We start from the raw sequence: 288,358 nt of genomic DNA on the forward strand, positions 1-288,358 counted from the left end.
ATGGTTCTTCTACTAAAATTAGGTCCCATTTTGTGAGAAATCAGAAAATGAGTTAAAATATTATCTTTATTGCTAATAAAGCTGATGGGCACACAATCTTAGATCAGCCAACAGACTTTCAATGCACCCTATCCCAGCAAATAAAAATTTTCCACTCAGTCCCTGAAGGTGCTGAGAAAAGCAGAATACTACATGCATGAGAGCAAGCCTGAGATAAAAGAGTGCGGTGGATAACATTGACTCCTTGGCTGGGCCACAGTGTCCAGATATTTTGCCAAGCATTATTCTAGGTATTTCTAATGTGTCTTGTTTGGATAAAATTTTTATCAATATAATTGGAGTTTTAGTAAACCATCTTGCCCTCCATACGGAGGTGAGCCTCATCCAATCGGCTGAAGATTTCAGCAGAACAAAAAGGTAGACCTCCCCTAAGCAAGAAGGGATTATTCTTCTAGAAGACTGCCTTTAGACTTCAGCTGCAACCTTTTCTTCTCTTCCCCTTCTTTCCTGGCTAGCCATCAGACTGCCTTTGGATTTGAATTGTAACTATTTCCTGAATCTCCAGTCTCCCCCAGCAGACTTTGGACTGGCCAAGCCTCCACGATCATGAGTTTATTCCTTAATGTAAACCTCTTTTGCTACATATACACACATTAAACTCTATCTGAGATCCCTGACTAATATAGGAGCCTATTATAGAAGGGAACTTCACTGGACATTCTTGGTTCCCATGGCAAACTCATTATTTGGAAGCCTGATGAAACTTTGTCCTCCCTAACCAACCAAGGGAAGATGTGGGGACATAGCCAGCAGTGGTTTTCCCATGCTTTCCTCCTGGACTAGGAGAAATATGGAAGCATGGGGAGTGGGAAGAGCTTCTCCTCCACTTCTAGCAATTGGATGCTAGACCTTCCTCCTAGGATAACATGGACCCTCTTTACACTTTCTCACATCCAGTAACCTCACACTTATTTTTGCCAGTTTTGGTCTTCATATATTTTTAGTAGCTTCAAGACTAAGCAGAGAACTTTCAACTCTTTGCTTCCTTGGATAAAACTGGTTCACTTTGCATCCGAGTCACAGCCCAAACTCCAGGTGGAAGGCAGTTAATGCAGGCTTCAATTTATACAAACCTAGTTTCATACAACAGGCGCTCCTCTATAAGTTTATAAGTTCTAAGACACTAAACAGCAGAATCTCTCTGACTTACAATTTCTTCTGTTGTGGGTTTGAAATAATAACAATCCTCCTGACAGAGTTTTCATGAAAATTAAATTAGATAATAAAGGCAAAACATGTCTCACACAATCTCCAGAGCACAGTTTCCAGGTGTTCCTGCATTTCTGAGGCTGTGGAAACACTGTTATTCAAAGCAGATCTAGAATTCACAGAGCTGTGCTTTGTCAATGTGACCATTGCTTTTCTGTTTGTTTCTGAGCAAAACATTTTAAAAGATTCTTTGCTTGACCAAACTTTAATTAGGTTCCTGACCTTCTCCCTCATTCACCTTCTAACCTCAGCTCTTGGTTCTTTTCATCAATATGTAATTGCTTTCTTGGATTCTCTTTCACTTTCAAGATAACCTACTTCCTTCTTTGGTTTTTGGGACTCATTGTCAACTTGGTCACAATCATATATTCTTCTGTGACTTATGCATTTCCCACAGAGGTTCAATAGAACTTCCACCATCTTGGCTTCATTAGACTTTACTGGTCCAGTCACTTCCCACTCTCCACCCCATAAGATGACTCAGACACCAACTCTGGCATCTGGTGTCCTCATTGACAATGAAATCGCTGCCATATTTTTTCATTATGGGGGGCAGGAGGGGTGAGGAAGAGGTCTAGACCCATTCCCATTCTTTAAGCCCCACCATTGAGTAACATATATCCATTTATTTATGTTTGTTTATGGAGCATCCACTGAAGAACATTATTCAGCTGGCATATTAATAAAATTGGCCTTTGAGTTATTTCTGAAGCCTCACATTTTTAGATTAATTGTCTATAAAATGTGATTTTGTGACAGTTTTCAACTTAGCTTTTATAAACCCAGTAAAGGATGTTGCAATACTCACTGGGGGTTTACTGGTCCCAGGTGCTCTTGGGTGGCAGATGTAGCAAAGCATCTGGAAGATTCTGGACTTTGCATAGATAATACAAACCATATACAGGAAATAAAATAGGAATGTTTTATAACAAAGTAAGACTAACTTCTCTGTGAATCTGTGTACCTCTGTAGAATAGGACGATGGGGTGTATTATAGTAAAGGAAGATGCCAAGGAATGGCAGGTAAGTAATTTGAGTTCCAGTCCCAACCCGCCTCAAAGATCAGGTATCTTTGAACAGCTTCTATAGTCCATCAAAGGCTCTGGCTCTTCATCTGTAAAATAAAGGGTGTAGATGAAACTGGGTGTCAGAAAACATATTTTGATGTAAATAGTTTAGCCTTTGTGGACCATATATTTTCTGCCACAACTACTCTGTTCTACTACCTTCCTGTGAAAACAGCCATAGACAAGACACAACTGAATGAACACAGCTGTGTTCCAATAAAACTTCATTTACAATAATAGTCAGTGGGCCAATTTCACCTATGGGGGCACAGTTTATTGACTCCTTGATGTCTGTCTTACTACATGGTTTCCAAAACATTCAAGAAGTCTGGTAGACTAAAATTCCTAAAATAATTTTAAATTAGATCATAGCAATTATATTTCCATTAAACTTGTTTTCTGTTATATTTTTCATGACCACAAGACTTACTTAGCTCCATAATACCCATACTCTTTCAGTCTGCATTTGCACACACACACATGTACACATACATACACATGTGCACACACATACACATGTACACACATTTTACTTACAAGTTCAAACTGACCTACTCTCAAACCATTGCCACCTGAAAATCAGGTTATTAAACATTCTCATAGCCCTGACCAGTTTTCTAAGTGAACAGAGTGTCAAATCCCAGGTTCGATTCCAGTCAAGGGCATGTACCTTGGTTGCGGACACATATCCAGTAGGGGTGTGCAGGAGGCAGCTGATCGATGTTTCGCTCTCATCAATGTTTCTAACTCTCTATCCCTCTCCCTTCCTCTCTGTAAAAATGTCAAATATATATATATATATATATATATACACTTTCTCATAACTTACAGGCAATTCTAATAACTTCTAAAGTACAGGCTCCACATCTAACAAGCTGACCTAGTAACAATCTCATTATTTCATCAATTCAACAAATACTTATTAAGAGTGTATATACTGGGCACTGTGCTTGGAGCTGGAGATAAAGTAGCAGGGAAAATAGATATTTCCTTATGGTCTAAATAGTCCAGAATAATTTATTAGCATTTTAACATCACTTCCTATTATTAGGGTTTATTAATGTCATTCATTAATAAAATGCAGAAGCATGAACCAAAAAAAAAAAAAAAAAGGACCTGTGTTCTTGTCTTAATTTAATTTGGTTCAATTTTTAAAGTTTTGTTAACTTCGCTTTGATCAACTGTAAAATATATAGTTATATCCCTACCTTAAAGGTAGATATTCATTCCTAAAGCATAAAAGGATTTGTTCATGGGAAATGTTATGGATACTATCAGTTTTGTCACAATATTGAACAAAAGCTTATTTAAAACTCACATACATTTAGTTCATAGTTTTTAGATCTATGTTCACAATTACATTTTTCTTTCAGGCCTACTTAAGATTTATTTTTATCTGCTACCTATCAATAATGTTATCTGTACTTATTAAGTATATATTCCTTTTATTTTAGTGAATGATGACACAGGATTATCTTATAGGCATATGACTCTATATTAAAGTCGGAGTGTTAATTAGAGGCATCCTCACTGTGCTCATTATGAGAAAATGGATTTCTTGAGGCTCCAATTTGTACTACAGTTTCTACCACACACACCTCTGCTCCTTGACCTCCTGTGTTAGACAGGTGATTACATACCAGCATTAGTAACACCAATGTATGCATCTTTAAGAACAGGATATTGAGCTAATTAATTTGGCTAAATAATGAAAAGAACAGTGTATTCAATATTAATGTCTGATCCAGCTACATTCCTGGGTACCTCAGCTATATTATTGCACCTTCTATTGTTCAGTATTTCCTTCATTTTAAATTGGGCTCACAGTTAACAAGCAGATGGACCAGGATTCAATCCCAAATTACTCTGACTTTAAAACAAAACACCTGCTCATTCCTCAAATTAGACGGTGTTCTCTTTTCTATCTCTTTTCTTTTTCAGTTGGGATTTAGATTTGGTTATTCAGGTGGTCTAGCACCATCCTGGAGAGCCTTTCAAATAACGTGGTTTCTATTCATATGGAAGAGAAAAGCTTTCCTGAGTGAGAATCATTCTAAGGAAGAGGCCTGTTGCCAGAATATAATTCAAATGCAACCTACCCATGTTTCCCCAAAAATAAGACATCCTCCGAAAATAAGACCTGGTGCATGGAAAGATAAGACATCCCCTGAAAATAAGACCTAGCGCAACTTTGGGAGAAAAAATTAATATAAGACACTGTCTTATTTTCGGGGAAACAGGGTACCAGAATCAAAGGGGAGGGATGAGTTTGAGAGCATTCTCCTCACATAGTTCTGGCCCATCACCTTCTTCTGTTCCTGCCTCTTCTTGGGAGGTGAGGCCAGGGACGGTGGGTGAGACAGTGTAATCAAAGATGAAGCCATTATAAAAAACAAAGACATGGGTCAACACAACTTGTCAACAGCACGGTGATCAGACTTTCATGGTGATCAGCAGGACACTTAGCCTGTGTTGTGTCTAAAACACACTGAAGGTCCAAGACAGCAACCCCCTTAGCATGTGCCTCCATGGCAGTGTGCATGCTAAGCAGTGGAGTGATCCTGTGGACAACAGCATGTGCACAGTTTGTGGTACTTTGTTCAGGCAGCCCTAGGAAACCATCATACATTATAAACGTATCTTTTGAGACTATACTTTTAAAATGGTTTCTCTTTATTGATTCATTTCCCTCTTCAAGCATTTATCTTTATAAAATTCAAAAGCGATCTCTAGAGTAGTTAATGTAATAATTTCTCCATATCTTAAAATACCTAATAATTTCCTATTGCAGTGAGGTCAATAGAACCCTGTGTATCCCAACCTCATTCTGCTTCTCCGGTCTCATGTTGTCTACGCCTCCTTCCCTTCTAGGCTACAGCAACATAGAAGTCCTCTCAGATCCTCTGGTCCCTGTTCCTGGTCCCATTGCAGACTTGAGTTCAAATGACATACCCTGAACTAGACCTGAGTGGCACAGTGGTCACCCCCAATTCCACAATCATCGGTTTCTCAAATGTTATTTGTACATGTTAAATTTTGTTTGAATCCCCCTTAGGCCCAATATAACAATTTTCAGTAATAAATCAAGCAAACATAGCAAAGAAATAAAACCTTCCTTAGCTTTATTCCCGAATTGTTGAAAAGGTGGCCTTTGACCCTGGCAAAAAGCTAATGTAGCCTGATGATTTTCCTCTGCATTAATTTCTAATTTTCCAGGCACCAGGTGGGGGGAGAGGCGATAATTCCTCATGGTCTTCAAAAATGGAAAGAAATAGAAACACTTAAAATCCTACTATCCTTGAACTGCTCCAATCCACTTAACTTGTGTCTTCAGGATTTTCATTATTTTCTTGCTAGTAATTAACTTACCTGAGAATAATCAACAAATAATAGAATGTTGTGCCGAAACTGGTTTGGCTCAGTGGTAGAGCATCGGTCTGCGGACTGAAAGGTCCCGGGTTCGATTCCGGTGAAGGGCATGTACATTGGTTGTGGGCACATCCCCGGTAGGGGGTGTGCAAGAGGCAGCTGGTCGATGTTACTCTCTCATTGATGTTTCTAGCTCTCTGTCTCTCTCCCTTCCTCTCTGTAAAAAAATCAATAAAATATATTAAAAAAATAATAGAATATTGTGGCAGAAGAAATTAGTCTCCGAGTACTTCCCAGAATTACTGTGAGAATAATAGGAACAAATAGTATGTTAGATATATAGCCTTCTGTAGAAACGCACCTGACCTTCTGCCATCAGACCACATTTCTGATCAGAGCCATTTTCCAGAGTCCAGTGAAACTATTTTTACACTCAGACCTGCTCAGGGAACAGATCTAGAGAATAAAAATATTCTATTGCACTTTAGGAATAAGGGAGAGAAAATTGTTTGCAATAAGAAATGGGAGGTTTGAGAGTTTCCCAGAAAGTAATTTCTTCTTAAGTAAGACAAGACTGGATAATTGAATATTGAATCTGTGCTTTGACGTCTTTCTAAAATTTTGGGAAACTTATGTTCAGAACCTAAAAAGGTGATGGGATTTTACATGTTTCCCATGTATCCCAGTCTTGAGTGGGAAATAAAAGTGGGAAAAATCTTTGATTTTTCTTAAACAGGCAGAGGCTAGATCTCAAGGCATGTGATTTTGGGATTTTTAAGGTTAAAACCACACTGTTCTGGCATCTTCATTCTGCAGCCAATTCCACTCTAAGCTAATTAACATGGCAGAGTGATGCTGACTGAAGGATTAAGAAACTTCCCCTAAAGAACTTCACAAAGTCTAATTTTATGAAATCTAAAGATGATGTAGTGGAGTTCGGGACTGCAGATCTCACTGGATGCTTGCAATAGGGTTGGTTGCTCAGGGAAACGAAAGCCTGAGCAGGAATTTAAAGCAGTTGCCAGACCGCTGTGAGGGGTGTTCTTCTCCTGCATATCTCTTGTTTGAATCCCTCTGTGCCCTGGGGTAGAGTGTAGAGTGGATATAAAGGCTGAACCCTTGGCTTGAGGTCCTAGATTATCACTTGAGCAAATCGATTAACTGCCTTGACCCTTCACTTCCTTATTCAAAAATTTAAAACTATAAAATCTCCTTCAGAGGTTATTTTAAGGATGGAATGATGCAATGCTTGGGGCAGGTGGGAAAAAATTAACCAAAGAACTTTTATGCTTTTATGCTTGATCCATGACACAGACAATAGTACGGTGAAGGCCTGGAGAGGGGGGAAGTAAGGGCAGGGGAGAGCTAGAAGGAGTCATTGGGGATAGAAAGGGGGAAAGCTTTGTAATACTTTCAATAATAAAGATAAATTTAAAGAGAAACCTTTTGGGATAATAATAAGTATATGCATATAAGCACTTATTAGATACTGATCAGATGCCAGTCTTATATCAGTACTATAAAGGTGTTTTAGTAAATAACAAATTTATAGCTGGGTATTTATATTATCTTTATTATATGGATAATAACTAAACCTATTGACTAGAGTCTCAGTCTCCTTCTAACTATTCCTACACTTTAAGCAACCTTTCTAAAATATAGTAACACTCTCCATCATGGTTTATAATTGATTCTATGTCAAAATCTAAACAATTATTCTTGTGCTGGCTCCAGTCTCTCAATAACTACCTTGTGGCTGGACCAGCCCTTGTGGGTCTTACTATGCTCTCAAGGCTTCCTTCGGCAATAAACATCAGGAAACTTTGAGAACACACAGGTTTATTACTTACATAACCTGGAAATCACAAAGCACACCTGGACCACCCAGTGAGGTCACAGGTAGAAGGGGGAGAGTGTAGAGGCCTGGGGTTCTGCTCTTGTTCAAGTGGAGGGAGGTGGTTAGGATTTCAGGGGATCACTCTTAATTGGTGAATTTAAAACGCAAGAGTGGTAATTTAAAATGTGAAAAGAGAAAGAAAAAAATGCCTTAAGTGGTCATTTATTGAAATCAACCAAGATCTCCATAACAAAGAATACTTAGTGAGGGCTGGCAATGTGTGTTTATTCAAGATAGACCTGACTGAAGTGGATGCCTCACAATCAAAACTCAGTTCAGGCAATTGCACTACACAAAGGAAAGCCAAGAGTCAGGGCTCATACTCTAACTTCTGTTCGTTTACAAGACCCTAGATGATAGGAACATTCCGATTTCTCCTTTTCCTCAACTTTTATCCTTGTCCCCTATACCACTCTTTGTTCCCAAAGTGCCTGGATTTATTTCAATTATAGTCATTTCTGCTCTAACCAATGTACCCATCCCTAAAAATCATGGCACTCTGCAAAATTATGCAGTAAAAACCACAGGTTGATGGAGTCAGGAGCAGAGCAACCTCAAACCTTTCATTTGTAAGATATAAACCTAGTAAAAATGGGAACATAGTTTACACCTACTAAGTTATTAAGAAACTAGAGGCCATATGCATGAGATTCATGCACTGGTGGGGGGCATGGCCTGCAGGGATTGGCCTGCTGAGGGAGCACAGCTCTTTCTGGTCAGCCAAGTGGCTGTGGATCTGCCCTCTAAGCATCTGCTCCCTGGTCCTGCATCTTCTTTGGAGCCAGAGCATGCGTCTTTCCAGGGGACCCCGTTGTGGCTGGGCCCAGGGGTAATAGCACTGAGAGGCGGCATAGTAGGTCTCAGTTCTGTGGCAGCCATGAACCCATGTCTCAGCCCCCAGGGAGGCACTGCATGGCCTGTGGGCATCCACAGGAGGTGACAGGGAGCAAGAAGGAGGACACTGGGATGAGGAGGCGATGATCGCAGCCCAGGTTCCTGCTCGTCAGTCTGTTTGCTGTGGTAGCAGCCACTTATCCTGGTCAACTGACCACCAGGTAGCACACTGACCACCAGGAGGTAGCTCCTGCATTGAACATCTGCCCCCTGTTGGTCAGTGTGCATCATAGCGACTGGTCGGCTAGTCATTCTGGTCATTCTGTCATTTGGTCACTGGGCTTTCATTATATCAGATGCTTAAATGCTGCAACAAAAGTGGACCTTGAAAAGAGCTGAATTGTGTTGCTGGACATGAGAATCAGAAGGGAGCAGATTGTGAACAAGTGCAAAGTGGTGTAAAGAGAGTTACTGAAATTGGAAGAAAAGTTGTTACATTCAGTGTGGAAGAGTGGCAGGGGGTTATGGTACATGGGGTGGACCAAGGTGGCTGGTGGATGTTGGAGGTATTACACATGCGTGTTTTGTACTTTTCTACACAGCTCAGTTCAACTACAGTTTTTGGGGTTTTTTTTTTTTTTTTTTCATTTACCAGTGCACCTCACAGAAAAAATAACACATAATCAAAGGCAAAATTATGCTCAAAATATTTACGAATATATCAGTTGTGTTGGGAAAAATTCATCCTTTCAAAACAATTGCTTTAACCAGCTGGATTTAATATGCTGTGGTTTATCCTGTTCCTGAGCCTGAAATCTGCTTGGCTTATTCCACAAAACCCTCACCATGCCCTTCTCTTCACTTTCCCAAATCCCACTTATCTTTTAGATCTTTGCTTAAACATAATTTATTCCAAGAAAGGTTTTTGAAGAACTTCAACATAAGCCAATAAAACTTTTTTTAAACTAACCCACCCCTAGTTTTACCCAAACTGTTTGTAACCCTAGACCCATTAACTCAAAATACCTTGTGATAACATCTCAATCCTCCCCCAACTCACCTCTCCACTCCCCAAACTTTCTGGTCTCAATAAATAACAACTTCATTCATCTAGTTCGGCACAAACTTGGTGTTTCTTCAGCTCCTCTCTTTTAGAACTCACATTCAATCTGTTGAGAAACCCTATTGGTTCTTCTTTCACAATATGTTTTAAATTCAACCATTCATTGCCAATGTGACTGCTGCCCTGTTCAAGCCACCACCATCTCTTGCCTGGGGGATATTATTGTTTTAATTTGTCTTCTATCTCTCAATTTGTATCATGTAGTCTATATTTATATAGAGACAGAGTGATACTTTTAACATGTAAACCATATTACTTTTCTGTCCATAATAGCATCTAAATTCCTAATGCTCAACTAATAGGAACTCAAATGATCTCATTTCCTGCCAAACTCCCACCCAACTCTTGTTACTCTCTTCTTCCCTCTTCCCTCCCCTCCAATCATACTAATTATTTTTCAAATTCTAGGGTACACCAAGCACATCACTCTTGGTTCAGATGTTGACATAGCTTGATGTATTTTTGAGATTTTTGCTCAAATATCACTTCAGTGGTAAGGTTTTCTCTGACTCCTGTTTTAAAGTAGCAAAGTCACTGTTCTATCACCATCAGCATGTTTGTTCCTATTCCTCTGCCCTGATTCATTTTAATTCACAACATTCTATATTTTCTCTTTTATTTTATTACTAATGGCCCAGTGCATGAAATTCATGCACATTAAAAGGGAGTTAATTAGATGAAATATTTTAATATTGCTATCTGCCCTTTCTCTACAATAGAAGTGTCAGAGATTAAAGAAAATTAGTAAAATGTGTATGAAAATCTTCCTCCTGTCAAAGTCTGGGCCACACTGTGGGTCCTAGAGTCAAGTCCCTGCCAACCACCCACATGTGCTTCAAAAACGCAGGAGACCCAGACCCAGCTGGCCCTACCCCCATTGGGTGAGAACAGCCCTGGTTGGCCCCACCCCTGTCAAGTCCCTCTGAGTGGGGGACACAGCCTCAGGTCCCCCATTAAGTCCCACCGGGGAAGGGGGACATCGACTCAGGTTCCCCGGCCTGGCACTGGGGAGGGGGTCATAGCCTAAGGTCACCTGTCAAGATCCACCAGGCAGGGGCATGCCCTGACGTTCCCCAGCCCAGTGCTGGGGTAGGGGGCACAGCCTGAGGTCTCCTGTCAAGCCCTGCAGGGTGGGGGGCACAGCCTGAGGTCCCTTGCCCTGGTCAGACACCATGCAGCCTCATGTCCCTGCTATTCGGTCATGACATTTCGGCATCCTGGCTAATTTTCATATTGCTCTATTATATAGATAGATTGTCTAACTTTTTGGTCTAGACCAGTGTTTCCCAAACTTTTGACATACTCCTTCTATAATTTTCGTACTCATGAGAACGTAAAATTAGGCGCAGCTAAGCACGGTGCAGTGCATATCCCCACCAAACTCCGGTGCTACACATACCTCAGCCAAACTTTTCCCGTACCCTCAGGAGTACGCATACCATACTTTGGGAAACACTGGACTCTAGACATGGGACTTTTGTTCATAGCTGTAACCTCAGTAGGTAGGATATTGTGTTATGCAGAAGGCATTTGATAAATATTTGTTGCATATAATTATCATATTGGAAGTATTTGTAGGAGCTATAAATTGCTTAATAAAATTACTTATTACAGAGGCTTTAATGTATTCTTTTTCTAGAGTTGGCCATGTTTTTTAAAAGCCAAACACTCCTAGCATGGCTTGTTTTCATTGGTAGTCATGTTGAAAAAGGAAACATTTAACCTATTCATTTTGAAGTCATTTAACTATAAATCTACTATGTCAGGGCATCTAATCTACAATACTAATCTAAGGGGGTAGGTGCAACCATTTTAGGTAAAACAACAATAGGAACACAATAATGATAGAGTGCACATTTCCTAAGAGTGCACACCCCACAGAGTTAGTATGGTAGGCAGCATCTATTATTTCAAACTTAAGGATCTGGTTTCCTCTTGTCCTTCACACTAAATAATGACCATTGTCTGTTAGTATTGATTACACAGCTAGAAGGGGTGAGAGAATGTTTAAGACTCAAGGGATTACCAGTTGACTTTAGCTGGGTAACTGGATTCTTTCACAGCTATTTATTGGTTGGTTGGTTGGTTGGTTTATTTATTTATTTATTTATTTATTTATTTATTTATTTATGTATGTATGTATGTATGTATTTATGTTCCCAGCTTCTGAGGTGGCAAAACCTTGGGTCGGCCACTTACCAGACACCTAAAGCTTAAGATGTAAGTGCTAGAGACAACACAGGCTTGATGTCAGAACTGAGCTCTAACCTTGGCCTTCCCCCTTCTTGTCCCTTTGACCTTGTGGAAGTCACACACATTCATACTTCCCAGGATCTACTCAGAAAAGGTCAGCAAGATCAATTAGTGTGCTAATTGCATTTTTCTAGGAGAAACTGCTTCCAAGCAGTGAAATTTGGTCTCCCCAGCAATACTGTGTATGAATGTGAGCCAGTTGGCTTGGCTCTCGTGCGATCTTTGTGATTGATGAGTTTTTCTATTTACGTGACAGTGTTTCTCTGGGAGAGGGAGCCGGCACTGGGGCCAGATTGCTAACAATATCATTATGATTTTATTATTGTCCTGGTTCTGGAGATCCATAACTTGGTTTTCTATTAGCTCATTACTCAAGTGAGACAGTGGGAAAGCAATCATTTCTGTCATGGGGCAGCGTGCGCCACCTGGCTTTTGGAAATGCCTGTTTGTGTGCCCTGGAAACGCGGAGAGGAAATGAAGTGACCAGCGTGAAAGGTGGCTTCCCTTCATTGTGTATCTGCATCCAGCAGGTGAGATTATCGTCTCCCTGGTAAGGGGGATGTGTAAGACCCATTAACTTTTGGAGGATAAATGCACACTCACCAAGCGGTAAATCTGCCTATTAGAGAAAGAAGCATGCATCACTTTCACTGGCAATCTCATGCAGGCAAAAGCTAACGTTGTTAGAGGGAAAGCATCCTAGGGGGACCTGGAATTGATAGGTTTTAATTTAAGAAACATTATAAGACAAACATTTTCTTTTCAGTTACCATGACCTTACAAAGATGAAGAGAACTTGGCATGCATAGGAATCTGCACGAAATAACTATGGCGGAATGGAATTTCAAGACTATGCCAGCTCAGGAAGTGAAAGAATGGAAGAAAAATTACCTTTCGCATCTCTGATGTGATATTATATATGTAAACATAAACTTAGGACACATCATCTCATTGTGTAAGTCTGCTAGAGCTGCCTCAAAGTGCCACACACTGAGTGGCTTAAAGAACAGAAATGTATTATCTGGCCTGCAGCTAGACATTTGAAATCCTGGTGTCAATCGAGCTGGCTTTTTGGGAGGCCTCTCTTTTGGGCTTGTAGGTGGTCATCTTCTCTTTATGTCCTCACTGCGACTTCCCTCTGTGCAGGCCTGTGTCCTAATCTCCTTTTCTCTTAAGAAACCCAGTGACATTACATCAGTGCTCACCCTAGTGACCTCAGTCAAACTTAATTACATACTTAAAACCGTATCTTTAGATGCTGCCATATTCTATGGTACTGGAGGTTAGTAATCATCACATGTGTGTGTGTGTTTTTTTTTGTTTGTTTGTTTGTTTGTTTGTGTTTTTTTTTTGTGTGTGTGTGTGTGTGTGTTTTGGGGGGGGGTACAGGAGAAAAGTGGCAAAATTCAGCCCATAACACTTATCTATGCAAAATATTAATGTTAGGTCTTCTTAGCCCCCTTTCCTGAAGAAAAAATGGAACTTCTGAAAGGTAAAAAAAAAAAAAAAAAAAAAGGTTGTTATATTGAAATAGCTAAAAATAGAAGGAGATTTAACCAAAGAAACCCCTCCAAAGTGCCCTTTTCTTTATTGATTAGCATTTGATAAGGATGAATCTAGAAAAGGGAAGGGGGGGAAAAAAGGATGAATAAACATAATGCCTGTTTCTTTGATTTCTGGGTTTTCCTATCACTACTGGAATACCAAGAAAGCATCAATGATAATGATCACATTAATTTAATTTCTCAATAAATTACATAAGCAGTTGTATTTAGAAATAACTGAATATTTTATTTTTGTAAAAAAGTATTTGAATAACGTATGCATTTGTGATTATTTCTTCATAGTTTAATATAACATGCTAACATATTTAAAGAACGGTACAAGAATAAGTATATCTTGTTTGAAATGTATTTATATAATCTTATTTTCAATTCTATAAGATTGGAGACTTTCCAATGTAATTAGAATCTTTATGAAATCTTAAGACTAGAGATTCAGTTACTATAATTTGGAAGAAATTAAAGTTGGTGTATATCTACTTTGACACTCTATAGGCGGTTTTGCAAGGTAAATAAATATATCAGTGTTGCTTTGTAAAAATCGTAATATATCACAATAAAAATTGTGTCAGAGTCTGTTAGGGAGCTTCATTACCAGTCAACATTTCTAAGTCATTTGGATTTAGAAAGGGGAGAATGTGAAGATAATGAGTCTAGCTAGAGAAATTCTGCATTTGATTTCCTCCTCAGCTACCCTGGGCCTAGTGATACCGGACAAGTTATAAAACCTATCCAGGCTTCAGTTTACTCATCTGTGAAAAGGAGATATAATTTCTTAACATGTAAAGTAGCAAATTACATAGCATGTCTGTAAACTACAAGATTGTGTAAATGTAAAGAATAGTTATTCTTTGAGGTGAATGATCGCAGTGTTGTATTCTAAGCAATGTGTAAACACTGGGAATTCCAAGAAAAGTCCAATTCAGTCCTCAGCAATTTCACAGCAGAATAAAGGAAAGAGATTGGGTAATTTGTTATTACTAATTCCAAATGATGCCTGCTGTAAGATAGACCAGTATAGTGTGTCCTGGGAACTTAATAAAGGGACACAAAACCCTGCTGGGTGAGGGAGGGGTAAAGGGAGCCAGCAAAAGGTCCCAGAGATGACACTAAAACTAAATTGAGTAATATGAGCAAGATATACCCTAGTCAGTGGAATATATTTTTATATATAATGCATCTATAAGCCACTATGTTATAATCAATTGATCTCTTCACACAGAAGATAATGGAAGATTTAATTGTATTTTTATATAATTGGTGATTTTTAAGAGTAAATAAAAGGTTGGTTTGACAAGGATTTTTATAGATTTTCTGAAACTTTTCATGTTTTGTAGGTTAGTATTAACTGACACTTCTCTGATAATTGTGGCATGGTATACTTTCCAATGATGGTCACAACACTTCCCATCTTGAATAATCTTATGCCACTGCTTTCATCCAAGGGTGGAGTCTTTGTCCTCTCTTTTAAATGCAGAGGAGCTTGCACGTTCTTAAGCTGCTAAAGAATACCAGACATGATGATGTGTCATGTCTGAGGATAGATCATAAAATGTGATGCAACTTTGGTTCTTAGAATAACTGTGAGTTGAGTGGAAACAGTGCACTATCCTGGACCATCATGCTATGAGAAGGTCAGTCCCGAAGGAGAGCAAGCATAGGTGCTCTGGGCAGCAATACTGGTCCTCAACCTTCCCAGGCTAGGCACTGGGAAGGTGAGGGCATAAACCTTAGGCCATTCTCTCTTCAGCCTCAAGTCATCTCCCATTAGCTTTTGAGACTTCTCGTTGTGATCCTCAATATCACATACTTTAGTCAGGGGTTCAGATAGCAATCCCAGTATGTTATCTGAATGCCTGGTCCCCAAAATCCATATAAATAAACATGGGTTGTAAACTTCTAAATTTTGAGTCTTTTTTATAGAAAAATGAATCAAAATAGAATTTGATGCTAAAATGGGATGCTTCCATAAAAAAATAATAATAACAACAACAATAAAAAAAATACATACAATAACAATAGCCACTACAACAAAATACACATGAGCAGAATCTGGAAGGACCTTGAGAAAAATGTTAGAGAAGGCTTGGAGTTTAGGAAAAACTATTGTTATAGGGGCTGGAAACAAGATAATTCTTGTTGTGTAGTGTAAAGTTTAGTAACATTCTTTCCTGGGGTGGACTGGAATATGGAAATATTCTTAATTAACTGGTGGGTTTGGCTAAGATAACTTCCAGGTAGAATATGGTAAAGGATAGGTGATTTATTTGACTCATATTGGCTAAAATTTGGATAAAAGGAATTAAAAAGAAACTGCTTAATTTTCAAGCAAAATGTATGGGAATTATGAAGAAACCAGGATATCCTGGGTTCTAAAAGACAAAAACAACAAGGCAAAGCAAAACAAAACCCAAAAACAACTGATAAATGGCTAATCTCAGGAAAAAAACATGAAGCCAACATTATTATAGTGTATAGAGCTTCAGCCTATGGGCTGAAGGCTCCCAGGTTACATACATAGGCCCAGTGCAGAAGGCAACCAATGGATGTCTTTCTCACATGGATGTTTCTGTCTCTCTCTCTTCTCCTCCCTTCCACTCTTCCTAAAAATCAATGAAAAAATATCCTTAGGTGAGGATTAACAACAACAAAAACACATAATTTTTAAAAATTCTTCTGAAGACTACAAAAATATATAAGCTGGAGCTTCAAAGACCCTTTCAAATAAACAAAGACCCAAGGCTCTGAACCTGACTTGCAATGGTTTCTGTGTAACTGTAGAGCTTCTGAGAATCTTAGGGAGTTCCCCAGCAATCTCACAAAAAGCATAAGAGGACAAAGGTTGTTCCCAAGAGATTTGTGGATGTGTTTGTTTGTTTATTTATTTATTTATTTATTTATTTATATTTATTTTCATTTATTTATTTTTCCTAGTGGAGTTAATTACAAATGGATACACAGGAAGGCCAAGAAATGTTTTAAGAGAAAAGGATTAAACAGACCAGACCATATAAAGAGTTCTTTAAAAAGCAAATTTTATAGGTAGGATTCAGGTTGCTCAGAGACACCATGACTTATATCTTAAATAAGTAGAAAATTGGTTCAGAAGTGTGAACTAAAATCACAGAAGGCAGAGCTTATAGCCAAGGATAACAATGAACAAGGAGCTGCCCAGACTCTAATCAAGAGTCAGCCACATGAGCCTGCCTGGATTTTAGAAGGCTTTTATTGTCTAATGCCTTCTTCTTTGAGTCCTCTGGAGTAGAAATATCTAAAGAGTTGTCTTGTGTATTTGCTACCACTGAATTGTGCAGATTTCTGCTTATGAATGTGGAAAGATACAGCCTTCTGTCTCTTTAGCTTATATAGTTTATATAATTTATTTATTTTTTTGCATTTCAGCAGTGTGATTCACATATTTTACAACTTGATTGAAGTACAATTGACCTACAAATATGCACATACTTAACATATACAATTTAATGCATTTGGACATATGTGGACACCTGCAATACCATCACCACAGACCATGTAATAAATATATATATTGCTATCAAAAACTTCCTGAGTTCTTTTGTGGTGCGTGTGTAAGAACACTTAACATGAAATCAACCCTTTTAACATACTTTTAGATGCATGACACCAAACTGTTTACTATAGGCTCTATGTTATACAATAGATCTCTAAATTTTATTATTTCATGTAACTGTACTATTATATACATTGGTTAGAAATTCCCCCACTACCTTGTCCTCTGGAAAGCACTATTTTATTATACTGCTTATGTAAGTCTGAATATTTTAGACATTTTATAAGTGGGATTAAGCAATATTTGTTCTTATTTCAGTTAGCATAATGTCTTCACAAGTGCTAGGATTTTCTTTTTTTTTTAAGTCTGGATAATATTTCATTATATGTATATACATTTTTTAACCTATTTGTTAGTTGTTAGTCATTTATTTGGGTTGTTTCTATACTTGGTTATTGCTAATAGTGCCTCAATAAACATGAGCATGCAGATATCTCTTCTAGACACTAATTTCAATTCTTTTGGATCTTATCCAAAGGTAGGATTGCTACATCACATGATAGTTTTATTTTCAGTTTTTGAGGAACCTTAACATTGGTTTTCACAATGGCTGCACCATTTTACATTCTCAACAACACTGTACAAGAGCTCCGATTTCTCCTCACCAATATTTAGCTCTTGTTTTATTATTTAATTTTTTTTGACAATAGACATCCTTACAGGTATGGGTTGAATCTTATAATGGCTGCAATGCTCATTTCCCTGATGAATAACATTATCGAACACCTTTTCCTGTGCCTGTTGGCCATTTATATGTCTTCTGTGGACAGATGGTATTAAGTCCCTTGCCCATTTTTTTACTTGGGTCACTTGTTCTTTTTGTGTTTGTTCGTTTGTTTGTTTGCTAATGAGTCATAGAAGTTCCTTATATATTTTGGAAAAGAGCCCTTCATCAGATAAATGGTTTGAATTTTTTTCTCCTAGTCTGTGGGTTGCCTATTCATTCTGTTGATTTTTTCTTTGCTGTTTAGTTTGCAGATTTCTAACTTAATAAAAACTGTAGTCAGAGCAGCCTCATCTGAACATGGACCAGATTTTGATGATGAGATTCTAGACATATAGCTGATGCCTTAATGGGATGAAAATTTGGGAGTCTTAATGGAGGGCATGTGTGTATGTTGTATGTTGGTAGAATATAAGTTTTCAAGCCCAGAGGTAGAGTGTGGCAGGTTGTACCTAGAAAAGAAGGCCATGACAACATTGCACAAGGTCGTGTAGAGTGTGAACATCAAGATTTGGAATCAGCAAGCATTTATGATTGCTTTGAATATGGCAAAATCAACAATGCTATTTGATTATAAAAGGTGATGGCACTTTTGCTATATCCATTGAAACACTCAAATTTAATATCCCAGCTGTATTTATACAGCCCCAGTGCCCTGAGGCTGCCATCTTATGAGAAAGCCAAGTGACATGGGAGATCACATGTATACACTGCAGTCAGCAGGCCTGGTTCTCAATTCATTGCAGCCCAGGCACCTGGCATGCCAGGTAATTTCAGCCCCAAGCCATGTAGCTATGGCTAATGATTAATTGCTTCATACCAAGGCCCCAGACATCATGGAGCAGAAATAAGATATATCTGAAGCCCTGGCCACATTACTCATTTGGTTGAAGCATCCTCCTATACACTAAAAAGATTGTGGGTTTGATTCCCAGTTAGGACAGATACCTAGGTCACAGATTTGATCCGCTATTGGGGTATGTGCAGGAGGCAACCAATCAATGCTACTCTCTTACATTGATGTCTCTCTCTCTCTCTCTCTCTCTCTCTCTCTCTCTCTCTCTCTCTCTCTGGAAATCAATAAAAACATAACCTTGGGTGAGTGTATATATATATATATATATATATATATATATATATATATATATATATATATCTATTGTACTTTGTCCAAGTTGCTGAACTTCAGAATTTGAGGATATAATAAGAACTGTTGCTTTGGACACCAAGTTGTGATTCAATTTGTTATGCACTAAAGTAACCAGAGCAGTACATTTAAAAACAATGTATTTTATAAGATACTGCAAATCTACCTCCTTGTTGTAATATAATTCAATAAATATCCTATCTAATAAAGAGGGGATATGCTAATTGACCCTCACACTGTTGCAGAGATGGTGATACCCACAGCCAATAAGGAGGAAATATGCTAATTGACTGTCCCATCCTTAAGGATGGCAGTGCCCACAGACAATAAGGAGGGAATATGCTAATTGACTGCCAAGCCCTCAAAGATGGTGGCCCCTACAGCCACAAGATGGCAGCGCCCAGTCCCTTAAGCCCCACTGGGGCAGCAGGCATGCAGCAAGGATGGGCCCACCCCCCTGTTGGGCCTGGCTGCTCTGCACACCTCCCTATGGAGTACCCCAGTCCCCTCAGCTCCCCAGCCATACAGGAACAGCCTGAGACACAGGCAAGCCTTGGATGGTGGTTGTCCAGCCGAAGCCCAAGACACAGGTAAGCCTCAAATGTTGGCTGCTCAGTCACCCAGGTCCGGCCCAAGGCTCAGGTAACCAGGGCCAGCCAAGGCTTACACCACTGACAGTGGCAGCAACAGAGATATGATGGAGCATCATCTTCTCCTGATTGCCGGGTCACCTCCCTTACCTGAGGGCTCCCAGGTTATGAGAAGGGGCAGGCTGGGCTGAGGGATCCCCTCTCCAGGGCATGAATTTTATGCACTGGGCCTCTAGTCCAAGAATATAAAGACAAAATTTAAAGTCACCTTCACATACATACTCTCAAACCACTTTTTTTTTTTTTTTTTTTTTTTTTAAGCAAAAATCTCTCTTATTTTAAACTAGATACAATTCTTTTAGGTGGTTTCTGTATTTATACACTTTACATATAAAAGTATATTATCTTTTAAAGTAATTTGTGGAATATTATACTATTCATATTATTCAAAATATTACTGTTTGAACATAACAAGTTACCTTGGAATTCTTAACCTTGTAACATATAAAATATATATCATTTCTTTAATAGCTGAATATGCAGTTGAAGTATGATTTTCATGGGCTTCAGTAAATCTTGCCTTCACTGGCCCACTCTACAGTAAAATAATATTTTAAAAATGACCTTTTATAACTATGTTAGTATAAAAATGAATAAAACCCAGGCTGAAATAATTATAGAATTGTTACTATATTCAATTTTTTTTGACATTCAAAAAAATTAAAACATTTGTGTGGGCCCTAGGCACTATGCCTACTGAATCTAATGTAAAAGTTAGCTCTGGCTGAATAGAGTCTCATATTATGGATATTCACACTTATTTAACCATTCTTCAATTGAGGGACTTATAAAATGCATCTACTAGACAGTTTTCACTATTGAAGCAATGCTATAACTGACATGCTTGCACTTTCTCTCCTCTTTAAATCCACACAGAAATGTTTTGTTTTGTTTTTAGAACAGACATAGAGTTGGAATTACTACATTAATAGACATATGTATTTTAAAATTTTTCATAAATGTCCCTAAATTGCCTTCTCAGAAGAATGTAGCAACTACAGCCTTTTCCACACTGCAGGATCATTTCCATTACATCATAGAAATATGTGATAGTAACAATGGTGTATTAATAATGTACAATCTTTGTGTAAGTATTAACAAAAACCTCAATGAGTATGTTTGTCTGTGATTATGCAAGCATAAGACATTATGCACAATAATACACACAGGCTGTTAGTATTGGTTACCCGGGCATAATGATAAAGAGAGGATAAGGATTGAAGAAAAAAATTAAAAATCAAATATTTGAGAGTGTCATGCTTGGCTGACAAGCTTGCCAATTAGTTTTTTATGAGTATTTTAAAACAGTGTATAATATATGAGCTTATAAATAATAATACCATTTTTTTTTTCTCTTCACAATGTGTTCTAGAGGCCAGGTGCATGAAAATTCCTGCACTTGGGAGGGGCCTGGAATCCCCTCAGCCCGTCCTGTGTCCTCTTGCAGTCCAGGACCCCTCAGGGATGTCTGACTCCCAGCTTAGGCCTGATCCCTGGGGAATCAGACTTAAACTGGGAGGCAGATAAGGCCTAAGCTGACAGTCAGACATCCATCTGGCAGCCTGGGTGCCCTCGGGGAATGCCCAATTAATGGCTTAGTTGGACCTCCTTAGAGCTGCTGCAGAGGTAGGAGAGATTCCCGCCACCACCACTATGCTGGCCAGCTATGAGCTGGCTTCTGGCTGAGTGGCACTCCTCCTGTGGAAGCGTACTGACCACCAGGGGGCAGTTCCTGCATTGACCTTCTATCCAATGGTGGTCAGTTTGTGTCAGGGTGACCAGTCACTCCTGGTAGTTCTACATTTAAGGTCAATTTGCATATTACCCTTTCATCATATAGGATATCCTTCCCCCTAGTGAGGAAGGCAGACTTATTCTGATTCTTAATGAAGAAATTATCACTGGGGCCCTAGCTGATTTGGTTCAGTGGATGGAATGTTGGCCTGTGAACTGAAGGGTCCTGGGTTAGATTCTGGTCAAGGGCAAGTACCTCAATTGCAAGCTCTTCCATGGCCCTAAGCAGGGCATGTGCAAAAGGCAACCAATTGTTGTGTTTCTCTCACACTGACATTTCTCTCTGTCTCTCCCACTCATTCCAGTCTCTAAAAATCAAAGAAAAAAAATATCCTCTGGTAAGGATTAACAACAAAAAAATGACCACTGGGGAAGTCAAGGTTAGACACCTGACCTCAAAGCACTCAATTCCTAGGATTGAAATTATGGCTGAGAAAGAATAGGATAGAAGATATAGATATATCCTTCTGACATAGAAGTAACTAGTAGCTGATCTTTGGATCTTGCAACATAGTTTAATTGTCCATTTATAAATGTTAAGAGAAAACAAATATGATTGCAAACCATTTATAATATGATTCCATTTCTATTAAAAAACAATATGCATGTGTCTTAATTTTGGTTTTGTCTATGACTTATCTGTTACCTTTGGTTTAAACGTGTGTGTGTGTGTGTGTGTGTGTGTGTGTGTGTGTGTGTGTTTTCCTACCTTTTGTGCTTGATATTCCTCAAATGTCTGGTGATACATGTATTTTTCTTTAAGAATTGTAGAACATGTTTTATGTGTGCCTGTTTAGGCCTGAAGGATAGACTCAAGCTAGAAATCACTCCGCTAAGGCTCCAATAGATGTCATTTAGGGCAAGTAGTACTTCTGAAAAGTCTTTAGAAAGCTGTGTGGAGTATGTGAACCTGCCTTTCCACTGATTCACATACCAGAAAGAATATTTTTTGGTGCCCTGTTACACATTGAGCAGTTGGTATGAGTACTAGTATTTTTTTTAATGGACACTGAAAACTAATAGGGGCCCACACCAGGAAATAATGAAGAAACAGTTTTATGTGTTCTTAAATTTTATTTATTGTAATTAAATTAATTGAGGTGACATTGGTTAATAAAATTATATAAGTTTCAATTGTATAATTCTATAGTATATTATATATATATATATATATATATATATATATATATATATATATATATAATAGTATATTGCATTGTCGAATCTTCACCCAACACCCAAAGTCAAATCTTCCATCACCATATATTTGACCCCCTTTACCGTTTACTAACCCCCACCACCCTTCCTCCAGTAACCATACCATACTGTTGTCTGTGTCTATGAGTTTTTGTTTGTTTTTCTTGTTTGTTAAATATATGAAACAGATCAAATCAAATTACAGTAATTACTGTGCAATGGAGTTTGCTGTGGGAAATTCCTTTGTGAAAAATTCTCAGTCACCTCTAATCTCACTATTGATGTAGTCATAAACCCTTTATGGAGTTCAGTACACATTTCACTTTTGAGCCGCCTCCTTGCATTTTCTTTGCCTGTCTCTGCAACCTTCCTTGCCCTACCATCCTCCTTCTTCTATTTAGGAGGGAGCAGAGTGTCACCTGTTGAGTGATTTTCAGCAGTCATACCTAACCAAGGCATGGTTGGAATAGAGCTAGAACTTGTGGTCATGAGTGTAACTAGTTTGAAGCAAATAGTGAACATTGCTACCTTAGATGCTCAAACCAAGCATAACAAACAAATGAGATAATTGAACATACCCCCTTTGAAAAGGATCATCAGCATGATAATATTTAAGGTTATGTAAATATTTATGGCTAAAAAATAACTAGCAAATGAGGTAGAAAAATCTGAAACTAAGCAAAAGATTTATTAGCACAAAAGAGTGTCCATGAGTCCTAGCTCTGCTAAGGATAAGTGCTACATACACTTTATCAATTGCTAGTAATTTATTTTTACTACAAGCATTGAAAAATGGCATTGCATCCTTGCATTTTGACTGTTTGGGGTGAGTACCGAGGTAAGGAGGTGGGTGAGGAAGTGGGCTAGTCTGCCATCTTGTATATAATGCCATTGATGATAATACATCCACTGAGAGTTTCATATGTTTTGAGGGCATTATATGATAGTAGTACTTATAAAAGCTTCCACATTCTTTCAGCAGTAATAATGCATCCACAACGAAAGATAACTCTAGACTGAGTTTAACACAACTCGCATTCATAAACTTTCAAACATGTTTTATTCTAGTATTTAACAGCTTCTATTGGTCTCAACATCATCTGAAACCAACAAATATTCATTAAATATTTATAAAGTTTTTGCTAGGAGCTAGATAATTCCTTAGTAATAATTTTTTTAATTTGACTTTCTTTTTATGTTTATTTGTTATATCTTTCCTCTCTTTGCCTTATTTCTGTCTTTCTTTTTTCATTCTGAATCATAGAAGCTTCAATGACCATGTCTTATTTTGAAAAGGGACTGTAGACATAGGTACGACTTATTGGTATATGATGTCCTATAGATTAGATATGTTTACTAAATATAGCTGCCTAAAATATTTACTAAAGTATTAGAACTAAAAATAATTCATGGCATCATCCAATTCTCTCACTTTATAAGTAAAAATACTGAGATACAAGAGGTGAACTGACTTTCCCAAGATCCCACTATAACTAGGAAAACCAGCTAAAGTACTCAGGTCTTATGTCCTGTCTAGGACTTCTCAGTATAGTTTGGAATTTTCCCAATTATAATCCAAAAGTGTACACCAAAGACCTTTGTACACCCATGTGCATGACTGTAAGACATTTGAAAGTCAGTTGTTAAATACTTATTTTTCCAATCCAAAAATTACAGTGATGGAAATGGTTATGTGTCCAAAGATATGATGAATATGTGATCTTGAGACATTTTGTTTTGTTTGCCTATAGTGAATGACCTCAAAGTGTCTACTGCTTCCGAAGTCCCCTCCCCCAAAAGCCCTTGTCTATTTTACTTATAGGAAGTTTTGTCTTTTCTTGCTTCGGCAGAGCTATGAGGCTTGAGATTGACAAGTAGCCTCTTTGCAAATGTCACTTCCCAAGAATCAACAGCTCTGCCACATTGCTTCCAATTATGTTTGACAGCGTCCTTGTAAAAATCTGTCCACAAACCTATTTTAGCTTGTCACATGTGAATTATATGGTCCTTGCCTGGTCATTCCTACCTCAGCAACAGATACTATTAGGCCAAAACAAACTATATGGCCACAATGGCAAATAAGGAATTAAGAAAAATCCTCCTATGAACAATACAAACTCACTCTTAGATGAATCAGAGTTATATGGATGATAAAGTTCATTGGTAGCCAAAGATAAGGATTGTCATTGGATGTGATGGCTCTGAATATCTAGTTACAGAGAGTCTGCACTCATGCACTGATGTATACAGCGGAGCCAAGAGTCGCTTCTCTGGATGCTGAAGAACAGCTGATGTGAGCAGCTGTCATCACACATTGAGGAATCCCAGAGGAATGTGGAAGGGCCAGGAGTCATGAAGGTGAGAAGCTGTCCCAATTTCTCAAAGGGAAGAATATAATTCATATCAGAAATTACAGATTGGTGGCACTGTCTAGAGTAGGCAGTTAAATAAAAGTTGTATTTGAATGCTTCAAATATGCAATGTCTCTGAAATAAGTACTAGACACAGATTGGATAGAATTATTGGTCACTGCAGGACTAAATGGGCCCATTTGAGACCAAATCTTGCCAAACTCCTCCAGTGTCTTTCTTTTTATAGAGTTAAGTAAATATTTTTATTACAAAGTTAACACAGTGAAATGAGAGCAGGATATTATTTGTACTTTATTTGAAGCTTATTCTACAACCCTTCAACCTTAGAAAATATTTCTCTAGTGGAAAGATTAAGTGATCATACTTGGTGTTTTTCACATGTATAAAATATCTACTTAGCAAACTCAGGGAATGTTTAAACTCTTTGTTTACAGGAAGGTAAACTCCATGAAGGCAGAGAGCTCATCGGTGCACATGAGTTCCATAAGTTTTGCTGAAACTCTCATTGTCTTAGAGTTTCCAATGAATTGGTTCAAATTATTCTTATTTTTTACTGCCAAATTATATCATCATTTTCCTTCTTTCTATTGTGTCCTACTGTCTTGATCAGTAAAGATGCCTATCACAATCACCACTGTCACCACTTTGATACCCATATGCCACTTCTATTGATGAATCCTAGGATGAAGTTGTCAGTGTCAGAGGCAACAAAAACAAAAACAAATAGTAAAGTGCCCCCCCCAACTGTCAACATCATAAAGAAACTGTTGCTATGGGGTATCAAAATGCTCACAAGTTACCCTAGCCAGCTTGGCCCAGTGAATAGAGTGTCTGCCTTTGGCCAAAGGGTCTGGGTTCAATTCTGGTCAAGGACACTTACCTTAGTTGAAGGTTCTTTCCCAGCCCTGACTCTGATCAGGGCTCCTGAAGAAGGCAACAAAATAGATGTATTTCTCTTTGTCTTTCCCCTCTTCCACTCTCCCTAAAAATCAATGGAAAAATATCCTCTGGTGAGGATTAACAGAACAAAAAAAAAATTATTTTTTAATTTTTTTTTTTAAATTTCACTACTTAGAGCCCTGATGCCTGGCCCTGGTGATGATTCCCCAATGGGGATGTTACCTCCTATCAGTGTAATGGAATAGGTTTGGAGAATAAATATTATACATGCACATATTATGTGCCAGATACCCCCACTTCTGGTGCAAACATCACTAGCTTCATTGTGGCTTTGCGTTTCAGGTTATGCAATTGTGCCTTCACTGACAACATTTCATTTTTCATTGCTATGGAGAAAATATTTTATTCACCATACCCGAGCCTGATAACCTTAGAAAGGTCTCCTTGTGAAATTGGCCCTTGGCTGGTATCTGGGGAACTTAGATTTCCTACCATTTTCAGAACTGATAAACTCATTGTGCCTCAATTGTTTGTGCAAACACTATTGCTTATGCTGAATAGTTGCTTGCCCTTTGTGGGGCTGGAATTTTGGTACATTGTGAGGCAGAGGTGTCTGCATACCCAACCACTAATATGAACACTGGTAATGAGCCTGGAGTGAGCTTCCCTGCTGGACAGTATTTCGTAGCTGTTGTCACGATTCACTGCTGGAGGAATTAAATGTGTCCTACCTGACTCCACCATGAGAAGACTCTTGGAAAGTTGGAGCCTGGTTCTTTTGGACTCTATACCACAGGCATTTACCCTTTACTAATTTTGCTTTGCATCCTTTTGTTGTAATAAATCATTGTCATGAGTATAATTATATACAAATTTGTATGAATTCTCCTAGGAAATCATTGAATCTGGAGGTATTTTTGGAGACTCCTGACACAATTGTCAAGGAAAAAATCATATTAACCTTGCTAGATTCTGATTGACCCCCAAGGATTCCTATGGATTATTATAACTGAACTCTATTTAAGCTTGCTTTTAAAATAATTTTGCCCATCTGAGTTAAAAATCAAGTATGATGCCATAGAAAGCCATGAATATAGTAAATACTAATACTATAGTGGCTAAAATTCATTAAACTTATTTATTTAATTTATTGAGCTTTTTATATTTTTATCCTTTATTTTTGTGGGACACTGTTGATTAGTGCTTGATATGCATGCCATCTTTTATTCCTTACAACAATTCCATGAAGCATGCAACTTGAAAGTTATAAATCTAGGCCTAGAAAAAAAATTGAGGCACCAGGAGATCAAATACCTCCTCAGTAGGTTCACAGTTGAACCATAGTGGATGTGGGATTTAAAACAAGAGTTTTGTAACATTGGTCTTGACACTCAACACTACACAGACTCAATTTTTTCCAACTTTAGGTTTTTTCCTCCACTGAGACTCTTACTTATTTGCCTCAAACCAATCATTATGCTCCTTGCAGATCTCAGTTTTAGAATGATTTGGGTGGTTTTCTTTAACAAAAGAACTCCTGAGTCTGTCAGTTACATAAAGGGCATGTGATGTGCACACCCATGAGCCGTCCTCCAAACACCTGAGACCTGTCTGACTTACAGGGAAAATGAGCCTAGGTTGTATCAGGGACAAACTCAGTCTTCATGAAGTCATTTGAAGCTGGAGTAGAATTCATCACTGTATGTTGCCAAAATCCTTGAAAGCAGGGATGATTAGATCTTAAATATGCTTGACTCTTAACCACATAAGCAGGTTCTGGCACAAACCACATACTTAATTTTTTAAAATGTGGTTAGTGGATAAGAAGATGAGGGTTGGGCTTCCAAACTTGTTTGGACATTTGCTCAGATGGAATGTTGGCCAGAAAGCTCAGTATTGGAGGCACGATTTGGACCAGAGGTTTGGAAAGCAAGTATAACTATATTCACATCCTATTTATAAGCCAAAAGGTGTTATGATTTTATAAAAATAAAAGTAATTCAAAACACATTAAGGGAAAACTTGTATTTTCAACAATAGGAAAATCAGTTGAGTGCATCCATATTTTTGATCGATTAAGAAGAATTTGATACAATTTTTGGGTGTTTGTGTTAAATAACAAATGCAAGTTTCGGTTCCATAAGTGTGGAATAATTCAATTTCATTAAAATACATATGTATGTACATATAAAATATGTATATGCACACATATTTATGTGTTTTAATGGATACATATACCATATTTTATATTATTTTACTATGTATTTAGTAATTTTAGTATTTTTCACCAATATGTATACAAATAAGTGTAATGAGTTAAACTGATAAGTTTTAAAAGATAAATATAAATTATATTTCCCAAGTAAATAAATGTTGAATCATAAAGAAGTAGCTTGTTTACTAAAACTGTGTGTGCTATATGTATATGTGTTTATTTATCTGGTAGGTGTATTAAATTGTTATTACTTATGGAGTGGATTTATGTAGGGATTATAGCTTCTAATTTGATTGTTTTCTATTTGTTTGTAATGAACTGGATTATTCTATAAAATAAGCAAAAACAAACACACCAAAAAGACAAGACCAGAGCTGGCATGACAGAATCAATAATTCTGCTATGATGACTGCCAGAAGGTAAATGCTGACTTTTTATTTATAAGCAAGCTCTCCTCTAGGTCTTAAGGGAAGAGGTAAAATTCAAACTTCTAAGCCTGGTATTGAGAAGACCCCACAATCTGGCCTCAATATAGCATTGTGACCTTAAATTCAACATCTCTCATAAATTCTATTCTATAAAACTGTTTTTTGTTCATATTCTTAGAATGCACTTTGCAGTGTCCTGCTCCAACAAATATCCTCATATCAAAGTTTATTACCTGGAATGGTTTTCTTTTCTTCCATACCTTTTGTAAGCTTATTCTATCTAATAAAAGAGTAATATGCAAATTGTTACTCCAACACACAAGATGGCAGCCCCCATGTGCTCAAAGAGGGCTGCCCCTATGTGGACAAAAGATGACCACCACAAGATGGCCTGCAGGGGAGGGTAGTTATAGAGATCAGGCAAGCAGAAGAGGGCAGTTGGGAGGGACCAGGCATGCAGAGGAGCGCAGTTGAGGGAGACCAGGATAGTTGGACGGGACTCTGGCCTGCAGTGGGGGCAGTTGAGGGTGACCAGGACCGCAGAGGAGGGAAGTTAGGGGTGACCAGGCCTGCAGGGGAGGGCAGTTAGGGGCAATCAGGCTGGCAGGAGAGCAGTTAGGCATCAATCATGCTGGTAGGGTAGTGGTTAGGGGATGATCAGGCAGGCAGGCAGAAGTGTTTCAGTGCAATCAGGAAGGCAAGCAGGCAAGCAGTTGGGAGTCAGCTGTCCTGGATTGTGATAGGGATGTCTGACTGCCAGTTCAGGCCTGATCCTACCAGAATCATCCCTAAACAAGCATTTGAACATCCCTCAGAGGGGTCCCAGATTGGAGAGGCTGCTGGCTGGGAAGTTCACGAAGAAAAAAATCTGCCCTTGGCTCATTGTACAGACCAAATTAGTTTGCCCTCCTAAATGCTTCTGGAAGTTGTCAGCTTGATGCCATCTGTGTGCCCTGCATTTGAAGTCAATCCAACTCAATCTATCCCAGAATGTCTGCTCTGGAATAACATCTCCTACCTTGCTTTCTCACTCACCACCATGTATTTGGTATATATCATGGAATATATTCTTACACAGTAGTTTTCTCTTCATTAATAAATATCCTGAATTGATCAAATAGCACATAATGTCCTTCATGGTGAAATTATATATGTGAATATATATATATATATATATATATATATATGCCTACATGAACATTGCAATCGAATGAACAACCAAACTGGCTACACGGGGTGACAAGGCCAGCAGTGGGGGGCAGTTAGGGGCAATTAGGCAGGCAGGTAAGCATTTAGGAACCAATGGTCCTGGATTATGAGAGGGATGTCCTTGATTGGAGAGGGTTCAGGCTGGGCTGAGGGGACCCATGCGCCCCCTGCACAAATTTCATGCACCAAGTCTCTAGTAATCATATAAAAACATCATGTCTTTCTGAGTTCTTTCATATCCATTTGTTTTCCCACTACTTTCTTCCAACAATGTTTAAAAGAATTATGAGTGTATATTACTAGCATCATAAAATGAATGAAAAACCTGTGATTTAAGAAAATAATTTGCTCAAGGATATGGCCAGATAGTATCAGTTAAAAGTTATTGGACTTACCAAAGCCGGTTTGACTCAGGACTGAAAGGTCTCAGGTTTGATTCCTGTCAAGGGCATGTACATTGGTTGTGGGCACATCCCTAGTAGGGGGTGTGCAAGAGGCAGCTGGTCAATGTTTCTCTCTCATCGATTTCGACATTTCTAGCTCTCTATCTCTCTCCCTTCCTCTCTGTAAAAAAATTAATAAAATATATTTAAATAAATAAATAAATAAATAAATAAGAATCAATAAAATATATTTTTTTAAAAGTTATTGGACTTGATGCTATATTCTTTCCATTATCTTGCACATCTTAGTACTGCAGTGTTCTGGATCAACACTGGTTGGGCAACAGATACAAAAGTATCTGAAATGTTTTAACACAAATAGATGATTATTAATTTTAACCCCTACGATCTTGATTTTCACATTCATGTAAGAGATTCCTCTCATATTCTTCCATAACACACATAATACTCAACAGTTTCACTATGACAGTCTCTAACATGCTGTGTGTGTGTGTGTGTGTGTGTGTGTGTGTGTGTGTGTGTGTTTTCTTGCCTATTATCTTGTGCTCATCTGCTTCTGGATACCATGCACAGTGAGGCAGAGACCATAGTGAGTGTGTCATGGAAGTATCTCCTTGTCTGGAGCAGTGCTTGGTACTGAAGCCCAGGCTTCTAAATATGTGTTGACCTTTACATAAATTAACCCTCCTGGACATGTGATGTGTTCCTTGACAAAGAGGACTGATTTATGTAGGTGTTTTCAGAAGCATTTCGTAGCTTCCTGGCAGCTATCTCCTGGAATGGCAACTGCCATTGTAAACCTAATGAGGTTAAGGGTCAGGGAATTCTTTTCTGTGGAGAAAAATTATTCCCAGTACTTGGGAGGTCAATGATACTCTGTAATGTAGAAAAAGACTGTGGCAGGATACCAGTATAAATTTCCACTCTGCTTTTCTGCATTGTGAAAATTCATTACCTTAAAAAATGTATGTGTCTCATTTCTGCCTTGTGTAAAATGGAAATAATATTAATTTTTGTGAACATTAGGGTTAGACAAAAAGGTATACTAAGTGACTTCACAGAATAAGCATTTAATAAATGGTGCAGACCTTCTCTTATCTGGGTGTCTTAACTTCCCCTCTTTGATTTTTTTCATAATGGTTATAAAGTGACAGGTCTATTTATTAGTGTATTTATTGTCTGTCTCCCACCCAGCCACAATGGAAGCTTTATGAGAGCAATGACTATTGTATTCATCTTTGTATTCCCACTTAGGACAGTACCTGGAAGTGAGTGGATGGTCTATAACTACATGTTGAATAAATGTCACAATTTTATAAGCTGATGACTCTTTCAGCATACTTATTATAAAGCAACTCATATGATATATCCTTATTTTTATCCAGCCACTGTAAGACCTTAGGTCATGAAAATTCAAAACATTTCAGTGTTTGTTTGTTTGTTTGTTTGTTTGTTTTGGGGGAGGGAAATAAATGGAGTATCAAAATGTATTTGTATGATTAATTTAAAAGTCCATTAACAATATAACTTGATTCAAAACCAAATCTCTTGATTTAAATTGATATGCCTCCAACTCTGCCAACCACGATTCAATCAGTAACAGTACACCTAAGAAAGATGTGTGTCAGTCACTAGCATTTCTTGTACCATGAAATCCGCAGGATGTCCTTCTAAAGGTAACGCCTCTTTCCCTCTCTCTGTGTTTTCTCTCCTTTGCTTTCCCATATTTGGGTTGTTTATTTTTATCTTTTTGCATGTCTGCTGGCTTTTTTAATGGTATCATAAATGCTGACTTTTCATTTTTACAAACATTATTTCTTTAGTTCAATAGAATAATCTTGATAAACACCCACTCAGCAAAAATAGTTATTGTAGCATAAATAAAATGAGTATTCAAAAACCATGCATGCCCCATATACAATCACAAATTAACTTATCTATTATCACATTTACATGTTTTAGGCACAAATAGAAAGAAATCATAAGTTCTCACTATGACTGTGGCCCACTTGTTGAGACACATCTTTGTGATCTGAAAATCAAACTCTTTATTTTTAGATCAGATATCTGAAAAGCATGTTGTCCCTAATAAAAGTATTTCCATCCTAAGAGCACCACTCACTTATAAATACTCTATATAATATATTCTCTTTTAAAGTCGCCAGACTTTTTTTTTTTTTTTTTTTCAACGTGGAAATCTCATTTCCATAAGAAAAAGGCAGCTGTGTTCCTGATATAGAACTGAAACATCACTGCTCTAAAAGTGGGCCGTGGCACATTAATTCAGACTTTTCACATCTTCAGTTGTTAGACATTCAGTGAAAGGCTATGGAAAATGCAAGGAGTACTAAAAATATATTTTTCACCTAAGCACACTATTTTCTTAAAAATAAAAAAGCAAAACAGTGAAGCAGTTGTCTTTCCTTAGCACTTTTTATGTCTTATCTCTCTTCTCACTTGTATTCCTGAAACAGAATTTTCACACAGATTTTCATTCTGTTTCACAGTCTGGCATAGGACCATCTGAACACTTGGAAAGTTAAATTTCTGAGGTTAAATGTATCATGGGTTGAAACAGGACATTCTCATTAAAATGAAAACTTTTCAAAGGGATCACCAATATACCCCAGGTGATCTATTTCTTCCTGTCTTATTTCTCTTTCATACTGCCTATTTAAAGCAGTAGCTCAAATTAATACATCCCTGCATCCCAACTCGGCAGTGTTAATCATTCATTAGCAGTAAATAACTTGGGAATGATAAAAATGACACTTAAACAACTATGAATAAAACTAATTAATTTTACAAGAGGAAAAACTGAGGCTTGCCTAGGGAAAATGGATTTTTGTATATGGCAACTTCAGTTTTTGAAATTTTGGAGTTCTGATCCTATGGAGGGTGATGGAGATGATACCATGCCTGTATGAGTAAGAAGCTTTTACTTGTCTTCCATGACCTTGAGATGTTTTGAAGTATACTGGTCAGTTGTTTTGTTGAATTTTTCTCAATATGGACTTGCCTTTTCTCATGATTAAACTGAGATTATGCAGTATTGGAATAATGCCACAGAGATGAGGTGACTTTCTCAGATAAGGCTAGTTTTCAAATATTAAATAGTAATGCGTATCAACAACATCATTAACAATTTTTCACCGACTCATTTATTGCAGCTACCATTTAAAGATTTCAGGTATATCTTTTTTATCTTCTCTAACTACACTCATCTGGTATCTCTTCCATTTGCTTGAAGAAATTAGTTTAAATTACACACAAGGAAATTGAAGCTCAGGAAGATGGTATGGCTTTGAGCCATGAAACTAATTAGCGGATCTACGCCTTAGATTTTTGTCTTTAGAACCTCAGCTCACAGACTTCCCAACAAAGTTCACTGGGAAAACTTGGGAGCCTCATGACCTCGGGGTGTCCTGAAAAGATTCTTATGAACTTCAGGTTTCCTTTCATTCCTAGTCACAAGGCCCTAATTAGACATGTCCCTTTTCAGTTTCATATGCAAGATTCATGAAGAATGTTCCCTCAGCAATTCATCAGCAGTACATTGGACTTCCATCTTCCTTCTTCCTCGCCCACCCCTGGTGTAATTCCATCTCTGCATGGCCACGAGGGACACGAGTGCTCCTTACTTCCCCTAATTGGAGTGAGAATTGCCACCTCTCAACGTTGAGGATTCTTGGTGTGCTTTCAGAAAAAAATCTGGCTCTTGAATAATGATTTGGCTCTGCAAAACCCAGTGCCTTGGAACCCTGCTGAGGTTCTGCCATCAAAACAGAAAAAAATCAAAAATTTCTCTGAATGGAGTCTTAATAACAGTTGGAAACTTCAACCTCCTGTCTATAATTTATTTACAAAGAATCCTTTTGAAGGAAACCATCTTTGAGAATTCTGTGTGTCTTTGATGTTTGCAAAAGTAACCTCATAAAGATAGAAAGATGATAGATAGAAAAATAATTACATATACATACAGATAGAAAATAAAACAGAATAAAACAAAAAAAAATTATGTCCAGTATCTCATAGGTGAACTTTTGATTCATACGTTTTTCCTATGACCAGACCCCTATCTTGACCCTAGAATCTGTTGTAGTCATTTAGGTCAATGTCTTAGCTAAGTTCTATCATATATATCCTCAGACAATGTTTTCAGTAAAAGTATAATTTTGGGGTGTTAAACTTGGGGGTCATGGTGTGATATATAGAAGAGAACATGGCTTCTAAAAGGTGGGTTATGGACTGAATTGGTTACCCCCAAATTATGTGATACATAGAAGAGAACATGGTTTCTAAAAGGTGGGTTATGGACTGAATTGGTTACCCCCAAAATTCATAGGAATTCATTGGTCAAAACTCTAACTCCAGATAAGTATATTTGGAGATAGGTCTTTATATATAGGTCTTTATAAAGTTAAATTATGAAAAGCCAGAAAGACAGCCATCACTAGAAACCAACCTTGATGTCACTCTCATATTAGACGTTTTGCCTCCAAAACTTCGAGGAAATGTTTGTTGCTTAAGTGGTTCCACCTGTGTTATTTTGTTATGGAAGCCTGAGCTGAATAATAAAGGATGCATTCCAAATCCCACTATCATAGAGGGCAACTGAAGTGTAATTTTGCTGGGAAACTCTGAGAATGGGTGCACCTAAGATATACTTTTACTGAAGGAATAAAGAAGCTGGAATTCCTGCATATCAACATATAACAGACACTAAAGGCCCAATGCATGAAATTTGTGCAAGGGGCTTGGCCCTCACAGCCCTGGCTACCCTGGCTATCTCGGTTAGTCTAGAAGGTCGTTCTGCTGTATGGTCTCATTAGAATATTCACTCTTTATTATATAGGATTGGCAGATGACTGTTCCCATGGGTTATTAATTTATCCAAATATTCATCTACAAACAAATTACCATCCTGCAATTTAAGGAAGAAAAGGAGACCTCAGGAACACATGCAGATAGCAGCAGTTGGAAGTGAATATGAACGTAGTGAAAGGAAAGGTGAGAGTAATCAGAAAAAAGAATCCCAATTCAATTCTACAAGTGCTCTTATCTCTTTTGGTGACAAAAGAGGAAACTGATTCCACAATCTGTAAGATGTGCAGGTGTATGTGTATGTGTAGCTGACATATGTGCTATAGTCCCACATTGTACAAAATTAGGGCTCAGCATGAGGTCTCACTACCAGTAATAATGCTGCTCAGACCAACTTCCAGGTACACCTGCCTACATTTTCTCTAGGTCCAGAAAACGTAGGTCATCTCTCTTCATGTCAAATCCATGGAGTGGTCCACAGATACGAGATTGCTCTGTCCTTATTACAAGGAATCGATCAACCTCTTCTTTTTCAGACTTGGTCCCATTGGTGAGAGTATTGACTGTCAATCGTTGCATTTGAAGCACCTTGTGATATGCTTACTTCAAGGTAGTTTTAGAAGCTGTCCAGGGGATTTGACCTTATTTAAATCAACATCTACTCTTCCACCTGTATCTTGCTCCCTTTCCCTGACTCTCTCCCTTAAACATAGCACTATCACTAGGTCATGTGGTATGTGTGCTGTTCCTCAGTCACACTGAAGTTATAGCAGTAAGTCACTTCATACAAATGTTGAAAGCAAATACTCTATAAAGTAAAAAAAAAAAAAGTTTCATATTTTAAACTCAATCTTTTAGAACATATCTGCGGAGAGTAAAATATCAAAATAATTTAATGCATATAATATGAAGTATAATATTATAATAAATATATTATTTGGATATTATAAAATAAAACATTTCCTCATACAATAGTAACAAAAAGTGTAAAAACTATTTAAGTAAATCTTTAAATATCTCTGAAAAGGCATAAAAATATTTCAGCAGAATAGAAAGGCAAAGTTTGTTTTATAGTTTAAAGACACCATATACTGGAGGAAGAAGGAGGATCCAAGATGGCTGCGCCCAGGTGAACACCTAGCTGCAGCAGCACTCAATAATTTCAATAAAATACAACTAAAATATAAAACGGACATTGCCCAGAACTACAGGAAGGTTGACTGACTGGAAATTCTACAGCGAGAAGCAAGGAGAAAACCAGAAGGAGGCGCGGAGGAGCTGGAAAAGCCCAAGGTACAGAGACACAGCGCGCGGAGAGGAGGGGGAAGCGGAGTGCCTGGTAGGCGTTCCCTAGCGGGAAGGAGATAAAACTCCGACTGTGCTGGGCCCCCGACTGCTCTGAACCCCAGTTCTAGGCCAGACCCCGGGGACCCAGGCTCAGCCATAGGGAGCCGGGCTGTAAGGCGAAACCCCGGGGAGCAGCAAAAGGAGGTCCCGGCAGCACGCACACTGCGCGCAGAGAAGGGACAGTCGGCTGTGCCGCGGGATTGCCCTGATGGGAAGGAGACTGGGGCTCCAGACTGCTCTGAACGCCACCTCCAACTCCACTTCCAACTGAACTGAACCCCAATTCCGGGCTCATTGGGGGAGAGCATAGACTGTTTGGCAGCAGGCGAAAATCGAGGGCACCTTTCTCTCAGAGGTGCTGGCAGCGAGCACTGAAGGACCCGGGGCTGACGGAAGCCAAAGCTGCAGGCTCCACCCTGAAACCCCGTCCCATGTGTAACTGCGAAATGAGACAACAAAATAGATCACAATCGAAAGAAATGGAGGACAAAAAGCGTCTGGATATAGAGTTCAAATCTACGCTTATAAGGTTTTTCAAGAATTTCCTAGAAAAGATGGATAAGACCTATGAGGATATGAAAAGAGATCAACTAGAATTAATAAGGAGTCATCAAGAAATGATAAGGGATCAACAAGAAATAAAGAATACATTGTCTGAAATAAAAAATATTTTACAGAGTCCTAAAAACAGTAGGGAAGATCACAAGAATCAAGTCAAAGATTTAGAACATAAAGAGCCAGAAGACAAGAAGGCAAGAGAATCCAGAAAATTGAAGATAATGTAAGAAACCTCTGGGACAACTTCAAGCGAACCAACATCAGAATTATGGGGGTCCCAGAAGATGAGAGAGAGCAAGATATGGAAAACATACTGAAAGAAATAGTGACAGAAAACTTCCCCCACCTGGCGAAAGAAATAGACTTACAAATCCAGGAAGCACACAGAACTCCAAACAAAAGGAATCCAAAGAGGACCACTCCAAGACACATCATAATTAAAATCCCAAGAGCAAAAGACAAAGAGAGAATATTAAAAGCAGCAAGAGAAAAGAAGGTAGAAGGTAGTTACCTATAAAGGAGCACCTATACGAATGTCAGCTGACTTCTCAACAGAAACCATGCAGGCCAGAAGGGAATGGCAAGAAATATTCAAGGTGATGAATAGTAAGAACTTACAGCCAAAGATAATCTATCCATCAAAGCTATCACTCAGAATCGAAGGTCAGATAAAGAGCTTCACTAATAAAAAAAAAGCTAAAGGAGTTCATCAACACCAAACCAGAATTATATGAATTGCTGAAGGGGGTTCTTTCAGAAGAGAAAGTAAACAAAGATAAAAATTATGAACAACAAATACGTAACTATCAACAAGTGAATCTAAAAATCAAGGAAATTAAAAAAAAATCTGATGAGCAATAGTAACTGTTGAATATAATAGAATCAGAGATATGGAAGGGGAGTGAACAGAAGATTCTTGGGGAAAAGGGGAGAGGGGGGGCGTAGGAAGAGACTGAACATAAACTGTGCACCTATGGATGAGGACAATGGGGAGTGGAGAAAGGGCAGAGGGTGGGGTGGGAACCTGGTGGAGGAGAGCAATGGTGGGGGGGGGGGAAGGAACATTTGTAATAATATGAACAATAAAAACTTATTTAAAAAAAAGAAGAGGAAGAAGAAGAAAAAAGTAAAGATAAAAATTATGATCAACAAATACATATATATCAACAAGTGAATCTAAAAATCAAATAAATTAAAAATCTGAGAAACAGAATAAACTGGTGAATCAGGGCAAAAAAAAAAGGAGTGTATTGATAATTATCAGGTGGAAAGAGGTGTGAGGGGTGCAGAAAGAGACTGAACTAAAATCATACACCTATGGATGAGGACAATGGGGTGGGGGGGTAAAAGTAGAGGAAGGGGTCGGAACCGGGTGGAAGGAAGCTATGGGGGAGAAAAGGAGATACAATTGTACTAATCTGAGCAAAAAAGATTTATTACATTTAAAGAAAATTTTTTAAAAATTTAAAAAATGGTATTGGATTTTGTCAAATGCTTTTTATGTATCAATGATATTATTATATGGTTTTTATCTCTCAGTTTGTTTATGTGGTGTATCCATCTTATTGGTTTACAGATATTGTACCATCCTTGCACCGCCAGAATAAATCCCACTTAATCATGGGAAAAAAAAAAAAAAAACACCATATACTAAATATGTCAATTCTCATTTAAAAACTATGCATTTTGTGATCTAATAAAAATGGTACCAGATTTTCTTAGGGTTTAATAAACATATTCTTAATTTCAAATGAAAAAAAATCAAGTAATTATGAATATTCAGAAAAAAATATTTGAAAAGAAAGTAATGAGGGAATATCTGGTAATTACAACTTTTCATAAAGTTACAGAAATACACAGTATATTACTGTCACAGAAATAAACATAGATCAAAGAAATGATAGAAAAAGTCCAGCAGCATACAAAGTACTGATAAAAATGTAGTATATGAAGTTATGCCATTTTGAATCAGGAAAGAAAATATAGGTTATTTAAAAATTGTTGTTGAGAGATCTGAGTAGTCATCTGAGAAAAAATTTTAAATTAATTTTTTTACCTCGTACCTCATGCAAAAATTTAAATTAAGAAAAATAAATAAATATTCTAAAAAGCATTAGATTAGATTTAAAAAGCGTTTGAAGTGGGAAAAGTTCTAACATAAATCCTAAAGGAACCCTCCTTAACTGCTGGTGGGAATGCAGATTGGTGCCGCCACAGTATAGCATTTCCTCAAAAACTTAAAAATGGAACTGCCATTTGACCCGGTAATCCCACTTCTAGGAGTATATCCCAAGACACTAGAAACACCAATCAGAAAGGATATAAGCACCCCTATGTTCACAACAGTACAATTTGTAATAGTTAAGATTTAGAAACATCCTAAATGCCCATCAGCAGAGGAGTGGATTAGAAAACTGTGTTACATCTACAAAATGGAATACTACATGCTGCTATAAAAAAAGAAGGAATTCTTACCATTTGCAGCAGCATGGATGGAACTGGAGAGCATTGTGCTGAGTGAAATAAACCAGTCAGTGAGAGATGAATACAGCATGATCTCACTCATTTATGGATAATAAAGAACATTATAAAATAATGAACAAAAATAGATACAGAGGCAGAAAATATCAAACAGACTGTCAAACTACAGCGGGAAGGTTGGAGAGGATTGGGAGGGTAGGTAGGAGATCAACTGAAGAACTTGTATGTATGCATATAAGCACAACCAATGGACACAATACACTGGCAAGGGGGCGGTTTAGGGCATGTGCTGGGGGGAGGGGGCCGGGTGGTCGTATTGGGGAAAGTCAATGGGGACAAAAAGGAGACATATGTACTATTGTTTGTAATACTTTAAACAATAAAATAAAATAAATCTTCAAAGTTTTATAAGAAAAAATTGTAAACACAATTGTACATAGCCTAAAATAAAATAAAAAATTCTCATAACAAAAATATTTTAAAAAACATAAAATATTAAATGTCAAATAAAAAACTGAGGGAAAGGGTACAATTACTCTTGCAGAGTTGAGTTTAATCTTAGACCAGTTTCTTTAATCTAATATGCAATGGGCACTCAAAGAAATAAGAGCAAGACCAACACTCCATGGGAAACATCGGCAAAAAACTATAAACACTGCACAGATTTTAAAAAGTGGTTTTTAAAAATATGGAAACATTTTCAACTTTAATTATAAGGAGCATACTGTGAGATGTAATTTTCATGATCAACGTTAAAACGTTTGTTAATTGCGGTATTGAGAGTGTTCAGAAACACTTAAATTGTCCGTGGCATTGTGAACTGTGACAATTACTGTACAAAACATATCAACATCTTAACTGGCCTGAACAATTATATTTCAGGGTCATACTCTATAGATATCAACCCAAGGTAAGAGCAACAGGGGGATGAGTGGCTGTTCATCTAGCGAATGTTCTTCACTTGGGATCGTTTTAAATCCAGTGTGGCCCTTGCGTGTGATGTAACATGATTCATTTTTTAAAGAAGGTGCTATTTTTTGTTTTAAAGTTTAGATAACAACAATCTTATAATGTCCTTTCTCGAGTAAGAAAAGCAAAGAACAGAAAGATTAAGAATGCTGCCATGTGTGTAAAAACATATAAGCATTTATATGCTTGTAGGTACCCCTTTAGTGACATTAAGTATTTTAATCATGTAGAGACTTGAAACATTATGGTTATTATTTCTCTGACTTGATTATGCAGTAAACATTCATTTAGATGCACACACATTTCCTCTCCCTTTGTATTCAATGTCGGTCTGCATCTCCAACTATCTATTTGATATCATTTTGGCTTTGCCTAAAGGAAATTCTTTAGTAATATTTCTTCCAGTTTAGTGCCAACGGATTCTTTTAGTGTTGGTTTGTCTGAAAAAAACATTTTTATTTCATCTTTATTTGTTTAAAAAAATATTTTCCCTTGATACAATTTCCAGATTAGAGGTTAAATATTTTCAGCAACTTATATATATCTTAAAATCTCTCAAGCAGATTTTAAAAAATATTTTCATCGAATATGTCTTGGTTGTTCACTGTTAGAGTTGGTTCAAATTACCTAAGACTCAATTGCAGGAAACTGATGCATTTGTAAAATTAATGATGGTGAATATTAAAACCTTCAGAAATTTTCTTATTTTATTGTATACATTATTAAAAGTGATGACTATTTTATTTAATGTGTAGACATTACAATTTATCACAAATTATATCCTCTGTAATTCTTCGAACTTTTGATAACAAAAAAATGTATAATATTGTTTTAATTATCAAATATGCCCTGTTGGAAATTTTAATTCAGCTTTGAACCAAGAAAATGATGGTTCAAAGCTGAATTATAATATCACTAGAGGCTCAACGCAAGAAATTCATGCAAGAGTAGGCCTTCCTTTCCCTGGCTGCCAGCACCAGCTTCCCTCTGGCACCTGGGACCTGGGCTTCCCTCTGAGCCCTGGCTTTGTCCAGAAGGTTGTCCGGAAGGACATCCAGAAAGCCATCTGGTTTAATTAGCATATTACACTTTTATTATTATAGATGAACTAGAGGTCTGGTGCACTCAGAAGAGTCCCTCAGTCTGGCCTGTACCCTCTCACAATCTGGGACCCGAAGGGGTAGGCCTGGCCTGATATCAGGGCCTATCGGGGCTTTCCTTCCCCCGGCTTCAGGCAGCTGGCACCACCCCTGCCACTGTCACTGATTGCTTTCTGTGCAACACTGCCCCTCACTTCCTTGCCACTGGTGGCCTCCCTCTGCAGGTGATAGTCATGGGGGGGGGGGGGGGAAAGAGGTGATGGCTTAGCTGGCCTGGGCCTCCCTCTTTCTTTGCTGTGGTGCAGGGCCAGCCCTGTGAGGGGCCATCTGCCTGCCTCCCTGATCACCCCTAATCACTTGCCTGCCTACCTGATCAATCCTCACCACTGGTCTGCCTACCTGATCACCCCTAACCACTCTGCCTGCCTGCCTGCCTGATCACCCCTAACCTCTTGTGTGGGGCAATGCCAACCCAGAGAGAGGCTGTCTGCCTACCTGATCACCCCCAACTGCTGACCTGTCTACCAGATCATCCTAACCACTTGCCTGCCTACCTAATCACCCCTAACCACTCTGCTAGCCTGCCTAACCATTTGCTTGGGGATAGGGCCAGGCTGGAGAGGGGCCATGTGGTTCTGGTCTCTGATGGTTCTGGTCACTACACTTATGGTGGCTAGCCTTTTATTATATAGGATATTTCTTTTTTTATTTGAAAGAGAAATAGAAAAGCTGAAGTTTCAAGCACATCCAAATTCAGATATAACTTGTAAAGAAAACCTAACAAACACTAGAAGAAATGCTGGCCTTTTATTATATTTTGCTTTTAACGCACTTCACATTGTTGTAAATGCTGAGAGGTTATGTGTAAATGACTCTGCCAGTCAAGAGTTCATGTGTAGTTACCTGATTTTTGTATTCGTATTGTTGATGTTCTTGTTTCTCAATAAAGAAAACAGTCTCTCTTATATTTGTATTGTTTGAGAAAGAAAACTTGAGTCACAGTACAGAGTTCACAGCAAAGAAAAATATATTTTATGGTTGGAAACAAGTTGGAAGGTTGCTATAGCAGCCAAAGCAAGTGGTGATTTTATTAATATTTTGTATGTACAAATATTTTTCCCATTTAATTTTAGCAGTTTTCTATATACACTTGATTGGTGTGATGCAAGGATGTCTACATTTATGAACCATGCAATTTTTGGTATTGTTTTGGTAAAAAAAAAAAAATTAGCATATCTATTTGCCACCTGGATTCATATAGAGATTTGGTCTAAAATATTTTGAAATGGTGAAATGGCTGAAATTTTTCATTTAGTACTTCACCATTGCACCTTTATTTTCTTTTTCCATTGAACTATTAATATTTATTTTTTAAAGACCAGTTATTCAAAGTGGAAATGCTTTTGTTTTTCAGTCTAATATTTACTCCATTTGTTTTCCTTTTTATTATTTTCATTTTGTTTTACTTTTTATTACTTGTTTTTTTTTTCCCCATCACCATTAATCCCCCTATACCTGCTTCCATCTCCACCCCTTTCCCCCCACAATAACCACACTATTGTCTATATCAATGGCTTATTTATCTTTTGCTCTATCTCTTCACACCCCCACTAACTTCTGACCCCTGATATCTATTTGCCTGTTCTTTATCTATGAGTCTGTCTCTATTTTGCTTGGTAGCTCAGTGTGTTCATTAGATTCCACACATAAGTTAAATCATATGGTACTTGTCTTCCTCTGATTGACTTATTTCACTTAGCATAATGTTCTCCAGGTCCATCCAGGCTGTCACAAAGGATAAAATGTTCTCATTTTTTATGGCCAAGTCGTATTCCATGATGAAGATGTACCAAGGCTTTTTTATCCACTCGCTTTCTGGTGTGCCTTTGATCGCAGGTTGGTTCTCTTTAAGAGGAAGAGAGCTTAGAGAAAACCATTCTTTCAACCTTGCCTGATGGGTGGAATATCTTTGCAGGGAATGTTCTATATTGGACCTAGATTTTCCCATGGGCTCACAATCCACTGGTCCACATTGGTAACTTGCTCATAACTAACCATTTTATGCCTGCCTTCCATTCCCTGTCCCTGGCCTCTGCTTTCCTACCAATCATTTCCTGATAATCCACATCTAGTCGAATTCTGGTCTCTTCATTTGTGTGGGTGGTCTGTTAGTCAGCTCTGAATAACAAAATACCATAGATTGAATGGCTTAAACAACAGATTTAACTTCTCAGAGTTCTGGAGCCTGGGATTCTGAGAGCAGGGTCCTAGCATGGTTGCATACTAATAATAATTCTTTGTGCCTTAAATTATCTCCTTCCCTTTTGTCCCAACATGATGGAGAGAGAGTTCTGATTTATTTTCCTCCTCTTAGAAAGTTGCAAATATTTTCAGGACAGCCTTGCTCTCATGACTTTCTATAACCCTAACTACCTTCCCAAAGCCCCATAACAAAGTACCATTATGTTGAAGGTTAGTGCTTCAACCTATGAATTTTTTCAGTCTACAGAAGGTGAGCTCTAAAACACTCTAGACTCACAGGAGAGATCATTGTCCTAAATTAAAACAAATAAATAAATCAACATCTAACTGGGTATAAATACCTCATAAGTTAAAATATATTTTAGTGTATGTATATAATCTAAATGACTTTTGTTAAGGTTTCAGGTCAACTGCAATTTGAATTATTCTTTGAAAACAGCCATCACATCACAACCAAAGCTTTTGCTTTTTAAGTTAAAAATAGAAAAATTTTGCAATATTTTAGACCATTTTTTGGCCACTTTTGGAGTGTCATTTTGTCACCCTCCAATGTGACTGGATTGAAAATATTTGAAACATTCTGAAGATACAGAATATAATATAATGGACATAGGTACATCAATAAGGTAAAATATTTTTACATTTGCTTCTACATCATATTTTTTAATGAGTGAAACATTGCTGAGCCACTTGAAGCTTGCCTCTCATCCTTTTCCTTCCTGTGCCTCCCTCCCTATAGGAACCTGCTACCCTCAAGACCCTGTGCATCATTCCTGAGCATGTCTGTGCAATACTCTCATTGTGTTTATATGAATGGCAGCAAAATGGATACCACAGTGTTGCATCCAGATACCTTCCTCAGATCCAACATGCCCATCTGTCAACTGCTGACATTAGCTCCAGGCTCAGCATTGCTTCCAGCTAAAGACTACCTTTCCATGGCCAATGGCTGGCTGATGCAGAGGTGTCCATCCTCAGCCCCCTTGTCTCAATATGGAGCAACTCTGAAGAGCCATCCCAGCTCCAGACTCCATAGGATGGGCTGAGTCCTGAATTTCAACCACACTGGGACTTGGCTTTGCATTCTGCTCTGTTTTGCTTTTCTTACTTCCTCTAGGACAATCTCTGCGAAATGGTTTGCACACAGCCCTCCTCCTTAGACTGTGCTTTTGGGGAGCCCAATTGAAAAAGAATCATAAATATATTTGCTGTTTCGTGTGCTTTAAAATTTACATAAGTGGAGTCACACTGCTTTATGCTCTCTTTTATGATTTTGAGATATAGCCATATTGATACATATAAGTATAATCATCTATTTTAACTGCTCTATAGAATGATTATATGAATAAATCATGATTTATTAATTTATTCTCCTGCTGAGAAACACTTTATTCCACTTCGGCTATTACAATCAGTGCTTCAATGAAGCATTCTTTTCTTTTGTACATATGTGGGTGTTTCTCCATAATGCCATCAAGATGCATACTACTCATTGAGTGATTATATGACACTACAAGCTACCAACCCTTTCCCAATAGCTCTCTAAAGTGGTTGTAACAATTTGTTAATAATATAAATTTTTATTTTTCTACATTCTTCCAATGCTCCTTGTTAAAAATATTAATAACTGTATTTTTTAAAATTTGTAAGGGTGAGATGGGATCATGTTTATTTAAATTTGGATTTTATTGATTGCTAGTGAGAATAAACAATTTTTTTCTTTTGTGCGTTATTTTCTTTTGCCAATTATATTTTCTCCTCTGTTAATTTCCCATCTTTGCCATTATTTCTGTTAGAGTATTTTTCTTATTTTGATATATATGTGCATTATATATACATGCACATATACTAGTACTTCTTTTGTATAATTTTTATTAACTTTAATTGGTTAAATGGATAATAAAATTACATGTTTCAGGTGTATAATTCTATAATACATCAATTATATTTTATACTAGAGGCCTAGGATGAAATTTGTGCATGGGAGAGGATGGATCCATCAGCTTGGCCTGGTGCACCCTCTTGCAATCTGGAACCACTGGCTCCTAACAGCTTGCCTGTCTGCCTGCCTGATCGCCCCTAACCATTAGCCTGCCTGACTGATCATCCCTAATCTCTCTGCTTGCCTGCCTAATTTCCCCTAACTATTTATTTCCTGCCTGATCACCCTAACCACTTTCCTGTCTGCCTGATCACCCCCTAAATGCCTCTGCCTGACTGCCTGATTGCCCCTAACCACCTCTGCCTGCCTGCCTGATGGCCCCTAACCACTTGCCTGCCTGCCTGATGGTCCCTAACCCCTCTGTCTGCTTGAATCGCCCCTAATTGCATCTGCCTTGGCCCCTCCCCCAAGGGTTCTTCAGGAATAATGTCTGGAAGGTGATTTAGCTGCCCAGTCTAATTAGTATTATGCTTTTTTTATTATAGATTGTGTGTTCACCACCCCAAATCAAGTCTTCTTTCATCACCATTTATCCCACCTTTACTCTCTTCTACCTCTCCCACCCCCCTTTCACTCTGATAATCACCATAATGTTATTTGTGTATATGAAGTTTTTTTTGCTTAATTTCTTCACCTTTTTTTACCCATGCCCTAATCTCCCTCTTCTCTAACAGCTCTCAGTCTGTTCTCTGTATCTATGAGTCTATTTCTATTTTGTTACAGTTTATTTTGTTCATTAGATTCCACATATAGTATTTGTCTTCTCTGATTGGCTTATTTCACTTAGAATAAAACTCTCCAAACTGTCACAAAGGCTAAGATTTTTTTTTTTACAGCCAAGTAGTATTACATAGACCTGTTTATTGATTTATACATGTAAATTCTGCAGTATTTGTACTAACAGAGCATACTTTCTACATGCCAAAGACATTGTATTTTCATAAATGAGGACTAGATTAAATAGATTTGTAAAAATGTATTCAGGATGCATAGCTGAGGGTCATCCACTCTGATAAAAATAAAAATTTGTGGCTGATTTTCTGTAACCTCAACAACTGGTCAGCTCGTTTTTTCCCCAGGGCATTTTACAAACAGATTATTTTTTTAAAGATGACTAGACTATTTAGTAACTTCCGATTAGGTATTTGATGTATAGTATACTGGTACAATTTTGTATTTGTTTATTTACTGCCCTGCTAGCCTTACTTAATATTGGTTTGGACAATTCTCCATTCAAATATTTGCTCTTGTCTGGGAGCTGGCCCAGAACTGAGAGAAATTCTGGACCAGCTAACCTCAGGCTGAACCTCAGGAGTATGTGTGATAACTATTTTTTTGGAGCAGAATTCCTGTGTTTCACTTTTTATGAGTATGTTGCCCTGCCCTTCACCCAGATGATATCCGAAGCATATGGTTCTATATGACATCAATAAAATAGAAGCGTTTTCAGACTCTACATTCTTAACAGGTAATATCACCTTGAACTCTTTGCTGCTGTGATACATTAAAACTTTGGTTGTGGGAAATAATAAACATAAAAACAAATACACAGGTTATTTATCTGACTGAAGCTTTACCTTACATTTTGGAGCAAATAATGGCATGAATGAGACAAAATACAGTAAGTCGTAACTGTGTGGGCTCTGGAGCTAAACCATGTGGGTTAGAAAAGTGGTTAAATCAGGTGCACACTATGTAAAGTAAGTTACTTAATTTCTCTGTACATGTGTTTCATCTTTTGTAAAATTATAATAGGGTTGTTCGATGGAGTAAGCTAATTAGCACATATAAAACACTTAGAATAATTCCTAGCACATAGAAAGTTATATGAATTTGGCAGCTCTTATGTAGAATTTTACATTTACATCCTTATGCCAAATAGTTTCAGATCTCTTACATCGACTGTGATCCCTGTTGGTGGAAACCTCATGTTGGCTCACTGCTGTGTCTCTCAAACCCTTTTATACAGTAGATGTAAATAAGTATTTGCTGACTGGATGAATTTTGCATGGACCCCTGATTTTGTCATTTGATATGTCATTTGCCAGTCTTTTGTAATACAAGAGTTATAAAAATGTGATATTACAAGAGAAAGTTTCTAAAAATTAACTAGCATCCACTCTATAAAACTTCATGGGAGCTATCCCTATAAGATCTCAGTCAGGAAGGTAGTATCCTTAAGAATAGTACAAGTGAGCTGCTGGGGACATGGCAATATGGAAATGAACAGCCCAACATTTGGCCTTAGGGAGCTCCCAGCATTGTGGATATTAAGGAAATCTAGGGCTGGGAAATACATTTCCTAATCTGGATATGGAAAGAAAACTGTGAAGTTAAGACCTGCGTAGTGATTAATGGGAGTCCTATAAAGAGAGAATGAAAAAGTTAAATGTAACAAATACACACACATCCTCACGCTTATGATTCTAATTACATTCTAACTGTCGCTCAAAACAAATCAGAAGTTTTATAACTGCCTTACCAAGATTACACTTGCTATAAAATCTAGCATCTGCCAAATTCCAATCTGTGATTAATGCTAATGCCAATTGCACACAGTGCACCTGCTCACACATTCCCAACAACAGCCACCATATATTACCTTTACACAGCAGGAATTGTCTCTAAGCTTGGAACAGATTTTACATATATTAACTCCCAGGGTAAGTATATGTTGCAAGCTAATGCCAAGACCTATTGAAAGGCCACATTTTAAAAACAGTCTGGAAACAAATTGTGCTTAAAAAAACAACAACAACAAACTAAAAGTCTGGTTGCAGAAGCTGTGTGGTTGGTTCTATGATCATAGGATTTTGAATGTGTTCTATTTTGTTCTTCCATAACCACTGGCTTCTCAATCCTCAGTGTGGAAAAAAAGCATAGAGAAAAGACAGTTAGAAAATCATTAAAGATATAAATGTCCAGGCTTTCTGTTTTGCTGAATGAAAATAGTAAATCTTAGTTAATATTTATGTGGTACCCCTACTTTTCTAAAAATGTGCTTTACAAACCTGATTTCATTTCTGCAACATTGAAATTGCTCTTATGATATTGTTCTATTTTATGTTTGTTTGTTTTTTAATTTTTCAATCACATAAGTTAACTACAGGAGACAACATAATATTGTTGACATACAATATTGTATTATTAGAATAGTTTCAGGTATACAACATTCTGATTAGATGTTTATATAACTTACAAAATGATCAATGGAGTGATTGGACCCTGGTTAGATATTTATATAACTTGCAAAGTATCAATGGAGTGATTGGACCCTGGTCTTTTGTCTCCATTACACCCCATGTTCCACAGAGTGGGCTCCTAAGGATGCTGTGGGGCATATATTTTCACTGGGAAATTACAGATTGAATTTTCTCTTACCACATGAGTTTTTATATGCAAGGCTCATAATAAAACCTTGTGATAACTTTTTCTTAAACTATTATTATTGGTGGTGGTGGTGGTGTTACCATCCTTGCTCTCAAATAAGTGGACATGCTCCATGTTCAGAAGTCTCTCTTATACCCAATATCAATAAAGACACAAAATAAAAATTAATAAACATGCATTTAAGCAGGAGACCCGCTGGAATAGTTTTAGAACAACTGCTCACCTAAGATCAGTACAAATTTTCTCAGTTAAGTCCAATGTGTGAAACTTGGTCAAGCATCCTATCTGATAAAAGACAATTATGTAAATTTTCCACTGAGCTCTGCTCTCAAATAGTAAATCAATAAAATAAGACTCACTCCAGCCAGTTATTGGATTAAGCAGCTTATATCTGTGGACCACTTTTCTGATTACAGACACAGCTACAGGCAGAACCCAGGTGGGCCTGGAAAGGAGACTCCTTTTGAGATGCCAGTCTTCAGTGCAAGGGCCAGCGTACGACAGCCAAGGCTGAGGGGGTGGAAATCAAGTGGTGCCCACTGCACTCCTCTCCATGTTGTCTGTGGTGGCTTTGCACTACAGTGGCAGCATTGAATAATTGTACTAGAGGCCCTACAGCCCACAAAACCAACAATATACAGTGTGAGATTCTTTTTTTTAATATATTTTATTGATTTTTTACAGAGAGGAAGAGAGAGGGATAGAGATTTAGAAACATCAATGAGAGAGAAACATCAATCAGCTGCCTCTTGCACACCCCCTACTGGGGATGTGCCAGCAACCAAGGTACATGCCCTTAACCGGAATTGAACCTGGGAACTTTCAGTCCACAGGCTGATGCTCTATCCACTGAGCCAAACTGGTTTTGGCAACTGTGAGGTTCTTTGCAGAAGAAGCTTATTGACTCCTAACCAGGGGCTCACTCATATTACAAAACATGTACACATATACATAAACAAAGAAGAAATACTATCTTATGTATATATGTATATTTATGTGTATGAATGTATTTATATTTATTATTGTTGTTGTTGTTTTAGCACATAGACACCTCAGTAACCTGGAATCCAGCTCTCTAAGACCAGTCTTGTGGGACCTGTAACTCAACATGCAAACATCCACTCTCACAAGTCACACTGCCCAAGCCAGAGCAAATGCTTTGTACATCACTAGCTTTGGACTTGCACATGGTAGCCACATCTAGCAAATAAGAAAAAAAACTGCAATTTTAAATACCTTATATTTCATATATATATATATATATATATAGATATATATATATATATTATATGTTTAGAAACAATATGTGTGAAGGCTGGCATTGATTAATCTGATGCACACTGAAGGGTAGAATTGAGAAGTTTTATTTTTAAAGTATTCAATAGAAATTAACTTAAAAATAAAGCAATACTATTTCTTTTACAATATTGGCATAAAATAATATTATTTAAATGTATATTTTAACTTTTTTTATCAATTTAAATATTTAAAACAAAATAGTATGATATTAAATAAAAATATTTTATTTTAAGTATATTAAAATTATATTTTATATGATCATTTATTAATATTTAATAACTTCTTATTTATTTCCATTTTATTTTTAGTTAACCTATTGCATCACTTGAACCTCAAAATAATGATATTGGCTTTATTAAGTTCTACCTACATTCCTGTTTCACAGATGATGAAACGGAGGTTCAGAGAAGTTGGCATCTACTGGAGGTCACAAAGTAAATGAATGGAAGATACGGGTCATCATGAATGACATAGCAGAATAACACATTAAGGACGTGTGGTGTTCAGGGTCAGAGAGCCAGTCTTGAATCCCATCTTGAATACTTATTGGCTATGTGACCTTAACCATTGTCCCCTGGGGTTGAAATAAACATTAAATAAAGTAGCATAAAATATCACATGGATGTATGTGATTTATATGGTTTTCTATCTTATGTCTCTAAGTTTTCCTTTCTTGTATTCAAGACATACTTTTTAACAGTGGGGACATTTCTTTCAAATAAAATTCATGTGGAACCCCGCCATTGTTAATATGTAACACATGTGAGGAGCTTTGCATGAACTAGAGCAAGGGCCTTGATGTCCTTCCTTTTCCTTATATCATGACCATGGCAGCTCCTGAGGCACTTTTTTGAACTTTAGGCCCCCAGAAAACAAGATTTGAAATAAATGCCCAAACCACCTTACTTCTTACATCACCGCATCTATCTACATAAGAAATCATCTGCAGTGGCAGCTTTTTTCAGGAAGCAGTTCTCACAGCCCACGTGGAGCAGAATTTTCCATCTGCTCTGCTGGCTAGCATTCCCACTTCTGAGTAGCATGAAAATGTCTTCCTACAATGCCTCCCACTTAACCTTCCTCTCCCCATCTCATTTCAAGGCTGGACCCATAGAGGACATCCCCATGACCTTGACTCACCTTGACTCAATTCCCATTCATGTAAAAATGTCCTGAGATTTCATACCTCAGCCTGGTGGTCAGATGTGTACCACCAGTTTACATGACAGCTGGAGTTGCTATCACTAGGGCTGCATTGCACACACCTGCATTTTTCCCCTAGCTTTTCAGACAAGCCTAGATTTTTGCCAACCCTGGCATTTTTCAGTGACAATGTATTTCTCTGACAGCCTCATTGAAGGCAAGTGGAGCTTAGCACCTTTCAACTCTGATATTGCCTCTGGCCCTCAAACAGATGTCTGTCATTGTAGCTTCTATTTTGGGGGTTCAGGGATGCACAAGGCTTGGGAGATGGCACTGAGCTCATTGTCAGCATAAGACAGATTGTGCCACCCTCCAGCTCACACTCCCCAGTGGTTTCCCATCATACTTAAAACTCTTCTTCCTGCCTTAAAAACACATGTCTGAGCCGATCTGTCTCTACTCCTACAAAATCTAACCTCATTGTTCTCTCTCACTCTGCCGGTCCACAGTGACCCACTTTTTGCTCTGATGCCACCCAGAGCTTATTTCTGTAACAAAACTCCAGGCTGACCTTTTCCTGTCCAGGATGATTGTTCCTTCATGCTATTCATAAGTCAGTTTAAATATCATCTCCTTAAACAGATCTTTGCTGACTACCTGATCTAAGTTAGCTACCAAAGAACTCTGTGTCTTATAATTCTATGGAATTCTTTCCAAGTGTCTACCTGTACTTCTTCAATTTAAACAATATTATATTATAAAAAAATTGAGGTGTGTTTGCTCATCATTTTGGAATGCAAGTTTCAGGACTGCAGTGAATGTCTATGCTTTGCTCACTATGGAATCTCCATAAGGTCAAACAGAGTCTGACACATAGCATATAGTCAATAAAGTTTCATTTAATTATTGTTTAATGAACTCCTGAGCCTCTCAAGTCTACAAGGACCGTATTTCCATAAAGTCAGAACTGTTACTTTAATATTAAATTGGACAGGGAAAACACAATGTTGTGTGAGTTTACCCCACCTTATTTGATGGTCTTTCCATCTGGCCAGAGAAAACGAACAATACCTATTCACACTTTGTAGCGAAGCACAGTTGCATGTCTTGCTCAGGCTAATACAATCTGAGTGCAAGTGGCTTCCATCAACATGAATTGAGGTGAGGAGAAGCTCTCACCATTCTCCTAGCTATTCACTCACTTGCTTTGCCTGGAGGCTGTGTGCCTAGATGGCTGACATACAAGATATGAGTCATCACACAGAACACAGCTACCAGGGAAGGTTACTCAATCCATCATGGACTTGTGAAATATAAGATTTTCTAATGTTATTCAGGCATAACCTGAGCCTATCTCAAATAATTAATCAGTATAGTGGAAAGATATACCTAAAATTAAATCCATATTAAGTTACCTGATCTAGCTGAGCCTCTACATATAGAGATATGATGCCCAATGTAAGTAAATACTGCTAGGTGATAATTCACATAAGCAGTTAGAGCATATAGGTGCTCACTGAACTTTATTTAGGATGAGGTTTTCTATAAATAGATATTTTTCTATTCTCCAAATATTATGCAATAAAGCTCTGAAACCCTTTCATGCATCCAGCATGATGGGTATAATGATGAACACTGCTTCGGTGATATTCATCACTCATTCACTTTACAAATAATATTGGTTGCATTTTATTGTTCCAGTAAAACACCTTCTCCCTCCAAAACAGCTCTTAGTTCAATAATAATGACAGGCATATACATAGATAAATTTGACGAGTTATGACAAGGCTCAGTCCAAATAAAGGAGATGAAATTTAAGGTGGATCTTAAGGTGTAAGGAGCAATCTGTGAGTGGTTTTTCTTCCCCTGACCTTTAAACTGAGCTCCCTGTGCCTTTGCTTTGGATGATAAGCTTTGTTGGAGAATGCATTTCTAGCAGACAGAACTCAGACCCAGATATTTCAAACTCACTCAAGCTATGGGAGCTGCCTGGGAAGATGTGCACTAACCTTTCCAACTCTCATTTCTCTCTAGATTCAAATTCAAGTTCACACTGATCTCTTTCTCTCACAGAATGGCCTGCCCACTCACTAGAGTAAGTATTTCATTTTACGAAGCCTTATTTGTATTCTCTTTTTCATGGAGGACAAACACATTGACAAGTAAACAGTATTTTATAACCCACTTGACAATATAAATTAGCAAACTGGTATTCTGGTTTATATACAAACTTATTGTGAAGAAAAGAAATTAGAATGGATTGTTCCACTAAAGCCCTTCCAGTTTCAGGTGCACTGCTGACTTTCTCAGCTAATAAAGCTAACTCTTTTTTTTCTTTCTGGAAACCAAGGACATTTTCAAATTACCAGCCTCATGAGCAGATCTCTCTGATGACCAGCCAGACTTCTCCAGGCAATGTCATTCTGCTCTGAGAGTCCTTTCAAATTAGAAGAAAAGTCTCCTGACATAAAGCTTATTAACAAAATCCAATGCCAGCCTTAGGTAGCCCCTATAAAGCCCACTTTGAGGATTCTAAATAAAAATATTCATCTAGAAGGTAATCTATACCTGCAAGAGAACAAAATATTACAAAGTCCTCCAATCCATTGTAGAACTTCAGGTAAGAATGAACAACTCAGCTAATTATGGCAATGCACATAGAGCTTATTACATTTCTAGAAGCAATTTCATACTTAGTGTTTTATTAGTTTCCAAAATAAATATGCCCTTAACTCATATCTCATTTAAGTTTTCACATATATTAGTTTTACATAGAATACTCCCATTTGCTTATAAACAAATTGGAACTCTGGGGACTGACTTCACCAAGACCACCTGTATTTTAAGTGTCAGGACCAGAAGCAGCAGCAGGTGTCTCTTCTTCCCATGCCAACCTTACTCTAGTAGAAAAGTAAGAATGGAGCTGACCTTCTCTATAGCTTATTCCATATCAGCTGACCATTATCTTCTTACATTTTTAGTTTTTGAATCTCCTTGTAGACAGCAACACCAACAGTCTCCAACATTAACTGATTCCAAAGTATTGCCCTGAAATTCTTTTGTATTTCTCTCATCTTTCATTACAATTTCTTCACAGGATTCAATTAAACTTTTCCTCTTCCACTAGCTAAACCTTCTGATCCTACCAACCACCCTAATCTCAAAACCAAAAAGGGGAAGATAATTATTGGGTAAGAATTTTGTTGACCTCTTGCCAAAGAGTTGAAGGTATTCTTAGAATTATATCTAAGATTATGTATGAGAATCTCTCTCTCTCTCTCTCTCTCTCTCTCTCTCTCTCTCTCTCTCTCTCTCTCTTTCTCTTTTGGTTAATTTCCACCCTATGATATTTTTCCATTAATGTTAGGGAGAGTAGAAAAGAGAGGGAAAGACAGACAGAAACATTGATGTGAGAGAAACACATCTATTGGTTGCCTCCAACACAAGCCCCAGCCAGGGACTGGTTCAGGTGGATCCTGCAACCAACCTATGTGGACTTGACCAGAATTGAACCCAGGACCTTTTGGTAGGTAGATGACTCTCTTTCCACTAAGCAAAACCAGCTAAGGTTGTGTGAGGAGCTCTTTACCTCACAGAGCTTATGTTAGTGAGGGAGAGGCTGTGGACAAGTGATAAATAACCATGCTGGAATTCCTAGTCAGGTCATCTTCCATTGGCTTTCTCAGCTTTTATTTTGTGATGTTTGCAAACTACCTGAAAATTGTCCTGGGGACTTAATTTTAGCCATTGATTTTAGTTCACTCAGTGGTTTTATGTGTCCTGTTCTTTGAATAGTCATTTCCCTGGAGAAGGCCTGGATTGCCCATATCTCCCTACTAGTAAATAATTGAAGACACTCAGTATAGGATGATTTTCAGGCTGCCTTTTCTGGGCATGGCACCCTGCCCTCCACAGAACACATGGACTTCTTTTGACAAATGTCATTGGTCCCCAATGCATGCTTATTCCTAGTTGCGAGTTTAATGATCTGAAGATTGCAGATCATGTCCCTTTGTAATGTTAAGCATTTATAGAAAGTACCTCCTACATCCTGCAATTAAAGTGCAGTCAGTGCAATAATTAGTCACAAAGAAAGAACGTCAGGCACTTTTAGGGGTGAGCAGGATGACATTAATTTCATTAGCAATTATTCAGGCAGGCCAAGATCTCCGCAGGAAAAAAAATTACTCAAATAATCCCTATTCTACCAAATTTTATCTGCACGTGTTTCATTGTTTCAAAACAGGCAAGATGAGTGATTTGCACAATAAGAGTAATATGAAGTTCAAGGCTATTTTAAAGAGATAGCCATGTTTAGTATAATGGGGATATTATATGCATTAGAGTCACTTAGAGCTTGTTAAAATGTCTTCCATCTCCCACTTACCCAGTGGACTCATGACCAGGTAACCTAACCATAACCAACGTGTTATCCACATCTGCAATGATGAAAGGAGTATTACCTATGTCATAGGGCCATTACAAGGGTGGCAGGAGCTAATACAGCATGGATGCAAAAATGGGTTAAATAGGAGATAAATTCACAGCAATAACAATGAAGATGCTGAAAAACAAGCAATTGCAGAATGTAAGACCTAGAATAGATCTTAGATGCTGGGTGGAAATTTATTATTTTGGGGGTAAAGAGATTGACTAGGATGCTGCAACAAAGCCTTGGGGCCTTATCAAATAAATTTTGTAGGAAAAACTTGAGCATAATCCATGCTTTATCAAAGGTAGTTTTTAGTCAGCCCCACCCATGTCTTTCTCTTCAATCTTAAATATTTTAAAGAACACCCAAAAAGTTTTTATTTCACAAATACTTTCATTCAAAGATTATACCATATGCCATTATTAACCAATAAGAATTATAATTGGGCAAGGACTCATTGAACCTATTCAATGAATAGAAGACAATAGCATTGATAATAACTTAGTTGCAAATATTCACGTACACATATGAATAAACACATTAAAAACTGAGGTTAAAATGGTGAATTCAGAATCTTAAATTTCCCCAATAATGCAGATGAATGCATGGGATAGGAGCAGTTTTAGGAGGATTATGGCCAGAATTTTAGTAGCTTCATTTTTATATCAAATTTGTTTGTCACTATCAGAAAGGACTATGGATCAATCTTGCTCGGCTTGCTCATCCAACATGAAGTCTGTTAAGAAATGGTTAATAAGTGTGGTATAACATTCCCCCTTCCGTTCAAAATGAACTGATTTGGGACAATCTGATTTCCATGGTTTAAGGAGCCAATTTTCTATTTCTCCTTCTTCTTTGTTCTCCTTTAATACACCTGCTGCACAGAAGTCAGCAGAGGGGGGATTTGAATAATAACACTGCTTTATATGTAAATGGGACCTTTCCTCCAAGTTTCACAAAGACATCTGTAAACATTATCTGGCTGAATATAGATTATGAGCATTATTTTGAAGCTAGTAAAATGGGCACCATGTAGGTAAGTGACTCGCTTACGGTCAAACATTAAGACTGTGGTGTTGCTCAGAAGTGGCTCCTGCTCATTTAAGGGTTTAATCATTCCAATTTGCTCAGGCAAGAGTCTATCTGCCCTACAACTCAGAGCTCCTGTATATTCCTATGTGAGTATCATTCAGGAAAGACATGCAACCCACAATTACAATATCTTCGTTCCATCAGACATTTCACCCCATAATCCTCCTTATGACAGTCTGTCAAAATTCACACTTCAGATAATGCCACATATCATTAGAATTCTCAAGGTGAAAGATGGTGTTTATGACTTTCTCTTGTTGAGTTTTAATTTCCACATCTTAAAACCTGGCTCAATGGAATATCATGCAATATGTGAGAAGCATTATTTAGGATGGAGAGGAAACCTGCAGTTCTTATTTGCAAATCTAATCTGCAGGGAAAATGAAATGCACAGGTTGATGGTAATGGAACAGTGAGGTTGCCAGGTGGAAGATTTTAAAACCTGGAGGTGCAAAAGGCATTACTACTCAATTATGCAAGTGTGGTGTTCATTGTGTTTGGCTTCCAAATGATGAGGCTGGGCTATCCTTCCTACAAAATATACATTGTAGAGTGCCACATATTAGGAGAAAAATATCAGCATTTTCTTTTCTAAGATTGCCATTTGTCATTATAGCTTGCACAAAATGCTAAGAAATGTGAGTGTAAATAAGCAGCCAGCAACCTGTGGGGACCCCATGGGCTTTTGCCCTTCCTTGCTCAGAGAAGAGGAGGTTTAATACCCTGAGAGGGTCCAAAGGTGGGAGTATCCTAGTGCCATCCTGTACAATGCACCCTCAAGGGGGAAACAGGATGGCTGGCTTGGATCCCAATCCTGTTCTCCATTCCCTGTGTGGCCTTCATAAGTCATGCATCCTATATCGTGCATAATTTCCACAACTAAAACAGAAAGTTTTAGATCACATGATCTTTCAAAATTCCCCCCATGTCTAAAATTTTATGTGTTCTATGATTTGAGGTTACTTGATTGACTATGGGAGTTTAGTCCATGACATCAGTTCTAGAATATTACCTATGTTGCTCAAATTGCCCTTATTTCCTTAGATTGCTACTCTCCTTACTCTGTACTGTGCCTCATGTGACCACTGAACCACTGGGATGTGTTTGGTCCAATGGAGATATGTTGTAGGTACAAAACACTCACTGTATTTTGCAAGCAGATTAAAAAGAAGCATCTAGCCAAAACTGGTTTGGCTCAGTGGTAGAGCATCGGTCTGCGGACTGAAAGGTCCCAGGGTTGATTCCAATCAAGAACATGTACATTGGTTGCAGACACATCCCAGGTTGGGGGCGTGCAAGAGGCAGCTGGTCGATGTTTCTCTCTCATCGATGTTTCTAGCTCTTTATCCCTCTCTCCTCCTTTCTGTAAAAAAATCAATAAAATATATTTTTAAAAATACATACAAAGTTAATTTTTAAGAAAAGAAGCATCTAAATATAATTTTATTTTTATTGCATATTGATGTGCTATATTATTATTAAATATACTATTATATTAAAGTTACCTGTTTTTTACTTTTAACAACACTCCTAGAAAACATTAAATTATTACTCTATTTCTGTTGGACAGAGCTACCCTAGATAAAATGAAAAATATATACTATATGTTTATATATGTACTAATGGGCTGTAATATGTCATAAATAAACTCTAGGCTTTTACCTTAAACATAACTTAAAAACACAATCTGACCTAACTCTTTGACCTTGGCCCATTGAGATACTATTGTTTCTCTTTCTGGAGGAGGCTATATGGGATCAACTAAATTGCTCCAAATCAGAGAGCCAGTAAAAGGAAGTTTAGTGACTCCAACCCAACCCTTGTCTCCTACTATGATGTACTTTATAAATGTCACTGCGCAAACTCACTTTATACTATGCCGAACAGATTCTATACTCATTTTGGTAAAGTGACATCTTATGCTTAAAAATATTTTTTTTGTCAATTTTAAAGAAAATTCTTTGATTCTAGCAGTTTTAAATTGGATTCTGTAAGTTATTAAAATCTGAACAAAATTCAAAATTGTTGAAGTCTGAGGCTGCACTATAAATGGTACAACGTTTTCTTCCCAGAATTCTGAACAATCAAGGAGTGAGGTGGGTGGATGGGGTGGGGGGAAGGAGAGAGAGAGAGAGAGAGAGAGAGAGAGAGAGAGAGAGAGAGAGAGAGAGAGAGAGAGAGAGAGAGAATGAGAGGGAGGGAGAGAAAAATGGCAAAGATGAGAGGAAGGTAGAACATTAGACATGCCTTGGGTGCTGGACTTCCAGACACATAGTTTGATCAGTGGGTAATTGATGGAAGAAAGACACCCACTTCTCCTTGCTGATCCCTTTCTGAAATCCCCAGCACGTAGTTTACATTTATACCCAGTAGGGTCTCAGCTCTGTTATACAGGACATTAGTTCTATGAATCCCTCTGCACTTTCCATGCATTATTATTTATTCATTTCTTATTCTATTGCTCTGCTAATTCCAATTCACATACAGCTGCATTGTCCAGTACAGTATATTAACAGTTTTTCCTGAGATGAAATAAATCAATTAAAGAATCTACAGTAAAAATACATAAATACTCAGATAATAAAATGCAAAAGAATGGGCCTATTCCAAATACATACACACACACACACACACACACACACACACACACACACACATATATATATAGAGAGAGAGAGAGAGAGAGAGAGAGAGAGAGAGAGAGAGAGAGAGAGAGAGAGAGATAATATGCAGATGGTCCAGGAGGCCATAATGCCACGACTACTCAGGAGGAGGCTGTGCATGCAGGTGGGTAGAAGGGGACTGCATGCGTGGTGAGGCAAGTCATGCATGGCATAAGCCTGGAGAGAAGAGGGCCTTGCAGCTGCAACATGCCAGCAGTCCTCTCTCTGCACATCAGCTACAGAGGAACCAGCTTAGCTCATTGGCTAAGCTCCCTGTATGCCACTAACAGTGTTCTTGGTAACTTGGGTAATAAGAATCCAAGAAGATGATCTATGGTTTTTCTACCTCACTCCTGGAGGGGAAAAATGAAGGTACGCTGCTGGAGGGGCTAAGAAATGTCATATACTACCCTAGCTGGTTTGGCTCAGTGGATAGAGCCTCGGCCTGAGGACCACAGGGTCCGGGTTTGATTCTGGTCAAGGGCATGTACCTAGGTTGCAGGCTCCTCCCTGGCTGGAGCCCAGGTCAGGGCTCATGCAGGAGGCAACCCATCAAAGTGTCCCTCTCACATTGATGTTTCTCTCTGTCTTTACCTCTCTCTTCCATGTTCTCTAAAAATCAATAGAACCATATCCTCAGGTGAAGAAAAGGAAGGAAGGAAGGAAGGAAGGAAGGAAGGAAGGAAGGAAGGAAGGAAGGAAGGAAGGAAGGAAGGAAAGGAGGGAGGGAGGGAGGGAGGGAGGGAGGGAGGGAGGAAGGAAGGAAGGAAGGAAGGAAGGAAGGAAGGAAGGAAGGAAGGAAGGAAGGAAGGTTGGTTCAATCTCTGGGGGGATTGGGTATAAGTCAGCAGGTAGACATCCCTTGAGAGGGCACAGGCTGGTAAGAGGGAGTTCCCCTCTCCCAGTGCACAGATTTCATACACCAGGCCTCAAGTTGTAAATAATGCCTCACTGATCTTAGGGGTTTATATATCTTTTTGAGTTAGTGTTTTTGTTTTATTTGGATAAATATCCAGTAGTGAAACTTCTGGAGCATATGGTATTTCTATTTTTTATTTTTTTTATTTTTTGATGAGTCTCTATACTATTGTCTACACACTGTCCACACCAGTTTACACAATCCTCCTAACAATACATAGAGTTCCCTTCCTACCCTTCCTCAACAACACTTGTTATAAATTAACTTTTTATAGTAGCCATTATAACTAGTATGGTTAGTATCTCATGGTTTTGATTCACATTTTCCCTAATCATCCAGGGGTTGACTCTGGTTCACTGGGTCAGGTCCATGTGCCCTGCCTTGGACCATACACTAATGCACTACTTCCTGGGCCCTGAAACATTTCCTGGAGAGCAAAAAGGTTAAGGATAAGCTCCATCTGAACTTCTCTGAACCAATGTTATTCTATGAAGAGAGGAATAATTGTTTTCTTAAATAAGTACTTGTCACGTACACAAAATAGCATATTCTCATAAAAGAATTAGACAGAGCTATGGTCAATCTTAGTGCTTACCAGTACTTGAACTCATGCTGGGTGTTAATCCTCTTTTAAATGATTCATAAGTATTTTGTGAGGATTAAATGAGACTGTAAGGGAATACATAAGAAACATGGCATACTCAATAAATGTAAATTCCCTTAAGAAACTTCCTGTACATATTTCTTAATATCATACATATTTTAACTAAAATGATCCTGAATAAAGTCAATAAAAAATAGAAGTGGGAGAAGGTGATAGATGGAGGTAGAAAGCTCGGTGAAACAAAGTATAAACCAACAGTGATGTGAATGTCATAGGCCACAGAGATTTAAAAAAAATGCATTGAAATCGCTTTAGGGGAAAATATATTATTGTGTGAATGCAGTTGAGAATAAGTGACATAGACTTCTTAATAGGGTCCTTTGCTACCAAGAAATCCATTGCACCAAAATACCTTTCATTTATTTTTCAAAACCCAAGGTACTTCAAGGCAAAATCTAAACATAAATGACATTGGGTGTTTTAGCATTAAAATAGAACCTCACTGTCTCCTTGCTTTCTGATTCTTATATCATTCGACACAGAGAACTCTTTAAACTGAAGAAGAATCAGTTCAGATTAAGTTTTCCAACAAAGAGCTGTGTGCTCACATCCAATGAACAGACACCACAGCTATGTAAAGGGAGTTTAATATAGGGTGGGACAAGAGTTTACAGTTGTTCCTATGGAAAATAATTTAATAATTAAAGAATAACTCAAGAATAAAATCTGTGTTTTGCATACTCACAACTGTGAACCTATTTTTGCCAAGCCCTTTCAAAAAAATGTTATTTGGAGAGTGATGACAATGACTAAAAGTATTTTTTATATGTGTAGATTCACATAGAAACCAAACAGTGGTGGAAGAGCAGTTCTGAATAAATCCCAAATCATGATTTATTTGGCTGCCAGGAGCTTCTGCTCTTTGAACTCATCAACCTTCGTCCTTATCCATCTGTCCTGACCCTCTATTCAGCTCTGTCATATAACTTCAACTATATTTATGATAAAAATGCCCAGGATAACCTTTCTGAGTCCCCTCACTAACCAAACTGCTAAGTTTGCAAAAAAACACACAAAAACTTTAGAATATCTTATTTAAACACAACCTTCATCAAATACTAACCTTTTCTCACTGATAACTTCATGCTCTATAATGGCTGATAAGGGACTAAGTCATTCTTGCCTATACTTCTGACTTTCCTTCTTAGTCGCATCCTCTTCCTGCTAATCAAGAAAAATTGGACAGTTTCTAAAACACCCGGCATGCATGAATCAACTACCAGTGGGGTAAATGACCTCCAGCAGCAGAGAAATGTTTAAATATCGGGTCTAGTAATAGATAATGTCGTTTTTAAAGATTCGTTTAAAATCTTGCTTGGCGTTGACTTGTATTGACATAACCTTCAAACACGTGGTATCTACAGAACGTGTGAAGTGCAATTAACAAGTTTTGCTTGAAAAAGTTTGTGTTCGGTTTGGTTTTTGTTGCAAAACTAGGGCTAAGAAGATGGCGGATGAAGAACATATTCAGCACTGCATGCTTTACGAGTTCCAATTAGGAAGAAAAGCAAGTGAGGCTGCAAGAGATAACTAGCATGGTTAGTATCTCATGGTTTTGATGCAGTCACGTACACAAAATAGCATATTCTCATAAAAGAATTAGACAGAGCTATGGTCCATCTTAGTGCTTACCAGTACTCTTGGTCAAGATGCAGTTAGCGCCAGAAAATGCCAGCATTGGTTTGAGAAATTTCGCGAGGGAAATTTTTCGTTAGATGACAAGAGTGGTCGAGGCCGTGTGTCCAATTTTGATCAAGAAGCTCTTCAAGCTCTTTTGGTGCAAAATCCTCAAATTACCCAACAAGAGCTTGCGACAACTTTAAATTGTTCACAAAAAACAATTTCCAATCAATTGCGTGCACTTGGCAAAGTCCAAAAGTTTGGAAAATGGGTTCCTCATGAGTTGACTGACAACAACCACAACCGTAATCAAAGAGTCACAATTTGCAGTTTGCTCCTCTCTCGTCAAAACCGTTTGCCGTTTTTAGAGCAAATTGTTACCAGAGATGAACAATGGGTGCTGTATGTTAATTTGAAAAGGCAGCCTCAATGGTTGGACAAAAATGAGGCTCCGCAGCCCACGCCAAAACCTGACTTGCATGCGAAAAAAGTGATGTTGTGTGTTTGGTGGAATTTTAAAGGAATTCTTCATTATGAACTTTTACCATCTAACCAAACCATTACAAGTGCAGTGTATAGTGCCCAATTGGAAAGGTTAGCCCAAGCTTTAAGAGAAAAAGAACCCGCGCTGATTAATCGGAAGGGCGTAATTCTTCACCACGATAACGCACGACCGCATACTGCAAGAATCACTGCTGAAAAACTGCGCCAGTTGGAATGGGAAGTTCTCCCTCAACCTGCATATTCTCCTGATATTGCCCCTTCTGATTACCATTTGTTTCGTTCTTTGCAAAACTTTCTTCTTGGAAAAAAATTTAATAATGAAGAATGCCTCAAAAATGCATTGACCGAATTTTTTGCATCAAAATCACAAGAATTTTACAACAGAGGGATTAAAATGCTTCCTGAGTGTTGGGCACAAGTAGTAGAAAACAACAGCAACTATATTGTTGATTAGATTTTGTTGTATTGTTTAAATAAATTCTATTTAAAAAAGAATTAGAAAACGACATTAATTATTACTAGACCTAATACATGCCTGTGAGTAACACTTACTTGTGAGGCAACTATTCATTCTCTTAAGGTATTTCTTGTGGCAGTCCTAGTCCACCTGTAATTCAGCATTGTTTAAAAGGACAGGGGAGTAATGAAAAACACTAATTTAATATAAATCAACTCAGAGACAAATGAGAGGGATGGATGTAAATCCTTTGAGAAGTCTCTTGCTCTTTGAGCTTTCGATTGAAATTTTCTCTAAAAAACTCACAGCAGATTATCAGTTACCTGTTGGTGTGAGAGGCATACTTTATCACCAGAGGAAACAACTTTGAAAGCTTGGGAGAAAATTCAATGGAAAGTCCTACATTTCAGGGTTAAAGCAGTATTTCAGCTGCCTACGAGAAGCCAATTGGGATATAATGCAATCCACTGATACGACACAATGTCACTTATTACAACGAGTGCAATCATGTTTTGTCTGATGAAACACACATATATATATACACACATGCATGGACACATCAAGATTTATATGTGTGGCATCTTAAATTTTAATCTTTTACCAACATTAATGGTCTGAGTTTACATAATAGATAATAGCAACATGTGGTGGGCATAAAACCCAATAAAACTATCAGATTTTCTTCTGTGCACACTCCCTTGTAAATTTCACATTCTCTTTGCAGAATTTCTCATTTTGTCACTTTAATGATTACAATCCAATATTTTTATTTCAACCCTGAGTCTTTTCCTAATTGTCTGGACTACATGTTCATGTTCCCGCTGGGCAGCTCCATCTGCAGAACCCATCAGTAATTCAAGCTCAACATGCCGCAAATTGGACTCATCAATCTTCTCTTCCCAAAATACTCTTATTTTCATGTTTACCCTTCTCCCTTCTACCTAGCCATTCAAGCATAGATATTTTGCTTGGCTTCTCACATTCCTTGGATTGTTAGATGCTATCTTCATGATCCCATTTAAAAAATCAAAGGATTTATAGGCATTTATGCATAACCCATGGATACAAGCAATATTGTGGTGAAGGCCCAGGGAATGGCAATATGGTGGGGTTCAAGGGGGGAGAGGGGGCCCATCTGTAATAGTTTCAATTAAAATGAATTTTAAAGAATCACCTCATAAACAAATTTGATATAAGAAGGCAAAGACTAGATGTTTATTTTGAAATAGGCATTATATTCTATGTTAATTCTTGGAGTCTAATATGAACGAGGTAATTATAGACTAGCTGCATGAATTTGGGAAAGGCATGCATCATTTTGTGGTTTGTTTTCATGAGGAAAAGGAAAACCTTAGCCTCATAAGGTTATTGGGAAGATTCAAAGAGATGATGTGTGTGAGCTTGCTTTGCAAATTATAAAGCAATAAAAATGCAAATAACTCAGCCATTTTAATTCTATAATTTCTTAATTTGAGCCTTGATAATTCCTTTACTTTCAAAATAGTTTTATATTTCAACAGGTTCTCCATCCAGACTCCTTTGGCTTATGATCCACCAAAATCTAGCTTTTGTTTATTTATGCACTCACTGAATCGCTCGCTAATTGACTCAAAAAACATTTTAATAAAGACCTTTGTAAGGATTCTACACTCTGCCATGGACTCAGCATACAGACATAACTGGAATCTGATTACCTGAAAAATAGTGATCACACTTGCTATAGAGAGTTAACAGGAGTTAATAGGTGAGGTAAGTCTCTCAACAGAGCACTGACATCGCATAGGTGGTGCTTGCTAACTGTTGGTCGCTGTCCCTTTATTAGTGTTAATGGTTAAAGCCCACATTTCCTGGCTCCCTGCCCAGTTTGCTCTAGATATGAAACACTGTCTTCCTTACACAAACATTTTTTTCTGCCTAAACAGCTAAATTTCTAGGATACATGCGTATACCTAGGCATATTCATTGTGTCCCCATGGGTTTCAATATTGAATGAATAAACATTTAATGAATAAAATGTCCTCAGTATCATACTGATAAGAAAATAAATCATTTTAAGCTATTTAAAAGCCCTTAAGCAGGACACAAAAAGGCATCACATCAACACCCAAAAAATAGAATAATCCCCCTTCCACCTTTTTTCTTTCCCACGCACTTAAAATGTTTCCAACCAGTCATTTGCATTTCCTTTGAATCCTTAAGCAGGTTTCAAAAATAGCTCTTTTATAAAAAGTAAATTAATCAGCGGACTTGCAGGTCTCACTGGGAGCAATATCCCAAGGAATTCCTGTATTCATGAGCTCACTAATGCAGTATACTCAGTCTCTCCCTCTCTTTCTCTATTTCTGTCTGTTTCTATATCTGTCTCTGTGTCTCTGTCTCTCTCTCTCTCTCTCTCTCTCTCTCTCTCTCTCTCTCTCTCTCTCTCTCTCACACACACACACACACACACACACACACACACACACACACACACACTCATTCACATATATGTTCTCCTGTCTCTCCATGTATTCCGTCAATTGGCTGAGTACACCTCTATTGCTGATGAATCACTTCACAACTATATAACGAAGATAGAAAATAATTTGGATCCAGCCCCCCTGCTTTCCTCACATTTTATTAACTCAAGCCCAATTCTGTGGTTCCTCATATCTGTTTCTATAATTATATCAGAATAACCATTGTACTAGTCATAGTTTTTAACAGTCTGCCCCAGAGGCTCCAGTATACACCTCATGTAGAAGATTAAAACCAGTGACTATTATGCTGTACATCTGAAACTATTACACATTAAAATTAAATGTAAACTCCAATTGAAAAATAAAAAGATTGAAGCCTATAAAATTGCTGAGACTCAGCTGGTTTTGAAAAAAAAAAAATTAAAGGCAATTTTATGGCTTTACAAGAACACATGCCACAGGTTTGTGACTGGTTGCTCCCCTTTTTGTACCAAGGGGCTGTGTGATCTTTAGGATAGAGGTTTGGGCTTGTTCTGTGCTTGGCATGAGGCTCCAAGCACAGTGGTTGGCACCTAATTGGTGCTCACAGTGCTTATAGATAGTAAGTAACTCTCTCTTAGAAAGTATCCGTGTGCATTATGAAGAATGATGGGCAGACACAGACAACTTGGTAAGGATGAAGCAGGAACTATTACAAAGGATAACTGAATTGTGAATGAGACAAATCTTGGGTCAACAGACTAGCTTCAGAATCCCGGGTCTACTCTTAGCCAGTTCCAAGATCTAAGCTATTTTGTTTAATCCCATCATCAAATCACAATTTTCTTATTTGGTGGATATGATTAATGCATTTGATCAAAAATTTACTGAATATTTAAATCTTGAATAGGTCACCTGCAATTTCCCTGAATTGCCTTATTCAGTAATTAAGCCAACTTGATGAGTAAGAAGTTATAGTTAATCCCATTTTATAGACTTGAGATGGATTCCAAGGCCATTTAGATATTAGGTGATAGGCCTGATTTAAGCAAGGATTGTCCAGCTTTAAAGTCAGATGGGAATCACTTCATCATGATATATTCTATGAAAGCCTACCTGGCAAAGTTTAATGAGAAACAAATATAATGATAAATGCTCAAGTACCTTAAAAATGAACAATGGGTACTACCAGTTGTATACCTATGTCCATGCTCTATATATGTAATTCTTAAAATTAAGTTTGAGCTGAAACCGGTTTAGCTCAGTGGATAGACCGTTGGCCTGCTGACTGAAAGGTCCCAGGTTGGATTCCGGTTAAGGGCATGTACCTTGGTTGTGGGCACATCCCAGTAGGGGATGTGCAGGAGGCAGCTGGTTGATGTTTCTCTCTCATTGATGTTTCTATTTCTCTATCCCTTTCTCTTCCTCTCTGAAAAAAACAAAACAAAAAACAATAAAATATATATTTAAAAAATTAAGCTTGAAGTTCATAAACTGAGAATCAGAAAGAATTTGTAACTACTTCGCTGGTAAATAACAGTCTTAAATTTCAGTTAAAATTTTAGCAATCTACATTTTAATAATTACAAAGAAAATTTAAAAATGTCAAACCAACATCTCCCTATCATACAGACATAATTTGAACCTCTTTATCTAAAGTATACAGCCTAGGGGAGCCCACAAATCTGAACTGAAGTGTGGCCCCACTATATCAAACAAATGATTCAGTTTCTTTAGAGATCACATATTCTCATCTGTAAAGTGGGGATGATAAGGCCTCTGTAGTTTTCAGAATAAATGGTCTATCACACAAGAAGTTTTGTATGTCATGCACAGGCAAGAAATACTTGCAGTGCTTCTCAAGGTAGGGTATTCCATAAGCTAGTGGGCATAATCGCAAGGCTTTGTTATGAAAGAGTATTTATTATAGATAAATCATTTTAGGAACTAAACAACTGAAGAGGAAGGAAGGCACTGTGTTTCACAGTGACACTGGCCCTCATTTTTATCTAGTTACAAAATGAAACTCTAAGCCAAACCTGTTGGGAAATATAGGATATTTTAAAAATCGGAAGTTTGAAGAGGATCTCAACAGTCACCTTGGGAACTTGCAAATTGTTTATCTTCTACAAATGCTTCACTTCAGGAAGGCTTAGTACCCTCATTTAACAAATGATAATGGAAGTAATCTGCCCTCAATTTTATTGCTAAAGACTTAGGAGAGCATGAGTGGCAATGCACACTGAAGGGGGCCATACACATGGAGGGTACCAGTCACATTTACCTCAATCCTTCCTCTGGCTTTGTATAAAAGGTTTATTTCTTTATAGACCTCGTGTAGCTACATCTCTTTGCTGTCTTGATGACTTATGGGTTCATGCTCTTTCTCAGAGCCCATCAGTCTTGGGTGTTTAAAGACACCTACATTTATGTTCTCCCTTGGTCATTTCCCTGCCATTTACATATGGGAAGCTTTGCCCAACAAGGTGTTTAAATAAAACAATTGTTCCCAGTCTGAAAAGACTTTATTTTGCACATCATACAGAGACATTCCCATGGCAATTAACTATAATTACTAACTTCCACTATTATTTGCAGGTAGGTCTTGGGCCTTCCCTGGTCCTCTTAAATGTGCTGAGATCTCCAAGCCCCATGCATGCTTTCACTGATGCTGAACTCCCCAGACATGGCACTCATCACATTCTGTTCCAATATCAAGATTCTTTTCTGACTTTTCACCCTACTATACATTCCAGAAGGCTGGCAGCATAACCCACCTTGCTTATTACTGTAGCTTCATATCCTAGCAATGTATGACTGACACCAGATTTCCATGAATATGTGGTCAATTTTGTGAATGGATTATTTATTTATTTCATCAATAAAATGTGTCATTAATATGTTTATCTCCCCCAGAAGAGCTTATCTTTCATATCATAGTACTCATTACAGATGGGGTTAGAAAATCTACCAACTTGACTTTTAAAGGAGAATTCAGAGACTCATCAAGGTCACAGTCACAGGATTGTTGGGAAAAAGATAGGAACCAGAACCCAAGCATCCTGATAGGAATCCAGGGCCCTGCCTGCTACTCCAGTCATGGCAGGTAGGCACATTCACTCCAGCCACCTCCATATTTAGCTTGCCTTCTAATTTAGGTCGTGTTTTCAGTATCATACTTGGCAATTTAGGAGGTATTCACTGCTGCTATATTCCTAAATGTATGCAGTAAATTCACATGAGTAAGATTCCTTAGCGAGTGGAAAATCTGATTATGTCCTGAAAACAGATCAGCAGAGCCATTATATACACATGAAAATAACCTTAGGGTTGTTAATATAAAGAATACCTCTTATTGCCATTAAAGCAAGATTTAGACATTTAGCCTTTTTCTCCAAGCAGGCTGTTCTTTTTAGTACAGGAATACTCTTAATAATAAAAAAAGATTAATGAGGTAAATAGTTTTCTTTTTATAGACATAGTTTCTCCTGTTTTAGAAATTGTGCCTCTTCTGAAAACTCAGCTGCTCTCTCTGCCATAAATTAAAGGCCACTCCTTGGCCCAAAAAAGAAAAAAAAATGCATAAAACAAGTGCATTTAATAAGAGATGTTTTAAATATTAATCCTGTCTAAAACTTTCTTTGGAGAAAGTTTCCTTATGAAGCCTCTATGAAGTTTCTCTTTCTCTAACCAGTTTATAAGCTGGTAAACATTTCTAAAATTTTATAAGACCTGAGTTTAGAGAAAGAAATAAAGCAGTAAATGGAGGGAAGTAAAAAGTCTTGCTCTTTTATTTAATAAATTAAATAGAACCACAGGTTTGATCTGGGTTGTTACTCTCTCTCTCTGAAAATCCAAGTATCGTGTTCAATGTGAAGCAGAATCCTTGACTGCCATTAATTCCCTCTAATTAATTTATCCTTAGACATTGGTGCTCAAATTCTTTGCTTTAACACTCCTTGCTTCCTCTTAATAGACAGATGTTCTTGGGAAAATGCAAATAGTAGGTTAAGGCAGACAGAGATCTCTCCATCCTCAGGCCACACTGGGATACCCATAATAAAACATTTTTGGTATTTCATCTTCAAGGTGGCCCCCAATGATCTTTCCACATGGTAATGTCTTCTCCCATTGGGGAGGATTGACCTGTGTAATCAATTAGATATTGTGAAGTCATGGAATATAATTTTTGAGACTAGTGGGGGGAAATCATACAAATGAAAAACAATGTGCTTTGGTTCTTCTTTTATTGTTATTTTCTTTTTTAAAAATTTTATTTTTTATAGTTGACATTCAATATTATTTTGTATCATTGTCAAGTGTACAGAATAGTGGTTAGATAATCCTATCTAATAAAAGAGTAATATGCAAATTAACCATCACTCTACTACACCCACAAGCCATGCCCACCAGCCAATCAGGAGCAAGTATGCAAACTAAACCAACCAAGATGGTTGCAACCACAAATTGAGCAGAAGGCTTGGGTTTCCCCAGCAATGGAGGAAGCCAGGCTTTCCAAACACCCTGGCTAGCCCAGGTCTCCACTCAAGGCTACAAAGTTACAATTATAGAAGATAAATAAGTCCCAGATATGAGAACCTCTGCTTAGGTTACCTGGGGGCATGGCTGGCCTGCAAATCACCACAGGTCTCTCATGAATGCAACTAGAGAACCCTCACCCTGATCCAGGACACCATTCAGGGCAAACCAGCTGGCCCCCACTCATGCACCAGGCCTCTAACCTATCTAATTAAAGACTAATATGCAAATTGAACATCACTCCAACACACAAGATGGCTGCCCTCATGTGGTCAAAGATAGCTGCCCCTATGTGAACACAAGATGACCGCCACAAGATGGCCAGCAAGAGAGCGCAGTTGGGAGGGACTAGACATGCAAGGTTGAACAGTAGGGAGAAATCAAGCCTGCAGGGAGGGCAGTTAGGGGTGTCCAGGCCAGCAGAGGAGAAAAGTTGGGGGCAACTGGGTTTGCAGGGTAAAGCAGTTGGCAGGGGTGCCAGGCCTGCATGGGAGGGAAGTTAGAGGTCATCAGGCCTGAAGGGGAGGGCAATTAGGAGCAAACAGGCTGGCAGGGGAGCAGTTAGGCATCAATCAGGCTGGCAGGGGAGTGGATAGGGGGTGATCAGGCTGGCAGGCAGAAGCAGTTAGGGCTAATCAGGAAGGCAGACAGGCGAGCAGTTGGGTGGCAGCAGTTCTGGATTGTGAGAGGGATGTCCGATTGGAGACGTGCAGGCTGGGCTAAGGGACATATTCTCCCAATGCACAAATTTTGTGCACTGGGTCTCTAGTCATATATATATTTTTAAATCTTTATTGTTGAAAGTATTACATTTGTCTTTTTTTTTTCCCTATTGATCCCTTCTAGCCTATCTTTGTCCCCCAATCCAAGCCTTTACCACACTATTTCTGTGTCCATGGGTTATGCATACAAGTTCTTTGGTTGATCCCTTATCACCAGCCCACCCACCCCTGCCTTCCCTCTGAGGTTTGCCAGTCTATTCCTCATTTCTATATCTCTATATCTATTTTGTTCATCAGCTAATTTTGTTCATTAGATTCCACATATGAATGAAATCATTTATTATTTGTCTTTCTCTGATTGGCTTATTTTGCTTAGCATAATACTCTCCAGGCCCCTCCATGCTCTCTCAGTGGGTAAGAGATCTTACTTTTTTACTGCTGCATAGTATTCCATGGTGTAAAGTGTCCCTCCACAATATTTCTCATACCTACCTATGTGCCTTGTTTCTTGCTCTCTTGGATAATTCTCACCAGAGAAGGATACTCACCAAGCCATGAGGACAATTAAATAGTGCATGTGATGAGGAAACGAGGCCTCAGGCCAACAGCCAAGTGAATGAGTCACCTTAGGTATGGATCCTTCACCCACATGCAGAGAACTGGCCAACATTTTGACTGAAACCATATGAAAGACCCTGAGCTGGAAATGCTTGGTTAACCTTTTCTTAGATTTCTGATCTCAGAAAGGGTAAAGCAACAAATTTTTTATAATTCATGACACTGAATTTGGAGTAATTAGTTACATAAGCACAAGTAACTTAGTAAAGCACTAATATAACCATTTATGTAGCACCTTTGTTTACACAGGTTAAAGCCCACTCACTTTAAAGAAGGTATATAGTTTCTGACAGTAACCTGCAGCTCTTGGCTGAAACATCTAGGCCTCAGACCACTTCAAACCAAACTTCATAAGTCACATTCCACTGCTTCCCCACTTTTATTAAAAGCCAGTAAGCCCTAGCAAGTTTGGCTCAGTAGGTAGAGCGTTGGCCTGTGGACCAAACGGTCCCGGGTTCAATTCTGGTCAACAGCACATACCTTGCTGGAGTGGGAATGATGAGATGGGCTTCAGAAATGCAGCTAGAGGAAGAAGCACATAAGCACAGGAGGATCTTCCTGTGTCAGGCAAAGGAGTTGGACTCTCTCTTAGCGGCAGTTGGTGGACAGTGAGAAATTTTAATCAGGGGTGAAACCTGGTGACATTTCTGCTTTAAAAAGATCACTATGGAAACCATGAAAAAAGAAGATCTAAAAGCAGCAAGATTTTTGCCTACCCTGGGGATAGCCCAAGAGCGTCTGATAGTCTCTGACAAAGTATGTCTCTCGTTTCCTTTATATCAAATTTTCGCCTGGAAAGACTGTCCACCGAAATATCATTAAGCTGCTCTCATGCACAGTTTAACCAACTCACAGTTGGAAATGCCCAGATATTTTAAGGCTGTGTTATGCGATTTGCCTTTCTCTAGTTGCAATAAAATGAAAAATAAATGGCTCCTAACCTGTGCCTCCAGCACTCCCTCTCCACAAACCAATCTCAATTTAGACTATTAGGTCTAGCTGGCTTACACTCAAAGAATAATTTTGGATAGAAGGATAAATCTAAAATTCTTAACCATACTGGGTATTTCTCCCAGTAAATGTGTTATCCAAAGTCCAACATATTATATCATTCTCACTGCTTTGTTTCTTTACAGTGTATGTCATTATTGCTAACTAGACATTTATCAGAAGATTGATTTGTGGTCTGTTCTCACCACTACACTGGCAGCCCCAGGAGCATCGACCATGTCTCTCCCATGTGTTACATTCATGCTGCTCAGCACAGTGTCTGTCAGATAAATATCAATGGACACATAAACTTAGTGAGAAGAGAAAATTATCTCATTTTGCAGAAGTTCTGTCTCCCACAGAAAGCTACCTGACTGCGAATCAAAACTGTGTTATGAAAGCTGAGCCTGAAGAGGTACTGGTATATAGTGGTAAGAGCAAAGGCTTTGGAGTCCAATGACTGGGATTCATATCTTGAATTTGCACAGATGGTACTATAACTTAGAGAATGTGTATCAGTTTCCTGTGGCTGCCATAGCAATTTATCAGAAACCAGGTGACTTAACAAAAACTTATTCTTTTACTGTTTTGGAGAGAACAGATGTCTGAAATCCAGGTACCAGCCGAGACCGGTTTGGCTCAGTGGATAGAGCATTGGCCTGTGGACTGAAAGGTCCTAGGTTCAATTTCTGTCAGGGGCATGTGCTTTGGTTGGGGGCACATCCCAGTGGGGGATGTGCAGAAGGCAGCTGGTCGATGTTTATCTCTCATCGATGTTTCTAACTCTCTGTCCTTCTCCCTTCCTCTCTGTAAAAAATCAATAAAATATATTTTATAAATAAATAAATAAATAAATAAATAAATAAATAAATAAATAAAATTCAGGTGCCAGAGGAACCACACTTCCTCCAAAGGTTCTAGGAGACAACATCTACTCATATTGTAACCTTAGCAATAAGAAATACAAGGGAACGTTACTATCATAATATGTAATGACTGACCACTCCTTTTCAAAAATTAAAATTAAGAAAGGAATTTTGTCCTTAGCACTCTAATGCAATACAAAATCAGAGGATCAAGACAGGGCAAAAGGCTAATATATATATATATATATATATATATATATATATATATATATATATAAAATTACATGAAAATGAACAGAAAATATTCTCAAACTAAAATATATTTAACATATTTGTAGTATTGAATATCAATGTAAGAATCAATTATATGTTTCTATACTACCAATGGAAAAGTGGAAATAAAATTTAAAAGTAGCATAAAAAAGCATGACATATATGGAAAGGCTAGCAAAATCCATGCAATGAAAACTATAATACACTTATGAAAGAAATCAATGTAGACTTAAGTAGAGTTCATGAATTTGACAACACAGCATTGAGATGTCAGTTCTCCCCAAACTGATCCATAGATTTAATAAAAGCTCAATTAAAATCCCAGCAGGATTTTTTTGTAGTTATCAACTAGCTTATTATAAAGTTTCTATGGAAAATCAAAGGTTGGAAATAAGTAAAAAGACTTTGAAATATAAAATACTTGGAGAATTCATACTCCCTGATGACAAGACACTAAATCTACAATAATCAAGGCCTTGCTGAATTAATGAAAGGACAGGTATATAGACCTATGAAGTAGAATAGAGAGTCTAGGAACAGACCCCATACTTAGGGTCAATTGATTTTGGACAAAGATAAAATGGGAGTTCAATGGGGAAATGCAGTCTTTTTCATATATAGTGCTTAAAGTATTTAAAAACCATATGCTTAACTTTCAATAAAAAAGAACCTTGACCTACATTTTTATCTTTTACAAAAATGCAACTCAGAATTGGTTATGGATTCGACTATAAAGCCCAAAGCTATAAAGCTTTGTGATCTTTAGACTAAGTGAATATATTTTAGATACAACATGAAAAAAATATTCTACGAGAGAATAAAAAAAGATAAATCAAAAATCAAATTTAAAACTCCTTTTCTGTGAAAGACCCCATTAAGAGAAGAAAAGAGTAGGCGTAGACTGGGATATGATATTTGCAAAACTCATATTTGACAAAGAATATTAAACAAACATTCACCAAAAAAATGGGTGGCAAATAAGCACATGAAATGATGTCCAATAATACATAGTATATGTAACTAGAGGCCCGATGCATGAAATTCATGCAAGAGTAGACATTTCTTCCCCTGACTGCCTGCACCAGTTCCCTCTGGCACCCAGAACCCAGGCTTCCCTCGAAACCCTGGCTTCATCCCGAAGGACATGTGGCCTAATTAGCATATTATTATTTTGTTATTATAAATATTGTACTATCTGATACTATATATATGAAATACAGCGCCACACACCTCCTTCTGGTTCTCCACTTGATTGTATGTGGCTTAGCCGGCAAATACTGCTGAAATGCCAGCATACTTGTGAAGTGTAGCTGACTCCTTCAGTAGAGGAATTGCCCATCCTCTGTGCTACTTTGAGTTATGAGGTTACTCTTCTCATTCCAACTCTTATTGGGTTCACTTCATTGGCTATTCATTGGCTATTCATGCAGCCTCATAAATTTGGTCTAGATTTCACATGCAGGGCTGCTGTCTTATACACTTCAGTATAACCAGTCTCTTATGCTATCCCTGGGATATAGTAAGTGTGTGGTAGATGTTTGATGAATGAATGAGTGACTGAGCAGCAAAATACATGGTCTTATCTTCCCAACATCCCTGTGAGCTGAGCAGGCTGTCTATCATCATCTTCATTTTTCAGAAAACAAAATTGAGGCCCAGGAAAGTAAATGTCTTCTATAAGTCCTCCCAGCTATCAGAAATATAAACCAGTGAGAAGCCGAAGTCTTTAGACTCTCAGTCCACACCCTGTCTAGCCTCCTTCGATCTTGCTCTCACCCACTGAGTAACGTGTGAGGTCATGAGGCCATGACAGCATCTCCAGGGTAGAAATGGTGGTTGCAAGCTTCCAAGCAGAGGGTTGGTCTTTGAACCTAATTCACCTAAAGGTGAAGTACAGATAAAGACTGGAACACCAGCTTCAAGTTCCATAATTCACTCACTCACTTCTTAACTTGTTAAATAATTTTTGAGTGTCTGCTGAATTTTAGCTACTATTTTATGTATTTGGACTGTATCCTTGGGGAAAAAAATTGATGTAGTCCTTGCTTCATGGAGCTTATGTTTTATAAGGAAAACAGAAAATAAATGTATATGTATTTTTTAAAAGCATATATGTATGCCAGATATGGTTGATATTTTCCTATCATTGCCATCCTAACTAAGCCTTCCTGGAGATGCAAGGCCTTGAGTTCTCAAAAATACATTTCCCAGACTCCCTTGCAATCAGGCCCCTAGAAGTCCACCAATGAGAGGCACTTCCAGCCCTAGCAGGTTTGCTCAAAGTATAGAGCATTAGCCTACAGTCTGAAGGATCCCAGGTTCCATTCAGGTCAAGGGCACACATCTAGGTTTTAGGCCCCAGTCAGGCATGATGGGAGGCAACCAATCAATGTCTCTCTCACATGGATATTTCTCTCTCTGTGTCTCTCCACACACCTTTCCACTCTTTTTCAACAAATAATCAAGCTAAAATATCATCAGCTGAGGATTAACAAAGCTAAAAGAGGCACTTTCACAGGTCTGGAGAGGAAGAAAAGGGAAAGTCAGCATGCACCAGTGGGAGCTGAGGCATACAGTGGAGCAAGCAGCCATGTTATGTTTGCAGAAACTTTGAGGCCAACTCCTGCACGTCCACATTCTTGAGTTTTGCTGGCAGCTGAGACTATGATTGTAGCTTTTCTGTTCTTCCAAGTTCCCCGAATGTCCTCTAAGGCTTTGTCTGATGCATACTATTTCTTTAATGGTCTTCAAATATAAAATGTGGCCATTTGACTGAATTATTAAATACATTTAATTGCAGGTTGCTGTGAACTATTGATCCAGTAATTATTCATATGGACTATTAAAAAGGAATGATTCATTTTTTTATTTTACCAATTTAAGCAATACTTATATATTATTTACAATTTGAGAGCTAGAAATAAAAGACTTTTATACAATGCAATATTTCTAATGTAGGGCAGGCCTTTGTGAGAGTCCTAGGTAATGTTATATAATCAAAAATTAAATAACTTTCCATTTCAGTAGAGGGAAAAAGAGATACCATTTTTCTTCACTTAAATATTTTAATTGCAGGACCATTCACTAGGAGTTATGCACTTTTTCAATGTAACTGAAATATTTAATATGAAATATAAAATATTTTAAGTGCTCTGCAGATTTTTCAAAACAGAATTGAAAGGAAAGGGCATTCTTTCTTTCATTTGGTTCCTAGAAAAGAAGTTCCTCCTTAATCCAGTCATTTTTCATTTTATATTAAGTGCAAAGGAATTGGGTCAGTGCAGAGTTTCAGCAAAAGGTATTTTGAACTCATTACTTAGAGGTTAAAAAAGAAAATTTAAGAAACTGCTTGTAGGTGGTCAGTGTCTTATACTCTTATTATACTTTTATGCATCCTCCTTTGGTTGGCAGTACATCAAGCACATTTCCATGATTAAGTGATCTCTATAAATCTACTGCTGTTGCTGTGCTAGGTGGAAAGACACACCAATACTAATGAAGAGCCTACTCTGTGCAGTCATGTGGCCACCAGTGTTTTATGTACAGCATCTCTCTAGAACCCTCCTGCACTGTTGGTAGGACTGCAAATTGGTGCTGCCACTATGGAGGTTCTTCAAAAAATTTCACTTCTGGATATTTATCTAAAGATGAAAACAGCCAGGCCAGTGTGGCTCAGTGGTTGAATGTTGGCTTATGAATCAACAAATCTCATTTTGATTCCTAGTTAGGGCACATGTTTTGGTTGCCAGCTTAATCCCTGAATGGGAATCCAACAGGAGGCATGGTCAATGATTCTCTCTCATCATTGATGTTTCTATCTCTGGCTCCCTCTTCCTTCCTCTCTGAAATCAATACAAATATATTAAAAAAGAAATAACAAAAACAGAAATTTCAAAAGATATATACACCCTTATGTTCATCACAGCAGTATCTATTAATAGCCAAGCTATGGAAATAAACTAGATGTTCATCAATAGACTAATTAAAAAAGAAGGTATGACACTGAAACCCATTTAGCTCAGTGAATAGAGCAACGACCTGCAGACTGAAAAATCATGGGTTCGATTCCAGTCAAGGACATATACCTTGTTTGTGGGCACATCCCCAGTGGGAGGTGTGCAAGAGGCAGCTGACTGATGTTTCTCTCTCATCGATGTTTCTAACTCTCTATCCCTCTCCCTTCCTCTCTATAAAAAGTCAATAAAATATATTTTAAAAAAGAAGGTGTGGCCTATATACATAATGAAATACTAGTCAGCAATAAAAAGGATGAAGCCTTGCTTTTTGTGACAACATGGATAAGCTTAGATGGTGTTATGCTAAGTAACATAAGTCAATAAAGAAAGACAAATATAATATGTTTTCACTAATATGTGAAATCTATTAAGCAAAACAAATGAATAAACAAAACAAAAAAGAAACAGACTCACAAAAACAGAAAACAAACCAGTTTAAACTGATGGTTGCCAGAGGGGAGAAGGGTTGGGGGATTGAAAAGGGTGAAGGGGAAAAAGATATAATATGAACTTTCACTAATAAACTAAGTTACAGGGACACAATGTACAGCACAGGGAATATAGTCTATAATATCATACTTTGTTCTTAAACTTGTGCTCACAAGTAAGATATAGAAATGCTAAATCATTATGTTGTGTGTTTGAAACTACTATAATATTGTATATCAACCATCCTATATAACAAAAGCCTAGTATGCAAATTGACCAAATGGCAGAATGACAGGTCAGAAAGGGATGGGGCCAGTGAGTGGGTGGTGCCAGGTCAGCCAAGGCTGGTGCCAGCGGGCAAAGGGAGGGTATGGTGATGGGGGAGGAGGCAGCGGTGATCTGCAATGAAGGGGCGATCCAGGGAGTGGGGCCAGTCTTTCGATGGCCAGCACTGTCCCTGATTGCCCTGCAGATTGCCTCCCTGTGGGGAGTGGACCTCAGCCATGAGTCGGACATCCCCTGAGGGCTCCCAGACTGCAAGAGGGTGCAGGTCCAGCTAAGGGATCCCCCTGAGTGCACAAATTTTTGTGCACTGGGCCCCTAGTACTTTAATAAAAACATAAATAAATAAAATAGTTCTCTCATTAACCCCACTGTACACATTAATAAACAATGTAAGGACATTGGACAGATAAGAACAGAGCTCAGATTCACAAGGCAACTCTGATTTTCATGAACGACTATCTTTCTACCTCACAGTCTTCTTACTTCAATTGTGTGGCTTCATTTTTCAGCCAGAGTACCACAGCGCACAGGCATTAGGCAATGTCAGGAAACTGTTTCCTGTGCTTGGCTGTGTTCATGGCAAGCTAGTGTCTGGAGATGGGGAATGAGGAACCAAAGACAGATCTTACATGATGAAGAAAGGAGTTTAAATGTCATCTTAGGGAGGATGTGAAGCATTTCCATCAAGTTAAACTTACGATGATAACCATGATTGCCTATGCATGTTAGAAAGATAGGTTGGAAGGAATGTGAAGAACAGGTTGGAGGTGGGTAGGAATAAGCATCAAAAAAACGGATAAATAGTCCAGGTGACAAATGGCTAAGGCATTCATTTGAGCTCTTCCCACACTTTATTGTTCATTCAGATCCCCTGGGAGTGTTGTAAAAATGCAGAATCTGATTCAGTAGAAAAATGGCCTAAGTCCCGCCTTTCCAAGGAGCTGCCAGGTGACACTAATGCTACTTTAGTTCTGTGGGACATATATCAAGTAACATCAAGGAGCAAGAAATGAGAAAGGTGGTTTTCAATGTTTTGTTCCTGGAACAATGACGTCAACACCACCCAAGAAAGAATTAGAACTCCACATTCTCTGGCTCCATTCCATTCCAATCAAATCAGAGTGTCTGGGGCCCAACTCAGGCACCTGTATTACATTTAAACTTCCAAGGTGATCCTAATGTACAGTTTAAGAACCAAACAGTGACCTGAAGTGAGGAAGTGGAAATTATGGAAAAAAGGGCGCTTGTAAGAAGTACTTAGGAAATGAGCCAAAGGGGGACAGTAAATGAGTAGAGCTTATTCAGCTTGTGCTTATGGTAAAAGAGTTTTAGGATGACCCAATTTTATCTTCAAACCTATCCTTTTTTTTTAATAAGAAAGTTTTTTATAACTTTATGCTAAATGTATAGGTCACGCTTAAAAAATTCTAACATCTTCTGTCAGGCAATTAAACTATTTGGACACTTATTTTAATTAAGCCTAAACAAAAAAACATTGTATAAAAAGGCTTTTAATGCAGCACAAGAATTAGCTGAAAAAATGCAGCGAGATAACATGAAGTTAGAATGATGGAAAGGGTGGTTTCCTAAACAAATAAAATTACTTCCAACATTTATTGTAAACCACCCATGATATATCTGGCAATCTAAAAAGAAAGAAAATGTTCTCGCTTGCTTCCCATAATATTGTATTTCATGTAGAAGAATGAACTTTAATTAGAACAACAGTGGTGTCAAATTAGTAATAAATGTTTAAGACACACTCAGATAACAAAACTATGGGAACGCTGCCACTAAAGTAAAATCTGCTGTAAATTGCAAAGGATTTATATTTCCCATTAGCAAACAGTCATAAGCATAAAAATGATAAAAGGTTACCTACAGTTTGGGTATTGTTTAAGACAGTTAAAATGATTACAAGGAAATTGTATATGGTAACACCTGGGCATTTACCACCTTTCTCTTGCTCTGCAATTTCTGGAGCTTAAAAATGCATGGGTTCAATTCCTAGGCCTTTACTCTCCAGCTGTGTAGTATTGGTGAAAATGCCCCCTCTAAGGCTGTACTATCTTTTTTTAAAAAAATATATAATTTGTTGATTTTTTTACAGAGAGAAAGGGAGATGGATAGAGTTAGAAACATCGATGAGAGAGAAACATCGATCAGCTGCCTCCTTGCACACCCATACTGGGGATGTGCCTGCAACCAAAGTACATGCCTTGACAGGAACCGAACCCGGGACTTTTTAGTTCACAGGCTGATGCTCTATCCACTGAGCCAAACCGGTTTCGGTCAAGGCTGGACTATCTAATGTGTGAAATGGAAATAATGACCCCTGTCCTGGTACTACATGGGTCTCCTGGGGCTCTGAGATGACAGTGTGACTTCATGGAAAGACCAGGGACTATGACATCAAAGAACCTCACCTCCAGCCCTCCCCAGTTGGCTCATTGGATAGATAGAGCGTCAGCCCATGGACTGAAGGATCCCAGGTTCAATTCTGGTCAAGGGCATGAACCTTGGTTGCATGTTCCTCTGCTCTGATTAGGGTGCAAGAAACAATCAATCCATGTATCTCTCTCACATGAATGTTTCTCTGTGTTTCTTGCTTTTCCTTCCACTCTCTCTAAAAAATAAATGGAAAAATATCTTCTGGTGAGGATTAGCAACAACAAAAAAAGAAAGAACCTCACCTCCAGAGTTGTCCCTGTGCGCTCTGGAACAGCAATAGGTTTCCTCAAGTGCAAGATGAAAATGTGCTTCTCTCAAAGTGGTTGTTGTAAGGGCTCTATGAAGTGATGCAGATACAAAGTGTGGCATGCAGAAGAGGTTCAATAATAGCAGTTAACCCCATCACAAATGAATATAAAGATATTTTGTGTACTCTGTAGACATTTGGGCCCATTTGAATTTATTATCATTTTTGCCCAAGTTATGGAAGTAAAATAACTCTCACGACTTTTAGACACTACATTTGAAAATATAGACACAGCCCGAAAAAGCCTAATATTCTCTCTTCCTCCTGGGTGGAAGGTTCTGGGTGGATAAAAGATGTCTTTGCAAGTCTGTAGTGGTGTTAGATATAAGTTGGCCACATCATTTGTCATTCCTTTGACTAAAAGATAGACAGACTATCCCACTTCCCCTTGAATCTGGCCAGACCTGAGACTGTTTTGAGCAACAGAGAACAGAGAGCATGACACTCTACAGGATCCATGACACTCTATAGGAGAACCTGTGGCTGTGCCATGGTCCCAGGGATCCCTGAGTCCCCCAACTGCTTTGTTGGAGATGGCCTATGGAAGAGCATTTCCTGGTGAGGGTGATGAACACAGCTGAGCCCCGCCTTCCAGCATTCCTTCTAAGGCATAGGCTCATGACAGTGAGATTCACAGAATGACCCAGTTAATGTCACATGGAACAGACAGATTGCCCAGCTGAACCCTGCCCCAGTTTCTGATACACAGACCCAGGAGATATGATAAAATGGTTGGGGTCTTTTTTAGGTCACAAAGCTTTGGGTAATCTGCTGAGCAGCAGTAGATAACAGCCACACCTGTCACATCAGGTGAATGCTTCCTACAGAGGCTCTCTCTGCCAACCCTGTTTGCCAGGACAACCGGATGATCCCTCTCTTTGGCATAAGTACCTATTAAGATCCTAGAGCAGCGATTGCTCATCTGGACATCTGGGTAGTGCCAGGGATCTCAGCTTCCGGAAGTCAAAGAGCTGACAAGTAAACAAAGCAGATCAGGCAGATAACTGAGCACAATTAATCCAGAAATAATATTCATTTGGTTCAGGTAGTTCCTTAATCTTGAGTTTGCCACATGTGACTGGTATTTAATAGTGATCCTTGATCACTTATTTTGAAAAGCAAATTTCCTCTCCTGGTTTGTTGATCTCTTTATCCCTACCTCCACTCAAAAGTGATAACACTATATTTGTAATTGGCTTTTTACATGTCTGTCTCTCTTTCTCTCTTTAGACAGCAAACTCCCAAAGGGCAGGACTCTTGCTGTGGTTTGTCTGTCTTGGTTTACTCACCACCTAATAGCATAGCCAGTGGAAACTAGTGGCTCAATAAGACAGAAGGAAGACAAGGCTGATTTTGCCAGAAGTTGAACTGAGTGGTACTGGCCTCAAGATCCTCAATGAGGTAACAGTAGCACCTACAAGTTGTATTCATAAAGTCATACTTTGTGCAGAACTTCAATGTCCCAGGTCTGGCTGGGAGGTCTGCCTTCGCATGCAAGCCTGAGCCATGACTTACTCCATAGCCTTGAGCAGTTCACATTGTCTTTTACTGAGTATTTGTTGATAAATTGATTTTCTCATTAATGGTTTATTCTATAGAGGGAGTTTGAAGATTAATTAATACATAAAGTGCTTCGATTAAGGCAATTGCCTATTAGCTGCAGAGAGTCGCAACAACCCCTATTTGGGAATAGTCCAAAATTACTCCTTTCTCAATAGATTTCTGTTAATTACTCCAGTGTTCTCCGGAAAGCCTTATGCCACAGGACCCATTTCCAAAATAATTAATTTTTTCTTTCCAAAAGTTTGACTCTAACCATTAATATTTCCATAGTCGTCTCAGTTATGCCTTAGATAGGCCTACAAAACATTAAAGCTGATGCTATTTTGGAGATCATCTATCCCTTCTCTACCTTTTCAACTCACCAAGCAACTGAGGCTTAGGGAAATTTAGTAAATGGCAAAAGTAAAAGTAAAATATTGTTTGGGAGGCAGAATCAGAACTTAACTTAGGATATTTCTTGAAAACAGAGTTAACCCTTCTCCCAATACTCTACTGTAGTCTTCTGATAAAAAAAAAAAAAAAAAAAGTAGTTATTTAAAATGGTGCAATTCAAGGTCATAACTCTCTTTAGTGTCAGATGTGGTCTTTTTATATTACTAGAGGCCAGTGCATGAAAATTCACACACTGTAGAAGGGTCCCTCAGCCTGGCCTGCCCCCTCTCACAATCCAGGAGCCCTCAGGGGCAGGAGGCGACCCAGTGATCAGGGAAGGCAATGTCCCCATCACACTTCTGCTGCTGCCACTGCTGGCAGCACAAGCCTCGGCTGTGCCTGGTTACCTGAGCCTCAGGTGGCCCTGGGAGGCTGGGCAGCCGACATCTGAAGCTTGCCTGCACCTCGGGCCGGCCATGGGCAGCTAGGGGGCTGAGGGGGGACTGGTGGATTCCAGAGGCAGGGACACAGCAGGGCTGCCCTGGCAGGGCTGGGGAGACTGGGCACTGCCATCTTGTGGCTGTGGTAGCTGCCATCTTTGAGGGCGGGGAAGCCAATTAGCATATTCCCTTCTTATTGGTTATGGGCTCTGCTATCTTTATGACTGCGTGAAGGTTAATTAGCATATTCACTCTTTATTAGATAGGATGAGAGGAGGAATAAGATTTAATTAAGGAACACAGTTTCAGAAACAATAGTATTTAAAATATGTATAGTGCTTTGCAGATTATTTTGACTTCCATTATTATATTTAATTTGTGTAACCTTTCTAAAAATTACCAACTGTCACTACTCCTCCACATGATGTAGCATAGCTTAGTGGTGGTTAAGTGAGCCTCTGTATATTTAAACAATGGAATATTATTCAGCTATTAAAATATTCAGCTAAACATTAAGTCCTAACTTGTGCCACAGTATGGATGAGCCTTGAAAACATTATTATGCTAAGGGAAATAGACCTGACACAAGGACAAATATTGTATGATTACACTTAGAAGAAATGTCTAGAAAGGTACATAGACTTGGAAAATAGATTAGAGGTCACCACAGACTGGGGGAAGGATATGGTGACATTGCTTAATGGGCACAGATTTTCTGTGCTTAGAATATGCTCCACCATTTCCTGGCTGTTTGGCACTTGTCAATCACTTGCCTTTGCGTCTTCATTTATACAACTGGCTAAGAGTAATAATGTTTTGCAAATATGTTATATAGATATAATTTTCCCATGATTGTATTATAAATTCCTCGCAAACTCTGAGCTCAATTTCAGGTCTTTTGACCTTGAGAAGTCTACATTCTTTCCACATTTTTACCACATTGTTGGAATATAAATCAGAATTCTTTTATATAGTATATAAGATGAGAAGTGATATATTTCTCTTCTTTAAAAATTTATAATTACACCCTGGCTGGTATGGGTAAGTTGCATTGAGTACCATCCTGTACACCAAATGGTGGTGGGGTCCATTCCCAGGTTTCAGATTTGATCCTCAGTTGGGGTGCAATGGAGAGGAGACTGATTCACGTTTCTCTCTCATATGCATGTTGCCCTCTCTTTCCCTTCCTCTCCCTAAAATAAATAAACAAACAAACCATAAAAAGACGACCTAAATTTTGGGAGAAAATATTTGCAAACCATGTATCTGATAAGGGCTTAATTTCCTAAATCTATAATAAACTTCTAAAATTTAATATCAAGCTGAAACCAGTTTGGCTCAGTGGATAGAGCATCGGCCTACAGACTAAAAGGTCCCAGGTTCGATTCCAGTCAAGGGCATGTACCTTGGTTGCAGGCACATCCCCAGTAGGGAGTGTGCAAGAGGCAGCTGATCAATGATTCTCTCTCATCGATGTTTCTAACTCTCTATCCCACTTTCTTCCTCTCTGTAAAAAAATCAATAGAATATATATATATATATATATATATATATATATATATTAAAGTAATGATTACAATAAATAAATAAATAATAAAATTTAATATCAAATTAAGTGCTTTTAATTTGATATTAAATTTTTTTTTTTATTTGTGGATTGAGCCTGCAACTGAACATGCAGGAACATGTTTGATTCCTGGCCTTGAATCAAACCGTAAGCTCCTGGTTCATAGGTCAACGCTCAACTACTGACCCACAGCAGCTGGGCGGAAGTCACTTTTTTAATGAAGGAGTAAGACAGTGTTATTTATTGCTTACAGGTAAGGACTTCTTGCCCTTTGATATTTGTGCAATCTCTAGCCTTTTTCCAGGGGTATTGGTGTTAGATGGGCATATCTTTTTCCCATGACAATATTTGACAATAGAGAGAGTGGCCATTTTCACCAGTTTTTTTTTTTCCCCCTTTTCTTTTTTTAAAATATATAAAACAATAGCCTTCTTTCTCACAACTTTGCCCCAGACCTGGTTAATAGTTGTTCTGCTATTTGTTCTGTGCAGGTCTTAAATTTGGATACCAGTGATCTTTGGTATGTTGCCTAAATGTGTTCATGTTTTTTACATGGGTATTGTAGAATTTCCAGAACTACATCCCAAAGCCCACCTTGAAGGCAGTGAGATTCTGGACACTTTGTGGCACTGATTGGTCCACATAACTATAGTAAAGAAAAAATAAAGTAATGCACTGCAATGAGAGGATTTTTATTCATTCCTAAAACTTCCATAAACATAATCCATGACTTTACAATGTTAGGCATTCCAAAAACGAATGCTAATTTACATGACTCTTTCATTATTTATTGGATTTTTTTTCTTTGACTTTATTTGATCTTTGCACTTTGTTCTACTCATTATAAGAACTGAAAACCTCTATCTTTTTCCTTCTGAGTAAACATAATAAATAATTCAAAACCTCTCAATGCTGGAGAGGCATATTGGGGAAAAGAAATGTTATGTCCCTTTCCATTTTGTTTGCCCTCTGGGTCACACAACACGGATGGTCCAGGAGGGAAGTGTTAGTTTCTAAATTACTAAGGTATTATCTAAGCTATAGTATTTTTTTCATTTATGTATAAAGCCATAAGGACAAAAAAGAGAAAACAAAATGAGTTACACAAATAGATACATTAAGACATAATATTGAATTCATTGATTAACACTATTTACAACAATTAAACATGATTAGAAATAAATCTGTTACATCAAGCCAACACTTTTCAAAGTCAGGAGTCAAAATAGAAGTATTCCATAGAATACACCATAAATTCAACACTGCATTTTTTACCTCTTTTATTTATTCATTCATTCATCCATTCCTTTTATAGAATATGGATCAATGTCAAGTAATATATTAGCATTAGGAATTCTGAATCAAAGAACATGATTTCCCCCTTAAATATTTTACTACTGATTATTAGAATAATAGAATTGGGTTAGGATTATAAGAGAGATATAACTGAATAACTCTATAAGAAAAAAAAGAAAACTCATCTCATTAAGGGAATCAGGAAAATTTGCTGGCATGAAGGAGGAAGTATGCAGGAAGGAGACAGACAAGTTTTCAATCTCCATCGGACCATCGTCAGCCTGGTATGTCAATGCCCAGGCTGTAAGGTGAGATTGACTAGTGAATGCATTTACCAAGATGACAAGTGGGAGGGAAAGTAACTGTAATGTATGTAAGTCAAATAAAGTTACCTAAGTTACCTGGAGAAGCCATATCCATTATCAAATCTAAGAAACACAATCATCCCTGGATATTGCTTTAAAAAAAAAAAAAAAAAAAAAAAGCATGTTATTGCTTTCAGAAACAAAAAGTGATTGGCTGCCTCATGCACACCTCCTACTGGGATCGAGCCCGCAATCCAGGCATGTGTCCTGACCAGGAATTGAACTATAAACTCCTGGTTCTTAGGTTAATGCTCAACCATTGAGCCACAGCGGCTGGGCTCATCACTGAATTTTAGAATAACAACAACAATTTGGATCTTTCAATATTAGATCAAGAACCTAACACTAAAGACATACAATGACTGGGTAGAACAGCCTTACGTAAAAGCATATTTACTTAGGGCAGAAAATGCTTTTGAAATGCAAGACAGTCTAATAGAGTTCCAGGAATGTGTCTAATACTGTATACAGACTTCACTTCCTTTTGTGCAAGAAGGTTACATTGTATCCCCAGTTGCCATGTGCATGATCCAAAGTGAAACTCTCCAGACAACTGAAACCCCTTGCCCTCCAGCATGTTCAAAAATGACTTTGTTATAGATCCCTGCATCTTTTGTTCAAAGTGCAATGGGGAGTGTGGACAATAAAAGCAGCTGGAGTTTCAACACCATGGTTCTTGGCCTAGAACATTTCACCATCTGGCATGAGAAGGGTGGAAATTCAGTTAAGCCATTATTTACTGAGTGTCTAACAGTTAATTTATGCTGGGTGGTTACAACATCATGAAATTAGTTGGTCTTTGTCCTTGGGAAGCCCACCACAAAGACTGGCCAAGGGTTCAACTCCAGGAAGATGAGAAGAAGGAAGGTGCAGGTGTAGATGAGAAGATGTGGACAGAGGTGAGATAAAGTCCAAAGGTCATCCAAGGTTTAGAATGAATACAAATGGATGAACATACTAGCTTCAAAGCCTGGAATTGAAATGTTGGGGCTTATAGAGTCAGAAATAAAATTCTCAAACATGATTTTTGTTTGCGGTCTCATTTAATGACCCAGGGATGCACCCCTGACTATATGGGTACCTTTACCTATACGCATGGGACAGTTCCCTTTATTCGTATACTTATTTTGTCACTCCATGATTGAAGCAAATGCTTATTAAGCACCAATTGTAAACCTAAATGCATCCTATGTGTCTGAGTGCATGGGAAAATGTGGTTTAACTGGGTTCTACTCCATGGAATTACAGTTACAGGGAATACAAATAGTGAAAAGGAGGTCCAAGTGAGATGAGCATTATTAAAAGGAAGTGCAAGGATAGGGAAGAATAGCATTTCAGTTGGGTGTAACCTACTGCGATACTGAGAACCTAATGATGTTGCTTCACTCTGCCAAAATAATGACACATACTGCAGAGCAACTTCACATCCCACAGCTTGGCTTTGCAGAGGAAGGACTTCAAGCAGTAGTTCATTAGTTTAAAACTGTCCACATTTTGCTACAGTTCCAGACCCATATTTTGCTTCTTAATTACCACTACTTAAATGGCCTTTCCAGGTCAGCTATAAATTAAAATTGATCCACCGTCAGCAGCCTCTGAGAGTTGGCAGGAGACAATTGATAGAGATGAAATTCCAGTTGAGAAGACAAAAATCTAGTCAAATGAGCCGGCTCTGCAGCTTGGTACAAAAAGCAAATTAAGATTTTCTCCAGTGGCAGAACTTAAATAAAATAACTAGGCACGTTGGGAAAATGCAAATAAATGTATATGAAACAAGAGCCAGAATTTACATTCCTACACCTCACATGAATGCGTATGTAATCTTTTTATTTTACAAAAAAATAAAAAGCCTTCCTTTGAAAATAAAGCTTAAGTGTATGTTAATAAGAGCATATATTTTAAAGAAAGGACTGAAGTAAAATCTTGCTTTGTCCTTTATAAGTTGTGTGATTTAGAGAAAAAAAAAATAAGCTAACATTTCATGTTTCAGTTTACTCATCTATACAATGAAAGTCAAAAGCAATCTAATAGTCATTACAGTTATTGCAATTAAATGAGAAAACACTGGATATCCTAAGAAAATACCTGACACAAAGAACAAAAAAACCAAGGGAGATGATGCCATCACACATTACAGTGTGGTCAAGGGCCAGAGGTTATATGGAGAAAGCTAAATCTAGTTGTATTCATTCTGAGATGCTCTCCTTAGCATCAAATGAGTCCAACAGGTTTTTCTCTCTTTTTTTTAATGTATTTTTATTTATCTCAAAGAGGGAGGGAGGGGTGTCATCAATTATGAGAGAGAATAATTGATTGGCTGCCTCCTGCACACCACACTGGGAATCAAGCCTGCAACGCAGGTCCGTGCCCTGACCATGAATGGAACCGTGACCATCCTGGATCATAGGTTGACATTAGCTGGACTCTAACAGGTTCTTTTTGGGAGTTTCCACAGTCACTAGGACCATGCCTAACTTAACTCCTAGGCAAGGAATTAGAATTCTGAAACATAATCATCACATTTTCCTCCCTGGCCTCCTCTGTTAAGGAGGTGGTGGGTTTCTACATTGGCCTTCTGCAAGTTGTGCCAATCATTCAAAGGCGCCATGAGAACCTCACAAAACTGCCTAAGATGTTGCACAAGCCTGGATGGGAGAGAGCCTACTAATGCTTTCTCAGAGAAGGTCAGGGGAACAATTTTGAGTTTTTTTCTAGTTTTAAGGGCTGCCTCACTCTTAATTATCCAGATAAAGGGCTCTATTATTGAAAAAGAACAATAGATATTGCCTGTGTTGCAGTCTTGGTATGTACATAGGAAACACTTCTGTTTGGGGCTGGTGGGTTTTTCTTAAACATACGAATTCTTGTTCAAATGTTGTCTCTCAGGTGGCCATGCCTCCCTAAACTAATAACATGTGCTCCCGCCTAACTCTTGTATTACTCTCTTGCCAGGTTTTACTTTCTCCCTATCACTTGACACTAACTAAATTCATATTATTCATTTATTAGGTTATTCATTCTCTTCTTTATTTTTCAAATCTATTTTTATTTATTTCAGAGAGGAAAGAAGAAGGAGAAGGAGATAGAAATATCAATGATAAGAGAGATCATTGATTGGCTGCCTCTTGCATGCCCCCTACTGGGGACCAAACCTGCAACCTGAGCATGTGCCCTTGACGGGAATCGAAGTGTGACCTCCTGGTTTATCGACATACTCAACCACTGAGCCATGCTAGCTGGGCTGTTCTCTCCTTTATTAGAATAGAAGTTCAATGAGTGCAAGGTCTAGTCTGTATTTCTTATGGCTAAATACCATCACAAAGGGTAATGCCTGGCACATAGCCAGTCTTCAGTAAATATCAACCTACTGAATCTCATTATTAAAGGAGGGTATATAACAATTTCATTGTCAACAATGAGGCATTTCTTTGGACTAAATTCTTGTGTTCTCTGAGAATTCATGTTTAAACTTGACCCCCCAGCCCCAAGGATTTCAGGCCAAAGAGTCATAGAAGTCTATGATCACTAGGAACTTCACTCTTCAGAATCAACTGACCTTTTGTACAGATTAGACTTCCATCATCAGCTTTCAAATCCATGCATTTTCTGGGTCTGGCCTAGCCCAAGAATGTATGAAAAAATAAACTACTGTACTGCCCCAATCTTAAGTATGTTTTATTTTTATTGGGCTGCTGCCTAAGGCTGAAAGTCTTACATATCAGATTGTTCATATCACATGACCAGAGTCGGCATAGCTGTGGGAAAAGATCCAAAGAGGTCATCTAGAAAGACATGTTAGATAGTAGAGAAAGGAAAAGATAAAGGCCAAAAATTGAGAATTTGAGTACTATGAAGGGCCTCAGAAATCATAATAAAGAAAAAGTAGATTAATGGCAGGCAGTGAGAATAAGACTGCACTGATATGAAATCAGTGCTGTAATGTTAAAATTAAGATAAGGGGAAAGTTGGTTTTGTTTCATTCATTCACTGCGATACGAATATGGTACAAAGGCTGTTACATTCTGAGCATCAATTAATGGGAGTTTCCAGAAAACTGGAGCACATTTGGGTATCTGAAATGAATGAGGACAAGATACACCAAAAGTCTTACTGTAAGAAAAAGAAATCAAATCAGGTTATCTTAAGCAAGAATGGAATTTAGAGGAAGAATATTGGGATCTCACAGGACTGATGGGAAGATAGAACATATAAGACTTGGAAACTGTGGACAATGATTAAAGGAGCTCCAATTGGAGCAGAAACCACAGCCAAAGCCATAGCACAGGTACAGTTGGAGCCATACCAGCATTGTTACAGACACTGCAATGAGTCTTCACTCCTGAAACTGCCCCTGTGTTCATAATGCTTTATCCAAGAAGTAAAATCCAAAAAAAAAAAAATTAGCTGTGATTATGGTTGGGTAGAAAAAACCTTGTTCTTGAGCTTCTATAATGAGAGGCATTAATGGAGAGATGGTATCAGCAATTATTTCCCACCAAATTGACATACAGAGACTTTTCCCAAAGGGCACAGGAATTTCAAGGATGCACCAACCAACCAGACAAAGAGTATGCCCATTGGCAACAATGAGTCATGGCTTTGGACTGAAAGTTTTACAGATACTTTTTCACCTCAATATTCATGTTTAAATTTGATCCCCCAGTGTGGTGGTATTTGGAGGTGGGGCCTTTGGGACATAATTAGGTTTAGATGAGGTCATGAGGTGGGATCCCCATGATGAGGTTACTGTCCTTTAAGAAGAAAATGTAGAAGCTAAGTCCCTATGGAAGATCCATATTCCCTTTGCCCAGAGAGGATTTTATTTATAACAGATCGCAATCTCATAAGCTCTGCTTCCTATATCCAACCAGTTACCAAGTCTTATCAGTTTTGCTTCTGTTTCCTCCCTTCTCCATCTTCACTACCATCCCTTTGCTTAGCTTAGATGTGTATCTCCTGAAATATCTAATCTTCAACAGTACCTTTTTTTTTTTTACTTTTTATGCTTCTACCATCAACGATTTACAACTTGTAAAATCAAAATAAACTTATCCTACATACTCACAGTAGTATGCCCTTCTACTAGGCAAGCACAATTCTTTTCACTTAAAGAAACCTTCAGGAGCTTTGTAGTACTGTCCTAGCTGGTTTGGCTCAGTGGATAGAATGTCAGCCTGTGGACTGAAGGGTCTCAGGTTCAATATTGGTCAAAGACACATGCCCAGGTTACGGGCTTGATCCCCAGTAGGGAGTGTGTAGGAGGCAACAAATCAATGATTCTCTTTCATCATTGATCTCTCTCTCTCTCTCTCTTTCTCTCTCTCTCTCTCTCTCTCTCTCTCTCTCTCTCTCTCTCTCTCTTTCTCCTTCTCTCTCCCTCTCTCCCTTCCTCTCTGAAAACAACAAAAAATATATATACTTGAAAAAAAATCCAATCATTGTTGATCTTAGACTTGGAACTTCTTTCTGTACTTCTTAAAAAAAAAAAAAAAAAAAAAAAAAAAAGGTAAAGCTTTGTAGTACTGACTAGATGTCATTCACCTAACACATTTTCACCTTCTAGTTCCTCACAGATGTCATGATTTCACTCATTTGTAATTTCTGCAGAAATTATTCACTCTGGTGGGAATATCCAACCCAATTTGAACCCTTAGAAATGTCATACTCATTCTTTCATCTTAATTTAAGCATCTGAGTGGAGTTTTCCCCAGCATTCCTTTGGGCAGACTACAACACATTTTTTTTGTTTCTCTATCTCTGTAACATCATTCATGTAATTGTTCATGTCGTTGCATTTCTTTGTCATTACTTTAAGCTTTGGGGGCTTTTTATTTTTGCAACTAACATGCACAACTTAGAACCAGAAGAACTATCGGAGTAACAAGTACCTGTTGAATTCATGAATGGAATACATGAATAAAAACTAAACTGGACCATGTCTCTCCTCGCTATGTGTCATTGTCTTCCTGTTTTTTTAAATGGACTCCATATCTCAAAAGTAAAACTATGTATTGTTAACTTTTTGCCATATCAATATATATATTTCTTCTTTTTAATAAGACTCTTTTTCTAACAACAATAAATATAATTATTACTATTACCTTGGCTGAGAGACTGTTAAAGAGGGGAAAAAAATCTTATTGGTCTACAAGATTCCAAACACTAAGAAAGCAGTCTCATAAATGGTAATAAATGTCTAACCCCTATATCTTATACCTGAGACTAATATAATATTGTATGTCATCTGTAATTGACCAATAATTTAAAAATATGGCTTTATTAAAGTATTTTATAACCATTATCAAAGTTCATCTTCTCACTACCTTTTACTAATTCATCAGTAAATATCTATTAAATGTCTCTTAAGTGTTAGAAATTGCACTTGGAAATGGGAGATAAAATAACAGGTGGAGAGACATCTTCCTGCTTACATAAAAACCTTTATCCAGTTTTAAAACCAACAGTAAAATAACCATGCAAAAATGACAATCTTAGATGAAAGGCACAGAATTTTACAAGGATCTCATCTGCATAAACTGTATTTCTCAAAAATATAATTAATTATAAACAGACTTACTAATAAAATGAAGAACTGTGATTTACTGAGTGCCTATCTGCAACAGATAATGCATGTTGTCAAAAGTTCCCAACATGTACCAACTCATTTCATTCTCATAACAACTCTTTGAGGTACACATGATTAGTACACATGTCACCCGGGGGGAAATAGAGCATGAAGAAGCAAAGGTTAACTAAGTGTCTGATGACCAGCAGAGCCCAAGGGATAGCACCATAGAATGTGAGCTGGACTCAGAATTCTTCTTGATGAATGAAAAGTCTAGGGCTGAGAGAAATGAGCTAATGGGTTCATGACCTTACACCTACTGAACAAAGAATGTGAGAAGCCAGCTCATATCATTTCATATCCTGAGCTTCCCCTATGACCTATTGTATATCTAGTGATGTGACATTCAACATATTCCAGCCTAATGAGCCAATTCTTTAAGCACATAATTATTGAGTAGCTATTACATTCCAGCAATTATTCTAGTAATTAGGGATAATGTAGTGAACAAAACAGACAATACGTTCTGCCCTCATAGAGTTTACCTCTACCAGGAAAAAGAGACTGCTGTCACTAGTAAGAACATTCAATGGGCCTGGCTGGTGTTGAGTATCAACCTATGAACTAGGAGGCCATAATTTGGTTCCCCGTCAGGGTCAGGGCATGTGCCAGAATTGGAAGTTTGATTCACAGTAAGAGGTGTGCAGGAGGCAATCAATCAATAATTTTCTCTCATTATTGATGTTTCCATCTCTCTTTTCCTTTCCTTTCCTCTCAAAAATCAATAAAAATGTGATATATATATATAATTATTCCAGCTATGATTTAACCTATGTAAACTGGACTTTTTGGATAATATCTCATGGAATAACCAGTGAATCAGCTCAGATCTGCCTAGGTCAGTCCTCAACATACATGTAGTACATTAGTCACAGAATACCCAGCACTGCTGGTCCTGAAGCCGAGGCTCTGTCATACTTACCTGTGCCTTGTAGTTTGTTCAGCACAGAAGTTAGCTGTGTCCTTGGTCTCCTGCTTTAAACTCTGGGTTCCCTGTTGATCAAGATAACAGGACTAGCAGGCTTGGCCACTTCTGTAAGGACGTGCACATGTTTCTTGCACAGTGATCTCTCTCTGAACAGTCCTATCTCCCTCCACCTCTGTCCATTATAAGTATGGAGGGTTCCTCAATTTCAGAATGCTGTTTCCTGAATGCTCTTGCATGGTTTGCCTACCCCACCCTCAGAAGTAACAGCAAAGCCTTAGCCTTGACCCCACCCTGTGGTGTCTCCCAGCATTTCTTGGGGTGATGGCTGCCTCAGTTTGTACCACAGTGTTTCCACAAAGGCCATGGACAATCAAGAAGCAGTTCAAGGTCCTAAATACCTTACTCAAATAGGTTTCATCTCTGTGATACATTATTATTGACCTCTGCTTTCATTTCAATTCTTCTGAAATATTAGCAATAAATATGTAATCTCATGATAAGAAAGCATAATGAGCCGAAACCGGTTTGGCTCAGTGGATAGAACATCCGCCTATGGGCTAAAAGGTCCCGGGTTTGATACTGGTCAAGGGCATGTTCCTTGGTTGCGGGCACATGTGTGCAAGAGGCAAGTGATAGATGATTCTCTCTCATCAATGTTTCTAACTCTTTATCCCTCTCTCTTTCTCTCTGTAAAAAATCAATAAAATATATATTTTTTAAAAGAAAGCATAATTATATTGGCATGTTAGGGTCCTGGAGTTGTGGGTGATTTATTTTTATTTACCTTTGATACTTTTTTAATATGTAAAAAAATATAAATGAACACACAAGAAAAAGGAATGCACACTTATAAAAAGAACCCCATCATTCCTTTGCTTTGTATGTCAGAATTATTTCCATCTCTCTTAGCTAATTAGACCAGGCTTTTTGAAAGACAAAAGGAGGATGTATTATTTATTGGACACTGACCCCATGCTTCCTGCTTTCCAATGACAATTCTCTCCATTCACCTTCTCTCTGCTTCTGCACCTTCCCCGCCCCCAATTTTGCTCCTCTCTTGACATCCAGGCATTCAGGACTAATCGCCACTCTCAGTCCTCTGCAGCTCTTCCTGTAAGACCTATAAATACAGCCCAAAGTGCTTTACAGACAAGCAAGGCCCGCAATTCTAGCACATCATTCAGTGAGAAGTGGCAATTAGACATTTTTAACAAGTTCTTCTAATACAAAATGGAGTAATTAAAACTTGCACATTGGACGGGAAAACACTTTTGAGATTAAGTTCATTTTATTAAGCTATTTCAAATACTGAAGTTTATTGCAATGCATTCTTCTTTCTTTCACTTCTTTAATTGAATTGCTGGCGCCAACAACTCCATAAAATAAATGTCTGACCCACTGTGAAACAGATTAAATTATGTAGGGTGTTTATTTTTAATTGGTATTGATCAAAAACCCATAGATTTCCACCAAAATTGGATTAAATTGGAAGATTTCACTCTTTGATCTAAATATCATGATTCAGGCAATCATTTATTCCAGCTATGACTTAACCTATGGCAGCTGCACTTTTTGGCTAATATCTAATTTTTTTTTGAGAGGTCAGCAGTTTCATGCATGGATAGCTAATGCAATAACCAGACATTTAGTTAATTGTAGGATTATTCACTATAATACATCAGTATTAGCTTTAAATTTTGCTGAATGAAAATCCAAAAGGTATGCTGCATTTGATCCAATGAGGATGTGTGCTTGTAAAGTTACAACAGTAAGACAGCAGAGTTCTAGTTTTGAGGGGCCAGATACTGTACTATATATATATATTTTTTTAAATATATTTTTATTGATTTTTTACAAAGAGGATGGGAGAGAGCTAGAGAGCTAGAAACATCGATGAGAGAGAAACACTGACCAGCTGCCTCCTGCACATCTCCCACCGGGGATGTGCCCGCAACCAAAGTACATGCCCCTGACCAGAATCAAACCTGGGACCTTTCAGTCCACAGACTGACACTCTACCACTGAGCCAAACCAGTTTCGGCTGTACTATATCTTATTAATAAACCTGTTAACCTAGCGGGATCTATAAATACGTCAAACGTAAACAATATTGGGAACGGGTAGGACATATGAATACGTCCTTGAAATATATGTTGTGCCCTGAGAGGGACGGTACATATTTTTTGTAATCTTTATAATTGTTTGTAAAATTTATAATTTTTTAATTCTATGTTTCCATTTTTTTTGTTGATATTCTTTTCTATTTGTTTGTAATTTTGTATTTTCCTTTGTGCTTTATATATAAATAAACGAAAAAATATATATTTCATTTATTTTAATTAAGTATAAATAAAAAATAATAATAATATAAAATTACATCCACTGGGCGTGACATACTGACATGTCCTAGTGAAAGAGTATGCGCCCATTGTACGTTGCATAATTAAAAAGGGAACTCCCCAGTTAACAGGTTAAGAGTCTTAGGATCCTTGAATTAAAACATATGTATATGTCTCCTATATAATAAAAGCCTAATATGCAAATTGACTAACAGCAGAACAACTGGTGAAATGACTGGTTGCTATGACACACATTGACCACCAGGGGGAAGATACTCAGTGCAGGAGCTGCCCCAGCTCAAGGCTGCAGGCTCGCCAAGGTGGGTCCCAGCAGAGGCCCCCTGATCACCCTGATGGTCACCCCACAGATCATCCCTGATTGAAGGTCAGGCCGAGGGACCCTATTCATGCACAAATTTCATGCACAAGGCCTCTAGTATATTCATAAAGGACAAATATGTTAATTATCTTTTTACCAAAGGATTTCATTCTTGGTCTCAGCCCATATACTACTTCTTTTATTATTCCTTCCATTGAATTCCTTGTTGTAACCTGGTCCTTAATCTTTTGCCCTGTGCATTTTTTCTCTCTATAACCACCATCCAGCTTTCCAGCCCACATTCCTGAAAACTCCCTCTATCTCCATTGATTTTCTTAAAACTTCAACTCATATCTGGCATCCTACCTCCTGTTATTGAATTGACCTTAGAGTGAATAATTGATTTTTGAGCCATTGCCCCCCCTCCCCCCTTGCAAGAATCAGCACAGTGATTCTGAGTGTCAGTCTCAATTCCTTATGGCATTATTCCTGGAACAATTATTTTAGAGCAAAGGACCTCTGTGCCAGAGCCCACTGCCAACTCCTCATCCCTTAGGCTGCAACAAGCTATATCAAGAAAAACAAGGTATATTATTAAAATGTGAAAGTTGGCAATAGAAAATAATAAAATGAATACAAAATAAAAGTGATGTGATACCACTGTCCTGCAAGGTCAGCTGTCAAAACATGTGGATAGAATGGAATAATAGGCAGAACAGGAGAGAAATGACACTGAATTAACTTCCTATTGCCGCTGTAGAAAATTATATCATATTTAATGTTTAAACAATACCAAACTTTTATCTGATATTTTTATGGGTCAGAAAATCAAAATCAGTCCTATTGACCTAAAGTTAAAGTGTCATCTGGCTAGCTCCTTAATTTAAAGACTCTTGTGGATAACCTACTCCTTTGCTTTTCTCAGCTCCTCTAGGCCACCTTAATGCCTTGGTCTACAGCCCCTTCCTCCATCTGCAAAGCCATTAGCATAGTATCTTCAAATCATTCTCTCACTCATTGACCGCTATATCCATGAAAACATTTTGTTATCTGGTGACTCTCTATCTCCTTAACCTTGTGACTACATTTAACCCAAGTGGGTAATCTCTACATTTCAAGGTCTTTAATTTAATCACATCAGCAAAGTCACATGTTCCAGCAATTAAAATGTAGATTTCTTTGGGGTTCAGCTTGCCAAAAACAGGAGCTCATGTGCTATGCAACTCACCTGGCAGTGTGGCCCAGTGGTTGAGCATCAACCCATGAACCAAGAGGTCACCAGTTAAGATTCCTGTTAAAGGTACATGCTAATTTAAGCTTTCAATCTCTGGGTTCATGTCTTTCATGTTCTTAAAAACAAAACAGAACACTTTTTTTATTGATTTCAGAGAGGAAGGGAGAGAGAGGGAGAGAAATATCAATGATGAGAGAGAACCATTGGTAGACTGCTTCCTGCATGCCCCACACAAGGTATTGAGCCTGCAACCCAAGGATGTGCCCTAACCAGGAATCGAACTGTGACTTCCTGGTTCATAGGTCAATGCTCCACCACAGAGCCATGCCAGCCAGACCCATATTCTTAGCTTTAAACGCATAACCAGAGCATCATGTACTAAGGAATAAAGAGAGAATTCTGGTGAAGAGATTGCCAATAGCCTACCACAATGTGTTTTGTATTTTAATTCTTTAGCCTGCAGTTGAGGAGGAAAACTTTCACAGGACCAAATATCATAGTTATACTATACAAGTTTAGACAATTAGAAACCTTTACTATCCTTATGAAGAGGAATAGATCAATATATTCCTGGATATCAATATATTCTATAGCAGGGAGGCAGGTATCAACTAACAATGTCCTATACCCCTAATAAATAGCTAATACAAAGTCACTAGAAGCCCCCAATCCTTAGTCTTTACCTTAGATTCCCCATTGCATAAATTTCCATTATACTTATAATAAGACCTGAAGACTTCTAGGCCCTTTATAGGCCTCAGAGGACTGACTCTTCTTTGCCTCTAGATTTTAGAAGAATCAATTCTTCTTAGCATTGAGGCTCTAGCACCAATGTTACTCCTTTGAGTCTTTCTTGGACAATAATTGATCATTTTCTACTCTTTGCCCGACATTCTTCATCCCTAGTGAGTCTCTAGCTTATTATACTTTTAGTTTTGTTTTCTTTGAAGGTATTGAAATTCCATTTTAATGAAATTCCAGAGTCCTAAGAAAGGCTTGGAAGATGACCACCATCTCCCAATGTGAGACCTATAACCTAAGAGCCATTATCAGAAGAAACATTCTGAGAGGGTTCCAGGTTCAAGCATAGGTTCTCATTCTAAAAAATGTAGTTTTATATTCAAATTGGGTTGGGTGTTGAAAAGAAGGCAATACCAAAGGAAATGGAGACCAGAAGAAAATATTAAAAGAGGCAGCTAAAAGTAGGCAGCAGAGAAGAGTGGGAGTATTTCCCAAGCTAAATTGCAAAATATCTAAATCTTTTTTTTTTTCTCATTAAACCCATTTGTCAAGATGGTTGTTTGGTTATACTAAGACTATTTTTATAATATAAAACAGACTGAACATGAGTCAGGCTCTATCCAAGTTATTTAGGGTGTAAATATTTACGAAACAGTGGCTTTCCATATTAGACTTGTCTGTTGGCATTCCTGGTTAATCTCAGAAAATCTCTGAAGGAAGCATATGTGCAAGAAGGACATAGACAGAACCATCTTTTTAAATTAGTTATTGGTAATCAAATAAAAATAGGCTTCAAAAATTCTGCCAGGTTTAAAAGAGTAATTTTAATAAATGATGCAGGCCTAGGAATCATCTTAGTAAAGGATGACGAGGTGGGAGTGTACTTATTACTTTAGAATCTACACTAAAAGGATCATTAGATACATGACCACAAGGATCCTCAACAAGTATTCAATTCACCCTCCTCAATTTTCAAATGGAAAACAAAACAAAACAAAACAAAACACACGAATGGATGGAGTAACTATCTCAAGGTCCCAGGAATAGCTCATGGCAGTTCCAGGATGACAGGCAAAGCCCAGCACCTTTTTCTTGAAACCACATTGCCTAATTTGCCGGAACAACTATTTGAAGATTTATAGTCCAGATGTTTAATGCATACAAATGTGATCCTGAGACTACGCTGTCACCTCAACATTCAGCATGATTACTCTTTCTTAACCACGCAGATCTGCTAAGTATGGAGCATATGGAGACCTTGCCCACAAGCAATCCCTTTTCATTCATGAAGCCAACTTTCAATGTTCTTTTCAAGGTCCCCTACTCTAGGGGAATATGTAAACATTAAGATAAATAAGGTTATTGCTACCTAATGAACTGGGACTAAAGCCTGCTAGGTCACAGTCACATGAAAATATTTCCATTTGTAGCTTAAGTAAGAAGTATCTGATTACCAAATTAGTTTTAAGACATATGGCTGCCTTATTTTGTTTTTCAAGCTTTATAACAGGGATGGTTTTTTACTTGCTCAGCGACCTCAGAAGCAACCTAGTCTTCAATTAAGTTGTAGACCAAAGATGTCAGCACCAGGATGGGTGGTTGCTTTGCCATGAGAATATTTTTTCATACTTAAAGTGAAGTGATAATAATTATTTCACAGGGTTGGTGATCAAATTAAATAACATAATGTACAAAAACCACCAGTGGCTTTGCAACTTTCAAAAATTTGTTAGTAGATCCAATCCTTATACTTTTTTATTCATCTATACAACAAAGGTTATGGAGCTCCTACTGTGTTCAAACTTTCAGTTCCTATCAACTTTAAGAAGCAATCAAATCTAACATCCTAAAAATGCTTCCAATAACCTTTGGTATTAAGGGTAACTTTTTAAGGAGATATATATGGTTCTTTAGCATCTAATCATTTAGATTTCTAAAGAGGTTCATACCAGACAAACTCACAAGATACTGATTAATACCAAATGTCATTTATTTTTCCTACCAGCAAATCAATCTAATTGGGAGCTACAGGCAATTTCAGATATAGTCTACACTTTGGGAAGAAGATAAATAAAAGATATCCAATGACCAATCAGAAATTTTGATTGCACAAAGGAAATTCCCTTAGTTATCAAAAATGGGAAAGAATAGATTCTTTTAAAATAACAAGTCACATCATAGTAAAGTGCTCTTCAGACCTCTGTATGTAAATCAGACATCTGTGTGTAAATAACCACACAAAATATGTTTAAGGATGAATCCTTCCAAGCCTCAGTTTTCTTACCTGTTAATCATGGAACAAATAATACATTCATAAGGTTGCAGATGATTTGTTGTTGTTAATCCTCACACAAGGATATTTTTTCCATTGATTTTTACAGAAGAATGGAAGAGGGGTAAGAAGGGGAAGACAGAAAAAAAATCAATGTGTGAGAGATATACTGATTGGTTTCCTCCTGCAATGAACTGGAATCAAAGGTTGAACCTTCAATCCAGGTATATGCTCTTGACTGGGAATCAAACTGAGACCTTTTGGTTCACAGGCAGACACTCTAACCAGTGAGCAATACTGGCCAGGGCAAGGCTTCTAATAATTTAACATAACATAGGCATTTAATAGAGTATCTGATATACATAAATATTAGCTATAAATAACATTGTTGTGTTTTACATCAATTATAGAGTAATATACTGAGGGTTTCTCCTATTAAATTCATTTGCTAACTTTAGTCTCTGGTGAGGCTACCAAGAGCACAACTAAGTAGAATTTTTTCAACATTTTTGGCTTGGGGCAAAAGAATGGAGTGAGCAATTAGTAAATATGACAAGGAAAGGCACAAGTGTAAATAATATTATATTTGGCTCATTCTATGGGGAAGGTTTCCCGGTCAATACGAGTATATGTTCCTTACAGTCTGAGAATGTGATTTAATATGATGAGGTAGATATCTGGGCCATCTTTGTAGGGCTGTGAAAGCAGAAGTACAAGGAGGTCATGCTGCTTGTCCAGGAACAAACAGCTGGTGTGTGATGGAGCCAAGTCATCGAAGCAAGTCTGTGCTACCTTTAACCCCATCACGCTTCTCTTCAGGCAGGGGGAAAGTAGCAAGAATTTTTTAGAAAAAAAATGTGTATGAAAGCCTGAGGAAGCAATTATGTCCAGATGGAGCAGTTAATGGTAGCTTCATTAAAGCCCTAGAATTTCACTGAGGCTTTAAATTAAGGGCAGACTTTGGGCACTTGACATGTGGGACAACATCTTAATCAGAGAAATATAATGAGAAAATCTTCTAAAATTCTAAACATTGGGTCTATCTAGTATCATTTTATTCCACCTGGATACATAGGTTGACATAATTAGAAAAGTAACAGCCACTGAATGTATTGATATCTTGTACAGCGAGTTAAGAATTTCAGGTAATTATGTATAGTCATTTGTATCTGTGTATTTGCAGCAGAAATTTTGTGAAGGTTATTAAGAAATTATTATCTCAATTCCACAGAGGTATACATTGAAGATCTTCTTAAGAGGTTTTTTCTTAAGGTCTGATGGATTGTGCATCTGCCCTTGTATGGCCTAGAGTTAGTTTTGTCTAACAAACCAGGCAGGGGGTCTAAAGTGAGACCATTTCTTCTGTATGCCCCTGAAAACGGAGCCCAGTTCTCAGCCTAACCGCATTTTATCCTCAATAATAACATGACTCTGTGCCAAATAAGTTACAGTTCAGTCCATTAAATGCATAATACTTTATTTTCACTGTTAACGTCAAATTGGACTTTTCTGGGGTTATGTTTGCCTGCTTGGGTTGAAAATAGCCTCCTTGTTTTGATTTATTAAACCCTTTCATTCAAATTGATCTATATTTTGTTAATTTTTATAGTTACTTCTCTTGAGTAGTCATATATGTATATATATATATACATATATATATATGTAAACGTTGATTTTTATTTCTTTTTTTTAATATATTTTATTGATTTTTTACAGAGAGGAAGGGAGAGAAAGATAGAGAGCTAGAAATGTCGATGAGAGAGAAACATTGACCAGCTGCCTCTTGCACACCCCCTTCCGGGGATGTGCCCACAACTAAGGTACATGCCCTTGACCGGAATCGAACCCCGGACCTTTCAGTCAGCAGACCGACACTCTACCACTGAGTCAAACCGGTTTCAGCGATTTTGATTTCTTGTGGTAACTTTTTTTTTTTTTTTCTGTGACCTAATGTCTATTTCTGGGAGAAGCTAACCTACTGTCTAAATCTTAACAATAGTCTTTGTCATTTTTATAGAAGAGTTCTATAGAAAGTTGCACCTGTAATTTGTATCATGCCTGTAAAATAGTGTAACACTTTATGTTTTATAAATCTGAAAAGTAGATACTTAAACTAGTGTTAATAATGCCTTATATCATCTAGTGCTTTCTCATTTCTAGAGAGCTTTCACATACATTGTCACCTTAACCTTTGAGTAGGTAGCAGTAGGTAGCAGAGAGATTATCGATATTATTGGCTACATGATATATGGGTAAACTGAGAAAGAAAAGAATCTTGTTGTTGAATACATGCCATACACAATTTTGATTTGGAGCTATTCACATATTTTAATAGGTGTATGGATGGAAATAATGACTACTAATCTGACTCTTTTTTTAGCCATTACTTTGATTTTTCTAAAGACCTTATTTTTTTCATAATTTTCTAAAGCACAGCTGTCTTATGTCACTCACTAAAATGTATTTTCATTGCCTAAAGGATTCACCCTTGATATATTAATAGCATATACAACACCGTGCATAATAGGATTCTACCAAGAACATATCTATTCAATATGGATGTACCTCATTCACACTAGCACTGATTAGTAAGCAAGTATTGTTTGTACACTTACATAGTGTATTATTTTATGTGTTTTTGCATTATAAAATATAAAGATAAAATATAAAATGTAATACAAAAGTTAAAATATAAAAAGTAATCACACATAAAGAAGTAATCCTTCTTTCCTGGAAAAGAGAGGCTTGGTTTATAAATAACTATAAGATAGGACAGAAACTGGATGACATCATGTGATAAATCCACAGGAGTTAGAGAAAACTAAAGCCAACTGTGAGTACCTTACATAAGTAGATTATTTATATTGTGCTCTGCGTAAACCTAAATTTCTCAAGAGGTGCCTCAGGGGACATCTGGAGGATGAAGAGGGAAAAGGGAGGTATTGGAGGAACAAGAGTCGGATCCTCTATCTTCCACCACAAATCCAATTCCTTCACTTGAAGAATAAACACTAATGCTTACACATGGAAAAGGGAAAAAGAAAAGAGATTAAAAATTTTAAATTACATCACTAGATGACCAGGGACATTTTCAGGAGGAGATAACACAGGAGGGGACCTTGATGTATAGGTGGGAACTGGGGAAGTAGAGGATAAGAAGCATTTATGTTTTCATGTGATTATTTAAATCTATTTACCACATAATCTATCTTATGTATGAAAGTGCTTTTGTTATCATTATTGTTTGCTTTAACCTATTCATTTTATTTTTATTCATTTTGCATATCCATGATAAGTGAAATAATTTTAAGAGAGTCAGTAGGACACGTACAGGAAAATACAGTCTTTGACAATGCAATAAAATGTTTTTTGAAAATACTTTTGACTATTTATTTTAGTTATTAAGTTTTGTGCTTATGAAGGTAGAAGATCATGGGAAGGTATCACAAGACCCAACAATTTTTTTGAAAGCAGAGTGAGCTGACAATTTTCATTTTATTTGGCTATTTTAACAGTAACTTCTAAATTTACTTAAATCACAATGTGTGGTACACCAGTAACTCACTGAAATTTGAGGGGCAGCAACATGTTTATTATAAGTTTGCATATATCTACAATATTTGGAGCCAGTTTATAGTCAAGTCTATGTACTAGTCCATGTGTGTATGCATGTTGATATAAGTGCCTGCAGTGTACATATTCATTTTAATATCAGTAGGTTTATTTGCCAAATTATGAGATGTTATGTGTTAGGTCTGATAAAGAATATAGCATATTATATTTGAAAATAAAAGTGGATAACAAAGGGGATAGATATGCATGCCCTAGTCTTCTAGGAGCTAAGGACTAAGTAACTCAAAAAGTATCTACTATTTTCCAGGCTGGAATTTACCCAACAAAGCTTATTTTTTCACGTTAAGGGATGTATCTGAGAAAAATAAATAGACCCACTTCACTCCTTGGCTAGGAAAATGACCTTGTCTTCAGTAAAATTTTGTCCAAGGCTTTCTCAAGCTTCATTGGTAATCCAAACCAGCTGTCAAATATTTGTCCTAGAAAAGACAGCATTCTCCCTTTATGAGAAGGTCAGGTAGTACATGTTTCTAGGAATATTAATATCTTTAAAGAATCTAGTGCATTATCTTTACAGAGTGGGGCAGTAAAGGGGAAGATGTAAGCTGCATGATAGCAGCTGCCTGGGGCAAGCTGCTTTAGGCTAATTTTACAGAGTGCCATCTTCAATAGAACTCCCATGATGCTGGGAGAAACGGCCTGCAAGATAATCACTGCTCACATGATACCTCTCTTTGTACCTGCAAATGCATAAACATATGGATATGTCATTCCCTAAACTAGGAGATGATAAGGAGAATAAAACTTACACCTCCGGCCATTCCCTGGCTTATACGCATCTTCCCGTAAGTTGTGAACTTCAAGCCAGACTTCTGGGTTCCATGGGACAGGTGTAACGGAGCCCACTGATGATTCATGTCTCTCCAAAACATCAAGACTCAGGTGTTCGTATGAAGTAGAGGGTAAAATTGGATTTGGAGTTACCACACACATCACTTCACTGTCTACAGGAAGTACACCATAAATAAGATTCCACTCATGTTTATGGCCAGCCAAGTACTTGAGGCATTTTCAAGAATGTCCTCTCTTTGAGTTGTCGGAACAACCTCTGATTTAGACATCATTATTCTTATTGCAGCAGATGGGAAAACAGAAGCTCAAATGTTACACATTAAAATATCAACCAGTGGGTATACTTAGCATAGAGCCAGAAGACATGCCCAGGTGTTTTGACTTCAAATCCTATGCTTATTTAAAGATCAATAACAACACCCTGTAATTAAAAACAATAAAAAGCACAATATTTATTATACAAGGCTACAATTCTGTTTGTACTGAAGGCCAAACTATACCCTCTACATGAGAATCCTTCTGTAGGTGTAAGAGGAGAGAGGAGCGTATCACTCTGGTGAGAGTCAGTAAGGTTGGAGAGTTGGGATTGAAAATCAACATGGGCAAAGTTGGAGAACTTTGAATCTTTCCAAAAAGTGTATGCATTGATTTATTAGCAGGTCTCAATACTCGTGGTCAAATATTTAATTCTGGCCCTGAACAAAAATATAAAATATATCAGAAGCAGTGAAGAGACTGGTGATTTCAGGGGAAAGAGCACACAAGTAGGAAAGACAAAAATAAATAAATTAAATAAATAAATAAATAAAATCCTCTTTTACCACTGCCAAAAAGGAGAAAGTCAGCAAACACAAAGATCTTGGTCACCTGCTGTTTTTGTGCACTGAGCCAAGAAGTTTAGTTTGAATTTTCCCTTTTTTGTCACATGAATGCTCTGAGGGAGAAATTATGAGTGTTTCAGATGAAGAAACTAAGGTTTAAATTAATTTTACTGCCTTGCAAATGCTACAATAATTAGTGAGTGATGGAGCAAACTGTTGTCACTTTAATTCCAAAACCCAGATTCCTTCTGCCTCCCCCTTGACTTCACTTATACCAGACACAGTGTGGGTCATTCAAGTCTAATAATAAATGCAGCCTTGCATTTGTATAATATAATACAGTGTTTTAAAATCTTGTGTGTCTTGCAATTTTGCCCTTAAGTCTAGAATGGTTGAGACAACTGCATTGTAGGAGGGATAGTAAACTCAAGATTTCAATTACCAGATTTTAGTCCCAGTTCTAACATTTACATGGTAGTTCATTTAGTCAAAACTGACTTATTATGTACTTGATATAGCCTTGAAATTCTTCTGGAATAGGAATCACTGATCTTTACAATTCTTCCTTTCAAGGAATTAATGAGATTCTGGGAGAGACAAGTAAAAAATACATATTGTGATGCAGAAAATGAAAGTCTCTAAGGCAGTGACTCAATGGCGCTATGGGAGCAAAAAGAGGAGAAGATGCATCTCCAAGGGGGATTGTAGGCCATAGCTTTCCAACGATACATGGATTCAAGTTGTGAACGCAGATGAAGTAAGAATTGCGACCATGTAAGGCAGAAGCCAGTTTCTTGTTGTTGTTGTTGTTGTTGTTGTTTTTATATATATTTTATTGACTATTTAAAGAGAGGAAAGAAGAAAGATAAATAGTTAGAAACATAGATGAGAGAGAAGCATCAATCAGCTGCCTCCTGCACACCCCCTCATTGGGGATGTGCCCGAAACCAAGGTACATGCCCTTGACTGGAATTGAACCTGGGACCCTTCAGCCTAAAGGCCAAAGCTCTATCCACTGAGCCAAACTGGTTTCGGCAAGAAACTAGTTTTTTGTTATTGTGAGGGTTGGCGGTGGCCATAATAAGGAGAGTGACCATGAAGAAGGAGATGATTTTATTAACTGGAGTGAGGTTTAAGAGTGATTATTGCCATCATTTCCCATGGGTTTATCATTGACTCCAGCAATCTTAAAATCTGCTCCACTGAATTATTTATTCTTGATTTCTAAACTGAAATGTATTTTACATATAACATTGAATAAATATAAGGTGTTACAATATGCTGATTGATATATTTATATATTATAATATTATTGCTATGTAGTAATAAAACCTCTATCATATCACATAATTAGCACTTTTTTGTGGTTGGAATAATTAAGATCTAGTCTCTAGCAAGTGTGATGACTGTAACACAATCCTACTGGTATATTCACCAAAGGGTGTGACTTATTTACTATTAGTTGCAAGTCTGTACCCTTAAACACCTTTCCTATTTCCCATCACTCCCTGCAGGCCAGGTAACCACCTTTTTATTCTATTTTTACCATTTTGGATTTTTAGATTCCACATATTAATGGTATCATACAGGATATGTTTTAATACTTTCATCATCTATTCAGGCTCCTAAACACATAGCAGATTTTCAATAAATGTTTGTTATTTGTTAGAAGTACATGACAAGTCAATCTATATATTTTTTTCCCTAAAAGCAGAGCAGATAACTCTTGGGTGTGAACTTCTTGAGTTAAAATTCCATTTGAGTGTTTTCACTTTAAAATGGTTTCTGCATTCATCAAGAATGCATTCTCTTTGACACAGTTTTGGTTTGTTCTCCAGAAAATCAGCTCATTGAACTCAAGGGCTCTCTCTCTGTCTCCTTACTTGAGCATGTTGCCTTACTAATTTAAAATTTACAGATTTCTTTAATAGTTCACAAGCAAGCATTTTCAAAAAAAAAAACCATCCCCTTTCTGTAGGTTGTGAGAAGAATGAAAGATAAACATCTTAGGCATGTACCTAAGCTCTTTGTTTATGTGTTTGTAGATTGTTTTGTTTCAAGGTCAGAGGTTTGAGAATGAAGGATAACTCCATATGAGGCAATTGTTCTATGGAGTGCACAAACAGGCTTTTTATATGGAACAACTAGATTCCTGTGTCTGCTCTCAGCTTTTATTGTTGCTTTTCTTTATACCAGAGAACTTAAACCATGGTGTGGCTTTACTTGAGTTTATGAAGATTCAAAATCATAGACACAGAGTGATTGCTTTTCAGGATGTTGTTGTGTGAGTGTTGTTGTGTGACAATAGTTGCATATGTAGATTTCCTAATTCTTACAAAAATATTATAGATAATCATGCAGCTCTCCCAACTCATAGTTTCACCTAAATATGTAATATAAAATAGGTAATAATATTTATTATATGTAAGGGGCTTATATGTTTCATGTACATTGTATCTTTCCCAAGTGCCTATGATTTAGAAATTAATATAGGTGGATTGTGTAATGAGGTCAAGATTACATACATATTACCTGATCAAACCTAGATTTCAACTTGACTTTGACTTTCAACTGCATATTCTTTTCATTTTTAAAAAATGAATCCTCATCTGAGTGCATTTTTCCATTGATATTTAGAGAAATGGAAAGACAGAGAGAAATATTAATGTGAAAGGAACACATTGATTGGTTGCCTCCTGCAGGAGCTCTGACCAGAGCCTGGGCCAGGGAGGAGCCTGCAACCAAAGTATGTAGCCTTGACTGAAATTGAACTTAGGACCTTTGGGTCTGCAGGCCAACTTTATCCACTGAGTCAAACCTGTTAGAGCTTAACTGCTTATTTTTAATCACTCTGCTACAGAACATCCATCATTATGACGGCATGTTCCATTTTAAATGAGATACTATTTACTTCAATAAATAGTAACAAAGCCACAGTTTCTTGAACATCTTCTTGGTCTTGTATACACTTCTATAATACTACTTAAATATTTCCATGGAAGTTGTCTGCCTTCCCAATATCTCATAATCAGATGATGACAGAGACTTTGCTGAAATGCAACTCTCCCAAGTCATACTTCATGTACTTCCCAAATCTTCCTTTTAATCATGGTTCTTACTTCTTGATTTCAAAGAGCCAAAGCATTGAAAGAGTAGGATCCATTTCTGACTCTTCGTTATGCTTCCAGGAACTAAAGGGAAATTTCTACTCTAGCAACAACACTGTTCTTCCTCTCTGTCCAGCCCCTTCCGAACTGGTAATAAGAATTATTATTTTTCAGGGTAGGCCATCTTTCATCATCTCAGTGACATTGATGGTTCACAATATCACAGACTGCTTAGTGGCCACATGACAATGGGAAAGACACCAACTCTCTTTAAACATGTTTCTTAATTTTTAACAATAAAATCTACCTCATATCATTTGAGGCAAAAATGAGATAAACTTGGAGTTTAATTAAGCTCCCATTAAGACATAGTAACCCAAGTCCCTCCCCACAAGATTCTTATTTCTTAAGTGGAAGTTTTAAATCATAACTTTTCAGCAGGGAAGCTAAGCAGAGACCACATTCATCAAATGATCAAACTTAACATCGCCAGTAATGGGTCAAATCAAAATTGTATGCCACAGAATAGGTTGGGCGAAGAACACAGCACAACTGTGATATTCCTGTTAAAGATACATAGACTGAGGGAATATTAGACAAATCCAAAGAATGGGACCCTTAAAAAGAAACAACTCCACACAAAGCTGACCTGCTGTCTTCAGAAGTGGAGAGAAAAGGTCATGAGAATCAAGGAAAGCTGAGGAATAGCTTCATATCTAATGAGACTGAAGAGAAACAACTAAATTCAGTGGGTGAAGCCGGACAGACTCATTTTTCTATGTAGGATATTTTTGGGTTTATTGGAAAACTTGAACAGTGTCTGAAGATTAGATGGCAGTGATGTCAATGTTAATTTCCTGAGGTTTACGGTCCTATCAGATTATTTCAGAGAATCCCTTGTATTGCAAGAAATACACAATAAAGTGAGGGTGATGTGGCATGTCAGCAACATGTTCCCAAATGGATGGGAAAGTAAAAGTCCTTGCTGTTTTTGCAAACTTTGTAGAAGGAAAAGTTAGAAAGAAAGAAAGAAAGAAAGAAAGAAAGAAAGAAAGAAAGAAAGAAAGAAAGAAAGAAAGAAAGAAAGGAAGGAAGGAAGGAAGGAAGGAAGGAAGGAAGGAAGGAAGGAAGAAAGAAAGAAAGAAAGAAAGAAAGAAAGAAAGAAAGAAAGAAAGAAAGAAAGAAAGAAAGAAGAGGGAAGAAAAAAAGGCAAAGTAGGTATTTACTAAATGCCTTGGTTCTTTCAAATTAAACATGTTAAATAATTTAATGTAATTCTTTGGGTCTATGTTTCTAAGAAGAGGAATTATTGGAAAGTGGAGGACACAGGAACCAGCATTATCATAGACATCATGAAAATCTGTCTCAGGAGACAGGATTGGGTCCAAACAAACTTGGACCTAACCCCTGTCCCATAAGTCTATAGCCTGATGCCAATCACTTACTAATTTATGCACTATTTACATATATGTGTAATTAGAATATTCTATATGAGAATTAGATCAACTAAAAATATGAAATGATGAGCATAGCAACCTGGCCAGGGATATTCCCTTGCTTTATACCAGCAATTATCATGAATGCTGCAAGTGTCTTCCCATCACTACAATATGCAACTAGGGCACTTTGAGGAGTAACTTGATGTTTTCACAAAGAGAATTTTTATCAAAACTTCTCTGTACACTCTTCAGAAACAGAGGCTCCCAACCAGCACATGGATTTTCCAGTGAGTTTTAACTCTGTGAAAACAGTATTGGACCAATTTCATACAACTCAAATGTAAAGACTTAAGTAGAAAATGCTGGTCTTTAATAAAATGAAAATGAACATATTTTATAGAGGAGACAGAAGAGTAGTAATTGATTCCATTTCCTGTTTTCCTACTTAATAGTGCAGAATAGGTTTAGCTGAACAATACGTGTTTGTATGCCAGAAAATTATAATCCCTGAGTCTGAAAGCTTTCTTATCCATCACATCATGTGATTTTTCTGAACTATCCTTCAAGTTGGGCAGAGCAAGCATTGCCATTCATAAGAAATATATGGTTAGAGAATCTAAAGCAAATAATGTTCTTAATACATGTTGACTATTTATTACATAACTAGAGGCCCAGTGCACAAAATTCATGCATGGGGGGGCACTCAGCCCAGCCTGCACCATCTCCAATTTGGGACCCCTCGAGGAATGTTGTACTACCCATTTAGGCCCAATACTGGTGGAATTGGGCCTAAACAGGCAGTTAGACATCCCTTTCACAATACAGGACCACTGGTTCTCAACCATTCGCCTGTCTGCCTGCCAGACTGATCACCCCCTAACCATTCTCCTGCCAGCCTGATTGATGCCTAACTGCTCCCCTGCTTGTCCGATTACCCCTAACTGCCCTCCCCTGCTGACCTGGTCACCCCTAACTGCCCTCCCCTACAGGCCTGGTCCCCTCTAATTGTCCTCTCCTGCTGGTCTGGATCCCCACAAACTGCCCTTCCTGCAGGCTTGTTCCTTCCCAACTGCCCTCCCTTGATGGCCTGATCACCCACAACTGCAATCCCCTGCAGGTCATTTTGTGGAGGTAATCTTATGTCCACATGAGGGCAGCCATCTTTAACCATATGGGGGTGGCCACCTTGTATGTTGGAATGATGGTCAATTTGCATATTACTCTCTTATTAGGATAGGCACTATAAACTTTGAACAACTCAGTTAGGTAGTTACTATCATTCCTAATTTCTAGATGAAAATCGATAGAATGTGTGAAGCCTAGGTTTGAATATTAATATTTTGCTTTCCAAGGAGATCTTTCTACCAACATTGCTACCTTCTATTACTTTCTGGCAGACGTTGCCTGGTTTTCCAAAGTTTCATAGCCTGTACATAGCAGAAGTGATATCCTTGTTGTTTCTGTTTGTTATCCCCTACCTCCACAGGTCATATTATGTCTTCTTAGTGACTGAACTATACTAAATGCACTTCTGTGTCCTTGTTCCAGTCACATTTTAACCAAATCTTTATAACTCTACATCTATTTCAGTTTCTTCTCTCTTATCCCTCATCCTCACCCCACTCCCATTCTAACCTTCTCTCTTAAATTTCTCTTCCCAACTGTCTCCAGCAAAAGGAGCCATCACTCAACCTTACTAATCTCATCAATATAGGGTTGGGCAAAAGTAAGTTTGCAGTTGAGTATGCAAAACAATTTATTCTTATATTATTGTTTATTTATCATTGTGTTATTTTCCATACAAACAACTGTAAGCCTACTTTTCCCCAATATTGTATATCACTGGGCTCACTGCACCTATTTTCCTCCCATTCACCTAATTTCAGTAGCTTTTTAATAGCTTTCCAATGGGTAACCTGATTAGGGGGATTATGGAGGAAATACATTGTAGAATAGAATACTCCTAGAAATGTAGACAGGAGGAGCTTCTGGGCCTTGCCCTTCTGACCACATGGCACCATCATAGACATCAAGATGTTGAAAGAAAAATATCACATGATCTCACTCATTTATGGATAATAAAGAACATTATAAACTGATGAACAAAAATAGATACAGAGGCAGAGAAGCATCGAACAGTGAAACAACAGAGGGAAGGCAGGTGCTCACGGCGGGTGGAGGTAAGAGATCAACCAAAGGACTTGTGTGCATTCATATAAGCATAACTAATAGACACAAGACACTGTGGGGGATGGGGGAGGCATGTTTGGGGGAGAGGAGGAAAGGAGAGGCCGAGGAAAGGTCAATGGGGGAAAAGGGGAGACATACGTACTACTATTTGTAATACTTTAAACAATAAATTAAAATTAAAACAAAAGAATGCTGATTTTCTGCATAAGAATCTGAGGATAAGTATCTACACCTTGGATATCCATTGCACTGAGAGAAGGGAGAAGGGATACACTGTGGAAATATCATCCTCAAATTATGTTGCACCCTATCTCCCTCATAACCCTGCAATTCCTTATGAAGATGAGACTGTTGAAGCATCATTGAAATATGAGAGTTCTTGAGAGAACATTAGGACTAGTCTATCACTTCTAAGCCCTTCTCTTGATCCAATCCAGCAGGTTGTCATTGTATCAGCATCATTTCTAGCACAGGTCATATGAAACACATTAGTAAATGTCTCCTTTATTGTCATGATACTTCTCTGTAAAAGCTTATCATCCATCAAGAAAACATTGATCAAGCAGGAAATTTGGCCCACAGACACTCAGGCTACACTGTCACATGAAAGAAAATGATTGATTTCAATATGCTCTCTGCTAAATGTGCACAATTACCTTACCTTGACACATTCATTTGTTTCTGTTCATGGGTAAAGACAGAAGTGCTCATACGCAAGGAATTCACTAGGCCATAACTTGGATCTGCCTTCATCAGATCATCGCTCCATACCTGCAGCTCCAAACTATCTCACACCCCATGTGCTTCCCCAGGAGGAAATCTCCAATCTGTTTGAAGCACAAATTCTTAGAGATGGGCATCAATTCTTGTACTAAATTATTGAGTATCTCCGATTGACCTTGTGAGTTGGCAAAGTCCTACTTCCATAGGTTCATTATTTCTCTCAGTAGGTGCCTGAATAATGAGAAACAACCCATTTGATAATTTTTCAATGCATTGCAGGGTAACCTACAGCCCAATTCTGTCCTCCACCAATTTCACAACACAGGAAGTTACATTGTATTGATTGAACAAACAAGCAAACAAAAGATTCAATCTAGTTAACAATTATTCCAAAAGATTAAAAATTTAAAAAGGTATGCATTTCTTAAGTGCTTCTTAAGTGCTCTATTGGTAGGAAATGCAAATGCTGCAGTGTAACACATTCTTTATCTGAAACAAATTTTAATGTCAGACTGGGATTCAAAAAGGTCTGAAGCTAATTCTGTGTACACCAGAGAAACCTCCGTTCTCACAACAATTATTATAATCTCACCATCTTTAAATGGAGGGGGAGGGGTTGAGTGCTAATCTGTTATTCTTGGAGTTTAGTTTAGATTAAAGGATAAAATAACTATAAAGCATCCAGCCTAGTAAATGCTTAATAAATGGAGAATATTATATTTTATGGATGACTTGTGCCCAGAAGCAATTCCATATGTCTGTACAAAAACGAGGGACACAAAAGGAAGAAAAAACAAACACAGAGCATAAATAGAAGACAAACTATCCTCAAATATTTCTATTCTTTCATCAGGAGCTTATGATTTCTTGATTCAAGTACTAAATTGCTTTTCGTAATTGATTTACCTCACCTCATTGAAAGTAAGTACAAAAGCCTTAGATTATATCTCCAACCTACACACACACACACACACACACAAAATGATTAACTCTTTGCTCTACCAGCGATACAAATCATGTCTGGTTACTTCAATTCCATCAGAGACTTTGCTGACTGAGAGTTGACAGGTTAACCTATACCCCTAGGATCTGCCTCCAATCTAGGTGATCATGCCAAGATCCTCCTAAAAATGTCTGCTGTGATTCTTATCAACTTTTCAGCCTCCTACCATATGCAGCTCTAGAATTCTCCAATTTTATTTATGAAAAGTAAGCCATATTTTTTAGGCTTTCTGAATTTCTGTCAAAAACTCTGTGGGTATCTCTGTTCCTGAGCAGTAGACCTTGATGAGTGCCAAGTTCATATTTTCTCTCTATTTTCAACATTTAGAATCAAGAGATTCTACTCTGAATGTCTGTATTAGTCAACTCACTTACACAAGACTTCCCCATTTTCTTCCCAGTTCTCATTGTTGTCTACAAACAGATACTTTCTCTATTTTTACTGTATTTCCATTTTTTTTTTCTTTAGTTCTAGGCAGGAGTAATCATATCCATATACCATCTTCATCCTTCATATCATGTGGAAGATGATGTTCTGAGTGTGTGTTTTTTTTAATCTCTTATAACTAGATATTTTATTTTCTTAACATTTCATTTATGGCTATTTCTATTTTATTTTTTAAATCTTTATTGTTGAGATTATTACATATGTTCATGCCTCTCCTCTTCCCCCACACTGCCCTCTTTCACCCAGATCCTGTCACACTCCAGGCCTTCACCACACTATTGCTTGTGTCCATGGGCAATGCATTATGCGTATAAGTTTTTGGTTATTCTCTTTCCACCTCATCCAACCCCTTGCTTATGAGAAATGTGTTTCCATGCCTCTGTATGTTTGATCCAGGCCTTAGTTGTTTTGTAGTAGCATGGTCCTTCAGGGTATACAATCACTCCATTATACTGGCTAACAATTTTTGAAGAAAGTAATGATTTTTTAAACAAAACACATACAGCACAAGTAATAGGAATTTTTGATGAATTAAAGCTCATCAAATAAAGAATTGCTGTGTGTGATATCTTACAGTACTATATAGAAAATGAAAATATAAACCACAGTCTTGGAGAAATAAAAAGTGTACCACATAAAACTTCCAGTTGAGAACAACAATTACCAATAATATTAAAATAACAACAAAATTAAAAAGAAAAATAAGCAATGACCTGCACAAGAATAACATGGGAAGGGAAACTAAAAGCTGGAACATTCTTCACTCATCCTCTACTCAGGAAAATACAAATTCAAATGCTTCCTAGAGAAAAATATCACTTCCTGAGGCTTCACCAAGAGACTGACTTTTATGAATGAAACATGAATGTAATGGCCTTGTATAATTTCCAAATACAAGCTTGAAGTGCCAGCATGCTGATTTTTTTTTCCTTTGCTATTAGGTTGGCAATGTTTTTTTAAGTACATTCCATCAGCTTGGGTCCTGGAGTAAAGGAAGTTACAGCAGAGTCACAGCCAACTATGGACAAACAAATAGTACTAAAACTAAAGAAAATCAAAAGACTTTTTGATGGAAGGTGTTGAGATTTAAATGTTATTCATTAGGGGGGAAATGCTCCGTGTGGTAGGTTATCTTGCTGCTGGGGACTGGGTGAGATGGGCCGGACACACCATGGAGCCCTCCTGGCCCCAGTCATGCACCAATGGGGTCCCTTGGCCTGGCTTGCACCCTCTTGCAATCCAGAACCCCTCAGGGAATGTTAGAGAACTACAGGCTAGGCCAAGGGACCCCACCCACCCATTCATGAATCTGTGCACTGGGCCTCTAGTAGTTAATAATGACACAGAATAAATAAATTAATCAATGAAGCAGAAATAACCTACATGTTCATCAACAGCAAATGAAGAATACATTGTGCTGTATTCATTCAATGTAATTTTCTGTGAAAATAAAAAGTAATACACCCAATAACATTAATTAATGTCAAGAGTACAATGTTTAGCAATAAAATAAGATAGATTACAAAATGGATGATTCTATTTATATAAAGTTCAAAAATATGAAACAATAAATGTATTATTTAATTATATAAAATTAGATGATAAAAGAATAAATGAAAGCATAGAACTAAAAAAAAAAAACCAATAGGGTGTTATGTATATAACAGGTGCTGTTTTGTGGCCTTAAAATCTCCCTGCCTGAAGTATTGACTATTGATAATAAAGATACTAAAAAATCCCTGAGATAAAGAATGTAATGCTATTAGTTTTGGTATGAGGTAAAGAAAATCCCAGTAAGAGAGAGGGGAAGTAAACAACAAAAAAATAAAAACAAATAAATTAAGTGATCAATTGGAGCTTCACCAACTTTGGGAATCAGCATGGAGCCCACAACTCTGGATTAACTCCTCTTCTCCCTGCTGAGGGGCCAGGGAGCTGGAGGGCTTATGCACCATTACTCTCAGTCACTGTTCGAGGCTGTTTTCTAAAGATGATAACTCTTTAATATTCCTGGCCAGCGAAACAGGCTACAGAGGCCAGATACAGCCATTAGCTGGAGAAATGAATATGTAGCATATGGCAGTTGGGCCAGTGTCAGCTAGTATGCTTCTTTAGGGGAAACATACAAACTAGACTAATTAAGATAATAAGCTATAAATATGCAATATCAGAAATGATGATAACACAGCTTTAGAAGAAATTGTATGTCTAGTTTAATCAAATATATGCAGGTTAAGGAGAACACATAAGTAAGGAGGTAATTTTCCTGGGAAAAAAAATAAATTATAAGATTTATATAAGGGAAAAGAAAAAGTAAGCAATCCTATTACCATTGAATAAATTGAAAAGTCCTCAAAAAAAGAATAACTCCAAAAATAAAAGACAAAGCCCCAGCAGTATAATAAATTAGTCAATCAAACTTCTGAAGAAATATAGCCAATATAATTTAAAGTGTAAAAAAGTTTAATCAGAGTCTAGCCCTACCACATAGTGAATTTCATACAATAAAAATAGCTTGGTACTTGAGTACAAATTGATGAATAACTCAATGTTATATATACAAGGTTGGGCAAAATTGGTTTTACAGTTGTGAGTCTGCTAAACACAGTTTATTCTTATATTCTTATTTATTAATTATTATATTATTTTCCATTTGAATAACTGTAATATATATATATATATATATATATATATATATATATACATATATAGAGAGATACAGAGAAAGAGAAAGACAGAGATAGAGAGAATGAGAGAGCAAATATATACTCAAAATCTGTACACTTACTATATGACAAAAGCAGAATTGTTAAAAACAGTAGGAGACATGAAAGAGGCAGCTGATCAATGATTCTCTCTTATAATTAATGTTTCTATCTCTCTCTCCCTCTCCTTTTTCCTTCTGAAATCAATAAAAATATTGATTTTAAGAAAAAAATGTTTTGATATATTAAATGTAATATTTTTAAATTATTTTATAGAAAAAATTGAATTACAAAATTAAAGCTGATTGACAAACAACAATTTGAAAATTTGCTTTTACTATGAAAAAGAATTAGAGAAGTCTCTATGTGCTGATAGGAAGTCATGTCCAAAATGTTTTATTATAAGATAGTAATGACTAGATAAATGGGTAGATTTCTGATTAATTAAAACTTTGTGAGGGTACATGTAAACATTCATTGGTCAATCAATATCAGCTGCCCACTCTTTGTTTTTAATTTTTAAAAATTAATTATTGATTTTAGAGAGAGAGGAAAGAAGACAAAGACATCAATTTGTTGTTCCACTTATTTATGCATTCATTGGTTAATTCTTGTATGTGCTATGAGTGGGGATCCAACATGCAACCTTGACATATTGGGAGGATGCTCAAACCAACTGAGCTATCCAGCTAGGGTGCCAGTTGCCCACTCTTGTGATTCAGTGTCAGGCCAAGCAGTGCACAGGATGAGGAAATTCACAATTAGAAGGCATAAAGGAGAAATCAGAGATAGCAAATATGCCTTCGATAAAAACAAACAATAGCTGATCCTGACTAAGGAAACCACTAAGCCAAGAATGGCAGAAAAATTTACTCAATTGTGAGTACTGACCCTTTCATACAATATTGATATTATATCATTGATATTTATTTCTTTTTTTAAATACATTTTATTGATTTTGTACAGAGAGGAAGGGAAAGAGATAGAGAGTTAGAAACATCGATGAGAGAGTCACCGATTAGCTGCCTCTTACACACCTCCTACTGGGGATATGCCCGCAAGCAAGGTACATGCCCTTGACCAGAATCAAACCCGGGACCTTTCAGTCCCCAAGCCCACGCTCTGTCATTGAGCCAAACTGGTTTCGGCGATATTTATTTCTATACTAGAGGCCTGGTGCATGAAATTTGTGCGTGGGAGGGGTCCCCCCAGCCTAGGCTGCACCCTCTTCAATCTGGGACATCCCTCTCACGATTTGGGACTGCTGGCTCCTAACTGCTCATCTGTCTGCCTGCCTGATCACCCCTAACTGATCCCCTGCCAGCCTGATCACCCCTAACAACTTCTGCCTGCCAGCCTTATTGGCTCTATCTGCCCCCCTGCTTGCCTGGTCATCCCCAATTGTCCCCCCTGCTTGCCTGGTCACCCTACACCACCTGCTGTTTAGTCGTTTGGTTGTTCCTCACTAACTGCCCTGCCAACCTGGTTGCACCACGCAGCCTGCTGTTTGGTCATCCATCTGGTTGTTTAGGTCATGATAGCCCCTGGCTTTTTATATATTAGGATCCCTCATGACTTGGAAATAAAAAATGCAGAAGTCAAATCTGCTATCCTTAATACAAATTATGAATTAATTGTCTCAGTGCTGGAAGAACATTCATAGAAGATGTTAGGAACAAAACTCAGCTACAGAAAGACAAGATGCAGGAAACCGAACAACTCACTATCTTTAGCTAAAACATGTTAGTCAGAATGATACTTTCACTGTGCACATTTCTTCATGGTGTGGTAACCAAAACTGGACAAGGTTGATAAACAAACCTTTAACCACCTTTTATACATCTCTCCTCTTTGAACTGCAGTCTACAAGTATGAAGTTCCAGTAGAAACAGGATTTGGATAGAGCTCAGGCATCTGCCCCTGTCTAGCTGCTAAAGGTCTTAGGGTAAAAGGACACCACTCTGTCTGTGTTCATACATGGAGGCTGGACTCTGCATCCTCCTAATATTACACAGAAGTGGAGATCCCGCTAAAATAAAATATCAGTCACTACAATCATTGCTCTCAAGTGAAAAATAAAACCCTGTTAAAAATAGCTTCTGCAATGAGTGGAACACTATTCAATTTCCTGTAAAATGGTCTTGCAGGCAATCTTTGTGGACATCTGTGGTCCTGAGTTATTTCTGCATAGGATCCCATCCTACCGACAGCAGGGATCACACTGATGTAGTCAGCGAGTACGTGCATCCAGTTCATCTTACCCGGCTCTTCACCATGTTAATTCCTCTGTCCCACAGAGATAATGTCTGCTGTGATTTTTACTTTTTTTTAGTTCCATGCTGTTCTGGTTGTTTAAAAACCCTTCATTTTAAGCAGTAGTGGCTGCAATACTCCATTAATCTTCTTTAGCATCAAATGTGTTACTTATTATTATAGAGACTTAGTCTCAGCACTCTGTGCATTTGCTGAGTTTGTATGCGGTGCCTTCATTCAAGAAGCCATTACTTCTCACAGTTTCCCACGGAGCATGCCTCCTTCCAACTAATCTCCTCGGGGACCTGAATTTCCAAGCAGAGAAATGTCCCTTTTGCACATCTGAGCCTTACATTTGCTCATCTGAAGTCCATGTCTTACATTCAAATGCTGCCCTTGCCATGTTTCAAGGCAGGACTCTCAAAACTGAATTTTATTTGTTTTGCTTTATTTTTTATAGCCACAAAGACATGGAGATCTGCTGAGATGTCCCAGGAGATGCAGCCACCTTCCCACCCTCATCCCTCCCAGCCTCTTGCTCTAAATTCCCATGTTTCCTAGTTTCAGAGACCTGAAAAAATTTCTCCCCAAGTCTCACATGACTGTTAATGGAGGATATGGTTAGTTCTCATCCGGTTTTTGTGAAGAGGATGTGAGGTGACTACAATAAATAATAATAATAACAAAAATAAATTGATCTGAATATTCAATACTTTTGTTATTATTATTTTAAATATCACCATTAACACAGGATGTAGGACAAGCTAGGGAGCAGGACATTGGCATGACACATGGAGAATTTTTGCAGAGTGGTGGGAAATGATGGAGAACTGTGGGCTCACCATCTGGCCATGTAGTAGCCCAGATTACTCACTTGGAACATGCAAATTTAGAGGTGACCTAATTTTAGAGATAAAAGTTGGTAGTTATATTTTCCATACCATGACAGAGTGTGTGATCTCAACAACAAGGAAAGTTAAGAATCTGAAGTTGTGTGCAGAGGCAGCGCAAACATTGCTATGTAAGGATCACTGCCTTCTTCCCACCATAGCTCATCTCTTCCATCCTTCACTGCCCCCTGGTGGATAAGATGGGAATTACCTGTGGTATGCTCACTGTTGGGCAGGTACACTGTACTTAGATTTTAATGATGGCAGAAACTTGTCTGTACCACAGTTTTCTTTTACTGGTTGTTTCTTCCATCATGTGGAAGTCAGAAATACTAGAAGATGGCATCTTTGGCAGCGAAACCCACCATGTCATTGTTCTTTCTATTATTTTTGTCTATCTGATTTTTTATTAGAGTTAATTTATATTATTAAAATCTCCTCCATAAACATATTTGTTTTTCCCCTATTGGATTTGGCTATTTAGCCTCTTGACAAACCTGGTAATTTTACTGAATATTTGATACCGATATTGTTAGACACATAGGATGGTGTTGTTAAATCACTAAGAACTCAACTTTCTCCAATAAAGACTACCAGGTGGATAGTTTGGACCCAACCAGACTGAAGTGATTTGGAGATGAATTTAAGTGTTGGGGTGACCTGGTCTAGTTTGGGTTTCTTAACTGAATTCCTGGCATGTATAATAGGGCCCTGCCCAGCACAGTGAGCTTACAAGAGGTTTCTGATGGATTTTTAACACTGGTTGTCAGTTATTGCCAATTTGATTTATTCACCTTTTACACAACGCCATTTAGGAACCAATAAATATTTTAAGAAATAATCAATACAGATGTGGATTCACCTCTACTTTTCAATGGGATCTTGGCTCCTCAAGCCCTGGCTGTCTTGAGAGCCAAAAAGTTCAGACCTTGCTTCTCTAACCCCATAGCTGCCATGATTACAGCTCAGTGCTCAAGGAGGACATTGGGAAGATGTGACACACACACACCCCCACACACACACACACAGATGACCTTATAAAAATGGATATCCATTACAGCCACTAAATGGGAGATGTACTCATTCAGAAAAATATAATTGACATTGATAAGGAAGAAAAGGCCACTTATCAAAAATATTTTCCATGAGATTGTATTTTTTAAAACAAATATACTGAGTGGCCAGATTATTATGATCTCTGAACACAATAATCTGCTCACTCAGTATATATGCATAGAAAAAAAATAACTTCACAGAAATATAAAATAAGGTAGATTAGTAGTTTTTGAATATGAGTTTCCTTTCAAAACTAATTCCAGATTGATGATCAAATTAATCAGAAAGAGCCTAATTTGTCTTTTATTTGTGTATAGATTAGTTTCTTTTTTTTTTACACTGTGTTCCATGACAATAAAAAAAGAGAAGTGTCTAGAAATAAGACTAGGCATTAGTATTTGTTGAATGACCTTTGAGTTATTGGATAAAATCTACTATGTTATAGAAATGGGTTATCTTCTTTAATCCTCGCAATCTTGCAAGTGGCCTCTCACCATACTCCTCCTGCAAATTGGGACACAGGCTCAAACAGGTTATGTGGATTGCTTTAGTTTCTACTAGTAAGTACCAAAATCAGGACTTGAACTACAGTCTGTCTGAACCTAAAGCCCAATCCTTGTTCATCCTATCATGATGCCTTCTAAGTGAAAAACTGGGTCTTGAATGCATTCCTGCATTTTCAACCTCATCTAAGAAGAAAAAATACATATATTTGTTTTCTGTGCTGATCTTAAGTCCCAATGACATGGTTCAAATTCCATTTGTTTCCCTCTAGCCTCTTAAAGAGCCAGTTAAAGTGGCCTCACATCAATGGGACTTTAGTTTTAGCATTTCAGTGCAGCCTGCTCATTCCATCAGCAAACTCCATCACTGAAGAGTGAAAGTCATCAAATTTCATTTCTTATAACATTAGCTTAGAAAGATGTTTTCCCCTCTTACCAGTTAAATTGTCTTTTACTTTGTAAACTGTTTCTATTTTTCAACAATTGCATTACAATGTGCGCAATTTGAACCGCCCTGCTGCTCGATCCTTTATAAGCCCAAATAAAGAAATAGTTATATAAGCAAGAAACAGCAAAAAGGGAATAAAAGGCAGATATTGCTTCAGATGACTTTCCATTTGCTGTGGGGGGAAAAAGCCATTGAACATTTTATTTTTTATAGTCATTATTGCATTATTCTTTTGTTTACCTTGTAACAAGTGGAAGCCTGACAGCATCTGCCACCTCCCACAATTTAATTACATATTCCATATCTTTACTCTCACTTGAGTCTCTTGGCTTGCCTGGATTTACCTTACCCACCAAGTCCAAGTCCATGCCAATGGTTTTGTAATTAAGTGAGTGGCAAGATAACTACTTCTATCCCTAAATCAAACACTTCCACTTCAAAGTTTTAAAGTGCTTGTCCTGAATCCACACCAGTGGCCCCTCTTTCCCTGATGGCTCAGTGGCTCAATTATCTCCTCAGGGGAGAATCTGTTCATTACCAAGAATTACCTTTCTTCACAGAGGGGGGCTAGAAACAATGACTCTCAAAAACCCTCTCTCTTCCACTCTATCTTCAATGAATAATGTGTTTTTGCGACTTTGTTTTCTGTCTCTCCTGACTCTTCGTTTTGAAATCATAGAACTTATTCACTCCCTTTCATTTCTCTTCATGCTGAACAAGGGAAGCCTCTGCCTTTTGAGTTCACCTCCATTTCACAGTAGGAAAGAAGTAACTAACTTCCACCCTATTGTTTTAATGTTTTTCTTCTCCTATTCAAATCTTTCTTATTCATTAAAATCCACAGATACTTTCAAGAAAAATCATAGAGCATTTATTTCCAAAGCATTTATTTTTTCTTAATATGAGTTGTATAATGACAATTATATTTAGAAAAAAATAGCAAATGTGCAAAAGAATAAATACAATCAGCCCTAAACTCCACACTGTTGGTAGATGATTCATGGAATATGCAACCATGTAACCAGAAGGAAGCCGCACAGACAGTAAAGAGATCAGTGGTTGCCCAAGGTGGGGGTGAGAGATGAATAGGTGGAGCACAGAGGATTGGTGACCCTCATGTAAACTTTGGACAATATGTGATTATGATGTGTCAATGTAGGTTCATCAACCTTAACAAATGAACCTCTCTGGTTGGGGGTGTTAATAATGGGAGAGTCATGCATTTGTGGGAGATGGGGGTAATCCTCTCAATTTTTTATTTTTATTTTATTTTTATTTTTTTTGCTGAAAACTAAAGCTACATTTAAAAAAAAAATGGCTCTAGCTGGTTTGGCTCAGTGGATAGAGCATTGGCCTTTGAACCAAAGGGTCCCAGGTTCAATTCTGGTCAAGGGCATGTGCCTTGGTTGCAGGCTACTCCCTGGCCTGGGCCCTGGTTGAGGTGCATGCTGGAGACAACCAATCCATATGTTTCTTTCACATTGATGTTTCTCTCTGTCTTTCCCTCTCTCTTCTACTCTCTCTAAAAGATCAGTGGGAAAAATAATAATAATGAATAAAATAAAATAAAAAATTAAAAAATTAAATAAATGGCTGAGAAGTGTGTGTGTATATATATATATAATATATATATATATATATATATATATATATATATATATATATATATATATATATATATGATGAAAGGTGCCCCATGCTGACTTGACAAGCTCAGGGAGGCCTGCATGGCAGTCTTGCAAACTCAGAGACCTAAAGTAACCACAAAGGATGGTCTGAAATTAAACTTTAAATAAACGCAGTTATGATGGGCAGTTACATCCTAGGCCAGTATCTTGACTGACAAGGTCAACCTTTACCTTAACTGAGCCATTCTGTCTTTTCGCATCTATGATAACATACCTTTGAAATGTCTGGGTAACTTGAAACTTCCCTTTTCCTGGAGCCCCTGGGGAACACTAAATGTGCTGGGCACCAGGACAAAGACCACAAATTCCTTCATTGTCATGTTGATTGTTCCTTCTCCCACTTAAGTATGTGTCCATCATTTTATTTTTTATCCAATCCCAGAGGTTTTCCCAGTTTTGCTTTATCCCACCTCCTTAATCTGTCACCAATGAATTTCATATAATCCACCTATGTCCTTCCTTTGATTGCAATGTATAAATACAGATGTAACCCGCCATTCTCCAGAGCATCATCTCAATTCATTGAGGTTCTGCTTCCCAGCATATGTTGACAGTTTGTCTCAAACTGACATGCCCAGGTTGTAGGCTCAATCCTCAGTAGGGGGTGTGCAGGAGGCAGCAAATCAGTGATTCTCATTGATGTTTTCTCTCTCTCCATCTCCCTTTCTCTCTGAAATCAATACAAATATACACATATTTTTTAAAAGCATTTGACTACTATATTGATTTTGGGGGGCTTTCCAATATAAAAATCATATGAGCTATGTAAAGCAGACTGAAATATAAATTAAAATTCAGAATGAAAAGAATAAAAAGTATAATATAAACCTATAAAAACAAAATGGACCACAAAATAATCCTTTTTAAAATTTTTAATGAGCACAGAAATGAGAGAGACATGATGGATGAGGACAAAGATTCAATATTATAACATATTGGAGAGAGAAAAGAGCTTCTCAATCTGGATGTTCATCTTCTCTGCCCAGAAGGATTATCCTTGAGTGGGAAGGCAAAGATAGTATAGTTCACAGGTTTTAGAGCTGAGGTTTTCAGTCTAATATAGTGAGAAAAGCATTAGCGTGCAATAAAGACACACATTCCCAAACAGCTCTCTAACCTACTGTCTGGAGATCTTGTAAAATTCACCTGACCTGTCCATGTTGATTTCCACTCAGGAAATATAACAATGGTGTCAAGCATTCACAGAGAGGAGCAGATAATATTAGTGCATATCCCAAGTAAGTTATAAAACTTCATGAGTAATGATTGTTCAAGCAAGAGCTACATGTAAATCATTTATGATTTGGAAATCTACACAAATGCACACATACACACACACACACACACAAATGGTCAATATGTGAGAAGATAGATATAATACTTAGCTTAATGATAATAATCATTTCACTGTATTTCTTTTTGAAAATATATTTTTAGTGATTTCAGAGAGGAAGGGAGAGGGACAGGGAGAGAGCAAAACATCAATGATGAGAGAGAATCATTGATTGACTGCTCCTGCACGCCCCCTGCTGGGGATTGAGACTGCAGCACAGGCATGTGCTCTTGAAGGGAAGTGAATCCAGGACACTTCAGTTCACAGGCCAACATTCTATCCACTGATCCAAATTAGCTAAGCCTGTATATGTCTTTCAAAATATCACATTGTATACCTTAAATCGATACAAGATTTATTAAAAATAAATAAAAGAACAAGCAAACTATAGTAGCTAGAGCTTTGTGTATAGGAAATAAAAACAACAATAGCTAAAAATTATACTAATAATAAGAATAGTATTAACACAAATAGTAGCTACACATATATGCCACTTTCTACACAATAAGCATTTGTCTAAGAGCTTTTTACATATTAACTAATATACTTTTTTTTCAGATGAGTGTCTCCTTGTATCAATTTTAATTAAGTGATGATCACATTTAGTTCTGATTAAATTACAATAGCTAGATAAATTCAGGGAACATTAATGGGGGGCAAATATATGATGATGGAAGATGATTTGGTTTTGTCTGGTGGACACAAAATGCAATGTATAGATCATGTGTCATGGAAATGTACACTTGAAATCTATATAATATTATAAAACCAATATCACCCCAATAAATTTAATTAATTAAAAAATTAAGAATATAACAATATTTTAAAGTTAGATGTGTATACAATAAAATATTAATATGCAAATTGTCCCCTCCACCAGGAGCTTGACCAGGAGTTCGACCCAGGGGGCAGGGCCAGCTGGCCCCATCCCCAAGCAAGTGGTTAGGGGCAATCAGGCAGGCAGGCAGAGTGGTTAGGGTGATCAAGTAGGTAGATGGCCCTTTGCAGGGCTGGCCCCACCCTCCAGCAAAGAAAGAGGGAGGCCCAGGCCAACCAAGGCATCCCACCCTTTCTCCTGCAGAGGGAGGCCACCAGTGGCAGGGGAAGGGGAGCAGTGCTGCACAAATGGCAAGCAGTCACAGCCACAGGGGTGGGGCCAGCTGCTTGCAGCCCAGGGAAGGAAAGCCCTGATAGGCCCTAATCTCAGGCCAGGCCTAGGGATCCTACCCAAGGGGTTCCGGATTGTTAGAGGTGCAGGCCAGGCTGAGGGACTCTTCAAGTGCACAAATTTTCATGCGCTGAGCCTCAAGTATATATATATATTTTAAAATCTTTACAAAGGATTTTCTTTCTTTTTTTTTTTTGATCCAAGAGAACTTCTGATTTGCAGAGATTTTTGTAAACCTTTAAGAACTACATTATTAAGATAAATCAAAGACATGAAACATCTCATAGACATTAACATATTGACTTTATGTTAAATATATACAATTTAATGGAAACTTTATGACTGGTAGGTCCATTTAAATAGAGATCTTGCCCTAGTCACTTGGGCTCTGTGGATAGAGCGTTGGCCTGTGGGCTGAAGGGTCCCAGGTTGGGGTATGGTCACGGGCACATGCAGGGATTGCAGGCTTACTCCCCAATTGGGGGCATACAGGAGGTAGCTGATCAGTGATTCTCTCATCATTGATGTTTCTAATTCTCTTTCTCTCTTCTCTGAAATCAATACAAATACATTAGATTTTATGTCCCAAATTGAAAATTAACATATGTGATGATGGATTGCACTTTCCAATTTTAAAATAATAATAAAGTTAATATTGTAGGAAAAAGTTTACATAAACAAACAAACCTAAAGAAATTAATTATGTCTTTCTTTAAAACAAGAAACGAATATCAAAACATTCTGTGACTCAGCCTCGAATTGAACGCTCTCACTCCATCGCAACCTCTGATTGGTTGGTTGTTTGGTAGGCACAGTGCTCTCCTTCTTAACTCCAACAGCATTGTGTTTGTGAATGATGATTTTTTGTGTGTTGGTTTTGATTACCGCTATTTCCACTGAGCAGCTCTGACATCACAGTGATGACTCTACCTCCACTGAAGGTGGCAGCTGTCTGCACAAGGATTGTTTGTACCACATTTTGCTCTCCATCCCTACAATAACCTTTTTTACCCTGCATTTCTACCATTCACACCTTCACAGGAATACTACAGCCTTTCACCTATTATAAAAAAAATAAGCATAACCCTTCCATCATTGAATAACTGGTGAGTAAGTTGTAGCAGAAAGGGCAGAGAATGCAGGGACATTGCACAGAGCAAAGGCTTTGAAGCAGGAGATACACTATCCGATCCCAGGTCACCTCATTGACCTGAGAGAGTACATGAATATTTTTAATTTCAGCTTCTTTATGTAATATGGAAATAGATGAGAGCAATAATGATGTCAACAGGTCAGAGTGAGAACTAAACAAAGTGACATATGAAAGCTCTTGGTAAACTATAAAATTACATACAAATATTATTTATTACATTATAAAATGCTTTGTGTTCTTTTTTTAAATGTGTTAGTTTTGGCGTGAAAGTTTTTGAATCATGGGGAAATACTTTGGGATTTCTGTGAGTGATATTAATGAACAGGGATGTAGTCTCCTTAACAGTAACTTGGGAGAACAAAGAAGTGTCACTGGGACCATGAGGATATGATGGGTGGCTGCTTGCCTTCCCAGAGGATCTGAGATACTCCAGAGAAACAAGGCTGGTCTCCAGTCCCAAGTGCTTACAGATGCATTCTGCTCTCTCTCAGTCCTTGCTTCTGCATGACCTCCTGACACCTGATTCACAGCAGATCATTGGCACGTCTAAAAAATAACCCACAAGCCCAGCTGGTGTTGCTCATGGTTGAGTGTTGACCTGTGAATGAGGAGGTCATGGTTTGATTCTAAGTCAGTGCACATGCCCAGATCGTTGTAGCTCAATCCCCTCTAGGGATCATGCAGGAGGTAGCCAATCAATGATTCTCTCTCATCATCGATGTTTCTATCTCTATTTCTCTCTGCCTACCTGTCTGAAATTACAATATATATATATATCTCCAAGCAAGAATGAGTCCCTTCAATAATACTGTTGTCTCTCAAAACTCTGTGGAACACCTCATTTGGTATTTTCTTTAAAGCAGTGAAAGAAGAATGTATAGTGCTTGGTAGGGTTTTATAGTGGTGGCATTGGAACCATTTATGCTATCTGAAGCACTAGCTGGTTGGGGAAGCTATCTCTACTCTAATTAGTCCTGTGGTTGAGACAAAATGCCAGGATGCATACAGGAGACAAACCCTGACACATGTTCTTTAAGGTTTAAAGCAGAATAATTGCTAGACTTTCAGAAATATAATCAAAGCAAAAACGATTTCTTTCTCACTAAAATCAGAGTGAGGGTCAGAGAGCCTTGGTATTTGAGTCTGCTTAGGGTTAGATCTCAAATTGCAAAACTTCTGGTTCAATAATTCTTTACAGAGCCCATGAATCTATAGGGTCAGCAATGTTTCTGAATGAGATAGAGACTGGTTAACCAGAGTCCATGGGCTCCCATTTGAAGAATAGATATTTTATGACATTTGTTCATGGACATTACACCATGACATCAAAGAGGCGAATATCACATAGCATTAATGTTGACTACATAGAGTGGTGGAATCAAATTATATGAAAATAGTAAAAAAATATATATATATATGAAAATGGTACAAGCTGCTGAGACATCTGGGATTGCTCATTTCAACATTGTCTGCTATTTTTTTTAGGTATCGAAAGAATAGAAACAAAGTTTTTATGATGGAACAGCTTTTAACCCTGACATTTTATCCCATCTGGTGAAATGAGGCCTGTGAAATTGTTAAAATTCTTATATATGATCATCATGTCCTCCAAACCATATACCAGCATGAATGTAAAATGGAGTAACATGCTAATGCAAATGGCAAAATAAAATTAAATAATTTTAAAGTTTTTAAAAAAAACTATACTGTGGAAGAAAGTATCCATAGATTTCACCATATTAAAATTTTCCAGTGGGATATACTAGTAAAGCTGAAAGCAACAAGTGAACAAATAAAAAATGAATAAAGCTCATAGGCTCAGACAGCAGTATGGTGTTTAGCAGAGGAAATGAAGTGGTGGTAGTAAAGGATAAAGGGGGTCAAATATATGATGATGGAACAAGATTTGACTTCGGGTTGAGCGGTAGGCACACAGCACAGTATACAGATGATGTATCATAAAACTGTGCACTTGAGACCTATATAATTTGATTAACCAATGTCATCACAATAAATTAATTAAAAAAATAATACTAACAAGTTAAATTGTAATATTCTTGGATAAATAGAGATGATATGATGCATAACAAACACTTTATCACAAAAATAAATAAAATGAATGCGCAAAAATTGTATACATAAATGAAATGATAAACTAGAAACTTTAAAAATATTTGCAACATACTTGAAACATTAGGTGGAAATATATCTAAGATATGAATAACTCCTATGAGTTCATGGAAATTAGTTCATGTAAATTACAGGTGGACCCTGTAAAAGAAAACAAGTGGAAAAATACAAGTGTAGAAATTTTCAAAGAAATCCATGTTGATGAGTGTAAGGAAAAGTGTTCATGTTCATTGATAGTAAACATGATCTTCTGAAAGGTGCAATAGAATCCACACTGCAATCTTCCTTTTCTTCTTCTCTGCAATACACAGCACAGATTGGAAGCTAAAATGCAAGCAAGCTTTCAGAAGTTGATGTCCCCTGAGGTGAATCCTGAAGGATCAATAGAAGTCAGTGGGATGAAGACAGACTTTTTTGGAAATAACAGATGCATGGCAGAATGCAAGTCCCTGGGAGGATACCACAGATGCCTGTAGTTTAGAGTCACAGAAGTGTGACTTGCCAGGTAGAAGATGGAGATGAGAGGTCAGCCAGGTCATCTGAGGCCTGAATCACAACCTAAGGATTTGGACTTAGCATGTAGGTGGGATGATATTGAAACAAAAACAAAAGAAAAAAGAAAAACACAACAGAAAAAAAAAAAAAGCAAGGGACTGGAAAGACCAGGCAATTCTATGTATATTTATTTATTTGCTTCTTTATTCCTGCATCCATTTATGCCCTAAAATTTCATTAAGCAATGACTATGTGTTTCATAACTTTTATAATCTATGAGTCTAATGGTGCCATTCTTCTGTTCAATGTCCTATGTCTGTCTGTTTTTTTACCTCTTTCAGTAAAAGTTGCCTTTGTTAAAATAGCTCCTCCAGCCAAGATCGGTTTGGCTCAATGGATAGAGCGTCAGCTTGGGGACTGAAGGGTCCCGGGTTCAATTCCAGTCAAGGGCATGTACCTTGGTTGCGGGCATATCCCCAGTAGGGGGTGTGCAAGAGGCAGCTGATCGATGACTCTCTGTCATCGATGTTTCTAACTCTCTATCTCTGTCCCTTCCTCTCTGTACAAAATCAATAAAAATAAATAGCTCCTCCAAACCCTACTCAAACTTATATGGAAAGGGAAGAGGTGTCCCAATAATTCCATAAGGGACATATGCACAGGTGACCTATGGTGCTTCAGCCAGAAATCTGACACCTATGACCCAAGGTATTTAATTAATAATTCCACAGAGCATAAATTAGACAGGAGATAAACCTGCAAAGCACGAATCACTGACGGTTTATTTACCAGAGTCCTGGGGGGTTCCAGAATCTAGGCAGGCCACCCAGGGATACACACATAGTTCATGGAGGACTTTGCAGCTGCAGCTCAACTTGAGTTGAGGCCTCTCACAACGGCTCATGGTCCGAGGCTCAGGGTTCAGAGCTTGATGCAGGCAGGGGAAGTGGAGAGCGACCCTCTGTGGAGGAGCAGAAGGAACGTCTCTGATCTTCTGTGGAGCTTGCTCTTTTTATGTGCCTTCAGTGCTCAGATGTATCCTCAGTGTGTCTTATCAGTGGGTCCCAGGAGCCTTGCTATCTGGTCTTACATATGGGGTACAGATCACTTTATTTTCTACATACTGGCCACTCAAGGGTGCTTATCAGTTTGTTTACATTATATTCCATACTTTCAGATATCACACTTCAATTCCACACTTTAACACTTATTCAATATTGTATTTATCCTTATTACTATTACTATAACAAGCAGATACAATTAAATTTGGGGTAAATGAAAAGTAAGAGGTTGTTGATCTCACTTTTGCTTTGTTTTAGTCTTGGAAGCAAAAATCACCTCTAGGAAATGAAATATATGACCCCTTCCACAAAGCCCTCATTGGAACAAACCCCCTTCCCATCCTCATTCAAACTTCTGGCCTAAGGATATTTACCAACCAGGAAGGATTTAATAATCAACTCATTGCTTTTAAGGATAAAGGAAAACTCTCTTATAAAGAATGAGGTCTCCTCAGACTGTCTTGGTATTTTCAGTAGTGGACAATTCCATTCCCTGGATGAAAAATGATATTAATACCTTTTGGATTACCCACATCTTGTAGGAAACTATTTTTATGGGACGCTGAAATTGCTGATCACTAGAAATGTAATTTCTGCCATGGGTAAGGGTTACTGTGGGTCAAGCTAAGGGTAGAGAGTCAGTTTCCATGGAGGACCACACTGAGAAAGGCCTGAGTCCCAAGAAAGCTAAGTTTGTGAGAAGATAGTAGTGAAATTCTGTGACAAGCTGAGGAAACCCAATCATAAAGTGGGAGATGTGGACTGTTCAACATCATGGGTGTTAATTTCCTAGGACTGCCACAACACATTTCTACACACTGGGTACACTAAACAACAGAAGTTTACTCTCTCAGCTATAGAAGCTAGAACTCCAACATCAAGGTATCATCAGGGCCATGCTCTCTTCTAAGACCCCAAGGGGAGAGTCTGTTCAATGCTTTACTCTTCACTTCAGGTGGTTGCTAGCAGTCTGTGAAGTTCCTTGGTTTGTACACTTATCAATCCAATTTCTGCCCGTACCAACACATAACATGGTATTCTCAATGTATGTTTCTTTCTTTCTATCTCTACATATAGGGACACCAGTCATCCTGAATTAAGAGCTCACCTTCCTCCAGCATGACCTCACTTTAACTAGATTACATCTAGTCTCCTTTCCTAAAATAAGGTCACATTCATAGGCTAATTAAGAGTTAAACATTTGGGGACAGGAAACAATTCTAGTCAGAACATCAGAAATTACTCATTTTCTGTGTGAAAGTCAATATGCTCTTGTTTTTACCTGCATATATTGATAATTTATGGGTTATTGGTAGTTGAAATCCAAAGGGACAGAGATGTATGGCCACAGCCAATATGGCAGACAGGAGTCTATTCCAGATTGAATGCAGTTGAGAGAAATGAAAGAGATTGTACACTGTGTTATAAAAAAGTTATAGTGATTGAAACAAGAGGAAAAGTAAGGGTGTTACTCTCCACCACACTGAATGACAACCTATGTTCTGTACCAGGGCAAGGTTGACTCCCTGATTCCTAGAATGTAGTGGGATGGTGTGGACGTCCTATCTTGAGTTGTTTCTCAGAACTAGACAAGGGCTCAGAAGAGATGGTTCCAGTTTCTCTTCTGGCACTTAGTGAGTTATCTCACAGTAATCACTTCATTTTTTCATGTCTAATTTTCTCATCCTATCCTGACTAACCATTGTGTTCTTGTGTTGCTCAGTAGAAGCAATCCATGCTAACATTCAGCATAAAATTTAAAGCACTATGAGATGCTTAGAAGTTATACACAGGTGTATTGTCCATACCTAGACTTATTCCAAAATAAACTTGAGTTAACTAGTACTCTAAGGATTTTTATTTTCTCCTAGCAGTGCAGTTTTGAAAGTTTATTGCCATTTCAGCTAAATTATTTTAAGCCCAAATATAGTCCTTTAGTTCTTGACCAAGGTCAGAAAACCTGTGCATAGCAACCACAATAATAATAATAATAAATCCACATGACACTCAAACCTATTCCTTGAATTCATCAACATCTATACTAATAAAAGGGTAATATGCTAATTAGGCCAGACATTTTCTGGGTGACCTTCCAAACATCCTTCTGGACAAAGCAGTGGGGTGGGGGCGGGGCCAAGGCTGAGGCAGTTAGGGGTGATCAGGCCAGCAGGGGAAAGCAGTTAGGGGAATAAGGCTAGCAGACAAGTGAGTGGTTAGGAGCGATCCCAGATTGTGAGAGGGATGTCTGACTGCCAGATTAGGCCTGATTCCTGAGAACATCCCCTGAGGAGTCCTGGATTGGAGAGGGTCCAGGCTGGACTGAGGGATCCTCACTCTCCATGCATCAAGCCTCTAGTAATACTATAAATATCTTTCAACAAAGCTTATATAATACATTTTAAAACAAAAATTCCTAGTTATTTTAACATTGTCACGAATAACAGTGATTCCACGCTCTAGTGCCAAAAAAGAGATCAGGCTGCATTTGGTCTTCTGGGAGTCAGTAATAACCTAAAGACAGGAATACAGCAGTGCCCAAACCAGGATTGGTGCAATATGTCTGTGATTTCAATTGCGTACCTTTAACTTCAAAGTTTAAAATCCTGAACTCCTAGAGTTTTTGGTTGTTGTTGTTGTTTTTTGTTTGTTTGTTTTTCTTATAATTTCATTGCATGTAGAAATCTTGTTTGGGTCACATTGCTTAGAAATGAACTTTTTAAAATTATGGATTATTATAGACTAGTGACCTGTTGCAGGAATATTCTTGCAAGACTTCCAGCAGGCTCCCCTCCCACCACCTCTCCTGCTGCTGCAGGGTGAGGCCACAGCAGCCATGTCTCCATGGACAGGAATGCTGCCACCACCACTGCCCACCTACTCACTAGGCCCAACCCGCCAGGCCCACTGCTACTGCCTCTGGGGCTGTGCATGCTGCTGCTGCACACCCCACCCTGCCCACCTGACCTGCGGCACCACCTGCCCCTGCTGCCCCTACTGCCTTCCACTGCCACTGCCTCATGGCCATGCATGTCGCCACTGCACTCCTCACCCCACCCATCCCACATGCGCTGCCAATGCTTTCCCTCCAACAGCCACAGCCACCTTTCTTTCCATTTTCCCTCCCTCTTCCTTCTATGCTGTCTTCAGTCTTCACTCCTCCTTCCTTCTGTGTATGCAATTTAACCACCATCTTTGTTGGATTAATTTGCATACTTGCTCTGATTGGCCTGCGGGTGTGGCTCATGGGTGTAGCAGAGTGATGGTTATTTTGCATATTACTCTATTATTAGGTGGGATTATTGATTGTATGTGTAATACTATAAAATTTATTTCAGAATATTTATAAGTAATTCTTTCTAATTTGATCAAGTGAAATCACATATTAAGTCAATAAATCTCTAACATTAAACACATCTTTATTCCTGGGATGTCCTACTAAACTGAAGTTTGGAACCTTATTTTTAAAATGTACTACCAATTGCATTTTGCTAGTTTTTATTTAAAGTTTCTCCATTTAAAGTTGTAAGTGAGAATAGAGTGAAGCTTTATCTTTTATGCTGTTTTTTTTGATTCAGGTACAATAATTTAGCTGGTTTCAAAAATGTACTTACAAGTTTTACCTGTTTTTTGTTATGATTGAGAACAATCTGTGTGGCACATAAATAATTTGTTGCTTGAATGTTTGAAAGCATTTACCTGTAAAACCTGCCTAAAGCAGACATATTTTTGAGAGTCTGAAATTATCTTATTTTCATTGATCTATTCAATCTTTCAATTTTCTTGGGTTAATTTACATAATTAATATATTTACTGGGAATTATTCATTTTCCTGAGATTAACACTTATTAGCATAGATTTGAATACACTTATACTTTAAACACCTCTGTGTCTATTGTTATCAACTTCTCCTAATATTTGGGCACTCTTTCATATTCTTGAATAAATTTTTCATAATCTATGATCTGACTCAGATCCATGTTTTTATTTTTAATTTTTATTTTTCTCATCCTTTTCTTAGAATTCTGAGAAATGTATTTGTTTTCTTTACTACCTTTGCTGTTCTTAGCTATTCAACCTGCTATGTCCTGAAGCAATTATCATTTAAAATGGTTTTTCAATTATCATTTGACAAAATGGTCTCATTTTCATGCAATATTTATTAATTTCATGCTATGCTTTTTTAAATAACTATTTATTTTAATTTCATAGATGAACAAAAAGACAAAGATTTTCTCGTTATAATAATGCTGAGTATAGAAAATACAGTTTCTTTGTATTCTGCTATAAATCTGAATGTATTCCTGAGCCTGTAACTGCTAGTAACAAAGACATAAAATCACTGATTTTAGTCCAATCTGTAAATATAGTGTGATTTATAATTACTGGACCTTTAGGTAAAATTACTAATCTTTCCAGTTTCTAACCATTTATCTTCTCTTCTCCAAGATGGTTCCTGCATTATGAATGTGTCTAAGTGCTGAAAAGGTTGAACTTTCTGGTTCTCATGGTGCCTTCTAAGTTACCCCAACCTCTTCACAGAGGAGCTGAGTTGGGTCCCTGCTCCGGTGATCACTGAACTGTTACAGAAAACTGAACAAGAACAAAGCGATACCAGAGAGATGGAGTTACATTTATTTTGCGTGGGTCCAGAGGAAAATCTCTCTCAAATTCTGGGCCCCAACCTGCAGGAATTTTCTGTATTTATATGTTTTTACCTTCTTTGTCTCCCAAATATGGAGTGTTTCTGGCCCCTTTTGCAAGTTCTTAAAGAGCCTGCCTATGTTCACCCAAAATTCCTGCTTCAGTACTATTATTTGAGCTCCCACTATCTCCACCCCACCCTACCCACAAATTGGTATGAAAACCAATTTTTTCATTAAGATATTGATCCCTATAGTCCTGGACAGTGTGGCTCAGTTGGTTGGGCATCATCGTCCCATGCACTGAAGGGTTGCCAGTTCAATTCTCAGTCAGGGGACATACCCAGTTTGTGGACTTGATCCCAGGTAAGGGGCATGAAGGAAGCAGTCTATCCATATTTCACTCTCATATTGATTTCTCTCTCTCCTTTCCCCTCTCTCTTACACTCTCTCTAAAAAGCAATGTAAAAACCTTTATATAAAAAGATATTTATCTTTGTGTTTCCAATACTAACAACCAAATGAGTTCTCACAAACAAAGTTCTTATATCTAAATCTTAAAGAATAATGTAGGGAAAAGGTTGTGATAAAATTTAATGCCCTTTCCAAATATTTCAATTAGCCGATTGTGAAGTCTGGGAATGAAGGTGGATTGAGGAAGCAAGGCAAGTTAGAATATAGACCTTCAACTTTTTGTTCAAGTATTTTTATTTTTATTGTTTTTGTCTGTTTGGTAGATCTGCCAGAAATCAGTATGCCTTTACCATCTGCCTGGTATGACTGACCTCATCAACAGCAAGAGAAGAAGATGCTTTGCCTTAAGGCCAGGTAGGAGTAAGGCTGCCCAAGCCAATTAGAATTGTTGAACAAGTCCCACTGCAAACTCATTGTCAATATGACTCCAGCTCTAAGACCTCTTCTCAAAGCCATCAAAACATTCATCTACCACTTCCCAGGGCCTCACCCCTCCCTCTAGGGTTAATTCGAGGCATAGCACAGCTATCCGTCCTATACACCAGTCTAGTTGTCAGCACCCTGTTCTTATTATACAATAGTTGTTTTTTTTCTGGAAACCCTTCATTTATTCATATTCCCTCTTCACTATATTTTTTAAAATAAAAGTTTTAAGAACATGAAGAGAATTATTTATAGGTTTATAGTACTGATGCAGGTTTCTGGCTATTTTTATATCCCATTATTCATTGCAATGAGCAATTGAGAAAAAAAAAAAAGAAAAAAAAAGACCAAGACCAAATCAATTGTATTTATTTTTTTGTTTTGCTTGGGAGTTCCCTGGAGCATTTTTAAGAAAATGTCTTTGAAAATATTTACACCTTCTTTCATAATTATTTCTTTATTCAGCTTTTCTACTTGTTATGGAGACAACTTGGGAAATATATACCTTCTGAGCAAAAATGAAACTTTTTCATTGGGATTTCCAAATTTTATAATACAGAGTTCTACATTTTATTTGACAGTGATATTCACTCTCCACACCTGCTGCTGTTTCGTCTCCTTTCTTATTTCTTATTTTCTAAAGGTATTTTGTTTCATTTTCTTGGAATCAAGTAGTCAACACTCTATACAATTAATTAAAGTTTACTTAAAAAAAAAAGACCTTGAATTTATTTTTGATTCATATAGTATCAGTTAAAATTTTTATTTTTCTATTTTTATCAGCTTTGATTGACTTCTACTTATTTACTTTTAATTTTCAGGGTCTAAAATTAATTTCTCTTTTTTGTATAATCATAATGTTTTTTTTTTTTATCATGGTATTGTTTATGTAAAAGACAGGAATAGAAAATGAGTGATTTCAAATTTTTAGAAATGTGAAGGTAGTAAAGAAAAACAATATGATGAAGTGCAGGCTGGCACCTAACTAAGGTAGAATAGTCTAAGTTGTTCAGGCAGAGGGAAAGTCCTGGCCAAAATATTGACTCTGGAGGGAACTTTTGCAATAGAAAATTTCAGTTCCCTGTACCTGGAGGTTAATGAGCAATGACAGGATTGCATGAGATGAAATAGGTAATATATGCTAATTAACCTGGACCTTCCGGTCTCTCATGGAATCCTCCAACTCTCCTCCCCCTCATCCATCACTCGCAAATCCAATATATCTTTCTTCATTCTCAAAAGGACTTCATCACCTCTTATTCCCAGAGAAATGGTGTACCAAGTAGATCTCGGGACAGGATCCGAGGTGTTTATCTAAGGCATCCCTTGAGATAAACTTTAACCATGCAGGTGGGGGATATTCAAGTAGTTGCTAGTGAAGAGACTGTTTTTTAGCAAGCAGATCCAAGGGCAGGCTTACGACCAACAAAGACCAGAGATTTTAATTTTAAGTGTACGCAAATTAATTCAATAACTGTCAGAGGAATTACTCCACATGAAACATATGCAGTTGCAAATCACACAGCTTTTTATTACTCACACAAATTCCTGAGGTTCTAGCTTAGTTAGTGTGTTGTCTGTGGTGTTGTCCTCTGTGGTCTGGCAGCTGGGCTGATCTGGTCTGGGGGACGGTGTTCTTCTCCCAAGAGCTCAGTCACATCTCAATTGGGGATTCCTGGCCTTTCTTCTGTCATCTGGCAGGAAGAGGAGCATGGAGCAGCGTCACTTGTCAGACCGACAAAGGGACGGGCCTTTGTAATGTCTCCACAAGACGAGCATCATTGGCTGGCAGGGGTCCATATTTAAGGCTTGTTCGCAACAGCATCAGCCCAGGTGGCTATCATGATTTACATCATGCACGTATGTTAATCTCAAACAGGGCAAGGATGGCTAAGGAGAGTAGTCACTCAGTCAAGTGTTTATCTTGACACAAGTCACTCTGTGTCAGTTGAAGTCCTTATCTCTGGGGCACACATGCTTCAGGGCAGTGGGGATTGTATCTTTAATATCAGACTTTAAGTTTCAAGTTAATTTAAACGTTTTAAAATCATATATATATATGCATTTTTAAACATTTCTGTATTTTACTATGACACACAGGGATACTGGATAGGACTCCTCTCAACACCCAACTAGCACAACTGTGAAACTACTGTGGAGGAGTGACATTTTGGCATTCATGTTTTAGGATAACCTTCTTTGGTGCCATGCTGAAGATAGATGCAGTGTGGATAAGAAGGAGGCAGGGAGATACATTGGAAAACTCCTGTAACCATCCAGGCATGAGAACATAGGTAGTAGCTTGGAAGTGGTAAGAAGTGATCAGATTCTGAAGGTACTTTGAAAGTAAAGAACAAAGGAGTTTCTGATATATTGGATGTGTCATGTTAGTGAAAAAGATGAATTACCAATGACTCCAGTTGTTGGCTACAGCAAAAAAGGAAAGAAAAAAAAGAAAAGGTTCCAGTTGCCATAGTTAAAATGGAAAAGATTGAGGGGGAACAGGGAAACTTTAAGAGTCAAACTGTGGGCATATTAGGGTTGAGGTGTCCACCAGACATCCAAAAGGAGAGAGTAACTCACTGTTGGTGGAAGAAAGGCTGGACTGGAGACATGCACTTTGACACCTTTGGCCTATTCCGTTTTTAAAGCTATACAGATTCCAATCTTGCCAGGTTTCCTTCCAATGTGTTTTTCATATTAAACTCTGTATATGTTATTGTATATTTATAAACCAGTGGCTGCATCTGCCACACCAAAATCTTGAACACCTTCCTCTGATTCTTAGAACCACGTCTAAGATTCCTTAGGATGTTGGCCAACTGCTCCCATCATAAAACTGGGGTGGGCTAGAAGTAGTCAATGGGGGACAAAAAGGGACATATGTAACACTTTCAACTATAAATATTAAACAATAAAAATAAATAAAACCTACCGAGACTGGTTTGGCTCTGTGGATAGAGCATCGGCCTGCAGATTGAAAGATCCCAGGCTCGATTCTGGTCAAGGGCATGTACCTTGGTTGCAGGCACATCCCCAGTAGGGGGTGTGCAAGAGGCAGCTGATCGATGAATCTCTCTAATTGATATTTCTAATCCTCTATATCTCTCCCTTCCTCTCTGTAAAAAATCAATAAAATATATTTAAATAAATAAATAAAACCTAAACTTCAGATACTCTAGGTCATGTCACTTTTAATGGTTATTGCTCTTCCTCATCTCCAGGTATATGAATGATTTCCCACCTCTGCCTATAATGGTCTTTTTTTCAACCAAGCCCCACCTGTCTTCCACTTATCTGCTAACTCCTTTGTTTTTGTCAGGGCTGTTTCCAATGCACCCTCCTCTGCATCTTGATTACCCATGTCTCTGCTCACTCCTCATGCTCCTCATCATTGCCCTTGCCACACTACTGGACATTGGATGACATTTAATGCTGGTGGGTTTTGATCCAGCATCTAGAAGCGTTCTGGAATCTGGAGAAGGTTGTGTGTAGATTAAATAAGAGTCCAAAGACAAAAGATAATTTTGAAAGGCATTGGAGGTCAGAGGAACTTTAGCTAAAGGAGCTAAGTTCTCCTTGTCTCAGGAACTCTTGCTTTTTATTAACACAAATGTCCTAAGGCAAGGTGGAGATGCACTTCAAAGGGTAGGATTTCTATGCAATGCTTCTACAGCTATTCAGGTGTTTGGCCAACAGGAGGCAATAACATGTAGATTATGATGCCCTGAGCTGTCTGGCAGCAAACAATCATCCTTTTTCAGGTTTGGGGAAATGCCTTCAACCATTCCCAACAGGTAACAACATATGTTACTCAGCCCTTGTTGAGTCCCCCAAGTTCCATAAACCTTTTGATGAAACTCGTGCAATTATGACATGCATGAATTGGCTTCTGGCACCACACATATTGATTAACCAAATTTGCAGGTTAAAATTACTTCAACAAAAGAGTGCAGAAGCCATGTAAGAGTGAAAGATTACTGCAATGATGGGATAAAAAAAAAAATCTTACAGAAGCAGAGAAAACTATTTCCCAGCTGAATATTTAAGTTAAAACTAAAACCTTAAAATCCCACCGGCAAATCCCCTTAGAAAGTTACTTTTTAGAAATTAATTATATCTTAATTCAATAGATATTTAAGTACATGTAAGTTCTTATAGCATTTCATCTTTTAAAATGGCAGAGGCAATTATTTTAAACTGGCTGAAATAAGTCACACAAGGATATTTTGTTAAAGAATTGTGGAAGATAGTATTGTGTGAAGCACAGTGTTGTGTTAAGGATACAGAAAATGATACAAATACATTTATTTAACAGATGATATTACCAACACTCAAAATTGTGTGTTCTTCCAGAAGCACAAAGAACTCGTTTACACACACACACACACACACACACCTTTGCTCAGACACCCCACAAATACAGAGTCGCCAGCAAGTGCCATATCTGAGTCTCCATAAACCTGGCTCGTACTGTTTATTCCACCCTGGTGATTCCCTGAGACCACACCATCACCCAACTTGTAACCTCATCCAAGTTTTTTCCAGTGGCTTTTTCCTAAAACTGGCCTCTCTTGCCTTATGCTTTGGAACTTGCCTAAAATCTCTCAAAGGAGCAGCATCTTGCCCCTGCATACCCTCTACCACTTGCTAAGTGGCCTCAGGCTCACCCTGGTTCATAGCTTGGCTTCTCCTGGGCACCTCCAAGCCTTACACAAATAGGAGCCATCTGGAGGTAGCTGTGTAGATTGTGCAGGATGGCCCCCATCAGGGCAGAGACAGTGGCTGACATTATACCTCCTGGGAGGCCCCAGACCAGTGCACCCAGTGCACAACTTTAGACCATGATATATTTATTACAATCCTACCCTACCATCTCCATGAGTGGTGCACTCAGGAGGTTGACTCGATGAGCACCAAAGCCCCACTAAAGCAAGTCCTACTCTATAGGGTAAGCTCCTGCACAGCAGTCCCCCCATTTCAGTCACAGCTGTTTCTCACAGTTTATTGGCTTGGGGATCAGTTCCTCCCAGTGATGCCAATGGTAATCGAAGTTCAACTCCAATAGGACCGTGCACACAGCCCACACAGGGTCATGCCTGGAGAGCCCAGCTCAGGTGACTGTACCTACAGGACACTTACTATCCAAGGACACTCTTCCAAGTCCAGGAAACAGAAGCTCTACTGAATACAGGTTTGTATCAAGGACTTTTTGTGTTAAGTTTTCTAGTCTTAAATCTTCGGTCCTTTTCTTTTATCACTGGATATTGATGGTGAGACATGTCCATGATAGCGGCCAGAGTTGACTTGATTTCAATATTATTTAGAAGTTCTAAGCAAATGTATTTTAAGAAATGCATACTTGGTATTATATTACTAAAAGAAATATTTCACAAGGCGGCTCACTACTCCAAGAGTGAGTGCAAATTAAAAAAAAAACAACAATAAAATTTGAAACCCACTTTGAATGAAAAGGCAATGCACTTTCACAGCCTGGTAGTAATATTGTTGTAACAGTGTTTTCCTTTAGGTTCAGTAGACTAAGAAAGACATGTTTTCCCAATTTTAATACTATAAGAGGAGTCTTGCTTTTAATTTCACTGCATAATGCGTCAGTGTGGGACTCTTCAGATGTTAGGTTAAGCAAGCCTTCTGTTCATCAAGAAGAGCTGTAGTGTTCTTCACAACCACTTCTTGAGGCGTGTACAGTCTGCAAGTAGTTCTGGGCTTCATTTAATCTTCAACTTCATGAGCATTGACTCAATGCACCTTCTCACCCATGCTCAAATGTGACATTTCTTCTCTTTATCTAGAAAATAATAGCATCCTATTCCAAATTTCCTCTGTTTTAATAATATTATTTAATTTTAAAATTCTAATGACTTATTAGTAAATAATAGTTAACATATTTTAATTAAGATTGAAAATATCTAAAACAATATTTTAAGATGACCATATAGCTTACCATGAAAAAATACTGAAATAAATTCTATATTAGACCATACTTTTATAATATTCCATTCCATGACTCAGTCTTTAATTAAAAAAAAAACAGTGATAGTTTCTTGTATCTTCTTATAAGAAAATTAAGGGCAGGGTAGAAGTTACGTTGGGTGCCCAAAATGAATGATGCTGTATTTGTTCTGCCCACATCCAATCTACCTCAGATCAAGAGCATTGGGGCATTGATCAGGAAAGATATGGTAGAGACACCATTTACTAGTATGTGTAGATTAGGATCAAGTTACAAACTAAATAAACCTTGATTCATTAGTTTCTCATTTTACCTTCTTCACACACACAAATGGCAACTGTGTGAGGTAATATACTAACTAGCTTGATTGCGGAAATCATTACACAAAATATTCCTATATCAAAATACCATATTATATACTTTATTTACACACAATTTTTTCTTTGCAAATTATACCCCAACAAGTATTAACTAATAAAAAGTTTAAAAATCCTACATAAATAAAAATTCAATCTGGGTTGATAATTAGGAAAAAGAGGTTCCAGAAATCACTGTGACATATCTTTACCCTCCCAAGTAGTATGTGTTCAATAGGTCACTATTTCACTGCTCTACTAATATTAGTCAACAATTCATTTACTCATTCAACAAGCACTCATTGAGTGCCTTCTATGTTGCAGGCTCTAGGGAGTAGGAACACCTTGAGATAAGGTCTGACATTTTCTGGTGGAATTTACATCCTCATGAGAATAGCAAGAGAATGTACATTAATGATTGTCAAGGGCTAGGGCATGGGGACCATGAAGAACGCCTGCTAATGGGCATGAGGTTTCTTTTTTTGGGTAACGAAAATGATTGGATATTAGAGAGTGGTGATGGCTGTACATCTTTGTGATTAAAGATCACTGCTTGGAACACTTTCAAAGATCAACAATGATGGTATCTGAATTATATCTCAAAATAATTTCTCAAGAAAATTAGGAGTTTTATTTTGAAGAAAAAAAAAAAGTTTCCCTCATTCCCTCAGCTCTGCTGAAATTTCAGCTTGGCCCCTTACTAGCTGGGTGATCTCAGGGAAAACATTTAAACCTCTCTACCTCATAGACTTGTGATAAAACCAAATGGATGTATGTTTAGTCCCTATCAGAGTATCTGGCACACAGATGAATATTTTTCATGCCCTGCCTTCACCTGCCTGAGCTCATTGCAACACATCCAAATCCATCAAATCCATGATTATGACCAAATAAAGCTTCCTCATTCTTCCGAAGGCCCCTCAGGGTTATCTCACAGAGGGAGGCCAGTGGGAAGGAAAGCTGCTGGCTTACCCAGGCAGAGGTGTGGGGACAGTTCATTATCAAAGCTGTCAGGACCCAGGAGAGGATCCTCTCACTTTGGCCTCGGAAATGCTGCCAGAGGGAAGGTGGAAAACTGAAGTGAGTTGGTGCTTTAATCTGACAAATGATTTCCATCAGATTAAATTTCCATCTCCCCAAATTAGAACAAAAAACAGCTTGCTATTTCTCTGAGTGGGCCTTAAATCAGTGTGAGTGAAATAAAATTTGTTCCACCTCCTTGCCAGCATTCTAGTAGGTGTTAAATAGTATCTTATTTTGGTTTTAATTTGCATTTTGCAGCTGACTAATTATGTGGAGCACATTTTTATGTGCTTATTGGGCATTGCTACATTCTTTTTGGGGATGTGAATTTTGAAGATGTTTGACCATTTTTATCATTGTGTTTCCTTTTTTTTTCTTTAATTTATATTATTTCTTGTATGATCCAGATGAAGTCTTCTGAAAGAAATATACTGTTAATATCTATCCTAGTCTGTGGTTTTTCTTTCTTTTCTGCTCTCCCATGTTTGTTTGTTTTTAATTGTGGTAAAATACAATAATGAGATTTACCAACTCTGCCATTTTTTCATGTACAGTTCAATATTGTTATGTCTATTCCCGTTGTGTATAATCAATCTCCAGAATTGTTTAACCTTACAAATCTGCGTATATGCATTAAACAAATGCTTATCTCCCATTCCTCCTAGCCCCTGACCACCACCAGCCTACTTTTGTTTGTATGAATTTGATTAGTTCAGATATCTTAAGTATAAAATGAATCATACAGTATTTGTTCTATTGTGACTGGCTTATTCACTTAGCATTAAATCCTCATGTGTTATTGTTGTAACACACTTCATAATTCCCTTCCCTTTTCAGACTGAATAATATTTAATTTTATATATACACAGATTTCTCACATATCCATTGCCTCCATACATGCACAAACTCCCCCATTATTCCTCTGGAGTGGTACATTTGTTTCTACCAATGTGTGTAGTCCAGATGAAAACCTTCCCGGCACCATAGGAATCCCTTGTGTTGCTTTGATGGGGAAAAGAAGACATTTTGGGGTGCTAACAATCTGAATCTGCTCAGGCACCTAATGTACATTCTTGATAGCCTATAATTAAGTTACTGCCCCTTTCTCCCCAATCAGGTCTTGCAAATCCGGTTTACCTAAATACTCACATTTTATAGAGGTCATAAACCATGAACCATACACAATCTCCAGAGGGGATTATCAGCAATGGTGGCAGACTAAGCCTTTAGGTGTGGTCTCATAGCCCCCATCCCAACACATGGGGCTTTTTGCAAAACCCATGAAAGGTCTGGAAGTCCCATCCATATTTGAGGGACAAAGAAACCAAAGGATATAGAGGGAGAGCTTCCTTCATATTGGTTTACTCAGGATTTGGAGAGAAACAGTCTCCCTTGAGTCACTGTACAAGTACATGGGAAACATCTGAAAATAAATGTGTTTTTTTGTTTTTTTTTTTCTTCTGTATCTCCAAGTATTCCTGTGTATTTTTCGGTCACCTGGTAAATTCTGTAACAGCTTATTTTTTATTGCACTCACCCTTCTCTCACCCAATCCTGCACCCAGGCAACCCCTAACATCTCTCCCTTTCTTGCAGACACCAAAGCTTTTATATAAGTCAATAGCCCATCCCTTTTTCTTAACAAAATGTCACATTTTTCTTCTTCCTTATATATCTACTATTTTTTTAAAAAAATCATGTACTGGATATTGTGAGAATACACTTCACAGATTATTAATTCTGTTATCATGCTTTGGAGTGTTCAGATGTTATAGAACTCAGTAAAATTAGAAGCTGATCAACATGAACTTGTGGAAGGTTGCATTTATGTTTTGTTAAGGCAAGCCAGTGGAAAGCCCAAGGTGTTTCCCGTGCTCTTAGGAGACTTAAATTTCCAACCGTCACCACTTTAGCAGGCAACACCTGAGCCTCCTTCTCAGGTTTCTCTGGCTCTCAGCTGTCCTTCGCCACCAAATCTCCCACTTGCAGAGGTCTGCACTCAGCCAAGGTCTCAGGAGTCTTTCTCGTATCAAATTTAGGAATTACCCCAATGTGGCTCCTTTCTTTCTGGAATTGGCTCCCACTCCAATTTTCACTCTGTTACTACTTCTTTTTAAAAAAAAAAATTTTATTTATTTATTGATTAAGGTATTACATATTTGTCCTCAATCCCCCCCACACTCATGCCCCCACCCCCCTATTGTCCTTGACCACTGGTTAGGCTCAGATGTATGCACATAAGTCCTTTGGCTGATCTATCCCTTTTATCTCCACCCTCTTTGAGGTCCAACAGTCTGACCCATGGCTCCTTATCTTTGGGTCTGCTCTTGTTCATCCGTCTATGTTGTTCACCTCCTGGACAATAGCACCGTGGACCTGTGCTTGCTTTCTGGTCACCCTTCACCAGGGCAGCGAAGAAGTGCCTTTGGAGCAAAACTGTATGAACCTGGATGCCAATGTGTGGGTTTCCCTTCTTTCAATAACTGACTCTACTCCTGTCTCTGCTTACCTTTATGCACTCCCTGTTGCTTTAAAATAGTTTTTAAATTGTTTCCCTAGAATTCAAAATTGATGTGTGTTAGTAATTTATTTTGATAAAATTTACTCTGCCATTATCAGAATTGAAATCCTATTTTAAATTATACAAGCAATGTATTTTGTCATTAAAAGTTTAGAAATTATTCAAAGTAAGAACAATTTTACTCTAATTCTGCCTCTGGAAGATATATACACTGCGTGGCCAGATTATTATGATCTCTGAATGCATAATAATCTGGCAACTCAGAGTATCTTTTATATAATAAAAGGCTAATATGCAAATTGTCCCCTCAACCAGGAGTTCAACCAGCAGGCAGGCCAGCCAACCGTCTATGTCCCCTCCCCCCAGCCAGGCTGGCAAGACCCCACCCATGCACGAATTCATGCACCATGCCTCTAATACTGAATGGCCACATTATTATGCATTCAGAGATCTTAATAATCTGGCCATTCAGTGTATATATATATATTAGTGCTAACATATATATGTATATATGTACTGGAAAGACTTCAGATATTTTCTAGTCTGTGTCTATAATTCTGTAGAAGATTAGATAAAGAAAATAGTCAAGAAAATATAGACCAACTTGTCAAACATCATGTAGAAAGTGGAAGATCAGAGACTAAAGTACAAATTTTCTATCAATTCATTGTGCTCCTCTACAGCTTGTTAGTGGTCTTATCTCTCTGCTACACAAATGAGACATTTTATACCATCTCATAGGAGCCTATGTACTCAGTTTTGCTCAATCTCACAACATGTAGTTTTTATTAGGAGGATTAGACAGTTGGTTGTGCATCATTGCATCATCCAAAGATCATTGGTTCAGTTCCAGGTCAGAACATATAACCAGGTTGTGGGCTCGATCTCTGGTCAAGGTGCATGTGGGAGGTAACTGATAGATGTTTCTTTCTCACATCAATGTTTCTCTCTTTTTTCAACTTCCTTCTGCTCTCTCTACAATCAATAAAAACATTTTAAAAAGAATTATACACTTGAAATCTGTATATTTTTATCAACTGATGTCACTGTAATAAGATTTAATTTTTAAAAAAGTAATTCCCTGTGTACAATAGCCTCTGTTTTAAAGTAGGATATTTTTTTTTTCTTTTTCCCTAGCTGGGATCTATTGCATACACTTGGCAATTGGTTAGAGTGTAGAGATTCCCCTTTGTGTAACTGCCCAGTAGGTGGGATATCTAGTATCCAGATAGCCAGGAAATACACTGGGTGGGAAATACAGAGCTTTCTGGTCTGGAAAGTGGAGCAGTCTCTGTTCTGAATAAGAATGGCTTTTCCACTTCAGCTGCCAATTGGTTGAATATTTATTCCATCTCCCCCCCCCCCAAAAAAAAAATATTTTTTAAAAGCACTTAACTATAGCAGAAGAGGGCTTTTAAAATTGATGATTAATTAAGTCTTAGAATTTTAGGAAGGTTGGGAAGTCATTTAGAAGTTTCTTCAGAATCATTCAACTATTCCCTTAAAATATTGATCAGTGCAGTTCTGTTTCAACAGAGGCACAATTTTCTGTGCAGTTGCATTAATAATCCACAAATTTCCTTTTCCAGAGCCCAAACAATCCTCATTCCTCCTCCCTCCTGCTCATCCTCCCTCCCCTTCAGCCTACCTCTCTTACATCCATAAACAATTTATTGAGGGTAGCTCACCTGCTAAGGTGTCAATTAGAAGAATTGTTAATGTAAAAACATTCAAACCTGTAAAGAATTTTGTGAGTTTATTTATCCCAAACTGTCAACAATTGCCGATAAGCAGAATCTCATCATATTGGAATAGAATGGCAGCTTTTGTCCTTGTTTCAGAAATTACAATCAAAGAAGGAGACTTAAGTGGGTTATAAGAAATCCATTTGGTGTTAGATGAGGGAGGTGGGAGAAATCTCTGGGACTGGATAAAAAGTAGAATGATAAGACACATACTTTTCCTTAGATGGGTACAGGATAGGTAACAGTCAATAATTAACAAGATAGCAATAACCATAAAGGAATATGTGCTAGCAGCCCTTGGCACCCAGGCACTTACAATTGTACCCTGAGGAATCTGGGGAAAAGGGAAATTACCCTGCCATTCATAGCTTTGTTATCTTAGATGCAAAAACACAATAGGCTCCTGAAGCTAAATATTGTCCTTTGTCCCTGTCCCAGGAAGATAGTTGCCTAAGATGTGACCTGGCCCCTTTCCGTCTATATTGCATAAAGTAGACACATGGGAAAATGTCATAAAATTCCAATAAATAAACAAACAAATAAATAAATAAATAAAAGACAGAGCTAGAAACTCACCAACTTTCTCTACTGTAACTCCTGCAAAAGCCATGCTTTGCTATTGTTGTCACTTTGAATATATTTATACTAATCTCCACAGCTATAAAAGTTGGCTGGTGTTTTTCTCTTTTATAAACAGAAAACCAAGGGTCCAGGAGATTGATTTGCCCAGGATTAGGTAGAAATGAATGGCAGAGCCAGAGCGCTATCTTAGACTGCCTTTTCTGCCAGTAACTTTGTGGGCAACAAAAATGGATGCAGAGAAGGAAGGTGTAAGGTTTGAGGTGCAGGAAACTGACCACTAAAACATTTTAAAGTAAAGCTTATTCCCCAGTAATGAGCGGCACTCATTACGTAGGTAGAGAAATCAGAATTGAAGGAGTTGGGAGAGGAGATAGAACCAGCCAGGCTGCCACCTGGACATGGAGGACCAGCAGCATGTGGCTAGTCTGGGGGTCTTTTTAAGGGGAGGAACAAGAGAGGGTTGGACCCAGGGCGGAACAGGAAGAGGTGGACTCCAGGGTACTTTGGCTTGCACTGATTGGTGGTTCAATGTCTTGGGGCTGTCTCTGTGACAGATGCCAGTAATGTCTTAACTCCGCCCACCATTTGGGAGGAGGGAGAGCCTTATAGAAGGTGCTAGGTAGGTCTTGCTTATCACCAGGTGGGAAGAAAGGAAAGAGCTTTCTAGGCAAAAGGAAGGGCACCAGCAAAAAGATGGTTTAAAATACAAGAATGCATGTAGGTTAAAGGAATTAGGAAAATTATGCAGCTAACAAACAAATGCGTTCTTACTAAATTGTAACATGGAGGGAGTGGGGTTATGTGTGCTTTACTGAGCTGATGATTTAATGTGCAGTAGAATACAGGAGTAAACTGTTGTCATAAAGAGACAAATGCTTTTTGCGTTTTTATAGATCCCAGTCACTATGCTGTCCTCAGAGCACTCCTGGAAAGCGCGGAGAGGGAGAAGGAGACGGTTGGGGTAGGGGAAGGGGGGGGAGGGTGGCTTTTGCCTTTCTGGAACATCTCAGGAACTCTCTGCTAAATGCATCTTGTCTACTAGAGCCCAGAGCAAAATTGAAAGAAGGCAATTAATTTGCTGAAGCTTTATTGCTATTTAGAGGCAGCTTAATGCAAAACATCAAAGCAGATCTTTGAACAAAGTGCTCTCTCATTGTGTTTGTCTGTGGCTCCAAAGTTAACAGCCCAGTTCACAATCACAATAGGCAGTCACAGGGCCCTGGGGAAGTAACCCTTGTGCCAAGCTACAGTGACTGTAAGGTACATAGTGCATCGCTTTAAGACTAAAGCCTAGCAAAATAAAGATGGAATAATAACATTTAAAAACATAGTGCCTTTGAATGGGACCAGAATGAGATATGGTATTTAAAAAAACACAAAAAGGAGGCTGGGGTGGGGTTTAGCTCTGAGGGCGCAGGGTGGGGGGTCGGGGGCTCGTGGATCACTCCTGTATGAAAATTTGGTATGAAGCTCTGGGGTGCAGAGATGGAACACCATCTCTTGCACCATTCTCTGTAAAGAGCCAGATGTTAATAACCTAGGATTGGTGAGCTGGATGGTCTTTGTGACAACTGCCAGCCCTCCATAGATAATACTTCAATGGGTGTGGCTATGTTTCAGTTTCAACAAAACTTTATTGATTAAAAACAGACCCTTCCCTGGGTTATTTTGAAGCACTTCTGACACATGCTTCCCATCCAAAGCAGGGTGGTGTCGTTTCCAACAGGCTACTTCTAAGGAAGCATGCCTTCAGCCACCCCCTCTCTTAGGCGGTGCCCTCCCACCCTGGTTCTGGGTTCTACCATCTGAGGTAGATTGACCAGTGGAAGTTCAGCACATGTGTCATTAGCATAGGCTCATTAACTCCCTCTGAAACTGACCAGCTCTGACATATACAAAGAAGCCCAGATTGGGTGACTCATTAATGAAGCTACCTGGCTAGAGATGCTCAGCTGAAGCCTGCAGACAAGTGAGGAGGCCATTTTAGGCGCTGGGGCTCTAGTTAAGCCCAGAAAGGACCAGTAGAATGGCTGCCCATTTGAGATCAGCCAACCCACAGAACTGTGAGAAATAAACAATTCACTTGTAGAGTGGTTGTCATGTAGTAATAGACAACTGATAAAATCACTGACCAGTTATGATCCTGATGTTTCATTATAATCTTGAAATTAGAGGTGCGGATTTGAAACTGAACATCATGAAGGTTTGGCCCACAGTGAGGCTGTAACTTCTCTCACTTTGAATTCTTTTAAGTGGATTAACATTCTTTAAAGTATTTACATGACATTTTAATTTTTAAACACATTTTTTGTTGATTTTAGAGAGAGAGGGAGGACAACAGATAGAGGGATAGAAACATGGATCAGCTGCCTCCTGAACGCCCCCTACTGGAGATGGAGCCCACAACATGGGCATGTGTCCAGACCAGGAATCAAACCGGTGACTTCCTGATTCATGGGTTGATGCTCAATCTTTAAGCATCACAATCTGGGCCATTTTAATTTTTTTTCTCAATGAATTCATATGAAAGACCCTCAACACATTTTATCTAGGGTTCTTGAGGACTTATTTTAAATTTTAGATTTTAAAAGAAATTAACCTTGTTATGGATTAAATTCTGTCCCCTCAAAATGCATATGTTGAAGCCATAATCACCAATGTAATAGTGTTATGCCCAGATTTCAAGATCCCCAAAGACCACTAAAGAGCCGAGTCTGATGCAAAAGCAAAGAGCCTTTATTCAAGCTCAAGCCTGGTTTCTCTGCCTCTATCGATGCAGCAGCAGGATGTAAAGAGCCCCGAGTTCTGAAAGTACAGCCCTTTTATAGGGCTTAGGGTTGGGTGGTGGGGTGATGCTCAGACCACTGAGTTGGCTGGTTCCAATTGGTGGGGTGAGGACCAGGGCCCAGTTATGCCACTTCCTTCTGCATTTCTATTGGCTGATTTAAGCATGAGTTGGGTAACTGACACATTCTGTGGTTTTTCTTGGAAAGGGGTCATGTCAGGGATATAGTTACACAAGATGGAGGACACAGTACAAAATGGAGACAGTCCTTTCAATAGTATTTCAATAGTATTTGGAGGTAAGACCTTTGGAAAGTAATTAGGTTGTGATAAGGGATGAGGGAGGGGTCCTTATGAGGAGATCTGTGAAATATAGTGGCAACCATACTTTGGTAAAAACTGCTGTTTGAATTTTAACCCTTCTAGTTTGGCTCTTACACCTGATTAAATACGGGGGGGGGGGGAGCTATTTACCTTAGCTTTCAGGTGGAGACTTGGAGGCTAAGGCAATTTTTACTTGCCTGAGACCAGGAGCACAGGAGAGTAATTCCCACTAACTCAGTAACGTTTAGAGATAGAAACTGTAGATAACCTCTGAGCTCTGCTTCTATGTTATAGGCTATTGCAAGATAGGGCCACATTCCAATGTCCAGCAGGATATGACTAGCAACGACCCTGCGGGCTGACCCAGTCTTTAGAATGTAGTCTTTAGGATTTAGAATTTAGAACAAAGCAAAATTCCTGTGGTTTGAACCTTTAAAAGGGATTGCCTACCCCTGAAACGGTGCAGTCGTGTGGAGACCACCTGTGTGTGGTGCTCTCGCATCTGTCCTGGCCAGTTATTTCAATACATCTTTGCCTGCTTATTAATTAATCATCAGCCTCCCGTGGTCTTATTTTGAACCCAGGGTTCGACCCCATAACAATCTGTGCTTTTATAAGAAGAGATACACAATTCTCTTTCTCTCTTCCTCTCCAAGTGCATGTGTTCAGGAAAGGCCATGTGAGGATATAGAAAAAGGCAGCCTTTCTTGTGGTAGTAAACAACCAATACAGTGTACGGATAATGTGTTGTGGAATTGTGTACCTAAAACCTGTATAATTTTGTTAACCAGTGCCACCCCAATAAGTTTAATTAAAAAGAAGTAGTAGTATTAGAAGACGAAGATGAAGACGAAGACGAAGAAGAAGAAGAAGAAAAAGAAGAAGAAGAAGGTGGCCTTCTGTAAGCCAGGAGGAAGGCTCTCACTAGGAACTGAATTGGCTGGCACCTTAATCTTGAACTTTCTAACCTTGAGAACTGCAATGAATAAGTTTTTGTGGTTTAACACCCCTTCGCAGTTGTTTTGTTATGGTACCCTGAACTGATTAATATAATTATATATGTGGTAAGTACTTTCCCCCATTTAATGTTTGTTCTTGACCTATGTTTTTGGATATGTAGAATATTTCATATTTTTATGTAATCAGTACTATTTTCATACATTTTGGCCCTTATGGTTAGAGAGGCCTTTCCCATTAACATTTTTAAAAATATATATATTTTTATTGATTTTTTACAGAGAGGAAGAGAGAGGGATAGAGAGTTAGAAAAATCAATGAGAGAGAAACAAGAAACATCAATCAGCTGCCCCCTGCACACCCTCTACTGGGGATATGTGCTTGTAACCCAAGGTACATGCCCTTGACCTAACCCGGGACCTTTCAGTCCCCAGACCAACGCTCTATCCACTGAGCCAAACCTGTTTCGGCTCCTATCAACATTTTTAACACTTATTTTGTTTTTCTCTTAAATCCTTTGATGTTTAATTCTTTAATTTTTAACTGTTCTATTTATCTGGGTATTTTTTCATGCAAGAAATAAAGAATAAGAGATACTGGGATTCTGATATTTAATTAGATTCTACTTGTTTATTTATTTTAAAAACTTCTCCACCCCAAATAGCAGCTCCTTGTTTCCACAGTATTTGTTTTTATCTCCAAGTCTCCTACTTATTTAGAAAAGCTTTAGAAATTGAAATTCTGTCTCTAAGTCTGCAATATAAAATTATTCTTACTTCAGGATTTTTATCACACATTTTGACAATTAATAGCCCTATCTTCTCTCACAACTTTTTCCTCTACCAAACTCTAAAATGTCAATGTCATATATATATATTTTCCTCCATAGAAACTTTAGAATCTATTAAAAAAAAGAGACAACAGGCCCCAAATGGAGTTATTTATGCTAAGCCCATGGCAGCAAACTGAGACTTTAGAGCTAACCTGATTGCATTTGCAGCCTCTCCCAGGAATGAAATCTTCACTGATTATTCTGGAATCTTCTGGTCCACACTAGTAAGGCAATTCACCTTTTGTCCCCTAAGGAAGGTGCCCTTGCCCAAGACAACCTGCTCTTCCCTATCCCTCCCACTTTCTGCTCATAAAAGCCTCTGTTTGGTAGAGCTCCTCCAGGTTCTTCTCCATTTTCTAGATGGGAGCTGCCTGACTCATAAATCATTGAATAAAGCCAATTTGCTCTTTAAATGTGGTCAATTGAATTTAGTTTTTTAATAAATCAAATCACCTAGTTTCAAAGAAAGAAATAAAATTATTTATTTTTCTTTTTTACCAGATCATATTGTTTGTTGATTAGTTTAGAAAGAAATATCATGTTAACAATTCTGATTCTTCCCATCTAATGACAAATCATGTACTTCTATCCATTCATGTCTCCTATTATGTTCCTCAATGGAGTCCTAAATTTCATTCATGTGTTTTCTGAACCCCTGAAATTTCAAAGATATTTAATTGTTTGTTCCTCCTGCTGTTGCTTGAAATGAGATCTTTTAATCCTGTTCTCTAACTGGTTATTGTTTCTATAAAAAGACATCATTAAATTAGTGCATTCATTACTTATCACCCATTTTACTCAATATATGTATTAATATTTCCCCTGTTTCAAAATGTGATTTAAAAATAATTAAAAGGTAATGTTTCTATTTCCTCAAAACATAATGATCTTTCTGATTTAGTGGTGAGCACTTGCTCTCCGGAACTCAATGGCTCATGCTCAGAATCCTACTTTTCCAACTTGAGTTTCTTAACCTCATTATGGTTCAGTTTCTTTATTGGTAAAAAAGGAGTAATGACAGAACCTGCTTCATAGAGTACTGTTAAATGAATTATGCATCCAATGTATACACATGAAATTAATATAAAATAATATTGAATGTCAACTGTAATTGAAAAAAAAATTTCACTGTAGTGAAGGTTTCACAAGGGTTAAGTTCAGATGAGAGACTCAGATGGCTGATTGGGAATTCTTCCTCTAGGTAGTGCCAGAGAAACATATGGATGAAGATTCCCTTTGTGGGTTCACCATTTGGCTCCTTCTTGCAGCCTGGCTGTGTACACAGAGTGGGAAAGACACATGCACTGTAAATAATAGCCAAGAGGGGCTGCACACATAGCATGCCCCAGATTCTCTGCTCAACATTTTATACTCACTAAGTTATCTACATTACACAACACTTTGTAAGCAGGTGATACTATTATCTTTACTTTGCAGATAAACAAACTCTATCAGAAGTTTAAATAAATTACTCAGGCTTATCCAGCTGTAGGGCAGGGACCAGGATCCCAGGGCTCTGAATTCAGAGTTTGTTCTCAGAAACCCTCCTTTAGACTATGACAGATGTGAGTGTGTGCCTTTTCTGCTTCCATTTCTCAAGCAACTTCTCCTTTTCCCTTTAGGAAGATAATACCTATGCAGTCTATTATGAGTGAACGTATTTTGGCTTTTAGGAATATTCCAGCATGGATCATTTATATGCAAATATCAGCTTCAATCAGGCAAATTTTTCCAGGAGAAAAGGAAAGGAAAGGAGAGGAGAGGAGAGGAGAGGAGAAGAGAGGAGAGGAGAGGGAGAGGAGGAGGGAGGAGAGGGAGGGGAGGGGAGGGGAGGGGAGGGGAGGGGAGGGGAAAGGGAAAGGGAAAGGGAAAGGGAAAGGGAAAGGGAAAGGGAAAGGGAAAGGGAAAGGGAAGGGAAGGGAAGGAAAGGAAAGAGAAAGAAAGGGAAGGGAAGGGAGGATCAGCAGTTAATGTGAAGCATAGTAATCCCTCCTTTGGAAAACTGCTGTTTGAACTACTCTGCTATTCTTAGACAGTCTCTTATTCTATAGATCAACTCTGTTATTTTTAAACTAGTGGTCTGGTGCATGAAATTCATGCATGGGGTTGTCCCTCAGCCCAGACTGCACCCTCTCCAATCTGGGACCCCTCGAAGGATGTCCTACTGCTGGTTTACAGGGAACTGCCCTAAACTGGCAGTTGGACATCCCTCTCGCTAACCAAGACTGCTGGCTCCTAACCACTCACCTGCCTGCCTGACTGATTGCCCCTAACTAATCTGCCTGCTGGCATGTTCACCCCTAACTGCTCCCTGTGCCAGTGTGCTATCCCCCAACTGCCCCCCATGCTAGCCTGCTCATTTTTACCTTCCCTCCCACTGGTCTACTTGCCCCCAACTGCCCCCCTCCTGGCTTGCTAACTCCAAACTGATGGCCCCTGCTGTCCTGATCACCCCCAACTGGCCTTCCTGCTGGTCTGCTTATCCCCAGCTACAATCCCAGCCAGCCTGATCAACCCCAAAGGACCCCCACACACACACTGGCCTGATCACTCGCAACTTACATCCCATCCTGGCCTGATTACCCACAACTGCCCTCCCCTTTTGGCCTCTAACCACCTCTACCTTGGCTCTGCCACCATGGCTTTGTCCGAAAGAACATCCAGAAGGTCTCCTGGAAGGTCTCCCAGTCTAATTAGCATATTACCCTTTTATTAGGATAGATAGAGGCCTGGTGCATGGGTGGGGGCTCCCTTGGGGTATGGGGTGACCTGGGAGAGGGGCCTGTGGTGGTTTGCAGGCCAGCCACACCCCCATGGGGTGAAGGCCCCTGCTGGGGAGGCTTGGCCAGTCTGGGTGAGGGGCTGAGGACTGTTTTCAAGCTGGCCACACCTCTTTCAGGGTGGGGGTTCCTGATGGATACCTGGCCAATATAGGTGAGGGTCTGATGACTGTTTGCAAGTTGACCATGCCCCCCAGTGCGGACCCTCACCCCATGGGGCATGGCCAGACTGGGTGAGGGGCTGATGGCTATTTGCAGGCTGGCCACACCCCCTAGCAACCTAGGCCTCAGCTACTCCTTGAACAGTGGCCAGGGCAGGCAGGAAGCTTGGCTTCCTCCATTGCCAGGGACAACGCAAGCCTTCTGCTTGCTCCAGCTCCATGGCTACTTCCATCTTTGTTGGGTTAATTTGCATACTCACACCTTATTGGCTGGTGGGTGTAGCAGAGGGATGGTTAATTTACATGTTTCTCTTTTATTAGTGTAGATAGCCTCTTATTCTATAAAATAACTGTTTTAGTTTGAATAATAGAAAAGATAAACTTAATTGTCTAACCTTGCAAGTTAGCCTTGTAACATAAGGGAGTGATATGCTAATACTGATGCCAGGTGTCTGTATAGATATTATATGTACTCAAGGTTACAAGCTGTCTACAAACATAACTAACACAAAAACTAGAAGGATATAAAAAGGAAATACTCCTTCCTATGTTTGTTCAGAATTTGACAGAGGTAATCTGCTCTGAACCTGCATGCAATAAAGATGACTTCTAACTAATTGGCTCATTAAGGCATCTTGTCTAGCTCCCTGATTTACAATTCAACAAATAAGTCTACAGCATCCATTTCATTCCCTTTTAGAAATAAGTTATTCAAGTTTGTTTTATCATTGCAAATAAAGAAACTCAGACCCAGCTAATGTCACTTGTTTAATGTCCTAAGGCTTTTGACTCTGGTGACTATGACTTAGATTTAGTTACTGGAATTTAATTTTCTATGAAATATTACAAGTAGTAGTTTCTGTTAAAGAAATTACAAGTATTACTATGAGTTGGAAAAAGTGTATTCAAGACTAAATCTCTTCCAGTTGTCCCTATAATCTGAAAGAAAGCACAAAGCATTCAGGACACCTTACAAGTGATATAGTACATAGTGAAAAAATAAAAAATTCAATACATTGGAGTTGCAATTTTTAGTGAAATTCCTCCTTATCAGTATTATCCAATTAAACTGTTAATAATAATAAATAGAGTGCCCTACAATAATAAAAGTAATAGTATGTATGATGGCTGGCTTTATGTCATCCCTATTATTAGAGCTCTACATTCATTAAATTACAAAATATGCCCAATTACTTTATGAAGCAGGCATTGTTACTATTCTTCCTCATTTACAGATAAACTAAAACACAGAGTTTAAGTAACTGGGTCAAGGTCTTGCACCTAGTAAACTAGGATTTGAGCTCAGTCAGGAAGCAGAGCCAACCACTATACCTTATGCTTTCTTTCTTAAAGTCACTCAGTCCTAGATTTCACTGCATAGTCCTGTGATGCCCTTACTCCTACATTATGGCCTTTCCTTCCAATGGAAACATGAGGGATTTTTCAAGTAGCTTAAGCACTGAACAACTTTTGCTAATTATGCTAAACTCTCTCATCCACTGGATGTTGCATTCAGGTGGATTCTTTGGATTCATTGTCTGCACACATGCATTTCTGGAAGCAGAAAAGAGTTGAGATGGATTTATATGCAGACTTTGGTGCTTCTCTTTCTGAATCGTATTTTCCCTGAATTTCAGCAGCTCTGAGAGTCTAAAAATCTTACCTCATCACATTAACACTACTACCATCTGCTTAATCTCAACTTTCCTTGAACTGTGTTGGCCTGGGTATGCCCCAAAAGGGAAAGACTGCTTCAGATAAAAAACAAACAACCCTGAGTGACATGAATAACCCATCAATTAATCTTCTTCCAAATAATACATGTTTAATTTAATATCCATTATCTTGCAAAGGTATTAGCTTCATCCATATAATGCTTTTAATTCCACCTTCCTTATTGCTTGTGTATTGAGATCAACCTGCTACTATGTAAATGACTTACCTCTGAGAATATACAATGATTCATTTCTTTTTTAGGTAAAGAAGGATACCTCCCCCCAAAATAGTTGCCCAGATGTGCATCCATGTATATAATAAGACAGGGTAAGAAAAACATAAAGAAAAGTATATACAGGTAGAGTGAAGAAGCATTTTCTGAGTCAAATTTAGCTTATATAAAACAGCTCAGCAATTGGTTTTTAAAAGAGCTGCTCACTATGCATACTTTCAAGCCATCACCTCTGCCTAGTACAGAAAATTCCTGAGGAAAACTAAAGAAAAAAGAACCTTTTGCTAATGCAACTTATGTTTTCAGCCTGAACACATGTTATTTTAAAATTCTTCATTCCAACAGATTTTTATTTTTCAAAAGGCAACCAAAAGTGGCAAGGGAGATAATAAATGAATTTCCCTCCCTCCAACTCTCTTTTCCTGACCTTTATCAAAGTCCATTTTCTTCTCCTTTGGGGAAGAAAAAGTAATTCAGATCATCTGCTGAAACCAAGAGAAATGTCTGAGGAAAGAATAAATAAAAGATCATTTCATCCAGCTATAAAACAATAATTAATTGCGCTATTAAGTAACCTATATAAACCTGAAAAAAATCTTCTTGAGAAATATCCCCAAAGGATTTATTTTAATCAAAGCATGTGTAATTCAAAGAAAGAAGAAAGGAGGACTTGCGGGGGGGAGAGGGGTATCAGGGGAATGGAAGGGGCCCCTGAGAAGGCCCAGAGTGCTTTCCCTAAGGGGCTTGAAGAGAAATGTGTTTCCAGAATAGATTCTATTATATGGCACTTCTAGTTAATCAGGTCATGTGAATACCTTTTAATAAACATCAAAATCAAGTTAGCTTGGCCTGGGCTGCTTTGTCTCAGTGGATAGAGCCTTGGCCTATGGACTAAAGGGTCCCAGGTTCAAGTCCAAACAAGGGAATATACCTCAGCTGCAGGCTCAATTTCTGGCCCCAGTCAGGTTGCCTGCAGGATTTGACCAGTCTATGTGTGTTTTTCACATCAACATTTCTCTCTCTCCCCGCTCTCTTCCACTCTCTCTAAAAATCAATGGAAAAATATCATTGGGTGAGGATTAAAAAAAAAAAAATCAAATGGGCTTGGAGTAATGATTTATTGTAGTTGCTTATTTGTGCTTGACAAAGAGATTTGTTTTGGAGTGAATACCAAGAAGGGTTTTGAAGGGAATGTATTTTAGAAGGTGGGGAACCATCGCTTATTTATCACAGTGCATATTATTAGGTGAATAATTCTGGTTTTTCCACCCAAGATTTCAGCCATTGGACCATAAGAGGATGTCTTAGATTGGGTTGGTTCTCAGATATATTCCAAATATTTGAACAGAAACTGGAACTAAAAGAGAGACTGAATAGCTGGTATTAAAGTTGATGATCTGATCTTTCATTCTGAATGATTCTTTTAGGAATAGCCTAAACAGACAATCAAGAAGCAGAGAGGAACATTAGAGGAATATGGTAGAGATAAAACCAAGATAAGCCTACAGAGATGATCTAGGGCATAGACAGTATGGATGTAAAGGAACAGAAAGAAGGACCTTATAGTAATGGTTACCAGTCTCTGACTTACCCAGTCTCTTCCACAAAAAAAAGAAAAAGAAAAAAGAAAAGGAATGTTTAGTTTTTCACTGTCCATTCAACCAATATCTATTGTCTTATTTTGTGCGGTCCCTAAACCAGACTCTGAAATAAAAATTTGAGGGCAGACAGTTGATTCGGTGGGTAAAGAAAACACCAATAAGGGGTTAGAGGTGGGAAACAGAGAAGGAAAGATGGTGACTGCATTGTCAACCTGGAACCACAGTGAATAACCAGAGCTCACACCCACTGGGGAATAAAAATCATTTTCAAGACCATTTTAAAGCTCAAAGTTGAACTTTTAACTGCCATCCTATAGCCTTTCTTAAGAATAATGTTTACCCACTTTTTCAATATCAGCTTTTAGAGGTTCTTTAATGAAATCAAATAATAGTATTTTGATATCTCAGCATAGAGATGCTCTAAATTTTAGTATAAATATACATTCCTTATGAAATTTCTATTAATGCATTAATATCTAAAGATTAAATGCCCTTGTAAGTTAGTATGTTAAAGCCCAAAAGATTTCCAAATACTTTTCATTAAAACCCCAAATTAAAAATGTCTGTCTTTCCTGCTAAAGGTTCAAAGCAGTCTCCAATTTCTTGTTTTGCTTAGACCCAGCGGGAGGGTGGAGCTCCTGAAGGTTGAGCGGCTGCTTCCTGGATTGGCGGCAGTTCCCTCAGACTAAAATAATTGTTTTCATTCAGTGCCAATTCTTACTTTTAAAGTCAAGTGAGGTTTTAACACATTCAAAATTATTACTACACTGAAGCCTTGATAACAAAACTTAAAAATAAGATTATCTCCAGACATAAGAGCAAAATTGTGTTTCCAGAATCCAATATTTGGTATTAATACATACCCTGCCAAGGAATTAGTGGTATTTGGGAAAAGGAGAGTAGAAAATACTTTTTCCCTATTTTACCTTTGCCAAGATGTTGGGAAATCTATGTCAGGTTTCTAAAATTTATAAATGATAGCCCTAGACGATTTTGCTCTACCAATAGAGCCTCAGCCTGTGAATCAAAGGATCCCAGGTTCAATTCTGGTCGACAGGTACCTTGGTTGTAGGTTCCCCTTGGTTGCAGTTTCTCTGGCTCTGGTTGGGGTGCATGCAGGAGGCAACCAATTGATGTGTCTCTCTTACACTGGTGTTTCTCTCTGGCTCTCCCTCTCCTTTCCATTCTCTCTAAAAATCAATGGAGCCAAAACCAGTTTGGCTCAGTGGATAGAGCATTGGTCTTGGACTGAAAGGTCCCAGGTTCAAAGGCATGTACATTGGTTGCGAGCACATCCCCAGTAGGAGGAGTGCAAGAGGCAGCTGGTCGATGCTTCTCTCTCATCAATATTTCTAGCTTTCTATAAAAGAGCAATTCCCTTCCTCTCTGTAAAAATACAATAAAATATATATTTTTAAAAACCAATGGAAATTATATTCTTCAGGGAAGATTAACAAAATAATAATAATAATAAATAAGTAAATAAAATTTATAAACTACAGCCTGTAATTCAGTCTCTAGAAATATCCCAACAGGAGCTGTTTGGACAGAATGCATTTATCATATGTATCTAAGGGGAGGGAGCAATCTAAGCATATGGTTTCTTTTAGAGCAGGTTTGGTGAAACTCTGGCTCCACAGGACCACCACCTGTTTTTATAAATAAAGTTTTATTAGACACAATCATAGCAACATTCATTGTTGTCTCTGCTTCAGAGATAGAGGTAGGTACTATAGAGAGAAACCTTATGTTGTATGAAGCCTGAAATATTGACCATCTGGCCCGTCACAGAAAAGGCATGCTGCCTCAGTAGCATTGAAAACCTTATAGCTAAATAATAAAATAAAATAAAAATTGCTATGGAGAGCCCAGGTCACTGGTCAGAAACCCAGATCAGATGTTTTCATGTATTTAAAACTTATCAGTTTCCATTTCCTCCCATGTCCTGTATTTTTTTATTCTTATTTCTTTCTTGTGCATCAACTCTGGTTATTGGCACATTTGCCATGTTTGCTGAGCAATCTTAGCCCAAGGGTCATCCATCAAGGGACTGACTGGGGAAGAGCCTGGGCCAATGGAATACACTCCTCACAAATGGATTTCAGCGCAAGAAGCTTATTCGGCAGATTTCTGTGCTGAACTTGCTATCGTGTTTCTGAATCATGGATCTTGAGGAGCCTAGCAAAGAACACCTCTTCCCGGTGTTCGTCAGGACACTGTGTGTCCTCTGGTTTGGGATGTTCCAGGACTCAAGTAGTGTATCTTCCACCTATATTTTTTTCTTCTCTCTCTTTAAGTGGTTGCTCCTCACTGTCTGGGTCTCTCTTTGTTTCTTTCCTTTTAGAGGACTCCACTGAGTTTCTAAACTATTTCATAGAGCTGGGTCAACATACTTTTTGAGAGCTGGGTAGGAGATTAAGAAAACCTGATTTGATTCCTGCTTGGTTTTCAAGTTATTTCATCTGCCTACTCATTTGAAATGACCATAGATAAAATATATGTTAATTGTTTGGCATTATTCTTGGTGCAGGGTGAGAATTTTCCAAATGGTTACTGTTGTAGAGTGCTTGGACATTTACTTCCTGAAATGCAAAGCCAGAAAGGATACATGGTTAGAAGGAGAACTTATTTATTCAGCTAAATTTTTAAAATAATATAAACAAACTCGACAAACATATACTTTTGGCCATGTTGGAGTAACTGGTCCTAGACTGATCTTCCTTCCCTAAGTAACTGGAAAACTAGACTAGATGTGTGAAACTATTGGTGTTTGTTTTTTTGTTGTTGTTTTGCTTTTTATTTTTTTAACCATGGACACAGGCAGTGCTGGATTGTTAGTACAAAGAGAAAAGCCACAAACAAGATGAATGGCCCAGCAATTCTGCCTAAGGGCACTTTCAAGAATGTGGTAAAGGGAACAACAGTCCCAGTTAGTAGAAAGATGAAAAATAGAAGTCCTAGGAATCTGAAGTAATTAGAATTTGTGGGTAGAGTACTTGTAAAAGAGAGCTACCTATGCACACATGCACACACACATACACATATATATATGAACACACAACCTCTGAAAATCTGCACAGGGGTCCTGCAAACTGTTCTGTTGAACAACAACCTGTGTGTGAATAGAATATAATTTGAAGATGCCAGAGAGAAAACTGTAAGCTGAAGAATTCCCAGAGACTTCCAAGGACTGGACAATATTAGTGTTTCTGAGCAGACAGGTCTCACTGAACACCTGAGGCATTCAGTGGAGCTTTAAGAAGGTTCATAGTTTGGAAGTAGAAATAAACACAGACAGAGCAAAGGCTACTTAGAGCTGTCACAACAAAGCTTAAAATCAAGGCTGCTAAGATTAAGCCACATCACTATAACATAAGTGTGAACTACAACAGAGTCCAGGTAGGTTAATTGAAGAGAAGTTATTTCCTGATATTCAAAAATGCATCATTCACAATGCTGCATATCTAATCAGAAATTATTTCATGCAAATAAGCATAAAAATTGGACCTATAATGAGTGAATAAAAACAGATTCACAGGTGTTAAACATGATGGAAATAGTGGACAAGAACTTCAAGGTAGGCATTATAAATATGCTATGCATATAAATTAAAACATACACTTATTGAGAAAGGATGTGGACTATACAAAAATGAATCAGATGGAAATTATAAGGACACAAATGGAATATTGAAAATAAAAAACATTACTGGATGAGCCCAAATACAGCTTAGAGGGGAGGGCACATTGATGACCTTGAAGACACTTAAGAACAACTTTCAAAAACTAGAGGAGAGAAATAAATGATACACAATGAACACAGATTCAGTAACACAGATAGAATGACATTAACAAATCTATCAGAGGCCGGAACCGGTGTGGCTCAGTGGATAGAGCGTCGGCTTGGGGACTGAAGGGTCCCGGGTTCGATTCCGGTCAAGGGCATGTACCTTGGTTGCGGGCACATCCCCGGTAGGGGGTGTGCAGGCAACTGATCGATGACTCTCTCTCATCGATGTTTCTAGCTCTCTATCGCTCTCCCTTCCTCTCTGTAAGAAATCAATAAAAATATATTTTTTTAAAAAAAACAAATCTATCAGAGGAGGGGAGAGACACATATTTGAAAAAAATATGTTTTTTTAATTGAATGAAAGTTATAAAATTCGGATTTAATATGCTGATCTGAGCATGAAATTAATCCCAAGTAAACACAGTGAGCCACACTCTACCACATTGTACTGAAAATGCTGAATAGCAGTGATAAAAAAATAATCTTAAGAATAATCAGAGAGAAAAGGCATAGTGCATTAAAGAAAGCAAAGGTAAGAATAACTTTCTGTAACAGTTAATTTGCTGTGGCAACTTGAGGGTGTTTGGGATATTAACATTTAAAATTGGTGATCCTGAGTTAACCAATTTATAAGATGGGTAGACCGAACCCCATCAGCTGAAGGCCCCAATAGCACAAGACTGGCCTCCATGAGCAAGGGATGATCTTCACCAGTGGCCTTCAGACTTCACATGTTCCATTAGCTTTCTTGTATCTCAAGCCCACCTATCTACATTGCAGATTTGGAATTGTCAATCTCTATAATGAGTCAATTCCTTATAATAAAAATTTATATATATAGACACACACACACACACACACACCCCATTGCGTTTGTTTCTCTAAATAATATTGACTAACCCACTTTTGTAAACAAGAAAAGCTAAAAGATAATAGAACAACATATTTAATAGTATTTAATATAGGCTGAATAAACTTATCTACTTGAATACTAATTCTACCAAAAATATCAAACAAAAATGAAAATAAACTAAATCCTTTTTCTAATTTAAATATTTTTATATTTTTCAATTACAGTCTGCATTTAATATTATTTGTATTAGTATCAGATATACAGCATAGTGGATTAAATTATTTTTATGCCAAAAATAATCTGCTGAAATCTATGACTAGTAAACCTGCACTCCACAAAGACTTAAAGGAAGCCATTCAGGAAAAGGGAAAATAGCATCCAGTGAAAACATAAATTTACCTAAAGAAATGAAGAACACCAGACATCACAAATATTTGGGTAAATATAATTTCTCTTTAAAAGATTTTGTTAAAATATAATTGATTATTTAAAAAGAAATGATAGTCATGCATCGTGAAGTCCAGAACATATACAGAAGTTAAAATATAGGACAATTTGGTTCAGTTAGCCACTTAGAAACTGTAAGCTCCCAAACCCCTTTTCCTTGTATGTTCTACAACATTAGAGCTGAAATTTGTAAGTATCTGTACTCTACCAGATGGTCTGATGTTAGTGTTGATGAGTCATAATTGCTGGAGGGATGTTGGAGGAGAAAAGGACCCCATTACGCTTGTCTAGCGCTGCTCCTGCAGGGTATGCAGTTCTGTTTACCAGGGGCCAGGGACAGCTTGGCCATAGACAGTTTCACCCCACTGCATGCACACATCATCTTCAAAGCCCTCTGGGTAGCTCCTTAGATTGTTTCTTGATCTCTATAAAATAGGAAGAACTCCAGGTCTGGTTGCCAAAACCTGCCTGAATTTTTATAGCAGAAAGTCACAGCATCTGACCCAGTTAAACATAAGTCAGATTAGACACCAAAAAAATCGTATGAATGATGGAGAGGACAAGTGCCATTTAGAAAGAATCCTGCACTGTTGCCACAAGTAAATAGCTTAAAAAATACTGGGAACCTTCCCCAAAGCATCTGGAGTGTTTATAATACTCACCCTATATTACTGATGGGAATGTCAACTGGTATAATTACTTTGGAAAATATACAAATGCCATATTATACTATACATTACCCAAGAAGAAAGAAAACATATGCCCATGCAAATACATGTACATGAATGCTCATTGCCCTTTTTTTAAATTAGCCAAAAACTAGAGACCAACCCAAATGTTCAGAAGTTCTTCAACAGTTGAATGCAACCATAAATAATGGAGGGGGTGGGGAGGTTTTAAAAAAAAGTGACTAATACTTTCAGAAACAGGGAATTTTCAGGACTGCATGCTGAATGAAAGAAAGAAACCAGATACTGAAGAATGCATATCATGTCATTCCATTTACATTAAATTCTGGAGCAGGTAAAGGTAATCTCTAGCAACATCAATGGTTGCCTGGTTGCTGGGGGGAGAGGATTGACTGTAAATAGGCAACAGGAAACTCTGAGCAGGGTGTCAGTGTTTTAAATCTGGTTGCTGAGATAGTTTCATGGGTGTGTGTATTTGGATTACACTCATAGACATATGTATTTATAAAGAGTATCTTGTATTGTAGGCAGATTCCTATCTAATAAAAGAGTAATATGCAAATTGACTATCACTCCACACAAAATGGCTGCCCCAATGTGGTCAAAGATGGCTTCCCCCATGTGGACACAAGATGGCCACCACAAGATTGCCAACAGGGGAGGGCAGTTGGGAGGGACCAGGCCTGCAAGGGAGGGCAGTTGGGGGGTACCAGGCTTGCAAGGGAGAGTAGTTAGGGATAATCAGGCTTGCAGGAGAGGACAGTTAGGGGTGACCAAGCCTGCAAGGGAAGCCAGTTAGGAATGACCAGGTTGGCAGGGGAAGGCAGTTGGGTGCAGTCAGGCTGGCAAAGGAGGGCAGTTAGCAATGACTGGGCCAGGAGGGGAGGGCAGTTGAAAGTAACCAGGCCTGCAAAGGAGGACTGTTTGGGGTGACCAGGTCTTCAGGGTAGGGCAGTTGGGTGCAACCTGGCCAGCAGGGGAGGGCAGTTAGGGGCAATCAGGTTGGCAGGGGAGTGCTTAGGAGTGATCAGGCTGGCAGGCAGAAGTGGTTAGGGGCAATTAGGCAGGCAGGCAGATAGGTGAGTGGTTGGGAGCCAGCAGTCCTGGATTGTGAGAGCGATGTCAGACAACCCTTGAGGGGTGCCAGATTAGAGAGGGTGCAGGCTGGGCTGAGGGACACACACACTTCCATGCGTGAATTTCATGCACCAGGCCTCTAATAACAATAATAACACAGTATTAGTTGCCAGAGGCTGCCAAAACAAAAACTCTCATATATTGGGAATTAAAACAATAGAAATTTACTTTCTCAGAGTGATATTTTTCAAGGTTAGGAGTCAAGGTCAAGGGGTCATATTTTTGGTTTATTTTTAGTACTCTCTCCTGGCTTACAAATGGCTGCATTTTCATTCTTATTTCCTTCTTACAACTTTGTATTCTTAGAAACAACTCAGTCTGTTTTCTTTGAGCTCATGAGGTTAATCAACTCAAATTATGGCTGGCAAAACCTCATGGATTCTCAGCATATTTACACAGCAGATGAGAAATTTGTGTTCTTGAATGCATTAAATCAAACCAAAGGTCTGATATGAAAAGCACTGGGATTTCTTCTCGAGGATGGAGCTTATTTTGTCTTTTTTTTTTTTTCTTTCCATAAAACTGATTGATGCAAACCTCTCTTAGATTTAATAGCTAAACCCGGCATACTTAAGACCTTGCCACCTAGGTGGATTTATACCCCACTCCCAAGCCAAGGGGAAAAAATTACAAATGACCAATAAAATGCGTTGAGTTTGACTTTTCAAGAGCCACCCTTTTTTGACTTTGAGCAACATGGCGCCATCTTCCATATATTTATTATCAGTGTAATATTACCTGATTTAATTGGAACAAATTGCAAAAGCAAAAGTGGTTCTCCCTTCAAAGAGCTTATAGTCTCAGCACGACAGACAAACCATCCTTATTTTCAGAACATAAATAAAATGTAGAAGGTTTCTGTGTGAATAAATAGCAAAATGAGTACTAGAGAACAAAATCCAAAGGTTTTCAGGAAAACAGAGATATATTCACTAATTCAGTGATAATTTATTTGCTTTCAGTTTTTTGAAATATGAAAGAAAAATCTTTTTATGAACATTCCTATGCAGGTTTTCATGCGAACATAATTTTTATTTTATTTAGATTTTACATGAGAGTGGGATTTCTGGGTTGCATGTGAAGTGTATGTTTAACTTTAGGAGAAACTGTTACATTATATCCCAAAGCCACTGTCCCATTTTGCATTTGTATCAGCCACGTGTGAGAATTCTAATTGATCCACCATCTTGTCACCATTTAGTATTGTTGGGTTTTTATTTGTTTCATTTTGTTATCTCATTGAAGCTTTAATTTTTGTTTCCCTGATGATTAATTAGGTTGAACATATTTTCACATACTAGTATATATTTGCCTTTCTTATGCTTTCTTTATTGAAAATAAGAAATTTACCAATTTCTTATTGGGTTGTTTGTTTTCTTATTATTGAGTTTTGCATTCTGAGTTGTTGATATTCTCTCTTCCTCTATTTCTACACTAATAATAGAGGAATATGCAAATTGTCTGGGACACCATCACACAATGACTAAACAGCAGGCTGTGTGGGGTGTCCAGGCCAGTGGGGAGGGGGACAGTTGGGGTAAATCAGTCTGGTGGGGGGCAGTTATAGGCAATTAGGCCAACAGGCAGAGGTGGTTAGGGGTGATCAGGCTGTCAGGGGGGCAGTTAGGGGTGATCAGGCAGGCAGGCAGGTGAGCGGTTAGGAGCCAGTGGTCCCAGATTGTGAGAGGGATCTTGAATTGGAGAGGGTGCAGGCTGGGTTGAGGGGACCCCCTACCCTGAGCATGAATTTCATGCACCAGGCCTCTAATATTTCAAGATAGAAAAATAGAGCAAATTTCCTTTAACCTGATCTCTTCTAAATGAAAATATTTTCATGGTGTCTTCAAAATAGGGCTGGGACTGCAAACACTGAACAATCCCCATTGTCCACTTCTCTCTTAGAGAGAGCACAAATTATTTTAGGTGAATACACGATAATCCACAAAAAAAAAAAAAAAAAATACAGATTTTTCTTTCATTGTTCCCATCAGCTATGTGGCTCTGTAATGGAATTCTGGCCAACTGGATATACATAGATGTGGTGAATGAATCTTTGTGAATGTATCTTTAAAGAAATAGGGCTTGTCCTTTTCACCTTCAAGTTGGCTGAAATGTAGTCTCAAAGGGTGGGGATGTCATCCATTTCTAACCCTGAAGCTGCCTTAAAAAATGACAACACCTGATGGTGTGACTATTTGAGAAAGAATAGAGCCACCAAACTTGGTTTGGATACTTACCTTCAGACTGTAATGAGAGAAACATATTAGCCTGCTTAAACTAGCTTATTTTTACTTTACTGTCCCTTCTGCTGGGCCTAATTCCAACTGATGAAAGTCCTTAGAGCAGAAAGATTTCACATCATAAGGAAATTTTGAATTCTCTCAAAGATATATAAAACATGACAGAACATAAAGATGAAGAAGTAGAAATATTCTAAAGGAAATTATTAATCAAATACTGAGATTTTTTGAGGCTGTCCATAGTAGAGGAGAGAAGGTCATGGGTTTGCTCTGAACACAAAGGATAAGGAATTAGTGGGGGTGGAATGCAGTGAAGTGAAGGTATAAGATAAAATAGTTTTTATTACTTATTTGTTTGTTCATTTTTGAATGTATTATATACCGTATTTTTCGGACCATAAGACGCACCAGTTTTTAGAGAAGGGAAATGAAGAAAAAAAGATTCTGAAACAAATAGTGTCCTAAAATATTTTATGTGCATTAAAACCCAACATCACAGTCATAAACACATGTAATCAACCCTGTAAAATAAACAGCAGCATTTAGAACCATTTTAGAGCCGGGCAAACACACAGAGACCACACAGAGCCGGGCAAGTAAAAAAACTTTTTTTTTAAAGTATATGTGTAGGCTATATTTGGACCATAAGACGCAGGGACTTTTTCCCCCCACTTCTGGGGGGAAAAAAGTGCTTCTTATGGTCCGAAAAATACGGTATGTCTCCTTTTTCTTCCACTGAGTTCTCCCCAGCTGCTCCCGCCTCCCAGCACAGACCCTCACCCCCCTCGTGTCTGTGTCCATTGGTTATGCTTATATGTTCCCATACAAGTGTTTTTGCTTGATCTCTTACCCCCTTCTCCCCAGACCTCCCATTTCCCTCTGAGATGTGATGGTCTGTTCAATGCTTCTATGTCTCTGGAAAACCGTTTTTGTATTTTTCTTGCATGAATAGCTTAGTTAGGTTATGATTGAACATTTGGCCCATGTGAAGCTAATAGTAGGTTTCTGAAATCTTAATACCTATTAGCAGATTCAAATGGAGTGGGAGGAGAGCATTCTGACTGGAGAAATGGCTACACACTGCTCACTGCTTTGAACAGAAAGGTGGAAGCAACTATTAAAGCCACAAATCTGGGGCTTCCATGATATTTACAATGTACCTAATAATCTACTCCTGGTTACTTCTGTCATGATCCCTATTACAACTTTCCTTTGTTGACTGTCTTCTTTAACTTCCCCCTCAGTATTCCTTTTATATTCTGAATTCCTGGTGCCTGGTGTGATCACAGAAGGATGACATAGTTTTTTCTCAATGAAAGAAAAACATACATTACTCCCTTCTGGGCAGTCAGACATGGCTCCGGCCTTGGAATCCTTCAGGTATATTCTTAATATTTTTCCAGTCTTTCTATGGATCACCATCTCAGATGAGTTGGGATTCACCCCCATGTCTGGACAAAGCACCCAAAACAGACTTCTGTCCAACCTGCCCTGCACTCTTTATCCTACCATACAACAAAAGAACAAAGGGGATTATGACCTAGGAAGCCTAAGTGCTAGGCAATGTGCCCAAAGGATTCACAGAAATGTTCTAGCCATGGGAAAGCCACCGTCACTATTTTGCAGGACAAAGACAGAAGCATATAACCAAAAACATGTTATGTCAATGAGAAGAGCGAGTAGAGTGTGTTTTTGTCATGAAGAGAAAAAAATCAATAAGGCAAGTGAGGTCAGGAAAAATGAAAATTTGATGTTTACTCTTGAGTAGATTATTCAAAAGGCAAATATTAAAAAAGCCTGCATTTCAGGAAGATGGACTGATTGGAGAGAAATGAAAATACTTGAAATAGTCCTACCTTTTCTTTAGTTTTTTTGGCTATGTCAGCCATACTTGGTCAAATGGTGGATGCCTATTTATGAAAATAGATAGAGCCTGGATGGTGTGGCTGAGTGGTTGAACATTGACCTATGAACCAGGAGATCATAGTTTGATTCTCAGTTAGGGCACATGCCTGGAATCCCCAGTAGGGTATGCGCCGGAGACAGCCGGTCAATAATTCTCTCTCATCATTTGATGTTTCTCTCTCTCTTTCCCTCTCCCTTTCTGAAATAAATAAAAATATAAACAAAACAAACAAACAAAAGAAGATAGAGAAGATAGATAACATATCCAAAGCCTTGGTTGATCTTTTCTTGTCACCCGTCACATCTTTCTCCTTCTTTGTCTTGACTTTGAGCTCTTAGGTAAATCCTACTGCCAGCACTCTGGATATGTTTTCCAGTGTCTGATTATTTTCATTATAAAAGATGTATCAAACTCATGCTCTGACTCTTCTTGATTTTGGTGTTCTGCTCATATTATGGTGCCCTTGCCACTTTAGCACAAACACCTGCCTGACCTCCAAAGGCCACTTCTTGCATGTTTTGGCCTGAGAGTTTTCTGTAGCCAGTGAGGAGTCAACCCACTGACCTTATGAGGCAGCCCTTGCCCATGTACTGATAAGACCTGGTGTATAAATATACAATTTACTTGACCCTCAGATGGGATAAATTTGAGGTATGTGCTATATGATTAAACTCTAGTATGGCTAGTCTGATAGTGCATTCTGAAATTTTGCTTCTCTTCAAGTTTTTTTTTTTTATATTCATATTTACTTAACAGGAATTACTTTAATTCTTAAATCAAAACTTACGTTTGAAACTTTGTCTTAGCTGCAGCTTACAGGACAATTTAAAATAAGACACTTAAATTAAACATAAAATTCTTTCCTAGAAAATATTTGATATCAACTCAAGTGACTACCCAAGTCACAACAGACCAAGTGTTTAGCCTATTCTAGACATTATCAATATTCTATATAATAAAAGCCTAATATGCAAATTGACACGGAAAGACTGATTGCTCAACTGGGGGCAAATGCTCAATGCAAGAGCTGCCCCTAGCCTGCAGGCCCCAAGTCAGCTAGCAAGGCACCCCGATAACCCCATCTGTCACCCCACAGAATGATCCTGATCACCAGCCAGGCCTATGGACCCTACCCATGCAGGATTTTATGCACTGGGCCTCTAGTCTATATATATATATATATATATATATATATATATATATATATATATATACACACACACACACACACACACACACACACACACACACACATATATACGTATGTATGTAAAAGCCTAAGTGACCAGTTTAGACACTCAATGCAGGAGCTGCCTGCATATGGTGACTTGGCAGCTGTGATGCACCTAGAACCAGAGAGAAGGGAGCCCAAAAACTGCCCTCTCATAATCCAGGACCCTTTGGGGGTTGTCAGAAAGTCAGTTTCAGCCCTATCCCTACAGGTTAGGCCAAGAGACCCCACCAGTGCACAAATCTGTTCATAGGTGATTTTCCTCTGATATACATAAAACTTATGTATATCAAATATATACATATGGAGGAATATATCTTATATACATATATGTATTTTAGTTTACATATATATTTCTCTCTATATTTATGTATATGTATGTGTACATATACATATGGATAGATAGATACACCTCACTTGTGAAATTGTAAGTAGCTCAAGGTAGAATTGTATTATTATTCCTAAGCATCTATCCTTCTGATCTTATGCAAATTAAGTGAACCTACTTTTCTCTTATCCATATCTCTAAATCAATTGAACAGAAATATAATAAAATTAGCATGCAATGCCAAGGGGAACAGCATACACATTAAATTAGAGTTCTCACCATGTTAGAAATAAGTAATATTTCTTTATTCCTGTTGGAAATTTCCAAAAGAGCATTTGTTTCTTTGCTAAGTTCAATCATAGTTTTTATTAGCAATAGTAGTCTAAGTGAAGTTGTTTTCAGTATCATTTTGGTGTGGCCCACTATGTGTATTAAGTAGAAGGCAGAAAAGTCATGAAAGCTATGTGAATTAAAAAGGTAGCTTAAGTACCTAGCTATTTTCAGGATGAAAGGATGGCCACAAGAATAACTGAAAATTACAGAAAAGTTCATAGGTGGTTTGCCCTTGAAATCTATGTAATGGTTCAAAGTGACTAGATTAAATAATTCACATGCACAGAGTCATTTCATCCTTACTACTTATTAATGTGATAGGAAGTAAACATGCTGGGAAATATTGAATTTTGGGTTGTTGATGAATTTGGAAAAGGCTTGTTCTTTGGAAGAGCACTCTTTGAGCTCTATGAGGATAACTTACAATAAGGGACGCAGTTTTCACTTTATTACAATGACTCCAGGAAGCATGTTCCTCCCAGTGGGAGGAAATCCTGATGCTAAAATGAGGTTGTTGAGGAACCAATGCTTCTGAAATTAATGATCTTGTCTTTCAATTTCACCAGGGTGCTTCCTAGTGTCCTTATTCAGATTTTCTTCTTCAGGTTAGACACCTACATTTCCTCCACGTGTGTGTGTGTGTGTGTGTGTGTGTGTGTGTGTGTGTGTGTTTCTTCAAGCCATTAATATCTGGTCATTTCTTTATGTCACTTATTTTTTAGGGGGAACTAATAACATGTATTTATGTGCACACATTACAGAAAATGACTTCTGGAGAGGTGAATCAGCTTTCTCAAGGTCACACAGCTGGTTGGCAGCATGGCTCTCTATGTCACCGCTGCCTACCATTCAAAAGGGAACACTAATGTCTGGTCATGGTCTAGTGACACAGTCTGACGACAGAGTAAGACTTGCATTTGTATCATCTGAGCTCCCTATCTGGCACTAAGAAAAACTGCAGATTCTGTCAGTGATTTCTGAGGAAGCATAGGTCACCAAAGAGGTCTGAGAGCGGACAATTTTCAATCGAAAAGTATAAATTCATTATCATGAAATGATGCATTACTCCACATAATTGCACGATCTCCAAGATTCCCAGTCTCTGGTGTACACACACTTTCTCCCTATCATCCAATCAAGCACTAACCTAGGTGCTGCTGTGAAGGGTTTTGCAGATGTAATTAAATTTCCAAATCAGTTGACCTTAATATAAAAAGTGTATCCTTCCTGGGCCCAATCTAATCAGATAAACCCTTCAATGGGACTGGAATTTTTCAGGACAAAGATATTTGAAATGTGAGAAGGGTCTTGGGAATATTCTTCATCGCTGGCTTTGAAAATCAATGGAATAATGTTGTAAGAAATGGAGCTGATGCGTGACCCCCATTCAAGAGCTAGCAAGAAGACTTGAAATTGTGGTATAAGATACTAGATTTTGCCCTGGCCAGTGTTAGTGCATTGGGCATACCAAAGGGCTGCAGGTTCAATATCCAGCCCCCATTGAGGCACATGCAGAAGGCAACCAATCGATGTGTCTCTCTCATATTGATGTTTTTCTCTCTCTCTCCCTCTGTTTCTCTCTCTCCTTTCCTTCTTTATATACTGTCTTAAAATCCATGAAAAAAAAATATATTTGGGTGAGGATTAACAACAAAAAACAGAAATTGAATTTTTTTCCAATGCACTGATGTTCATGGAATCAGATTTCCCCCCAGAGACTCTGAATGAGAACTCAGCCTAGTTAGCACCTTGAGTGTGAGACTGTTAGCAGAGAACCTAGCTGAGACTTGCCTGGATGTTGGCCTTACAAAGCTATGAGATGATAAATGGTGTGTAAGCTGCTAAGTTTGTGATAACTTGTTATAATAGAAAATGAATATACTCCCATGTCCCCTGACAGAGAGTCAGATCCTTTTTGGGGCCAGCAAAACATGTCACTTGATGCTATTGAGGTTGTTTACCTGTATCCTGGTTATCATCACTAAATCTCAAGGGCTCTTACTCATACAAAATGCACAATAGCATAATTTTAAAGAGCCAGTATCTAGCATCCAAGACTTTGAGTTTAAATCCTGGGTCTCCCATTATCTGTCTGGGGGACCTTGGATAAATGGCTTACTTCCTCTGACCTTTAGTCAGCTGATTCATATGGTGGATAAAACAGCAGGGCTCATACCCAAAATATTGTTTTAATTATGCAGAAACAGTGCTTAGCATGTGCCATTGCATATTAGGTAACTTTATGAAGCCTGAGATAAATATAAATTACAAATATAAATTAATGCACAATTCAACAGAGTCTAAATTTCAAATCATCAAACCTTTAATTAACACTTGCTTTCTGTGAGGCAGTAGGAATAAAAATGATGGGAAGGGAAAATGTCACAACCTTTACTTTAAAAGCTTTTCCAAAGAAGTGGGAAAAAATGACACATGAGCAAAGATATAATTAATGTGTTTTAAAGTGGCCAGTAAAATAGGAACTAGGCGACAGAGGTAGCACTAAGGAGGGACAATGAACTCTTAGCTTGGTTGGGGGCAGGAAGGGGAAAGAACCTCAGAGGTGTTGATATTTGAAATGATAATTTGAGGAACAAATAGAAGTTGATCAAATAATCAAAGAAAAGCATTCCAAACAGAGTAAGTAGATTCCCCCCAACCCCTGTCTTTGTTTTGCTTTGCCTCTTCTTCCTTATATATTATACCTCTGCTTGCACTGAGATGTTGAGATGGGCTTTGGGACAACAGTTCCCCATCTTCTCAAGTGACAAGCACTTGAATAAACCACTTCCCTTTTCACCAGTACCTCATAATGTACTTCTGGTTACATTATAAGAGTTTGGTATCATTGGAGCATAAAAAGAAATGCATCAAATTTGCATGCATCTTTTGCACCTTGCTAAAAAGTTTCATATTTACCCTGCAGGTAACAAGGAATCTATGAAGGACTTCATTCAGTGCAAAGAATAATTGAACTTGTGCTTTGAGACTATCATATCGATGTGATGGTGGGGAATATGGGGCCATGAACATGGACTTCAGGTCTTCTAGAAGCCACAGGATACTGGTGGTTATCTCTCAACACACTTGGATATGGCAGCATCCAGCAATAGAAATCCAAAGACAAGCCCAGAAGGAACTGCTTACTCTTTCTGGCTTTTCCACTTAACATTTACAATTTTCAAATGTAAGATTTCCAGGAGCTACATTTTCTAACACAAAGGTCACCATGAAATAGCATTCTCAAGTAGCAAGTCAAAATGGCTTTTTGTGATTCAGCATAATTGCTTTCTTAAGTGCTTGTATATTATATTATCTTGCTTTTATAAGTCCAGTGGTGCTGCCCATTCTTCCTTTTTTTCAATTCCTTTTTTTTAAATGTTGCTAATTTGAATAGCGAGGATTTTCTTATTTGCAAGGCAGCCACAAGATGGTCACTATTTTAGTGTTTTGATTTTAATGTCCCTGCATAATTTTATACCTCTGAAAAAAATCATAGATGGTAAAAAATGTTTCATGAGTTAAAACCTTATATTCATTGTGTGTTAGTTAGTACAGTCAGTCACCAATTTATTCAGTGCATACCCACTATACACAAGGAGTTGAAAAAAGCAGAGTGGTCTCAGAGATAGAAAACAACAACGACAACAAAATAACCACAAAAAAACATCTTCCATAAGAGCAAATTCTTCAAATATTTTTTTCGGTTTATTATACTGTTTACTACTAAGTTTGTAAACGACATGCTAATAGTGCTACTTACTGACTTAACAGAACTTAGACAATGTCTATGAACATGATTTTGGTAGATGGCTCTGCTTTTTTATTTGTTTGCTTATTTTTTAGTATGTTTTTATTGATTTCAAAGAGGAAGGGAGAGAGATAGAAAAATAAATGATGAGAGAGAATTATTGATCAGCTACCTCCTACATACCCCCTTCTGAAATCAAGCCTGCAACCAAAGCATTTGCCCTTGACCAGAATCCAATCTGGGCTCCTTCTGTCCACAGGCCAAGGCTATATCCACTGAGCCAAACCAGCTAGGACTTGGTAGATAGCTCTGAATTAGCCTTCCAAAAGTTTTAAATAACCTCTTTGTCTCAACCCTCTTCCAAAGATCTGATTCAATTAAATTGTCCAAGGCCTAGAGTCCCATGTGGCAGGTCTAGCCAAGAATCTCCCACCCACAGCAGCTGCTTGAGAGGTAATATTTAGGCCTAAATCTGTGAGAGAGAAAATATTTTATTTTAGAAACTTTCTTTTAACAAACCAGAAATTATATAATAAGAGAATATCTACAAACACCCAGGGGGAAAAACAACAAGAAAAAGCCATTCAACTATTGGTTTCCAAACTACACCTTATTTCTGTTTCAGAAAGCAGAATCACATTGACCCAACAACTAACTGCTCAATGAAGTCATTTCAGCCTTTGCTGAAATGAACACAAATAATATATTACTTGGGATGAGCATTTATTCCCACCACAAACAGAATTTAAGAGGCAACATTTTAGTTTCCAAACAGGAAAAAAAAAAAATAACTTGAATTTCTTTTAAAAAAAGATCATGTCCTTATTTTCTGTGAATATAGAGCAAGAATGATAAGGTGTTCCCTATGAAAAATGAGGGAAAAAGGAATAAAGATTAAGCTATGCTAAGCAAATTTAAGCCAGTCAGAGAAAGTTAAGTATCACATGCTCTCACTCATATATATATATATATGAAATTTAATGAACAAAATAAACTGATGAACAAAATAGATCTAGAGAAATAGAAGCATGGAACAGACTAATGAATTTCAGAAGGAAGGCAGGAGTGGAGGGATAGTAGGAAAGATTAACCAGGGAATTTATATGCATACTAGAGGCCCATTGCATGAAGATTTGTGCAATAGGCTTTTCTTCCCTGGGCTGCTGGCACTGGTTTTCCTCCAGCACCCAGGACCCAGGCCTTTGCTCTGGCTGCTGCCTTCAGTTTCACTTTGGCTGGAGCCTTCAGTCTTCATTCCAGCTGGAGCATTGTTCCTGTAGTTCCCTCCAGCCCTCCCTCTGCCCTCTCCCTCATAGCAGGCATCCTGCTGAGCCCAGTCACTCCACACCTGCATGCATGCTGACCATCATATTTTTGGGGTTAATTTGAATACTCACTCCTGATTGGTTGGTGGACATTGCAAAGTGACCATCCATTTGCATGTTCCTCTTTTATTAGTGTAGATATGCATAGCCCATTGACACAGACAATAGTGTTCTGTAGGCCTGGGAGGGGCAGTGGTAGGGCGGAAGGGGTCAATGGGAAAAAGAGGGAGACATCTGCAATACTCTCAACATGAAAAAATGATTACACAATAAAATATAGTATACAAAATCTACTTTAAGGAAACTTTTCTCCATGACAAGGCAAACATTATAGGTTTTAAAAAATCTCATTCCTCAAACTAGTTGCTTGTAGCATTGAAGCGACTTTCAGATTTTTCACTCAAAATGGTTTACTGAGTTTTCTTACAACCTTTCATAGATGGGTTTCTCCAGGAAGCTGACTCAGAGATGGAGGTTTAAATTCAGAAGGATTATTGGAAATCACCTGTGGAAGAAAAAGAAAAGAAGAATCAGAGAGAGAATTAAAGCTGTGATACAGTTTCAGTGGAAGATTCAGCCAGCCCTGCAAGGAGTTCTGCAAGTTGAACAACACTTGATAGCTATTGAGTGTGAGTGTAGGAGGGCCAGGCCTTATACTCTCTTCAGATGAGACAGTGCCCAGGGAGGGCTGGCAGCTACAGTTGCCTGCTGGAAAGTTCCTTCAGCAGGTGGGTGTGAGGTTATTTCTAAGTGAGAATTTCGATACTCTATTAGAAACTATCCTCTTATCCCTGAGGAATGCATTCCATGACCCCTGTGAATGCCTGAAACCACAGATAGTACCAAAATTCATATATACTATGCTTTTCCTATACATATATATCTATGATAAGCTTTAATTTATAAATTAGGCATAGAGATGAGCAATAATAACATAATAAATTAGAACAATATCTACACTAGTAAAAGAGAAATATGCAAATTGACCATCACTCTGCTACATCCACCATCAATCAGGAGTGAGAATGCAAATTAACCCAACAAAGATGGTAGCGACCATGGAGCTGGAGCCAGCAGGAGGCTGAGGTTGTCCCTGATGATAGAGGAAGCCAAGCTTCCCGCCTACCCTGGTGGGCCCTGGCCACTACTCAAGGCTACAAAGTTTCAATTATAGAAGATAAATAAATCCCAGATACCTGTTTCCAGCTGGCCCTGGCCTCAGCTCAAGGAGGTGCTGGGGGAGAAAAAAAAAAGGAAAAAAAAAAGGAGGGGCTGGGAGCTTAGGTTACTGAGAGTGTGTGGCCAGCTTGCAAACAGTCATCAGCCCCTCTCCTAGGCTGGCCACACCCCCATAGCCTGATCCCTGTAAATGGGCAGTTGAACATCCCTCAAGGGGTCACAGATTGGAGAATGTGCAGGCTGGGCTGAGGGACCACCCCTTAATCCCCATGCATGAATTTTGTGCACTGGGCCTCTAGTACTACAATATAATAAAAGCTCCATGTATGTGGTTCTTCTCCACCTCTCTGATAACCTAGAGAGCTTTTGGCTAAGCAAAGAGATGATTTATGTCATGGGCAGAATGGAGCAGGACAGTAAGGGATTTCATCCGCCTATCAGAAACTCATGCAATTTAAAGTGTATGAATTGTTTATTTCTGGAGTTTCCTATTTAATACTTTTGGACCACTATTGACTGTGAGTAACTGAAACTGTGGAAGCCAAACAACAGATAAGGGGGAGTACATACAGTGTCCTTTACAGAACCATTGTCTGCAAGAATATATAGCTGTTTAATGGGAATATTACCTCTAACAGAAACTGGCATCAATTTTCACTACACATTTATTTGTACTAGACTCTAGGTTAGATGCACAGAGGAAAGATGTCCTTGATCAGAAAGAAACACCTGCCCTGTTATATGAGTAGGATTCAATCTTTCATTATGCTTAGTTACTAAAATAAGGATTTGGTATGGACAGACAGCTTTATCCTATACAAACTCCAACTCTTATATATCAACTACAATTTCGTTCAAGATCTAATTCTTGTGACTCAATTCTTAAGCCAAAATACTACTAAGAATAACTAAATTTATTCATCTTTTTGTGTCATGCACTATTGTGATAAATTTACATGTAATAACACATATGCAATGTGATGTATAATTATCTCCATGTTATAAATGGAGAAAATTAAGGCACAGAAGGAGTAAGTAACTCATCCAAAGTTGCACAACTATTATGTGGAGGATTTGTACCCAGGTAATTTGGCTCTGAAATTTGTGCTTACATACATTATCTGCCTTTGATGATTTCATCATTAGTGGGGCTCTGCAGTTTTCTGATTGCATTAATTATTCAACTCCTTTCTGCATTCCTGCCCTTTGCCATATGATCTAGCATTTCCCTCCTATTCTCATGGATGGAAATGGCTCTAGATTCTGCTTTGTCACAAGCTTTGTCAAATAATCTAAAAACAACAGAAGGAGAGAATTGAAATGTGCTTATCTGATTGGACTTGTTCTTTCTCATTCTTCCACCATAAACATAAGAATATGCTTGAGATTGCTTGCTCATGTTAGACTGTAGAACACATGGAACAGATATGTGAAATTCTGGTTACTTGACAAAGGCCATTGTAGATAAACTGACAGATGGTCAATCCCCAGTCAGGATCAGCACAGCCTCCTGGTCTACCTGAAGCTGACCACAAATGTATGAGTGAGTCCACTGCAGATCAGATAAACCCTGTAGTGTAGATGGTGATCTAGCTAAACATTTACTGTTGCATGCCAATGGGTTTCGAGTTGTGGGTATAAATAGAGTTACAGAAGAAAATTAAATTTGATAAAAATGCAATGATAGGGAGAAGCGCAGTATGCAATGGAAACAGGGGCAGTGCTAAAGGGGTATGACAACTTTTTTAAGACTTCATACTCATAAAGAGTGCCTACAGGTCTCCCATGGAGTTAGCCCTGGAGAAATAGTTGCAAAAAGCAGAAGTATGTGCTAGGGAAATATTCCTCACTTATACCCAGGAACACCCATTGAGACTAGACTGTACTGCTTGCTGCAGCCATGAATTTGAGAAGCTGAACGAATAGCCAAGTATTATACTTCTAGTTTCACTCTTATAGCAGTGGAGCATTTAATAACTAAACAAACTCTAAAACAAGGGATTTTAATTGAAAGAAAAAAATCCGGAAAGTGAGTAATTTTCAAAAATATCTCTTGCAGGTTGACTCAAAGTAGGTGCACCTGTATAAAACATAAATCTGTGTGTGATTTGAAATTGTAAACAGGAACAAGTTACTTCTGCAGAATCCTAATTTACACATTCTATATTTTGAGTGTTAGATTCACACATTTCTGGTAAAAGTATCAATTATATCTACAGCATTCAAAATATTATTTCATATATGCATGATTTTTTTTTACCTTAAAATGTCTTTATTTTCTTCAGAAAAAATAGTTCCCTTGGAAAAATGCCCTAATCCTCCCTTCAGGGTTGTTGGAAAGTTTCCCAAAAGCCTGAATGCTCCACCAACTGACCAGGGGGCAAACTTTGGGGAGGAAAATAGTCACACATAATCATGAGAATGTCTGTGTAATCTTTCTTCATTATTATTAAACAAGTTATTTGTGATGGCTGAACACTTTATCTTATTTTACCAGCACTGAACATGAATCCTACTAAATTTTCTCTTGCTATCAGTCAAGAAAGGCAAGCTTTCCAAAAATCCTGCAATAAATAAGAATTTATTGGTTTATTATGACTAACCTTGCAGTGTGTATTCATTCAGTAAGGAAATGTGGTCTAAATGCCAACCACGTGATGTGGGCTCTGTGTTCGACTCCGTAGATGCAGACATAAAAATGATGCAGTCTCTATCCCCCAGGAAGCCCTGGGTTTATAGGGGAGATAGATGAGTAACAGGATAATTAGAATACAGTGACAATACTGGTGGTAGCTGGAGAGCACCTTGAGAAGAGGGGAGCAGGGAAGAGGGATCAAATAAGTTCTGAAGTAGATACCAGTGAAATAGTTACAAAGGGGTTTTATTTTATCATTGCACATTCCTAAGTTCCCTTTGCTTACTCCACATCACCATCAGTGTTTACACATTTTTTCTGTGGAAGGCTAGGTGGTAAATATTTCAGTCTTTGTGAGCTAAAGAGTCTCTGCTATAACTAGTATTCAGTTCTTCTAATTTAGGGCAAAGTAGCCATAGACAACATGCAGGAAAAAGGAGGGATACTGTGAATCTATACCATATGGATTTTTTTTTTTTATTGTTGTTTGTTTGCTTGTTTTTTAATTTTAGAGAGAAAAGGACAGGGAGAGAGAGCCCACAACCCAGGCATGTATCCTTGACCATAATTGATTTCGGGACCCTTCAGACTGCAGGCTAACACTCTATTCACTGAGCCAAACCAGCTAAGGCAGTACTGCTTTCTTTACCAAACCAGGCAGCAGTGTGTGTGTCCTGTGGGCTGTTGGACACCCTGTTGTAGATGACTTTTAAAGGCTGGCGTTCTCAATCTTAGATGGTTTCTCTTCTAACTCAGTATTCTCTCCATAGGTGTTGTCATCCACCCTGATGCTCTCAAACACCACCTATTTGCCAAATCGGTGTCCTTGGCCTTGATTGATCATCTGGTCCAGATTCACCTACCAGGGACCCATGGAGCATTTATCCACTGGCTAATTCCTGGCTCTATCAACAGTAATACAGTTTATCTCATGATCTGCCCAAAGCCTCTAGAGCACATGTGTCAAACACAAGGCCCGCGGGCCAAATCCGTCCTGCCAGGCCTTGCAATGTGGCCCGCACCACGCTGTCATCACTGCACTCCGCTGCATTTCCATCACAGTGACAGTTTATGACTGTTCAGTAAACCATTCAGCCCGCGATTTAGGCTGGATTTTAGATTTTGGCCCTTTCTCTGATTGAGTTCGACACCCCTACTAGAGTCTAGACTAAAAGCTTGTCTTGTGCAGCTTTTTCTCTTTCCACAAATGGTGATTCCATCTACCCATTTCCTCCAGGCAGAAAGGCGGAAGTCATAAATAGCACCTTCTTCTCCATTGTACCACACTCCTTCTCTGAATTCAGGTACCTATAGTCTTTCAATAGCTCTTGCTGTGGCTGCCTCTCTGTCACCACTGCCACACCTGGATCACGCCATCACTTCCGGCATGGGCCCCTCTAATGCCTTTGGAACAGGTCTCCTGGGATATCTGAATCCATTTTCCATCCCCCAGCCAGACTGACCCTTTTAATGAGACCTCCAATAATGGTACCCTTACTTTGCACGGTGTGGAGAGCTCCTTGAGCTCTGCAGATAGGCCAGCATCCTCACTACTCTTCCCAAATCCTACTCTTCTGGAGCAGCCTCAGCTCAGACCAGTGAATATCAATTTCCTGTTGCTCATGTAGCACATTGCCAGACACTCAGAGGCTCAAAAACAACACAAATGTGTTATTTTTGCAGCTCAAGGAGGTCAGGAGTTTGAAGAGGATCTCAGGAAGCTAAAATCAAGGCATTGGCAGATATTCTTTCTGGAGGTTTCAGGCGAGAATTCATTTCCGTGTCTTTTTCAGTCTCAAGAGGCTGCCACACTCCTCGGCTGGTTATTGGAGGTAAACGCATTTTGTAAGAGTCCAGGTGAGTGAATGTAACAAGTTCAGAGATTACAAATACTTTTCAAGGACTTGAAGGGACTCTCCAATAGTTGCTGGTGGTGAAAGTAAGACTAAGGATAAATAGAGACTAGATCATAAAATGCTTTCATCATTTAGGATGCCATCATTGATAATTAATCGACAGTTCACTTAATGAGGTCTTAAATAACATATTCTTCTAACTAGTTTCTGAAAGTGAATAGCTCCAGATCAAGTTCAATAGCTCAAAGACCTTAGGGCACTGGATTCTAATAGCTGGCATTCTTAGTATTGCAGGATGGCTGCCATAGCAACAAGTGTCATTAGAGTGCTCCCAGAGCAGTGTTCCAGAATGTGGAGGGAGAGAGTGAGACCAAAGGGCATTCCCTAAACTCTCTCTCTGTTTTTGTGTGTTTGTAAAAAGATAAATATTTTTTAAGTCCGAATAGAGTTCTCTTTTTATTTATGGTTGCCAAATTTAGAAAAATTCTAGATGCTCAGTTAAATATTAATTCCAGACAAGAAATAGATGATATTTAGAGTAATATTCAAAACATACATAAAAAATAGCTGACTTTGTTATTTAGTATCTGAAATTAGGATTTAATGGGGCACTATTTATTTCATCTGACAACCCTGCTCCTCTTTCATTAGCAATAGCAGGGTTCCATGCTCTCCCCTGATCTAGTTGTAAGCAACTACAGATGCACTTACCAAGGCAGTCAGTGACAGACGGAGCCTAGCACCCTAGGCCTGGACACTTTGCCAACCCGGACACTAGTTGATATATGAGCAGCCAACTGTGTCAGCCACAGTCTGAGTAAATCGGTAATGTAGTTTTATTTTCTTCTGTAGATAATGTGGAAGTATTAAAGGATTTAATCCAAGAAATGATGTAATTAATCTGAAAATATTTGTAAAGATGTCTGCTCTGGTTACAGGCAGAATGGCAATATTAGAGGAAGAGATAACAGAGAGGAAGCTATTACATTTGCTGTGTCATAGAATGATGAAGGGTAGGAACCTAAACAACAACAGAAGGAATTTTAGAAACATGTAGGAGAATTTTATATGCATATTTATGTATCATAGTTGTCAAGATTTCAGGCTTTAAAATTAAAATGTTTGGTGTTGTACCCCATCTTTGTTAGAAAATATCCGTGTCACCTTGAGTAAGTTACTTTATCTTACTGGCTTTTTTTTTAATCTATCAAGAATAAGACTCTGTGATATATTATTGGCATTGAATGAGGTCATTCAAGTAAAGCGCTTAGCAAATAAAAAGGGGGGAGATAATATGTGTTTAGTGAATGTTAGATGCTTTTGTTACTTTGATTATTGTTCATTTTATTACGCATCGTAACTTATTAGATATAATGTAGAAGGAAAGACCTAGGATGTCCCCACAACTGCTCCACCCATCATCTTGTCCATCTCTTATGATGACGATTCCTTACTTCCAAGTGCTTAGCCCAAAACCCTGAGTGCCAACACGAACTCCCATTTCTTATCCCGTATTCAATTTTGCACGACATTCTAAACACATCTAGAATTGCCACTGCTCACCTTCTCCACTGCTCCCTGGTCTGAGCACCTTCACCGTAGTGTCCTGCAAACATTGCTCTTCTAGGTCTCCCCCAATGCAGTCATTCTCAACACAGCAGCCTGAGCCATGAAATATTAAATCAGTTCATGCCAAGTCTTTGCTCAAAACCTTGCAGCGGCTTCCCATTTTATTAAAAGTAGCAGCTGGAGTGCCTAAACTGGCATGGCTGGCTCCCTATTACCTTCATCAGGTTTCCACTCAAATCACACCATGTAATAGGGTTGACCTCAACCACACTCTGCAATTTTAAGCTAACACACATCCATTTCCACCAGCCTGGCATTCAAGTTTGCCATTGTCTATTTTCTTTTTTGTCTGATTCATTTTTCTTATAGCCTTATTATATCCTAACAAACAATATAATTTACTTACTTATTATAATTGTTTGTTGTGGTTCCCTCCTTCCTCACTAGAATGTCAGTTAGGCAAGGGCAGTCATATTTCTATGTTTTGTTCACTGATATAACAAAAGTATCCAAAGTGATGCCTGACATATATTAAGTTCAATAAATATTAATTAAAAATATAAATGCATAGGTTTAGCTTTATCTGTCGAAATAGATGTCATTTATTTTTAAAAATATCTTTTTATTTATTTTAGAGAGGAAAAGAGAGGAAGCAAGAGATATAAACATTAATGATGAGAGGTAGTCATAGATCAGCTGCCTCCTGATCGAGCTTACAATCTGAGCATATGCCCTGACCAGGAATCAAACCATGACTGCCTGGTTCATAGCTCAACACTTAACCACTGAGTCAAGCCAGTTGAGCTATTTTTTTTCCTCCATATATTAACCACTAGCAATTATTAAATGCTTACTCCATTCCAGGCACAGTTCTGATGAGCTTGCATGCTCCATCTCATTGAACTTTTACAGGAACTTTGCGGTCTTCATCCTTCTGTTCTAGTACATCACAATAGCCCAAGGCAGTATTAATTAGCAGAGAAAATCTTAGCCTCTCAAGCCGTAAGTCATGGCTTTGAATCTTGACTCTACTACAATACATTTCTGGTGTAAGACAAGTAATATAAACTTGCTTTGGCTAAGTACTGAGGTTTACTCATTGGTGATACTGGGCATAATAACACTGTCTCCTAAGACTGTTGTACTTCTAAGAGTTAACACATGGAAAGTGTTAGGATGACATCTGGAACAGAGTATACACTAAACAAGTACTAGCTACTATCATTACAATAAATATTTTATCAATTTTACATGTCTCATGAACCTGAGGCTCAGAGAAGCCAATTAACTTAGCCACGGTGAAATAGATAGTAAGTGGCATTTAAGCCTCTTAACTCCCACACGGTGTTTTTCACCCCCATGCAACAAGGAACACAAAAGGAGGAGCCCTTTGGGGGAAAATATAATGAGTTGAAATGTGGATTTCTGTATTTTCACCCCAGGATATTTTCCACCTAAATTTAGACTTCCTAGAGATTATCGAATCTCTGGCTCTCTATTTAATTTTCCCTCCACACTGGCATGCAGCAGACTTGATGTTTGGAAGACAGCAGGGTTCATGTGATTATTTTCCCAGTCTTTGCCAAAAGTCAGTCATTTAAAAGTTTTTGTGGCACACGACCAACTGCTTTACACTTTATACATCAGCTGCTCCGTGAAAAAGTTGAAAATGTGATAGATTTGCTGACAAGCGTATTTTATGTTTGATGTGCATAAAATTTTTGCAGTGATAAAAACAGAAGCTGTTAAGAGTTACTGAGTGGCTTGTTTTTCCTTCTGTCTCTTGCAAATTTTGATCTTGAGATAGAGCAGGTGTCTCACTTGTTTTCACCTGTATCTTCTATAGCATTTCTTTGTTTATCAGAAAGTCTTCACACCTAGTATGTGCAAAGTTGAATGCTGGTTGCCGTGGGGACAAAGAGAAGAATAACAAATTAATTGCAATCTGGCCAAAAAGATGGTAAACATCTATTTGTCTTGTCTGGTATTAAAACTTTAGGAAAAATCATAGTCATTCCTCATCTGAAGCATTGAGGAGTCTGTTCAACACTCTCCCAGATTCCCTAAGCCATGGGTACCCAGTATGAGAGTGGTTTTGTCACATTGTAAATCTAACCAGACTTCTCACTCACATAACAAGGCCTTTCTTGGCATCCCATTGGCGTAAAATGCAAAATCGTCACCATGACCAGGAAGGCCATCTGTGATCCTACCTCTTTCTATGTGTCCTAGCCCGCCTCCTATTAATCCCCCTTTTCTCACACCATTCCACAACACTAGAGGCTTCTGTTATCTCTTAGCCAATCCAAGCTAGTTCTTGACTCAGAACATTTGTACTTATTGTCTGTCTTCACCATAACTATTTCTACATATCTGACTGCTTCTCATTGTTTCGAAGTCAGCTATAATATGTTCTTTTCTTTTGAGCCCTTCTCATAGTACACATCTTAAGTTATAGGCAGTGATTTATTTCCTCTTATTCTCTGCTATAGTCTCATCATCCAAAGTATCCACTACATAGTAGGTGATTCATATTGCTGAATGATTGACTGAATAATTTACTATAGATATACCTGTAATTAATAATGGATATTCAGTGTCAAAAAGAGTCATAGGAGAAGTTCTATGAGATGCCATGCAAGGGAGTGATCGTGCTGGAGCAGTCATCATGCAGTGGCTCATGGGGAAGAGGTGGATCTCAAAGATGATTTACCATTGTTATTGTTGTTATATGTACTACTCAGTGCACACTATGTGTGGGACAATATTCTAAGTCTGTTCTATAGAGAGTCTTATTCAATCTTTGTAAAAACCCAGTGAGTTGAAAGTCATTTTACAAGTGAGGGGACATGTCTTAGTTCATTTAGAATGCTGTGACAAAATATCAGAAACTGGGTAACTTGTAAACTGAGTAACAACAAACATTTATATCTCACAATTCTGGAGGGCGGGAGTTTGAGATCAGGGTGCCAGCATGGTTGGATGAGGTCCCTCTTCTCTGTTGCAAACTTCTTCTGTCCTCACATGGCAGGAGGGGGAATTTTCAGGGATTCTGTAAAAAGTTGAAAGCCTTTAGAGAAGGGGTTGGTATGGCTTGACCTGGGTTTTAGGATTATTAGAAATTATAATCCTATATTATTAGAAATTACAAATTCAAACAAAAAGTAATTGAAGTTTGTTACTCAATTAATGGTTTTCAAAAGTATTTTTACTCACAACTATATATTTTTATTATCAGCAATCTCTGTGTTGTCACAGTCAGTATTATTAACTCCATTTTAAAGATAAGAATAATTAAATTAAATTAAATTAAATTAAATTTAATTTAATTTAAAATGATGATGTTCAGAAAGGGCAAGTGATTTGAAATGTCCAAGGTCAAATGGGGAACACACCCTTGGTCTAGAAATTTTCAAAAAATCATTTGGCAAATTCCTGGATGTTCATCATAGTTGTTATAGTTATTACCTCTCATGTAGTGGCTCCTGTGTGAGGACCCCTCATCTGTGTAGGTCTATGGACAAAGAGGTGGCATTTACAAGGAGTGAAGGGCAGGGATATCAGAGACAGACTCCAGGTTTTTAAATATCAGCTTTGGATTTGCACCACTTGTTTCTAGAGAGTTTTTGTTTGTTTGTTTGTTTCTTACCTTGCTTTGCCTCTGTTGCTAAGGGTTGTTCTGTAAATCAATGAATTAAAGTACTTAGACAAGTGCCTGGTATTAAATAAACTTTTAAATATTTTGTTGTGTACAGTCTCCATAATAATTCCTTAGGCACTGTCATTCTCTTTGAATGCCTGAGGGGATTGAAGCCCACCCCCAGGACACCACACCCCAGGAGTATACATGCTGGAGGACAAGAAAGACCTTAGAAAGAATCTCAAACAATAAACACTCTTTCTGGCACATTTGTGCATTATCATGGACAGGGAAATTTAATAAAAATTAAGTCTTTACACTACAATGTGATAAAGCTATATTTCTCCTTGACTGAGAAGACTGTAGAATGATGAATAATGAAGATGTTGTCAGTATCTTACCAACAATGAGTTCACTGAGAATTTAATGGTTGAGCAAAGCAAAAGCCCTTGAGAAATGTTCCCCATTGTCCAATCTTATTATCTGCCTCATCTGATCTCTCACCTCCCCCTTGCATCTGATTTGGGCAGAGCTTAAGACTTCCTCTGGACATCAGATCAAAATCTCAGTATTTCTTTACTCTCTGTGTGAGCCTAGAAAAGGTATGTCACTTCTCAGCACTCGAATTTTGCCATATGTATAATAAAATGAACAAAATGATTCATAACTTTGAAAAAAATCTTCAAATTAACTATCTATCAGATAAATGTGTGATGTAGGATCAGCATTTAATGAGGACAAGAACACTAGCACATCCTACTTGTTGGTGCATTAGGGTGCTCTAAACCTTGTTCTCCATAGTGGTATTGTTACTTTTTTTGTGAGGAAATCAGGTATTTTCAGGGCCTCTAAGACCATCCCAGCACCCTTTGCATGGACTATTGTTCCTCTCAGTGTCCCTTGTGGCACAAGAACAGCTCTGTGACAGAGCAGAAAAGTAACATCAAGGATATCCATTAATAAGCTGAGTCATGGTTGGTGAGGAATGCTGGGCTTGAAGCCAGAAACGCTTTGTTGAGATCATACCTTCACTCTGTGACCCAGGAAAATGTAATGAAGAAGCAGAGACTTTGACTCATGTTGTATTAGCTTCCACACGTATTGAATATTAGTGATGGGACAATCACTGGGCTAACAGCTTTCCAAACATTGTCTGATGTAATCCTCTCAATGACCCTCATGAAGAAGATTGGTTATTTTCTCTATTTTTGCAGATAAGGAAATAAAGTCAAGCATTAAGGACTAGCATGAGATCACACAGCTCATGGGATCAGGTATGAACTCAAGCTATACCATTTGAAGTGTGTGCTCTTACTCTAACCCCTGCAACCCAAGATGGTACCAAAACATGGACTTTGGGGCTCCTGCTGGGATCTCATCTGTTGACTTCTCTTTGCCATCTCTGTGATACTGGGCAAGAGACTGGCCTCTCTGAGCCTTAATCTTTCTTGTCTGTGATACTACATCTAGCATTTAGCTTGTGTGTAGGAATCTGTAAGATGCCAGGCACTAGGGAGGCTTGTATGAGACCTGAACAGAAAATGCTGAGGCCACCAGCACCAGGTGGTTCTCTACTCAATATCGCCCACCTTCCACACAAACGACCCTGACCTTGTGTCATAGCAACTTGTGCAACTCCAAATGAGTCACTTCAAACCTCTGAGTATCCACGAATAGAGTGGGGCTAAATGTGACTTACCTGAATGTGGTGTAAGGAAGATTAAGTAGGAGAAATATATTACAGAACAGCCCGCACTCTTTTTAGGTAAACATTATATTCTGTTAAGAATATATAGTTAGTAACTGCTCTGTCTACTTCATTGTATCAAATTAGATTATTCCTTTGGTATAATTAATATACTGATTAAACAAACACAAAAATACTATGCAGAAGCTGAGGATTACTATCATTGCTAAATTATTTTAATTCTATGGATAGTTATAAAACATGAGTAATTAACGGCATGCACAAAACTACCTAGTGCTTTTCAATGTTATTTATTCATATATTCAAGGCCTTTAATTTTATGAATCACTAATTGCTTACACATATATGAGAGAAGTTTGTTGCTTATCTAGTTTGTTTCTAAGAATCTTTGATCCTAGAAGAGAGAATACATTTTTTAAAAGGAGTATAACTAACTAGTGGATGTGAACACAGATTTTAAAACTCTAATATTCTTGTATCATCTCCTCATTATTTCACAATTATTATTCCACATGCTGCTGTTCAATCTCCTCATTTCTGGATGATTGCCCTTTTAATGGCAGAGTTGTGAGAATGGAATTAAATATTTGCACTAGGGGCTATGTGTAATTGAGCTTTTTCTCTGCCTATTGCAAGCTTTGGTGTTTAAATTACTGCCAATACAAAGGTGGTTCTTAAAAATATGGCTAAAATTAGAAATCTTTTATATATGATACAAATTCTCTATAGACTTGGACTTTACATTTCATGTTCAGACACAGTTTAATTTTTGAAACAAAGCACAGTTATTTCCTAATTTTTTAAAAAAATTATCCAGATTATATTGAGCAGTCACATTGTCCCAGAAATTATGTTAATCACTGAAAAGGGAAATGCAAAACAATGGAATATGAAATAGTTTAAAATGCAACATTATCTCACTTAGCTCACAGTGCATGTTGAGGGAGAGACCATCTCTATCCTCATTGACAGGGACAAACTTGAAATTTGTACATTCACCCAAGTACAAATACTTCATTGAGATCTACTGGGATTTGGGATATTGGAACCCACTATCTGGAAGGCATTCTACTTGATGCTTGGTACATATCTTGGAAGAGAACATGCAAAACTTCTATTCTCAATCTACTATTATTCTAGTGGTGCAAACAGATCATAAGAGATTAAATATGCAAGTAGCAGATAGCTGTGAATACCATTAAACACTAGGCTGAAAATAAGGAGCTGTGGGGTGGTTCTGTGGAAGGCGTTCCAGGGGAAGACAAGAGAGCAAAGACCTAGAAAAAAGGGAGGTGGCACCACAGAGACAGAAACGGTTGAAGTCTTGAACAAGGAGGCGTTTGAGGGGGACAAGCTCAGACATGTGGTGGGTAGGGACCAGATTCTGCAAAACTCTGTAGGTGATGCAAAATCTCAGATTTTATTTCCAGTAATAGGGAGGCATTACAAGGTTTAAGAAGAATTTTTTAAAATATATTTTATTGATTTTACACAAAGAGGAATTGAGAGGGACAGAGAGAAACGCCGATGAGAGAGAAACATCAACCAGCTGCCTCCTGCACACCCCCCACTGGGGATGTACCTGCAACCAAGGTACATGCCCTTGACCGGAATTGAACCCAGGACCCTTCAGTCCGCAGGCTGACGCTCTATCCATTGAGCCAAATCAGTCCCAGCACATTACAAGGTTTAAATCAGAGTGGGTATTTCACTCTTTTATTTTATTTTTTTTATATATTTAAAAATATATATATTTTTATGGATTCCAGAGAGGAAAGGAAAAAGGTAGAAACACCAATGATGAGAAAGAATCATTGATTGGCTGCCTTCTGCACACCTCCCACTGAGGGTCGAGTTCGCAACCCAGGCACTGCCCTGATCGAGAATTGAACCATGAACTCCTGGTTCATAGGTCAATGCTCAACCACTGAACCACACAGGCTGGGCCATTTAAAAAAAATAGCTGTTATCCTCTGGAAAATGGACAGTAGAGAGCAAGGGTAGAGGCAGGGAAACCAGTTAAGATGCAGGGTGGCCTAGGAGAGAGAGATTGTCACCTAGTACTGGGGCAGTGGGCTCAGAGACTTGGAAGGTTCCAAAAACAGGGTTTGTGTTAATGGGATATGAGAGGAAGAGAAAAAGAGATAAATTGTGGATTTTAGGCTTAAACAATTGGATTCGTGAAAGTTTCATTTACTGTTAAGAAAAATTGTGGACATAGATTCTTTTGTTTGTTTATTTTGCTTTTTAAAAATACAGCACTAAAGATATTACTTATTCAATTTGGACATATTGCTTGAAATATAAAACTAAAGGTGTACAAATTAGGCCAGTGAGTATCTATGTTTGCAAGTCAAGATGTTTGTCTTATAGGGTTTTCACCCTAATGAAGTTATCTAAAGTCAGGGCAAGCATGAGATAACCTGAGGGAAGAGTTTATGTACAGAAAAGAAATGGACCTTAACCTAAACTATGGGCTTAGACACATAAAGAAAAAAAATAATTTGCTCAACATTTCATAGCTGATAATTGGCAAGCTTAAACCCTGTCTGACCCCAAAGTCCATGCTTTCATGTTTTGTTGCCTGTTAGATACTATTTTAAGTAAGCTTTTAAAAATAAGTAGACCTTTGACATCCAGGGATGCTGAGAAGGACCTTACAGGCTAAGGACACTGTCATATTGATGGCACAAAAGTTGAAGGGGACAGAGAGGGCTCAAAGATGGCAATTTTATTGTCTATTGTGGTTTCATTGTACATCCCAGGGAGAAACATGTTGGGAAATGAATCCATCCAGGATGTAGGAGTTGAGAAAGAAAACTATAGGTCTTTTTTTCATCACTGACCAAGAATTTATGCATGAAAATGATGTTCTAACTTGCCAATTCTGAAATGTAGATGATCACTTATGGGACAGTTTTATTATCATTATATATGAACTAGAGGCCTAGTGTATGAAATTCATGCATTGGAGTGAGTGGGTGTCCCTCAGCCCAGCCTGTACCCTTTTCAATCTGGGACCCTTGGGGGACATCCCTCTCACAATCTGGTACTGCTGGCTCCCAACTGCTCACTTGCCTGCCTGCCTGATCACACCCTAACCACATTCCTGCCAGCCTTATTGATACCTAACTGCTCCCCTGACAGCCCGATTGCCCCCAACTGCCCTCCCTACTGGCCTGGTTGCCTCCAACTGCCCTCCCCTGCCTGCCCAATGTCTACCAACTGCCCTTTCCTCCAATCCTGGTCCCCCCAATTGCTCTCCCCTGCAGGCCTGTTTGCCCCTAACTGCCCTCCCCTGCCAGCCATCTTGTGGTGGCCATCTCTGACCACATGAGGGCAGCCATCTTTGACCACAAGGGGACAGCCATCTTGTGTGAGGGCACGAGGGTCAATTTGCATATTACCCTTTTATTACATAGGATTGCTCTATGTGAAAGGAATTAAACAGTTTCTGTCTATGACTCTCAAAGATAGTTAAAAAGAGGTATTTTTCAGTGAGTCAGATTTATATAAAGTGAAGAAAATGAATCCCAAAGTGGCTGACCTCTCTAAACACAATTGTTTCAAAATGTTTTCAATCATCACAAGTGTTCAAACACACATTAGGTTAAACATCCAGTAAAGCATTTCTTACTTGTCACCTCCTCCACCACCCCCCCCCCCACACTCCCTTTCAACTTTCCAGTACTTGACCAATATCTTTTTCTGTTTGGGCCACTATAATAAGAATCTCATAAGCTAGGTGGCTTTGATGACTAACATTTATTCCTCACAGTTCTGGAGACTGAGAAGTCCAAGATCAAGATACTGGTAGATTGGGAATCTGGTGGGAGCCCACTTTCTGGTTCATAGATAGTAAGATTTGGAATCAGAGTTCTGAAGACTGAAACTTGGAACAGAATAAAGTGTTTAAATGTAATCTACCAATCGCTGTTTTATATCCAGTTATAGAGACCACAGAGCTTTGTTGCCATGAATGAAAACGTCTTCCAGAGTCAATAATAGTGTCCCTTGTGTTTTGCTCAACTGGAGAGAGATGGGGCCAGAGAATACATTGACCCCCTCTACTCTTCTTCTGACATTAGTCATTGAGCAAGCAAGTTCTCTTGCTAATGATCCTTTCATTCATGTGCATAATTTCCTAGGAGTTTGCTTTGTTCCTGGTGCCCCTCAACACAGGACGGATAGATACATCTGGGCATGTATGAATTGGTAAATAACTATAGAATTATTTCTCTGGAACTGTCCTTTCATTGAGTTTTACATAACTACCCTGTTTTACTTAAAAATACCCTGGAGTGGAAGAAACAGAAAGTAGTGGAGGGAGAAGTACAGTAGATATCCTAATTAATCTTAGGTAGCTATTAGCACAATAATGTTGCAGAACAAAATGTCCCAAAATTCAGTACTTTCAAAAACAAGCTTTTGTTCTTCTGTCCATGGATATTCATGTCAACATGGTTTGGCTGATCTAGGCTAAGTAGTTCCTCTTTAGACTATGTGTCACCTGGGAGCGATTCCAAGCCCTGGATTGTGTTTATACCCACTTCCACCTGCTTATTTTAAGTTATAATTTTTTTGGTCTTAGTATAAAAAATAAGAAACATTATTCTCAGGGACAATTGCCCTAGCTCAAGAGTCTGATGTCACTGGGTACAGAAGTTTACTCTGCCCACAGTGAGGACTAGAACCAAAATTCTCATCCAACTAAATCAGAAAGCCCCATATGAAGTCCCCTCAACTGCAAAGCAAACACAGATGTGCATGGCATTAGGGACATTTCCTCTTACAGGTAAGGAGCCCTAGTTCTCATGTTAACCTGAACTATGTAACTTACATTTGAGTTTGAGAGGCAACATGCAAAATGCAAGACCATAAAGGACTAATCTCAGCCTTGGCTTCCTCATGTCCTGGACTTCATTCAAATTTGTTAGGTTGCTTAACAATCCATGTCTTTGCTTGTAAAGTGGCTTTTGCCAGAAACATCATCCCTGACCCCATCTTTGTCATTTTGACAAATAATACATTCTCATCTTTCAAAACTCAGATCAAGGGACTCTTTTCTTAGAATGTTTCCAGTGTTTGGCAGTTAGTAAGTGGCTAATAGTTTTTGTTGTTGAATAAATAATCACATCTAAACCCTTCCTTCTAAAATGAATTAAACAGAGACCCAGAAAGTAAGTGACTTATTCTAAGTGACACAGTATGTACTCCCTTTAAAAATTTTTATCCAGAAGTAGTGACAGATGCAAACTGCAGGTCACCAGTCCTTAGCAATATTAATCTGCTTGAGTCATTTAAATGGCCAGCTCACAAAGACTTTCAGATTAGCACTTAGAAAATCCATTGAATTGCAAAGTCTTAATTTTAATATCATCCTTTTAATAATTTAAGACCATGATAACTTTAAACTCATCTTTTTTCTTTTTAAGTCACTGACTTAGAGTGAAGTTTCTTCTTCTTGGTCTTTACTCTATAAAAAAAATTCTAAAAAAGCACACATCTAAAATAAGGTCAAGAGAAAGAATGGGGCAGAACCTGCTGTCAGATAAAGTATATGACATATTTGGGACATTTGGATGGAATAGCACAGCAGGAAATGAGTGACAGCTGAGCAAAGCAAACCTGATCTCACAAATATTATCATTTTTGCCTCCTTGGGGCACATCCATTCTATTCTGCCCCCATTGCTATATATTTATTTATGGTGTTTTCTCCTCCACCTCTCTTAGACCCAGTCATTTGAACGGGCTTATTCCCATGTAACTCAGCCCCAGAAGGGGCATGGGACTCCATTGTGGGTAGCAAGCATGTCTATTCCCTGGCCACAAGGAACAGAATGCTCAACACAAAGCATTCCAAAAAGGATTCTATTCCATAGCTTTTATTGCAGCTCTTGAGATAGAAAAATAACCTTTTCTGTTGACCTTACGTATAAAAGTATATCCTTTTACCAGTGCAAGTGGCTTCCCTTCTGTCACTGTATTAATCCATCAGGACCAATAGTTGAAGAAGAACTAAATCCTCTAAAGCTCTTGGATATCATGATGTCTGAAGCCAGGCCACTGGCAGGAATCCTCATATCCGTGAGCTAACATTTCCCATTTTCTCTCACATGAATTTGAATTGGCTTTCTGACACTTTGAAATGTGAGTGAGGTCGCTGACTGCATCTGGGAGCTCTCCAAGTGGCTCTCAGAGCTTATGATACAGAGTCAGGCCAGGCGGGTGGCTTATGTGCTGAGCTTAGCAACAGGCTTATGGGGAAGGCCCAGCAGGCAGTGGGGGAGGTCGAAATGATCTGATAGATAAGGGAGAGCTTCAGCAGGGAATGCAGCAGAGAAAGGCCATGCCAATTCTCCCCATCCTTCTGCAGAGCACTGTAGTGTTTATAGTGCATTCTTGCATATGTTGCATATCACATCCAGTATCTTCAGCCAATACTCAGAGAAGTTACAGTTTTCTTTAGATCATGTCACCTGGAACTGATGAATCTAGATGTCTGGCCCACATCCTTTTGCTGCTAACTGATGTAATGCTCTTTATAATTGGAAACACAGGAAATGAAATAGAGAGCAGTATGCCTGAAGGCAGATAGTAACACTCAACCCCAGATGCAAACCTATAGAAACCATGAGTGGTCAAGTGATGCACTTATATTCAGGGTTTAAGGCAGAAACTTAGTGGTTGAACTTGGAAAACAAAGTGAGAAATTAGAGACAAAATATAGTTATAAATTACTTTTAAAAAGTGTTAGATTATAGGGATTCTGAGCAAATTTTTTTAAAGAATTAAAATGTTTGAGAAGTACTTGTAAGCACTGACACTCATTAAATGTTCATGATTTTCCTGTAGAGACAATGAAGAATTTAAGAATTGTTACACTTAAAGTTTCAGAAGTATTATGGGAAGGTTGAGAAAATGAGAAAGAATATGAAAAATAATGAAGAAATGCCAGTTGAGGCTAGGTTGTGAGATTGCATGAATGTGTCTTGTTAATTGGGATTTACTATGTTCTTAAGGGGGGAAAAACAAAACACATTAGAGTTAATCTCTTTCTCTCTCTCTCTCTCTCTCTCTCTCTATATATATATATATATATATATATATATATATATATGTATGTATATATATACATACACACACACACACACACACACACACACACACACACACACACACACATATATATATATGATATGCAAAGTGTCCCCTTGAGAGTTTGATTGGGAGACCAGGAGCTTGATCACTCTCTATGATGTGCACTGACCATCAGGGGGTGGTATGGAATGAAGAAAGGCTCCAGCCAGCAGCTGGAAGGCCTTTATCAGTCCTGATTGCTGGCCAGGCCTAGGGACCCTACCTTTGCACCAATTTTGTGCACCAGTCCTTTAGTTATACATAATTTTTTCTCATCTCTTCCCAAATATAACTCAGGGCTTATCCACATCCAATATAAATCATGCTGCATTCTGGGTCAAAATTCTGACATTTTGACAGGTAGGAAATAGAGAGTCAGGTCATTAAATCACTTGGACAACTTTTCTTTTAATCATTTGCTTGCTATAATGGGTTTTAGTAATTTATCAAAGGGACTGTAGACGTCATCTTCTAATTTGCAGTCTATTTGTGACCTGCTTGGGGAGATCTAATTGTCATTCTTCATGGAAGAATTTTGGAGCTAGTTTATCCACACAGCATAGTTCAGATCTGCCACTAAGATGCTGTACTATCTTGGGGAAATCATTTTCTATTTCTGGACTTGAGTCTCATTACACCTAAACTAACGTAAAGGACTTGGAATCCAACGTAACTGCAATAAATGGTTCATTCCGTGTCCAATATTCTGAGTGTCATTGCAATTAGGAGAAATGGAATGTTTGTTCTTAATGTGCAAGCATTTTAAGGATGAAGAAGCACAGAAACATCTCCCAAGTCCCCTGAGGTTACAAGTGAGAGCCATGTAGACTCATCTCTATGAAGCAAGTGATACTAGGATTGCCTCCACTCAAACCACTGACTCGGGATGAACTAGGTCTCTGATGATACTCATAATGGATTCTGAGTGAAGATGTCTATTTTTTTTTGTTTGTTTGTTTGATTTATTGTTTTTTTGACTGATTAGACATATTGTTCATGTAAATGAACATAGATTTGTAGAAAGAGGCCACTTTATCACTGTTTCATTTCCTTTGGTTTACCTTGGCTGCTATCTAATCCAATGGATTTCATCTGTCTCACAGAATCAAGTGAAGCTTTTGATATATATATGTGTGTGTGTGTGTGTGTGTGTGTGTGTGTGTGATATGCAAATTTACCCAAAACTCCAACTCACAAGATGGCTGCCCCCATGTGGACAAAGATGGCCACCAAAAGATGGCCAGCAGAGGAGGGCAGTTGGGAGGGACCAGGCAGGCAGAGGAGGGCAGTTGGGGACAACTGGGCCTGAAGGGAAGGTCAGTTGGTGGAGGACCCAGGCCTGCAGAGAGGGTTGAGCAGTTAAGTATGACCAGGCCTGCAGGGGCGGGCAGTTAGAAACAATCAGGATGGCAGGGGAGCAGTTAGGCATCAATCAGGCTGGCAGGGAAGTGGTTAGGAGGTGATTAGGTTGGCAGGCAGAAGCGGTTAGGGGCAATCAGAAAGGCAGGCAGGCAAGCAGTTGGGAGCCAGAAGTCCTGGATTGTGAGAGGGATGTCTGACTGCCCGTTTAGGCCTGATCCTACCCGTTGAGTCTAAATGGTCAGTTAGACATCCCTCAAGGGGTCCCAGATTGGAGAGGGTGCAAGCTGGGCTGAGGGACACACACCCCCATACATGAATTTTATGTACCAGGCCTCTAGTCTGTCTATCTATCTATCTATCTATCTATCTATCTATCTATCATCTATCTATCATCTATCTGTGTGTGTTTAAGAAGAAACATTTGACAATTTGTAAATGCCCCTACACATTTATTTAAAAATTCAATGATAAAAATGAGATTATTTTTTCATGATAATGTTAATATAAATTTTGGTAAGATGCCACAATATAGTAAAACAATGCTGTTACTTAATTTTCACAACAGAACAGAAATGTGGTTGGCATTGTCTATGTAACATCTGTAAATTATACTTGCATTCCAATAGCAATATTCTACCAAACAAATTAAATCTGCTTCTTAAAAAAGTACAAATAGTCTTCCACATATGCATTTGGAGTAGTTGTACAACAAATTTTTTTATGTAAGACTGGTGTGAAATAAAACAACTATATGCTTAAGGATAGTACATATGGTCTCTCTCTGCTGCTGATCTCCAATATGATTCTAGAAATGTTGATATCCACTTTATAAGTCATTCTAGGTATCCTAAGGAGAAAGTGAAGATTTTGAAACAGATTATTTGACTTTCTTTGTATGTTTTCCAAAATAAATTAAATTTTTATAACAGTATTTAATAATTGGGACTTAAAAATACAAACTTTAACTACTGAGGCCTTGAGCCCATTTTTACCTTGCAAACAAGAAAACCTTAAATTTATTTTTACAACAAGAAGGGAAGGATTGAACAAAATATCTTATGAGTTTAATATTTAACTTTGAGATTAAATAATTAGTTATATTCTGCATATTTTAACTCAGGGAAGAATGTTAAGATGAAATGTTTCTATTATATTGTATGAATTTATATTATTTACTCAATGGGATAAAATTGAGGTGGCCTACAATTTCGCTGCAGTTTAACTTAGTGTATTATAAAAAATGATACAAGGACAACGTAGTTCACTAGTTTCTAATAAAAAATATCAGTGAAATAAATGAGTTCTGACTGAGGGGGGAAATAGTATGTTTGAAGATAAACACATTTCAGCTAAAATATTTAAATATATCAAATTTAGAAATGAAAATATATTCAATTTAATTAAGTTATTTTTAACTTTGCTAGGCATCTTCACAGTTTACTTAATTAAAATAGTCTGTTCTACAAAAAATAATTAATTGGAAGTGTCAACAATTTCCAATTTATTAACTATAATATAAAACTTGAAGATAATTGCATATGATTTTATGAAAAGTGTTAAAGACAATTTTTATGAATTTCCCCCCAGAAAATAATTACCTGTAACATGGTGTTATAGACAGATATGAACAAGAAACTAATTCAAGTAACAAATATGTATTAACTAGAGGTTCATTGTATGAAGATTCATGCAATAGATCTTCCCCTGGCTGCCAGCACCGATTTTCCTGTGTCCCCCAGGACCCAGGCCTTCACTCTGGCCCCAGTGGAGAAACCAAACCTCTTCAGTTGTCTTCAGTCTTCAGTCTTCTTCGGGCTGGAGCCTTCAGTCTTCGCCTCGCATTGCTAATGGAAATTAATATGCCATCTTTGTTGGGTTAATTTGCATACTCACTCCTGATTGGCTGAGCCCCTTGCATGAATTTTGTACATTAGACCTCTAGTTAAAAAATAAAATTAAAATAAAAGAGGATATAGTTGAAGGATTGTGAAAAAAATGTACTCTTTGTCATAATTACCAGACATAACAGCAGTGATAACAATTGTGCATCATTTTACTATTTGAAGTAATTTTTAAAAAGACAGAGGACTCTTTTAAAGAAAACAAAACAATTAAAAGCAAGAACAGTAAAAGGTAACTGAGGGAGGGAGATTCAGTGACATAAAGTCAAATAGAGGAAAAGACATCCAGAGTTAAAGCTTGATTTGTTTTCAAGGTGAGAGAGAATGGATACAGTGTCATGCGGAGTGGTCACTTGGGAATTATCATTGAGTATTTTCTAACCTAATTTTTATTGATGTCTCAAGAAAATATTCTCAATACTTACATTCCCTGTTCACTGTGGTTTTCCCCTTAGAACACAAGGAATTATTTTTCTTTCTTTTAATTGACCAACAAACTCAACATGGAACTAGGGACCATGGATCACCAGTGGGACCAGACCTTCCTTTGTTGTTCTTGCGTGGCTGGACTGAGCAAATCCCTCAGTGCATCCATGACAGAAAAAGCCTGCAATTTCAAATTGCAAGTGACTTGAAGAGGGGAGGAGGAACCTGAAATACCTTTCATTTTATTTTATTTTATTTTTTAAGAAAGTCGCTGTGTAAGGGGAAAAAAAAAAAATAGATCCTCTGCCGTAAGTGTTTCACTGGGCAGTTTTTTAAATTAATGCAGTTTAACTATTACATTAACTTAATGGCTATTTTCCCCTACTTTAACCATGTTAAATGTGCCGGCAATAATGAGCTTCTAATGCTGTCTCTTTTAAGTCTCAGAGGCATCTTTAGAGCTGCTGCTTATCTCCTGGATCATAAAGCTGCATAATTTAGTATTCAAACAATTCATTTAAAACCGAGGCCCTCGGAGTCACCGTAAAATTAATCAGAACAAAGTCATCCTAACCCATCAGTTTGGTTTATCGCTAGTTAGCAAATGTGCAAGTGAAAGTGAGATAGAAATGTTGATTGAGCTGCAATTGTTTTTTCGTGTTTTTTTTTCTTTTCTTTTTCTTGGATGGAGTCCCTAATCCAAGAGATATCAACAACACAGGTTTCAAAAGGTCATGGGTCACATTTCCAATGATTCCTTTGTAATTGTGATAAATACGGACTTCAACTTTGTTCAATACTGTTAATTCCAGAGCTACATCTCAGCTATGTACTGTTTTACTCTCCATTTATTATGTTATTTTTAATTCATTCATTCATTTTCATTCATTTATTGAATTCCAAATTTGACAACTACGGAACATTTTGCCACAACTTGGAGGGATTAATTAGAATTACTATTATTTTATTTTGAAAATAGCTTTCAGAAAATTTTCAAGTTATTTTGGGGATGTTTTTCAATTATTAAGACCATCATAGGTACCCATGCAGTTAAATTTTCAGAATATCCAATTACTAACAGGAATTATAGTCTTATTAGAATATCTTGAAGCTCTAAAGCTGTGTTTAACTGCCCTGGGGAGTTGTTGTCTTAGTGAAATCCTCTAGTTTCTCAAGCATATTTGTAATTCATTTTTAGAAACAGTTGAATTTTTTTAAAACTGAATTTTAAAATTCCATCCTGGAATGTGAGAAACACTGAGCTATGGGTTGTATCTAGGTCCTGGAGAAGCAGGCTGGCTTCTTACCATAAGCACCACAGTTCAGAGCAGCATTCCCCAAGGTCTGACAAGTGGGATCTCAGAAAATGTTACATAAATCAAGGGGAGGTACATGCACAGATGTAGAAATGATGAGTTATATTTATTTTTCCAAAAATACCTTAGCTAAGTCAGATCCTTGAAAAGCCTAGAGCACAGGCTAACACACTTAAATATATATATATATATATATATATATATATATATATATATATATATATATATATATATATTTACAGAGAGGAAGAGAGAGGGGGAGAGAATTAGAAACATCAATGAGATAGAAACATCAATCAGTTGCCTCCTGCACACCCCCCCACTGGGGATGTGCCCACAACCAAGGTACGTGTCCTTGACTGGAATTGAACCTGGGACCCTTGAGTCTGCAGGCCAATGCTCTATTAACTGAGCCAAACCGGTTAGGGCTGGTTAACACACTTTTATAAGAAAACGTCAGGTGGAACATGTTCTAGACTTTGTCGACAATTTACTCTCCTTTGATACTCAACTCTCTCAACTTTGCTTTCATAGCACTACAGCCATCATGGATTATACCAGCAAGAAGGGCATGGCCATGTTCCAGTAAAACTTTACACATAAAAATAATGGGTTAGGGAGCTTGAAACTCTAATAGAAAAAAAAAAAAAAACCTATTGGGATTTAAACACGAATTTTACCATAAAACCATGTTTTGTCTGTTTGAGAATCATCTTGTAAATCTATTGTGTGAAAGAATATCCTTTATGATATGGAAATAACATAGGAAGAACAGGCTTTGGGATCTAAGTGACATATGCCAAGGCTTTAGGACTTCACGTGGATAACTCTACAATCATTGACAAATCATTTAACTTTTCCAGCCACATTGAATCCGCTTGTGAAGTAGTGAATAAAACATTGGTACTTTATACAGTTTGTGTGTAGGTTGAAGGAGAATGCATACATTATTTTATGGCATGTGGTGGCCTTCAATAAGTATGAATCTATTTATGAATGGTTACTCATCTCTTTTCAAAGACCATTTTTAGTCCCTTTTACCTTTTTGGGTACTTGATTTATTGGAGTGATCACTTATCAAGTTATATAAATGCCTAATTAATCACTGTGTTGTACACCTGAAATTCAAATAATATTGTATGTCAACTGTAATTAAAAACAAATTAACCAACAAAATAAACTAAAGACTATTATTACTGGATTTTACTTTTATTTGTATTTTCTAGTCTTTCCCTATTAAGAATGTGAAGTTTCTTAATGTGTGCTTGTGAATGACAGTGAGTAGATCCATTCTTGTCTCTAGTCATAGGTCATTTAACATCTCTGTGTAGCTGGATTTCACTGAGCTAATTGGCTGATTTTAAAGCTCAGGGGTTCTCTTTAAAGTAGTTTTATTAGTGAGAGCTATTAATAACTAAAGAATGCTAAAGGCTGGAATTAGGGCTCATCCTGTCACTCAGTGTTTTCATCGTTATTTTTTATAATAGTATCAAACATTTGTTGAGGGTTCACAATTCGACAAGCCTTTGTCCTCAGGTCTTTCTGTGTACTGACTCACTTAACCTCAACATAATCCTATGGGATAGTTACTAAATTAAACCGGAGGTTAGAAATAAAGAAACTGAGGCATAGAGTGAGTGCATGCCTAGCTGCTCAAGGCTACACCACTGGTAAGTGCAAGAGCCAGAATTCAGGACCAGGTGGTTTGTCTCAAAGCCAGCTCTCCCAACCACCCACTACCCTATTTCCACTTTGGAGGAAAATTTAGCATCTTCCTTCAGAAAATACTTCTGCAGCATTTGCTAAGATATTTCGGATATCTCTGAGATGAGATCATTTGGGTAACCTGAGGCAGTGTTGTGTGGTATAAAGGACCTCAGCATCCAAGTCAGATAAATCTTGATCAGTGCTGACTCTACCACTCACTGCTTCAGTGACCTCACATCACTTAGCATTTCGAATCCTTCACTTTTTTGGGGGGAAAAAAAGATAATTATACCTACCTCATGTTTCTATTTTGGGAATAAAAGATTAGTTATGCAATTACAGTTCCAGGCACTGAAGAGGTCTCTTAAGTGCTCTTTCCTCTCCACCTCTCTCCTCTTTATTATCTAAGGGGTCTCAAATGGATCCAGGCAAGCCAATAACTATTATTCAAGGATTGCACTTGAGAAAAAAATAGGCAGGCGGCCCCATAACATACCTTCCCTTCTCTTTTAAACAGCTCCCTTCTTTCCCCCAGCCCTCCCCCAGCGATTTGGTGTTCTCATGTCATTTTTTTTCAGCAAACAGTAATATTTCCTTATATGTGATTAGTACTGGACTTTCAAATCCCTTTACTACTGTCTTCTTATTCTGCCCCTCATAAAAATTCAGTGAAGGAAAACATTGCTATCCCATGCAATGTAAGAAATCTGACCCTTAACATGTAAGTTACTTATATAACCAACCACCAAGGAGAGATGACACCAGGGTTTGAATCTTCTCATCACAATATACCAAAATGGGTCTATGATTGCTCCTGCACATTAGGCCCTACGGATGGTGCTCAGTGCTGTGGTGGACACAGAGCTAGGCAGGCAGTCTTCCTTTATTAAGTTTATGAAGCTTTTCTTTCCATTAATGTGAGATTCCCTCTTCTTTCCCACCAGTTCTCCCCAGATGGTTTTCGACCTTTGTGAGCTTCTCTAATCTGCATAAAGAAAAAAAGGCAATTATGTATCCACTTACATCCAAGTTAAAAAAAATGCCCATGCATATGCAAACACAAAATAAGGATTAAAACCACAACCCACACACACACACACACACACACACACACACACACACACACACACGATAACTTTTCTTTTTTTGTGGGCTTTTACAAACATACTCACATGTGTAGAATTCTTGGGCCCTATATAACAATCTGGTGGGATGGGAAAGGTGAATGTTTCGAATGCACAGAGGAAGAGACAAAGGTTGAGCCTCATACAGTCTACACAGCAAAACTGAAAATAGAAATAGCAAAAGAAAAAATCCAGGGTTCTCTCATCCACCACCCATTCCATCTCCTTTCAAGTTGGAAAGATTGGAAAGCTGCAAATTCACTTTGCACAGCCTCCCTTGCTGCTAGGGTTCTTGGTGAATTCAGAAGGTAACCGGGAGGCAGGAGTGGGACTCATGCTATCTATCATCCTGTGGCCCAGGCTGTGAATGCTCATTCACAAGCCAGTGGATCCATGAGGTCTTCTCACAGCAGATTATCAGTGTTTGGTCTTCAGCTTCCTCAAGGTTGGAAAGCTGCAGCACTGGGAGTTTCTTCAGGTAACCTCCAATTTCCAATACTTCCCTGCCAGTGATTAATCCCTTGCTTATTGTTGCGCACCTTCTTCAGGGTGAGCTTCTGTGGTGCTCATAGAGGCAGCAGCTCCCCTAGTGGCTGAGATTGGTATAGCTCTGGAACTTCTCCCTCACCTTTCCAGTTTTATAAAGACCCAATTCTTGCAATCAAATCCTTTCCTGGTAAATACTTTAGTGGCTTCTGTTTCCTGCAATGAAATCATATATACTCCCAGCTGAGAAGTGTTCATTTTTTTTGCCAGCACTTCTGGAGGCGACACTTTAATGCATTTCAGACAAAAGAAAAACTAATATCTAAATACATTGAGAAGAAACAACCTGCTTTGCATATTCTTGGAATAAGTTCAGTTTCTATTGAATTTATCTAAAGAACTTAAGGTCTTCTTAGGAATATATATAGAACCCACAAAAAATCTCCAAGGGTTAGAAAATCAATACATATGGGTTGTTCCTCTCTGCCCTTGGGTAATGTGTGCTCATAATAACCCTTAAGAGTTATATATCTACATTATTTTTATGAAGCATTTATCATATCTCATTCAGTCCATGCAGAAGACCTCTGAGGGAAGCATGCATCAATCATAAGTCACAGTCTACCTACTGAAAAACAAGAACTTTTAAGGAAGGTGGGGCTATGAGGTTATTTTCCCTCTCTGGAGCCATGTACTTAGTACCGGGTGGTGTCCAGCACAGAATAAGCACCAAATAAGAGTTGCATGAATTAATGAACCTGTGGCTTACATTCTGGGAGGTTAGGTATCTTGTCATAATCACAAAGGGACTGAGTGGCAGAACCAAGGTTTCAGAATCCAAGCCCTATGCTTGTGCAATTTCATTAGAGCCATTCATTACATTTACAGGATTCCTCGAGAGCCTGCAGTTTCTTGCAGACAGAAGACAACTGTGTAGGGGCTCTGTCCAAGGACCCCATTCCATTCACCAGACTTCGGTTCAAATCCTGGCTCTGTCACTTATTAGCTTGTGACAATTTCACTGAGCCAGTGTCAACATGTAGAACACGAGGTCAACTGCTCCTTTATACTTACTAAAGAAGACACCAGTCCTCCCTTAGCCACAGTTTCTCTTTCAGTAACCATGGTCAATGTGGTCCAAAAATATCAAATGGAAAGTTCCAGACATAAACAATTCATAAGTTCCAAATTGCATGCTGTTTTAAGTAGCTCAATGAACTCTCACAATTCCACCACATTTCTACAAGGACATGAATTATCCTTTGTCCAGTGCTTGTACACTGTAGACACTTCCCACCCATTAGTTACTAAGTATCCATCTCAGTTACTGGAACCACTGTCACAGTATCATAGTGTTCAAATTACCCTTATTTTACTTAATAATGATTGCAAAGCACAATCATTTGGCAATTTCTATGTGTATGTATTAATATGTATAGGGGAAAAAACACATCCTATATAATAAAAGCATAATATGCAAATAGACTGAATGGCTGAACAGCAGAATAACCATCTGGACAACCATCCGGATGGACTATTGTCCGGGACTATGCTATTACACTCACTGGTGCCAGGCCAGCCAATATGGGTGTGATGTAATTGGTCGGGGCCTGGCCATCACCCCATGATATCCCTGCAGAGGGCTGCCCAGGCCACCAACCAGTGGGCTGCAGCAGTGGGTGGGGCCTCCCTCTGCGAGGGAAGCCTGGGTCCTGGATGCCAAAGGGAAGCCTGTGCCAGCAGCTGGGAGAAGGAAGGCCTCTTGCATGAATTTTGTGCATTGGGCCTCTAGTAGTATATAAAAGATTTGGTACTATCCCTAGATTTGGGTACCCACTGGGGGTCTTGGAACATATTAACTGAGGATAAGGAGGCACTACTGCATAGCCTGGCTCATTGTCAGCCATGGACAAATCTTACAATTTTTATAGTTTGCATTTTAAAAAGGCGAAGGTCCAGAACGTAGATTCTAGTGGTCTGAGTGCTGATTAGTTGCACTGACATTCTTCCCAAGTCTTCGTTTTCTGTTTGTAATTTATAGAGAGCTCACGCACCCACGGCATTGGAAGCTTATGCAAATGTGGTTTAAATGTACCCAGCATATTGAGGAAGCAAATCACTCTTCCTGGCCAAGATCCCAAGTTAGAGCCTCCTCTGAACATCATCCAGATTAGAGGAGAAAATTAGCTATGGGTCAAGGGAGGGGGCATTTGTGTCAAGCCCTGGGATGGATCTGCTTGGTCTCCCCAGCCATTCAAATGCCTTATTGAACTGACGTTTGAGTCTCTGTAATGAGGATGCTGAAGTTGATCTTTTAAAAATATATATATATATTTTATTGATTTCAGAGCTGAAAGGGAGAGAAAGAGAAAAAAAGATAGAGATTAAAAACATTAATAATGAGAGAGAATCATTGATCGGCTGCCTCTTGCACACCCCACACTGGTGGTCGAGCCCACAACCCAGGCATGTGCCCTGACCAGGAATTGAGCCATGACCTCCTGGTTCATAGGTCAATGCTCAACTTCTGAGCCACACCGGCTGGGTTGGAGTTCACCTTTTAAGTTCATTTTCTGCTAGGAGATTCTCAGACCTGGTGTGTGTGTGTGTGTGTGTGTGTGTGTGTGTGTGTGTGTGTACTCTTTTAGGTTTATTTTCATGCAAAATATATTTATGTGGCAGCCTCTTCCAGCTGATTTGAATCTTTCAGCAAAGTGGACATTCTCCCTGAAGAAGGAACTGGAAATACTCTCTGGAAATCACTGAAACAGATGAGCCATCCTTTTTGAAGGTGCACACAGGTGAACCATCTTGCCTACTTTGTCTTAGATCTCACACCCCTCGCTGGCAGGATGTAGCTTCTATAAGACAATGCAGGTATAATAAATGCTGATCTAGTCTTCCAGCCTCGGTTACAACCATAATCACCAAATCCCAAGTACCGTATTTTTCGGACCATAAGACGCACCGGACCATAAGACGCACCAGTTTTTAGAGAAGGGAAATGAAGAAAAAAAGATTCTGAAACAAATATTGTCCTAAAATATTTTATGTGCATTAAAACCCAACATCACAGTCATAAACACATGTAATCAACCCTGTAAAGTAAACAGCAGCATTTAGAACCATTTTAGAGCCAGGCAAGCACACAGAGACCACACAGAGCCGGGCAAGTAAAAAAACTTTTTTTTAAAGTATATGTGTAGGCTATATTTGGACCATAAGACGCAGGGACTTCCCCCCCCCACTTCTGGGGGGGCGGGGAAAGTGCGTCTTATGGTCCGAAAAATACGGTAAATGCGAATGTAAAACTGCTGGCAATGATCAAGTTCGGGGCTGTCATTACAGGAACCTTATTATTTCACATTTCAGCTTTGTTCTCTTTTTTCCAGGTCAGAAACCAATTTCAAGAAAGAGTAAATGCTAGGTATCCTTGCTTACCTGTAATCCAGGATTTCATCTAAAATTCTGAGTAGAGGAAAGGAAGGAATTAACTTATTTAATCAACATTCCCAAGTAGCATCATGGCATGGAGGAGCATCGATCTGGCCTGCGGTTGTCACGTGTCCTCACCTGGCACCTGCTGAGGTGAGCTGCGCTGTCTGCTGCTTTCCCTGCTTCAGTGATTCATGCAGCCATTTCCTGGGATGTCTGTGTTTCCATCTGCTCTACCGTCCAATGTGCATTGACATTCTCAGTGGGATCACCTTGTCCTGATCACAGAACCCTGAAAGGCCACAGACTCCCCTTCTCAGCTCAGGTTTGCACCCTCCCCAAAGACATGGACCAGCAGCCTGTCTGTGATGCCACACTTCCTGAGAATGCAGGGTTCAAGCACAGCAGCCTCTTTGCCTCAGCCTTCTATATCCCCGGGCTGTGACGGTAAGGACACTTCAGTAAGAACTATAGGTGACAAGGTGGCATTTGTGCCTTCTCCCTTCAGATCCCTCCTCTCATCATGGGGGGTCCCATCATGCTTTCCCGCCTGTAGAGTTGTACCCTGGGATAGAAATAAGACTGGACCCACCTGCAGACTCCCCAGAAAAGCCTGACCCTGTGAGTCTCCGGCCTGACTGTGCTCAGGCTCCTTTGTCTGGGAAGGTTTTCTTTCTTTCTTGGGCCAAAGAAGAAAAGCTTGCTCAGGAACAATTCTGATTCTATTGCGTGAGTCAGATGTTGGCTTGAGGAATGCCAAAGCCAATAATAATTGAGTTATTTTGTTCTTAGAGAACAAATCTTTCTGAGACAATGGATACAGTAAATGGAAGTAAGGGGCAGGGGACAAAAGGACGGGGACTACTTCTCAGCGGTACCCCATTACATAAGTAACGATAGAACTTTCCTTCTAATCCTTGGACACAACACACTGGGAGGGGTTGGGGTTAAAGGGTAGTCATGAAAGTTCCTTTTTTTTCCTGAGCTAGTATAGGGAAATCCCCCTAAAAGAGAAGCTTTAGAGTGACAGTTGGGGTGGGTAAGATGGGTGGGAGGGGGATGGAGAGTTCATTTCAGCATTCTTTACAATTGCTAAAACATGGAAGCCCAAGTGCTCATCCATAGATTGGTGGATTAAAAAGAAACTATGTACATTTATGCAAGGGAGTATAATTCAGCCATAAAAACGAATTAAATCTTGCCATTTGCAACAACATGAATGACCTAGAGGGTACTATGCTGAGTGAAATAAACAGACAGAGAAAAGCAAATACCATATGATTTTACTTATGTGCAGAATATAAAATAATAAACAAATGAACAAACAAAAGAGAAACAAATTCAGAGGTACAGAAAACAAATTGATGTTTGTTAGATGGGAGGGGTTTTGAGTAGATGGATGAAAAAGGGGCAAAGGTCAATATGTACAAATGATAGTAATCAAAGCAGTCTGGGATGTAAAGTGCAGCATACAGAATAAAGTCAATAATATTGCAATAACTATATATGGTGTCAGATGGGTAGTAACATAAGATAAGGTACACAAATGTCTGTTCTCTGTGTTGTACATCTGAAATTAATATAATATTGTAGGTCAACTGTACTTGAATTTTTTAAATGCAGAAAAAGAAAGATAATCCTACTTCCAGATAAAGACCATTAAATTGCAGCACATTTTTTTTTAAATAGAATTAAAGGGTGTAGTCAGGGTAGATGGGTCTGGGATGAGTTGCTGAGGACAATCTGGACAAAGTGAGGCTGTGTTCTGAATTATAGGGATTTAAGGAGGAATGGAGGAATCAGTAAATTAGTAAAGAACCAAGCTAATGAGATTATGGTAATGTTAATTCACTAAAAGAAAGGAATTTTAGTTCAGATTTGAGAGCTACAGGCAACTTTCACCTAAGTTTTAAGTCTTCCAAATGCATTTTTAACTTGAACTGTTTTGCACTCTTACCATTCTGTTTCTGTGTTTCTTTGTTTGTTTTTTGAGTTTTGTAGGTCAACTGGTTGTATATCAGAAATTTTTTTGTGTCATTAGGAATTCTGTTAAAAAATTATTAGCCCTAGTATCTTTCCTTCTAATAAATCCTTGTTCACAGATCCATTATATGAAGTAGGCAAGAAGGAAGGTGTTTTTCCGTACTGAACATAGATGGCAGGGTATCCTGGAAACTAAAACCATTAGTGAGCTGTGATATTTTCAATGTACTATGGTGCCCTTCCAATGGAGCTAGTCTGAGGGACCAGTGCTGTAGGAGGTGGGCCTAAGAACACTGGGGATGAGGGAGTCTGATTCTCACCTCTATGCTCCACCCAGTGACTGAGTGACCTAGAGTAGTTCCTTATTCTGAATTTCAGTTTCTTTTATATAACATGAAAAGAGTTGTTCAGATGACTTCTAGGGCTCTTTTCGGCTTCAAAATGTGGTGCATGTAGAGCAAGCCCCAAGATGAAAGAAAACCATATCTTGTATATGAGTAAGCCTTATTGTCATGTAGATTACCTTTCACATTTTCTTCTTTTTAAAATTTTTATTTTCAGTGCATTAGATTTACTCATAAAAACATTCTAAAAATATACAATTTTCTTTTGTAACAAGTATAAGAAAACATAAAACCTCCAAAACAGAACACTTGACATTTGCAACTCAAAATCAAATTAGCAGAACTATCCTTCTTAAAAAATATTGATAAAGTTTCATGCAACGTTGCAGAATTGATGTAAATGATGACTCTCCAGGAATGAGTCAGGTGACATTTAAAGCCATGGGTTCTGAAGAGGCTGAGTTATTGAGAAGTCCCAAGGCTCTAAAGAAAATATCTGTAATCGCTATTCACACAACTATGCACTGTGCTACACTGTAAATGGGGGGAGTGGAGTGCCTGATCTGGGCCCTGGGTATTGTGACAAGCCCCTCCCCTGCCTGAGTCCTTACAGACAAAAAGAAAGGCTTTGGAGCTGATACAGAAGGATCTTCACAGCTTCTATTGGACATACTTGGTTTCTTTAGGTATGGAGGATAATTTTCCCATTTTTGAGCCATTCTTTTATGTCAATTCAATATTCCTTCTTATTCTCTTTTGGAGAATCGCAAATAGGTAAGAGCATTTCAAACTCAGGTGGATGAATTTTGAACCACTTCAGCCTGGAGACTTTGCTGGCATTATGTCTGTTTCTACCCTATGAAATTGGTAGAAATTTAAAGAGAGAAATTGTTCTATATATATAAGATTTTACAATCTTACCACCCTGTATTCCTTTTCCTCATCTCTTCCCAAACCCCTGTACTTCCAAGCAGAGTTACTGTAGAGTTACTTTGCTCTTTAATGCTCATAAAACAAAAGGGGGGGGGGTTTTGTGTGTGTGTGTGTGTGTGTGTGTGTGTGTTTAGACCCTGTCTCATGAAATTTTTCAACATCAGTTATTGAAATGCCTTTCTGTAAAAAGTAAAGGAGAAAAAACTCTCCCTGCTTTAACTTTTCATGCTACATTTGATGAGGAAAAACTTGTTTTATAGGAGGAAAATATTTGTCACTGATTTCATGTTAAATGTGGACCAGGTTAAAACTGCATTTCCCCCATAACCAGATCTGGAGGTGCGGAGGGAATTTGATAATGAGTAGTATGTACCTGAGTCACATTTTAAGCCTAGGCATATAAACACTCAACTGTACAAATGAATATTTCCCCACACAGAGAACTCATGAGAATTGTTCTGCTCTATCAGAATAAGCAACTGTATGTTCTGAAAAAATCCCCCAAATACCTCATTTTCTGGCAATAGGGACTATCTTATTAAAAAGTCATTTTAATTTACTGTGTATTGATAGAAAAATAATGATTATTAAACAAGCAGCTTACTGTCAAAAGCACAATGAATGGAAAGGGAGAGTTGGAAAGTGCACCAGAATCCTCAAGGTCACAGGGGCCCTATCTGTTCTCCTTGGAAGAGCAGTGTCTAAGGGCACAACTGTCAGTTCAGTAAATCAGACAGACCTTCCTGGATTTTGACAGGAGCCACTGAGCAATTCAGCCATCATCTAAGTGTGCGTTTTCTCATTTTTTTTAATGTTGTAATTATTATTATTATTATTATTATTATATTTTTTGGAGTTGTAATTTTTATTTTATTCTCTAGATAATCTATTTATGTTTCAAAAATTCAAAATTGTAATTGCTCCACACATTGGGTGGTCAGAAGTTTCTTGCAAGTAACAGCCATTCTGCTATAAATATGTCTATTGGTATACAAGAGTTTTCTACAAGGCTTTTCTATAAATGGGACTGCTGGTGTGTAGCAACCACAAAGGATTATAATATAGCTCCCAATTGTTTTTCAAAATGCTTGTATTATTTTACAGTCCCACCAGCAGTGTGCTAAGGTTCCACTTAATGCATATTCACAGCTAATGCTTGATATTATCAAACATTAATTTTTTGTCAGTCTCATGATGTAAAATGATATCTAATTGTGGTCTCAATTTAAATTTCCCTGTTTACTAATGAAGTAGAGCATTATATTTCATATTGGTTTTCTTTGTGGTGTATGTTTATTGCCCATTTGTCTTTATTTTTCTGTGTAGTTTTAGTTAACTACTAATGTGACTTCTTTAATCATTATAGTGTTTTTTCAGACTTTCTATTTTGTGTGTCAGTAATTTGTAATTTCTAGAATTACCTCTAAGTTTTAAACATATTGGCAAATAGTAATTCATAAATTATTTTAGTTTTTATTTTCTTGTTTTAACTTGCTAGATCAATGTTCATGGTTTCCTTTTTAAATCCATTTGTGCCAGATGTTTGTGTTGAATCTTACCAAAGAATTACTTATTTATTTAGCCTTTATTTATTTTTTAGTTTTGTTTTTGTTTGTTTGTTTATTTTTATCAGAAGATTTGATTTGCTTCTGCTGGGTCTTACAAGTTGATGTCACCCAGAAACTATTTTATTCCTCTTGAGGGTTTTAAGCTTAATTGAAAAGTCTCAAGTTCACCTTCCTACTTGGCCCAGAGTAGATTAGATGCTCACAGCAGTGCTTGCACTTAAGGAGATCCTGTCTTATGTTTGGCTGCCTCTCCTTGTTCTTGTTTCTCTTCCTGTGTTACTATTGCTATCATCCTTGTTTTCCTTTCTCTTGATCTTTTTTTCTTCATTTCTTAATTAACTAGAGGCCCGATGCATTAAATTCATGCACTCAGGGGTTCTTTCAGCCTGGCCTGTGCCTTCTTGGGGGATGTCTGACTGACAGCTTAGGCCGGCTCCCTGTGTGGACCTCAGCCAGTGGTCTGATATCCTTAGTGCTGCCATGGAGGCCAGAGAGGCTAATACAACCATCACGGAGTTCGCCGCCATGAGCCCCACTACTGGGTGAGCAGTGCTTCCCCTGGAGAAATGCACTGACCACGAGGGGGCAGCTCCTGCATTGAGCATCTGTCCCCTGGTGGTCAGTATGTGTCATAGCCACCCCAAATTCCACAGTTTGGTTGATTTGCACATTAGTCTTTATTATATGATTAATTTATTTTTAAATTTTTTCCCTTATTGGTTTTAATTTCAAATGAGCCAAGAAGTACCTTAGAAATTACACTTTTATAATTTTTGTATAAACTAGTGATATTTTAGCAATAGTTTTGTAGAGAATCCAGCCTAACATATTGTTAGGAATCAAATTACACATGTATTGATGTTTTAAAAATTGTAAATACTTAATATTAATTTGTGTATATTCATTATAATCATTATAAAGATGGGTTTTGCTTTATTATAAAATACATTTCACCTTAAAATTTAGTTTTGTTTATATTATGGAAATACATATTTGCTAAAATTTAGTTTGTGAGTTGATTATGTATTCTGTTAGTATATCTTTTAAAATATGTCATTATGAGGTATTTCTTCTATATTTTATTTTTACTTAGTTGTTTACCTAATATTTTAAAAGGTTTGTATGTGAGATACCTTAATAATTATGTGTGTATATCTTTAAACTTATATTTATTGTTTTACCTTAAATTCCTACTTCTTGAGACATTTTTATTTGTTTCTTATTTATTAACTTCAAAAATATAAGATTACAGTAAAATATCACCAAGTATGTAAATAACTTGATCATAGTAACTGACAATATGTGGGAAAAATTCAAAAAACATATTTAAGCTTCCCTCAGGAGTTCAGATACTGGAATTATCAAACAAAAAATATAGGCTTACTACTGTGTTTAAAAGCTAAATAAATAATTTGGAATTAAAAAAAATGACTAAATGACCATCAAATTTAGACAAATATTTAAAAAGATCCAAATGGAACACTTGTAAATAAAAAATAAACTTATTGAAATGTTTTTTAGCATCAGGTGAGACTAAATTAAAAAAAATCAACTTAATTTGTTTTTAAACTCAAAGTACAGCACTGATAAATAGGTAGGTAGATTATATGAAATAAAGATTCAAGGTAGAAAGGATAGATAAACAAAGTGTAGCATGCCCATATTTAAAGTCTCAGAGAGAGCATGCAGCAAAAGAAATATTTAGTGAGATAATAGCTGAGAAATGTGCAGATCTGATCAAAGATATTTTTTCTATATATAAAGAATGTTAACTATGAAAATATCTGTATCTCCATGCCTTGTGACAAAATACGAGAATACTGAAGACAATGAGAAGATATTAAAACCATTCATAATGTTACAAATTTATCATATACTAAAAAAATGACAATAATACTGACAACAGATTTACAATAGGCAACAGCAATAAGATCCAGAGTTTGGGCTAATATCTCCAAAATGATGAGAGAATAACTTCAATACCTAATCAATTAAAATCAATCTTTTGGAATTGCTAGCTTTGTTTTTTACATATTTAAGTATTTTTGAAATAATTTTAAGATGTATTTTTTTATTGTATATATAATAAGCTATGTTGTAGTAAACACTAATATAATACAAATATAATATAGAAGACAAGTGAAAAAAGGCAGTGATTTTTTTGTAGTATTTATTTATTTTATTTTTACTTTTTATTTTTTATTGATTATGGTATCACATAATTGTCCTCATCCTCCCATTCCCATCCCAAACCCCTCCCCACATATGCCTCCACCCCCCTGTTGTGCATGGCCACTGGTTAGGTATGGTAATATAACCTGGGGCTACTGGGTAAGTATTTCTGGACTTATGTTTCTAATTTTTTGTAGTATTTATGCTGCAGGTTGGCTCCAAAGGCTCCCTGACTCTTGATATTTATGGCCTTGTATAGTCCTCTTCCGTGTTATATTAGTCTGATGAGACAGCTAGCAAAAGATTCTATTTGTAGGTTTTATTTCTCTCTTTTAAATTACTCTGGTGAAGAAAGACATCATGTTTGAGGAGATGCTTATTTGGTGAGTCTAGGAGAACCCTAGCCAACAGTTGGCAAAGGATGGAGGGTTCTCACCAGTAGTCACATCCATGACCTAGGAAATTGGTTCTTCAGTCAAGACATCATTTGACTTTAGACATGGAGACCTCAATCTGAGCCAGAACCACCCAGTTAAGTGTCTTCTGAGTCCTTGAACCACAAAAACTGTATGATCATAAAGTTTGGATGTTTAAGCAACTAAGTTTTGGAGTGATTTGTTACATGGCAATAAATAACTAGAATGTTGTTTACTATGTGTCTTAGCTCTGGCTGCATTACAGATTCCAAAGACTGGGTGGCTTCCGCCATAAGAATTTATTGCTTACATTTTTTGAAAAATAAGAAGTCCAAGATCAAGAGTCCCACTGAGGACTCTTCTTCTGTCTTGCAGATGACCACCTCTTTGTTGTGTCCTCACGTGGTATACAGAAAGGGAAAGAAAGCTTTCTGGTGTCTCTTCATATAAGAGCACTAATTCCATCATGGGGCCTCACCCTCAGGGCCTCATCGAAACTTCATTACCGCCCATTTCCAAGTACCATGACATTAGAGGTATCAACAGATAAACAAATAAAAGTGGAAGAAGAGGAATCAACAGATAAACTTCACAATTCAGTCTAAAGCAATGTCAGAGAAACATTAACATTTTGGTGGATATATTAGCAGGAACTGTTAATTGCAGAAACTTTTTTAATGACACAAAATTACAGATGACCTATTTCAGGATACTTGGGACATCAAACACTAATGTTCTTTTCCTGACTCTGTTTGGTATCTTTCTGGAACAGACTCTTGTTTGCCCTGTTTCTCTCTCTCTCTTACATACACCAGTAATTTTATATAAAGCAGATTACCCCGTTGCTTTTCCACTAAAAAAAAATGTTATGGGACTTGTTCCAACTCAATATAAGGAACAAATACACTTCAAATTTTGTTCAGGCTTCAGAGTACCCCATTAGTAGAATAACCATTATTTATAAACCTATCCAGTATTGATGCACATTTAGCTAGTTTCTGTGCTGTGATTAAAACACTTGAGATGAACATCTTGGTACATCCGTCTTTGTAGTATAACTAAATTACTGCCTTAGGAAAAGTTTCTAAAGTGCAATAGCTTCACAGAAGCAATGGACACTACATTTCATATGATCAATTTTCCTTTTCTATTTGAAATTATATGCACATTGGTTTTGAGGTGATATGTTTGTCCCCTGCCAAAAAGGGCAAACCAAGCTAAACCCTTCCACTTTACTCCAAACATAGCAGTGTTCTATTATTGTCTAATTTACTGTTGCGGTTTATTTAGATAAAGGAATATTATTTGAGTGTATATGTTACAAATTATAAAAAGTGATAATTTAACATAACATTGGATTGATTTTTAGCACTATCTTGCTTCCTTCAACTTTATTACATTTACTAGAGGCCTGTTGCAAGAATAGGCCTTACTTCTCCTGGCTTCACTCCCAGCCACCCAGGAGCTGGCAAGTCCTCGCTTTTGTCCAGAGCACCGCTCCTGTAGCTCCCTCTGCAGATCCCCTCCCCCTCATAGCAGGCATCCCACCCCTCCTGATCGCTCCACACTTGCATATATAAATTAACGTGCCATGTTTGTTGGATTAATTTGCATACTCACTCTGATTGGCTGTGGGCGTAGCAGAGATACAGTCAATTTACATGTTTGTCTATTATTAGGTAAGATTTGAAGTTAAAAAAAGAGGGCAGTTGAGGGTTACTGGGCTGGCAAGAGAGGGCAGTTAGGGGAGACCAGGCCTGCAGAGGAGGGCAGTTGGGGGTAACCAGGCTGGCAAGGAAGAGAAACTGGGGGGTCCAGGCCTGCAGGGGAGGATAGTTGGGGGTAACCAAGACTGCAAGGGGAGGACAGTTAGGGGTGACCAGGCCAGCAGAGGAGGGCAGTTAGGGGCTATCGGGCTGGAAGGTGAGCAGTTAGGTGTTGATCAATCTGGCAGGGGAGGAGTTGTTAGAGGGTGATCAGGCTGTCAGGCAGAAGCGGTTAGGGGCAATCAGGCAGGCAGGCCTGCAGTCCTGGATTGTGAGAGGGAAGTCCCAGATTGGAGAGGGTGCAAGCTAGACTAAGGGACACCCCCCCGCATTCCCTGTGTGCAAATTCCATGCCCCAGGCCTCTAGTTAAACTATAAATCACTTAAATGGGGCAATAGGCAGCTGCTATGGTCAGGGGGAGGGGGGGGCATGACTTTTCTCCAGCCACAGCCCATCTCACCAGCAAGAGGGGAAGAGCCTCCTTTGAATAGTTGCTATCCTCATTTCTTTCTTTCTTTTTTGTTCAGCATAAGAATACATGTTCTGCTGGGGTAACCTTAGATTCTTTTAATAGCATTAGATTGTGCTGTCTCAGAAAAGGAAAAATGTAGTTTTAAAAGTAGATATAGTGTGGGGTAGGAACCTGGTGGAGGGGGGAAAAATGAGGAACTTTTGTAATAATATGAACAATAAAGGTTTATTAAAAAAAATAATAAAAGCAGATATAAAACAGCTGTGGCACATATACACAATACACTACTACTTGGCCATCAAAAAGAAGGAAACATTACCATTTGCAACAGCAAGGATGGACCTGGAGAGCACTATGCTGAGTGAAATAAGCCAATCAGAAAAGGATAAGTACCATGTAATATCACTCCTGTGTGGAATCTAATGAACAAACAGAACTAACAAGCAAAGGGAAACAGACTGAGATAGGGAGCAGGCAGATAGCTCTGGTGGGGTGTGTGTATGTGTGAGGGGCAGAGCGGGTGGGGGATGTTGGGAAAAATGAAGGGACTGAACAAAAAGGGAAAAAAAGAAAAACCTCATGGACGTGGACAGCAGTGCAGTGATTGTTGGAGGGAAGGAGATGTGTGGAGGTAGAAGAGGGTATAAGCCGAGGGGATAGGAGACTACATGGTGATGGGAAAAAATAAAATAAAGAGAAAAAAGGAGTAGACTCACTCCAATTTGGGAATTTCTGGGGAATGATAGTGAAGGGCTGAAACTAAGTATCCTTGGCCCTGATGGGGCTGACATGACCATGTGTGTGATTCTGAACATGGGCTCAGCATGAGGCCCTGAGAAACCAAATGGAAGTCTTTATGGTGAAGTTAGGAAAAAGGGCATGGAGATACAAGCTCTGAGCCCTAAGCTATGATCACAGCATAAACAATGGTCCTTCCTCATTTTCCTGGACAATGTAGTGAAAGAGAACTGAATTTTATTATGTTTTAATTTCTTAAAAATGTGGCATTTATTGTGCTATGACTATCATGGGAATAACTGATGCTGGTAATACTCACATTATTTCAATCATTCATTTAGACATGCATCCATCCATTCCTCTGGCTGTTTATTGTCAGCTTACAAAGGAACGGTGCATAATAATGAATATACAAAGCTCATTTGAGTATGAATGGCAGAGTTTAAAATATCACAGAAATACATTTAAAATTATAAATTATTATATTCTCCATAATAAGAAGAGTATCTGATTAATCAAATACAGTGACAACTTTATCCAGGGTTTCTCTGCTCAGAATGTTAATTCTAAACCACTTCCTAAGGGAATTTTTAAAAAGATCATCTTTTGACTATGTTGGAGCAGAAAACAATCTCTCCAATTCCTATATAAAGCAGTGCCCCTGTTAGTCATCCCTGCCTAAAAAAAAAAAAAAGTTTTCCTGTAAGTACCTGTGTTGTTCATTATTTTCCTTCAGAATGCGAATGTCAACTCCAGGAGGGCAGGGACTCGTCTTTGTTCTCTGTGTTTGTCGTGTCTAGAAAAGCTCCAAAGAAGTATAGCAAATATTGGCTGCACAAGAAAACACGTTGGAGTTAGGGCTGCTCAGGATGCCAATATCTGCGCTGCCATTAAACAATGTGGAAAACCTGAGCAAAGATGATGTTTACTTCTGCAAAGGCTGGATGTTATGACCTGTGAGACGACACATTTGGCTCCTCAATTCCTTTCTGTCCTCAAATCCAGAAACACTTTCCTTCCCTTCAGCCAGTCTGTGCCCCGATGGGAGGACCCTCTGTAAGACCTCAGACTGGGAGCTCTTTGTGTCAACAGCTTCCTCCCTGTTCTCTCAACCCAGCGCACATGCAATCTCTCCTTTCCTTGGAGATCTAAGCACTGCGGTGCCACTCCTAGAGCAGTGCAGGGCAGCTCTCAATAATACCAGTGTCCTATCAAGGCAGGCAGCAACATCCAAGGTCACCGAGTGAAAACGCCTCTGTCCTTATCCAGTAAGAAACCCATCTCCCCTCTCTCTACACCTCCTGCTTTGAAGGAAAGTTGCCATCCAATGTATTCCCACAACTTTATTATTTGCTTTCTCATTTAATGTTTTTTTCTATAATACAGGGATTTTCCCCAAGAATCCCCACTCACTGATTAACGTAACAGCTCTTCTGGACCTATATTGTAAAATTCAATTATGTGGGTCAACCCTTCATTACTTGGCCTTTGCCTAAGTGTCAGGCCTCACCTCCAGCACACTCTTACCTCCAGCATACTCTTCACCTCCTGCACACTCTCACCTCCAGCACACTCTCACCTCCTGCACACTCTCACCTCCTGCACACTCTCACATCCTGCACCCTCTCACTTCCTGCACACTCCTCACCTCCAGCACTCTCACCTCCAGCACACTCTCACCTCCAGCACACACTCACCTCCTCCTCTTATTTTCCATACCATTCGTATAAGTACAAGTTCTTCTGCACTTTATACCTCCTCAGTTCATGCTTCTTGGAATAGTTTACCCTCTTCCTTCTTCAACTGCCCTTGTCTTCCAAAACAGAATTCAAATATCACCATAGTGACCTCCTTTCATGGCCCTAGCCCAATTTAGAAATGCTCCCTCCATCGTCATGGAGTCCTCTGTATGTCATAGACCTTTCCCAAATTGGATTTTGAGTGTCTGTTTATCTATCCATATCCTCCTCAACATCACAAGCTTTCCAAGAACAAGGGCCATCCTTGTTTTTTCGGGGAATCCTCGGTATTTGTCAGAGTGAGTGAGTGTTCAGTGAAATCCTTGCAACTTCAATGTGAATAACGTGTTAGTTTTCAAGGCAAAAAAGTGAATGAAGTCATAAATGAGAGTGTGTAGAAAAAAAAAAGGGATGTGGTATAAAACTTGGTAAAAGCCTTGATTTATAGCAAGGAAGGGGAAGTCTAGGACATCCGGTTTACAAAATAAGGTTTGTCAGAAAGAAAGAGCTCCCTAATGTAGCACAGATGAATCCACTGTATGAGGGATGCCCATCAAATGTGTTACCCATTTATGAAAGTAATGTAGGAAGCTATTTTATTTATTATGGGTCAATAGGTGTAAACCAGAATATGTGTGGGAAAACCAAAATGATGTTACTATATCAAGGTTTATTTTACCATTTTGTCTGTTACTGCTGTTTGTGCTTTTCATATTTTTGTTATTATAAATGTTTTTCCCCAAGACATCTCATGGATCGCTTCCTCATGTCATCCAATCTCTGCTAAAATGTCATTTCTTTGGAATAGTCTCTTCTGATATCTAAAATATCTACCTCCCTAAGACTAGATATCACCAATCAGTGTCTGACTCCCAGGGTGGAATGCAACCTATGAAAGAATAGATGTTTGTCTCTGAATCCTGAGAGGGCATCCAGCTCATAGTAGGTGCTCAATAAACACTTGTTGAGTAAGTTAATAGGTACTGCTGAGATAAGCATTCTTGAGTTAAAATATTGTTTTTATAATTTTAAGGATTATTTAATAGAAATCAAATGAATGAATCCAAAGTTGTTAAGTTTTCAAGATTTGTTTCACATGCCATTTATTTAACAAAAGTTGAGCCAATTTTCCAGTGATGAAATTTCATCTTCATTTCACTACATTCTCCTCAGTATCTAGTCTATTAAAATACAATGACATTTTTACATAGTGATCAATTTATTAGGCATGTATCAACAAAACCAATAAAAATGCCTGTTCTAACATACTGAGGTCACACTACATTGATAACAAATAAAAAATAATAGTAATGCTTTTCAATTTGGAAACTAATTTCACAAACATTAACCACTGAAATCTATACATACTTATGAAATAACTAGTTCAGGTATGTGCATAGTTTTACATCCATGTGGAAATGACTCTCGAGATGCCAATAGAGAGGCTAAGATAAGGACCAGGTGAAAACATTGATCAAGTTGAAATAAAAATAATTAAGTTGCTTAATTCAGGAGAATTGAATTGATTTGCCAGAACATGGAGAGATAGAAAGACTAAGGTTTATCATAAGTCAGAGTGAGGTAAACTAAAATATAAACCAAAGAGTTAAGTCACTATGTCAAAATTACACACAATGTCCTCAGTGTCCCCGGAAATGGTTTTTATTATGTAAAAACATTGCAAATGGTAAAGAAATGGTAGAGCTACATATAAAAGGTGAGCAAGGGGTTAGAGGGTATGAAACAAAGAGAAAGGTCATAAGGGGAAGAGTTTGAGTTTTGCATATTCTGAAGATATCTGGGCTTGTATGTAAGAAAGTTTATGTCTAAGTGTGTCTTGATATTTCAATCAGATGGTAAAAGCACACAGGGCATGGATTAGACTCCGTGCTCCTTTGTACAGACCTCTACCCTCACCTCTAGAACATTCTCACCTTCTGCACATTCTCACCTCCAGCATACTCCTCATCTCCAGCACACTCTCACCCCCAGTACACTCTCACCTCCTGCACACTCTTACCTCCAGCACACTCTCACCTCCTGCACACTCTTACCTCCAGCACACTCTCACCTCCTGCACACTCTCACCTCCTACACACTCTCACCTCCAGCACACTCTCACCTCCTGCACACTCTCACCTACAGCACACTCTCACCTACAGCATACTCTTCACCTCCATCATTTTCCTCACCAGAATACAAATAGCTCTTACCTCCAGTCAGTCCTCCAAGTCACCAAAGTTCCACCTTTCAAGACCTGAGGAGCCCCATCCCTACCTACCAGCGACTGGTCTGAAAAGATCATGATGTGTCAATCATATCAGCAAAGAGGTATACAGAAGATTCCAGGCATGATCTGCTGCCTGCCTGTCCTCACCCCATCATGGGGCTCCATCAGCATGACCTACCCCTACCCTGGTCCTGCTTTCTACCTCCCATGATGACTTCCTGCTAACATTGGTACTTGTTCTGTCAACTAATTTCATAAGAACTTCTCTTCCTAGCCACAGAGCTCTCATCTTCTAAAATTATATTCTTCAATTCACTAAGCCAATCTCCATCATCGATGATATACATGCCAGCCTAGATGTCTTAATTTAGAAACATGTAGCTAGCACTGCCCAGATTGTGACAGTAGATTCCAATAACAATAAACACTAGTGCAATAAATTAATTTAATAGACAGGCCTTGTTAACTGCTTGTGTTATATGATGTGGTGTGTGTGTTTATACACATGTGCTGTTGTGTGGTCAGTTTTTAAAAGTAAAGTTTTCTCCCTCAAACTGAAGTTACTTCTCCCATTATACCAAAAACAATAAGGAAAACATCTTACAGTTAGTTTTCTCTTACCTGTAGAATAAAACCAAAAAATCATAGCTCAGCATTAATTACCACTCCCCATCCATGATCTACACTGAGTGGCCAGATTATAATGATCTCTGAATGCAAACTAATCTGGCCATTCAGTCACTGTATCCTATATAATAAAAGGCTAATATACAAATTGTCCCCTTGACCAGGAGTTTGACCAGCAGGCAGGCCGGCCAACTGCCCATGTCCCTTCCCCTTGGCCAGGCTGGCCGGACCAGGCCTCTAAAATATATATATATGCTGACTGGCCAGATTATTATGCATTCAAAGATCATAATAATCTGGCCACTCAGTGTAGTTCTCCTATACCTTCTAGACCTACCTGATTCCTATCAAAAGCTTCCCTGCTGTTGGTGGAGATATCAGGTATTCTGGTTGCCTTCTCTGCTGAAGTAGCTTAAAGATAATAATCTAAAAATTTCCACTAACAAGTCTTAACTCATACAGTTCTCTCAGCCTTTTGGCTCCCTATCATCTTAGGTTTTGCAAAATTCAGCTCAAAAATATCTTTTCTAATGTTTCTTTCTAATTTTTTTTATTCAAATTAATCTCACATACCTGGGCTCTTAGCCCTGGCCTGCCAAACCTCCCCTTGGAACAAATGCCACAGAATCGCCAAGCACGTTTGCATTTGTGACTCCCCCAGTATATTGAGTTTCATGAAGTGAGAGACAGGGCCTTACTCACCTATGTGTGCACATCGACCAATCATGGCTGCTTGGAGTTAAGCAAATAAAGTATGAATTTTATTTAGTAATAAAGAAAAAAAACCCTAATGTTTACCAAGCACATGTATGTGTCAGCACATACAATACACTACTTATCTCCAAGTATGAGTTTCTAGTCCTATTTGGAAAATCTAAGTGACTTTTTTGGCATTGAATTTGACTTTGAGTCCATAGCCAGTCCTTTTCCTTCAATGCCATCCTATTGTGTTTTCACCATTAGTGTACTCCTTCCTGGGCTCTGGTTGAGAGAGAACAGCATGATCTCACACCATTGTTGGAAAGGTCCCTTCACGTCATTGATCACTCTGGTGCGTGGGTTTCTGGAGCTCTTCGGCAGACGGCCCTGTCTTTCTGAAGTGTCCATTAGTGCTGCCAGTGACTCATCTGCCACAAAACATCTGACTTCCAGCCAGACAGCGAAGGGCAGAGTGTCAGAGCTGTGACAGTGGTGAAGTGCTGACTCAAGTTCATCAAGAGCAACTCAGCTGAAATCTGAAGCAAGAAGCAGATACATGTGAGAGTAGGAGGTTGTGAGCTATGACCAGTATGGAAAGAACTCACCTTTGTGAGGGAAAAGAAAAGGGTCCATGTTCTCCGTCTATCCCCCAACACCCCTGAAAGCGGAACCAGAGGAAGACTGATTGTTCCTAGAGCCAGAGACAACTAGTATTACATGCCAACTCCTCTGGACTCTGCCTTTGCCCAACTAGAATATCCACCAGAGTCTCAAATTGCAGACATTGTTCATTGTAATATATTTTACCTAAAAGAAAGATCGACTTGGTACATGTTGATGTGTTCCATAGAAACAGGATAGAGCAAAAGACACATGCAGCCCTGTGAAGACATGTGAGATTATGTGTCCCTTTTTATGATGAAGTGTCAGGTGTAGGTTAGTGAGTGGCTCTATGAAAAAACAAACAAACAAACAAACAAACAGGAAAATGGAAAGCCAGCAGTGCCTGATAGTATAAAATTCTAACACATTTTTTGTTTTATGATGGAGGGATCGTGTGGCATCAGTACTCGGTGTTCCTGCCAGAAGCATCGATCCAGATGGGAACATTAATTTATTTGACCAGATGTGTGACAATGTCACTCTGAAAGGTAGTTCCAGTATGCTGAACAGACAATATATCATCACAGAAATTGCCCTGTAATAGAATATATCGAATTAGCGGCTCTCTAGTGGAACCTTAATTATTTTGAATCATAAAGAGAGTAGAATTTCAGAGTTAAAAAAGACTGGGCTTCATGTATTCTGAAAGTCTCATTTTATACAAGAGGAAGCTGAGGCTTGGAGAGTGGACATGGGCCATATAAGCTTCTTTACCTATGTGTGGCAAATTGAGAACTGATTCTGGATCCAGGATCACCTAACCAGGCTTCCATGCTATGTCAAATTGACCTCATTTCCATAGACTATTATAGTATTTCTGTGTTCTTCACTCTACAGCAGTGATTCTCAACCTTTCTAATGCTGTGACCTTTTAATATAGTTCCTCATGTTGTGGTGACCCCCAATCATAAAATTATTTCTGTTGCTACTTCATAACTATAATTTTGCTACTGTTATGAATTATAATGTAAATATCTGTGTTTTTGATGGTCTTAGACTCTACAGCAGTGGTTCTCAACCTGTGGGTCATGACTCTAGAGGTTGAGAGCAGCTAGCAGGGTCGCCTAAGACCATCAGAAAACACAGATATTTACATTATGATTCATAACAATAGCAAAGTTACAGTTATGAAGTAGCAACAAAAGTAATTTTATGGTTGGGGGTTCACCACAACATGAGGAACTGTATTAAAGGGTCGTGGCATTAGAAAGGATGAAAACCACTGCTCTACAGTGAAGTATTGAGCACCCACTGTATGGCAGGCACTATCCTAAGCATTGGGTGAACAGTGATGAAAGATAAATAAAACTTCTGCTTTTGAGGGAGCTTCCCTTCCAGTGGCCAACCTCATACATGAGTGAAATGTTTGACCAAAGATGAGGACAATGAAGAATAAGCAACAGGGTAGTGTTGGAGATAGTGCATGGCACCAGGCAGGAGGTATTGGGAGGGTAGAGAGGAAAGAATTATAATTCTTATCCATATTCATAACTGAAAAGGGAGAACAGAATGATGGATTTTTTTTTAAAGCTAGAAAGAGCAAGCATGAGGCTTCCATGGGCTGGGGAGGAAGAAGGGTAGAGGCTGATGTAGGTGCAGCACACTGAGCAATGGTGAGTAGAAGGTGGCCAGCTCTTTCAAGACCCGGGAAGCTGGCTTTTATTCTACGCGCAATGGGAAATCATTGGAGGGATTTACACAAAGGAGCAATAGACACCGATTGTTAAGCGCCTAATGGCACGTAGTCTACCTCAGGACATGTAATTTTTCAGGCTGCAGAGCACTCTAGTAGCAGTCACTATTGAAAGCAGCCCACCCCCAATCCTGTATTCAGTTAAAATATCACTCACATTCCTATTGGAAGTAATGGTAAAGTTGAGAAAGCTTTAGAACAAACCTTAGTAAATCAAATTTTTTTAAAAATTTAATAGACTTTATTGTTGGGAGCAGTTTTAGTTTTACAAAACTGAGCAAATAGAACAGAGTCCTCAATACCCCAACACTCCTCACATTTCCCCTACCATTAACATCTTGAGTGAGTGTTGTACATGTGTTAGAACCAATGAACCAATATTGATGCACTATAGTTTATAGTTTACATTAAGGTTCACACTCTGCACAGGTCTATGGATTTTGAAAAATATACTATGTCACGTGTCTGCCCTTAGTGTATCATACAGAATAGTTCACAGCCCTAAAAATCCCATGTGCTTCATTTATTCATTCCTTGTCCCCTACCCCCAAATCCTTGGACACCACTAATATTGCTACAGACTCTACAGTTTTCCCTGTCCTAGAATGTCATATCATTGGGATCATATATTAATAGTATAGCCTCTTCAGGCTGGTGTCTCTAACTATGTAATGTGCATTCAAGGTCCTTCCATGTCTTTTCATGACTTGATGGCTCATTTATTTTATATCGCTGAAATATTATCCAGTGTATGGATGCACCAACATTTGTTTTTCCATTAATCTTTTAAAGTACATCTTGGTTGCTTATACTTTTGGGCAATTATGAATAAATGGCTATAAATATTTGTGTGCAGGGTTTATGTGGACATAAATTTTCAACACATTTGGGTAAATACGAAGGAGTCTGATTCCTGGATTGCATCGTAAGAGCATGCTTAGATTTGCAAGGAACTGCTACTCTCTTCCACATGGGCTGTACCAGTGGCATCCCCACCGGCAGTGAATGAGAATTTCTGTTGCTCCACATCCTCACCAACATTTGGTATTCTCAGTTGTTTTCTTTTCATTCTAGTAGCTGTGTTGTGGTACCTCATTGTTTTAATCTGCAACTCCCTAATGACATAGGGTGTTGGATAATTTTTAAAAAATATATATTTTATTGATTTTGTATAGAGAGGAAGGGAGAGAGCGAGTTAGAAAACATCGATGAAAGAGAGTCATCGATCAGCTGTCTCTTGCACACCCCCTACTGGGGATGTGCCCGCAACCAAGGTACATGCCCTTGCTGGAATCGAACCCGGGACCCTTTAGTCCCCAAGCTGACGCTCTATCCATTGAGCCAAACCGGTTTCAACCTAAATTTTTATTTGTTTGTTTTAAAAAGTAATTTATAAATTAGTCATTCCTATAATAATATCATATGTATACATACATTTGTATATGTGTATGTATATTTATATATAAATATTTATAGTACAAGGGTGATTTTTCATTCTTTCCACTCACCTGTTGTGCCCTAGTCTCTGAACCAGACATTGATGCAGACACCTCCCCTCTGAGGGGTTCATGGTCTAACAGAGGACAGACACAAACAGACACACACACATACACACACACACACACACACACACACACACACACACACACACAGCTGTGGTTAAGGGCACTAAGGGGCTATGAGAGCCCCTAGGGGTGAAACCTAATTCTTCCTTAATCAAACCATAGAACTTTCTGAAATAAGAAATTTTAGAACTGAGTTAAAAAAGCAGAGGAGTTTGCCAGCTGATGGTAATATATATATATATATATATATATATATATATATATATATATATATATATATATATCCCTAAAGATTTCTAGATCAATTTATTCTTAATTAGTCACATTTTTGTTTCCACTATATCTAGAATTTACTTATATTTGGTAACAAAGAAATATGTAACATAGAAAATGGAATAAATTTAACAAGAAAAGTTTAATTTTTGCTCTTAGTATAACCATTTCACTATTATTATTTAGTAACTCATTTTTTAAAGCTGGATATATTGATTTTTCTAATAAGCATCCTTATCATTTCCAATAAATAGCATTTATCCAAATCCTAAAGATGATCTTTTAAAATAAATAAGAAATATATCATGTTGCTTTTTTCTTTATACTTTTCTAAAATTTTTAGGGAAAAAATGCTAAATAATAAAGTTGATAGATGGCTTTCTTTGCAATTGTTAGCTTATATTTTCCTTTCATTTCTAAAGAACCATTTCTGGTAAGAATTATACAGTAACACCTTATTACAGATTCAAGTCCATGATTATAAACACAGTTTGTTACAATCTTCAGATTTTTTGAGGACTATTGAACACCTTGTTCTTGCATTAAATGTCTCCAAATTGCTGTGTGATTTTTCCTCCTCTACTTATAGAGCTTGTTAGTCTTTTATTCATCTAATATCATCTGTCACAATCCTATTGTGATTTCTTTACACTGCTTCTAAACCCTTTCAACAGCATCCCTAGGTAAGATGTAAATCCAAGTGCATGAACATTTGAAAGCCACTTACAGCTCATATCGATTTTTAAAATAAACTTAATTCGCTACTATGCTCTTGGAAGACATGTTTTTCAGATGTGTAACCATCAGACAAGGGAAGGGTGATCCTACGAGTGGAGACAACTTAGTGAATCCATATAGATCCTGGTTGAGAAGCATTGCTTTAAAGGCAGGTGTGATATAAAAAATTCGTCCTCTATTATTATAACTGATTCCTGATCAAGGCATATGCCTGGGTAGCTAGCTGGATCCCCAGTAGGAGGCATGCAGAAGGCAGCTGATGGTTGTTTCTTTCTCATCAATGTTTCTCTCTCTCTCCCTTCCTTTCTCTAGTAAACACACACAGATACACACACACACACACACACACACACACACACACACACATATATATAATTAATCAGAGTATATAGAAAATAAAAGTTTATAAAGAATTGGAGAACATCATGTTGAGTGAAATAAGCCAATCAATGAAAGGGAAACACCACATGACCTCAGTCATTTATGGATAATAAAGAACATTATAAACTGATGAACCAAAAGATAGATATAGAGACAGTAAAGCAACAAGCAGACTGTCAAATTACAGCATGGAGGGGAGGGAGATCTGGGGGAGATAATAGATCAACAGAAGGACTTGTATACATGCATATAAGTACAACCAATGGACATAAAACTCTGGGGAGGGAGGGTAGGTATGGGAGGGAGGGAGGCAAAATAAATCAATAAAATATATTAAAAAAAGAATAAGCAAATTAATGAAAACAGTAGGTTTATAAAGAATAAGCAAATCAATGAAAGAAAGAAAGAACAGAGAGAAACTGAGACAGAGAGAGAAGGAGGAAGAGGGACCAAGGGAGGAAAGTAGAGGGAAGAACAAAAGAAGGCAGGAAAGGGTAGGAGAGGAGAAAACATATTTTCATTTGTGCAAAAAATAAAAAGACCAGCGACTCTTTATTGAATCACCCTCATAACATTATCCTATATAATCTTAAATTCATAAAAACATAAAATCAAGGCAATGGGAAAAGGAGTTATATATCTACAACCACACATACACACACACACACACACACACACACACACACACATCAACCACTGGGAGTTAAAAAAACTATTCTTATGGAAGAAGCTCTCAGTCTCCCCTGCCAAACTAATTTATTAAAAATATTCCATCAGCATATCTGTTAACCTTCTCTCAGTGGAAGTGTTTCCAGAAAGCTCACGAAAGAGATCGATGCTAAAGATGACGACGATTGCATCTTTGTACGTCTCTTTGAAATCAAACAAAATGGGTTTCTAAACAAAGAATGTACAGTAGAAACAATGCCAACAGATTTGAGCAGCCATCTGGAGTAATTACTCATGCTCACTAAAAATAGGCTGTTTGAGAATGTGCAAAGTTCCTTCCCGACAGAACTCAGAGGTCTCCAGCAGCACGCGGGCTGGCTGGCAGACTGAGGAAAGATGCTTTCAGTGGGCAAGTCTGGCTGTGTATTATATACAAAGGCACCTGAAACTTAGATCTCAGTGCCATGTGGTACATTCCCGTCTACCACCAACGAAGTTTTTCCACTGTTGGCTTCCCCTCCCCTCCCTTCCCTTCCCTTTCTCTTCCCTTTCCTTCCTTTGCTATTACTGCTACTGATGTAGATGATTACTTCTTCCAAATTATAGCAGATCAGACAGATCTCTAATACTCCTCTGACCTCCATCACCTACATCTTCAATCCCCCAGAGCATTTTGCATTTACCTTTTATTTTGCATTCATTCAGCAACTTGCTCTGGATTGTATGAACAACATGAATAATGCCTTTTCTTCACAGGAATGGCAATCCAGCTTTTACCATTGAGACAATTAAACATCACACAAAAAATTCTTCATAGTTGCTGGTCTATTTCTAAAGTTGCTTCTTTGGTTATTTCCACCTGGAACTCCAGAGCTGACAGGATCAAAATGACTCTCTTTAAACTGGAGAGGATGGACCCTCCAAGAACTGATTCCAATCAGGTGTCTAATGTCCTGTTTATCAGCTCATTCGTGTACTTTCTCCATCTCCAGTTTCCCTCACTTGCTTTTCTAGTTTAATGAGTTTGAGCAGAGCAAACTCTATGATAGAAATAAAAGCAGAATCATGTTCTTAGTAAAGGCTAATAATTCTTTTTTTAAAATTTATTTATCAATTAAGGTGTTGCATATGTGTCCTTATTCCCCCATTATCCCCCCACACACACACTCATGCCCTCACGTGCCAGGAACCAATTTCAGCATGTAATAATTACCAGAGTTTCATCAAAAGGTTGGTGAAGTTTGGGGGGGGGCTCAACAAGGGCTGAGCCACATATGTGTTTTACCTGTTGGAGTGGCTAAATGGCACTTCCCCAAAACCTGAATAGTATAATTGCTTGCTGCCAGACAGCTTAGAGCATCTTAAATCTGCATGTTATTACCTCCTGTTGGCCAAACACCTGAACAGCTATATGCTATTCCCCAACCTGACAATGCTTCTGTAAACCTTATCCTTTGAAGGGTAAGTCTCCACCTTGCCTTAGGACAAACTGTGTTAATAAATTGTACGGGGCCCTGAGTCAAGGGGCTCTTACCCCCCAGTTGTCTGTATCCATTGGTTAGGCTTATATGCATGCATACATGTCCTTTGGTTGATCTCCCCTTCTTACCCCCATCCTCCCCTACCTTCCCTCTGAGGTTTGATGATCTGATTGAAAAGGCTAATAATTCTAGGCTTGCTTTCTTCTCTCTAATACAGGCTTTATTTGAAGTTCCAATGGCCTGGGATATAGAGGGAAGCATGGTCTACTTTTTTATTATAAGCCCTCTTTCTCTATGCCTCCTGCAGTTTGGAAAGGGAGAGAGAAGTCAGAGACTCCAACATGAAGGATGCCATAAGCATGATGATCTCTAGCACCTCTAGCTTTTTGCCTATTGATTCAATGTAGATGAGTGGAGCCTTGTTGAGAGATGTAAGCACAATCCTTTCTTCTAGGTATCCATGGTGTTAAATAAAAATATCCTTCATGGCACTCGTTAAAGAATGGTAAGACTGACTTCATTCAAGACAGGGCATCAGGATAAAATAGGGATTTTGATTGCACATAATCTCCACCTTTGCAGTCATGGTCAGCATTGCCAGTTCACTGAGTCTTTCTCCTTCTGAGCCAAGAAGAGTCTTCTGAATCCTATACCCAACCAAATGCCTATCAGTCCCTTACCTACTTATGAGAATCAGCCTAAGAGAAGAAAAATCCCTTAGATTCCACTTGGCCTCCAGAAGACATCTGCTTTGCTGTCTAGTAGACATGCCAAACTCAATAAATACAAAATTGAGCTACTGATCTTCCCTCACTGCCAGCACCCCAACTTGCTTCCAGAATCTCAACAAACGGCTCCTTTAAAAAAGGTTCAGATCTGGTCATGTCACTTCTCTTCACATAATTCTCCTGTGGATTCCTGTCTCACTAGTCACCTTACCTGGCCTACCTGGCCGGCAGGGTCTGGGCCCTCCCCTTTGTGACCTCAACTTCCTTCCTATGCTCATGCGAGTTCAACTGTCCTGTCCTTTCCTGCTCTCCCCTCTACCGGGAAAATGTTTTCCCCAAGTTGGCATGGCTGGGTCACCACCTCTTCAGATAGCCCTTTCCTCATCTCCTCCCCACGCATCCCTCACACTGGCACTCATCCTCTTTACTCCCTTCATACTCCCCCTGCATGTATTACCATATGACATGTTTTATATTCAGCATGTTCTCTGTTTATTGTCTGTCCTGTCTCCTCCAAAGTATATAATAAATTTCATTCTAAGAAAGCAGAGATTTCAATCAATAGTTGGTTCCCAGCACCTAAAGGAGTCCTTGGCACATGGAAGGTTCTCAAAGAGTAAATGAAAGGATAATTGAATTTGCAAACCCTGATCTAAGCAATGTCCTTACCTGAGCACAATCACTTTTGAAAATGTGGTCTGCCTGTGGAGTTTGGCTTGATCCAGTTCGCAATCAACTGAGCTAGAGTTTCCCTTTGGAAGCAATTGTATAAGCCGTGGGCTCCCATGAGGATGCTCTTATCAGATCTGAAGCGAGTTTTGCCATTCATCAGCTGTTTGCAAGCCTGAGCTGGTCTCTCTGAGCTCAGCACAGGAAACCCCTCCTGCCACCTCCTAGGGGGTGTGAAGTTCCAGGAAATCCTCCTGCCTGCTGCAGAGGTTCCTTCAGTGACCTCTGCCATCTGCAGCAGGAAAGGTGACCTTGGGCCTCTTGTCATTCTAATAAGCACTCACTTCCTGTCTATTTTTCTCCCTTTATTTTACTTCATTTGACCTGAGTTAATCCTTTCATTATCTGTCTCCCACTTGGATCAAATCCCCCTTCAAGTTTAGTTCTTAGCCTGGCCCTGCCTTTGCCAGAGTCCCCAGAGATGGCATTTAAAGGCCACTCTCTGTCAGCCAGAGAGCAAAAATGGGTGAATCACTTTCAAGGAAAAGCAGCCCTGAGAGTCACCCTTCTGAGAGTGCTGCCTGTGTCTGCAGAAATCGAAGCCTCAGTGCTCATGAGGGAGGGAGGTAGGCAAGAACGAACATTTGTGGCAATCCATTTTGTGCCAGGGTCCGGGCCTGGTTTTTTATTTTTATTTTTTCATAGTTTATTCCCAATGAGGGCTGTAGGCAGCCCACAAATCAAATCTCAACCATCTCCCTGTAAAATGTTACATTTTAATAAGAAGATAAAACTGCACTCAAAATACTTAGGTGACTTCCCATAATGCACAGAATAAAAGGCCATGTTCTAACCATGTCCACCTGCTGGACCTCACACCCCAGTCTTCTCCCCACTCCACAGCCTGTCCACTATCTAATAAGGGGCATTTGCAAAATCCCTAGTATTTGTGCTTTTATTGTTTCCTCTGCCCATTGCTTCCCTCCTCCCCCATATAACCACATAATTCACAGTCTCTGTTCATTCAAGACTCTGTCATCTTCCCCAATAGATCCTAGATGGCCACTCTACAGGGTGGTCCCCAAGTCTGGAAATGGAGAAAGATGCATAATTCTTGGCTTATTGATGGTTCATTTAACACAAGATAAAATAATAGCATGTTGGCTACAAATCTGTATGGCCACCTTATTTTCAAGTTCCACTCCCTCACTCATCCCCTGTCCTGCTTTACTTTATTCAGTCTCTACACTGGAATGTATTCTTTATTATTTATATGCCCCATGGGGATATCTTTCCCTGATGGTAAGGCCCGGCTTTATTTAATGACAGCTTTCTGCAGACTAGAGGATGCTAGTACAGAACTGGTTCCGGAAAAATATGGTTGAATAAATGAACTGAACAAGTGGAAATATAGAAAACATAACTAACTTTTTCAGGTCACAAAGCTACTAAATGGTTTAAACAACATTTAAAGCACATTTTTATTTCAACACCTACATGTTTTCTACTATAATACAAAGAGCGCTCCTTTATTGTCATGTGGTCATTAAAACTGTAAAGACCACAGGATGGAAAGGGGTGGTCAGCACTGACTCTATGACCAGACCACTGACAAGATAAAGAAAGCAGCCCTGGCAGGAGAGGAGATGTCACCACAGGTAAGGGCCTTGGTCTCCAGCGTCCCTGGGAACCATGCCTGTGACTATCTCTCCCACCGCACAGCTCTTTTAAACTTGGAAAATTTTGTTGAGCCTCCATTTCTCAGCCACACAGTGCCATTGAGAGCAATCTGTAAAATGAGCACAACATAAATCGAGGCTTTGAGAGTCAGACAGCCAGGAAACAAATTTTTATGTCCTGATTTCTTTCCTGACCTAGGTGAGGTTATTTAAACTTGTTCAGCTGGTCACTCAACTTGCCTTCCCCCAATGTACATTAGAGACATAAACACTGTAAGGTAACTGTGAGTTTATCCCTTTAAATTCATTAACACATGCAAGTGATTGCTCACTGCTACTAATTTTGTCCCTGTTTCTCCTCTTCCTTCTCCTCTATTTCTTCTTCTTCTGTTTTTATTATTATTATTATTATTATTATTATTATTATTATTATTATCATTAGTTGTTGTTATTGTTTTTTTGCAGTAGAGATAAATTTTTGACCTTTTCTCAGGTTAAAATCAATGCTTCAGGAAGACAGAGACTATATTATGTGCATACCCTTTGTCAACTTCTATAACTGGATAATTTATAAACACTATAACATACTTCCAAACATTTGTGTGTTGAGTTATGGGAAACAATTAAGTAATAAAATCAATGTAGCTTTTGAACATAGTTTCATGTCTGCTGTTATTCTGTCCTTGTTTTTGTCAGAAAGCTTTTGCGTATACTGGGAAATTCTAGTTGAGAAACTCCAGGAATTATTGATATTCAAAATGAGTAATGAAACAGATTTTTACTTTTATATGAGAACTGGTGGCCTGGTGCATGAAATTCATGTGTAGGGTGGTGGGGGGACATTCCCCTCAGCCCAGCCTGCACCTTCTCCAATCTGGGACTTCCCTCTAACAACAAAATAGGCCTATGAGTTTAAAAATATGACCCCAGTTTTCAGAAGTTAGTTAGTGGACTGATCGGCTTTCAAAGCCCAGGCTTATCTCACTATGAGCTATGAGACTCGATAGCACTCATTTGCTTGTTGTGGTATGCAATCTTCAAGAAAGTTCTGATGATGTCTGCTCTTGATAGTCACACTTATGAAATCGGCCCTTCCCTGGAGTGTGAGTTGGGCTAGTGATTCACTTATGAATAGAATATGACATAAATGTTAATTCCTGCCTCAAAGATTAGATTGTAGAAGATGGAGGCATCTGTAATATATTGGGTACTTTCTCTTAGATCACTGGCTCTGGGGGAAGCCAGATGCCTGCTATGAGTAAGCTCTGTCCAGAGGCCCACAGGAGTCAACTCTGAAGATTTTTTGAGGCTTCTACCAGCTGAGTTAAAGGAAAGGGCCTCCCCAGGCCTTCCAACAGCTGCAGAAGTAGAACCCTTTCCAGGCTCAGGATGACCATTGGCCCATGAGAAATCTTCTGCCAGAAGCACTCAGCTGAGTCACACCCAGATCTCTGATCCATAGATTCTGCAAAATAATAAATGCTTGTTGTTCTCAGTGGCTGAGTTTGGGGGTAATTTGTAACACAGCCACAGATAACTGATATTATACTCAATATCACTCTAGAAACCACCCTCATTTCTAGAATTAATGATATGTGCCATTTCCCAAGCACTTCATTATTATAATATCATAGAGACCTGATGCACAAAGATTGTGCAAGAATAGGCCTTCCTTCCCCTGGCTGCCAGCACCACCTTTGCTCCAGCTGGAGTCACCTTTCCACCTTCACTTCTGCCCAGAGCCACCTTCCACCTCTCACCTTGTCATGTCAATTTGCATATTCCCTCCTTATTAGCTATGGGCACCACCATCTTTGTTTCGAAGTTATGATCGATTTGCATATTCACATATGGTCAATTTGCATAGTCTTTATTAGATAGGATACAAAATCCGTGTGAAGGAAGCTCATACTCCTGTTTATAGACAAAATAAGTGTATGTGTTGTAAACTGTAGCGATACATGGTGTGATGTGCATGAATCATAACATGTTTTAGCACTGCCTTTTAAATTTCCAAATAAACGTTGTTAATTTTATGTGTCTACCTGAACTGATGAGGCTAGGGGATGCCCATATAACTGGGAAACTTTATTTTTGGGCATGTCTATGAGAGTGTTTCAGAAACACACTGGTAGGCTGAGTAAAGACTGATGCCCTCACCACTATAGTGACATCATCCAATCCACTGAGTGTCCAAATAGAACAAAAAAGTAGAGGAAGGGCAAATTCACTCTTTTTTAGCTTGAGGTAGGACATCCAGCTTCTCTGCCCTTGGAAACAGCTTGCCCAGGTTGGATTGGAGTCATCACCAGCTCCCTTGGTTCCCCAGCCTGCAGACCTGAGATTGCTGGACTTCCTGGCCTGAACAATCATCTATAATAAATGAGCCAACTCCTAGAATAAATCTCCTCCTATTTATACATATATATGAATATATATATATGTGTGTGTATAGATATAGATACAGATATATATATGTGTGTGTGTTTGTGTGTGTGTGAGTGTGTGTGTATCTGTATCTATATCTATACACATATGTAATTGATTATTGATTCTGGAGAATTCTCATTTATACAATTATCACATGGAATTAAAAAGATAAGAATGAATGACAGATTCATTTGGAAATATTTAAAAATTACACCTCAAAATATTTAATATGATGGAGAGGTGAGAGTATCCCCAAAAATGAGAGATTAATATTTCCAGGTACCTAGGATCAAAATTTGAACATTCTTCTTTTGTTTTCTTTTTCTTTTTTATAAAGTATATACTTTATTAATTTGTACTAATGCATTTTAGAAACAATTTTTAGCTAGTTATGGTAAAACTTATAAAAATAGCCAAAACCGGTTTGGCTCAGTAGATAGAGCATTGGCCTGTGGACTGAAAGGTCCCAGATTCTATTCCGGTCAGGGGCATGTACCATGGTTGCAGGCACATCCCCAGTAGGAGGTGTGCAAGAGGCAGCTGATCAATGTTTCTCTTGCATTGATGTTTCTAACTCTATTCCTCTCTCTTCCTCTCTGTAAAAAATCAATAAAATATATTAAAAAAAATTAAAAAAAAATAAACCGTAGCTGGTTTTGCTTAGTGGTTAGTGTTCTGGCCTGTAGACCAAAGGTACTACTGTCAAACATACATACGTTGGTTGCAGGTTCCCCAGTTGCGGTGGAGGTGTGTTCAGGAGGCAACCAATCTGTGTGTTTCTTTCACCTCAATGATTCTCTCTCCCTTCTCGGTTCCTTCCACTCTCTCTAGAAATCAATGGAAAAAAATATCTATACAAATGAACAAACAACAAATTTATATAAAGAAGATGTAACAGTCAATAGGGTATAGCCTAGTTTTTCTTTATTTTTCTAAATTGCATCTGGCTTTATGGTTTCTCCCCTCTGTTATTTGTTATCTCTCAGAGAACCTAGAGTTCAAGTATCCTTTTATGTATGTCCTTTCTAAGAACTTAATGATTTTATATATACTGCCAGTTCCTGTGAGGGAGGTGACTATCTTCACTTTACAAACATTAAGAGTTTACACATTAAGAAAAAATAACAATTGATGACCCCATTTATGTGGATAAAGACAGGCTTAACAGTGACTTTTTAATGGCCAATTAGTTTGTAGGATGGATCATTTATTAATTTTTATCAAACCAGCTATTTGAAGGTCTCCCAATTTATGTTACAGCTTATTTCTCTCTTGGAAATGATTACTTTTCTTCCAAGCTTCGATTTAAGCTGAAGACTTCAAATAGATTAGAACTGAGTTGCTGTCTCCTGGCTCCTTGCCATGCAAATTTAGCCAACTGAGGGATAGGTAAAAAATCCTAAAACAACCCCCATGGTAATGATTTTGAAGTAAAGAAACCCCAGGCTGGGACTATGTCTAGACATGGTTACCCAACCAGACTTGGCTGTTTCAGTGATTTCTGCCATCTTGACAGTTGCCCCAATCAAATCAATGTGGGATATCTACTTTGGAGAGCAAATCAATTTCTATTCTCAGCTCGTCCAGACCTTAGGATGGCATTATTATTTTAATAGGTGTTGTATTGATGTAGAGTTCACATAATACCAACCATTTTAAAGGCTACCATTCAGCAGTATTCTCATATTCAGTGTGTGTCATCACCACCTCTATCAACTTGCAGAATTTTTTCTTTTCTCCCCAAACCCTATTAATCCACTAAGCGATCTCCCCAGTCCTCATGGCACCTGGAGCCCCTGACTACCACCACCAATATGCTTTTCATTTCTACGGATTTACCTATCCTGGACATTTTGTATAAGTAAAGTGATACAATATGTGGCCTTGGGTGTCTGGATTCTTTCACTTACAATGTTGTTTAACTTCATCTCATAGCATGTGTCAGTGTTGAGTTTCTTCTTACATATGAATGAGTAATATTTATTGCAAACCATTTTTTTTCCCTTTGATTTGTCAATAGACATTTGAGTCAGTTCTACCTTTTGAATATTTTGAAGAGAGCTACTGTGAACCTTGGTGGACAAGTATTTGGGTAATTGTTTTCAATTTACTGAAATGTCTTACAGGATTCTTCTTAAGAGGCAGAAGGTAATGGGGAAGAAGTAGTAACTGGACGTATCTAGAGGATTTGGGTTGATTGTACTTTCATACATTACCTAGTTGACTGGTATTTTTATTAAAGTTTTCACCATTGCATTATCAGGGTCTAGAGAGATCCTGACACATAGTAGGTGTTCTATAGATGTTCTTAGAATAAATGTTACATGCTTTATTTTGCTGCTTAGTGCTGCTGCTATCACAGTCAATAAATACCCGCCTCCAATTTCTTTTAAAGGTGAGAGGACACTAGTACAGCCAGAAAAATTATTTTCACTATTTGCTTAAAATATTTGCTCTTTTTTCCTTCTCTCCATATGAGTCCACACTCTTTATTAGATCACCTACTACCTACTTCTTTACAATATGAAGCTTTTTTCTTTAAAAACTCTTAGCATTATCTCCAGGAGTGTCTTAATGCTAAGTAAAGGAGTGTCTCAAGAGGCTTGAGAGAGATTTCTATATTTCCTGTTCTGTTAGTGATTTTCCTTGTTATAAGCCTGTTTTATATCTCTCTGTCAATTATGTGTCACATGTTCTAGATTATACAAGTAGGATTTCACAGCAGCATGTAAAACAATAGGAGAAGTACAATGTGCTGCTCTTTTTCTGCAACACATTTTTTATTTAAATTGAGCGCAGTGGAAAAAAGTAATTTGTATTTTTCCACTTAGTTTTATATCATTCACACATTCTTATAGCACCAAAAGATTTCTTTGGAATGTAAGACTATTACTAAAGAACAAAAATAGCCATAATATTTAGGTCTTGTAAAAAATAATCCATTTCAAAGTTGTCTTACAGTAAATATATTTTCCACAATGGTTAAAAGCTGTGCTTGGGAATTCACTTGAGACATAAGGTAGTAATCAATAATCTTTCTACACCTTGAGCCTAAGGATTCTATTTGTCCATTTTCCTCCTCTGATATAAATGTGAAGTCTAAAATTTGGAAGGAAATAGGACTAAATCTTATAACTTACAGACTCAGGACTCAGGGAACAGGTTTCATTAAGCTGAAAAAAAAAAAAAAACAGATTAATAAGCTCTTAAACACCTGCAGAAAAGTCAAGACTTGCATTTCAGATATCTCTATGAGAACAATGGATTATGTCCCAAAAATTCTTTGTTCATTCGTTGGAGGGGGGAAAAAAGGATAGAAGAGTTTAGATCTGTCTTTGTAGATTGTCCCTTTGCTGATGCTGGGATGGGCTACCCATTTCAACTATGGATGATTCATGATTTGTATATTTCAATGGTCTTGCCAAATAGACTCTCCACAGACTTTGGTGATGAGTATTTAATTAGAAGAATTAATATGTTCAGATGGTAAATCTTCTGGTCCAAGACCATTCCTATTTTCTCTACTTTTTATGGCAAGTTCCAATAAGGGTTTTATGAAGAAACAATTTGTCTCAAAACCGCAAAGGGGGGAAAAAAAACCAAAAAACAAATCTCCCATCTGTCAGCTTCTCTCTTCCACAGTGAGATGCAATGTGGGGATGAAAGGGCTTCACCCACAGCTGCAGGCTATCCAGGCCCTGTGAGAACTGTCCTCTGTGCTTGAAGAGTATTCAGAGCAGGTGTATGCAAAGATCCTAGGAATTTGGTCTTTTTGACACTCCTTACATCCTCCTACCTTAGTTGAGAATGCTAATTTGATTTTTGAATATCCTGGAAGGTGGTGAAATACTGGTCTCATCAAAAGAGTAATAATATAATCTTGCTAATTAAAATTTCTGGAAAAGAATATGGGAAACTGGTATATTTTCTTTTTAAGTATTTGGTAAAATTTACTGATAAAAAAAGCAAGGTTTGGTGTTTTTTTTTTTAAGGTTATCAATTATTGATATAATTTAATTAAGATTTTTAGGATAATTCAGATGATTTCTACTCCTTTTGTGGATGTTGGTAGTTTATGCCTTCTAAGAAATCTGTCCATTTCAAATATGTTTTTATATTTGTGAGCATAGACTTTAGACTATTCTTTTAATGTCCATGAGATCCATAATGATGATTTCCTCTTTTACTTCTATATTGGTAAATAGTGTCTTCTCTCTTTTCCCCCCTTTGGTAGTCTTGCTATAAAGGTTTATAAATTTTATTGAGATTTTTTAAGAAAGAGATTTTGATTATATTTATTTTATCTATTTTCCTGTTTTCAATTTCATTGATCTAATTTTTATTTATTTTCTTACAGTTTTTTTAACTGTAAATTGCTGTTTGTATGTTTTTTTATTTCAATTTACAAATAAAATTATATGTGGCACCCCAGATTCTATTAGAATGTAGGCCAATGCTCAGTTTTCAACAAATTTATTCTTCCTAGGATAAATAATGATCAGCACTCCCCACCAGTGACTAAAACCTCTTCTACATTTCCAAAGAATGTGCTATCTGTCTTTTCTTGGACATGAATCAAATGTCAAATTTAATTGCAACTTTATATTTGTATATCATGTCTCTTCAATAAGATGGGTTATATTTTAACTATAAGAAATATTGTGTTAAGAGGGTGGGAGGTATGAAGTGAATGGGGCCTAATATATGGTGACAGATTATTTGACTTTGGGTGGTGGGCACACAGTGCAATATACAGATCTTATATCATAGAAATCTATAGCTGAAAGCCATATGATCCTGTTAACCAATGTCATCCCTACAAATGCAATTTTAATAAAGAAAATATTCCATTAAAATGTGTGGCTTCAACCACACAACACTGTGTTTGGAGCATAAGAGATACTTGATAAATATATTTTTCTCTATTCAATGCTTCTGGGTTATGTATTCTGGTGATCTCAATATATAGCAAATCAAACAGTGAGCTCTTTAAAATAGAAGTAGCATGTCTGGTCAGCTTACTTCTAGGATGAAAAAAGAAAAGTGGGGGTGGGGGTGGAGCCTAATCATGACAGTTGATTCCATAGTCAGCTTCCTAGTTAGAGTCATAGGAAACCTGGAATCGGTGATAAAGATACCATGCCTTTACCCCACTCAGATGGCAATAAATATTTTGATATGTAGCCCAGAGTTTGTTATGTTTCCTCCATCACAGTTAGGTCCACCCTTGATTATCTGAGCTGAATGTGGATCCAAAGGCCACATCCCTTTCCTTTGAAGATAAAAGAGAAAATTCCCCCAGGAGGAAAATAAAGCCATGTACAAAGTCAGGGACTTTGGAGGCAGCATTACCTGTTTTGCTATGTGTGGATTTGTGGTTTTTTTGTAGTGTTCTGAATAATAAAACAACACTTGTGCTAATCTTTATAAGAACACATATCCAGTTACACAAGATTTACAACAATAGGCTTCAGCTCTTCTGCAGTAGGGATTCTTAGATAATCATATTTATACTAGAAGCCCCCAGTGCACAAAATTTGTGCATAGGAGCAGGCATCTCTCAGCCAGGCCTACACCCTCTCACAATCCTGGACCCCTTGTGGGATGGTGATTCTGCAAGGATTGGGCCAAAACTGGCAGTAGGACATCCCTCTCACAACTGGGGATCTCTGGCTCCTAACCGCTGGCCTGCCTGCCTGCCTGATTGCCCCTAACCACTTACCTACCTGCTTGATTGCCCCTGTCTCTGTCTGCCTTCCTCATCACCCCTAACTGCCTCTGCCTGCCTGTCTGATCACCCCTAACTGCTTGCCTGCCTGCCTAATTGCCCCTAACCACCTCTTCCTTGGCCCCCATCACTGCAGCTTTGTACAGAAGGACCTCTGGAAGGTCATTCGCCTGTCTGGTCTAATGAACATATTATGCTTTTTTTTTTTAATTATAGATGTTTAGTATTCTGGAACATCACTGAAATTCATTTCTTCTTTCACTTGTTTCTTTATAGAAGTATTCCATTTATGCAGACACTCCATACACCTACTGGTATGTGCCTAGAATGAAGTCAGGAGATCTCAAGGTCCCAGGAGCCATACCTTTAAAATGTAAGTATCAAGAAGGGTAGTTAGTTCCTATCTCCCAATCTCTGGGGGAAGGTAGGAACCTAAATTCATAAGCACTAGTTAGCAAACACAAGTCATCTGCTCACCTTGGCCAACCCTCCTCCAAATAGCAATCTATATAGTACCCACTCCTGATTTAACAGTGCTGGTATAGAGATCTACAAACACTTATTGAGTAATTTCATAAATAAATTACTTTATTACTGAAAACTGCTTCTAGTTACATAAATTGCTTTCTCTTCCAAATTGGCTTTATTTTGATAATTAAAATTTAGTTTTACTAATCATTATGTTGCCTCTGGTTGCTCTCACTTGATAGAAGATAGAAACATCAGCAGTTCTTGCCAGGCAAAGAGGTCCTGCCTCTTGCCCAAGGGATTCCCGCACATATGGAGATCAAACACAACAATTACCACATCAGTCATTGTGAAGGTGCTCATTTGAATCCTGGTTTTTCTCCAGATGTTGGAGGTAATTCCATTAATAGGATACAAGATTCTCTATGAGAATAGGGAACTGAGTTGGAATCAGAATATCCCCTTTGGTTAAAACACACACTGGTTCTTTTTTATTTGGGTTCAAGTTCTTAGATTTTCTCCTGAGGCTCCTGGATTGCTAGGCAGGGATACCAGGTGGCTAAGAAGGACTAAAGAGCAGTCTTTACTCACCATGGGGCCCCCCACTACTGAGTCATCTAGTCCAAACTGCAAATGCATGCATGCCATGCCAAGCAGTCCACTGGACACTAGGGATATGAATGACAGATACAACCCCTGCCCTCCAGGAACCCACAGGTTGATGAGAAACAAGCTAGAGTAAGGAATTATGAAGACTATGAAAGACATAGAATTACAGGAGATCCACACCCTAGAGGGCCTCTGACTTGCTGAACAATCACTGAAAAATATCAGATCAGCCAAACTCTGCACCTAAAGATCCCTTCAGGTAGAAAGGATCTATTTCTAGCCATCCACTCAGAATGGGAAAACAGAACTGTACTCCAGAACATAACCATTATTTCTATAAAACAACATATCTGCCTATCCCAACTCTGGTCCCATAAAATAGAAGGTTGGTCCACATTTTCCATTTGCTCTCTGTTAAAAGCTTTCAAAACGAACCTGCTGAAAAGTGGGCTGCAGAGTGGAAGGGATCTAAGAATGCAGAGTTCTTTAGGATTTAAATGCACCGAAATAGGCATTGAGCTTTAATGGCAGTGCACTACAGAAGTAGAAACCTAGAATTGAAAATAATAGAGATGTGGTACTCAGGGAGCCATTTGAGCCTTTATTGGAGGCAATTTAAAAAATATATTATTTTAGAGAAGTGGAGACTGCTCCTATGAAAGCACTGACGATAGGCCCAAGAACAATAAAGAAACAACACTGGGGTTCCCTGGAGGGTGGGAGGGTTCTTGCCTACCTTTAATAGTTCCCGTCAGGTGTGGGGCTCCATCAGCATAAAATCTCTGGCCCCTCATTGACCCCCTCGCCTTCCTTCCTTGGGAGATGGGTTGCATATCAAACTGGTGCATGTAGAAGCAAGATCAGGTCACATACAGACAAGATGCCCCTCTTCTTTTCTCTGGAGCAGGTCTGCCGGTGTAGAGCATGAGTTTTGACAGCTCTGGGCTGTGCAGGCAACTCATTAGGGAGCCCAGAACCCTGGATGGGAATGGGAAGTCTGTGTGCAAAGTTGAGGCTTATGAAGGCCACTTTACTAACACTGTCTTTACCAGTAACAATAATATTTTTATTTTTAAATAAGGGCATTCTGGAAATACTCAATAACTAACCCTCCAAGGGAAGTAAACAAAAAAGCCCAGATTGAAGCATCTGCAGATTGCAGTTGCAGAAATAACCCAACTGAGCATATTTCAGGCTATCTCATGGATATCATTGAATGAGAAGTTGAGAAGGTATGGATAGGATTGGTTCTTGCAAACTGGCAGGGGATGGATTGAGTTCAGCACTATCTCTTTTACACTCACTCTTTTACCTCATCTCTCAAGGGGGCAGGCCCTGGCTATACAGGATGGGCCTGCTTGTCAGGCTTCCTCAGAACACCATCATTGAGGTTGCCTGAGTTCCAATTAAATGTGTTTCAAAGAGTCATGTGGAAACTAGGTTTTCACTACTTATTGTATAACTAAATATGTAATGTAAACAAGTCTTATATATGGCATACATATACACATTTTATATGTAAAAAGAGTTATCTATAGTCTAATATATAAAAAGCCAGGGGCTGTCACAACCAAAACAACCAGATGGAAGCCCAAAATAGCAGGCTGTGTGAGGTGACCAGGCCTGCAGAGGGGTTAGTTTGAAACGACCAAACTACTGAAGAACAGGCTGCATGGAGCAACCAGATTGGGGTGTGTGTGTGTGTGTGTGTGTGTGTGTGTGTATGTGTGTGTGTGTGTGTGGCAGTAAGGGGTTACCAAGCCAGCAGGGGGACAGGTGGAGGTGACCAGGCTGGCAGGGGGAGGGGGCAGTAATGGCACCGGGCCAGTCAGGGGCAACCAGGCCAACAGGGGTGGGGCAGTTGAGGTGACCAGTCAGGCAGTCAGGTGAGCAATTGGGAGCCAGTGGTCCCAGATTGTGAGAGGAATGTCCGAATGTCTGTTTAGGCCCAATCATCCGACATCCCTCAAGGGGTCCTGGATTGAAGAGGGTGCAGGCTGGACTGAGAGGACACCCCTTTGCATGAATTCCATGTACTGGGCCTCTAGTATATATATAAAAAGCCAGTGAATGCTGTAATGACTGGAACGACCAATCGCTATGATGCCCAATGTGGGCAGCAAACCTGCCTGATCAGGGGGTGGGGCTGTCCAACCAACTTCCCAGGGCCCAGCCTCCAGCTGGCCCCACCCCTGATCAGACTCTCTCACCCCTGATTGCCTCCTCTACCCCAATCAGGGGCAGGGTTGTCCAGCCAACTACTTATAGCCCCTACCCCTGGCTGGCCCCACTCCCAATGGTTCCCCACCATCCAGATTAGTCCATAGCTCCTCCCAGAAGCCAACTCTGCCCCTGATTGACCCTCCATACCAATCAGGGGTGGAGCTGCCTGGCCAACCTCCCATGGCCCCTCCCCCATCTGCTGACCCAATTGGCCGCTACACTCTAATTGAGGGTGGGGCCTATTGGCCAACCTCCTGCCATCTCCTCCTTCCAACAGGCCCAGCTCCAATCCACCCCCATTGGGGCCAGTCTGGCTGGACTCACCCTGCATGAATTCGTGTACTGGGCCTCTAGTATAAAAAGAATATATAATATATATATAATATATATGTAATATATATATATGTAATATAATATATATGTAATATGTAATAAAAATAATATATTACATATATTATGTCTAAATGTCTAAATATATGTGTGCAGCATATGTATTTAAATATATGTGTATATGTACTCTGTAATGGTAATGGTTGCCCAGGTATATACATCTGTCAAAACATATGAAACACTTAAAATTAGTAAATTTAATTTCATGTACATTTGCCTCAATAAAGTTAAAATTTAAAAAGTCAATTTATTCACTTGAAGTGAACATAACATATTCATAATTTAAATCAGGCACAAAAAATAAATGACATAGTAGTGGTTTATTGCTTTATGGTATCCAAATCTTCACCCTCAGTAATTCCATGTTTTTGTTATGTACCTTGTTTTTCTTTATGAAAATTGAGTACATATTTTTAATTATTTAAATTTTAATTTTTTTCTTTATAAAGGGAACGTTGCTAGTAAAATTGCTATTTGAAAACATAAACCCAATAGCCAAGTTAGATCCTGTAGAGGCAGCGGTCTTCACTGGGCTATAACATATTCTGATTCCTGAATTTGTATATCTTAATGGGACAAAATTATACACTGATTGTCCTTGGCAGTAAATATTAAACAGATGAAAGTTGCATTAAGTTCACAATTAAAATATTACTTTGACATTGAAACTCTTAGTAGACTGGATCTCAATTAATGTCTTGAACCTCTGGTACCATAATTGATCCTCTCATTTTCTATTTTAAACAGAAGTTTTAAAATATATTTTCCCCAGAGCTATGGCTTCCATTCATTTCCTTCCCTTGGGCTATGGTGTCAATTTAATAGATATTTGATATAATATGTCTCCATTGCTGGAATTGTAGAAATTATATCCATTTAGCTCCTATGTACACATACTCACATTCTCTCTCTCTCTCTCTCTCTCTCTCTCTCTCTCTCTCTCTCTCTCTCTCTCTCTTTCTCTCTCTCTCTCTCTCTCTCTCTCTCTCTCAATCTCTCTCTCTCTCTCTCTCTCTTACACACACACACACACACACACACACAAACACACTTCAGGTATTCAGCCTAATGCATTGCATATGGTAAGATAACTTTATATATAAAAATCTATATTTATCTTCCTGTCATTTTTGAAGACATGAGATTTTTAGCATCTATATTCAAATGAATGCGATTCCTTTAGTAACTGTCCCTATAGAGGGGATTGTACATTCTTACTAACAGAGGTGTGATTGCCAAAATCATTTCTGAAGCTGTTCATTGTGAGAAGTGCCTTTGGGGCTCACTCCTCTCTATATAACCAGTGAAAACTCTTGGCCAAGTTGGGTTCTTGAATAGTTAACTGAATACCTCAAAACTTCCCAAAGCTTTTGCAACCAAGATTAATGAAGATGGCTGATGGAGAAGTCAGGTAAACTGTTTGTAATAGTGTTGTAATTAGCTAATCTATAATAATCTATAATAATAAAAGCATAATATGCTAATTAGACTGGACGTCCTTTTGCACAATCTTCCCGAGGAAGCTGGGGCTGCCAGTGAAGCCAAGGTCCCAGGTGGCAGAGGGAAGTCGCTGTCATCAGCCAAAAAAGAAAGAAAGCCTACTCTTGAATGAATTACATGGATCAGGCCTCTAGTTATTAATAATAGGAAAGGTGCAAAGGGGGAGGTCAGATATTATAGGTGTGTCATTTGGGCAGCTTCACCAGGAAGCTACAACTTCACATTCCCCAGGGAACCACTGTGGATTCCCTAGAGATCACTAGGGGAAGGGATTCAACACAGGGGAGATAGATACATGCCCAGTATCTATCTGGGGTGACAGGAAAAGTACTTGCCTGTCAATCATACATCAGAGATCCGTGGCTATTGCAAGTGTGTGAAATTTAGGAATACATAATCCCCTTAACAAAAGTGTTCTCTCTCTTGCTGCTCTTGTGACTTGTGGCTGCTCTCTTGGCTTCCTTGAATTCGCCTGAATGGCCTGTGACCACATAGACCCCATAGATCCCACATACAATGGACTGATGGAGCATTACAGGGAAACACAAGCTATCCTGATGAGGGACTGGACCCGGCTCCAACATGGAAAGTAAACTATGGACACTGGCTCTGATTTTAGCTCTGTTAAAGCTCAGCTACACTTCTTCTATGGAGGGACAAAGGGAAATGGGACTTTGGAAACCCATGGGCGTAATTCCACAGAAATAATGCTATTTTTTCCATATCCTCCTGTGCAAGTCTCAGAAAATTTATTTTCTCAGGATATCATAAGAAATCCACTCCCACGAGCAACAGGGGAGATAAGGCCTTCTCCTATCCAGTAACACCTAGAATCAGTGATTCAGTGTGACTTGAACATAAGGAGGATCTATGTTTCTCGGTGGCTTCTAATCTGTGTCTGAAGTCAGGGCCAAATGGAAAGTTTACAACATGATTTGAGCAAATCATAGGAAGTCTTTTTCTGATCACCCTCTTTGGCTACAAAATGGCATATCAATAATTCCAGCACATTCACTCTCTTTCTTATATTTATTCCTCTCTTGAAGGTCTCTATTTAATGCCCATGGAGCCAAATAGTTCCCCATTTTAGCAAAATGTAGTTTAAACTGCCTATACAACATCCATAGCATTTCAGGTTTAAGGCTTTATTTACCTTGTATCTGTGAAGTCGGCACATAACTGCTATGTTATGAGGTTTTTGTGAGGATTAAATGACTAAGTATGTCAAGTGCCTATTATATTACCAGGATAAGTTATCTGTACACCAAATGTTAACTATATTTCCCCACTCTTCTATCTTCTTTCTAACTAATAAAATGTGTGGGTTAGTCTAGCTTGTTAAATGATTTTTGTTAATGCAACAAATGTTAAGTGCTGTAATTTTTTTAAATTAAATACCACAGCCAAATTCTACCCATCTCAAAGCAGAAATGCCATGAGCTTTAGAGATATTTACCTGCCATACATTACTCCATTGTTCCAATGCAGGAAACACTTTAGTCTTATCTGATAAACTCCAACAAATCATCTCATCTTAAAACAAAAAATTTTTGCAATAGTTTCATATTTTACATTATCTTAGGTGATAATAAAATACGAACTATGGGTAGGGACATTTTAGTCTAATGGAAATTTACAAAGACATGTTTTGGATGAATAGGTTGAAAGAAGGTTTTATTTTAACTTAGTTTTTTTGTTTTTGTTTTTAAAAGAAGACTGGTAACCAAAATACATGCCAGGCCCTTCACACAGTATTTATGTTTAGCTCCCGGAGGGCTCCGCTGCAAAGGGAAGATGCTGAATTGGTAATGGTACAGAGTTTGCACTGAGCAGGGGCCAGAGAAGAAGAGGCAGCCCCGAGGAGCCCCTCATTTCAATGGCCCTCCATTTAGAGGCAATGTGGGCTCACAGCTGCTGGCAAAGTGGTTTCCTGCAGGGAACACAGAAGCAGAATGACTGCATTTGGAGGTACCTGCCAGTCTAAATGCATTTTCTCACAAACCAGACACACACAAAAAACTCCATCCAGACTATTCCACAGACAACAGATTACCCCTCTCTTCCGGAGGTAAACTCGTTTGAAGGAATGATTTAATTATATAGTTTTGTATGGGAGTATGTGTGCTTTTTTAAGTGGAAGGCTTCTTTTTGAAATATCTTTTAGAGGAAGTGGACCACAACCTGTCATTAACTAGAAAGCATTCAGGTAATTTCTTGGCAAATGCAATACTTTTTTTTACATTATGATTTGCATTTACCGGGACAACTTAGAATGATCTCATCGGGCTCCTGCTGAGGAGTCCTTCACCGCTTATTTTTCATGTTGTACCCGTGGCTGTAGGTGTGGGAGGAGTGCCTATTGTACTCAGTTGTCAACGGAGTCCTTTATCTGTTGGGAGGAGTCTATTCCTTTATTTTAGTATTTTAGTTGGCATTGTACATCACATTTCCTGGAATTATTTCGGAGACATTTGAAGAGTTTGCAAGGGATGAAATGTGGGCAGGAGAAATGGTTTGTGGGTCAAGCACACTACTCCCTGGGGAGTGTATAGCTGTGGCTTAGCAAAGCTCACTGATGAACATTTGGTGTGGAAAGAAAGTCTTCGGACTGAGACCCACATGACCTGGGCTTAGGATAAGGAGAACTTGGCTGCTTTGCATTAAAACAGGCTTACTACAGGCAGGCAGGCAAAGAAAAAAGCAGTAAAGATTCCCAGAAATAAAGAGATGCAAGAGTTTGTGAGAGAGTAAAGAGGCCAAGTTCAAGATAAGAGGCAGACACTTTGGAAGAGTAAGGAATCCAAAAGATAATGAGCTTGATTGTGTAATGCAATCTAATACCTAATTATTATAAACTAGAGGCTGGGTGCATGAAATTCATGCACTGGGAGGGTCCCTAGTGGCTGCCAAGCTGCTTGCCAGGGCCTCCCTCCCTCCCTTCCCCCCACCAGCCCCACACCCTGGTCAAACTCCCAGACAACTCCCAGTCGAGGTGACTATTTGCATACTATGCTTTTAATATATAGGATAATTTGTTGACTGACTCTTTGCTGTTATATAATTGGCATTACCTCCCCCCACCCCCCAATTTCAATTAAATTCTACTTAAAACAATAACCTTGTCAGAAGATTGTCTTGAAAAAATGAATGCCAAAGGTTTTTAACAAATATTTGACACAAAAAAAAAGGGGAAAGCTACAAGAAACAATGCAGGAGAAATATTAAGAATTGAGTGGAAACAATATGAAATTTAAAGGGATCATAAGAAATCCAAGCTCTTAAAAGAATATCTCAAAATATTGGGAAGTTGGTGAATAATACATATTGTCCACAATTTGTATATGAAAATTTGATTCATTTTTATTCAATTGCCATGATTCAGTAAATAAAAGCAACACACACACACACACACACACACACACACACACACACAAAAAAAAAAATAAATAAATAAATAAATAAAAATAAAAAACAAACAAACAAACAAAAAAAAAACATGGGGGAAAAAACAGTCTTGAAGGCTTAAGAAATCAGGATTCTGACACTTGGATAGTAATCTCAATATTTCCTTTCTGGACTTATCACAATGTCTTATTCAGTCAGCTGTACTTTTTTGGATGTGAGCTACTCATGAATTCCAGATGCTGTGTAATCCTGTGTCCCAAACTGTTTCTCACCACCCACATTTCATGCTTTACCCACCCAGTTTACTCTCAGCTAATTGTCAGTCAAGAATCCAATGAGCTTTGAGGACATTTCTTTTCTTTCTGTATCTAACATGACTATATCTGTATTTATAGATATCCCAACAGGGTTCCTGTTCTTTCTTTTGACTCATAAAATATCTAGGAGTAAATCCCTGAACTGGCACATTAATCCTTATTTATCATTCCCTATGCAGGCTTATAATAAAACTTTGACCATCTTTATAACCAAGTTGTCTGAAAAGTCCTCTTTAACCCATGCAGGAGAACAAATACATATCTGAAGATGATACTGGTGTTTTGGATAAATATATCTTAGAATTCCCTGTCGGAGTAAATTACAGATCTGTGTTGTCTGATATTGCAGCTACTGGGTGTGTGTGGTTATGAAGCACTTGAAATGTTACTTGTTCAAATTGAGAAGTGGTGCAAGTATAAAATACACCTTTGATTTTAAAAATTATTACAAAGAAAACCCAGAATGCAAAGTATCTAATATTTATATTCATTATTTAGAATCTATAACTTTTTTATAGTTTGTATTAAATTAGATATATTAATAAAGTTAATTTACCTAGTTCTATTTATTTTTTCAATGTGACCTGAAGAAAATTTAATAATACATCTGCAGCTTGTATGTGTGGTACATATTTTAGGGCCAACGGATGCACAATGGCATATTGGCCAATATCAGTCTGCATATATGACAGTGGTCTTAAAGGCTATGATGAAGCTGAATGTCCATCATCAGAAATGGAAGGATTTGTGTTTCAGGAGGAATGTTTCTCTGACGGGAGCAGTGTCTCTGGGGCTTGGCCATTGGTTCCCTCTGGCTCACAGCACCTTCATTCTGAGGGCACAGGTCACAGCCCAGTCCATCAGCCACTGGCCTGTGTCAGCACCCGGAAGCCCATCTCTCCCGTGTCACACACTTAGAGGAGCCACAGCCTCCAGACCCAGCGCGGGCCCTCCGTACAGTGCTGTCTGTCCTCCATGGCGGACCTAGGTCCGGTGTGAGGCCACAGGCCACAGGAGCAGTGACAGGGGCTCAGGGCCGGCCCCATTAGTGAAAGCTTTCCGCATCCTGGGGAGCAGCCTGACTGCACTGGGGAAATTTTTCAGGTTGGGATGACAGAAAGCACAGATGAGTCTTATCTCTTTCATCAGTTCAATGCCAGAGAGAGGCCCCTGCCAACAGAGCCAACGGGACCAAAGCAAATTTCTACCATCAAAGCACTGAGTCCTCAGTTCCACGCCCTCTCCACGTTTGGCGCCCTCTTCTTAATGAGTATCACAAACTTCTTAATCTGGCACTGCTCCCACACACCTCAGCCAAACCACGTTGCCATGACAACCCGTGACCCTGTATGTCTCCCTCTTGATCGGATGTCTACTGGCCCCTGGGCCACCTTTCATCCTCTCCTGACGGTCACTGTCACGGTGACCCACGCCGTCCCAGCTGGTTTCTCTGGGTTTTTCCAACCAGTCCAGCCCGCACTCCTGTTCATGGAGCAGCACTGACAGCTTCTTTCTTTTAGTTCTGACCCTATCTGAGGAGGCAGAGGGCTTGTGGAACAGTGTTATAAATCTGCAGCAGTGCTCACTGCTTCCTAGGCCTTCAGATCAATTGCTGTCCCCTCGCTGATTCGCCCAGAGCAACTTTCTGTCCTGCTGGTTCCATTCATGGTAACTGCCCGACAGAAGTGTACTATTTTGTATCTTTTATTTATTTTTAAAACAATTTTTATTGATTAAAGTATTACAAAAATCATGCCCTCACAACCCTGTTGTCTGTGTCCATTGGTTTGACTTATATGCATGCATGCAAGTTGTTTGGTTGATCTCTCCCCCTAACGCCCCCACCCCTTCTTCCCTCTGAGGTTTGATTGCCTGATTGATGCTTCTCTGTATCTGGATCTGTTTTTGTTCTCAGTTTATGTGGTTCATTATATTCCATAAATGAGTGAGATCATGTGATATCTCTGACTGGCTTATTTCACTTAGCATAATGCTCTCCAGTTCCATCCATGCTGTTGCAAATGGTAAGAATTCCTTCTTTTTCACTGAAGCATAGTATTCCATTGTGTAGATGTACCACTGTTTTTTAATCTACTCATCTGCTGATGGGCACTTAAGCTGTTTCCAAATCTTAGCTATGGTGAATTGTGCCACTAAGAACATAGGGGTGCATATATCCTTTCTGATTGGTGTTTCTAGTTTATTGGGATATATTTCTAGAAGTGGGATCACTGGGCCAAATGAGAGTTTCATTTTTAGTTTTTTGAGGAAATTCCATACTGTTCTCCACAGTGGCTGCACCAGTCTGCATTCCCACCATCAGAGCATGAGGGTTCCTTTTTCTCCGCATCCTTGCCAGCACTTGTCGTTTGTTGATTTGTTGATGATAGCCATTCTGACAGGTGTCAGATGGTACCACATTGTCATTTGATTTGCATCTCTTGGATAATTAGTGACTTTGAGCATGTTTTCATATGTCTCTTGACCTTCTTTCTGTCTTCTTTCAAAAAGTATCTATTCACACATCTGATCACATATATGCTTCTCACATTTGGACTCATCCAGATCTGAATGTTTTATCTTTGTGTATTGAAAACTTAATTCATTGTTGTATACACACTGGTCACATCATACATGTTTAATTTTTAAATGCACGCTTTGTTTGTATGTACCTGTATGTGTTATGGAATGTAATGTTAAAGGATTTCTCTAAAACATATCCTTCTGAGTCTGCAACAGGTTAACTACATGAACTTAGTAGTTGGGAAGTTGGAAAGGTAATTTCTCACAGGTTATCAACCCTGGTGAAGTGATAACCCCAGGCAGAGTTCAGAGGTCTAAGAGAGTGGAATTGCTTACACTTGGTCAACACAGATGAGTGGATATTTAACGACCATGCTAGTCATAAAGGGTTTACATCACCAGGAATTAAACACTTGACTGAATCAAGGGAAATTTTTCAACATTGTCTGCCACAGGCTATTGACTCCTCAGCAGTTCATTCAACTCCTGAAACAGACATCACCTGGGCAGGCAAGGCAGTAGATGGTAGCACAGGCGATTTTCAGCCCCACCAAGATCTTGTTCACCAGGTGTCCTCCCTGTCTCTCTTCCTCCACCACACTCTCATCCCAATCTTCATGTCCCACTTTTTGTTGTTTATTTTCTAGTCCTTTCTATCTCCTTAGAAAGTCCTCTGGTTATGGGTGAAGTCAAATAAATAGAAGCAGTATAGAAATCATACAATTTGATGGCTCCTTTATTTAAAGATGTATTCAATTAGGATCACACTGTGCTTTTCAGAAACCAGGTTGTGATTATTTATTAAAAACAAACAAACAAACAAAAAACACCTCAGGACAATTAGAAAGCATGGGACACTCAAAAATTTCTACATGTAGGTTTAATAATCCCAATTTGTAAGACTTTGGTAAAAAGAATAATATTATACATGAATGTTCAGAAAAAAAATAGGACCTAAATAAATAGAAAATATTGCCACAATTAAAGTAGTTAGTGTTATTAACTAAAGACTTGCTATTGTGATATATAGATGATTGATAGATGATAGATAGACAGATAGATGATAGATAGATAGATAGATAGATAGAAGATAGATAAATAGATAGATGAAAGAAAGAAAGAAAGAAAGAAAGAAAGAAAGAAAGAAAGAAAGAAAGAAAGAAAGAAATAGAAACCAATTATAAGCTATTACTGGTGAATAAATGATGTGTGGTAGTTATAGGAACTTAAATGCTAGCAACTTTAGAGAAACAGATCAATGAACATTTATAAGAAACAGAAAATATAAAGAGCTGGGATTGCTTACTATTCAATTCCACTGATAACAAGAGTCAAGTGACAACATAGTTGAAATTCAACCAAATAATCCAATTGGATTGTGGTGGTTAAAGTTCATTGTCCTCATAATAATAACAATCTAATAATAATAATGAGTCATATTGCGAGAGCATGTTTTGCTCTCTTTTTATCCTCTTGGGAAAGAGTTGACCCCAGAAAACACCACTTTCCTTGACCCTTCATGCTATGACTTTCACGGAGTCTGCATGTATGTAGGGTAACCTACAGTTGGAGCAGTCTGTGTGGCTAATTCCCATGTTTTCCCACACATGCAAGTCTTGCCTTCCCCTACTCATAATTATTAATATAAGGAATCCTCCTATTCACTATTTACTTCTCAGTTAGTTCATGACCCAGGTCATAGCAAAGAGAAATATTGTTTATTCAGCTCTTTTCAAGTAAATCTCATGTGTGAGACCTTGACAAATAAGCAAGGTAGAAAATCTGGTAAGAGAATTTATGCATGGAATTTCCTGGGCTTAAACATGCTTTGAAAAGATGACATTAGTGAGTTGCAACCTGTGTCATACTATGCAACTGATTGTTGGGTTGTAAAATTAACTTTATGAATGCGTAGCTTGGGTAAGAGGCTTTGATCCTTTGGCCCTTTGCAGTAATTTGACCTTAGCAGGTTACTACAGCTTATAGTGACAGAGACTATAATTCTGCATGGTTTATCTAAAATAATGCCCCAACAAATGTCCTGGGGTCATCTTCCCAAACCCTGACAAATCTGTGGACTACCTCAGAGCGCAGGTTCCAGCACACTGACCTTGCCTTTTAGTTAGTTTATATGTGTGAAGAGCACGGTCCATGGCTGATAGGGGCTTTCCTCAGAGGCTTTGGTAAAAAGTGAAAAAGGAAAGAATTCGATTGTCAACACTAGTTCATCAGCTAGAGAACTTTCAGGCACTGGTGGCTGAAAAATATGTGCTGTATTTGGTCTGAAAGGGAGCCAATTGTGATGTGTTGCAGAGCACAATGGATGTTCTGGTTTTAAGTGGTTGACACCAGCCCGAGGTAGGAGACACAAATGCCTGCCCCCAAGTTCAATTAGGATTCAATGCCAAAGGGGGATATTACAGGGTTAAAACTAGCTTTTCCATAGTATCAGCATCAGGCCACTCACCCCCCAGGTCTCACCACCATCTGATATCTAGCCAGCTCTGTATTGCTTACTTCTAAGGGAAGAAATTCTCTCTAAGAAGTCACTTTTTTTGTCTTAAAAGTTAAAAAGGTAAGTGAAAGAGGAACGGCTTTAATAATAGGACTTAGCCGGGACCGGTTTGGCTCAATGGATAGAGCGTCGGCTTGGGGACTGAAAGGTCCTGGGTTCGATTCCGGTCAAGGGCATGTACCTTGGTTGCCGGCATATCCCCGGTAGGGGGTGTGCAAGAGGCAGCTGATCGATGACTCTCTCTCATCGATGTTTCTAACTCTCTATCTCTCCCTTCCTCTCTGTACAAAATCAATAAAATATATTTAAAAAAATAATAATAATAGGACTTAAATGCCTTCTCATAGAGAGTGTGGTGGCTTCCATGTTAGTTCTAGAGCCCTCCATTCAACTAAACACTATGATGCTCAGTACCGATATGGGAAAGCAAGAAAAGTACCAGCCAGGCCTACCAGGCAGTTTTCCTAAGTGGATTTTATTGATATAGTAAACAGTGCCAAGATTAATTTCTTGCTGAGAGAGTTTCCCATCTGAGTTTCAATTCCAAGTGTTCGATATCAGAAAATTGGCATATATTGCCATGTATCTCAGCAAGGTTTCAGCCAAGATAGCCATCATTTTTTTTCTTTTTCTTTTTTTCAGTATAATAATGATTCTCTGCTGTGGTCTTTGGCAACACAAAAGATTGGCTTGGAAATGCTTTTGTCTGAGATAACTGTTTTAGGAACAGAATTGCTCCAGTTCTGGGGATATGATGCCAGTACTGTGTTAATCTTGCTTTTCATAGTAACTCCTAAGAATCTTTAAAATAGCGAGGAACATTAGAGACTGGATGTTAAACCAATACCATTCTGAGGCTATGAAGGAGGAAAGAGATTCCTTTTGATGAAAAAGAACCCTATCTTCAAATGCTAAAGGAACACTGTCTCTATACACATGATGAGAATCCTTCCAACTGAGCCTACATGGACTAAAACAAAAAGTGGGGAAAATTTTGCAATCTTTGGAATTTTAACTCAAATACCTCAGAAAATTTGATTTTGGACCTAATTGTATGGAAATTTAATATATTTAAACTGCAATTTAAAAAAAAATGTTTAATCTCCCCATTTTAATAATTTCCAGGCAATGTTATAGTAACAGAGTATTTATATTCAAATCTGGGCCATCTCTCTATTGATATTTTGTTATTAGAGTATAATTATGGTATTAGTCAAGTTCAAAACAGATTTCATAACAGGCTTTGTTGGGCAATGTGTTGGGGAGAAAAATGTGGACTGGAAAATCAACCAGAGATTAAAATTTTAGGTTTGGAGTTGATTTAACTAATGTGCTCTTCAACCCATTTCAGAGTCTTTGGGTGGGGGATCAGGGGAGACAGACCACTCATAGCTACTCCTAAAGGGGCCCCCAAGGAGCAGAGCCAGCAGTGGGAGAGGGGTCCCATTGGGGTTAAGGAAGATCGGCTGCTTAAAGGGTAGCTCTCTTCCCTGTGCAGGGAGAATGCAGTACTAAGACACAATGTGGATGGAGGTGAAGGGAAGCACTTCCCCCCTATTCCTTGTGTTTCCTTCCTTGCTGAGTGAGACCAGTCAGTGGAACACTACCAGTTTCTCTCTGGTCCATTGCTCACTGCATCATGAAGTTAATGACTAATCTGGGAGTCATTTGGAAAAAATAAATAAACTGTACTTACGTGGCACAACTTTTTTTTGGAACAATCTGAGTTCTGTTCTTTTATCTTACACTAGAGGCCTAATGCACAAAATTCATGCACTTGGGGGATAGGGGGTCCCCCAGCCTGGTCTGCACCCTCTCATAGTCCAAGAGCCCTCAGGGGATGTCCGACTGCCAGCTTAGGCCCACTACTCACAGGCCTAACCCAACAGTAGGACATCCTAGGGCTGCAGTGAAGGCAGGAGAGGCTCCCATGGCCCACCTTCTGGCTGAGCAGCGTTCTCCCTGTGGGAGCACACTGAACACCAGGGGGCAGCTTCTCTGTTGAGCATCTGCCTCCTGGTGGTCAGTGCATGTCCTAGTGACCGGTCATTCTGCTGTTTGGTCGATTTGCATATTAGCCTTTTATTATATAGGATTATGTAGTTTTCTCTTCCAGGACAGAGGCTCATCTGGGTCTCATAATACCTGTAGATGAAGGAGTAAGTCTTTGTAATGTAGGGAGGAGGCCAACAGTAAGAAGTGCCTGCCTGCCAGGACAGATGAAACACATTCTCCAGTCTTCGATGTGTCCTTAAATAAGGCAAATTTTTATTCCATCTAATGATTGCCTAGTTTGTTTTTGAGAATTACTGATATTTCTTCTGTATTAATCTTCATAGATAAAGGGGAGAAGGACTTCAGGAACTTTCAGGGAAGGTAAAGGGCCCAAAGTGAGTGGATCCTTGTCACCATAGTGTAATAGATGTCCTTTATTGATGGGACATTAAGGAGAGAGGCTGGGTTGGCATTAGGCCAGCATGGTGTGGGAGAAGCTCTTTCCATCTGGAAACAACTGAGTTAGCATCAATTGTCTCTATGTGTCAAGCTCAATTGGAGCAATGCTGGGAATGAAAATAAATTAATTTAATTTCTGTATTTGACATCAACTCAATCTGCCTTTCAGTGAGAAATAAATCCTGAGTCCATTTCATCAATATTCCCTTTTTGGGTGGGCTTTTTTTGGCATATGTCCACATCTATCTTCCCTCTCAGGCATGAATCTTTACTTTTCTCTCTTAAACTATAGAGACCCTATGAAACTTAAACAGGGAAGTAGTGGGCAGCAGCTGGTCCATGATTTTTCCATCTGGACCTATCTCCAAGGTCCCTGTTTCTCTACTGTTTTAGCGCTTTAACAGCAGCACCTCTGGGTGGCTCACTTCTTCCCTATAATGTTTCTAGGAAACCAAAGCATAGCATCACCTAGGCTCTCTCTTATTGCTGCTTCTACCTTAAGCCCTTCCTTGTTTCACTGTCCCTAGCTTTAATAAATGTAATCTCAAAAACTAATATATGTTTCATTGTAGATCAAGTCTTGGAGGAAGTAAATCCAGTTCCCATGAGGGTGTTCATGGGAAGATGTCTTTGTGACTGTACAACTTCATGCACCATGCTCACCAAAAGAGCATGGGACAGCCTGAGCCATCCTCATCAACAATGCCTTTCTGTTCACCCAAACCTTTGAACACATGACCCTCAGGATCCAGGTGATGTATTTTGAGAGTGAGACAAGCAAAACTAAATCTTGGCACCTCTCTGTCTGGTATGATCAACACCAAAGAAAGCAACACTCTCACCTCTTGTGGTGTAAACATATTTTTCTTATTTCTGCCAAAATTAATTCCCCATTTTTTTTAATATAACAATACTGACACAGCCTCTCCATGTAGCAGAAGAAGCCCTGGACCTTTAGTCTTGTAGAGTCTAGTCTAGGTTTCTATACAGACTAGGGTGTCATCCAATGAGTTTCCTACCATCGTTAAGTCTTTATTATTTTTGATTGGTTTATCATTTATAAAAAGCATCATTTCAGCTTCACATTTGTAACTGCAAGTGGTAAGACCTTCAGAAGCCAGAGTACCAGGGCTGAAGTCCTGGCTCTGCCTCTTCTGAGCTCCAAGGTCTTATCCAAGTTAAATAATTACTCCACTCCTCAGTTTCCTCATCTGTAAAATGGAGATAACAGATATAACCCTATGTCCTAAGGTTGCTCCACTAATTAACAAAGAGTAAATAAATGTAAAGTCCTTAGAAATGTGGCTGGCACATGATTAGTCTAAAAAAAAGTGTTGTTACTCATAATGACAAGATAATTGTCATCTCTGTTGTATTTCATACCTGATCATGGTGTCTATCGAACATATTATATATATCAACCTTGTTCTCTATTCCTCTCTGAGAATCCAGATTCAGTGGTTTTACATCCACAAACAGCATCTCTGGTGGGCCCAATCCCACTTCTATTCCAAGGTTCATTTCACCTTTCCTTCAAAGTCTGTTTCAAAGGTGATCTATTTCATGAAACTGATAAAATAACAGAATATTTACATTGGGAAAGGCATCATTGTTCTGAAGTGGAAAAAGAAAAAAAAGAGGATCAGAAATATAACAACTCATTCCAGAAGTCTCATAGGAATAGAGTCCAGAAATGTGGAGCAGTAGCTTCAGGGAAAAGGGGTTTGTGGTGCTAAGGAAAGCTTTGGGGCTTAGCTATGCCCCTCAAATTTCCTTTAGGTCGCCCAGAAACTTCCTTTGATGTACTTATGCTTTGATAAGAGGAACTGACAATTCCTTAATTATGAGTAGGCTTTGTAGAGAAATGATTACAGCACTTTGCTATATTTTTATCTCTCACTCCCACTCTGAGTTACAACAATGTGCTTGATATACAACTAGAGCCTCAAGGCAAGTTCCCTCAATTTTGGTCCAACAGCATGCCTCCTCTCTCTGACCTCCTCCCATAAAGAGGTTTTGAACCACCTTTGCTTGAGGTTGCTCAAAAAAACAAAAATAAAAATAATTTTAACATGAGAGGTCCAGAACTATGTTTATGGAAGCATTAAAACTGAATAAAATGAATGTTGTTCTCATGCTATTTCTTTGACTTAGGTAGAAAAAATATTAAAACGCTCATTGTATGAATGGGAACATGGCATCACAGAAGTTAAACAAATAGAAGAAAATGTCACAAGCTGAGTGCAGGGCAAACATGAGAAACCTGTCCTAATTATTCGTCTTTCACTTGTGCTATCTTACTGTTAATGGAAAATAATCTATGTTTTCTTTAATTTCATGGCCAGGATCATTTAGATAAAAGCATTGCAAATCTCCATAATTAATAACTACTCATGAATATTGTGACAATAATTAGTTTTTTTGCCCTGCAGTAGAGCTGTGTTTCTTTATCCAAGCTGGTCTTTGATTTTTTCAACCTTTTGTTGGCTGTGGAGAAAAATATCAGGAAAAAAAAAATACAGCTTTTAAAACAAAATTAGTAACTACGGTATGATCCCTTAGAAAGTTTTATATTATTCATCTGAAATCAGGCCTTTAGCCCACATTCCCATCATATAAATGCCTTTTTAAAAAATATATATTTTATTGATTTTTTTACAGAGAGGGAGAGAGATAGGAGTAAAAACATTGATGAGAGAGAAACATTGATCAGCTGCCTCCTGCACAACCCCCACTGGGTATGTGCCCACAACCAGAGTACGTGCACTTGACTGGAATTGAACCTGGAATCCTTCAGTCCACAGGCTGGCGCTCTATCCACTGAGCCAAACCAGTTTCAGCTAAATGCCTTTTTTATAAGCATGAAAAGTTCAAGGAGCAGAAGTCTGGAAAAGTCAATTGTTCCTAAGGACTCTACAAAGGAGCACAGAGCTGATACCCAACAGGGAACTATTGGATGAGCTAGAAATGGGAAACTTTTTTTCACTGTTTAAGCCCTAAATAGTATCAATGTGATAATATCCCTTTTGAATTCATTCCTATACTGCGTGCATATCATGTGCCCACTACTGTTTCAAATGCATGTTGTAGAATTTTCAATAACCACATTCTTATAATATGATCCACACCCCACTGACCATTCTCAAAAGACCTCTCAGGGATTTTCAAAGTGGAACCTAGGACAGAGAATCAGTACTGATAGCTGCATGGCATTTAGCCTGGGCATTAGCAGCTCTCCTATATTTCAGCAAATCTGAGAAAGAACAGCATGAGACAGACATGTGAACCCAGCAGAAACAAGAGATACACAGAGAGGCCTCTGAAGTTCTGGACTTCCTGGGTCCTCCCAATTGTTTTCCTGTTCTAATAAGACACTTCAGGTTTGAGTTCTACCATTTTTAATTAAAATATCTATGATTTATGCAAGAATCTAATAGGGCCAGGGAAGAAAATATACTCTATGATGTGGTGAGTATAATTAGAGAGGGGATTCTAGGGTGCTGGGAAGCTCAGGAAAGGATTACTTATTCTGGTATTGGGGGAAATAACAATAACAGGAGAGATGTGACAGTTTGTGTGTGTGTGTGTGTGTGTGTGTGTGTGTGTGTTTGTGTTATGTTTTGTGTTTAAAATTTATGTTTTAAATCTTTTTTTGTGGAGTAAGTCTGGGGATGTAGGTGGAGAAGGATATAGGATAGGCATAATAGGGGTTTCAGGAAGAAAAAGGTTTTAGCACAAACAGGGATGATAAAGCATGAGACACAGGAAGATAAGAATTATTTACAATGGTTAGAGCAGAGATTTGTGTTGAAGTTGAGACCAGATAAGCCTTCAGGACTCTGCCACAACTTTTATTTGTAAACAGTGGAGCTAGATTTGTATGCTGAATTAATCAAATGGCTCACCTATTTGAAGTTTCAGGAAACATAACCAGGTTAAGCTGTATCAATGGTTGATTTACGTAGCTTCACACCCATTTCTACCCCCCTTCCCCCATCATTGAGCCCTGGTAGTAAAATGTTGGTCTACTGTCATGGAACATTGTCCACACAGCCTGAGTGACTGCTTTAGGGGTTTGGGTTCCAAATCAGGTCAATCTAAGTTCAGTCTGGGGCTGTTCTAACAGCATTTCTAAAAGCCTCTTGCCTCCAGGTTCAGGGAGATGGGCAGCTGGGCGATTACCTCACTCAGGTCATTATGTCAGACATCATTTCACTCTTGGGTAGAACATTTCTTGAGAAGTGTCTTTACCACATCACCTCACTTTATTACTTTTAATACATCTTTTTTTTTATTATTGATTTCAGAGAGGAAGGGAGAGGAAGAGGAAGATTGAAACACTGATAAAGAGATAATCAATAATTGGCTGTGTCCTGCATGCCCCACAGTGAGGATCAAGCCCACAACCACTGAGCCATACTGGTCTGGGATATCCCCTCACTTCAAATAGCAGATTTAGCAGATTTGGTTTGGATATGGAAGCACTGGGGTTACCCCATTACATAAGCTTCTCAACATCAGGCAGACTGGCAAGAACTTGATATTTAATAGCCTTTGGCAGAGAGAACAGAAATTCTTAATGCTCAGCAGTTAACACCAAAAACATCAGCACTTAACATAGGATCAAAATTCCTTTGACACTAAGAGATTATGATGATAACCTACCTGCTCTATGTCCCCCAAAGATTCAAGAGGCTGATTTTACCGGATCGACTTCAAGAGCACAAAGAATTCCAAAACCATCTCAGATCCCATGCTTCCACTAAGAAATGTTTTAATAAGGAAGCTCAACTAAAATTTAGGAATCTCAAAACCAAAGAAATCAGAAAAGCTGTATTTTCTAAAAGTCATGGCGATTGTGATCCAAATTTCAAGTGAAAAGGTATAATTTTAGCATGAAATTGTCCTGGAGTTAAAATATAAGTATACAAAATCTCAGTTTTACTGCTTTTTCTTCTAATTCATTAAATGCTACTAATTTCCTGAGCAAAGGTCTTCTATTTGTCTTATATATGAATACTCAGAAATCACTCCTTTAAAGTCTTCTAGCTTTCTTCTACAATATCTTCCATTAAACTATTTCTTTTAGGAGCTAAAACACCATCCAGTTACTCACATATCTAGATTTTATTACTGATTCAAAAGGTGACCTTGGGTAAAATTAAACATGAGAGTTCAAAATAACTGCCATCAAGTAATCTGGCTAGAGAAATATCAAGTTTGCCTCTAATCCTATTCCCCAGAATCATAAAGAGAAAGCAAGTCCCTTCTGTCCCACTCATTACTCATGCACACGGAGTTCAATAAGCAGGAGGAATGTTTGATGTGTTAATTGTCTAATTCACAAATTCTGATTTGAAGGTAACATTCACTCTTTATAGCATAGGGGTGTATTTGATGTTTCAGGGGGAAAAGTAAAGAATGGAAAAAATTTACCCTGGAAAATCTCTGCTAAATTTTCAGCTACTCTATTTCTAATGATTAATTCTGAAAAACTTAAAGAAAATAAATCATGTAAAGAGTTTATAAAAATGAAAAGATGGAAAAATATAAAGATAGTAAAATATTTTTACTATATCCATGGGGCTATAATTTCACATTTAGAGAGTATAAGAAGATATTTCTGAGTCTCAAAGAAAATATTAAAATTCCCAGTTATATATTTGTTTTCCATCATGTTTATTTCTATTTTGTTTTGGTTTTATTCTAGAGCTTATGTAATATATTGGCATAATAGTATATATGTATAAATTATTAAAAATAAAGAAAATACATAGTTAAAATGTTTTGGGAACTATGACCTAGATTTAATAATTAAGCATGATTAATGGAAGTTTGATGACCACTGGGTCACTGGGTTAAATGTAATACATTGTAGAAGAAAATAGCTATCATTATTGACTCTCACTAAGGAGAGAGATATTGCCAAGATCCTATCTCAAGATCTCCATGTTTGCCATTCCAACTGCCTAAAATGTTCTTTCTCCCCAAATCCATCTACCTCATTCCCAATCCTCTAGATCTCTTCAAATATTATTTGTCTCATAAGTCTTACCTAAATATCCTATCTAAATTGTTAACACCCCTTGTTCCAAGGTTTGTTTTAGCCTAATACTCTGTTTTACTTCTTAGTACCTGTCACTACATACTGACCTGTTATCTATTTTGCTTATTAAAAACAACAACAAAAATATTTTATTGATTTCAGAGAGTAAAGGAGAGGGAAAAAGAGACAGAAATATCAATGATGAAAGAGAATCATTGATCAGCTCCTTCCTACAGGAGATTGAGCCCATAACCTGAGCATGTGCCTTTGATTGAATCAGACCAAGGATCCTTCAGTCCACAAGCTGACGCTCCATACACTGAGCCAAACTGGCCAGGGTTATTTTGCTTATTTTTTTTTTAATACCATGCTGTAGGTTTTGTATTCTCTGCCTTTCTACAAGAAAGTAAGTACCTGGAAGCAGGACATTTGTGTATTAAGTTTATTGTTATATCCCTGATTTCAAAATTAATGTCTGACATGCAATGGTTGCTCATATATGTTAAATGGCATATATTATTTTTAAATATATTTTTATTGATTCTTTTACAGAGAGGAAGAGAGAGGGATAGAGAATCAGAAACATCGATGAGAGAAAAACATCGATCAGCTGCCTCTTGCACATCCCCGACTGGGGATGTGCCCGCAACCAAGGTACATGCCCTTGACCGGAATAGAACCTGGGACCTCTCAGTCTGCAGGCCGATGCTCTATCCATTGAGCCAAACCAGTTTTGGTGCCATATATTATTTATTCATCATTATCAAGAAAAGTGGATAGACTTTTCTGTACTTTTAGCTGAATAAACTGAGAGTCCAATGGTAGTAAATAACTAGCTCCAAACCTGGAGCAAAACAATAAACTCCTCTGAGAGGTAAAGAGCTGAAGGGGGTCAGCAGGCCAGAGGATGTAGGAAGACTGATGTTGGAAGAGAGATCAGACTTTTTATGTGGATAGCTGAGGTGTCAGAGTGGAGCTGGCAGACAGAAACTAAGGAAGAGTAATTTCAGATTTTAGCAGAGATGAATAGAATTAAAATGCACACTCTACAGAAAGAAAATTCCTATACAAATAGAGATATTTAAGAAAAATATGCATGATTGGGTTGCAGGGCCATAGCAATGATGATTGGAGTGCCACAAGGAACATGTAATGAGTTGTTTTTCAAGCAATTTGCATGCTCTTAATTTTAATAAAGTGTGGCTGTCAATGACACTGATTATAAAGATTCTATGAGAAAATAAATGCTGGAATGTTTAATAAAAATAACCAAAAAAAATCATTGTTCTACTTTGAATGGATAAATTACAGCTCCAAGAAGGAAAGTCTCGGGGTGATGGAAATAATCTTGATAGAGTACTGACTGTACAGAACACTGTGAGGCACATTGTCTGTGTTTTCTGCACAGCACATTTTCAGATGAGGACACTAGGATCCAGAGAACTCATGTGACTTCCCAAAGTCAACACAGCGAGGAAGTCACAGACCTAGAACACGAGGCTGGACTTTCAAACTCTCTGCTAGCTCTATATTTTGCCAATTATATTATAATTAAATGTTTTAAAGGTAGGGATTAAATTGTTATATATATATATATATATATATATATATATATATATATATATATATATATATATATATATTTATTAATAAGGAAAGTCCAAAATTATGTCTATGGCTCAAATGAATACATCTGAGACTTCGCCATTTATTTTGGTTATCCTAGAACAGTTTAAAGGTACTAAAAACACCTGTGGTTACAAGTTGTGAAATTCAGGTAAACAAACCTACCCAAAGCATAAAATAGAAGGAAAGTCTAAAAAATAATGACTTAAATGTTTCAGAGTTAAATATTTCAGTCAACATATTCTAATATATTCACTAAATATATTCACAGACAACCTAATTTATTAAAGTACATTTAAGCAAGATAGATAAGTTATTCATTTATTACTCAGAACTGTTTAAATATATCACCTGAATCCCAGCAGGTTTGGCACAGTGGAGAGTGTCAACTCGTGGACTAAAGGATCTCGTGTTCGATTCCAGTCAAGGGCATGTACCTTGGTTGTCAGCTCCTCCCTGGTCCAGGCCCTGGTCAGGGCGTGTGCAGGAGGCAACCTATCAATGTGTGTCTCTCCCTGATTTATATAGTTTTTATCTTTTGTATTATTTTCTGATTATTAAAACAAATCCCTTTTATGAACTTAGATAAAATATTTTTTAATTACTACTGTTAATTAAGATGCTTGTTTTCTCCTGCCATGAAGTGTGTTCTCAGGCATGTTAGCATGAATTTATTGGTCAGCTAATATAACAACAAATGTATAGTATTTATTTGTGGCTACACTTTACCTACAGGACTCATTTAATATTCAGCACAAATACAATATGCTATTGAATTTTCATTTAAGAAAAGAGTAAACTGAGGCAAAAAGCTATTAAATACCTTGCCTGAGTTTATATCATTACTGTGAGTAATGAGCACAGGACTAGGAATTTAGGAGAATTAAAAATTATATGACAGATGCATCACCTATCTTTAAAATTAAAACATTGAAGTATTTGATAATTAGATAAATGAATGAATGAATTGGTAACTAAATTTTTGTGAGTTTATTTGAGCCAATCTGTGGACAATAGCTGGAAAGCAGAATCTCAGTGGATTGGGATAATGCCTCGGAGAATGGTGGTTTACATATATATTTATACATTGCAATCAAAGGAAAGGATGTAGGTGAGTTACATGAAATCTATTGGTGATAGACGAGAGGTGGGAGAAAGCAAAGCGGGGTTGAGGGGAGCTGAAGGGTGAAGAGCCACTGGAATTGGATAAAAAGCAAAATAATAGACACATAGTTAGGTGGTTGCAGGAACAATTAACATGATAACAATGAAGGAATTTGTGGTATCTATCCTGGAGCCCAGGCAGATTAGGTTGTGCCTGGAGAGTCCCAGAAAAGGGAAGTTAAAAGTTATCCAGACATTAAGAGGGTATGCTATTATAGATGCAAAAATACTGAATGGCTCAGTTAAGGTAAAGGCCTTCTCAGTGAAGATACCGGCCTAGGCTGTAACACCGAAACTGCTTTTGGTTAAAGTTTAATTTTAGACCATCCTTTGTGGTGACTTTAGGTCTCTTGAGTTTGCAAGACCACCATGCAGGCCTCCTCTGAGCTGTCAGATCAGCATGTGGCCCCTTTAGTCCACAGAATAATCAATTGAATAATTAGTAAAAGAGCTAAATGACAATGTATGCTATATAATCAAAAGCTATCTTTGTGGTAACTGAACTGATATACTTTGTAACCTGCAGGGGGGGGGAAATAAAGAGTTCAATTATTGTTGTTATTATTTATTATTATTATTATTTTAAATATATTTTATATTATTATTTAAATATATTTTATATTATTATTATTATTGTTATTATTATTTTAAATATATTTTATTGATTTTTTACAGAGAGGAAGAGAGAGTGATAGAGAGTTAGAAACATCATCAGCTGCCTCCTGCACACCCCCCCACTGGGGACATGCCCGCAACCAAGATACATGCCCTTGACCGGAATCGAACCTGGGACCCTTCAGTCTGCAGGCTGATGCTCTATCCACTGAGCCAAACCCGTTTCAGCTCAATTATTATTTGACCTTTAGGAAAGAGAAAGCAATCCAATTAATTCAACACACATATTATTCACATAATCCTTGAAAGCCATCAGACTAGATCCTAAGGATACAGAAAAAAAATGTGATATGTTTGCGGCCCTCACATCTTTCAAGTGGGAGAGAAAGATTTGTAAACAAATCATTGAAAAAGGTTTTGGTTTAGGGAATGACAGAATGCAAATAAAATGGACAAATGTTTTAGGAGACAAAGAAAAGGCTGTTTTTTCCCGGAAAGTTGAGAGAAAATTCATATGGATATCCTTTGTAATTCAAGTGAAATTGCCATTCTGGGGCAGAGCTTTGGCGCCGGGGCTCATTCTTTGTATTTGTTTGAATTCTTTTTGTAAACTTCAGTGAGCATTGCCGCTGAATGCTGTACATTACACCCCGAAAATAAGCATTAGGCCTTAGCTCAGTTTTCTGTTTTTCTGAAGCCAAGTGATGTCTATCCATTAGAGTAAATTATGACGCTAGGAATATTTCTTTAACTAGAAAAATATGCAGATGCCAAATTATCATGGACATGATCAACAAACACTGCTCATCTCTTTTCACAATGCGTCTGCATTTCCAAGAATCCACACTCCCTGCACAAACAGGGCATCTGTTCTAAAGTCTGCGCTTTTGTAAATGTCTGCCTTTCCCCCTTGCAGACCTGTTCTCACATATTTGAATATCATTCATCCTCTAAGAGGTTGGGAGGTTACCTGAAATGTAACATATTCAGTTAAGATGCGTCTAAAGGACCCAGAACAAATGTAAAGTGTAACACAATCTAAAAGCACAATTACTTGCCTAATGACTCAGAGTGGGTGTCCAGCAATGCATGCTGTGATGGATAGAAGTGCTCAACACATACAGTGTAGTTTTCAGATGAAACCTTCGCCACAGAAATTATTTAAGCAGGTCCAGCAATCAGAAGGATTTTCACAAGCCATCAAAAATTGAAGTGAAGATTGCTGAAGTGAGGATTCTAAAGGTCCAGCAATTAGGGCCAAAGCTTCTCAGATAATAGGACTGCCAGGAACAGGCATCCACTGTTTTAGAATAGAACTCTCCCTGGCAGCCTACCACATCAAGTGCTGTACTAGGATTACTATTCTGATTTGTAATACGGTGGTTCTCCTTTGCTCATTTGGAAATCAATTGCATGGTATGTAGGAAAGGTAGAAATACAGAAGGAAAAATGACAAAAAATTCTAGGCTCTTGCCAGTACAATGAGCAAGATGTGGATACTACTCTCAAGAGAAAGAACACATCTGAAGACATTGTTATTTACATATATAGAGCAAGCATGTCAAGCTCAAAGGCTAACACAAGCCAAATAAACAAGGTGTAAGTTTATGTGGGCTGCAAAAAGCACGCAAAAGTTTCAATCTTCATAGAAACAGGTTTTTTTGTTTTTGTTTGTTGTTGTTGTTTTATAGAGACATACTGATTATAAAGGGCTGAAGTAAATGAGTAATTGTTAACATAAAATAATAGAACATTTTAATAAGAATTAATTTTTTTTCTTGAATATTAACTTACCAGACACTTAATAACTGCACAAATTAATAAGCAAATAAACTTATTTTTCTTGTTTTCCTAAAGTGAAACATTTCCTATTGTGCATACCAAACAAGTCAGTCCAAGACTAATGACATGTGCATTGGCTGCTACAATAAAATAGTCATGGCTAGTATTAGTGGAGAGAAATGGTGCACCTGCATATAAGGTGTGCAAAGGAAATGAATGCAACACGATTATAGTGATCAGTCATTAGCAAACATTGTAGTTCCTTATTAATAATTATGTATAACAGGAATTGTAAAAGTTAAGTTATAAAATTTTTATTAAAATGTTTCTTATATTGGCTGGGCAGCAAAAATATATATTGTGGGCTACATGTGGCCTGTGGGCCATATGTTTGACATGCTTGACATAGAGTAACCATGTAAAATACCTACAACGTGTACATGCTTATTATGTATGTTGACATAATATCTGTAAGTTTTATGCCAGACAAATCATAACTATATTTATTGCTGGACAAACTCATCCAGGCAACCTTGTTTTCCAGACACACGAGCTTCTCCTTGGCATGAGAAACAACCCATAAATAATTCAGAGGACAAAATGGTTTGCCTCACGAGAAAGCAGGACCAGCCAGAAATTTTATTTCAAGTCAAAGGAATGTGCCATATCTTGGAATATATACTACACTTTTAGAATATGTTGACTTAAGCCTTATTTCTTCTAGACAGGATAGGGAACTAGGTCAGAGCCCACTCATCCCACTTGGGAAAGGGTTCTCTTTCACTATCTCTACCTGGTGACTTTCATCAGTTTACTTAGTTTTGCTGCCTTCAGAAGTGACTTTAAAAAATAAAACAAAATAAAAACAAGGGTTCAGAACTATCAAGAATATATCCAGAAATAAGGTCAGTTCAATTCTTTGAATACTAGGAAGCTCCCTCAACTACTGATCATCAAACATAAAATTTGACCACAATGCTTTGCACCCGTTTCCATTTCCCCCCTATAACTAAGGAAAGAGTTGCTCTCTGTACTCTGGAGAAACCCTGAACCCCAGCTCTTTCCCTCCTTCTTCTCCTCATTCTCCTCTTCTAACACCTCCTCCTCCTCATATTTCTCTTTCTTCACCTCCTCCTTCTCCTTCTCCTTCTTCTCCTTCTCTTTCTCCTTTTCCAGTACACTTAAGGACACATGCTTATTCTTTGATGTCATTATTTCAGCTGCACACTGAAAATTGTGATATGCTGTGTTTTCATGGTAATTATGATCAATATATTTTGTACTTTTATTTGCTATTTTTTCTTTATCTAAATAGATTTTTAAACAATATATTTTAGTTTTATTTTAATTTCTAATTTAATTTTTATTGTGAGTATATTTATAAATATGCCTAAAAACAAATATTCTCTATTCTTTGGGTGAAAGTTTTTCTCTTTATCTTCCTCATGCTCTGTCAATATTATCTCAAGCTCTTGGATTTTATTATTCAATTTTCAATATTCTTATCCTTTCTGTTTCACCTAACCATTTATAATAAAGTTATATTTTAAAATTATGATCTAAAATATGTCTTAGTGATCTTGAAAATATTTATTTGTAAATTATCTGTATATATACTTAGTAGTATTTAATTTCTTAAGAATAAAATATGAAAAAAAGGGAAGTTTTTTTTTATGGCACTACTTTTAAATTTAATAAGTCACAAGAAATTCACCAGGAAATTCAGGAATTGGATTGTTATGATGATGTTCCAGAAGATGATGACATGATTGTCACTGAATAAATGAGTAAATTCTTGATACTGTAGGGTTCACAGTTTGTCTGGTTTGTGTTGACAACTACCATACTACCATACTGTATACAGGTAATAAATTTCCTTTATTTTCATTTAACAATAAATGTGTACCATATTCTTCTTCATGGAAAAATAAGACATCCCCTGAAAATAAGACCTAGTGTATCTTTGGGAGCAAAAATTAATATAAGACATTGTCTTATTTTTGGGGAAACATGGTAGTTCTGAGACTCAGGGGAGTCAGTCTCCAAATCCTGAGGATGGATATGGATGAAGCTTTCCCTTTATACCCTTAGCTTCTCTGTCTCCCAAGTATGGATCAGCCTTTCAAACTTTTTGAGGATTTTGCAGCCCCCTGTGAGTTGGGATGGGGGAAGTGAATTACACTCAGAGGTCTGCCTGGCACCAGTGTTGCCAATCCTCTCAGGTGGTTGTATGTGGTTCATGGTTTATGGCCTCCATAAAATGGAAGTTTTCTGGGAAACAGATTCTGCAAGGCAGGACAGGCATCACAGATAAGAATGGAGTTTATCAACAAGCAAGAGTATGTGTCAGAATGCAGGTTACTAGCACAGATTCAGATAGCTAGCCCCCCAAAATATCTTATTTTCCCCTTCACTGTTTTATTCATACAGGAGATATAGGAAGTGGGAAGAATCACAGTCCCTATCCTGACTCTCAGTTGAGAAGCCTGAGATATTTTTAGATCAAATGGTCTGCTCAAGGTCACTTATACAGTGAAAATTCAGACCTTGAACTGGGATCATTTGACTGCAAACTTAGTGTGTTTACTCCAATTTATCATATTTTAGTGCATGATGATATTTCATCTTTTGCATCAGTACTGTAAAGGTACTTGGGGAAAAACACATGCACACAAATGAAATGTGTTAAGAGCACTAAAAGCATAATTGAAAAACAGGTCAAGAGGACAAGCTCTAAAGAACAATACACCAATTCAGAGAATGAAGGGTCAGGGAGAGAGAGACTGCTCATGGCATTGGGTAGAGAAAGACATGAAATGCAGGCACAAGAGGTCAAGCTTAAAATAAATGACTGTGTGTCTGAGTCTTCATTGTTATTGTTATTCAAATAAAGACCCAGAGCTGCTTCCTGGACCTTTGGCCTGAACCACATACTTCTCTATATACCTGCTCTGAATTTCACTAAAAGGACTGTTTTTAAATAGCATTTTTAAAGGAGTAAATGGAGAGTTGGGGGAATAACATTGACTAGAGCTCAGATTTCTTCATAAGTTTCTTGAATTAATAACTCAATTTCTTCAGGTCCCTTTTTTCTTCCCAAGTATTAAAATTAAAAGGAAACAACCTCAAAAAATGCTCATTACAGATAGGAATTATCACCTACATCATTCCATTTTGTAAGGGTCTCCCTGCTGTGTTCATCCAAAAAGAATTGGGAAGGAAGATGGAAGAAATGGGTTATAAATTGTTGACATCAGACCCTCTTTCAAACACTTTATATCCCCTAGTCAATGCAATGCTTAGATCAACCATGTGAAGTAAATATTTTCCCCTGTAAAAGGGGCAGTACACTATGTTCCATGGACCAAATCCAGCCTGCCACCTCTTTTTAGAAATAAAGTTTTATTAAAACATAGCCACCCTTATTCATTTAAATATGAACTAATACTGCTTTGAAGCTACAATGGCTGAGCTGAGTAGTTAGACACAAAGGACAGAAATGGCCAGCCACGCCTAACATAGTAAGGTTAATGAGCTCTGAATGAGGAAACGGAGACTCACTGAAAACAAAGGTTATCTTCAATAGCTCTAGGTCTTTTTGAAGGTCAAAATTGATCTCAGATTTTTCCCAGTTCAACATGAGATGAAACCCACTGCTGGGGCAAGCAGGATATACCGGTACTTATCTTCAAAAAGTACCATGTCACACACATTTGGGAACATGATTTTATCTGAGAGTACACTGTGCCCATATGGGGAAAATTTGCAGTGCAGAACTAATAGGAAAACCAGCTTCTCTGGTCCTTGTCACCAGTACCCCAACTTATGAAGTGAAATTTAAACAAAGGAATATGAGTAGTTATGTCCTGTGAACCTGGAAAGAAACATAGATACATGTTTGTCATATCTTTCAGTGCCAACTCCAAAGTTTTGTTTCCTTGCTAAAAAAAAAATGTTTCCTCTCATAGGATGTCCTTTTCAATAGAATACCTCTTTGAGGATTTAAAAAAAAAAAAATCCTTTTGCCCTATCCAGGCAGAGAGAGTAAAGAAAAGTTGCTGACTTCAGCCTTCAGGCCAATAAGCAGGAAAAGGGCATGGTAGGCAAGAGGAAACATCTGGCCATAGAAATGTGAATTTGTGAACCAAGGGCGGGTCTCTTAAAATGTTCTTATTAATATTTGCCTTGCCTTGCCAGATGATCTCCCATTGGTTTTATTTTCAGATTTTTACCCCATGAGATCATAAGTCAAAAAGTCATGAGATTATCAAGTTAACAAAGTACATGATGCAGTGAGAAAAGTTCAGAAACATGGATTCAAGCCCTGCTTCCCTGCTGAGCATCCATGTGACTGTGCAACTACCAAAACCCCAGTTTTTTTAAGTTAAAAAATGGAAGCAGCCTGGCCAGCCTGGCTCAGTGGTTGAGCATCAACCTATGAACCAGGAGGTCTCAGTTCAATTTCTGATCAGGACATATGCCCAGGTAGCAGGCTCAATCCCCAGTGTGAGTGAGGCATGCAGGAGGCAGCCCATCAATGATTCTCATGATTGATGTTTCTTTCTCATGACTGATGTTACAATCTCTCTCTCGCTCTCACTTTCTCTCTGAAATTAATAAAAATATATTTTAAAAATAAATAATTAAAAATGGGAGCAAAATTTGCTCCAACTTGCTCTACAGGATTACTGTAAGGATCAAAGTAAATAAAACATGCGGGAAATCTTTTAAACTCTTAGACACTATAGAAAGTAAAAATTATCAGTGTCACAAAGATGATGATGGCAATGATAAGAATAAGGATGAACAACCAAGAATAAGTCTTTCATTCAAAGAGAATGAGGGATGTTCAAAATAGTGCCAGGACACAGAATGATGCTAAGGAAACTGGAGACATGGCCACAGCCACCTTTCTTTAGCTACCAACTTCACAGTGTGTTTCATGTCTGAGTGTCATACCTCAATGTGCAGTGGGAGAGGAAGAACTTGTATTATCTCAGCTACGTGACTGGTACAAGAGAATAGAAGAAGACAAGAGGAGAAATAAATCCTAAAGCCTTTCAATCAGTAGCTCTCTTACTGGAGAGTCATTTCTGATTATATATGGTAGCTCTACCCAATTTCCTCCTGGCACCTCAAATCAATAGTCTGAAAAACCCAGCTTTCCTTTCCCACAAACTCCTTTCTCTTTTAAATACTTCTTCCTTACTTAGAAACTTATAACATAGTACACTTTTCCACATTTTATCTGGCAGAAAATGTGTTGGCTTTATCACCAAAAACTCATTCAAATCTGCTCCCACTTTTTCCAGCCCACTTCCACTGATTCTGTCCACACCCTTATCATATCTTACTTATTACAGTCATCTTTCTCTGGTTTCTCTACTTCCACTCTCTACTCTTTCACCGTCCCTGATGTCTCCATCACTCACATTTCCCTTAAAGCTTTAAAGCTTAATGACTCCCCATCACCTTCTCTCCTTTCTGTGCATAGGATAGTATAGCAGGAGCTAATATTGAAAGACTTGAACTCTGTGTACTGTCACTAAATCTTTGTTGTACATTTACACACTACACTAGACACAGAAGCTACTTGAAAATATTGGCAGTGAATTTCACAGTATGTGGCACAGAATACAGATTCAATAGGTCACCCCTGAACAGCAGGTTGGGAGTACACAGGTTTTTGCGTGTTTACGATATAGCCAGCAACATGAAGAAATTTGGTGCCCCACCATTTGGAGAAAAAAAAAATCTTCAGGGACCACTTTCCCTTCTCTCAAGTTTCGTCATACTACAAACCTTCTGGATATATTTATTCCTTAACGTTTTAAATTTGTATATATTGGGACTATCCTAAGGGATTCATTTATTAGGACAGTCCTGGTTTCAAAAAGCACATTGCATACTCTAAGCCACTGCTGCCATGGGAGATTTTTAATATCTAGTTCAGTGAATTACTAAGGCATTCATGAGATAACACTCTTGGTAACTAGGGACTCCATAGAATACCGTGATATGATGATTTCATCATATATTTAAGCTCATCATATGAAAAAAGTGTTTACAATCAAGAAATGTGATTATGATACAGGAAAGAAATTTTAAAAAGCTAACAGGATTTAGGGAGGAGGTAATGAAAGGACATCTTTCCAATGAAGTTTTCTACTATTTTTGTTGTTGATGAAAACTGCTTATTAGTATTTAACTCTACGTACATTCAATTTTTTTGATACATCATAATTTCTAACTTTGTTAGAAATAAGGTTAGAGTGGAAATTCTCAAAATTGAGAAAATTTAACTTAGCTTTCTTTATAAATTTGGAAAATATTTACATGAACTGACTGCTTTGCTCTTATGTTTGCTGGGAATATTATTTATGATTTGATTGGATCAAAATCTTTATTTTAAAAGATAAAGAAAAATTAAAAATATGATTTATTTTATGATTATTACATACAGTAAGATCTAAGAATTGAATTTTATGATGTTACACTTAGAGCAAAAGTCTTCTAGATCTCAGAGGAACCTCTCTATACCCAGGAATCTTTCCACCTTTAGCACTGAAAGTCTAGAAAACTGTGAACTCAGTTTCTGGCAAACCAGATCAGCAGGTCACCCCATCTAGTGCCATCACTATACCCAAACAGAATCAAAGGTGTATCTTTAAGTAGTTGACAAATGACCTGGATAACCACATACAGTAGATTTTTATCAGTTGAAGGGAGCAGATATGTTGGGGCGGTCATGCAGGCAGAGGCAGTAGGGTGTGGCTATGGTTTGGAGTTACCAGTCTTTCCTTGTCTGGGACTGGGGTGGGGTGGGAGATCAGATTACTGGAATAGACAAGGGCCATGTGGGACATATCCTGCTGAGGAAAGTAAGCTTGTTTCATCCTTTCTCAATATGAAATCTATACTAATAAAGTGCTAATATGCTAATGGTCGTTATACCGAAATGGGGAAAGGCCGGGTCAAGGTCATTAACATATTAGCTGGGGTGTTGGTTCAGAGACACCTGAGGAGGCAGGACCATCCTGTTCTGGGGAGGGCAGGGGTGAGAGCCCATAGAGACCCCCCTCACCAATCCTTTGCCACCCACTGCTCCCACCCTGAAAGCCCCAAGGGGCCCACCTGCCAGGGGAAGAAGCACAGCACAGCAGGTGGGAGGCTTCCAAGCAGGTGCCATGACAGGGTGGAGATGGGGCTGAAGTGGGAAGGTGCTCAGAGAAGGAGGGACCAGCCAGAGGAGACTAGAGGGACTCAGGGCAGGGCTTGAAGCCAGAGAAGGCCAGAGGGTTTGGGGGCAGGGCCAGGCACTCTGGGGCTCTGCTTGTGGGTGTCAAGGCTGCAGGTGGGTGGTCAGTATCGCGCTCTGGGCTCCTAGTTATTAATATGAAGGCACTGAGAGAGTTGGCTCTAAAATAAATTGAGCACCACAGTGAAGACTCTAGATTGCTTCACACCCTTGTGTATATGGGATTTTACTTCTCTTGACAGAACGGTTTGCATATTTATTTTCAGGACCCTGTGTCTTGCAGGCAAGGATACTTAAACATGTGGATTCTCAGGAGCAGGATGTATATTCCCTGTGTGACCTCAGGCAAGCAACTAAAATTTGCCTAGCCTTGGTACTCCCCCTTTTTTTTTTCTTTTCACATTTTTATTCTTTATTGTACTCTACCTGGCCTTTGATTTCATATAACACCAGAAATAAAAATCAAGTTTATAGTCAAGTAAAACAAAAATTCCTCCCCATGCATTTACTTAAAGACAAAGTAAAAACAAGCACATAAACCAAACAAAGACAAATGGAAGAGCTACTTTATTGTGGCTTCCATGCAGTTAGAGAAGTCAAATTGGATTTCAGAAGGCCATGATTAAAGGTGGTAGTGGGACAGGCCAGTAAGTGAGGGCTAGTGGAATAGGGAAACTGAGATAAGAACATTAACCAAGGCCAAACAGTTTGGGCAGCTTGCAGCCAGCTGGTGAATCGTAACACTTTATCTTCCCCAATCATGGATGCTTGAAAGCAAATAGTTAAAAGGTTTCCTCTCTAACCAGAAAATACATAGCTTCAATCACCTTGGAATTGCTTAAGCGGGAGGGGGAAAGGCAGAAGGAAAAAGGGGAGAATTGCATCTCACCCTGTGAACAAAGAAGTCAGGCATTTTAGAACTTGCCAAACAAGATAACCAAGTATACGTATAAACATCCCAGGGAAAACCACAACAATGTAAAAAGATACGGTTTACCCATTATCATCTGGCAGAGGTATCTTGAAACCAACAGGAAGAAGGGTATAAAATCTCCCAAACCCCCACTGTGGACACACTCAATTTAGCTGGGTGCATACTTGTGCTTTACGCTGAATGTATTTTTAATACACTTGCTTGCCTCGCTTTCTTAATAAATTATCTTATGTTGCTTTAACACAGCTGTCTGTCACTTGTTTGAAATATTTCTTAGGAGACTGATAAGAACCCAGGTGGGGAAAACCCCTCTCCCTTCCCCCTCTCTAAAATTAATAAGAAACATATCCTTGGATGATTATTAAAAAAAAAAAAAAAAAAAGCTCATCATAATAATATCTATTAAAAGGGGTCTCAACTTTGACTGCACATTAGAATCACCCAAGGATTAGGAGAAAGAGAGGGGGAGAGAGGAAGAGAGAGAGAGAGAGAGAGAGAGAGAGAGAGAGAGAGAGAGAGAGAGAGAGAGGGGTACAGAGTGTTGTGCTTGGTCTCTCTGACTCTATCTTAATTCTAGTCTTCATTTTGCCCAGGGCCTCTGGATTAATAGTGCCAGCTACAGCTATGCTAATTATTAGAGAAATTTTCCTTAGGGCTTGAGATTTTTGAAGGACTGCCCTTTGCCAGAATACACCTCTAAGAAAGAGGTGAGGGAAATATGTACAAAATAATGACTATTTATTGAAGATTTGCTCGAGCCTCAAAACTGGATTTAGATTAGCAGTGAACATAGAGTGGAAACAAAGAGATTGAGAGATTTTCATGTTCTTACTTTGTGCTCCCAGATATATGTGGTCCTCAGTCACGTCGTCTTTTCCATTCTCCCTTTCCTGACAGAAAACAAGCCTGAATTTTGGGCTCTCAAAAGATGGATTTGAAAAACCACTAAGGTCCCCATTTTCTTGAGCTGGAACTTTCTCAATCAATAAGTCTTTTCTTACTACAAAGTCTGACATTTTGAATATTGGCCTTTTGAAGCATCAGGCCTGAGAATTTAGAACCAGTCACAGCTGGGCTCTAGAAAATGTCAGGCAACCAGCAGATCTAGGTTTGGAATTTGTAGTTGGTATGATCAGATGGCTGATGATAAGAGAAAACTGACTGAAAAGAAAAAAAAAGAAAAAAAAGAACTGAACTCATTAGTAATTGAAGTTACCCCTAAAATGTCTGCACAACTTTGCAACGCTACATAATAGATCTTAAATGACAGATAACTGGACAATAATAATGTAGCCTGGTAAAGTTAATCTTAACTGTGTATAATTTGCATATAAAACGATTAGCTGGTAATCTCAATGCAAAAGAGAGCTATATTTAATCTCACCTAGAAGTGAAGATAATTTAAAAAAAAAATGTAACTGCCCATGTGTGAGGTTGACATAGCATTTTTAATTAAATGGCACTTATGATGACCTTTCTCAGTTAATTCCAACAAAAGCCTGCACAGGTGTGTGGTCCAGAATACCCCTGGCTGCCAGCAGTGTGGACACCCCGCTGTTTCTATATGCTTTGCAGTTTTAACGTGTCTGCCCATTGGGCTGCAAATGCCATCCTAATCTACCTTTCCTCTCCAACCTTTGCTTGTGGGCCACAAAGACACAGGAATCCACTGAGTTCTAGAGTATGTGTCATGCTTTTTCTAGGCCCTGCAGTATTTCATGCTATTTCCTGTTCCTGGAATTCTTCACTCTTTCTCTACAGGCAAATCATAAGTATTTGCTCAAAGACCCAGTGCTCACACATCTGCTCTTCTTGGCAGCCCCAGGCAGAGTTTCCTCATCTGTTTCCCCACGCTCTCACCACACCCATAGAATGATCCTTATAGATCTGAGTGTTCTCCCCGCAAAGAACATACCTGTCTCTTATGTCTAGCACTCAGCACAGTGCTTGGGAAACAGAGAACACACTCAAAATGTGTTTAGTGCAAAAATAGAAGGAAAGGTCTTGCCTTTTTCAGGTGCAGCACAGAGGTTCATGGAGGGGATCCCAGGAAGGCATTTGCCATGAATTTCTACAGTGATCCCCGATGAAGAATAAGGGGGGGAAAATAAACACTAATATGTTGAATTTCTCAATTTTTTTTCCAGCACTCAAGAGCTTATTTCTATGCAACTTTGACTCAGGAATTGAATTGGATTTTATCAAATAGTAATTTGTCACGTGTGTGACTTGAAGATGGGTAATTGATGTGGAATCTTGGAAAATCACTCTAGGATGTCAGAAGGACAAATGGATTCACGAGAATTATTATTTATAGTGGCATTAGTCTCGCCAAATCAAAAGCCTTATTTCAAGGGAAGCTACCTCATACCTGACCACTATCCTAACTAAATATTATTGGCAGTAAGGCTAGTGTAATCCAAACAGCTTACTTGTGTTGAATTCCAGGCATTACATCTGCTTCCTTAGGTTAATACTTTAGAACATTTTTATTATACTTGTTTATAAAAATGTGACCCTGAATAGCATGAAGTCTTTATATTACTAGAAATAAAAATTCCCAAAGAAAATAAATATAGCTTCCCCAGACATATTTTATTAGTTTCTTTCTTTCTTCCTTTCTTTCTTTTTTTCTTTCTTTCTTTCTTTCTTTCTTTCTTTCTTTCTTTCTTTCTTTCTTTCTTTCTTTCTTTCTTTCTTTCTTTCTTTCTTTCTTTCTTTCTTTCAAGTCTATAAGTTAATGTTGCGGACTGAATTGCCACCCCTCACCCATTTACATGTTGAAGAACTAACACCCAATGTGACCAGTGTGAAGCTTGGAGATTGGGCTTATAACGGGGTAACTATGGTTAAATGAGGTCATAAGTGGGGACCTAATTTGATAGGACTGCTGTCCTTATAAGAAGAGAAAGAGGTGCAACAATCTCCACATGAACTCAGGTCATGAGAAGACACAGCCAAAAGACAGATGTCTACAAACCAGGAAGAGAGCTCTCACTGCAAACCAACTCTGATGGCCCCTTGACCTTGGACTTCTAGCCTCCAGAAATGTGAGAAGATAAATGTCTGTTGACTAAGCCCCTCAGTCTATGGTAATTCTGTTTTGGCATCCTGAGCTAACTAATAGAATTTCCTTCGGTGACATACACAAGACATAAATGGACATTCTATATATTTTCACATACTCATATGCTCATGTAACCTATCATCATAGACTAAGTTTTGCCTCTGGTAAAATCAAAGGTTACAATATGTACTCTTTCTTTTTGTTCTGCATTTATTGGCTCAACATAATGTGGCTTTTTAAATATTCATGTCATTTGAATACTTGCTTAGTATTCATTCACGTATCAGCATTTGTTTGTATATATTGATGAGTTATATTTTATTGCATAAACATATTGCAATTTATGTATACACTATCCTATTAATAATATTGAAATTAATTTTAGGTTTTGTTTCTATTCTAAATAAAATTGCTCCAATTATTCTTTTGAAAGTTTTGTTGTGGCATCTGTGTTTTATTTCCCTTGGGTATATGCACAGGTGCGAATACTTCCATCATTGGATAGTTATATATTTAACTTTGTAAGAAACTATCAAAAAGTTTTGCAAGATGGTTGTAGTGCTATTTTGTACTCTCAAAAACCATACCCAAGAATTCTGATTGCTCCTCAGTATGGCCAACACTGGTATAGTGGTTTCAGCTATCTTATGGACATGTGTGGTATCTTTTTGTAGCTTAAATTTGCATTTCTTTTATGACTAACTATGGTCAGCACTTTAGAAAAAAAAATTAAATGTGTATGTAGACCTATTTCCATCTCCCTTTTAACTTTTTTTTTTTTTTTCTTTAGGCATTCTTTATTCTGGTAAAATCCTTTCTCAGATATATATGCAAATGATGTTATCTTTCAGTCTGTGATCTGCCTTTACTTTTTTGTATAAGACAGTCCTTTGATGAAATTAGTTTAAGTTTTTATAAAATCCAATTTGTTACTTTGCACTATATCCTGGAGATGACTGTAGACTTGTTTTTTTATCTGTCAACTAGAGGACGGGTGCATGAAATTCATGCACAGGGGTGTAGGGGGGTGGTGTCCCTCAGCCCAGCCTGCACCCTCTCCAATCTGGGACCCCTTGAGGGATGTTCGACTTCCCTCTCACAATCCAGGACCACTGGCTTCCAACTGCTTGCCTTCCTGCCTTCCTGATTGCCCCTATCCACTTCTGCCTTCCAGCCTGATCACTCCCTAACTACTCCCATGCCAGCCTGATTGATGTCTAACTGCTCCCCGGCCAACCTGTTTGCCCCCAACTTCCCTCTTTTGCTGGCCTGGTCACCCCTAACTGCCCTCCCTTGCAGGTTTGATCACCCCCCCCAACTGCCCTCCCTTAAAGGCCTGGTCTCTCCCAACTGCCTCCCCTGCTGGCCATCTTGTGGTGGCCATCTTGTGTCCACATGGGGACAGGATCTTTGACCACATGGGGGAAGCCATATTGTGTGTTGGAATGATGGTCATTCTTTACTCTTTTATTACTCTTTTCTTAGATAGGACCATATAATGGAATCAATCACAGGATCCTTTGGTCCTCAGGCTGATGCTCTATCCACTTAGCCAAACCATCTAGGGCTTTCTTTCTTTCTTTATCCATTTAATTAAGCAGGTATTAATCTTACTGCTCAAAGAATCGCTTTTTGCTTTTGTTGACTTTATTGTTTATTCTTCTTTTTTATGTATCTACTAGAGGCCTGTTGCATGAAATTCATGCACTGGGGTCAAGGGGTGGGTCCCTCAGCCTGGTTGCACCCTCTGGCAATCCAGGAACCCTTGGGAGATGTCTGATTGATAGATTAGCGTTGTTGCAAAGACAGAATAGCCTTCCACTACCACCACTGCACTCACCAACTGTGAGCCAGCTTCTGGCTGAGTGGCGCACCCCCTGTGGGAGCTCACTGACCACCAGGGGGCAGCTCCTGCATTGATTATCTGCCCCCTAGTGGTCAGTGTGCATCATAGTGACTGTTCATACAGCCATCAGGCTGAAACTGGCTCTCTGACATCTCCCGAGGGGGTCCCAGATTGTGACAGGGTATAGGCCAGGCCAAGGGACCCAATTGGTGCACAATCAAGGCCAGGGAGAAACCATGGGAGGGTTCTAGGATATGTCTGCCCATCTTGCTCAGTCCCAATTGTCAAGACCTTAGCAGCAAACTAACCTACTGGTTGGAGCATCTGCCCCCTGGTGGTCAGTGCACTTCAGAGTAAGCAGTTGAGTGGCCTTAGCATATCATCATATTATGCTTTGAATGGTTGAATGGACAACTAGATGACCAGAAACTTAGCATATTAGGCTTTTATTATATAGGATGCTTTATCTGTATTATTGCCTTTCTTTACGTAGTTTGCATTTAGTTCACTATTATTTTTTTTGAGCTTCTTAATGTTTAAACTTAAATTATTAACTTTAAAACTATATCTTCTCCTATAAAATTATTTGAAGATAGCTGGGCCGGCATGGCTCAGTGGTTCAGTGTTGACCTACGAACCAGGAGGTCACTGTTTGACTTCTGGTCAGGGCATGTGCCTAGGTTGCAGATTTAATCCCCAGTGTGGGGCATGCAGGAGGCAGCCAGTCAATGATTCTTTCCCATCATTGATGTTTCTATCTCCCCCTCTCTTCTTGTCTGAAATCAATAAAAATATATTAATAATAATAAAAATTTGAATCTATAGATTTCCTTCTAAAAAGTGCTTAGCTACATCTAATAAATTTATCTTTTATTATAAACATTCATTGCATAAAATTAGCAACTATTTTGTGTGTACCATTTTAAAACTTTTATCTTTTATTATTTTGTACTTAGTATTATTTTAATACTTAAATAATGCTGAATACAAATTATTTTTTTTAATCCACGGGAGATTTAGATTTTTCTAATTACTAAATACTTGGCTCTATTTTCCAAATATTTTAAATTGGTTTTCATTACCATTTCATAAGGCAGACTGGTTATAATTTACTTTGTTAAAATTGATAAAATTGACTTGTTTTATGCTACAGGACATGGACTACCTTGGTGAATATTTGTAACACTTGAAAACACTATGTATTCTACGCTTTGGGGGTAGTACCAATTAAGTTAAGTTATTTGATTATGTTTTTCAGTTCTAGATTTTTAGTGATATTTTGTCTACTCTTTTATACATTTTGGGGAGATAAATGTTAAAATTTCAAACTGCAATTGTTATTTTCTTTGAATTAGTGTCTTTAGTTCTGTTAGTATTTATTCATGTATTTTGAAGCTCTATTGTTAGATGCATTTAAAATTTCTTATATCACTACTAACACTCCCTGAATTAAAGTCAACTTTTTCTGATATTACCATAGCCACACCAGCTGTCTTACCATTAGAGTTTTCAAGGTATCTTTTTCCATTCTTAAGCAACTTATGTCTTTCTATTTAAAGTTTGTTTCATGCAAACAGCACAGTCTTAGGTCTTGTTTATTTATTTGGGCTGACAATGCTTGCTTTTTAGTGACATATTTAGTCCATTTGCATATAATATGACTATTACTATGACTGGATTTAAGTCTATCATGTTGTTATTTCTTTATTATTGTTCTCATCTGTTTTGATTTGGGCTTGTGTTTTACTGCACTTATGGACCACAGCCCTGTGAGCTCTGTTTCCAAGGCCTGGAAACATTTTCATAGATTCTATCCAGTAATTGAAATTGTTGTTGCTTTTCCAGACAAAGAATACGTCCAATATCCATTATCCATCATAACCAAAAAGG

Source organism: Pipistrellus kuhlii, unplaced genomic scaffold (assembly GCF_014108245.1).
Source record: "Pipistrellus kuhlii isolate mPipKuh1 unplaced genomic scaffold, mPipKuh1.p scaffold_m20_p_1, whole genome shotgun sequence".
NCBI lineage: Eukaryota > Metazoa > Chordata > Mammalia > Chiroptera > Vespertilionidae > Pipistrellus > Pipistrellus kuhlii.